Source organism: Periplaneta americana, chromosome 8 (assembly GCF_040183065.1).
Source record: "Periplaneta americana isolate PAMFEO1 chromosome 8, P.americana_PAMFEO1_priV1, whole genome shotgun sequence".
Classification (NCBI taxonomy): domain Eukaryota; kingdom Metazoa; phylum Arthropoda; class Insecta; order Blattodea; family Blattidae; genus Periplaneta; species Periplaneta americana.
Window position 1 is genome coordinate 59549560 of NC_091124.1, and position 270441 is coordinate 59820000.

The 270441-nt window shown below is 35.5% G+C and overlaps 1 protein-coding gene across 2 annotated transcripts; it reads right to left on the reverse strand.

Annotated features, from left to right (window-relative positions):
- Positions 1-117525: 117525 nt before the first annotated feature.
- LOC138704734 (autophagy-related protein 16-1-like) lies at positions 117526-243333 on the reverse strand. 2 transcript variants are annotated; one of them, XM_069832902.1, is made up of 5 exons: positions 243218-243333; positions 159126-159305; positions 153022-153106; positions 148421-148567; positions 117526-118650 (listed from the first exon to the last, which is right to left on the reverse strand). In XM_069832902.1, the coding sequence occupies exons 1-5, from the start codon at positions 243306-243308 to the stop codon at positions 118557-118559; spliced, it is 597 nt and encodes a 198-aa protein (XP_069689003.1). In that variant the 5' UTR covers positions 243309-243333; the 3' UTR covers positions 117526-118556. The 2 variants fall into 2 exon arrangements, with proteins under 2 accessions (XP_069689003.1, XP_069689002.1); XM_069832901.1 differs by having other exon boundaries at positions 117526-118853.
- Positions 243334-270441: the final 27108 nt, after the last annotated feature.

Here is a 270441-nt window from a genome sequence, read left to right on the forward strand (position 1 = left end):
AGTTTTGTAATTTTATATGTAATATATTTAAGAACTTGTAAATAATTCAAATTATTGTAGTAGATATAAGTGTTATTTTTAAGTAGCAAGACTGGGTTACCCACGTCAAATGAATTCTCATTATAATAATATAAACTCAGGCTGTAACTATAACCCTAATGTACTTTCGGGTAAAATATGGTTTAAGAAATTGTATATTAAAATAAAGTACCGGTAAAATAATATTTATGTGCATATTTTTTTATTTCTGTATTATAATGAAATTACACTCTACTATAAGCTTTAGGGCTACTCATACGAGTGTTCCTGATTTTTCATGCTTTGTATAATTAATTTAGTATAAATAAATATCAATATCAATATATTTGTTCAATTTGAAAAAAAAAAACATTGAAATCGGAATAAGTCAAATATTTAGTTAGTGAAGTTTAAAAAGAGCGCGTCAGTTACTATGGCTATTTGCCCCCTTATAAGTCAAATATGTCGGATAATCAATTGATTTGCTTAAACAAATTTTAATTATCCGCTTTTTAAGCAATTATATCAGCGGAGAAAGTGTAAATTTTGTTGTCCCTCCCCATTCGAGTATACCACATGTTTAGCGGATTATACGATTCAACTGTCGATGCCGATGTCGATGTGCTGGCGGTAGGACTAGAACTTCATCTTCTAACCATGAACACACTAACTTAACGCTTGTATGAACAGAGTTTGTTTCCCAGAGCAGAAACTTTTACGTACCAACATTACTATGAACGAAAATAAATATTACAATATTTTCTTGTATATAATACTTCCCCTCGCCCCTTTTTCCTTCTCAGAACTCAATATTTATTTCACATTTTCCTTTTCCCCCTCTACACTAGGGACTAAATTTTACAAGTATTCATGATCATATTACATTATAAAAGTCATAAAAGTGCGAATGTTAGTCTATAACGTCACAGAATCTCATATGCATGTCATTCATTTTAATTTCTTCCCCCATAGCATAACGGACATCAAGTTTCCTCTTTCATACGAGAGTTAACGATTATTTCAACCTTATTTGAATACATTTCAAAATTCAGTTTTAATTTATTAAAATACTGGATGATTCATGAAAAAAGTCATAACTTTAGATATTACATCTGAAGTCGTTTTGACTAAAATGTTCATATGAATATAGTCCATTTTCTAGCAGTCACAGAACTATATACGTGTATTATAATATAAAAGACTAAATAGGAATATTTCATAACTAAAGACGAGAATTCCATACAAATGCATGTTTTTATAGCAACATAGGACATAGCTCAAACTTAGTAATTATCCATTTCATTATTTTCCGGTTCCAGATATGTGTACTTTTTCCGTGCATATTTGCATCTTTTGCCCTTTTCGGGGATAAAAACATACATAATGCTTACTTAAGCAATTTTTATCTTAATCATGCAAATATTATACATTATATTCAGTTTAAATGCGTATACGAGTATTACAATAGTATTGTAAAATCTTTGTTATTATATGTAATTTTGCTTGCAATTTTACTTGCAATTTTAACACTTCAGTTCCTCGATTTTTATGTCTCTCATTTTAGCTTCAGGAATCAGGATAGAAGAAGGAAAAGAAACAAAACTAAATAACAGAAAAAGATTCATTCAAGTTTGCACCCGTAACTTCTTGCGATTTAGAGAAGTCATTCTCTGCCTACAAAAACGTATTGACTGACAAGCACAGGAACCTCAAAGAAACCAATTTAGAAATGTTGTTAGTCAACTGTGCAGAAGGAAAAAAGTGAAATAAGAAACTTGGAACAAAAATGGAAGTGCATATTTTAATGTATTTTTCGCTTGATCGTGCATGATTCATAGTTTGATAATGCATGAATGCCTGCATATTTTGAGATTTTATAGTGCATGAAATTCTCGACTCTATTCATACCGATACAATATCTAATCTCTAACTTTCATTATTAATTTACTGTATTATTATTATTATTATTATTATTATTATTATTATTATTATTATTATTATTATTATTTTCAGCTCTACGTTCTGACGCTTTATCCACTAAGCCACACCGGATTCTGGTTCCTATTCCGGATTGAATCCTCTCAGTTTAAGTTCCACCTATTAGTTTCCCTTTAGTGGCCAACCCTCATGCACTGTGTTACAGATGTGTGACAGTGGCACAATGTCCAACACACTATGTGCAGAGGTGTACTCATTATGAGTGAATAAGTGGCCGGGATGCGTCGGAATGAGCGCCGTCTTAAATCACAAAGTGATATTACTGTGATGTACCGAAGTACGTATAATATTTCCTTGCAGAAATTCTGCATTACCATACGATGAAGAATGGGTGGAGCGGAAAAAAATTCTCTCCGGCACCGGGACTCGAACCAGGGTTTTCAGCTCTACGTGCTGACGCTCTATCCACTAAGCCACACTGGATTATAGTTCCGATGCCGGATTGAATCCTCTCAGTTTAAGTTCCACCTCTCAGTTTCCCTTTAGTGACCAACCCTCATGCATTGTGTCACAGATGTGTGACAGTGGCACAGTGTCCAACACACTATGTGCAGAGGTGCACTCATTAGGAGTGACTAAGTGCCCGGGATCCGACGGAATGAGCGCAGTCTTAAGGGTATATGTACATGAACGACCACAAATATTATCAGAAAATGCAGGCTCTAAATTTCTAAAATTTTATTAGGAAATGAACTCACAATTGGACAAAAATTACAAGGTACCACAACAAGACTTATTAGAACTTAAATATCTGATAAAAGTATAAAAAAGGTTACTGATAATTTTTAGAAATCACTTTTTACTTTAAATTAAATTTGAAAATTTCACACATATTATTTTATAATTCCACAACCATTAGAGATAGAATTCTGAAATTTTATACACTGATTTAACATGCATTTATGTAAAAGTTGGACTACAATAATGCCCATTTCTTTGAAAATAGAAAAATGAGGTCACAAAACATTATGTAAATTTTAATACATTTTATACAGGACAAATAAAAAATGAATGGTATTAAAATAAACAACTCTACATGTCTGAGAGTAGTCTACTTTTCAGAAATAAGTGTTTATTACATGCAGGAAAAATATGAAAAATGTCAGAGAGACCATAACAATGTTATTGTTACCAAATGACGTAACTGCAGAATTCTTTTGTTTTTTTTTTTACACTCTGATAAAACTGGGTTGAAAAATATTATTAGGAACCGTTTTTATACTTTTATCAGATATTTAAGCTCTGGTAAGTCTTGTTGTGGTACTTTGTAATATTTGTCCAATTGTGAGTTCATTTTCTTATAAAATTTTTAGAAATTTAGAGCCTGCATTTTCTGATAATATTTGTGGTCGTTCACATACATATACCCTTAAATCACCAAGCGATTATTTACGCATATGATATTATTGTGATGTACCGAAGTACGTATGATATTTCTGTGCAGGAATTCTGCATTACCATATGATGAAACTAAGAAGTGAAAGGGAAACATTAATGGAAAGAAAGAGACCAGATATTCGTATTGATTGGCTAGGACTTTTTGCTGCTGACCTATACCTACTGTCATAATCTATCATTTTCATCGGCATATTTGTCACTTTGTTACCATCGCCTTCACATCTTTGTCTCTGCAAACATTTTGACAACCGTTATTTTCATTAGTCACAAATCGTTGTCTTCATCATCGCCTATCACCGTTGTATTCACCACTGTCGGTGCCATAGCTAATTTCTCCTTACCACTAAATCATCATCATGATCACCATCGTCACCACCATCATCATCTCCGGACGTGAGTGGCGACCAATATTCCGCAGTTTCCCATGTAAAAGATGTTCTGGTCACGTAATTTATTCTCGACAACTTCATGGCAGGAATGTTTAATTTTGTGTCCCGAGTCAGCTGTATTTCACTAGCTTTGATCAGACACTTTTCCAAATAAAAATCAAAGGCCAGTAATTTAAATCAACTGTCGCTTTTTAGCTATTTATAATTCACAACGGCTCGTCTCGTGCACGTGTGTAACCAACTTGTTCACCACAGTTTGTTGATACTTTCACTCAAGCTCGCTATTTACTGACTTGCTGACTTTACCAAGCACCAGTTCTACGAAAGTTTCGACAATAAATATATCTGGGCATATATCTCCTACTACGTACCAAAAATTCGTGCCGTGTTTAATCAGTTCAACGATTTGTCATGAAGGTATTGGCATTGTTGCATTGAATCACATGGAATACTATTCGTGTCAATATTTTTGTAACTCAAAGCCTTTAGCTCCCAATAGAAGATTGTTGTTGTTTAGTCAACTGTCCGAAGACAGGTTTGAACCTCTTAAGTAACACCAATAAGGCATCACTCATGAGGCAACTAGACCATATTATGATCTCAAAACTCGCTTAATCCATTTGGCCATTTTATTATTATTATTATTATTATTATTATTATTATTATTATTATTATTATTATTACTATATATATATATATATATATATATATATATATATATATATATAATTTTTAGATCTCTATCACTATATTTCAACCTCCTACTACCAAGAGGGGTAATAGGATTATCCCACTGATGATTTTTCAATATTATTTTCATTTTTCTCCAATTGAGTAAGGAACAAACTAGAAATTAGCAACAAAACTAAAGGATGCGAAATACTCTCTACAGCTCTACACGAAATAAAATATTTCTTCCAACGATTTAGATTCTGGAAAAGTCCCCATAACACTTATAGCGTTCCCTCGTTGAATGGCAATACTAATTCTTTGGCGGAGGAAAGCCGTAGAGCGAGAGTCACCGTTAAGTGCTGATAAATACTTGCCGATATCAGAAGTTAACAACTTCGCCTCGGAACACCATGGGCCCATAGATTCTACGGCGAAAACGACAAAATTATATCTATCCAGAAGATCGAGATACTCCATATTTATTTTTGAAATTCTATGTGTATTATATGCATCTATTAACATTTTGAAATAAGAATAACATAAATAATTAATCTACTTTAATAAGTAATTCGCGTTATTTAAGTGGGGTCATCTTGTTATCTCCCTTGGTAGTCTGTGTCATAAAAATTCCATGATATGAAATTCAATATGTAAGTTAATTTTCTACATTTTTGAGCTTGTCTGTTTACAAATTATTCTATTTTCTGTTATTCATATCATTATTCATATTGTTATTTACGAGTATATGATCATGAGTATCATGATCTTTTTAATAATGTTTATTTCTCTGTGTTATAATTATTCTAAAAGTGATTTTGTTCGAAATAATTATTAGGAGAGTCTTTTTCCGAGATATTCATTGTAGTTTATGTGGTGTTCAGATATTTGAATTTCAGCAAAAAACTAAAATTAATTTTCTTAGATTTATATTTTATTTATTTATCTTTAAAATTTTTAAAGATTTTATTTTATTATAAACAATAGTCTTGAAGATGTATATATAGTATTTGAATATTTAAATTTCAACAAATACGGTAACCGATATGATTTACAATTTATTTTATAATACTGTGACTTTCATTGCGTGTAGCTGTGTTTTCCACCCTGCAAAAATTATATAGCGTTGTTTTTGTTTTGTCTTGAAATGGAAAGTAGGCAAGTTTAACTTTACTGATATGTTTTCTCATACTGTCACCAATAACATATCTGAAGTTCATTAATTTTGATATAAGTTTTTAACAAAATGGAATGGAACTTTTGAATCACTCTGTATTTTTAAAAAGTGGAAAATTATTTTATGTTTTTACATTTTGCATAAATCCATAGTCAATAATACATGTATTGTTAACATTTCAAGTGTTTAACAATCATTGGTACCATAATTTTCATTGGGGTAATTGTATTACCCCTCCTTCGTAGCAGGAGAGTTAAGCTTCTTTTCTTCCAGAACAACTTAAATCTTTGTCTAAAAGTTTGTGTTGTTGTTAATGCTACTTAAAAACTCGCTCAGTGCGTAGCTCGGTGGATAAAAAAAACTAGTCCAGTCCTTTCATAAAAATGGACTTAACGCTTTTTGGGATCACGCTCTTCAATTATTGTGGTTATAGTCTCTATCGACATCACCTGTTCCACATTGTTCAAAGTTCAATGCTCTTCGCCGTTTCTCTTTTTACTGGATTATAATTTTTGGCATTTTTTTTCATTGGACATTTTTCTACTGAGTGTTTCTTCAAAATTGTGGGTGATGTTTTTCTTCACATTAGATTTATTTAATTGAATGTGACTTATATAAAATTATTTAAATTAATTTTGAATTACTTTTTATACATAATATTTAATAACTGCTGAGGTACTGAGTTCATAAAAAACCCAAATCAGTTTTTTGACTTACTCTTGTGATCCTATCTTGAAAATTTCAAAGGATTTGAATGAAAATTGTATTATGTAGGATATTTTCAAATTTTAAAAATGCTGATAAAATTATATAAGAGACAACATATTTTAAAGTTTTGGGCACATGTAAAAATCGTTACTCAGTTCTCTTTAAAGGGTCACATGACAGTTGAAAAAAGGGAGGAATACCAAAAATTGTTTCGCAGAATTTTAATATAGACCTATGGTTCCCGAATGTCAAAAACCAAAAAATAACAACAAAAACAAAAAATTTGACGTTTTCTTTCGATTTTCGATTAAAATCTCATCGAAACATTGCCTTAAATGACAACGAATTTAATTTAATTTATTAACATTGTCTCCTGTATTAAAATAATAATCAATTAATGAAGATTCTATCTGTCTGTCTGTCTGTCTGTCTGTCTGTCTATCTACCTACCTACCTACCTACCTACCTACCTACCTACCTACCTACCTATCTATCTACCTACCTATCTACCTACCTACCTATCTATCTATTTATTTATTTATGTCTATAACAGGGCAAAGCCCCAATTACAATAGACAATACAGATTTGTTTAAAAAAATACAGAATTGCATATAACATGGAAAAAGAGATAAAACAGAAACAAATGCAAGATACAAGTGTAATTACAATTAAAAATTAAAAAAGAAAAAAAAAACAAATAGACACTACATAAATAAAATACACAGATATAGATATAAATGAAAAATACCAAATAAAATAAATTAAAAAGAGTTAAGTATAGATATCACAGCCTAAAATGTAAAATGTAGCGATAATTGGCAAATTACAGAGTAAATATAACACTATGTTAATAAATTCATTATACAGTATTATATAGTAGGACTAATAGGCTTAATCCTCATCACAAACATACTGAATAATTCAAACAATTTCTACATATATTAAATCTGATTGCCACTTAGATTAAATTATCTATAACGTATGTTCCTCGATTTGTAAAATTTTCTTCGAACACTGAAAGCAATATTTCTCATACGTCAGAACCAAATGTAAGAAGTTAGTGTAGAGACATTTGACTCTGTAACATATTGGAAATAAAGAGAAGGAAAAACTATTAGAGATTTGAGATAAAGCGTACCTACTCTAAAAATGTGCTGAATCGTTTACAGTAACGATGGTACGATTGGCGCGTCAGAAACTAATAGCAGACAGCAGGAACGCCCTAGCTACCTTCATCTGTTTCATCGCTTCACAACGGCCGCAACGACCTCCCAGACTTGAACGGAATATATAAAAACTACTCGTCAATCCTTAACCTCAATTTTCTGTCATTTGTTCTGGTCGGCTTCGTGGAAAAGTTTTTGTACGTTTAGCCGCGGTGTGGAGTTGCAGAGGTAGTAATCAGCTAATCCTCGAGAGCAAGAAATGTTGTAGCAGGGCGCTAGCCACGTATACTACCGTACAAAACATGTAGACCACCAGCAGGGAGCTCAGGAAAATTCAGAGATTTTGTAAATAGTGATGATGTTTCAGCAATGACAACAAACAGCGTGAGAGCTCAAAATAAGCTCGATTTGTAGCCCTCTAATGGGATAGCTATTTGGTCAATGGTAAAAATTGCCTAACATCTAGTATGCTCGTTACATAAAATATCTGACAACCACATGCTTAATTAGTGACATGGTATATTTATTTACACTAACTGATGAGCACATAGTTAATCAAATATAGAATTATTTACATTCATTGATGACCATCACGCTTATCAGCTGTCTAGTTATTATCTCTGTATTTCGAAACACATTGTGTATTGTAATTCAATTAATTAATTAATTAATTAATTATTCAGGAAACAAAATATAAAAAAAAAAAAAAACTTGGGGCCAATTTTGAATGAAACATCGCTTGTGTCTTTACTTTCTCAGTGTACGAAGCATAAATTTATTTTAATTATTTAATGAAACTTTCAATTCCAAGTTAGAAAATTATCTTATGACGAGTTGCCAAACTAACTTACTATTATGTCAAGTGTTGTATTGCATGTTTCCATTTGCATGTATTAACATTTTTTTATATTCTAGTGATATTTAACTTGCTTTATCTTTTTGGTTTCATATTTCCCGACGATAATGGTATATCTATAATGTGATTACTTTAGCTATATATAATCATAATTTTCCTTGCTGTGTGTACCTAAAAATATTGTGTTCAGTGTAAGATTTGTACTACTGCTACTGCTGCTGCTACTACTAGTATTATTATTATTATTATTATTATTATTATTATTATTATTATTATTATTATCATTATTATTATCAATAATTGTCCTCTATTTTTATACTTTGAATGTCTCATTTGTTTTGACCTGCTGTTCACATTTTATTATGGATTTTCCTTTCTTTCTATATGTTATATATTATGTCTGATTCAAACTTACTTGTTGTTTACATTATATTATTATTATTATCTTATTCAGTTTTTTGTGTAAAATTGTTGTGTATTTTGTATTTTTTATTGAGTATGCCCCAACGAGTATAACTCATATGTAAGGGCTATAAAAGAACACATACATATGTTGTACAATGTAATTGAAAAAGTCATGAAACTACAGTCTGTGAAAAACAAATAATAACACAAGAATTTATGAAAGAAAGAAAGCAAAATAAGAACAAATACTAAGATGATACAAAGTTTTGGGCAGAAAGAAGAAAAAGTTTGAAACCATGAAAGAAATAAATCAACTGAGAATTAAAATAAATAATCTTCCCAAAAACGTATTTTTAAACAATTCTTAAAACACCGAATATTTGGTAAAAGTCTATATTCTAAAGGAAGTTGGTTAAAAGTTTTTGTTAAAAAATGGTTAAGTCCTTTCGTTCCATAAGTTACTGAGCTCTGCTGAGAAAAATATATATTGTCTTTTTGTCTTGTTAAATAAGTATGTATATGTTTATTAAACTGAAATGTAATATTACTATGTATTAAATTGAAGAGTCCACTGCAAGAATGATGGATGTCATTTGGAATAGATTTTGCAGGAGAAGCAATTGAAAGTTTGAATGCTTAGCGCTCAAAGCTTAACTGTGATTTTCCGATCATTACTGGACAATGACTATCAGTGTTAATGCCATGTAACTCTGTATGTACATTCTATATGTCTTAAGCTATGCATTGACAGTCTTGGTTCATTTTCGACAAGAAAGTGACATCCATCATTCTTGCAGTGGACTCTTCAATTGTTAATAACTTTGTACATGAAAATAGCGGCACCTAATTTGATAATTGATTCAACTGGTAGAACGAAATAAAATTGATATAGATATTTAACTGGGGTCAAATAATAAAAACCCAATAAATTTCTTAAAGCTCTATTTTGAATAATTTGTAAAGGTCTCAAAGCAGTTTTCTTATTATGTCCCCAAATAAATGACATATACATTAAATGAGAATGGATAAAAGCATAATATACATTCAAGAGACAAGATATAGGCAAAGATCTTTTAAGCCTTTTCAAAATACCAGACATTGGAGCAATTATCTCACAGACAGCCAAAATATGCTTATCCCATGTTAAACGTTCATCGACATTCAAGCCTAAAAATTTAACTGATGCAACTTTTTGTATTACAGAATCATTAAACTTTCGGAATAATATAATAAAAATGAAGGTTTAGTAAAAATCCTATACATAGGTTTTTTCATAACGCAGTTTTACTCCTGGTTGAGTGTTACAGAAGGCCGTATTGCCTTAACTCTACTAGGTTAAATAAACCATTATTATTATTATTATTATTATTATTATTATTACTTACTTACTTACTTACTTACTTACTTACTGGCTTTTAAGGAACCCGGAGGTTCATTGCCGCCCTCACATAAGCCCGCCATTGGTCCCTATCCTGAGCAAGATTAATCCATTCTCTACCATCATATCCCACCTACCTCAAATCCATTTTAATATTATCTTCCCATCTACGTCTCGGCCTCCCTAAAGGTGTTTTTCCCTCCGGCCTCCCAACTAACACTCTATATGCATTTCTGGATTCGCCCATACGTGCTACATGCCCTGCCCATCTCAAACGTCTGGATTTAATGTTCCTAATTATGCCAGGTGAAGAATACAATGCGTGCAGTTCTGTGTTGTTTAACTTTCTCCATTCTCCTGTAACTTCATCCCTCTTAGCCCCAAATATTATTATTATTATTATTATTATTATTATTATTATTATTATTATTATTATTATTTCAACATCTTTCCTAATTGTCTCATTCTGTGCACAGTGCAGCCCCATATAGTTTTCGCTTAATTCGATAGTGTTTCAAAATACGACATACAGCTTGTACTCCCTCCTTCAACGAAGGGTCATGTGGAGGGACTGAGAAGTTGTGCTCAACTTCGCTCTGGAAATAAGCGCCGTTAACAAGCACTAAGCACTGGTACGCAAGAAGTTTCCCCGTCCTTGTTTGAGGCAATAAATAAAAGGAAAAGGAAAGTAACAGTTTATTTTTGCATCGAGTGCGTGAATCTCAGACACCTTGTCTGACGAAGTTAAGCTAACTAAATCTAACACATAACTTAGTTCACAAATTCATTTAAACAGCCTGTTTATGCCGTAGAGAAGATATCGTTAATTTAAGCCATCTTCCCCCCATTATGCAGAACGAACTTCTGTTTTGCTTGTATGCCTACATCAATAACGCTTTCCAGCTGAAGTTTATAATGTTTCGCAACTTTGATAATGTTGAAGCAAATTTCTAAAAGAAGTCTTTAACTGCTAGTAATGGAAACAAATGACTACCTGGGGGGGGGTCTGTGTGCATTGGATAGGAAAATCGATAACCTGGCGTCGGAGAGACATAACCGCAGAAATAATAGAGAAAGTGAATAGGGGTGGCCAGAAAGACAGAGACGTGAAGAGATGAAGGGCAAAGAAGAGGCAAAGAGATCTGGAACTCACGATTGCTTTGCCGGTACACTGCAATCAAAAAAAAAAGAGAGAGAGAGATATAGAGAAAGAGAGAAATTTATGCCTCTGGCTGGAGAACATTTTTTTTAACTTGTTCCTCAAGCTTTTCACAAAGGATAAACAATGTAGATTTCAGCTACAAGAATCTTTCTCCAGCTCATTACAGTATGTAATATTTTCTACTCCATGATAACTAAAGCAGAGTATACTTGCCTTCGGGGCTAGAGTGGGTACAGAAATTTCATTAAGGAAATTTTGCTTTATGCACGGTTTAACTAAGCGAGCACAGGAACATGTCGGCAAGAGATATGTAGACTATGATAAACCATTTTTTCTATGCACTAAAATTCGTATAAACCACATGATTAGTATAAAATTTATTTATCTTCTTTTCGTACTTTATCCCTTACCTCGCACCTCTCATTTCACCGTCCGCCTCCTGTCCTTTTTAGTCGTTCGATATTTCATTCGACTCCGCATACTACTTGCGGAAGGACTAGCATTTGTTCACAGCAGAGTGTTGCGGATCCAATGCAAAACACAAACAACGTATTCCGAATCTCACCGGACCGGTGGACAACAATGACGTCACGCTGCAGCGAAATAGGAACAAAACTGCTGGAAGGATCGATGGCTGTCATGGCGACTGTATAAGTTGTCTGTGCTACACTAGCAAAATTCTGCGAAATTTCCGTACCGCCATCTCGTTCAAAGAAAAGAGAGCATAAACAATTTATTTCTTGAACCGGTAGTAATAACTGGTCCGTTGACATGTTCGCTCATAAGCCATTATCATATTGTATTTACGTTGTGCTCATTACAAACAATAAGCAGAACACACCGCCATGACACAACAGTGCACGATGTCATTCGTCTGCTAATTCCCACCCTATACAGGAACCAATCAGATTCACTGATGGCGGCTGATGGAGACTGCCACCACCTCTGCAAGCTGATGGCACCAGTGTGACACCGGTGGAGCATCAGTGAAGCCATCAGTGAAATTCGGAACAGCGTGATGCCATCAGATTGCTCAGCGCTGAGATTCGGAACACGCTCAAACATAGGCCTACTAGTTGCGTAAACGAGCAAGAGATGGCGACCTTCCCTTACTCTTTTGTCCTTACTAAGTGCTTAAGTCGCTATTCATTCTGCTGTTCGCGTTTGGCAAAGTACGCCTCTAAAAGGGTTTGCTTCCATCTTGGCCAGACCTGGTTCCGGAAAATACAATCTTTGAGTCTTGTAAAAGCATACAGAAGCAAGGGTGGCATTTCTGACTTCTGAAGACATTCTTCTGGCTTCCTTCCCTCACACCTGACCTGACACCTGGCGATAAAATTCTTAACATGGTTTCCCTCAGAAGGGAATGAAACTAAAATAAGAGTCACATACAAGAACTGTACTTATGCTAAGTGAAATAACCTGGATTTCGTCTCTATCTACAGACTTGAGGCTTAAGCACATGGTTCTTTTCATTCAACTTATCAACGACTGTTGTCTTGAAAAACTTCAATTTTACAATTTCACCTTCCAAGCCTGCTGGGCTAACTTTTTGAACGCTTTCGTGTGAGGCTATTGTAGTATATAGCCCATGTCAACGAGTTTATTTCTTTCTTCAGTTAGAAAGCTATTCATGAATCTTCTTTTTCATTTCAAAATCTTAAATGAATATTCGCTGTTCTAATGTGTCATGAATGCTTTGCCACGGCCTAAACTGAAATGCATTAAATGGAAGTCAGCTGTATACTAATACTCTGACCTTGACGTCGCTTCAGCCTGTGCTATCTGCCCATAGAACGCAACAGAAAATATTCCCACATGACTTCCGTCATTTCGGATAGTGTCCTTTGAAGCACATAACCTAAAGGAAAGGTCTTCTAACTGTTTTTCATTCAAATGAAGATATAAATTAATTTGTGTGGTATTTAAAATATACCGCCTTCGCTCGGATTTGAACTCAAGACCAAGTTGCCATTCAGCCACTGAGAACGATGCAGCACCTCTGTTACATTATAAATTTATATTTCATTCCATGTCTCTATTCAGTTTGTAATATCTAATGCTCACGGTTATTTTTAAATGAATTTCGTTCTACTTTTGTAGCCATGAGGTATTTTCATTTATTATATATCACTTTTTATGTTTATTTTCTATATTACAATGGCGTATTTCTCCTTGCTTCAATATGTTTTGCGAATTTTGCAATTCCTAGAATAAAAGTACATTCCATTTAAAAAATATTTCCCCATTATCACAAGAAACGACTTTGAATTCAATTTCCTGTCTCAACACATTGATTGCTTTCTATTGCTTTTGAACGAAGTGTGAGGTAGTTATTGTATAAATAGTATTTCATAGTTATACAGTAGTTTGCTTGCAGATTAAGCTTGTTTTAATACTACATTAAAGGAATGTCTTTCAGTTCAATTATATGTATCAAAATTTATTTCGTCCCAAAGTTGTTTTCAATGTTCTTCTCTGATAGAATTATTAATATAATTATCATATCAAAATAGTGATCACAACCATCAAAATTATCGATATTCACACAGAGGAAACTGAACCGAGACACAAACTGAATAATCCTTATACAGGGTGAATGGAAACCTCTGCACCAAAATTTAAGAGGTGATTCTACACTTTGAATATAACAATAGCTGCAATATGGGCCCATAGCCTCATAGGCCCTTTTTCCGGAAAATGCATAAATCGATTGGCTATAGTTTCTTTGTTGTACCCACAAAATTTCTTAACGAAACTTTGAACAGTAATGCTGGAAAATCTGTTTATTTTAATATGTGTTACAGGCCCTTTATCTATAGAATATGTTTATACATGAAAACCTGCCCTCGAAGACTGGATCTTCAATCAGCATCTTCCACTGAAGAAAAGTAAAGTTAAGGATGTCAGAGACTTATTTCCATATGTAAAAGAGGAAAGCCGCTCATTTTATGAGTCTCTTTTCCAATTTTCTGAGACTATGGAAGATGAAGAGGAGAGTGAAAGTGATGACAGAGATGAGCAGGAAATTCGTGTGGAAAATATGGATGTGGAATGAACAAAAATAATGTGCTACCTCGTTTGAAAAATTAGTTTTACTACTACTGTGTTACCTTGTTCGATAAATTTCTATTCCTTTATTTTGTTTCGAATTTTCAACTTTTCAAAATGTTCGTAATTTGTTATTTTGTATAGAATAATTAATGTCATAAGTTCTAAATATTCATGATTCGTTATTTTGTTTTGAAAACATTCCTAACTTTTCGAAATGTTCGTTATTTGCTATGTTATGTGGAAAATATCTCAAGTTCTAAAAATGTTAATGAATATTATTAATAATATTGCTGTATCTTACATAAAAATGTATATAGTAATAAATTTTTACAAAGGCTCCACACAGCTTATATTTATTTTTGAATCGAAAGTACGTTCTCCTGAAAAGGGGGCCATGACATCCATTACTTTATACATTAGTATTAAAATATATGACATTCAATTAAAATGCTTTTATCATTTCTGTTATAGTATACAAAAATACAATATTTCTTATCCAGCAGTTTCATATTCATATTTTGTTAGTGCATTTAGTGCACTACTTTAAAAATTTCAAATCTATGTATCTCAGAATAGCATTTTGGAGTATGGGCCCTTATTGCAGCTACGTCCTCACTTTTCCTTCGATGAAGCACCGTTAAGCAGAAAAAAATAGTATTTTCCCAATGTCTGCACCGTTCTATTGCGGTGATGGCCAGAGAGAAATGACTGATTGCTATACAAGCAGATAGGTAAAAATAATAATCTGAACAGTCAATGTCTTGAATTTTTTTCATTTTGCAAATTAAATTGTTTAACAATGAATTTAAATTGAATAATAGCAAAAATCGTTGAAATAAATCTTGCAACGCAACGCAAGTAGCGTGTTACCGACTGAGTACAGCAGAGGGGGAGGGGAAGGTAAGGCGTGCAGGCCGCACTTGCTTAGAATTATTGCAGTAGCCGTGATATTGTCAAATGCTTCATAGAAACAGCGACTTCCTCTAAAACGGTGAATGTTAGAGAAAAAAACTTATTTAGATTTTTCAAATATCTCCACATGATCTATTACCAGTTTCACTTTGATGCAGAAGTTACCATTCACTCAGTATATGTTTTAAGCTTTAACGGTGAATGTGTTCAAAAATAGTCTTTTTGAGTATTCCATCATGTCCTGGGACTTAATATTTCCAAGTTTTGAAACCACATACAGGTTCCACCACAAAGGCGAAGAGTTACAACCAGAAAGTTCAGCTACTGAGCTGCGCTTGTCACGTCTGGCTACTCCAAACAACTGAGCAACGAAAATTCTTCTCTATTGCTTATGCAAGACTGGAATCATATGAGTATACCTAGGATTTAAATGCTAAAAATTACCAAAATATTCTTGCAACTATGTACTAAAATCCTTAATACTAAGTACTAGAATTAAATAAAAAATATCAGTATAGAACGCTTTAGTGCACTTCTAACGACAGATTCAGATAACAGCTTCAATCTATACTTCTACTTTCAAAAAATTCTGATAACAAATATCAAATAATTTCAGTTGTGTTATTGCAACTGCTTTTGCCGTAGATAATTTAAATGGAAATAAACTATAAGGTTTTCTTTTGTGAAGGAACGCCTTTTCTCAGTTAATAGAAACCTGTATGCTGAAAATGAACGTTCAACATTGAAAAGAGAGACCCTTGTAAAATTCTCAGTACCCAGTCCAGAGTTCATCTACTCCAACACAGATTCCGCTTTCTAAAAAATTACCTAGACCACTATTTTTCTGACACATTATGATGAATTTTTGCTCCTTACACCAAATATTTTACTAACGCTAGAAATCAAGGAGAGGTAGACCCCTGGTCTCCAGTTTTTCAATGGATTTAAATAGGAACGTGCTCTTAGGAATTCCAGTGTTTCCTGCAGGTCAAGCGAATCAGCGCTCTGTCCTTTATACGTATACGCTGAAACTTTAAAACTGGCTATCCGTAATTGTCCCTTTCTGAACTGTGGATGAATTACTTATTTTCTTCTTCTTACGTTGAACGCGTTTCGAGGTATAATCCAACAACTTAACTTAAGTTTGTACAATTTTTTTTAGATAATCGAATGATGTTATCGATACAAATCTTCTGATGCACCCATTGTATCCTAGATGGCTATATGTTGCCAAGGAGTCCATGATCCGACGAGTGCATGCGTGTGTGCAAGCAAGAGGAGAACATTTTCAACATTTGTTATGAGCTTCTGAATTGATTAACGTTGCAACACTTGCTACCACGCTGACAATATCTAACAGATGTTTCATTATGTTCTTCCATTAATAACTAAAAAACTAAGGATTTTCGGACATACGTTTATATGAACTTTTTTTCTTGTTTTGGTGTGAGGAACATGCCCCCAAGGTTTTCAAAGTATTTCTGGAAGACCTTGTATATAAAACATAACATCATTAACGCAATTTGGAGTAATTTCAACGAGCCTTTGCTTTTTCACAGCAACATGAAGCTTTAAAATTCAGATTTCCCGAACTTTAAATTTTCAGTTGCTTCCCTTTCTAACTGTGCCGTCGAAAATGAAATACATTAGTATATCAATTATATTTTTGGACAGAAAGGTCTGGAATCGCCGGGGAAGGCAAATCCTGGAATCCGTGAAGAGGTGAAATCTCCCCTCAGGGCCATCCCTCAAATTCATCTCTGCATTCAACTTACGGTTAGGCCCAGGCAAGATTTTAACCAACGCCCAAGTGCAGAGGATTCCAGCTCGCTACCCTCGAGCTCTGAGTGACCCTCTATTTTCTTAACGGCACCTTTACTTGTAATATATTGGCCATATTCGACTAAAGAAGGCTGCTTATGAGCAGAGAGGAAGCGCCTTGGCCAGTATCTTAAAATCATCGTAATTCAATTTCCCCCGCTTCGGAAAGTCACTTTTCAATTATGTCGCTAATTCCAAATAGCGAGAGGGACTCCAGGTCGAGAGGATGAGGGGATAATAAATATATTACCCTCCGACAGAACACTAACTGTGGGAAATATTGGTGCTAGCAAGGGTGGTTCCAACAACTCCCTTAAGTAGGAGAAGGGGTGTGAAACCCAACAATGACACACACACACACACCCTACCGCAGCAATTGGAAAGTAATAGCTTCCCTTGTCATCCCCCTCCTTACAAATTCGGTAAGGTTCCCATCCGCAGGTAACATCAAGAAGTATTCTGTGTTTCCCAGGGGAGCGGAAGTAAACAAATAGATGAAGATCTATGCCAAGACTTCACATACCTTTCCCGCCGAGGGGAGAGGGAAGGAAATGTTACTCGTGGACGATGAGACGTTATTGGAGGCGTTGTTCTTCATTAATTCGGTGTCGACTACGAGGGAAGGGAGGGGCCCACCGCGCGTCGTCAAGGGGGAGTTTATAAGCATCGATCTGCGCCCGGTACTCCTCCCCTGCGCCGGCAACTTCAAGAGTTCCCTACTGCAGAAGTACACCGTCGGCCGGCACAACTCTCTGTTCTTCTGGAATACCATACTTTCTGCGTGATGGAGGAAGTACAGTCTGCAGAACGCGAAAGTTAAAGCGCTCAGCCGCAAGGAAAATATCTGTTTATGTTGATTCTGGAACTATAAAGAACTAGTCAGGAGAAGGATTCAGGTATTTCTCCGCAGTGTTGCCAACAGCAGTAGTTTCTTATTTTAGTAGGTTATTTTACGACGCTTTATCAACAGCTTAGGTTATTTAGCGTCTGAATGAGATGAAGGTGATAATGCCGGTGAAATGAGTCCGGGGTCCAGCACCGAAAGTTACCCAGCATTTGTTCATCTTGGGTTGAGGGAAAACCCCGGAAAAAAACCTCAACCAGGTAACTTGCCCCGACCGGGAATCGAACCCGGGCCATCTGGTTTCGCGGCCAGACGCGCTGACCGTTACTCCGCAGGTATGGAGTAGTCATTGTTAAATCATAACTTAATCAAATACAATTAGATGGGTAATTGTCATTGTTAAATCATAACTTAATCAAATACAATATTAGATGAGTAATTCTTGTGTATTTGAAAATTTTATCTCGAAAATGGACCTAAGTATGTTGATGAAATGGGGTGAATCTACAGTTCTCGGGTGCGAGAAAGCGATTTAACTAGGTATCGACTTTGGAAAAACTCATTTATGGGATTAAACAACTAGATTGATTTCTACGAACTAATAATCTATTATGGGTGTAGGCTACTACACACAAAAAATAATCATGGCGAACTTTTAACTTAACCCAGATATGCCTACTGTCCTATTAAAAGGACAGTTGTCAATGTTTCAAATTACCCTCTCTACAGTCAACGCATTTACTTTTTCACAGGTGTCACTATTACTGGTCTTAATTAGAGGCTTGCTAGGTGTGTTAAAACTGGTAATGAGAGTTCTGGTTATCGTTGAGTTTGAGATATGGACGTGAGAATTGTTCGTTTATTTCAGCTATGGCTTCCGAGACGCAAATCAGATAAGAATGTTAAATATTTTTACAGTTCGGAATTATTTTACAAATTGTTGTAGATCAAATGATTCCCAATAAACATAAATATAACGTGAAACCACAATCTGTTCGAAATATCTATTCATTGCGACGTGACAATGACAAAAACGTATGTGTCCTTTTAAAAGGACAGTAGGCATATCCCCATATATTTTGAAATTGTTTCGATTTTTCAATTTTAGTGGATTTTCCCTTCATGAAATGCTATCTGCGTTTGAAAATTATGCTACGGGCGAAATTTCATCTCAAATATAGATATATGACTATAATGCAGCCTACAAATGCCACACAGAGTTCGTGTGCACTCAAAATTGGGTTTCTGGCTTCTTGTCAGGCCACTGAGGTGTGTGGATATGAAGGGAAAATTGAGACACTGTCGGGTGTAGTTGCTGAATAGCTAGTCGGCAGAGAGTTGGTGTGCTAAGGTCCCGGAACAATTTTTCCTTTGAAATTATTCAAGTCTGCTTCACAGGGAGATATACCTGAAAGCCAGATTTTCAAAGCAAGATCTGTTTACAAGTGAAGGACTGGTGACGTTCTGGAGGGAAGTAATGAACGGACATAAGTTTCTATTGTTTTTCATTTAGTATTTTTGGAAGCGGTCTTATTTTCTATCTAAATTGTCATTGTCGTAACAATGTCGATTTTAGAAAATGAACTGAAACCTGTCTTTCGACATTGCCACAGCAATTGCTTCATTACACATATCGTCACTTCTCTCCCAATAAACCTCCTCCTCGAAACTTCAACAATCTTTTCGCCTATTACTTATTTTTACGTATCAATAGCAATACGGTACTATTCAATGACGAAAGCATTCCACAGTTAAAACGGATTTTGCCACAGTGCATCATTCTTCAGAATAATATTAGTAGTAATAATAAAGAAACTATATTGAAATTATAACGTAATAATTTGTTAATAATAATAACAATAATAATAGTAATTGTAAATTACAACAATTACATTGTTTCCTTTTATGTAAACATAGTATACAATTATTCCTCAAAATGTATGCTCATATGCCTACTGTCCTTATAAAAGGACACCTGTTTCCAGCTCAACCAGTTAGAACTAGAATGTTTCGACGCCATACAAATAATTCAGTTACATACTGCATTAAATGAGATTTGAAAAATACACAAAAATTGCAAAAAAGATATTTCAGGCATATCTGGGTATAAGAAATAGAGAGTGAAACACCTTCGATTCCTTTGCGTTCCACCTGGCTGCAGTATACAGAATGAAGCGTAAGTAATGTCATTAATTTCAGAGGGTTATTCTTTGACATATTTCAAACAAAAAAGTTTAATACAATTTTGCTCGTTTTTGCTTGTTTTTTTATGAAATATTTCATAGCTTATTTTTGGAAAACCATTCATTTAATTCCCAAACTGTTCATTTAATTTAAGAGAACAATGTATTATGACGCTCGATGGTTGAAAGAATTTTAATTTTGTACAGTACTTTAAATGTGAGAAAATTTATCTGAACAAATGTAACTTTTCATTCCGCAAAGGAATTTACGATGTTACATGTGTTCAGATCAAATTCCTCACATTTAAAGGACAAAACTAAAATTCTTGCAATCATTTATTATCATAACACACTGCTCTCTTAAATTGACTGAGCATACTGGGAATTAAATCTATGTTTTTCCCAAAACACTCTATGAAATGTTTCATATAAAGTAATTTTTATCTCGAAAAGGAAACAAAAACGACAAAATTATATTAAACTTTTTGTTTGAAATATATCAAAGAACATAAACATGTTATTGCGTATTTTTGGAAAGCTATTGATTGAATTCCCAAAATGCTCATTCAATTTAAGAGCGCAGTGTATTGTGATAATAAATGATTTGAAGAGTTTTATTTTCGTCTTTTGAATGTGCAGAAATTTGATCTGAACAAATATAACTTTTTTGTTCTGGAAAGGAATTTTAAAATGTTACATTTATTCGAATTAAATTTCTGCACATTTGAAGGACAAACTAAATTTCTTTCAATCATGTACAGTAGAACTTGGTTATAGCGACCTCGTTTTGTGCGACACCTCGCCTATAACGTCAAATATTCTGTGGTCCCAACTAATTCCCCATAAGACATATGCTTTCCTACCTTGCTTAATATGACAAACGCATATGCGTCTACCTCACATATAACATCATTTTCCACCTCAGTTTGGAATAAGATTTTCTAAGAACCAAAGTATGTTAAGAAATATTTTGTTGAAATCTGACCCTGACAAATTCTTACAGTCTCTTTCTGTCAGACCTCTGGAATGCCGGAGGATTCCCCACCCCATTGTAACCTGCCCGAATTCATACGGTATTAGATCAGTTTCGACAGGAAGTTTTCACTAAGTGCACGCATTTTATCGCAGTATGGCCACTAAAAGAAGTGAGTGACGCTTTAGAAGTCATTAGAATTATGAACGTGTTCTATGAAGCTAGGGAAGGGAGCAGTGAAATTGCAACTGAAATTATGAACATAGAACGTAATTTAGCCATAGAAAGTGTGTATTGGGCAAGTAGAAGACAACAGAGTAAATTGACTGATTACTTCACTTCTAAGTAAAGTAGTTTGGTGAGTACTAAACAAAATGTTTTATACATAATACTGTATTTATAATTCTAGGCCTACGTGTATTTTATTTTTGTTCATTGTAGGCTTAAAAGTCAATACATAAATCTAAAATATGTCTAATTAAGTTTGTTATTTTTCATTTTCCACCTTACTAGATTGATAATGTGAATCTCGGTTACTACAACACTCGTTTATAACAACATAATGTTTAAGGTCCCTTGGATGAGTTATAACCAAATTCTACTGTATTATCATAATACACTGTTCTCAACTGACTGAGAATATTGAAAATCAAGTCAATAACTTTCCCAAAACACGCTGTAACAAATATAAATGACATTCGGGAGGAAATTAAACGCAGAATAAGTAAGGCAAAAACCTGTTATTATTCGGTTGAGAAGTTTTCATCATCCAGTCTGCTCTCAAAAAAGCTCAAAGTTAGAATTGAAGAGTCCACTGCAAGAATGATGGATGTCACTTTCTTGTCGAAAATGAACTAAGACTGTCAATGCATAGCTTAAGACATATAGAATGTACATAGAGAGTTATATGACATTAACACTGATAGTCGTTGTCTAGTAATGATCGGAAAATCACAGTTAAGCTTTGAGCACTAAGCATTTCAAACTTTCAATTGCTTCTCCTGAAAAATGTATTCCAAATGACATCCATCATTCTTGCAGTGGACTCTTCAATTTATAAAACAGTTATATTATCGGTTGTTCTGTATGGTTGTGAAACTTGGACTGTCACTTTGGGAGAGGAACAGAGATTCATGGTATTTGAGAATAAGGTGCTTAGAAAAATATTTGAGGCTAAGAGGGATGACGTTACAGGAGAATGGAGAAAGTTACACAATGCAGAGCTGCACGCATTGTATTCTACACCCGACATAATTAGGAACATTAAATCCAGACGTTTGAGATGGGCAGGGCATGTAGCACGTATGGACGAATCAAGAAATGCATATAGAATGTTAGTTGGGAGGCCGGAGGGAAAAAGATCTTTGGGGAGGCAGCAACATAGCTGGGAGGACAATATTAAAATGGATTTGAGGGAGATGGGATATGATTGTAGAGATTGAATTAATCTTGCTCAGGATAGGGAACGATGGCGGGCTTATGTGAGGGCGGCAATGAACCTCCGCCTTGCTTAAAAGCCATAAGTATGGAAGTGATATTCAGTAAAAGTAACTTTATTGAATATAGGCCTACTTGATGCTGAGGAACTTGTAATGTTGATTGTTTCTATGTTCATGTGTAGCGTCGCCTTAAGAAAGGAGGGGGGAAAGACGAGAAGAAAGAGGGAAGGTAGATAGAAAGATTACGGAGAAATGGGAAAAGAAATTAAGAACTGCTGAAAAAGGGTGAATTGAAGAAGAAAGAGGGAAACGAAGCAGGGGGAAAAACAGAAGTGTCAGAGACTGCACTGATTGCTTGGTATCTTTTCTACAATAGTTTCCGGACACCCAGGCAGATTACCGCGTTCACACTTCTTTTAAAGTGAATTATTCTGTTTAACTCCCACCGGCTATTCTCGTCTGTGCTACTGCTAAGGACCGATTACATAATTTCGTTTAATTTTAATAATGCATCACGTAAACGGGACACGCTGGGACCCGACCTGATCTTACATCCGGGCCACGATGAATACCAATATGCGAGAGGGAGGACCCCTATTGGAGCGGAAACCCGCAGAAGGCAAAGAAAACCGTCCAACCATGGATAAAAATCAAGAAACTACTTTCGATTCGAAACTTAATGACAATTAGCCTACAGATTAATGTTAATTCTAGGTTAACTAAATTAATTAAATGTATCAATTATTACTCAATAAAAACTGAAATTATAAGAGCTGCAATTGAAAATTCAGTCGTATCATATTGAATCTGAAACCTAAAGAACAAGAATAAATACCAGAAAAATATATTCCATGCTGACTATAGGAATATAAATATAAAGCATAAGCAGCACTAAAAGAAGATAAAAAATTAAAGTGTGTATATAGACTAGTTAATCATGATTAGGGGACGGATGTTGATGACCTAAAAATCTACTTAAAATGATCATTAAAATGCCCTTAAACTAATGGAAAAATGACAAAATTAAAAGAAAATTATATTTAAATATTATTCACTCAGTAATTTAACGTTATTAATCCACCAATAACAATTTCTATATGAGCCACAGCAGAATAGGCAATTAAAGATTTTAAATCAGTCTGACCTATATAGATTAAACTAACAATTACACCACAAACTAATCTAATGGGAATTCAAATATAATTACATGCAGAAAAAGTAATTAAAATTATAAATACACGTAATAACCCATAGCCAAAATTATTGAACATGAAACCTGCGCTTCAAATGAGCTTTGGGTAACCATAAATAAACCAAAAATATTGGTATTTTAACCAAAAATGCCATAATCATACACAAATGAAACAAATTATTAATCATTTACTAATAAAGGAATACATAATAAATCCAAGAAATTATAAATACAGGGACATCATTTTATTTTTACTTGCATTTTTATTGTACCTGCATTTCTGAATGTACTTCACTCTCACCCCTTCACTAATGTCCTTGCTCCCGTCAGACACACAAACTTACGGCCGCTGTTGCATTCGAAGTCTTCAAGCACTGAAGTAAACACTGCAGTGTATAGTGTGTTTCATAAATATGATTGCGTTTTCTATAGAAGAAAGAACCTATATTAATAATATCGTACTAAAAAATTATATTCAAGAAACGATAAATTCAATTTCAGAGAATATGCTTCAAAATATTTTTAATAATATGCGTACTGAATTGAAGCCTGCATTGTAATGAACGGCAACCATTTCCAGCAACTTGTTAAAAAATTAAGATTAGCTTATTTTGAATTGAGGTGGCTAGAAGCAAAGGAATGCTAGTGACATTTGTAATAATATGAGTTAAGTGCATCCAGTGAAAGCAAAAGTATCTAAAATTTTAGTGGCAAGGGGATATTTTAATCGCATTACACATTAAAATTTAAATAAAAATTTCACCGGTTTTACGAAAGCTTAAATATTTAAACCCCATTTTCTCAAAAGTAACTTAAGTGCACTTACAGCCCTTTACTTATGACCCCCTCAATTTAAATGCACTCTCTATATTGTATGTTAACACCAATAATTAATATGCTAAGTAAAGTATACATTACATAACGAACATAGCCGCCTGAAAATTTGAGTTTTTGAAAAAAAAATGTTACTACTCTACTGTATTTTGTTAAATTCCGTAAAAGTGATGATCAAACTGAAAATCGTAATATCGTATTTCCCTACAACATAAATGGATACACTACTTTTCTCTCCTCCTATACCTAGTAAAATGATTTGTTTACATATTGCAATAGTAACATCAAACTTCTGTAATGGAAGGGGGCAACAGTGTTTCCGAGTATAGCCAGGTTAATGTTAAAAATGTTGGTAAAAATAAAGTGATGTCCCTGTATAAAATATACCAACTAATAAAGTATAAAATAATATATAAATACCAGCCTGAAGTGTACATAAATTGTTTACAAATACACAATTTAATAACAGGACTTACTGATTTACAGGAATAGGCCTATATGCCTACTGTACAGGATGGGCACAAAGTCCCGTTATATATACACACTATTTATGTAATTCCGGTCATAATGCAGACATACATCCACTTTACACTAACTGTGCGTCCTAAGTGTCCAAAGTTTCAGTATGTCCCCCATCATTCTCCTCACACAAAATAATGCGTCGCCGAATTCTGTATGACATTCGCCGTAGTATTCAGCGTATTCCGAATCTCATCGGACCGGTGGACAACAATGACGTCACGCTGCAGCGAAATAGAAACAAAACTGCTGGAAGGATCGATGGCTGTCATGGCGACTGTATAAGTTGTTGTCTGTGCTACGCTAGCAAAATTTTGCGAAATTTCCGTACTGCCATCTCGTTCAAAGAAAAGAGAGCATATACAATTTATTTCTTGAGCCGGTAGTAATAACTGATCTGTTGACATGTTCGCTCATAAGCCCTTAACATATTGTTTTTACGTTGCGCTCATTACAAATAATACAGCAGAAGTAAAGCAGAACACATCGCCACGACACAACAGTGCACGATGTCATTCCTCTGCTAATTCCCGCCCTATACAAGAACCAATCAGATTCACTGATGGCGGCTGATGGAGACTGCTCCATCTCTACAAGCTGATGGCACGGTGCGACACCGATGGAGCATCAGTGACGCCATCGGTGAAATTCGGAACACCGTGATGCCATCAGATTTCTCAGCGCTGAGATTCGGAATACGCTGATAGCTGGTGTAATCTGTTGGAAATCGCGTCGCACAGCATCCTTCAATTCATTAACGGTGTCGTACCGTTCCTATGCATCAATGCTCTTGATAAAACCCCACAGTGTAGATATATATATATATATATATATGATAAACATTTGACGCGAAAGGCAATCACATGATGTGCTATCTTAATCAAGATTAATCACATTAAGACAGGCTACATACTGTATAATAGTTAATGGGAATTAACATACTTTAGCGTGTATCACAAGTGCTCCCAATGGCGAAGAGAGTACCTACGTAGAGTGCTCCCAAACCATTTCGTATACTCGTATTCTCAGCTGTAATTAAAACGCAAACAATGGTTCGAGTAGTACAGTACATTCACAAAAGCAAAATGGATAAAACTAATATGAACAAAAAGGTGAAAAATAAACACAACAAAATTACCGCGCGTGGAAGCATCCAATTTACTCTCTTTTGTTTATGTTAATGTAATTTGTTATTTAAGCCCAGCATGTTGTCCAAAATTACTTTCACATTTAATATTCCATTCAAATTACCTTTCAAACGTCTCTTTCCAGATGTTATGCATATAAATTTCGGAGTTTTATATAACATCAGCAGCATAATTAATACCGTATTCAGTTTTAAGCTTACTTCATTGCTTTTAGTATTTTTTGCTCAAACAGGAGGAACATATTCGCCATATTACTCTTCAAGGAACGGCCACTCACATAAATTGAGGGAAAGAAGACAGAGGACAGACACTGGAAAGTTTTCTTTTCTCAATCGTACTATCAGGGACTGAAATGCTTTAGCTGCAGACTTATTTAAAATAGGCTTAAGGACTTTACTAATAGACGGTAGAATATTATACACACTACGTAAAGGGTGTAATTGATGTTTTGTTATTTGAAATGTTGTGTCAGTGAAGTGTGAAGTGTGTTGTGTAAATAAAGTGTTTTTTGTCAGTGACGTTTTATATTTATAGTGATAGTGCAAAGTATTTGAACAGCGAAATGTTTTGAAAGTGTTAGTGAAATCAGGATAGTATCAGTGAAATGTGTCGCAGTTCCAGTGCAGTGAGTGAGTTGACAGCGAAATGAGTGTAGTGCTGAAAGATACTTGTGCACGTATGAACATATCATACTCGTGGATACGAACTTATGGTTAAGATACAAATTAGATTTACTTTAAATATTATTTTAAATGATTGTGCTTCATTTAATTTGGGATGCTCATTATTATTATTATTATTATTATTATTATTATTGTTATTATTATTATTATTATTATTATTATTATTATTATTATTATTACTACTAGTCTTCTTCTTCTTCTTCTTCTTCTTCTCCTCCTCCTCCTCTCCTCTCTAGGCTTCCAGCCTGTTAATCCAGAGTATCTCTCCATCTGCTTAATGGTCTTCCTGGGGATCTTCTTCCGGATGGGTAGTTATCCCTGGCGATTCTCGCAATTCTATCCTCTTTCATTCGAGATACATGCTCATTCCATTGTTGTATCCTTATTTGCGTCCATTCTCTGATTGGTTGTATTTTGCATTGTAACTACTACTAGTACTACTATTAATTATTATTAGTATTATTATTAATTATATTTTTTCATTAATTATGTTTATTATTAATTGCCATTACTGAGTGTAATTATTTACCACTGCCACCGGGTATTTACGCATTTGCAGTGTGAATACACTCTCTCTCTCTCTCTCTCTCTCTCTCTCTCTCTCTCTCAATGCGGATAAAAATGAGTGTATTTTATTTTAAAGTTTGTAACTTAAAATCGTGAGAAAATTATATGTACAGGAATTAATACTACATCGTTGGTGTTCTAAGTTGTTAATTTTTACAGTTCAATTCAGACAAAGGCTATTCTAAGAACTTAGATTCTTTTAGTTGGTTATTTTACGACGTTTTATCAATTTCTATCGTCATCTAGCGTCTGAGTGAGATGAAGGTGATAATGCTAGGGAGATGAGTTCAGGTCCAGCGCCAAAATTGCCCAGAAAAAAATCAGCAAAATTCTCCAACCACGTAATTTGTCCCAACCAAGATTTAAACCCGGATCCGCTAGTTTCAAGCCTAGACGTGCTAACCGTTACTCCACAGCAGTGGACACAAGATTTCAAATTTCACTGCAGTTCACTTTAAATTCGAGTTTTATCAGATTGATACATAGTTACAATCATTCGGACATTCTGAAGTAATTCAGTTCCTCATGTCTTTAATTTACTGGCTCCAGAAAATTTGTGCAAATGCATATTTTTCTGTAATGCGCATATCATTTATCAGAAATGTTCATACATCTTTGCTGGTCATGTCTTTAGCTTTAGCTAGCTTTATTGGAAAATTTTGGGATTTTTTGTCATAAATTTATACTCCATTTTATTTCATTTATGTTTTTGTATTTCAAATCGTATGTTGAGCATTTTTGTCCTTTCATGAACTTTAGCTTCCGTAAATCTTTCAGATGAAGTGTTATTTGAAGGGTTCAGAGCCATAGTGAGCCAAGCGCCATTTATTAAAAACGGAGAAAGCAAAGGTTAAAGTTAAGTGAATACCATAGTTTAATTAAGACTGACATATCATTTAGTTTTAATGTGTATACTGTATGTTACTTGCTGTATGTTTCCATTGAATTATGGTATTAACTTTATTTTAACCCTTGTTTTCTACGGTTTTGGTAAATGGCGCTTGGCCCACTGTGGTTCCGAACCCTTCATTTCATAGTTATTTACACTTTAACAACTGAATATTATGTGAAAACTGAATGTGTCAATCGCTCGTATTAACTTATCGTTTGTTAGCTACCATCAAGAATATTATCATTTGTGTCACTGAAGTCTCAGGTCTTTTCCAACCAACAGTGCAGAAGTCGGCATAGATATAATTTATATTTTTTCCGTTCACAGAATTCGCCTACGGTATGACCTGTTTTGTGGTATTTCTTATTTTGAAAAAGTATTTTCAGTGATTTACTTTATTGATTCTGGTATATTCGCGTGACTTTACATGTAAATTATAATATTAGCATTAATAATGCTTTACGTTATTGTTTCAATATTATCATTATTACTAATTTATTTATATTATAAAATATTAAATAGTATTTACCAAACTAAAGCAGCAAACCTAAACACTCTATGGTTAACCAGTCAATTTCACTGTATATGGTATATTTTAGTACATTTTTCAGCAAAGGCATGTATCTTTTCAGACTTTAATGCATAAACTTTCGTAGTGTAGTAGTCATTACTTAGATTTTTTTTAACATTACATAACCACGTTCTTGCATTATACTTTACGTATAATATAACGTATAATGCAAGAACGTGGTCGATTTCCGTTACTTCGTTCGATACGTATACATGCTGATGCAATTTCGGACGTATAAACAGACTCAAATTCATAGGAAACATCTGTTCACAGGAGAACAAAAATGGAGAAAGAAATAATGAAAGAAAGACGGAAGTACAGTAGTGGCAAAAAAAGACCGGACCGATCCTTGTAGCTGATTTCAGACCCTTGTTCACTTCAGAGCACGATAGACTGGTAACTAAGACTTTCGTGCTTCGAATCCTGCCTGGGAAGGAAACTTTTTTTTTTTTGTTTCTTATTCAAATTTATTCCTAATACTTTTCGATTGCTGGTAAAATTCATGTTGTGGGGATAATATGTTAATTAAGTAGTAAAATGTCGCTGGAATCGAAAAGTATTGGGAATAAATTTGAATAAGGAACAAAAAAAGTTCCTTCCCAGGCAGGATTCGAACCACAAAAGTCTTAGTTACCAGTCTATCGTGCTCTGGAGTGAACAAGGCTCTGAAATCAGCTACAAGGGTCGATCCTGTTTTTTTTTTTTTGCAACTACTGTACATAATAAATAGTCTAAAGAAAATTGAAGATATTTCATTTAATTTTTGTAAATTGATTTAAGTAGATATAGGCCTACATAATTAACACTTCACAAATTTATAAAAAAAGTAGGTATTCTTATATCGTATTTATTTCTATGGCTATTTTTCTATTTACTAAATCGCAGTTTAAAAGTGATACTAGTGTTATGGCCAGAAGAATGAAATGCAGAATAATACTTCTGAAATAATAAATAAAACTATTCTTCATCGTAATCCTTTTGTTGCTATTTTATATGTAATTCTTGATAATTACCTTCTCGTACAATATCTCGCCATCATTGAATTATTGTTAATAATATAATAGTTAAACTATTTATTAATCATTCTTGATTATAACAACTATATGAAGTTTATTATGATGTACGGAAGTATATATGAGAAAAATTCTCTCCGGCATCGGGACTTGAACCCGGCTTTTCAGCTCTACGTGCTGGCGCTTTATCCACTATAAGCCACACCGGATTCCAGTTCCGATGCCGGATCGAATCCTCTCAGTTTAAATTTATATCTCAGTTTTCCCTTTGGTGGCCTACTCTCATGTACTGTGTCACAGAATATGTGACAGTGGCACAATGTGTATCACTTTTTGAAACGGTCAATACTGGTAGCTACAGTGTACGCGTATTCTGTTTCACTTCCTCTTTCTGTTATAAGCAAGATTCGAACTGACTACTGGAGACCTACATCCACCGAAGCTAGCTACAGGTGGCTCTCGACTCCCCAACCTCATCTGTCTTTGGCAGCTGCCATTTATTATATGTCCGGAACGACCAGAAAATTTCATAAAAGTTCCCATCTTTCTGCCTGCCATTTATCTCTAAACTTAGTTGGCAGGAATCGAAGTCAGTACAATAGTCACGTAGTTTTATGATTCCAGCATTGCAGTCACATCAAGAGGGGATTCGAGCTTCGATATCAAGATAAATGTCATTCTCATTCTGAGATCTCTCTCATACTAATACAAAATGAATTATAAAATTATCCAGCACAACTCATAAGAATCATTTGTTGCTATAAAACAAACAGTAAAACTATTACAATGTTAAATAAACCATATCATTATGAAACATAACAGGAATCAGTAAAAACGCGGTATTTAAATGAAAAACTATATCAATTTAGAGCTTACAGCAGAGATGGGCATTCATGTGCATTTGCACTATTAGTATCAATGGGCCGTATTCATAGACATTCTTAGCGCGGGCTTCCGGTAAATGATCAGCGAACTAACGTTTTTAGTATTCATAAACCAGTGTTATCGATATGATATGATATGATATGATATGATATGATATGATATGATATGATAGGCTATAGTATGGTATGGTATGGTATGGTATGATATGATATGATATGATATGATATGATATGATATGATATGATATGATATATGATATGATGTGATATGATATGATATGATATGATATATGAATCCTGTGCAAGTAATCAGTCGATAGCCGAGGCTCGTAGCGCGGGCTAGCGAAATGTCTATGCATAGCACCCTCTGTGTTTTCACTCGTGTGAATTGTTCTGAAGATTGCCTAATCTCTAGGCGCTTTTGACTTTCGTATCTCGCTAAAGTTATTCATCGATAAACATCGATTGCAGCGCTTAAGAAGCTAATTAAATTGCGTAATCAATTCTTGCTTATGTCCTAAAATGCTTACATGTAAACAAGTTAAATATTTAGGCGCTATAACCAACCAAAACTTACTTCGGAAAAAACATAGATTATCTTTCCTCTAAATTAAGAAAATTAATATACAGATTTTACTAGATACGATCCCTTCTAACATGTAGGCTAGTGTAATGTGATCTAATTATATTAGTTTAAATTAAGTCGGTTATTCAGTATAAAACAATAGGTTGTGGAGACGAAGATGAAGGCGGAAAAGAGGGAAGCTTGAAGAATGCTGGGTTTGCAGTTAGGACCTGCCCTTGGGCAGAAAACTATGAATAACAAATAGGTTGGCGACTTGTAACAAAATTTATGTTCCTCTTGAATAAATTTAATAAGGGAATATTTTTTTTCCAAACAAGCATTTCGATCAACCAACAAATCTCATATAGCCTACAAAGATTTCGAAGTTTTAGACATTAAAAATAATTACGAATATGCACTATTATCATGTTACCACATACAACAAAATCAAATATTCGTCAAATTACCATGCTTATTTTACAAGAAGATAATACTATTTCTCTCGTAGGATTCAATTTTATCAATAAAGACGAAATCTAGAGTCTGTCTGAAAATGTTTAAGAAGATATGAAATATGCTGTAAAAGAGTGGTCAGCTTTGGAGATTTACATGCACGAAGTGAGATCACTATAATTTTATTGTGTTAAAATGCTTGGGTTTTCAAACTAAAGGGCTCATACTTGTAACACAAAAAGTGCGACATGTTACGATTTTGCCACTATCATTTTAATATCCAGCTTATGCCGTTTTGGCAAGATTAGCCTATTTCACTCGTGTTATTTCAAAGATTTAAATTTGTTTATTAGTGCAATAATACGAGTGTCGAAGTGGAAAGAAAGAAGGAAAGAACGAAAAAAGAAAGGAAAGAAAGAAAGAAGGAAGGAAATAAAGAAAGAAGGAAATAAAGAAGGAAAGAAAGAAAGAAAGAGGAAGGAAGGAAAGAAAGAAAGAAAGAAAGAAAGAAAGAAGGAAATAAAGAAGGAAAGAAAGAAAGAAGGAAAAAAGAAAGAAGGAAGGAAAGAAGGAAAGAAAGAAAGAAGGAATGAAAGAAAGAAAGAAGGAAAGAAAGAAAGAACGAAAGAAAGAAGAAAAGAAAGAAAGAAGGAAAGAGAAAAGAAAGAAGGAAGGAAAGAAAGAAAGAAAGAAGGAAGGAAAGAACATAACAAGACCAAAGTAAAAGAGAGAAGTACTAAGAGCAGAGCGTAAAATAAGAAGAAAATATGAAAGGGGGCAGGAATAAAGAAAAAGAAGAAACGTAAAAGCAAAGCAAATGACAAAAAGAAAATATGATGAAAGAGGAATGAGGTCAAGAAGAATAAAAATGAGGTGAAATAACTAAAGGAGATACGAGTAAAAGGATTACGAAACAGAAAGATAAGAGGTAAAATAAACGAATATTCAGAAATAATTTTCGAAGAAATGTCGGAGACATACCGTATCTGCAATGTACTCGTAGAATACGTTTTCACGAGTACTGGCAAAAAATCCTTTTGTATTCATAGTTGCCTGTGGAATTAGAAAACATTTTAGAGTTATGTCAACTTTTAAGAAATCTTATAGCTCCCTAAGCAATAACTTCAGCAAGGAATATGTCGATAGTAGAAGGGCAGAACAATACTGGGTTATGACGTCACTGTTGTGAGTCAGCGATCTGAAGCGAGTTTCAGCTTTTATGTCAGAGAAGTTGCCTATTAATCAAGGCGTTCAATCTGAACTTGAGAACGTGTACGCTATAACTTGAACGTCGTAGCAACAGATGGCGGTCTGTACGGTCTGTGTGCTACCATAACCTCTTTCGAACTGTGTTTTGCGCTGGCAAGTCGTCGCAGGGTATTTGTTATCATCGATTGCGTATGGCAACATTCCACAACACAAATCAAATGCTCCATGTCCATGTTGACAGTCGAAGTTAATGTCAACAAATACGTAAGTAATCGTCTTAACCCTCTCCCCATATCCCGACAGTAAGAAAAAAACTCACCTCAGTACCGGTACATGTTTCCAAACAGTTCACATTCCTGCCACTACAGGTGTTACCGTACGTATCGGTAAGTACTCTTCAGAATGAACGCCATACTTGCTAGGCAACTTCTCTGGCACATACGTAATACACCTCTGTGGAAGTGTAGGAAGATTGAATTCTCTAGGCTCATCGACTAGCCACATGACGGCATACAGCGAGCCATGACACACTTTGAACTGAACACGCAGTAGTCCTATAAATAGTGCCAAGTTCACGCCGCGCGCGGCTTCTTTGCAACGCTATAGCTGCTTGTTTCATAACGCTTTTTCACCCTATATACGTTTTGTCCTCTGACTCCCATATTTTAAAGCATATGACGGGACAGTGAATTTTCGTTGTAAATTTCCACAGTTTTTACACTTTTACATTAATTTCAAGTAACGTCCGAATTCTTTTCCTTAATAACCCCATAGAACTTGATGAAACAAATCGTTTAGTGCAAGTCCGGTCGATTGAACACTCTCCATTGCCAAGTTATGACTGTTAGAGACATGCGGAAGCGTGCTTTTTTAACCTATTTGCGCACGGCCTCCTCCAAGGTCATTCTATCCATAACTCCCGTCATACAGTAGATTTCTTAGCTCTCTTGATCGCCACTAGTTTCATTGCTGCACGTTCATTAGTTATTGTATATTAGCGATTTTAAATTTGTATAATTTTCGTGTATTTCATGACCTGTAGGCTCGCACTTCGGCAAACAAACTGATCGCCTGCTGGAAATTGCAGGCGATCCAGAGTGAACAGTGCTGGATCGCCTGCAATGTGAATCCACGCAAGAGTCCTGTGTTTAATTCTGAATGGAAGGATAAATAAGTTTATGTGCCAGAAGACGGGAATGGGCGTTGTTTAGTGTGTTTTGTGTGTCGAACAATTATTATTAGGTACACATCACATTATGACGTGAGACGATATTTTATAAACATTTTTATTGATGATTGTTGCACCGACGAATTATCCGGGGTGGCATGAGAGAAGAAGAAATGACATAAATTAATTGACAATTACATCTATATACAGAGTGTTCCGCTTATAAGTATAACAAAAGAAATAGCTATAACTTCTGAATTAATACAAGTATATAGTTGAAACCAACTGCTACAAAGAATGAAAACTGGGAATTTTTGTTACCTTATGTTCCATAAACCTCAACATGGCTTCCATTGGTGGCACGGGAAATATCCAACCGGTATTCAACCTCGACCCAAGTGTTATGAAGCATCTGTGGTGTAACATTGTTGACAGCAGCATAAATTCTTTCTTGTAAGTCTGCCAAATCACGTACTGGCGTCCTGTAGACCTGGTCCTTAACAAATCCCCACAGGAAAAAATCAGGTGGTGTTAGATCTGGTGATCTGGCAGGCCATGTGATGTACGGTGATCCTCTTCCGATCAATCTTGCAGGGAATTGTTCGTCTAAGAATGTGCGAACCATGTTGGCAAAGTGTGGTGGAGCCCCATCTTGCTGGAAAATTGCTCCATCTGGGAGTTGTGGCACAGCATACAGTTGCAACATATCCAGGTACGTGTTTGCAGTGACTGTCTTTTCAGCAAAGAAATAGGGACCAATGATTCTGTCACGCATGATCCCACACCAAACATTCCATTTAGGGGAATCCCGTTGGTGTTCAATTACGACACTTGGATTTTCCGACCCCCAGATGCGACAATTGTGTCGGTTTACTTTTCCACTGACGTGGAAGGTTGCCTCATCTGAGAAACAGACTCGAGTTAGAAATGTGTCGTCATCGTCCACTTTATCCAACATTGTTTCTGCAAAGCGTTTTCGTTCCAGTTTATCATTCGGCGAAATCATCTGATGATGAATTATGGATCTATGTTCTGCTAATGACAGCACACAAAAGGCTTTCTGCTGTGGCGTCCACATGCTGACTGACTAAAGATACGATACGAATTCTCTTATTTAATGATCTGCGCATGCGTGAGTCTTCTAAAAATAAGTAACAACAATGGATTAAAACTTCCCAATTTCCTCTTTACAATGGTACCAATCTTAACCCATTTGCATGCATTGTTATGAAATTATAACTATTTCTTTTATTATACTTATAAGCGGAACACGGTGTATACAGTATAATTTGAACTGGTAATGGAAATTATGGGAAAACGGCTGAACGGTTTTTAATAAATGACCCCTCATTTTGAGGCTTGGAACCCAAAGTTTTTCAGAAAAATAGCAGTTTTCAGTGAAATATAAATTTTCCTACATCATTTCCTAATATCCCCCAATGACCGATGTATTATTGTGGTGAACGTGTAAAGTATATACAACTACAAATCTTACGTAAGATAATATTGTTATTAAAAATCAAATATTTTTATAGTTATTAATCAAGTGGGGTTGAATATTTTTCATATACTTAACGGCGGTTTAGTGTTGATATTTATATGCGTCATTCTCTTCAGTATTGGTTCGAGAGAGCGCAAAAATTGCAGTTCCTAAGGCAAGACCATACGTTATTACTTACTGATAAAGAAGCCTCCAAAATTATATAGTCTACCGGTCATTTCAGCAAGAACTCTTAGCAGGATAAAATGATTTTTGCTTCTACATTTTAAACTCTACATGAAATAGCTATGGCTATTGTTCGAAAGCATAGCAAACCTGACATTTTTTTAACTTTCACCTACAATCCACAATGACCTGAAATAGCTATTGCTTTACTCCCACATAAAAACCCCACTGATCGTCCTGACATTGTTATTTGCGTTTTCGCGCTGAAACTGAAAAACGGAAGGTGTATAGGTTCAAGAAAAAGTATTTGGCATAAAAAGACATTCAGAAGGAGTATGTTTCATTATTACGGAAGCAAATAACTTTCAAAATTTCTGGTATTCTTCATTCAAAATACTGTAAGTCTGAAAAATTTTTATTTGAACGTCTAATGAACTGAGTTCGCTGCATTTGCTGCACAAGCCATTAGTATTATTTTAATGACACAAAACCTTAAACCTTGCAGAAGTTCAGCAAAATAAAGGAAAAATTAACAGTAACAAAGCTAAAGATGCAGAAGAAAAGGGAGAATGACAGAAAAGGTGGCAGTAGGTTACTCGCTTAGCTCAGCAATAAGGTGGTCGTCTCCTGAGCGGAGGCTGCTGTAGAGATTGGGTTCGAATCCAGATAGCCTGATTATCTGGTTTTTTTTCGAAGCTTTTCTCAGTGATAAAGCGAATCCTTAAGTCTTTTCTCGTCAAAATCTCATACTAATACAGTATCGTTAAAATAACTGTATACGAGATGGAACGAAAGAGTACAAAAAGAGTATTTCTCCTGTACCGTACTCTGAGCTGATATGCTCCTAGCCCACGAGCCGGTGGCGGTGGGCCGGGTCACCCTGGCACTGAGCCGCGCCGCAGTCTCGCTGACCGGCGGCCGCCCCGGTCGGGCCCGATCTTCCCCACGACTGCGTTCCTCCGCGAGATCTGGGACGTCCGTGCCCCGCGTGCCAAGCACGTGCAGGCCAGATTCACGCCCTCAACCCGCTTATGACATAGTTGCATACGGTGCTATAGGAAATATTAAAAATCACACAATTTTAATGTAGACCTAATCGATGCGTGTTCGATAATATAGGATAAATAAATAAATGAGGTAAATACTCTTCGTAACTGTCGACGTCCTTCCGTTCTAAATGTTCATCGCTCACGGTCATTGCATAAATCTTCTACAATTTCTTTTCCAACTGCCGTAACTTCGTTCACGCACTCCTTTCAATTCTCCTGAGTATTCCTCTTCGTCATTTTCAGGTGGTAACTGAGTGAATACTGTTATCGGCAGTTTACCTACCTATTCTGAAAAAGATGGCCACTTACTTTTGTGCTACTTTCTACCTACCACCTCGTTTCTTCTCATTTACTTGTTAAGGTTTCTTTCTTACCGTATAGTCTATTATAGCTATCTTACATACATACAGTTTCCCTGGAAAAGGATGAGACGATTGAATATTCCTAAGTCTCAGATGTAAGACACTGCGCATGATCGGAGACCAGAGCACCGATACACAAGATAACGAATATTGAGTTACTTAAATTCAGGCTATTTGGTTTGTTACTAGCATCGTTCCGAAATTCAATTAAAAAACTGCAAAAAATATGATAATATTACGTAAATAAAAGATAAATATATACATAAATCGTGTAGTTAAATCGACAATGGACCTTCATGACTAGATCGACACTCCGCACAGAAAGGAAAGCTTTCATGTCGTTTCCATAGCTCAGACGGTAAGACTTCTGCGTGTTGTGTAGAAGAGTTCGATTCTTAGTCTACCCAACAATTTTTTTGTCTAAATAACGTTGAAATAGCTAAGTCACGTTGAAATATAGTTTTACAAAGTCCTGAGATTAAGTGTTAATGATCGCAAACAATACAAAATTACAAGTTATAATATTATAAACGTTAATCTAATGAATGCATTTATACACACACATATATACAATGTAAATGCATATATATTAAAAACTAACAATTAAAATGAAATTAAAAAAATATATAATAATAGACAAACTTTTACAAAGGTTTAGAGTCCTTAGGCTATATCATTTGTTGAGTAATTATTACAATAATTTATTAATAGCTTTCCCATATGTGTAAGAAATGCACTCGCAAAAAACAATTTTTGTTAAAAGTATGGCTTTGGATTATTTCATTCTCATCCCTGCAGTTAATTTTAACTATTTTATCTACGTGTTTGCATTCAATTTTATTCATGTTATGACTGAATGTATAAGCACTGTTGCAGTTATTGACTAATTACATATATTAATAATAATTATTAAATACATCTGTTAAGTAACCAATTGCAGTATCTTTTGCAAAATCTTGAATGTTTAAGTTGTCAATAATATTCCTGTACTATATACTATAATACGTTAAAAGAATTTGCAATAGATTTGGGATCCTCTACTTTATAATCATTGGTTTTAATGAAAAAATATTTTCTTTCTTAGGATATCTACAAGTTTAAATTTAATAATATTACGAATAGGTTTAATTGCATTATCTGAATTTTGTACGTTTCTACTCAAATATATTCTATTTCCCTCTTTCATAATTTTTGATAAATTACACTGTACTTCTTGCAGTATTTAAGAACATGAAGATCATTACATTGCAACTCATTACATATAGATTCTTCTTTTTAATACATGAGATTTTGAAGTCCCTGCGTTATCTACATGTTTTAACTTTTGAATTTTTTCATAACATTGAGTGGAGAAAATCCACTGAAGTGATTATGAAATTAAGTGAATAATTCAATATATTTACTCTTAATATCAGTAGTACCAATATCATATATGTTTTTCCAAGATTCATTTTGTAGACATAAATGTAAATAATCACTAGATACAGCAATTACGATCCTTTCTTAGTTTTTAAATTAATATTTTGAAATTGTTCAGTGACATTGGAAACACATAGGATTTGTTTATCATGGTCAGACAAGCCATTGATTATAGGTTCTGTCGAATAGGAATTCAGTCTAATTCTGTGTACAAAACGTTTATCAATGGCTGTGTTACTTCAGCTTGTATGCTATGGGAAAATGACCCTACGAATAAGGTTTCCAGTTTCAAGGAGTGAATTTAATTTACTTTTACGGAAAAGTTCCGAGAGATAATCTATGTTTATGTCACTACAGATCACAAATTCCATATGAGATTTCTGAAGTCTTTTCTTTACAAATTCAATGTTGGCTATAAATATTAATAAATAATGTAAGAAATATGAATGATTGTAGTTATAAGTCTGATTTACATTATAAAAAGCAAGAAGTTACATTCCTCGGCAAGATTCGAACTTTCGATGTTTGGTTTTGTCGTCCAACGCACAACCACGGACCTATTCAATGCTTATGTTAATAACATACAATTTAGCTGTAGCAATGTGGTGTCATAACTTGGGGTTTGTTTATTTAATGTAATTAGATTTCATTTGATTAGTTTCGCAACAATTGGACTTCCTGATATATCCTGTTATTTAGATATTTAATTTAGGGTTGATTTATTAACTCTTACTATGCAAGATGCCTCTTATTTCAATAATTCTATATCATGTTAAATAGTCATTGTCTACACTGAAGTATTATCGTCATCTCTCATTTCTCATCGTAATGGCGAACCGACGTGACATGAGACAGCGAGTTATAGCTCTAGTTGAGGCTGGATATGGGGCTAGATCTGCTGGCCGTTTGGTCGGTGTTCCTGGAAGTACAGCCGCGAGATGGGTTCATCGTTACCAAAATTTTGGGGAGGTCGAAAATCGCCCTATTCCTGGGCGTCCGCGAATTTCTTCATTGGAAGAGGATGCTCTTTTATTCGAGACAGTTCGACAGGACCCCTTTCTGACTGCTAACGAAATAAGAGCAGCATCTAACTTTCCCGGCTCTTCACAGACTGTGATCAGCAGGTTGAGGAACCGCGGTATTAGGAGCCGGAGGGCTGCGCAAATGGAAATATTGGGGGAAGCACAAGCTGTCGACCGTCTTGCCTTCGCTACCAATCGAGTGGATTTCGATTGGAGAAATGTAATTTTCTCCGACGAAACAACGATCTCGAGTGATTACGAAGGTCCTGTCCGTGTCTATCGTGAGGATGGTCTCCGACATGATCAGCGCTATGTGCACCGACGTGAAAGATCGGGGCGCTTTAGCATATCGTGTTGGGGGTGGATGTCTTACGATGGACCTGGCGTTATAGAACGCATCGATGGCCGGTTTAATGCGGAAACTTACGAGCACATTCTGGAAAATATATTCCTTCCCTCCGCCCGAGAACGTTTTCCCGAAGGAACATTGCTGTTCCAGCAGGATAACCATCCCGTGCACTATGCTGCAAGCATTCAAAGATGGTTTCAAAGGAGACCCGAGATCGAAATCATTAATTGGCCTCAGAAGTCACCTGATTTGAATGTCATCGAAAATTTATGGGCGGAAATGAAAAAGAGAAGGATAGCCACCTATGCCCACCAACGCCCTCGAAATCGAGACGAATTGTGGGATCAAGTTGTTGACACCTGGGAAGATCTCGCCGGGGATCAGAACTTATTCCACAATCTCGTGACATCCATGCCGGATCGACTTAGAGCTGTAATAGAAGCTGATGGCATGTGGACAAGATTTTAAGTTAACAGGTCTCTTTTTGTTTCTTATGATTTTTGTTTGAGGAAGAATACTTTTAACTTCCAAGTAAGATTTATTTTTTTTTGACGAGGTTCAGCCCACTTGTAAGACCCAGGAATTAGGCATAAATTATTCCATATTTTTCGACAAATTAGACAGTCGAGGAACTCTGAACAAATTAATTACACCTCAATAAAAAAAAAGTTTTACCTGGGATCGAACACGAGACGTTTCGGTTATACAATGGAATCGGCACGCTACTATATGAGCTACCGAGACAAGACATTGATAGCAGCAGTCCAGAATGTAGATCCCTTAGCAGGCATTTGCCATTCGGTACAGTGAAGCAATGATATTTTGGGACTCGAGCTATGTTGTGAAATCCTGGCCTTAAATGGCAGTCTTCTTCGTGATCCTTATTCTGGTCCTTGTCCTTGTTGTGGTCCTTGTAACAATTCTTGTACTATCCGTCATGTTATGTATCCCTACGTCGATATCGAGTGAACCGCGCTGTAGAACTTTAACTTCCGACGACCAAGAATCGTCTCATTCTTTTTCAGGGTAACTGTACATACATACATACATACATACATAAAATTATTTATTCGCTCGTTTTCATACTCACTCTCGCTATCATAATATTAATACTCGATCACAACGCGATAACACGCTAGAAATTCCACTTCACACATCATCTCTGTATTCCTCATCTTTCACTGTTGCTACCTCTCGTCACTGGAACTCTCTGCCACCTGAAGTCAAGGACTGCCGAACATTGAAATCTTTCAAATCCAAGTTAGAAAATTATCTTATGACGAGTTGCCAAACTAACTTACTATTATGACAAGTGTTGTATTGCATGTTTCCACGTATTCACATTTTTTTATGTTCTAGTGATATTTAACTTATTTTATATTTTTGTTTTCATATTTTCCGATAATGGTATATCTCTAATGTGATAAATTGAGCTATATATAAACATAATTTTCCTTACTGTGTATACTTAAAATTACTGTATTCATTGTATGCTTTGTACTGCACTATTGTATTATTACTATTAGTATTATTATTATTATTATTATTATTATTAGGCCTGTTATTATTATTTTATTTATTATTATTATTAATATTATTATTATCATTACTATTCTTATTTATTATTATTATTATTATTATTATTATTATTATTATCAATAATTGTCTTATTTTTTTATACTTTGTATGCCTCATGTATTTTTGACCTGCTGTTCACATTTTATTATGCTTTTTTCTTTCTTTCTGTATGTTATATATTATGTCTGATTTCTTCTTATTTGTTGTTTACATTTTATTATTATTATCTTATTCAGTTTTGTATGTACTTTGTAAATTTGTAGTGTTTCTATAACGCAATTTTTACTCCTGGTTGAGTGTTAGAGAAGGCCGTATGGCCTTAACTCTGCCAGGTTAAATAATTATTATTATTATTATTATTATTATTATTATTATTATGCATACATACATAAATACACATACATACATACATACATACATACATACATACATACATACATACATACATACATACATACATACATACATACATACATACATACATACATACATACAAACCATGATAAAGCAGAATCTTAAATTGTGAATATGGAGTCAAAAGACTCTTGAATTGAAGGGTTCGCTATTCCTAATCGTGTAGCATGTTCACAGTACACTTACACTTACATTTCCACAGCGGAATTGAGTTTCGTAAACGTCTATGTTGAGGATACGCATTCAACACAAGACCCCGAGAAAAGCGTGGGGAGGAGTGCCTTGGGAGCGATGCGATGCTAGACACATTAAGAACGAACAGTTCCTGTCTAATAAACTATCCTCCACAATTGGAACGGCAAGGAAATTAGCTTAAATGATTCGAATACAAATATATTTCCGATTAATGCCTCGTATTTCCAGAGTTTTTAAACCAAGAATTCTTCTTTATATTCACTACGTATCTCGTACTTAAGTGAATATTGATGGTTTTTGATCATCCACTAACTGAACACTATAATATTGTCAATTTTCAGTGCAGTGAGTTATAGTATGCGAGTAATAAGTTAGATTTACAGTGAAAGTGAGTGGGTGACAGCGAATAATATTCTGTAAGTTTTAATAACCGAGTAATGAGTGCAGTTAATGGGAAGTGATCAGAGAATGTAATACAGAATGTTGAAAATGTTAATAAGGTGAAGAGTGTATAGGTCTCAAGTATCTCTTTGTAGCAGTCATTTCCAAGTGGCCAACCTATGACGTCGGAGCATAGCTAAAATCCAACTCGGTTAACCTGATATGGAAACAAAACAATTTCCACCCCCTCTTTGTAGCCTCTTCCTGTCTCCAGCTTGAGCATTGCTGTTCCTCTTACCGCGTTCTACCCCCTTACTACGCAATAATTCACTTACTTTTAAAAAGTACAGATTTTGAACTGCGACCATCATAATATGAATATAGATAATATAGATAAAAGTATTTAGATGTTCTTTACCCAATCACATAAGTGAAATAAATACATAATAGCCTTAATTTTAATTAATGATGTTTTCTTTATTTAAACTTTGGGGGGTGTGAAAAAATTTAGGAATTCGGTGGCTCCCCTAGAGTTATGGTAACTATCCTGGAAGAAAACATTGTTTCTGCAGTCGAATATGTTCGCGAAGTAATTTGTCCGAACTGTTTGCATAAGTTATATACTCGTAAAAATAAATTGTATACCGACATATATAGTTTAGTGCGTGTATGTGTAAATAGTGTACCGCATATAGTATATATAGATCTACGAGTAATATAAATATATTACCCAATTATAGTGTTAACAGTGCAGTTTAAACAATATAGTAGGCCTATATGGGCCTAGTGAGTGAGATTTGTAATGATAGAAAACTCGATCATAAAACGTAAGCCCGATAAAGCGTTAAGAAATGGGAAGAGGAGTTGCATTTTAAATGTGTTTAATTCATTGAAGAAACAATATCCTACTATGACTCTTAAAGAACTGGCTGAAATGACGGGAAAACAGACTTCATTAATATTAATGATTGAAAAGGTACGTAGGCTAGTTCTTGTATATAAATATCCCTACTGTATTATTTCCTGAAGTAATTTGTTTAAATTCTAATTTTCCATCTGTAGACTACATTTTTATTTTGGTTAGATTAATTCAACTTTCGTACATGGAACATATGAAGAACTTCTCACATCCTTATGTCTATATTTTAGTATGATTGTTCTTACAGTATAACATACACACTACAGAGAAATTAATTCACATAGGCAATGTTTTTTCAATAGACCGCAGTGTCCTCCCCTCTGCCGGTAGCAAAAGGAAGGAGTCCCTATCAGGTTCTCTGGGATAGACTTTAGTAGAGCACGTGAGGGAGGGTAATATTGTCTCCGCTATTTAAACATCACGATCCCTTCCACTGCCACTCCTCCTACTTTGCTTTTATAGGCTACGCTTCCTCTCTCAATGAACTCGAGAGCAGAGACGTGTGACGTCACAAAGCCAGCAGTTGGAAATGCCTGCTTTATAGGCTTTTGATTGTATATTCTCTTATTCGTTGTAAATATTATTTGTTGTCACTGACTTGTTTTGTTTATATTTCACTATGTATTCCTTTAATTTTCATGTTATATCATGTCCCTGTAACTTCCGCCGGATTTAAGTCCATCTGTCGTTAATAATAATAATAATAATAATAATAATAATAATAATAATAATAATAATAATAATAATAATAACAATAACAATAATAATAATAATAATAATAATAATAATAATAATAATAATAATAATAATAATAATAAATATTCATTCATTCATTCGAGAATTTTTTTCCCTAGCGTAAAGTAATGGAAATAATATATTTAAATAATATGAAATCTAATATGAACTTAGTTTTCATTCAAATGTGTTTTGCATTTTTGGAAAATACCCGGACATTTTTAAAAATTATGTACTATTTTAAACAGAGCAGAGTCTCTAAATTCTTAAGTATAAAAGCATTACAGTGACTTGTTAAGAACTTGAAAATCGTGTATAAAATCGAAGGACCAATGTTAAGAATCGTACTCGAAATACTACAACCTCAAAACAGTACGTCTGAACGTATGACTAACACTATGTCTTTATACAGGGTCATCATTTTCATTTTTACTTGCATTTTTATTGTACCTGCATTTCTGAATGTACTTCACTCTCACCCCTTCACTAATGTCCTTGCTCCCGTCAGACACACAAACTTACGGCCGCTGTTGCATTCGAAGTCTTCAAGCACTGAAGTAAACACTGCAGTGTATAGTGTGTTTCATAAATATGATTGCGTTTTCTATAGAAGAAAGAACCTATATAAATAATATCGTACCAAAAAATTATATTCAAGAAACCATCAATTCAATTTCAGAGAATATGCTTCAAAATGTTTTTAATAATATGCGTACTGAATTGAAGCCTGCATTGTAATGAACGGCAACCATTTTCAGCAACTTGTTTAAAAATTCAGATTAGCTTTTTTTTAATTGAGGTGGCTAGAAGCAAAGGAATGGTAGTGACATTTGTAATAACATGAGTTAAGTGCATCCAGTGTAAGCAAAAGTATCTAAAATTTTAGTGGCAAGGGGATATTTTAATCGCATTACACATTAAAATTTAAATAAAAATTTCACCGGTTTTACGAAAGCTTAAATATTTAAACCCCATTTTCTCAAAAGTAACTTAAGTGCACTTACAGCCCTTTACTTATGACCCCCTCAATTTAAATGCATTCTCTATATTGTATGTTAACACCAATAATTAATATGCTAAGTAATGTAGACATTACATAACGAACATAGCCGCCTGAAAAGTTGAGTTTTTGAAAAAAAATGTTACTACTCTACTGTATTTTGATAAATTCCGTAAAAGTGCTGATCAAACTGAAAATCGTAATATCGTATTTCCCTACAACACAAATGGATACACTACTTTTCTCTCCTCCTATACCTAGTAAAATGATTTGTTTACATATTGCACTAGTAACATCAAACTCCTGTAATGGAAGGGGGCAACAGTGTTTCCGAGTATAGCCAGGTTAATGTTAAAAATGTTGGTAAAAATAAAGTGATGTCCCTGTATTATTGCGAGGCAATTTTCAGATCTTGAGGTTTAGATGCAGACTATAACCATGAAATACCGATACTACAAAATTTGATTGAATTTACCTCTACAGACATAACCTAACTCTGCAGCTTCAGCCTACAAAGGCACGTTCCTTGATGCGTACGCTGGAAGGGTTCATAAGCAAAGGCGACCTTCTTTCAGAATCGAAGTGGTCAGATCTGGTAGAGGAGTCGAAAAGGCAATTCACATGCTGTGCGCGCAGCGGGTTTGGTTTCAAGTCATCTGGTGGAACGATGTGAATATATACAGCATGTTCAGATTACAGATGAGGACTATGTAACCGCTGTGAAGTCCTCGGATATGTAAGTGCGAACTTGTCATTGGACGAACTTAGATAGTATCCCCGGTGATTATTTGAGTACCGGTAACACTGGCAGTGAATAAGATCAGAGAACGAGGGTTTCTTCCATGGTTCTCCCGTATCCCTCTACATTCTACCAATTCAGACCTTAAGCGTAATCTCGGGATAGTGAGATTTCTTCTGGACGTACATTCGAATCTCGCTTCAGCTCATTACAATGCAATTTTTTTTTCAAGATTCTCCTCAACTACAAGACGAATGTCAGGTAAACCTATGGCGAATCTTTGTACTCATCTCGCCAAATAAAATTTCGCTATCACCAAACTCAACGATGCTAAAGATATTGGTAGCTGATATAGAGTCATTCAATAACAGATTAAAAACGCATTAATTTCATCGTACTCTCCTCCTCATTTCATGTAATTAAAGATTATTTCAATCTTAGGTGCTAAGGTGTAAGATCTTCGGTGATGCAGGATAAAAATGACTAATAAGACTATCGCTTCTCTCTGAAACCATGCACGACAAACGCCTTGCAACGAGACTCCTAACATCCCAGAGATGGTAATAGTGTCAGTTTCAGCCATTTAAACAGTATCTTCTTTATGCAGTTATATCTGTGATAACTGGTGACCATTAGGAGTCCGACTAAATCATTTCTTCATATCTTCGAGGCTCGAATACAGGACATCATTTTATTTTTACTAACATTTCTAATATTAATCTGACTATAACTTTGGATCAACGGCTGAGAACCGGAAACAATGTTTATTACCGGAGTTTGATGATACTGGTGTAAAACAGAAACAAATCACTTTACTATGTATAGGAGGGAAGAAAATTAGTGCATCCATTTACGTACCTGAACTTGGAAATATTACGTATTTCAGTTTGAACATTTTCGTTAGGTTTTTATTTAATAAAAATACAATAAAGTATTAACAATACGTGTTTTTACTCACGAACTGAGCTATCCATGGGGACGTATTCATTATGCATTTTATATTTTTATTGGATTGTTTTACGACGCTGTATCAACATCTAGGTTATTTAGCGTCTGAATGAAATGAAGGTGATGATGCCGGTGAAATGAGTCCAGGGTCCAGCACCGAAAGTTACCCAGCATTTGCTCGTATTGGGTTGAGGGAAAACCCCGGAAAAAACCTCAACCAGGTAACTTGCCCCGACCGGGATTCGAACCCGGGCCACCTGGTTTCGTGGCCAGACGCGCTGACTCCACAGGTGTGGACTGCATTGTATATTATACTGTCTTATAGCACATTAGCATACATTATAGAGTGTGCATTGAAATTTAAAAATAATAAAAATCTGGATAGTTTAAATAAATTGTTGAAAATGGTGGATGTTCATTTCCATAGAGTTTCAGTTCTTTTGTGCATATTATCGCACTATAGCCCATTGTATCTAATTCCAATTTCCGGTTACGTCCTTCGAACCAGTAACTCATGCTGTAATAATTCTGTACCTACTCTATACGTACTGTAAATTCAATCTTCACTTCTGCCCGATCCGCACAGATAAATTCACTCAGACATGCTATCTACTGTCCGTCCAAGTGGTTATATCGCAGGGTCGTAGAAAGGGGGGAAATCACGTGACAGTTAATTACTTAACGAGGTCCTTTCATTTAAGTTATTTTGAACAGTTGTATAATATTACGTAGACGTCCAATTCCTAACAGAAAATATTTTCAGAACAGGACTAGGACAGCCCAGCAGAAGCGGGTGAGGAAAATCGGGATGCGACGTAACCAAAAGGACGCACAGTACCTGTACGAAAATATTATTAAATAATGAAAGCTTTTTTTTCACTGGAAAACGCGACCATATTTCTGGGACATACTATACTCACTCACTCACTCACTCACTCACTTACTCAGTACTGTTTACTGTGATCGTAAGACGACTTCGCATATGCGGCCTTGGTTCTGTGCGGAAGATGGGTGAAAGTTCACTAGTAGAAGGAGTGGGAGTGAAGTACATTAAAAAACTCAGTACAATAAAAATTGAAGTAAAAATAAAATGATGTCCCTGTACATTATCCGTATGGTTTCTCAGACACGTAAACTATTTCCTAAATGGTACAAGTTTATTGTTGTTTATTGTTGTTAGTAAAATAACATGTACAAAAATACAGTCTTAATTCTTCCCTGAAGGAGTAAAAACTTGTGCTCAGGAAGTTATCTAAACACTTACTTAACACAAACAAAAATAATTATTTCACACAAAGTGGGTCAAGAAAAAAAAATTGGAATAAATTAATTTTACAAATATAATTTCAATTTTAACAATTTAAATCATACAAGTACATAGGCTACACATAAATTAAATCAATATATATTCTTTAAAAAGTAAATTCCTAACGCTATTTTTTAAATTTCTGATACTAAAATTTTCCAATTCTGGATATTTTTCAATTATTTTATTATACAGGGACATCATTTTATTTTTACTAACATTTTTAATATTAACCTGGCTATACCTTTAGAGAACCGGAAACACCGTTCGCTATCCCCTTCCACAACTGGAGTTCGATGATACTGGCATAAAACACAAACAAATCACTTTACTAGTACAGGAGGGAAGAAAATTAGTTCATCCATTTACGTAAACTAGGAAATATCGCGATTTTGAGTTCGATAATTTCCATTAGGTTTTTGTTTAATCAAAATGCAGTACTGTATTAAGAATAAGTGTTTTTACTCACGAACTGAGTTATCTATGCGAACGTATTCATTATGCAGTGTATATTATACTGTCTACAGCACATTAGCGTGCAATATAGAGAATGAAGTTAAAATGAAAAACAATCATAATATGGATATTTAAACATATTTTTGAAAATGGTGGCCGTTCATTTCGATACAGGCTTCAGTTCTTTTGTGCATATTATTGCACTATAGACTATCGCATCTAATTCCAATTGCCAGTTTCGTCCTTCGTAATAGTAACTCATGTTGAACTAATTCTGTACCTACTCTATAAAAGAGTACCTTACGTACTGTAAATTCAATCTTCACTTCTGCCCGACCCGCACAGATAACATTACTCAGACATGCTATCTACTGTCCGTCCAAGTGGTTATGCCGCAGGATCGTAGAAAGGGGGGAAATCACGTGACAGCTAATTACTTAACGAGCCCTTTTATTTAAGTTAGGGCCTATTTTAAACAGTTGTATAATATTACGTAAACGTCCAATTCCTAACAGAAATTAATGTTTTCAGAAAAAAGCTAAGACAGTCCATCTTTTACAGAGGGCTGTGCAGAAGCAGGTGGGGGAAATCGGGATGCGACATAGGCAAACAGACAGTACCTGTGCGAAAATATGATTCAATATTGAAAGCTCTTTCGTCATTGGAAAACGCGAACATATTTCTGGAAAGTACTATACTCACTAACTCAGTGCTGTTTATTACACGCGGCCTTGATGCTGTCTGGAGAACAGTTGAAACTTCATTAGTACCTAGAAGGAGTGGGAGTGAAGTACATTCAAAAACTCGGGTACAATAAAAATTGAAGTAAAAATAAAATGATGTCCCTGTATAACCTTAGACCAAAGTAGGTACCGTGGCTAAGAGCTATGCTATGAAACACTTTGGTTCCTATAGTCGTATAAAATCGGATCTTTTAGTTCCATAATTTACGATGATACAATACACGATGAAAAAATTTCGTATACATCCTCCTTACACAACCGAATTAACGTAACTTAAATTCATTTAGTTCTCAATAAAACAACAAAAAATGTATAAACAGTTAACATTCCTGGTTGGGACAAGTTACCTGGTTGGAGGTTTTCCGGGGTCTTCCCTCAACCAACTGAAGCAGAATTGCTGGGTAACTTTCGGTCTTGGACCGCGCACTCCTTTCATCATCATTAATTCACATATCATCATTATCATCATCATCATCATCATCATCATCATCTTCCATACCATAGCTCGGGTTAAGTTCACGGCATGGCTCTTCGGCTACGAATATCAATCACAAAGTAGGAGCGGTAAGCACAATAAGCCTCAGGCTGCTGTGTAAGCATTCGCGTCCCTCTTCTCACGTAAACTTATTAAATATGAGCATGAAACAAAGAATGATAGTGTAAATTATAAATAAATTTATTTAAACAATTAAATTGTTTTTCCAAGTTTTTCCTGGGAATTCTCTGAGCCATTGAACTCATAGGACGCACCGCCACTGATACATGCATAAGTGTTTTGCCCCAGGGCAGATCTTTCGCTGCAAGCTCAGCATTCTCCAATCTTTCCTAAGTTCTACCTTCCCCTTAGTCTCCGCATATGATCAATAATACAATATCTTAATGTCGTCTATCATCTGATATTCTGTTCTACCACGAACTCTTCTCCCGTTCACCATTCCTTCCAGTCCATCCTTCATTCGGCACTTTCTTCTCAGCCAGTGAACCAACCAATTCCTTTTTCGCTTCCTGATCAGTCTTTCTTCACCCACTCTTTTCAACACAGCTTCATTTCTTAGTCTGTCCACTTCATGCTTCCATTCTTCTACATATCTACATTTCAAATGCTTCTAGTCGCTCCTCTTCAATTCGTCGTAATGCTCATGTTTCTGCTCCGTACAATGCCGCACTCCAGACAAAGCACTTCAATAGTCTCTTTCTTAGTTATTTTTCCAGAGATCCTCAGAAGATGCTCCTTTTTCTAGCAAAAGTTTTCTTTCTCATTCCTAGCCTCCTTTTGACTTCCTGGCTGCAATGGTTATTAGAGGAGAGAAATTAGTTCCAGCGCCGGGGATCGAACCTGGGTCTTTGGTTCTACGCACCAAGTGCTCTAACCACTGAGCTACGCCGAAGTTCAATCCACAGCACCGAATCGAATCCCTCTCCTCTAGTGTTTTTTCCTTTGTGGCCTGACTCCAAGTTCGATATATCGATGGCTCAGAACCAGACTCTTCCAAGTCCATTTCACTATTTATTTTTTCAGGAGAGCTATTTTAAGTTCCTGACATTCAAAGCTTCATGAAACAATTTGGAATAGCTTCATAGCAATCTTATGAAGAGGAATATTAAAATTGTGTTTGTTTCATACATGCTGACAAGGACATGGAACACAATGAAACACAGATTTCTTTCTTTAACATATATATATATATATATATATATATATATATATTTTAAGTCAACTGCCATTATACAAGGAGAGCACTCAATTGAGTGACTTGGTGGCAGGGATTCCTCAGTAATAGGGCTCTGTTGGGCGAAGAATTTACGTAAAGATGAATTTTTGGTCCTACAGAATGTATCTGTTATGGTAATATTGATTATTAGAGGACCATTATTACCATAACAGTTATAATCTGTCGTTTAGCTCCAGTAGCATATCTCTTAGTAATATTTCCTCTTCTCCTAACAACGCCATATCATTAACAAATCTTATGCACTTTATTCTTTTTCTCCTATTATCGCCCCTCCCATGTTCTACAAATACTTCAGCAAATTAACAATTATAACACTTAAAAAATTGTGGCACAGCGAAATCATACTATTTAAGGGGAGAGGATGGTATTTTCTTAAACTTTTTTCCTATTTGGTGTAAAGTATTAATTTTTTGTATGTAGAGAGCTCATAGCTGTGGCAACTCAACCAAATAAAAATATTTTGAAAACAAAAAATTATTTGGGGGGCTAAATTTGAAAAAAAAAATATACCCAATGCAGGATTATACTAAAACCGATATATCTAAACCGTTTTTAAAGATAGATTCAAACAGTTTTTTGCAATGCATTTGCAAAATCATGTTCTACAAACTGCCTGTAACAGAATTTTGATATTAGTCCCTACGTTTGTAAAATAAACAATTAAAATTTAATAACAATTTTCTGATTTCCTTTCTTGCAAACAAACGGACGTATTGTTAAACTGAAATCAATTAACAATATTCTGTTACAGAGAAAAGTTTCCTAATAATCTAAAGAATGTGTGTTCTAAATTTCATGCATGTATCTTGAATAGTTCAGAAATTATAGCCATTTTTGTCTGGCAATGTAGCAAAAAAAGAAGTTACTTGTTAAATGTTAAAATGTTATGTTATGTTTTATTAAACGACGCTCGCAACTGCAGAGGTTATATCAGCGTCGCCGGATGTGCCGGAATTTTGTCCCGCAGGAGTTCTTTTACATGCCAGTAAATCTACTGACATGAGCCTGTCGCATTTAAGCACACTTAAGGCCAGCGCTACACCAACTCGCCAACCAGATCGACTTGTAGTTACAGGAAACCGATAAAAGTTGGCGTGTGACTTAAAAATCCATAGCGCAGGAAGTTTAAAAATGACGGCTCAACATCCGATAAGAGCACAAATACCCGCAAAATGTTATGCAATGCATTCCACACATATCAAAGGATATTTTAAAGAAAAAAAAATTTTTGAAAATTTAATTTACCGGAAATAACAATAAAAGTGGGGGAGTGATTTAAAAATCCATAACGCAGGAAGTTTAAAAATGGCGACTCAACATCCGACAAGGGCACAAATACCCGCAAAATGTTATGCAATGCATTCCACACATATCAAAGGATATTTTAAAGAAAAATTTTTTTTTTGAAAATCTAATTTACAGGAAACAACAATAAAAGTGGGGGAGTGATTTAAAAATCCATAACGCAGGAAGTTTAAAAATGGCGACTCAACATCCGATAAGGGAACAAATACCCACAAAATGCAAAATGCATTCCACACATATCACAGAGTATTTTAAAGAGTTTTCTTTTTAAATTACTCATTTTTCACCAAAAAATACCATCCTCTTCCCTTAATGGAAAACATTAAAAGTTTTGTTACATTTTATAAATGAAAATATAGTAAACTTTTTCTGACAAAGAATCAATATTCTCACAGCATTATAATAATATTCTGCATCCCATTTAAGTCACCAGACCCAAGTCACGAAAACAGCTACTTCTTGCGTACACATGCGAACGCATCTTTAAAGAGCTGGATGTTCAGCGTTTCTGTAGAACAAAATTTCCAGGTGCTGGTCTTGTATATTGAAGCAACATTTCGCTTAACGAGTTCTCTTTTCGTGAGTCACTAGACCGTAAAGGAAAGAGAACCTTTGAATGATGCAAGGAATCTCTCTGCCTACTTGATATTGCGAGCCCCTGGAATGCAAGGCTCAGGTCTCGTCTGAGGCTTCCACTCAGCTATTGAATTAAGCTTGCTCTAATTGTTACCTGTATCGGATAAAACGCGGTATAAAATACCCCTTGTGTGATGAAATAAAAGAAACGGGTCTATATAAATGCAACAAAAATTGTTACAAGTGACCTCTGATTCATTTTAATTTACAATTTCTCCAGAAAGATAACTGCTGTGTATTTTAACTTTCCATTTCCTTAAAAGAAAATAAACTAGTGTTAAAATACAGGGGCATTATTTTATTTTTACTTCAATTTTTATTGTACCTGAGTTTTTAGATCCAGACGTTTGAGATGGGCAGGGTATGTAGCACGTATGGGCGAATCCAGAAATGCATATAGAGTGTTAGTTGGGAGGCCAGAGGGGAAAAGACCTTTGGGGAGGCCGAGACGTAGATGGGAAGATAATATTAAAATGGATTTGAGGGAGGTGGGATATGGTGGTAGAGACTGGATTAATCTTGCTCAGGATAGAGACCAATGGCGGGCTTATGTGAGGGCAGCAATGAACCTCCGGGTTCCTTAAAAGCCAGTAAGTAAGTAAGTAAGTAAGTAAGTAAGTAAGTAAGTAAGTAAGTAAGTAAGTAAGTAAGTAAGTAAGTACTTCACTCTCACCCCTCTAATAGTTAACTTCCAACTGTTCTCCTCACAAAACCAAGCGTATACAGTCAAGGTCACCTTAAGGTCGTAGTAAACACAAACAGTATTGAGTTAGTGAGTATAGTACGTTCCAGAAATATGTTCGCGTTTTCCAGTGACGAAAGAGCTTTCAATATTGCATCATATTTTCCCACAGGTACTGTCGTCCGTTTGCCTACGTTGCATCCCGATTTCCCTCACCCGCAACTGTTTAAAATAACCAACGAGCACAGAATGCATAGAGTAGACATGAACAGCTTCAAGGTGAAGCCGATTTTGTGGACAGTCGCCATTATGATGCTACCAAAACATTGGTTTTGTTTTAATTAATAAATGAACTAATTTAAATATGCCTACATGTGCTGCGTATGACTGCACAAACAGGTTTTCAAAAAAAAAAATTCCTGGAATAACTTTTCACAGGTAAATATGCATGTGTGAAATGTACTTATTACCGGTAGATAATGAATGATTTACCCTAGGTTAGTCGGTTAGATTCATATTGTTCACGTATTAGTTTGATTAAGAGAAAGGATTAGTGTATTGATATTATTTAATTAATTTTATAATCACTAAATCAGACTTTCGCATTTACGAGCGAAGCTAACCTAACAACCCAAGTTGGAAGTTTGTGTTGCGTGCTATAGAAAATGGGTCTACCTAGGTTTCTCTTAAACCGAATGCACGTATTCGTTTGATGAAGGAAAAGAAATAGTGTATTAATATTATTGTAATTATTTTTTATAACCACGAAATCAGACATGCTTTGCAGCTAACCTAACAATCCATGTTGGAAGTTTGTGTCGCGTGCTATAGAAAATGGGTGTATCGAGGTTTCTCTTCAACCGAATGCCTGTATTCGTTTGATGAAGAAAAATAAATAGTGTATTAATATTATTGGAATTAATTTTTATCATCACGAAATCAGATGATAATGAGATTGCTGACAGCTGCTGTCTTAAAGCAATCAGAAAGGTACATCACACAACTTATATTTTTTTCAAGATTATAATCCTAACAATCTCTGAAAAAGAAAATTAAGTGTACGCACTTTTAACATTGGTAAGCTAGGACCTATCCGAAAACTCGTACAAAAGTAGCTTCATTAACTCGGTCGTGATCTAACTTGACCCACTTGATAATAAAACTTCACTTTTGTTCGCCGTTATAATCTAATTATATACTATAAACGAAGAGCCTATCAAATATTATATGGTTAAGAGTATTCCACTTTTTCTCTAAACAAAATCGGGACATCTATACGAAATACTGGCAAAAGGAAGAGAATGATAATTTGCGTTAAGAAGCAAGTTGCATTATTAAATCGAAGCAAATGGATTAACCTATAAAAGTAATTATTATAGGGTAGCATTTTTATTGGACTAGTAGCAAAATAAGGTCAAACTGTTATCTTCCTTTTTTATCATTATTGTTTGTTTAACCTTCCAGAGTACCTATTAAATATCATATTGCAATTTGAAGAGCTGTCAATTTAAATATGTGATTTATCGATGACAGTTTTGTAATGTTTACTAAAAAACGTGCTTAGCGATTCTGTATTACGAAACAAACAAGAAAGTGTGAGTCCTTCAGGAAATTAGGAACATATGGAATTCTTATTATCATAAGATCTTCTATAGCGTAATAGCTATTTTTCAATGTTTTGGTAGTAACAAGATGGCGTCAGGTCCATCAAACTGGCTTCACTCCGTCCAATGGTATTAAGATGCTAGTGTCTACTCTACGTATTCTGTGCTCGTTGAAAATAACTTAAATAAAGGGTGCGTCAGAAAGAACGGATGGATTTCAAACTATCGATACGCAACGAGGAGAGAGATATAGTGAGGGGGACCACGACTGTTGGGTCAGCCATAGAATGCAGTTTCAGTTGAGAATATGGTGTTGGTCTGGTGTACAACGTGCTTTCATCGTAGAGACATTTTTGAAAAATGAAGAGTCTGTGATCGCCACTCAGGACTCATTTCGACATCGGATGTCACGCTAGGATTCCAACTCGGAATACAATTTTGCGGTGGGTGGCTTCATTTCGTATCACAGGTTCAACATTAAAGAAGAAATCACCTGGACGAAATTCTATTGCACTGAGATTGTCCGAGGCTACGGTAAGATCTCGCGCCCTGCGACTTCTTTCTTTGGGACCATTTGAAGGCGTAAGTTTGTAAACATCGATCACATACACTGGACGAACTGAAGACAGCGATTCGTGAAGAAATCGTGGCAATTGCACCAGCTATGACTGTGAAAGTGATGGCGAACATCAGAAAACGACTCGATGCCTCTATTGAAAGCCAAGGACATCATATGGATAATGTTGTTTTACATAAATAAACTGCATGTATTGGTGAATATGTTGATAACAATAAATTTTTGATTTGATGAATCTTTACAATTTTCTTGCCATGTGAAATCCATCCGTTCTTTCTGACGCACCCTGTATAAGTAATTAACTGTCACGTAATTTCCTCTCTTTCTACGATCCTGCGACATAACCACTTGGACGGACAGTAGATAGCATGTCTGAGTAATGTTATCTGTGCGGGTCGGGCAGAAGTGAAGACTGAATTTACAGTACGTAAGGTACTCTTTTATATAATAGGTATAGAATTATTTCAACATGAGTTACTAGTACGAAGGACGAAACTGGTAATTGGAATTAGATGCAATAGTCTATAGTGCGATAATATGCACAAAAGAACTGAAGTCTGTATCTAAATGAACGACCACCATTTTCAAAAATGTGTTTAAATATCCATATTATGATTATTTTTCAATTTAACTTAATTCTCTATATTGTACGCTAATGTGCTGTAGACAGTATAATATACAACGTATAATGAATACGTTCGCATGGATAACTCAGTTCGAGAGTAAAAACACTTATTGTTAATACTGTACTGCATTTTGATTAAACAAAAACCTAATGAAAATTATCAAATTCAAAATTACGATATCTCCTAGTTTACATAAATGGATGAAATAATTTTCTTCCCTCCTACACTTAGTAAAGTGATTTGTTTGTGTTTTACGCCAGAATCATCGAACTTCAATCGTGGAAGGGGTAGCAAACGGTGTTTCCGGCTCTGAACCATTAATCCAAAGGTATAGCCAAGTTAATATTAAAAATGTTAGTAAAAATAAAATGATGTCCCTGTATAAGCAATAAGAAATTTCGTCCATTAATATTCACAACGAAATCCGTACTACTGTGAAAGGTCTTAAAAATTGTTTACCTTGTTTAGGTGCACGTCTTACCTCAACAGCTGAACTCGCATTATGCCAACAGCATTATCAAAAATTATTTTAATTATGATTTCAATTTTTGTACACAATCTAATTATTATACAGAATGTCTCAGACTACAGTACAAAAACTGGGAGAGGTAGTTGCGGGTTTGTGGGTTATTTTGAGTTGATAGAATTGATGATTGTGTGACGATATTTGACGACATAATGTCGAGGATTCCACATTGAATTACTTGGCATATTTTGCCTTGCAGTTGGGGAAAACCTCGGAAAAGTGACAGGATGTTCATCGAATCACTATAATTATGTGAAACGATTTTGCTGTTCATGATTGTTACTGTGAGTATGATTGGTATTGTAAAGATATTTTGGATTTAAAACAAAATTTTGATATTTTGATATTTCTTTTCATTTCTGTGTTTATAGCTCAGTATTTATATTTAACAAGATGGTGTCTTCTCGTTATTTACTCATAATAATTATTGCTTCCTCATTATATGGGGCCTAGTCTCAGGACAACAATAAAATAAGTCTGGGGTCCACTGCAAGAAGAGCTATGCCATAACAACCATAAAGGTAGGGAATAAGACTTTTTTTTTTACAAAAAGAGCAGTACCCTAGAATTAGTCAAAGTGCTACGGAACTGGTTGGTGCAATGCCACAGCTATATAGTTTAGGGAAAGGGCGACAGATTGTAGAAACTGCCTAAAACATATAAAATCTCTTTTTTTTTTCATAATTTTGTGGCATAGCTCCTCCCTCTTGCAAAAGTCCCCTCAATTGTTATTCAAAACGATTCACACATCAATGTTACGACAACAAGTTGTTGGAAATTGTATTGAATAGGAAAAGGAATTGGCTGGATCACTGGTTGAGAAGAAACTGCCTACTGAAGGATGCACTGGAAGGAATGGTGAATTTAATTAATTATACAAAGAAACTTTAGCTCGCCCCTGAAAGAGCAGAACTCGTGCTCAGGGGGCGGATTCCTGAATTGAAATTAATAATTATGCAATACAATTATAATTAATAATTATACAATACAATTTTTCAATTATAGTATATAAATTTAAATTTACAATTTTTCAATTTTTATAAAATCCATACATAACTTTTTAAATTTAATACTAGAACTATTCGAATTGACAAGATTAGGATATTTAAATATAAATTTGTTATATATTCTTGGGCCTAAATTACTACTATGATTAAATACTGTAACAGTGTTGCATTTTGGTTCAAACAATCTTAAAGAATTCATACCTTTTGTTTCATAACTATGAGAATAAAATTCAAAATTATTTCGATTTTTATGTATGAATTTTATTAATACAATATAATAAATTTGTCTTACGTTAGGTATATTAAAGTCTAGAAACAAATTTTGAGATGGAAGAAGAGTTCGGGGCAGAAGAAGATATCAGATGATAGACGACATTAAGATATATTAATCATATGAGGAGACAAAGAAGAAGGCAGAAAATAGAAAAGACTGGAGAATGCTGAGTTTGCAGTGAAAAACCTGACCTTGGGCAGTACACTATGAATGAATGAATAATAGTATGTCATTGCAGAGAAGTGGATTTATTTGTAAATTAATGGATACTATAATTAAGTAGTCCTACTTTAGAAATACTATTGGATTGGTGCATGTTCGTGGCGTTTCGTTTAATAGTACTATCACAGTCTAGTATATACAGTCACGAATATGCATCCATAGATAGTTGTTAACCACTAGGATTGCTACTATCGCCTCATTACAGACAATGCGAAATAGTACCGGCACAGTCTATTGTTCCTAGTACCCTCAACAACTCAAGCTTCGTGACTGTATATACTAGACTGTGGTACTATAGTGACAGAGCTACCATAGCAACAAAAAACTTATGCATCAACCCTTCTCTTCTTCTTCTACATCACGGTTTAGGCCTTCCATTAGCCTGTTCCGGCTCCAAATTGTTGCTGCCTCCATCTTTTCTTAGGTCTTCCTAAGTTTCTTTTTCCTCGTGGTGAGTAATTGTATGCTGCTTTTGGTATTCTATTGTCCGTCATCCTTGTTAAGTGGTTTTCCCAACTTGTTCTGTATTTTACTATTGTTGTATTTAGTTCCTCTACGTTTAGTTGTTGTCTTATTTCTGAATTGTGGTTTATGTCTGTTCTTTGGTATCCCGCTATTGGCCTGAGGAATTTCATTTCAGCAGCTTGTATTCTAGCTATATGTTGTGCCGTCATTGTCCATGTTTCGGATCCATAAGTAATTGTAGGAACTGCCATCGTCTTATATAATTTTATTAAGGAGTCATTTCTGGCTTTATTTTTCAAGGTTCTTTTTAGTGTTCCTGTTATATAGTTAAACTTGTTTAACTTATTATTTATATCTGTTTCTGTTGTGTATGTTATTTCGCAACCTAGGAAATTGAATTTTGAAACTTGTTCTATTGCTTTATTTTCTAAAATTATCTTTGTCCGAACTGGATAAGAGCCCTTGAAAGCCATTGCATTTGTTTTTTTCTGGTGATATTTCTATGTTGTATTTTTTTTTATATTTCGTTTAATTTATATAGCATTCTCTGCATTTCGTCCTCTGTTTTTGCAATTAAAATCTGATCATCTGCAAAGGCTAACGTTTTTATTATCATATTTCCTAAATTAATTCCTCCTGTTGTTATTTGTTTCCATGATCTTATCATGTCGTCTAGATATATATTAAAAAGTGTGGTTGATAATGAACAACCTTGTCTAACTCCTCCTGTTATTCTTATAGGTTCTCTTTGATTTATTTTTATTTTTGTTTTTCCATACATATTTTTAATTACTTCTATCAAATGTAGTGGGATTCCCTTTTCATTTAGTATATTCCACAATTGTGGTCTAGACACTTTGTCAAAAGCCTTCTTATAATCTATGAAAAGGATACGAGTTTCTAAGTTGAATTCCCTTCTTTTCTCAATTATTTGCTTTAAAGTAAAAACGTTATCTGTGCAGCTTCTCCCTTTCCTAAAACCTGTCTGCTCTTCTGATATTATTATGTCGACTATATTTGATAGTCTTTGGCTTATCATTTTTGCATATACTTTATATGTTGTACATAGTAAGCTTATTCCCCTATGCATCAACCCAATATATTAAATTAACCATTTCTGTCTTTATACCTTCCACATTTATTACTCACTCCCATTTGTGTACTACTAGGTCATCCATATAGTCGCAACCGGAACTGCGTAAAGCACCTCAGCCGACAACAGCAACGCGTTTGTGCGGGCTGGAGGGTAGTGGTTTGCGGGGATAACTGGTTTATTCAAGGTCTCGCAACGCAGTTTGTTCTGTGTTTCAGTGACAGCAACACGTGAAGTGAAGTGAGAGTAATGGCAAATAATAAGCCTAATTATTGTATTCAACATCGGATGTTTATTAACGATTCGTATGTCCCTACAGAATCCGCTCGTGCTGTTAGAAGATAATTTAACCGTCTGTGATTATTATCTCTGGGGATCATTAAAAGATAAAGTGTATAAATCGAATGCACACACTTTAGACTAACTTAAGGATAACATTCACCAACAGATCAATTCAATTTCTCAAAGACAACCAAGAAAAGTAAATGAGAAATATGATAAAAATGAAAAGTCACATTTACATTCTTCTTAGGAAATATAATACTTATTTACTTATGGCTTTCAGAGAGCCCGGAGGTTCATTGCCGCCCTCACATAAGCCCACCATCGGCCTCTATCTTGAGCAAGATTAATCCAGTCTCTACCTTCATATTCCACCTCCCTCAAATCCATTTTAATATTATCCTTCCATCTACGTCTCGGCCTCCTCAAAAGGTATTTTTCCCTCGGCCTCCCAACTAGCAGTCTATATGCATTTCTGGATTCGCCCATACGTGCTACATGACCTTGCTATCTCAAACGTCTGGATTTAATGTTCCTAACTATGTTAGGTGAAGAATACAATGCGTGCAGTTCTGCATTGTGTAACTATCTCCCTTCTTAGCCCCTAATATTTTCCTAAGCACCTTATTCTCAATCACCCTTAACCTCTGTCCCTCTCTCAAAGTGAGAGTCCAATTTTCACAACCATACAGAACAACCGATACTATAAATAATTGTTTTATAAATTCTTATTTCAAGTTTTTTTTTAGAGCTGACTGGATAACAATATAATAAGAAATATAGTTCTAAAAAATATTTAACTAAAATTTTTAATAGTTTATAAACATTAACATAGTAGATGAAACTGAAAACAAAAAATTTAGTTTTAAAGGAAGAACTAAGAAACCTCTAGAAACAATGAATTTAAGATAAATTATTCCTATACCCCTAGTAAAGTAAAAGTAAATCCATGGCGCTACAGCCCATGAAGGCCAAGACCGACCAGCCGGCTGCTGGCCTCACGTCCACATGCCGAAGCAGAGGTGGACGATCATCCAACCAGAATGGAGGTATCGTGTGCTTAGCACGATGATCCCCCCAGCTGGTTTGCGAAACCAGATTTTCGCTACCTATCGTAGCTCCCCAAGTTCATCACGATGCTGGGTGGGCACCGATCCCATACATCGGCCGAAATTTCATGAGAAAATTTCTTCCCCCATGAGGACTCGAACCAGCGTGCACTCCGTAACGCGAGTCTTAGGCAGAATGCCTTAGACCACGACGCCACGGCGCGGAACTCCTATATCCCTAGATGGCACTCAAATTCCCTAGAACTAGGGATAAATCCCTAAGGCCCGATTGTATAAACCATTTAATCTTAGATCAGAGGTTAAATTGATCCTTGTTTCAGTTGAACTTGGAATTTTGTGTTGTATAAAGTCTAATCTGAGATTAATTTGTCTCAAACTAAAGCCAACTTTGACTGAAGAAATTTCTCCGATTAAGTTAGATGATCCAAGTTCAGTTATTTCTTTTCTGTTTGAAATATACGAGTGACAGATTGTGCAAATAAAATATCCATTATTATTAATATTAATAGATATGATAGGTACATTTATATATATTTCTTTCAATTTCTTGCCTTAATACACAAACAATCTTATATTTTATAAGGCTCTATCGTGTTCAGCAGTATTAACTAACATAACCTATAATTATATTATGTTTATAACAACCATTAATTATTAATGGATATGATAGGTACATTCATAAATTTTCAATTAACTGTATTACTAAACGAAAATTGTCGTTTTATAAAGCTTTATTATATTTAGCAGTATCAAACACCATAACATGATAACAACTCGGAGAACAGTCAACCTTCTTATTGTACGCCATTATTTACATTGCACAAAAAACCAGTGTCTCCAACAGAGTGTACAGAAAGTCGCCAAAAAGTAGTTGTAAAGTCGCTAGATTTCTCATTATCAACAAAGAAAGATTAAATTTTGTCACTATGGGGTGCTAAAAAGGTCACTAAATCCCTATTTAAGCAATATAAAAGTTAAAAGAAATTGTTGTTGAAAAAGTGTTAAAGTCGCTAGATTGGCAACACTGAACAAACCTGTCCGCGCATCACGTATTTCACCTGTTTATGCGATGTTGCCAAATCCTTTTCACGTGAACTTAGATTGCATTTGAACCAAGGTAATTTGATCGCAGAAAAGTTTTATACAATAGAAGAAGTGTCTGAACTCGGTTCACTTTTCGATCTTCGATCAAAGTTGATCTTTAGTCAGGGAGTTTTATACAATTGAGCCTAAGATTGACAACACTGGGTGATGATGATTATGATGATTTATACATTCCTGAGACAAGTGAAGTTGGTGAGTATTTGAAGCGAACAATACAGCAGTTCGCTTCGGATAACAGAAGGGGGATTATGTGGAAGTTGTTATGAACCCTACAGATCTGGAGGAGGATATGTACTAGGCGTGAGTAAATAAATTAAGCCCACGTAAGAGCGAGAGTGGCGGTCTCTGACGAGCATTCAAGTTAATTCAGCATTTAAAAGCCTTCCGGTAGCATTTGTTTATTTTGCGCGCGGATCAATGCGGAATCCCAAGCAGCACTTGGCGTAATGGATGAGGTAAAGTGGTCAGAGGTTTCTGCAGTACAACCCGACGCTGAGCCGGGGGGGGAGGGGGAGGTGTCGAGATATTAGCTACAGGAATCACGGCGACAGCCGAGGGCGCCTTAATGGGGACCCCTGCCGCGGTGGAATATTAATTATACCACCGAGCTAATAATGCAAGACACCATAAATTACCAGAGAGAAAAAAAGTCGCGGCAGTTGGTCTACAAAACCTCCCCATGCAGAAGCACTCAAATTACTTACAACTTTGCAGTGGTACTATGTCTTCGATTGTACGAAAAAGCGTTAATTATGCAAATACTGACAGCACTACAACATAACATACAACAAGTCCACACCTAGACTCGCAGGTTCATATCAACAGCAGCCGTCCAACAATTAGACCAATCTGATCTGTTTCACCTACAAGAGGAATTACTCTTTTTCAATGTCTCTCAGAGACTGGACCAGATTGGCCAAATGAAGGGACGTCACGGTTAGAGCATTAATATACAGCTGACTTCCAATCAGTGCGCTACAGTTTAGTTCGTCGCAATGTAGTACACATTACAACAGCGAAAATTTATTTTTGATACGTATACTGGTTTCTGCTTAACCAACATAAATTTTCATTTCCTTGTTCTCCTTTTCCCAGTCCTTCACAGCCTTCTAAAAATTAGACCAATCTGATCTGTTTCCCCTACAAAAGAAATTGATCGTTTCAATGCTTCTCAGAGACTGAACCAGAATAATCAAATGAAAGGACGCCACGGTTAGAGCATTAATATATAATCAAAGTTTATTTCTAGTAGGCCGAGAGAGAGAGAGAGAAATAACTCGTCCGGCCTTAATTAAGGATGACCACGAGGATCCGGAAATTAATAGTAAATAAATATAATTAATTAAATATGAATATTGTTATAAAAATAAAATGTAATAATTAAGCACCATTGACTATCAATTATAAAATAAAATCTTAGAAGAGGACTATAAAATTATACTTATAAATAAAAGATTTTATTTAAAATTATCATATCCTTAATTAAGGCCTTCTGAGTGATATAAATGAAATTGTATAATCTACAGGGAATCTTTAAGAATTTCCGAGATGATTTTTTGAATTTCAAAAGATAATATTGATAATTGTTCAAAAAATTATATGTAAATTTTGGTAAAGAACTCCGAGCACCAAAAAATAAACCTGTCACTGACCAATTGAAGAGAGGGATGTTAGTTATACTTGGCATTAAGGTAGGGAATACAAGGTTCATAAATGGCCCTCTTTTCCTGATCAACCTGATGAGCTTGGTTTAGATCTCTCCCCATGCGTATAGTTGGATCTATGATAATAGCCTTTTGTTGTTGCCTGTCTATTTCTATTATATCCGCTCTTCTGTGAGAGTCGTCTTCAGAAATGCAGTGGACCTCTTCATGAACTTACCACCCCTTGTTCCGAAGAAGACAGGCGATAGCTTCATGGACTCTATGATGCCTGTTGTTATCCAATAACTTGTATTACAAAGTCACAATGTTTTTATTTTAGCATATCGATAAAAACATTGAGATTTTGTAATACAATTAGATACGTTTCTGACGGCCTACTAGAAATAAACTTTGATTACTCAAGAACTAACTAGACAGAGAGTGAGGTAGATAGTTTGCGGATAAACAAAGATATATTTTGTTGTTCTTTGTCAGATAAGTTTTGACGACAAACTAGAAATAAACTTTGATTACTCAAGAACTAACTGGACAGAGAGTGAGGTAGATAGTTTGCGGATAAACAAAGATATATTTTGTTGTTCTTTGCCAGATAAGTTTTGACGGTCTACTAGAAATAAACTTTGATTACTCAAGAACTAACTGGACAGAGAGTGAGGTAGATAGTTTGCGGATAAACAAAGATATATTTTGTTGTTCTTTGTCAGATAAGTTTTGACGGCCTACTAGAAATAAACTTTGATTACTCAAGAACTAACTGGACAGGGAGTGAGGTAGATAGTTTGCGGATAAACAAAGATATATTTTGTTGTTCTTTGTCAGATAAGTTTTGACGGCCTACTAGAAATAAACTTTGATTACTCAAGAACTAATTGGACAGAGAGAGAGGTAGATAGTTTTAGGATAAACAAAGAGATATTTTGTTGTTTTTTGTCAGAGCGGAAACAATTGGAGAAGTAACGGGCCAGAAGATGGCTTCAGAAGCGGATGTTACCATTCAATCTTTCCATGATCATTTGTGGTTGATAATGTACACTACTGTGCAAAAATCTCAGGCAGGAATTCAGAACCTAGAGCCCGTATTGTACAGTATATACTGTACGTTGGAGAGGTCTAATATGTGGATATGTTTTTTTTTCTCGTAAAGTAGAGGGGAGTCTTACATGCGAGCGGTAGGCGAATAATATTGCACGTGACAGATAGTAGGAGGTCTAGAGTGTTTGTGGAATGATAGAAAAAATGAGAGTCCCCGAAGAAAAACTCTGCAACGTCCGCGTATTTACGCCATTACTATGGACCCAAAGCGCCACCTCTGAATTTCGACGTGGACAATAAATTTTGGCAGGGATCCTCTAATTCAGTGGTCGTCAGCACCCGCTGAAATGGGTTAAGGGTAAGCGGAGCCGTCCCATTTGCCCCATCGTGCAGCAGGAAGAGGTAGAGAGCATATCCGCCAGAGTGCTGCATTGGAGTTAAATCGCTCGCTTGAACTCGGTCGAATGTCGCACTCTTGAGTGAGATAAGATCGGTCGTGATACGCTCGTAATAAATAGAAGCACAGTACAAGGTAATCTCACCGACATGTCTTATCTTGTATGGAAGCGACAGATAAGATACACATATATTTTGCTCACACGGTAAAAATAAGGCTCTATTTTCTGCGTTTATGACAAACGTTTAATGGAACGTACCAAAACAGTAACATGAAGTTATAAATAAAATAGTATGAAAAACTTCGATATACAGTTATTATTCCTAATTAATAATTATTAAATATTTGATTCACCACATATATAATATGATAGGTCCATCCATAGTGTTCCGCCTATATACTGCGACAATGTAGAAACGTTTTACAAAATATTATTATACAGCAGTAAATTAATAACAATATTAGTACAGAGATAACGTCACAGAAAATATAATAAAACGAATAATCATGCCACACAACTATTACAGACGCAAAGATTGATACATTAATTATTAAAGATTATTATTATTATTATTATTATTATTATTATTATTATTATTATTATTATTATTATTATTATTACTACTACTATTATTACTAGAAAACTTGATACATTTTTTGCATTATCGTGATTGTGTTCTCCGTTTATAATAATTACATTTACATCCAATAACATCTATCAGATAAGGCAAAAACAAAATCACTCCTGTGTAGGGGGGGGGACATTTACCTACAACATTTATATTACATTTTAAAGCAAGTTTTGTAGTTGTACTATGGAGAGGTTAGTTAAACACTGCAAAGTTTTGAAATGATAAACATCTATGTTGTTACTACACAGTTCATCACTGTAACAAGAACGAATGTCTAACGTTCGGTTTATACCGTTCGAGGATTTATCGCTCGCGACAATTTTACCCATCATGCATGTGCGCTACCTATCGGATTATGCTATGAACTACTTGGTGCTCGAGCGAAAACGTCCGATGCAGATCTCTGATACCAGCTAGGAGCTACGAATGCACCATAGTGCAGTGTGTTCTCTGCGAGTAAGAGACGCTAGTCCCACGGTGCTCTATGCTGATGACCGCTGCTCTAATTGAGTAGTACGGACCTTCCATCTATAGCCTATTTGACTCCTCCAGAGGAAACAATGTTAAGTATTCCATTACCGTTTAAAATGGGTATTGAGCCCCTTGAACCTTGAACCCAATGCCTAACAAACTAAAGTTTTACAACTAATTCCTTAAAAAAAATGTAAAACATCCCTGCAAATAAGACATCATGAGGAAGTCAATGGAAAATTTCTGTTCAACGGGGAAAGTTTATTTATAAATCGCGAAAAAAATATAGGCCTAACACAAAAGAATTCTTGTTGAGTAGCGCGAATATATCGATATTTCGGACCAGTGTACGGCCTAAGTTGCCCCGATCTGCCGCTGAAGCTTAAACGAGCAGCTGTGTATGTAATAAATAATTTGCACCGAAGTTAACCAAACATGTAGCCTCGTTGTGTTTGTAGAGGATTAGGCCGTTTGCATTCAGGCTACCTCTAATTGGCAATCTGGATAAAACCGAACACAGACTTCAATTTGGCAGCATATATCACCTTCAAGTTTATAATTACCTCAACAAGTTAACCATAATACATTGTGACATTTCAACTCGTTCTCCGTTCGAAATTTAAAGCCGATATACGATAGCCATTCATTACACTTGTTCATAGCTCAAGTTCAATTATTATTATTATTAATATTATTATTATTATTATTATTATTATTATTATTATTATTATTATTCTTTTAATCTACTCTCTAAACGAAGACTGTCACTTCGTAATTCTTTTGGGTAGGAGGGTGTATATACTCGTAATTGGGTTGGGGACAACTCGCCACAGAAAATTGGCCACAGAGGCAACTCGCCACATAATGGAAATTGGTATCAAAGACAATTCGCCACATAATTGAAATTCGTATCAAAGACAATTAGCCACACATTAAAATTCAAGGCAATACTCAAATTCGCAATAATTTAGAATATATTTCTATGATAACACAAGACAAATCCAGAAGCTGTAAACTAATTCGGAACTATGGCGGAAGAAATTCGCTTCACAAAATCAGAAAGAGGCTCTGACAAATTAATATATAAAGCGCATCCTTCCTTGTATCACGTGCTGGAGCAACTGCAGTTGGAAGTGGAAGAAGTGGACAGATGCATAGAGAGATTGGAAGGTGGTCATTCTCCTACCAAAAAGAAGCGGAACTACATCGACATGGACAGACGAATATCATGTATAGTTGAAGAATACCCGGGGTACAAGGCAGAAGGCACCGTCATCCGGTACTTGAGAACTGTAGACCACAACCTAGCAGGACATTTTTGAAGCCAAATTTACATGCACATAGCAATACTTAGTGGAATTTACAAATTATTAAACTCTGTATCCATTCGCACATTATAGAGCTTCTAGAAGTCATGAATTTATCTTTGTACCTCAGTGTGACAAATTGTCTATCTGTGGCACATTGTCTATTTGTGGCAAATTGTCTATCTGTGGCAAATTGTCTATCTGTGGCAAATTTTCCATTTGTGGCGAATTGTCTATCTGTGGCGAATTGTACTTATTACCAATTTTCTGTGGCCAATTGTCCCAGTTACAAATTTTCTGTGGCCAATTGTCCGGAACCGCTCGTAATTTACTTATTTTCCATTCACATAGATGGGCACACGAAGTACGACCCTTCACCATCTTCAGGTAGCACCAGCGAATAGGTATTACAAAGAATGGACACTGAGCGAAATTTCCTGTATTTTGTTTCTCTGTGCGCCGGCGTTTAGTACCACTTTCAAGCGCTAGAGTTTAGTGTAATCGAGCACACGCTAAGATAATAATAAAATTGAGAATAGAGTTGAGACACAGGATCCAACCATCGCCTACTTTACTACATAATCCAGTAATGCTTTGCTTCAAATAAATTCAAGTTAACAGCTTTTCCTTATTTCTCAGTGATAAACTAGTTGTAATAATCATTTTTTATATTTTATATATAATAAATTATATTATAAAATAATATAATACATTGTAAAATTATGTATCAAATTCGTTTAATATTTTTATTCAATATAATACAAGCATATGGTTTCACTTCTCATAGGAATTTTGTTTTTCCATTTTCAGCGCTATCAAATCATTACATATTTTAATTGTTGATGGGGTCAACGTCTTAACTCTCATTATAAAGGAACTCTAAGAGTCTAGACATTACAGTTGATGGATTTATTATTTCATCGCTCCAATTTATTTTATTTGAGTACATAATGTACCTAGATGTATTAATTGTATGTGTTATATTTCCGCTATGTCGCTTCTAACTGGTGTGATGTCAGTGCCAACTCCTGGGAGAAAGCAAAATCTCACGCTCAAACTGGTTTGAAGGTCAGTAAAATCAGTCCTGCTACATCAAAGGTACCGACGCGAAGTGTCCAAACTGTATAATTATCTATACTCTGGTAGTACACAAAAGATCTTTGTTATCTAGGATTATTCGAATGCATGACTGTGTCCTTAACTCAACTTTAATGCGATGTGCCTTGGCTATTTCGTACACTGCGCCCGGCAGCTTCGAATCTGTTTCATTTACTCTATTTATACAGGGAGATCATTTTATTTTTACTTGCATTTTTATTGTGCCTGCATTTCTGAATGTACTACACTCTCACTCCTTCACTAATGTCCTTGCTACCGTCAGACACACAAACTTACGGCCGCTGTTGCAATCGAAGTCTTCAAGCAGTGAAGTAAACACTGCAGTGTATAGTGTGTTTCATAAATATGATTGCGTTCTCTATAGAAGAAAGAACCTACATTAATAATATCGTACTAAAAAATTATATTCAAGAAACGATCAATTCAATTTCAGAGAATATGCTTCAAAATGTTTTTAATAATATGAATTGAAGCCTGCATTGTAATGAACGGCAACCATTTTCAGCAACTTGTTTAAAAATTCAGATTAGCTTTTTTTGAACTGAGGTGCTTAGAAGCAAAGCAATCTAGTGACATTTGTAATAACATGAGTTAAGTGCATCCAGTGTAAGCAAAAGTCTCTAAAATTTAAGTGGCAAAGGGATATTTTAATCGCATCACACATTAAAATTTAAGTAAAAAATTTCACCGATTTTACGTAAGCTTAAATATTTAAACCCCATTTTCTCAAAAGTAACTTAAGTGCACTTACAGCCCTTTACTTATGACCCCCTCAATTTAAATGCACACTCTATATTGTATGATAACATCAATAATTAATATGCTAAATAAAGTAGACATTACATAACGAACATAGCCGCCTGAAAAGTTGAGTTTTTGAAAAAAAATTGTTACTACTCTACTGTATTTTGATAAATTCCGTAAAAGTGATGATCAAACTGAAAATCGTAATATCGTATTTCCCTACAACATAAATGGATACACTACTTTTCTCTCCTCCTATACCTAGTAAAATGATCTGTTTACATATTGCACTAGTAACATCAAACTCCTGTAATGGAAGGGGGCAACAGTGTTTCCGAGTATAGCCAGGTTAATGTTAAAAATGTTGGTAAAAATAAAGTGATGTCCCTGTAGTATAATTCGCGAGAAAGCTAAGTATTATAACTGTTACATTTTTTAAATTTCTGTTTGAAAACAAGACATTCTCTCGCATACCGTTGAATTGTAATGTTTTTCACTAATTTTATATGTTAATTGGAAACTATTTATTTACTACGTATTGAGCTTCGTGACTGTATATACTAGACTGTGTTATTAATTACGTTGTCAGATGCTTCCCATTATTTTGTAACTGTTCTCTGAAACTATATTTTCTTGGAACCTGAACACCAGGAACAGCCTCGGGAAAAGAACAGCTTTTCCACCACTATTTGTCACATCATACATATCTGCAATGCTTGGGAAAAGTGGCATAAGTCAGTTTCCACAAACATTTTTTTATTAATTTGTTGATAACTTACAGAACATCTACTCGCTTGGGAAAAGAGACATAAGTATTTTTCCCATTACAATAATTCATAAAGAAGAAAATCAAATCGACATAAACCAGTGTGAAGACAGTTTTTTTTCCTTCTCCTGTAAAATTAACATTTTTGACTTGTGCCACTTTTCCCGAGCACTACAGATATATTTCATAATATTATTTACATCATTTAACCAGAGTGAAGAGGTTCATCAACACACGATTTAATGATTTTCACTGTCTGTAAATTATTTCCTATGGCTTTTCATTTGGCACCATCATTTATTTTTCGTCGTTCGATCGACATAGGTTCGTGATTGTGATAGTCTTCAATCTGTGATAAAATCCTACTCTTAGACTCGCTTAGAACAAGCAAATGCAAAAACCTAAGATATAAAGTTTAAATCAAGAAGCCAATACCAAAAAATGCAATAAGAAAACTTACCCATTATGTTTAAATACAGTATATTCCACATTCCTGATGGCACAGAGTCACTCGCTCAATTGCGATGTTTATTAAACTTCTTAAAAAGAGATCTATTTTGCCATGCTGGACAACTACGTGCATACTTGTCTTGTTGTACATGATCAATTCAACTGACGTAGTACGCAAAGATAGGGACGACACGTGCTCGCGGAAAACGTAAACAATACCAACCCTGGGACGTGTCGTGCAGTCTATCTGCTGTTTAGGGCCGTATTCAATGACGTCGCTTCAACTTCACTTCCACTACTTGCAGCAGTTTGGTTATGTAAGTAAAGAGACAGATCCGTATTCAGAAACGATTATTTATCTTGGGATGGAATAGAATGGAATTTACGGGAGATTATGATTACATAGACATAACTTGCGAATAAAGAAGCAAATATAAAACGCAGAACGCATGATTCATGAACTATCGCAAATTGGCAACTTCTAAATCCATTTCAGCCCTTAAACTTAACTTTATCTAGGCCTATAGTAATGTCACAAGAGGTCTGAGATTTTCCGATAAATCCACACGCGAAGCGAGTCCTCGAGTGACATTTATTAGGAATATTTCGTGAATAAAATAAAAATGTAAATAATATATCCCTAAAATTCGCTCACAAAATGTTAATAATTGTACGGGGATATCATTTTATTTTTACTTCAATTTTTATTGTACCTGAGTTTTTGAATGTACTTCACTCCCATCCCTTTTACTAATGAAGTTTGAACTGTCCTCCACACAGAATCAAGGCCGCATATAGTAAACAGCACTGAGTTAGTGAGCATAGTACGTTCCAGAAATATGTTCGCGTTTCCAGTGACGAAAGAACTTTCAATATTGAATCATATTTTCGCACAGGTACTGTCCGTTTGCCTACGTCGCATCCCCATTTTGCCCCACCTGCTTCTGCTCGCCCCTCTGTAAAAGCTGGACTGTCTGAGCTCTTTTCTGAAAACATTAATTTCTGTTAGAAATTGGACGTTTACGTAATATTATACAACTGTTTAAAATAACTTAAATAAAAGGGTCTCGTTAAGTAATTACCTGTCACGTGATTTCCCTCCTTTCTACGATCCCGATACATAACCACTTGGACGGACAGTAGATAGCATGTGTGAGTAATTTTATCTGTGCGGGTCAGGCAGAAGTGAAGACTGAATTTACAGTACGTAAGGTACTCTTTTATAGAGTAGGTACAGAATTATTTCAACATGAGTTACTAAGTACGAAGGACGAAACTGGCAATTGGAATTAGACGCAGTAGTCTATAGTGCGATAATATGCATAAAAGAACTGAAGCCTGTATCGAAATGAACGGCCACCATTTTCAAAACTGTGTTTAGATATCCATAATATGATTATTTTTCAATTTAACTTCATCCTCTATATTGTATGCTGATGTGCTGTAGACAGTATAATATACACTGCACAATGAATACGTTCGCATGGATAACTCAGTTCGTGAGTAAAAACACTTATTCTTAATACAGTACTGCATTTTGATTAAACAAAAACCTAATGAAAATTATCAAATTCAAAATCGCGATATTTCCTAGTTTACGTAAATGGATAAACTACTTTTCTTCCCTCCTATACCTAGTAAAGTGATTTGTTTGTGTTTTACGTCAGTATCATCGAACTACAATCGTGGAAGGAAGTAGCAAACGGTTTTTCCGGTTCTCTAAAGGTATAGCCAGGTTAATATTAAAAATGTTAGTAAAAATAAAATGATGTCCCTGTATATTTATGAATCCTTAACCTATTCAGACCTTGTGAAATACATCAATAACGATTACTGCAATAAAGAAATTGAATGTTATTCAGTAATGCCAATTGAGAAAAGCGAAATACAGGTTAATTACATATAATGCGCTTTTCTCTTGTTATTATAACAGAAACACGTTTTCATTATCTGCTGAAATCATAATTTGATTTAAACATTTTATAGTATAATTACAAATAACCTGAACAAATTGTTATAAAGGAGTGTCATTTTGTTTAAATACAGGGACATCATTTTATTTTTACTAACATTTCTAATATAAACCTGTTTGTACCTTTGGATTAAGGTTGAGAACCAGAAACACCGTTTGCTACCCCCTTCCACGACTGGGGTTCGATGATACTGGCGTAAAATACAAACAAATCACTTTACTAGGCATAGGAGGGATTTTTTTTATATTTTAGTAGGTTATTTTACGACGCGTTCTCAACATCTTAGGTTATTTAGCGTCTGAATGAGATGAAGGTGGTAATGCCGGTGAAATGAACCCGGGGTCCAGTACCGAAAGTTATCCAGCATTTGCTCATATTGGGTTGAGGGAAAACCCCGGAAAAAACCTCAACCAGATAACTTGCCCCGATCGGGAATCGAACCCGGGCCACCTGGTTTCGCAGCCAGACGCGCTGACCGTTACTCCACAGGTGTGGACTATAGGAGGGAAGAAAAGTAGTTCATCCATTTACGTAAAGTATGAAATATCGCGACTTTGAGTTGGATAATTTTCATTAGGTTTTTGTTTAATCAAAATAGAGTACAGTATTAACAATAAGTGTTTTTACTCACGAACTGAGCTATCCATTCGGACGTATTCATTATGCAGTGTACATTATAGTATCTACAGAACATTAGCGTACAATGTAGAGAGTGAAGTTAAATTGAAAATTGATCATAATATGGATATTTAAACACACTTTTGAAAATGGTGACCGTTCATTTCGATACAGGCTTCAGTTCTTTTTTGCATAAGTTATTATCGCACTATAGACTATTGTACTTAATTCCAATTACCAGTTTCTTCCTTCGCACTACTAACTCATGTTGAAATAATTCTGTACTGTATAAAAGAGTCCCTTACGTACTGTAAATTCAATCTTCACTTCTGCCCAATCCGAAAAGATAAAATTACTCAGACATGCTATCTACTGTCTGTCCAAGTGGTTTTTTTCGCAGGATGGTAGAAAGGAGGGAAATCACGTGACAGTTAATTAATTAACGAGGCCCTTTTATTTAAGTTACTTTAAACAGTTTTATAATATTACGTAGACGTCCAATTCCTAACAGAAATTAATGTTTTCAGGAAAGAGCTAAGACATACCAGCCACTAAACTTTACAGAAGGGCGAGCAGAAGCGAGTGGGGGAAACCGGGATGCGGCGTAGGCAAAAGAACGACAGTACCTGTGTGAAAATATGATTCAATATTGAAAGCTCTTTCGTCACTGGAAAACGCGAACATATTTCTGGAACGTACTATACTCACTAAGTCAGTACTGTTCGTGGAGAACGGCTGGTATTTTACAAGTAGAGGGGGTGGGAGTAAAGTACATTCAAAAACTCAGGTACAATAAAAATTAAAGTAAAAATAAAATGATGTCCCTGTACAATGGATATGGAACAGAAGATGAAGATGTAGATGTGGAAATAGGAATTTTTTTTAAATTATGGTTTATTTTAACGACGCTCGCAACTGCAGAGGTTAGGCAGTATCAGCGTCTAATTCTGTCCCGCAGGAGTTCTTTTACATGCCAGTAAATCTACTGACATGAGCCTGTTGCATTTAAACACACTTAAAAATGCCATCGATCTTGGCCGGGATCAAATCCGCAACCTCCAGCATAAATGGCCAGCGCTATACCAACTACACTACCGAAGCCGACTGGAAATAGGATTTCGCAATTTATTTAGTACAATGGATTCATGCTTTTCGATTTACGTGGAAACAGTTGGCGACACTGACTAAAGAAAAGAACGCCCATGCGATAAATTGATAGTGATAAATCGAGCTGCAGATATTATTGCCATGTATGACTGTGATTGGTTGGAATTCAAAATTTCATTACACTTCATATAAAAGAAATAGTCATAGCAAACAAACATTTGTTCACTCAGATTACACTACCTAGTACGTGAAGTCTTCACGTATCTTGAATCTTACTTCGACTAAGTTATGACTTAGGTCCTAAGTATAAGTTAAATTGTAAGTCTGAATACAAATTCTGCGTTTTCTACTTAGCAAAGTCGGATTAAGTGATAATGAACTTGATGTGACGTTCCTGAATACGGCCCATAATCTCCTTATTTGGGACTAGTCTTGTAATCTTCGCGTCGCCAGTTGGGATACCTATGCTAAGAAATGACAATATAATGGAGATTGGTCGGAATTTTGTTGATACCAAATGTAGGAAAAGGGAGAACCCCTAGAATTGTCAATACAGACTTTTGAAACGAAAAATCTCAGGCCTGACCAGAACTGAAACCCGGCCGCCTCTCTGATAGGCCGAAGGTCTGACCACTCAGTCATCGAAGGGTAAGTTAGTGTTTGAAGTGTAGCATTCTTCATAAAAGCTATAGATATTGTGTACAATGCCTTTATATGCAGAATGCAGACCGTGTAACTACCTTAATTATCAGAAACTAACTAAAATAGGTTAGATTGAGAGACCACGTGATTTTATATACGCATAAGTGTTCTGAAACGAGTCTGCCTTCGTTACTAACAGAGAGAATACAGGGAGTTTCAAAAGTAATGGTAAAAAATTTGGAGATCAGATTAGATTTAGGTCAAAGTCGTAAAAGCCAGCACAGCCTTACCAGCGAATAGGGATTATAAAGAATGGACACTGAACGAATTTTCCTGTTTTGTTTCACTGTGCGCCAGCGTTTAGTTCCACTTTCAAGCGCTAGAGGTTAGTGTAATCGAGCATAGACTAAGATAATAATTGAGAATAGAGTTGAGACATAGCATTCAAACATCGCCTACCTTATTGCATAATCCAGTAACGCTTTGCTTCAAATAAATTCAAGTCAACAGCTTTCCTGACGAACTAGTTGTAATAATATTTTTTTTATATTTCAGATATAATAAATTATATTATAAAATAATATAATACGTTATACAATTATGTATCAAATTCGTTTAATATATGTATATAATATAATATAGGTATATGGTTTTACTTCTCGTAAGAGTTTTGTTTTTCCATTTTCCCTGCTATCAAATAATTACATATTTTAATTGTTGTTGGGGTCAACGTCTCAACTCTCATTATAAAGGAAGAACTCTAGAGTCTAGACATTACAGTTATTGACGGATTTATTATTTTATGGATCCAATTTATTTTATTTGAGTACATAATATACCTAGATGTATTAATTATATATGTTATGTTTCCGCTGTATCCGACTGCTAGTTGGTGCGATGTCAGCGCCAACTATAGGGAGAAAGAATCTCACGCTCTAGCTGGCTTGAAGGTCATTGAAATCAGTCCGGCTACATCAAAGGTACCGACGCGAAGTGTCCATTCTTTATAATACCTATTCGCCAGTCTTACTGCAATGCTACCTTAACCCTTAAATTGGCAAAACTTCATTTCTCACACTAGTTTATTAAACCGTGTCGGACTGTAACGAAAACAACTATGGCAATGTCCATATTTTATGTGTTGTACAATATTATAGTATTGTGTAATTTTGGTTATTTAATTTTCCTACCAATTTTTTCTATTTTTCTATTGACGTTATGCCATACTAGTGGCTTGTGCAGCAAATGCTGCTGCAAACTAAGTTCGTTAGACGTTCAAATAAATATTTTTCAGATTTATTTTCAATGAAGAATACTTGTCTTTTTGATAGTTATTTGCTTCCATAATAATGAAACATACTCCCTCTGAATGGATTTTTTTAGGCCAAATACTTTTTCTTGAACCTATTCTACTTCAGTTTTTGAGTTTCAACGCGAAAACGCAAGTATCAATGTCAGGACGATAGCAGTAGTTATTTCAGATCATTGTGGATTGTAGCCAAAAGTTAAAAAAATGTCAGGTTTGCTAAGCTTTCGAACAATAGCATTTTCGTATAGCTGCTTCATGTAGAACTTGAAATGTAGAGCGTAAAATCATTTTATCCTACTAAGAGATCTTGCTGAAATGATCTGGAGACTACAACATTTTCTAGGCCTCTTTTATCAGTAAGTAATACCTTTTTATCTTTCCTTAGGTACTGTAATTTTTGCGCTCTCTCGAGCCAATACTGAAGACCATGACACATATCATTATCTACACTACACCGCCATTAAGTATATGAAAAAGACCCAACCCCACTGGGTTAATAAGTATAAAAATATTTGATTTTTAATAACAATATTATTATCTTACTTAAGTTTTGTAGTTATATATAGCAGTCACTCAGTAAATTATAGAAATGAAGATCTAAATTAATATATTCTCTACATTTACTTACATAACCTCAAAACGTTTCAATTTCATGTCATCAATATAGCATCAATATTATGTACAATTAACGAAAAATAGACGCATCATGATATTAACTATAATAATATTTAATTTCTAATGGTAATAATGTCATCAAATCACCTCAAGTTTCGTAGATTTGAATATCCAATACACAGCTGTACTCAGAAAATTATACACTGCAGAATCAGTTTTTAATAACAAATTGAATTGAGCTCTAAATATGTCGGCAATCCTACAGGTCATGGCCTTCGTGTAATAGCCTACTGTTTATTGTAGTGTGTGTTTTGTTCTGAAATTCAATCAAGTCGGCCGTGATTCAATAAAATTAGTTCTCAAAACTGACAACAGATGGATTTTGGAAAATAGGAAAATTATGTAGGAAAATTGACATTTCACTGAAAACTACTATTTTTCTGAAAAACTTTGGATGCCAGGCATGATAATGAGGGGTCACTCATTAAAATCCGTTCAGCCGTTTTCCCGTAATTTCCATTACCAGTTCAAATTATATATATATATATATATATATATATATATATATATTAACCTGTTGTATCCTATAGGATACTTTGTGAATGTAAGGGTTAAAGATCTATTGTGCATTTGGGGGTGGGAATAAAAACGAAGAGAAGCAAAAAAGTAAACAGGGATCCGCAAATTAACCGTTTACGAGATAATGCCATTTTGTGCTGGTTGGAGCCCGCTGAGTACCAAGTAATCATTCCAACAAAAGCAGTGACAATTTTATAATTTATCAATCATGAGACAGTAAAATTAATAATTTTGGCTTCAACACCACAGAAATGTGATTGAACATACACAAAAGAAACTTTTTTGTTTGAACAACAGTGAAGTTTGTGGATTAACAAGGTACAGCGCAATATGAACATGTTAACTGAACTGTAATTTTACAGCAGATGTTCAAAATGCTGACCATGCACTTGAATGCATCTGTCTAGTCTTCTCCGCAAAGACAGAAATATGAGCTTGAGCAATCCTGGGTCATTATTCATTTGCTGGAAGGCATCTACAATCTGCAATTCTTCAGATATGGTGATGTCTTTTCTGTAAATTAGGCTTTTTTCCATAACCCCATACATAAAAATCCAAAGGTTTTAAATCCAGTGATCTAGGTACAGGTCCTCCTCTACCTGTCCACCGTTCATCATAACGTCTGTTTACATATGGTCTCACACTTAAAAGGAAATGGGATGGGGAGAGTGTGGCATATGTACGAAGCATGAATGTTGCTGCTTTACCATATTCAATCGACACCTGTGGAGTAACGGCTAGCGCGTCTGGCCGCGAAACCAGGTAGCCCGGGTTCGAATCCCGGTCGGGGCAAGTTACCTGGTTGAGGTTTTTCCGGAGTTTTCCCTCAACCCAATATGAGCAAATGCTGGGTAACTATCGGTGTTGGACCCCGGACTCATTTTACCGGCGTTATCTCCTTCACTTCATTCAGACGCTAAATAACCTGAAATGTTGATACAGCGTCGTAAAATAACCTACTAAAAAATTTACCATATTCAGGCGCTCGGTTCACTGGTGGCCCCAACCAGAAAAAAATGGCCTTATCTCGTAAACGGTTGATTTTCGGACCCAGGTTTACTGGAAATTTTTTGCTTCTCTTTGTTTTTACTTCCCATCCCTAAATTTTTTACCATCACTTTTGAAAGACTCTGTAGATTAGACCTATATAATACAGGGTGGAATTGAATTAGCCCTGCAGATTTTCGGAGCGAATAGCTCATGTTGTATGTAACAAGAAAATGTAAAACTATATTGGTGGAAAGTTCATAGTTTTCTCAGAAAAAATTCCCCCCCCCCCAAATGTTTAACACCCTCTTATTCGGTAATTATTGCGAGTAGGATCATGATTTCTGTCCATATCAATAGAAAATCTAATAAAGAATCATTTATCCCTCTGACGTGTTTCCATAGTGGGGAGATTTTCGTGTAAATTTAATTTTAAAACCCTAATTCCAAGCCACTGAACCAGTTTGCAACATTATAGCCAGAAAGGGAGATGGGAGGCAGTTCCCTAAGGCAGACAGACCTGAGTTCGTTGAACTCTTATATCTGTATTACGAGGAGAGGAATGTACAGGGACATCATTTTATTTTTACTAACATTTCTAATATTAACCTGGCTATACCTTTGGATGAACGGTTGCTAACCCCTTCCACGACTGGAGTTAGATGATACTCGCGTAATATACTATGTATAGGAAGGAAGAAAAGTAGTTCATCCATTTACGTAAACTAGGAAGTATCGTGATTTAGAGTTTGATAATTTTCATTAGGTTTTTGTTTAATTAAAATACAGTACAGAATTAACAATGAGTTTTTTTGTTCACGAACTGAGCTGTCCATGCGGACGTATTCATTATGCAGTGTATATTATACTTTCTATAGCACATTAGCGTACACTATAGAGAATGAAGTTAAATTGAAAAATAATAAAATATGGATATTTAAACACTTTTTGAAATTGATGGCCGTTCATTTCGATACACATTTCAGTTCTAATGTGCATATTATCGCATTATAGAATATTGCACCTAATTCCAATTACCAGTTTTGTCCTTCGTACCAATAACTCATGTTGAAATAATTCGGTACTTACTCTATAACAGAGTACCTTACGTACTGTAAAGTCAATCTTAACTTCTGCCCGATCCGAAATCTACTGTCCGTCCAAGTGGTTATATCGCAGGGTCGTAGAAAGGAGGAAAATCACGTGAAAGTTAATTACTTAACGAGGCCCTTTTATTTAAGTTATTTTAAACAGTTGTATAATATTACGTAGACGTCCAATTCCGAACAGAAATTAATGTTTTCAGAAAAGAGCTAAGACAGTACAGCTACTAGCCTTTACAAAGAGGCGAATAGAAGCGCGTGGGGGAAACCGGGATGCGACGTAGGCAAATGGACGACAGTACCTGTGCGAAAATGATTCAATATTGAAAGCTCTTTCGTCACAGGAAAACGCGAACATAATTTTGGAACGTGCTGTATACGTCTTGGATCTGTGTGGAGGACAGTTGGACTTCATTAGTAGAAGGGGTGGGAGTGAAGTACATTCAAAAACTCAGGTACAATAAAAATAGAAGTAAAAATAAAATGATGTCCCTGTATTAGCGGCGATGTTGCCAGACTGCTGAAACTTCCAACTTAATTTTCTAATTAACCGTGCATTTAATCACAAAACGTAATATAGGTTTTATATTAATTTACGTGTCCCCTTCACCCTGCAGAGATACAATATGTTACTATGCGGCCAAGTGATGAGCCGTATCGGAAGCAGGTCGCTGGTGTAGGTTAGTTGTTATCAGTTTGTGGGTAAATTATGGACTTCCCAACTTGAACGCAATTCGCTCACGAATTCCGCAACACGCATTGACATAATTATCTCCAGGAATTGAAGATAATCACATACCATTCGTATTTAATGTTGTTTTCGTCCCATTATTATTGTTATTATTACTATTACTATTATTATATTATTATTAAAAATTATATTCTCTACTAAATTCCTATCTCCCGCATTTCATCTTTCATAGGTTGATAGATCTGATGTTACATGCTCTCTGCAAATGTCAAGAACGACGAAAGACTTTAGTTCAATACTAGCCGTACCCGTGCGCTCCGCTGCATCCGTTAGAAATAAATATAAAGTAATTACATAATTAAAATAGGACATTTGATGCAGGGAACATTCGTGTTTGATAGAAGGAACATTCGTGTTTGATAGAAGGATAAATCGTTTAATATGTTACTTAATTTAAATTGTATTTAAATAATTAAAATGCGATCATTTTGGTCCAGAGACCACTCATTTGGTGCAATGACAATTCCTTTAACATGTTTCTTAATTTTTATTAATGCATCCATACTTTAATGAAGACTGACATATCATTTAGATTTAATGTGTATACTTTATTTTACTTGCTATATGTTTCCATTGAATTATGATAATAACTTAATTTTAACCCTTGTTTCCTACGTATTCAGTAAATGGCGCTTGGGCCACTATGGTTCTGAACCTTTCAAATAACTTAAATTATATTATATTATATTATATAAAAAATGTGTTGATAACGGATGTACACCGATAAGTAAGTTTTTAATTTGTTATGGGGGCTCTTGAATCTCAGGAGGAACAAATTTTATTTTACAACAGCGCAACATAATCTGCTTGGCTCATTACCCAATTTTTTTGCATTGCATTTAATGCATATGTATTTTATGTATTTTAACACGATTCAATTGAGCATAGTTAAAATTTGGATTATAAAATAATGGAATGCTAAGCTAACATATTATTACTGCATACTAAATCAATACACTCTTGTGGTTCGTTAATTCTCTGAGATAAACATTATTTTAAGAAATACAGGAAACGAATACACAGAATAGCCTATCAAGTTGTTTGTGCATAAGAAGCTATTTTAATCTTACCTGTCCTCATTTCACTCCGAAGTTACTGTAATAACATTATGTCCAAGAAACTACACTTTCCAATGGTGAAATAATAATTAATTACACAAATCGGTTAATTTAGCTTCCGATATTAGTTCATACAAACACAGAAACATTCTCTGTAGGCTATGATTCATAGCTTTCGATTGTTGTTGACCAAGGCCCCTTATAGACGAATTCATTTGTTTATTTCATTACACCGCCTTAGATGACAGTTATTTTAATTTTAAAACTCATTTATCTCATTAAATATCAGTCCTATCAAAATTTTTCAAAGAATAAAACTTATCGGAAATGATTTTCAAAAAAAGTTTTGTTATGTAACATTTTTCACAAAAATCAATAATAAGCGAGATATTTCGATTTATTTAATTCAGACCCCCTTATAACCCCCCTTTTAAATAATGCATTTTTAATGCCATATAGCCTAAAGTCTAAGTTACAACGAACTTAATTTATATTCCAATTTTCATTGAAATCGGTTCAGCCATTATCGCGTGAAAAGGTAACAAACATACAGACAGACAGACATACATACATACAAACAAAAATTTCAAAAAAGCGATTTTCGGTTTCAGGGTGGTTAATTATATATGTTAGGACCAATTATTTTTGGAAAATCGAAAATTACCAGAAAAATTTCGGCTACAGATTTATTATAAGTATAGATTTCGCCGATATGGCTCAACGCTTTGTCGCATTACAAGGCTCTTACAAAGCCTTTGTGAAACAGAACCCATAATTAACTGTAAATTGAAGACAAAAAGGAATCCAACTTTATTTCTCATTCAATGTTATCATACCAAGTTTGTGACAATTGAATAAACAAACACATAGAAACACTTTCACAAGTAGCATGGACAGGGTAATCGATAAAAAATGTAACTTGATATATAATCATTTCATACGCTTTAAGATGCAAGAGAATACACTGTGTGTATAAATCTAATAATTAAGTCTCCAACATTCGTAGTTTGAAATCTTTTACATGCGGAGAAATGAACGTAAAGTACATACATATCTTATAATTAGCAAGGCATCTCAGAACGTCTAGTACATTGTTCATATTTTGATTCAAACGAATTTCACTACAGGATAAATCAATATTTCTTTTATACAGTACATGGAAATATCTCTCACATTAAAGGAAAACAAACAAAATAAAAAATTCTCGAACTAGCCAAAGAAATCTGCGTTCAATATACAATATGATACAGGTATCAAATGTTTAATTTCATTAAGTATAAGTGGATCATTATTAGAATGCGCGTTATTAACGAGTCAGTAAATCTTGTGACGGAATCGAATTTCATCATGAGTGGGTATAATAATAATAATAATAATAATAATAATAATAATAATAATAATAATAATAATAATAATAATAATAATAATAATCTGAGGCACGACAGCCCATGAAGGACAATGACCGACAGCCGGCTGATGGCCTCACGTCCACATGCCGAAGCAGAAGTGGACGATCATCCAACCAGAATGGAGATATCGTGTGGTTAGCATGATGATCCCCCCAGCAGTTATAGCTGGCTTCCGTAACAGGATTTCACTACCTATCGTAGTTCCCAAAGTGCATCACGATGCTAGGTGGTCACCGGTCCCATACACTGGCTGAAATTTGATGAGAAAATTTCTTTCCCCATGGGGACTCGAACAGAGCGCATTCCGTAACGCGAGTCGTAGACGGGATGCCTTAGACCACGACGCCACGGCGCTGGATAGGTATAGGAAACATAAACAATATACAGAGTGTTTCAGAAATACTTTGACAAACCTTGGGGGCATGCTTCTCACAACAAAACATAAAAAATGTTCATATAAACATATTATGTCCGAAAATCCTTAGGTTTTTAATTAATAATGAAAGAGCATAATGAAACATCTGTTAGATATTCTCAGCTTGGTAGCAAGTGTTGCAACTTTAATCATTTCAGAAACTCATAACAAAATGTTCAAAATGTTCCCTTTTGCTTCCACAAACGCACGCACTCGTCGGATCATGGACTGTCACACCCTTTCAAATACTACCACACGGTATCGACTTGTATCGATAACATCATTCGATTATCTAACAAAATGAATTATTATCGGTTACAAACTTAAGTTGTTGGATTGTACCTCGAAACGCGCTAAACGTAAACTTTTATTGTTATGAATTTCTGAATTGATTAAAGTTGCAACACTTGCTACCAAGCTGACAATATCTAACAAATGTTTCATTATGTTCTTTCATTAGTAACTAAAAAACTAAGGATTTTCGAACATATGTTTATATGAACTTATCTTTTGTTTTGGTATGAGGAAAATGCCCCCAATGTTTGTCAAAGTATTTCTGAAACACCCTGTATATTAATTTGAATCAATATTTCAGCTAGTGCTAAGAAAACAGTACTAATGAGTCACATTTCTGGTAATAACATCTTTTTTTTACATCGATTTATCAATAAAACTGTTTTCAAAACACTGAGAACAAAATGTATCAACAGTAACCTTGTTATTATAGTAACCGTAACCATAGTGCTTCTGCATTAAACGAAGTATTGTACAAAATATACATTTTTGAAATTATATTTTAAAATGTTCACGATGACGTCATAGGTCGCATAATAAACTCGGGAAAATACGGTTGGACGTGTCTGTGCATTTTTTTTTCAAAATCCTGTCATTTAATTTTAATTGCAATTATGCGTTTCTTCTGAAAAACCCTGTATTGAATCACGACCAACTATAAACTTGCTCTGCACTATGTATACCCACGTAATGGTTGATTGAAATGTTTATTTCCAATACAATGCACTGTACCATTGTAGAGATACTGGGATTAAATAAAATATTTCTACATCTTGATTACACAACTTTTAACACTGTATCACTTCGGAATATGTATGATACGAACTTTCTTGTGTTGAATTTTAAACAACAATGTTAACATGTTTCGACCTATTTATGACCGAAAATAGGTCGAAACATGTTAACAAGGTACGTTAAAATTTAACACAAGAAAGTTTTTATCATACATATTCCAAAATATTTCTCATCCTTAAATAAACGTCGTATAATCTTATAATCAGGATTTTTCTTCCGTCTGTTCTGACTTGAAATTTACGGATTTAACAAGCATCTCCAGGGTTATTATCAATTACAAGGATCACGAAACCCTTCCTGCTAATTCTTCATAACATGTCACCTTCCGCGACAGGCTGGCCATCTCTCCGAGAAGTAACGCAATTGGCTGAGTGTGCTCCCCTCTACTGATAGGAAAGAGCATTAGAGGCAACTGCTGAAGAGCGAAAAAAACACAAGTAAAAATCAGAGCAAAAACTGGAGAGCATTTACAATAACTCAATTGAAGAGCTTTTTGAAAAAACAACCATAGTCCAAAAATATAAATTTTCAGGAAAAACAAAAAAACTATCTGGCATGGGTGTTGTTGACACTTCAAGTATGAAATCAATCCGGGCGTCGGAAACCGCACACCAACATTTTCTACCTGGATTACGGTCATATGGAAACTGCACACCAAAATGTTTTCTACCTGCTTTGCCGATACTATACATAGCTTTAATTTACCAAGCTGTTATAATTTTGTTCGAAATGGAGCGTTTGCTTACATCTGAAAGTGAACGGGGAAATATAGTGCTGCTATATGAGGACTGTAAATTTGATAAAGTCAAGGAATTGAAAAAGTATGAAGTGATGTAGAGGTGTTGTGTTAGAAAATGCAATGCGAAAATTTATAGCTTGCTGAATAATATGGAAGTTATCAAAGAACGCGATGAGAATAACTATGTGGTGGACATTAGGAAATTAAGTCGCCAAATAATTAATGCAGCTACGAAAAGAAAAGCCAGTTTTTACAGCAGTCATCCTTCATTGTATAAATTCGTGAATCAAGTTTTGAACATACAAACTGATACTTATATTAAACTGCAAAGCAATGAAGGAAGAAAATAAGCGAAGTTTCAATGTAAAGCCAGTCAAATGCAAAATATACATATTTTGTGCGAGATCGTGCGTATTTGCTTGGTTTCCGAACAAAACCAATCCGCGGTAAGTCTAAAATTCCACATTCAGTATTCCCAACCTAACACACATAGCAATTTCCCTCTTTTTACCGCTTAAGTGACATTGATTTTACTGCTTTAGGCTTTTAACATATTATTTTTAGAGACGTTCAATATAGTAATAACTATAAATTGGAAACTTACCACTGCAATTTCACCTAAATTGCACTGTTAATTATTGTTTTTAAATATTTGCAAAAATTAAGTAAACTCTACAACTCCACTAAAGTTACTGCATTCGTGATGCATTAAGGAATCCGTGAAAAAATCAACAAGATTCATAGACTGGGGGGGGGGGGGAAAGACAGACGTATATCACGGCCTGTTGGAGTATAGTAAACACAGAAAACATTTTAAAGCAACAATGTTGAAGATAGATATTTTTGTTTTGCAAATTTGCCGTCATTGAAGAGAAACCAAGATGGAGATTTCATTGCAACTAATTAGACATTCCTCTTTCAGGTATGTAATAAACGATCTTCGCACAAAATAATGTACGATACACGAGCAGTATGTTTTCTTTCAATTCTCGGAAATTAAAAAAAGCTCAACTACGTTTCGCTTTTTCAAACTTTTCCTCGAACATGAAAACTTCAACATACCGCTCTTGTAACGCATATTACTATTGTAAATTGTGCAGTTTCCGGGTAGTATTAGTAAAACCCTCGTGAATCAGTGTGCAGTATCCGGATAGGATTAGTGGGTCCCTCGAAAAGCGGTGTGCAGTTTCCGGATCAAAGTGTGCAGTTTTCACCTACCCAATCCATCATGCCATTTCTTAAGGTGTTCTAGAAACTTGGGATAACTGAAGTACATTTATAACTTAATTTGCCTAGAAATACATGTGTAAATGCAGGTAACTGTGGACAATGGTTGTTTTAAGAAAAAATACTCTGTTATTGCCGAAGTATGCCTCTCCTTTAATCTTCTATTTCTTTATTATATCCTGTTTCTTCTTTCTGTACGGATATACATATGTTTCAAGATGATATGACTGCTACCATCGTCTTGGACAATGGCTGTTTTTTTAAGTCTTTGGACTATGGTTGTTTTATGAAAACCACTGAAACCTATAACACAGACCTATGGTGTTTCTTTGCCCCTAATAACTAGTTCAGTAGATGGCCGCTACAATACGCTCACCATATGCTTAATATCTCAAATTTGCATTTTTTGGACTATGGTCCTTTTTTAAAAAAAAATCCTTCAATTGAAACACGTTCATGTAGCATTTACGTTTAATCCGCGTAAGTACGAGAATTTTTTACTGTAAGGGGGAAAAGTACATAAGTAAATACTTTACAAAAACGGATAACCTTAACTGAAATCTTTCACAACTCAATTATCCTGCTCTGAGAATTCAACTGTTCCAACATAATTTGTAAAACTCCTACTGTATAATCATTATAAAAATTATATCTTGATTTATCCTGAAGATCTATAAAACACACCCAATCGTGCATACACATACATGCATTCAAATTGACGCATACACAACTTTATTTAAAATTTTATTTCAATGTCTAATCGTCACATTACAACTGCGAATTTCAGAAAGTGACGTCCCATCTAAATGATCGCTTATGTTAGGTTAAACATTAGAATTTACTTACTAACTTTGTACCTGTGACCTTTAAAACTGAGTCAGGTTACAATTTAAAGCAGACATTGACGAGATGACTGTCATCTGAGTGTCTGCGTCACAATTACGTTATAAAATGAAATACAGTTCCTTACATATAAATGTAATGCTTATAGGTTCATGTTATGTTATACAGTGTAACAGCCTTATGAGCACAACATATTACATCTATATATTATATACATAAGTAGGCAACATTATGCACAATGCAAAGGATTAATATAGTGGTGCTTTCATAGAAAGACCAAATCATTCCTATATACAATATATACGTATTTATTTGCTTATAAAATAGTATTCATTCAGATATATATCCGTCTACCATAGATTCCAAAATATACAAAAATACAAACTGCTTTATTTAATGAAACACTCTGCACAACTTATCACCCACTCTGAAAGAGTCACGTCCCACGGACTGCACATCTTTCCCAATAGACACATAAGAACACCTTTTGCACTGTGTAATTTGTGTATAGGCCACTCGTTATCTCGTGAAACTTACCTGGGAGTCAGGGGAAGAAGAAAGTGGATTAAGAAGCTTCCCTCTCTCGCTACGCTTCTACTTGTAGCTAGTGAGCTCTCTTACCCCCACCATAAGGTCGTTACTATATGCTACGGCGCACGCAAGTATCTATCTGGTTTGATGAGATAACGAATGATCTATACCAGGCATGCCCAGTCGGGACAGACCTAGCCTTGAAACGAGGTGCAACAGTGACGTAGAATCTCAGAATACCGTGCAAGCACACGCATAAAAGATATTGTACGTCACTATCGCACCTCGTTTGAAGGATAGAGTTTCCTCGGCTGGGCATACCTGATCTATACTGTGTATTTCAATATTCTGATGTAAGATTAAAGTTTTAACCCATGTAGATTTACAAAGTCAAGCATGATCTATAAGATGGAAAAGGGCTGAGTTTCTAAGCAGCTCTTTGTAACATATATACCTATATCAAATTTGTTATGTAAAGAAAAATGGGCTTATATAACAGTAGTACCACTAACGTTATTCACCAATACTGAAGTATAAGCAAGAGTTAAGGTGAGCCAAAATTTATGTGACCACTTGTGTATGTATGTATGTATGTATGTATGTATGTATGTATGTATGTATGTATGTATGTATGTATGTATGTATGTGTGGGATCCAGGATCTTAATACTGTCGGTATCAAACACCTGGATGTGGGGTGATATGAATGCACTCTGGCGAAGGAACTTAAAATAAAATTTTAAAATGTGCAGTTTATGCTCCAGGTAAACAAAAGCAACCTGACTTCCATGTTTATAGTATGTTTATGTGAAAGGTAAACAAAACAAAATATTTCAAAGTAGTATCGTATAATAATAGTCTACTTTTCAATTCTGTTAATTATGTTTATAAAAATAAGGGTTTGATAGCAAATTTTTTCATGAAAGAGTTGTATGTTTTTGCGCGTAAAATCAGAATCCGATTAAATAAGTTTAGATTCCCATTTAAACTATCAAGTTTATCTTAAAAATACCTTGATAACCTCCACTAACCTCCTTCAAACGAAGGAACATTGCATTCTCGCAAACGCGTGTTTTCGAAATAAGCAGCTGGATAGTTAAAAAATAAACGTATCTAGCTCATTGTAGTAAACGTTTTTAGAGTACAAATGTTTTAATTAATTAACGACGTTGTTGCAATTACAAAGTTATCAACGTGATGGATGTAATAGGCGTTTGCTTGACACCGGGAGTAGGGCAGACACGTGCAGTGATGTTGCTCTCACGGCGTTGCCAGTTCTTTCTGTATTGCTTTATCTTATCCTTTGCAAAGCACATACGAGACTGACGTGACAGTCATTCGTAAGAAGTGGCAACGTCACATTACTTAGAAGACTTTTACACCCACAGTCAATTATATGCTCTTCTTCCACTCCTTGAGGATGCAATCGGAAGTTGTGATCATTTCATTATCTTAAGCACATCCTCTTTATTAATATCTGTAGCCGGACAACAAACGTTTCTAAGTGCGGAGAAACCAAGTGCTCTAACGGTCAGATAAGATAGTTGTCTCGAGTCTCTTGAAGAGTACGGATGTGCTCCTGTGAAGAGGTATTTACTCTAGTTAGTATAGTACTAATTGATCTGTTCCTACTACGTTAGAGTATTTTAGGGTTAAAGTGTAAATGGTTTACCTCTCTGTCACGACTCGCGTTATCAGTAGAGTCCTTCGTTTGGTTACTTTGAATACAAGTTAGGTGTACGTCGAGCATAATATATAGCTTCGCTTGGTACGGAGAGCAAGTTGTGAATCAACAGTTCACGCTGCGACGGCGTATATGCAATAAGAGATAATTTTTACCACGGTTAGATAAAACTAAATGTTTTCGGGAACCACCACATTTTGCCCACACAGGCAATTAGAAAACCATTCGAGCTGAGATAAAGATACATTTACTGAAATATTTTAAACAAAATTAAATATTTATGCAATGCAAACACACGCTCTCAGAGACGCTCTGAACCTATGTAGGACAAAATCTTAAGCTGCGTAACAAATGAAATAATATTAATCTAAAAAGCATTCGAATTTCTTCCTACAACCGCTTAATTAATATTATGTATTAATCGTAGTGACGTAAATTAGATTGAAGTCTAAAAAATGTTGAACTTGAGCACCTCTGTGGTGTAGGAGTCAGCATGCTGCTCTCTTACGCAGAGGGTCCAGGTTCGATTTCCGGTCGGGTTGAGGATTTTCAGGGTTTTCCCTCAATCGTACGCCAAATTCCAAGAAATTCAGGCCACAACATCCCTGAATATTACCGGCTTCATTAATCAACAAAATTCATATTCATAACAAATCAGTAGGCTAATACATCTACAGACGCCATCTAGTTCACAACAATAGAACCAGTCTCAACAATAGTACGCAGGCCTTCGGATTTCACCCACAAAGATTAACTCGCGATATGACCAGAGATGTTAAAGCGAGCATAATTAACAGCAAAAAAAAAAAAAAAAAAAAAAAAGTTGAACTCAATTAACAATTCAGGTACCACACAAAAATTTTTAGTCGCCATGGATACATGCCTGGCCGGAATTTGTCTATCCCTGATTTTTACAATAACTAAAACGCACTAAGATACTTTAGATCTAATCAAAGTTTGGAATTAACAAAGGGAAAAATACAGGTCAGCACAAATTTAAAACAAATTATGAATGTGTATTCTACGAGTCTCTATACTTTTTCAATCAATGACTGTAAACATTTTAAGTGTTGAAAATAAAAAAAAAAACTCTCCTTCTTCCTGATAAAATACACTTTCTTCTCTCCTAATCACGTGCTCGTTACCAAAAATTCTTCTATTGGAGCACTCATTTCCAAGAACCTAGCTTTGTTTTGTTTCCGTATGTTCACTGAAAAGCAGACTTGAACTATATTCCATACATACCTTCACTTTGCGGGTAGCTTGGAAGCTTTAGGTAACCAAACGCAGGACTCTAGTCATCAGTTAGTGGGTGTGAAAGAATGCGCGACTTAAGAAGGGAAGCGCTGTGTTTCGTCTGTTGCCAAAATATAGTTGATTACAGCCGAAGACTTTTTAAACATAGCAGAAACTATATGGACGTATAGTCAGGCAGAGAGCGTCATGACGTCATGCATGCAGTTAAGGTCAAGTCTGGTTTGGATTGGCTTTTCGAAGGTCAGACCCGGAATGAATTATTAAGCAAAGACTGTCTGAATCAGAAGGCTAGTGGGTGACATTCGTGAATCTGATGCTGATAGGTGGGCCATCTTACCTCAGCTCTAACAGAGCCAGTTCGTATCTCCAAAGAAGTATCAGCCAAGACCTTTCTATATCAGCATCAGAAACCCGCAAAATTGAGAGTGTCTTCAAGATCTAGCATCTGTAGCTCAATGGGCGTAAAAATTTGGACTCAGACTAAACCCAGACAAATCACAAGCTATAATAATGGGCCACCAACGAGCATTAAACAAAATAGATCTAGCCACTTTATCAAATACAAAAATAAATAATACTACAATTACATATAGTAAGACAGTAAAAAATTTAGGGGTATATTTAGATTCAAATTTAAATTTTCAAAGTCAAGTGACCTATATATGTAAGAAAACTTTTTCCATAATTCATTCCCTCAAACACTTAACAATGTTTTACCTCTCAGCCTTGAAAAGAACCTGATCCAAACTTTAGTGATGCCCCACTTCGATTATTGCGATTCTTTATTCACGAATCTAAATACTGATCTTGCCCATGGACTACAGCGTGTTCACAATATCTTCGTTCGTTTCGTTCGTAACATTAGAAAATTCGACCATGTAACACCGTCACTAGAATTTTTGTCTTGGAGTCCATTTAAAGAAAGAAGATTCTTCAACTCTCTCTTATTACTATTTAAAATCATCCACACCTCCACACCCTCTTACCTAGCATCTCGTTTTGTTTACCTTTCACTACCTCGAACCCGGAACATGTACCTTCTCTCTATTCCACTGCACAGAAAATCCTTCTACTCATCATCTTTCAGCATATCTATTCCACGCCTCTGGAATTCTCTCCCTGACCACGTCAGAGACTGTCGGACAATATCAAAATTCAAATTTAAATTAAAAAATCACATTCTAGTTCGTGGAATTGCTTGTTGAACACACGTCAGGTTGCCCAACTTCACCTTAACCCATGACATATAGTAAATATTGTAACTATGCTGTTGTAAAATTGAAAATTAATATGTAATGTATTTATTATTATGATTATGATTATTATTATTATTATTATTATTATTATTATTATTATTATTATTATTATTATTACTATTATTATTATTGTCAGTTATCAATATCATCATTGCTATCTCTGTTTTCTTTCTTTTTGTTGTATTAGCTCGATGAGTGCACTATAATGTACTTTTGACTCTGTTGACCCTCTATAGGGCTTTAACTTAATTTGTATCATTTTCATCAGTGTTTGTATTTCTTTTTTGTATTTATATGTGCTATCTGGTAGGATGGAAGAGAAGGCCTTATGGCCTTAATCCTGTCAGATTAAATAAATTATTATTATTTTGCAAAAGAAAGCCATTAGAATTCTATATCAATCAAACTATCTTCAACATTGTCGACCTCTTTTCAAACAATCACAGATGTTAACTGTCATAAATTTATATATATATATATATATATATATATATATACATATATATATATACATGTGTGTACGACCTAGTCCTTTACACTCGACAAAATATAGACAATTACTCATTAATAGCCAATATACGTGATCATGAAATTGAAATTAGAAATAGTGAACAAATTAATATTCCATACTGTAGATTATATAAAATTTTTCTGTCATGGGGATGAAATTAAATAATAAGCTTCCCAGTCAATATTATAAGTTACCAACCAATAGTTTCAAAGCTAGATTTTATAATTGGCTTTTAATTAATCCTTTTTCTACTCTGTAGATGAGTTTCTTAACATTAATTCATACGAAATTATTTTTTAATAAATAAAGTTATTTACATTTAGTTACAAATATTACATTAAGAGTGAAGTGTTTTCATTAATTTTAAAGTTTCAAAATGTTTTGTGTTTTCATTCTAATTAAACTTTACTGTTTTCAATTATATGTGTACTTTCAAATGTATGTTTTTTTTTTTTCCTCCCTTCCGTATTGTGACGAAGCCTATCACTGTATGTTTAATGGCTTAATAAATTGAATTGATTATACCCAAAGACTTGACCCAAGCCTATTTTTAACTACTGTAGATAGATGAATGAAGTGGAGTGTTGGTGGAATAATAAAGGGGAATGGGAGTATCTTCACAGAAACCCTGTTCTCCACAAATTCTATGTTGACCTGGCCGGGGATGGAGCCCGTTTCGTCTGGATGGAAGACCAGAGAGTTAGCATTCAGCCACAGGCCCGACTTAAGGTCAAGATTATGCGTGTGATTACAACACATTTGATAACAGACGTCTTAAATCGTAACCTTGCACCAAGTTGCTCACAGGATCAAGAGTTTCCATATTTGTGTATGTTTAAATACTCGTATTTATGAGGACTAAACGGGTCAAAGCAGACAAGTAAAATAGTTGGTGATTATTATTTTATACAAAGAGACATATTCACACATTCCTTCACGTTTCATAAAATACACTAAATTACACAGTGCCAGGCATATTGTTCCTAAAACCCGGAATAAATTCCACCTTAACAATGACATGTAATTGATTTATTGTTACAACGCCCACAATGTTGCAGAAAAAGACTGTAACATGACACGAACAATAAAACAATTTCCTTTACCACTCATAAACATACCATCCACACTCCAGTTGCTGTGTCAGTGTGGACATTTTTAACTACCTGGAATGCATTTTATTGTTTGTTGGCATTTACATTGCTTTACAAATAAAAAACACTTGACTCCACTCGACTCCATACTGATGAATACAACAGAAAATGCTACCTCGCACACTAATCTATTAATTAAACATCTGAAGAGTTCACTTGTTACTCGTACAGTAACCACCCCGCAGAGGGCACTGGTAGTACGTATATAAAAATGTCTATGAATTTAAAGTTTGATGTACAACTTCAAGCCATAGTTGAACACTATTCATTTATTATACCTCGTTCACTTTTAATATTGTAAGAAATTAATTTTTCGTCTTTCTCATAATTTGCTTTTGTCTCGAGTAGATTGCCAGATATAAAACTCTTACTATGTACCCCAGAATATATTACTGTTTACAGTTTTTAGAGTCCAAACACAGTTTAAAATAATGGAAAAAACTAATTCAAATTAATTGTTATTAGAGGATCGAACCCGGGTCCTTGGTTCTATATACCAAGCGCTCTAACCACTGAGCTACGTCGAAGTTCAATCCACAGTACATTTTTTATTTTATTTTATTGGGTTATTTTACGACGCTGTATCAACATCTAGGTTATTTAGCGTCTGAATGATATGAAGGTGATAATGCCGGTGAAATGAGTCCGGGGTCCAGCACCGAAAGTTAACCAGCATTTGCTCGTATTGTGTTGAGGGAAAAAACCTCAACCAGATAACTTGCCCCGACCGGGATTCGAACCCGGGCCACCTGGTTTCGCAGCCAGACGCGTTGACCGTTACTTCACAGTACAGGATCGAATCCCTCTCCTTTAGTGTTTTTCCCTTTGTACTTTACTCCTTACTCGATAAATTCTGTAGGACCAAAAATTAATCTTTACGTTAATTCAAATTAGACAATTTAGTAATTTTCTGTCAATTTTGAACCAAAAATTAAAATAAAAATAGTTTCATATAGTCATAAATGTTTTCAAATCATACAAAATAATATGCAGTCATTAAGGTTCGGACAAAGGAGCTGTATCAGGATAGGCATCCTTGATCCTTGCATTTTGTTTACAAACATTAACTAGTTATCGCGTGTCCCCCAGTCGACAGTAGTGACGATGTTTCAGCTCCTATCAGCTGTACTGTTTTTTTATTTTATTGGGTTATTTTACGACGATTATTTAGCGTCTGAATGATATGAAGGTGATAATGCCAGTGAAATGAGTCCGGGGTCACCGAAAGTTACCCAGCATTTGCTAGTATTGGGTTGAGGGAAAACCCCGGAAAAAACCTCAACCAGGTAACTTGCCCCGACCGGGATTCGAACCCGGGCCACCTAGTTTCGCAGCCAGACGTGCTGACCGTTACTCCACAGGTGTGGACTGCTGTACTGTTCATTCACTGATGTTTTACCTAGGGGGTGGGAAGCGCTCTTTTCAGCAGGTTTAGTTAGTGGAAGGAAGTAATGTTTACTTAGTCTGAAGGACGTCAAGGCCCTATCTTAACAAATATACAATCTATCCCGATAGAGTTACCTTAGTAGTCATTATATCTTATATAATGTACACACAAAGAGAATGGTTATTGATATATACAACACAATTATAATTTTATAACAGTTACAATGGGATTTCCCGGTCTCTGATCAGGTCAAAAACCCTGATAGAACGGATATTTAACCCTTGCGGTGAATTTCGGTGAAGTCCGGAGGGCCTAATTAGTCAAATCTACTCTCCTCACCTCTACTCTGGGGCCCTCTGGGATCTTTTTAAGATGCGAAAGAGAGAGTGGTGTGCGGAAAGCAACGGGAAGCTACCGCATTTATCTTTCCCAACAAAAACTGCAATATGGATCAAATGAGGAAACAAAGAGGAAGGCAGAAAATAGGAAAGACTGAAGAAAGCTGGGTTTGCAGTGAAAGACCTACACTTGGGCAGAACACTAAATGAATGAAAGAACAGTTATAATCCTTTTCAGGGATAGTGCATTTATGGAGGCTCGGTGTAAAATTACTAAATTTTCCAATTTTCTATCTATTGTAAGTCATTCTCCAAACACTCACATTTTAATTTCATGTACTGTGATTCATACACAGTATATTTCAACAAATACAAAGTAATACATTATTTTTATTTAGATTACCGGTATGAATTGCATAATATCTGTACAAAATACTCACCAGATATGATAAAAATTATCAATGGCTCTTACAGTTTTTAGTTATATAGTATTGTGGAAATCAGGATTCAAATTACGTAATTTAGTATTTGCTATTAATTTAGACAATTCCTCACAAATACAAGAAATCCTAATTCAATAGATTTCCAAATATATTTAATGTTTCTTAATAAATCCAAAACAGTGCACAATGTATTCTTCATATTTTCCCCGTGAAACCGTGCGTAACGAAACTCGTTAGAGATGACTGTACAAGAAAATTAAATCTTCTACACGACTGATATGATTTTTAGATTTTTTTTTTAGTATTATAATAGCCAAGTTTCAAATCAGGGAAGTCCAAGATAATATAACCATGAAAAAAGTGAGAGGGGAATTATGAAATCCCTTGGATTGCGTGAAAAGTACTTATTCTTAGTATGCAATTTTTAGGATGGATACCGGTATAAGAACTACGAAATAAATACTACCAGGTAGGATTAGTACACCCTATCCAACAGTAACTAAACAATGGAGGGGAGACTGTAGCTATGACGCCATGGAAGAAGGGAAAGTGGCACGATAAATAATTAAAATTTAGCGATAGAGTTTACTTGCAAGAGAATTTGGAGCTGTAAGGAAGAATCTATGTGAGCTCCAAGCCCGTTGGCCACTTGTCTCACTCTATTTTCATTGTTCTGTTAAGGGAACTTAAGAGAATTTTGAAGCCGAAAATAGACGTAACCTAATAGCTACCAAATGTGGGAGAGGACCGTGTGAAAAACCAAGAGGTACGAAGTTCATCTTACACTTCTACCTCCATGGAGTGACATCAGAGTAAACGTTTGCTGTGAAAATCTTGCAATATTTCTCTCTTTGTAGGTTTTATGTCACGGATTCAAGCACAACGGCGTTATGAGAGAGTATTTCACCTTATTACAAACCACTATTACACATTCTTCGGCACATAATAAAAGTTTCATATTTCATCACGAAGAGGAAGGGAAAAATATGACTTAAACAGTGATTCGGAAATGAATCTATCCTCATTTATATATTTGAACTAACTTTACCTATAAGAAAACATGCAAATTGCTTACAGTAATATGACGCTAGAACTCATACAGGAAATTATGTAAATTATAAACAAAAATGTAGTTGTAAGTGAACAATATGTGAAGATTAAGAATGTTCTTCTTGTATCTGTAAATATTTTCAAACATACTATTTCAAATACAAAGAACATATTTCGCTATCATACTGGCCATCAAGTTTTGATTTGAATGCACTTGTACTCTCATATTCTTTTACACAAGAGTAAAAGAACATTTGTACTACATCGTATATATGGGGCTGCACTTTTTCCCTCAGTAGAGACAAATATGTCCAAAATACAATGCCTGTGAGTTTCTATCAACATTAAATTAGATTGCTTCCAAAACCCAATAGAATTAAGCAACCTTTCAAGGATATTTTGATAGCACTAAAATTTGTTTTCAAAGAGAAGAAATTCTTCACGAAGAAGAATTTATAACAGATAATTCTTCTAACTACCGTTTGATGTTGCACATCAGTTTCCTGCCTTGGTTAGGCCACTGGAAGGTGACGAAACATTATGGTTTATGAACTAAAACAACTAACACTTACTATTATATCTAACAGGCTGTATATAACAATGAATTATCCTGACTTTATTCATAGTTTTCCAGACTGCCTTTTCACTTGCGTAACCGAACTTATTTTATATTATCATCATTAAAACTCACATGATCCTACATCATGATTATTAACTTATGAGAGATATAATTTGCGATAATTTCATGTAGTGGTGGGAAAGGACATTCGTAGCGCACGATTGAGAACCCATACACAAAATAATTAGGGTTTTTAGTTTTTATATCAGGTGTCCCAAACATCCCTGCATTAAATTTAAGGGATAGTAGAGAGAGACCAAAACACGTACGTATCGAAACCGCTGCGGCCAAAATCCTGTTTCTTATGTCGTCCTTCTGATAATTTAGAACAGTGGCGTACTCATGTAACCCGATAAGAAGAGCTTCAGACCGGTGAGATCAGGAGATCTTGGGGGCCAAGCAACAAATTCGCTAAGGCCAATACACCTGTCTGAAAAGATATTTCCAGGAACGCACGAACATTATGCGTGAAATGTACCCGGCTGCCATCATGCTAGAACAACATGCGTTGCCTTACTGCCAAGGGAGTCTGCTCCAGTACAAAGACAGGGTTCCTCGAAAAAGTTGCAGTTAGGTTTCGCCGTTGAGACAGGCTGAAAGATGGGACAAACTGCCGTACCAACTGAACAAACAGCACTCCCAATTTTAACGCCGTCTGGCGAGCTACGGCGCAAGGCTCACCCTAAATTGTCTGACAAAAAGTGTTTGTTTGGTCTTTTCTACTATCCATTAAATTTAATGCACGGACTTCTGGGATACCCGGTATGTTATGTGACGGATGAAATTAAAAATAACTTAGATGATTACAGGTTACTAACGTGTTCCCGTGTAATGTTTTGCAACGGCTTACCACAGCGTTACTCTCTTGCAAATTATGATGGGATATATAGGCCTACGCTGTTTTCTACAGCGGTTATAGAAGCAGTTATTTGCTGTGGTTGAAGGATTACAAAATCCAAGAAAATACGTCCTATTCAATAAGATTTCCTGTGTTTGCGCTTGAAAACAATACTATACAGTGTGTTCCAGAAGCATGGTTACATGTCATGTTGAATGCATTTTGGAGTATAAGGGGTGATGACAGTCATATACAATTAAGGTTTATTTTCTTTTTAGTACTGAAAGTCGTCAAACCAGTATGGGAAACTCGGCTAATTCCGCAGTAAGGATAATTCCGCAGTAGTGCATATAATGTTACTGCGGCTTTACAATAGCGTGAACGTAAGTTTTGAGAGGCGTCAACAGGAGGCATGTCCTCTGCAGTAGTACAGAAAAAAATCAAGGATATTGGTCGACACCTCTGTCGGCAATACAGTGAAACATCGAAAGTTGGTTGTTTTTCGTGTTTTACTACAGAGCTGTGAAGAAAGTGAGTATTGTTACATAGCCTATATAAATTGTTCCTTTTATGTTACTTTCATAACGTATTTAATAATTATTTACGACTACGGTATTAACCAAGTCCTATTGCGGATTTATCCGCACTGTTGCGGAATTACCCGAGTTATTCTTTTTCAACTGTAATGTATGTACAACTAAATATATTTGCATTTTAATAGATCTCTTTATCTCATTTGGTAATGAAAGGTTTCGTTCATGTCTACATATTTGACAATATTTTTCAATAAACATTTTGATAAAAAAATATGATAGATTTACTTCTTAATATTGCTGAATTAGCCGAGTATCCCCTATGTTTACCCATCCCTGAAGACGTGATTTGGGTTGCCTATTCGAATATGGACACCGTTTCTGGGACACTCTGTATAATGTCTCTGAATGAATACTAAAGTCGGTTTACGATTTTATATTTTCCAGAAAACATAGATTAATATATGATTTTATAGCATAATAAATGGAATAAGGGGAAAAGTAACAAAATCAGAGAATTATACCTCATCATACAGCACTGTTGGGCAGAACGGGCAAGGAGTTATTTAACAAAGGATAAGTTTGTGGTAAATGTTGAACCAATTTCTACCTGTATACAATTACGTCATTATACAGAAGCAATTAAAGTTCGCACGAATAAATGCGATTCTGCAAGAGAACTTCTAATGCACGTCACAGAGTAACAATATGTTTGCATGTTTGCTGGTGACAGGTCAGGCCCTGGATTTCACATCCCCCTGGTTCTCTACCTCCATTAATTATAATACCTACGAGGTTTTATTCTCTTAGCGAAGAGAGGAACAGAGAGAGGAATGGAGAGAGAGAAATCGTTAACTATCCAGTATTCAAACACTCTTGGGAAATTGATTACAGTGTAAATGTTAATAACAACACAGAAATGTGCCACAGATACGTAACTGAGACTATACATACAATTTAAATTTATAGCAATTGCTAAAGTATTTTACAATTAATTCAGTAAGAAATGAAAATTTTACTGTAAGCTATAGAATATAAAAGGAGGACAAAACTGCTAATATAACGAGAGCATAGAAGATTTTGAGTGTTTCAAAATGAATATCGGGGTTTTAAGGCTTTGTAGTATTTATTACATTTAACATACAATTATAAATAATACACCAAATGAAAGAGCAAACTCAAGAGCTACAAGTGCTCAATGTGAGCACCATTCGTCACACGGCACACATCGAGTCGATAAGCGAGTTCTTCCCAAACCTTGATCAGTATGACTAGAGTAATTGTTGCAACAACTGCTTCAATCCTCTATCTTAAATCTGGTAGGTCAGCTGGTAGCGGGGGTACATACAACGATCCTTTATGAATCCCCAAACGTAAAAATCGCATGGCGTAAAATCTGGTGAACGTGGAGGCCATGCGAAACAAGCTCTGTCATTCGGCCTTTCGGCAAATTCAGCGGTGGGGTACAACATCGTTTAATACATCGCGTATTTCCATATGCGTCTCCTTAAAATTCTCCACACAGACGTCGCTGAAATTGCTAATTCACGACTAGCCTTCCTAACAGATTTATTGGAGCTACGCGTGAAAGACTCTCTCACTCGTTCAACGCGCAGACAGAGGAAACAGTGCATGCGCGTACAAAACTGTTTCAGTTTCTCTTTCATTTCATGTATTATTTATAATTGCACGTTAAATGTAATAAATACTACAAAGCCTTAAAACCCCGATATGCATTTGAAACACGGTGTACTTGTAAGAAAATACAAAATAGAAACATATGAAAACTGGAGAGATCACTTCCAAAGAGGTTTCGTGAAAGAGCCGCGAAATTCTAATGACAATCATACCAAGTTACAAGATCATAGGCATAAACGGTCTGTTATTTTATATGTTATATTATTTTAAAATTCCGTGGTTGGTACGAAAATGATGCTTCCTCTCCCCCTCCAAAAAAAAAAAAAAAACTGGCGATACATAACACTGCGAATTTCATTTAGTGACCACAAGATGTCTCTAGTTTCACCCTATGGAGCGACACTGCGATACGTCACATCGAAGCAAACAACAGTTGTTCAAAATGAGGGATGTTTCCGAAATCCATATAAAATCAAGTGCTGTGATTGAATTCCATACTGTGAAGAAAATTAGTCCAATTGAAATTCATACTCGTCTAAGAAATGTGTGTTGTGACAGTGTGTAGACATCAGTACATTTAGAGAGACACTTAAAGAGCTGAGAAACGAACATTGTTGAGAAGACTTGAAACGGCCGGCCAGCAACGGCAATGACAGAATACAACAAGAATCGAATTGACGCACTCACCAAAGAAGACCGCCGTATCACAATACGTTACCTGTGTGATGCAGTAAGCATCGGAAAACCAGCTTTTATAGTCATCATTAAGGAGTTTAGTTACTTTGATTACAAAAAGGTTTGCTCCCGGTGGGTGTCGAAAATGCTGACAGATGAGAAAAAACAGGCCAGGAAAAACTTTTCTTCGGAGTTTCTGGAGCGTTATGCAAATGAAGGGAATATTTTTCTGTCACGCATCGTTCCAGGAGACGAAATCTAGGTCCACCATGAAATAAAGTGTCCGAGCTCATCTCCGGAATCTCAGTAAGGATTTTTACTAGACTGGAATACAGCGTCTCGTTCACAGATGGCGTAGGTTCTAAGTAGGAAATGACAGCGACTTCGTAGAAAAATAACACCATGTTTATGAGAGATGTAGGAATGCTTCACTAAAATATCGTACGACTAGGAACTAGGAACTAAAGTTTCTGAGAAAAAAAAATTAGGAAGCAAGACTTTCGTAGTGTTGTAACATTAGGCTACTTTATAAACGGTGTCATGGTTAGGTTTCTAAGCGTATGTACAAGACGGAGCGAGGTTGGTAGTAGGTAGCCTAATGGGTGACCTAGTCGGAAGAATGCTCGAACGTTAAGCAATGGAGACGTGCAAGACAAGTCCTGGTCGGTATACTGCCACCTACCAGGCCTCATCTTGCACGTCTCCATTGCTTAACGTTCGGGCATTCTTCCGACCAGGTAACCGGTCAGGCTACCAACTACCAACTAGGCTCCGTCTTGTACGTACCCTTAGAGACACAGACATTTCAGTTGGTACACAATTGGTGGGCAACCCGAGTACTTAAAACAATACGGGCCAGTGACCATGAAGTCCAGGATAGAGCCGTCCCAGCTTTCGTATATTATTTTAGCCCTTTCTTTCTCCGTCTTACTTCTCCTACAGTACCGACCTACAGACCACTGCGGTGTAGGGGGGGGGGGAGGGTATCGCCTCTAAATCAACACTAGATATCTACAAAGTGCGGGCCTCCCTTGATGTGGGATTGGTACAACGAAGAGCCATCGCAAAAACATTACAGGACAATCACATGACAATGGACAACCATCATTCTCGTAGGCGGAAGATAAATTTCTTTCACTGCCTACGTAGGGAATTGACCACAGACCGTTTGGGTAGGCAGCGCGCATACTACCTCGGAGCTACCTTTTTAACGGAGTTACGTTTTTAATTCAACTGTTCATATTTTATTGCTACTATTTAGTGAACAAATTATCTGCCGACCGCAAAGTCATAGCTTGGTTATGCGGCAGTTGCGCTCACACACGCTGGTTACGGAGAAACATCAGTATCGCCGATTCGACAAACCACAAACAAAGCTGCCACTTTCCGGCCGATAGATTTTGTTCACTCAGGCATATTTATATTATGTTATTGGCTCATACATTTTTATACATATTTTCAGATATAAAAACTCTATGGCCAGTTTTTTATGTAAGAAACATGCTTAAATATCCGTAAATAAATAAACTGGAAAATATAAATTATATATAAGAATTCTTTCAAAGCAAAACACATGTAGGCTACACTATAAACGAAAAAGAAACTAAACATAGGGGGATTCAATTTCATAATCTGTTCGCAACATCTCCTTACTAGAATGTATCAAAATAGTAATTTATGCTCGACCATGCCGAAATGTAGTAATTATACACCTGGTAGCAGACCTTTAATGCATGTCATTAAAGTACACCTACTCATTAAAGGTCAGGTCTTTCAGCCAATGACGACTCAGGCTACAACTGTTCAGCCAATGACAGGTCAGCTTTCTACCGTTATAAAACCGCAAGTATCGATTATTCTCGGATATGCAATCGAAAGAGAATTACCGAAAAGTCACGGAGGCTGGAAATCCAATACTGTCGCAGAAGGTTATGTTCTGTTACTATAATAATTAGCGTTAATTGTAAATAATATTCAAATAAGTGCAATTTGTCATCTCGTTTTTAAATGTCTAATTTTATTTCAATGTTATCTCTGTAGGTTCTTATGGCCTAGCAAGATCAATGTGGACATCTGTTCCTCGGAAAAAATCAACACTTTCGCGTCTGCGCACATCTCACAACATACGGGACATTGCTCCTGGTCGGATACAATAAAATTAATAATATCAAGTTAGAAATATGGTCGAGCATAAAAAGTCGTATGAAACTCGCCTATAATGGTAATTAAGAAGCTCGTATGAAAATTATGAAACTCGCTTGCGCTCGTTTCATAAATATCCATACTCAGTTCTTAATTACCTTCATTATAGGCTCGTTGCATAATGCACTATTATGTATCAAGGGCAAAATGAAGATTTTTATAGCGAGGGCTACGAGGTTGCTGCCGAGGGCTTTGACCGGAGGGTGCAAGTGGCCCGAGGTTTAAATATGAAATTTCGCGAAAGATTCATAATTATTTTGTGACGCACTAGTGCGTAATTGAATAAATTAAAACTTTTTTATAAGAGTTTTAATTTAGAAATTCGCTTTGCGTTTGTATGGCCTGTTTAGCGTGTTTTGTTTTGGTATTTAGGGACTGTGTATACTAGAAAAAAAATGAATACGTAGAATAAAAATTATTCATTGAGGGAGGCCATGCATGATGCTATTATTTCCTTGTTGTTAAGTTACCAGTCTCTAAATTTAATAAAAAATGTCCTGTTATGTTGGAAATGATCTCGGAATCTCTTGAAACTGTTGTTAATTAAATAAATATAATATAAGTGAACAAACGACATATTTTTTTGGCCCTAGGGCCCATAAAAGATTTTTTAGGTCCGCAAAGGTATAATGGGCTGTATTACATATAGGCCTATAGTATCCATGGAGACTAGTGCGTCATAAAATATATTTGAAAGAAATCGTAAAATATAAACTAAAGGGAAAAAACGGAACATACAGAAAAAAAAAAAGATTTCTAGTAGGAACATGTTAACAATATAATTTTAAAAAGTAATGATTTATAATAATGGTGACTGTTATATTCTAAATCCGACTTCACGAATAGAATTGAAGTTCGTTCTGCTTAATGCTTTTATTCGAATATTACGTACAATTGTATACCATAACCACTCTAAATTTGTGTACGGGTTCTGTTAAATCGTTTGCATCTATGTCTCGGAGGGAATATTAAACAATCATATTATGAGTTGAAGTGACATCACCAAGTAACCATCATCAAGGCATTTCTCTGACGTGTTCAAACCTTAAACTGAATCAAACCTTCGATCCGAAACTAACATTAAACATCAGTAACTAAAACTTCAATAGATCTGTCCATATTCTGATTTAGGAATTAATTCTTATATCATATAATTAGCATATTTCGTACAAAAGAAAGTACGTAAAAAATGTGTTATTTTCTGACCATAGTATAAACGACATACGTCAAATCTCTGCTAGGAAAACAGAGTTCGGAACATATGAATATATGTGAATGCGATTATAATGGTTAAATAATTTAGACAAAAGAGTTGTATTTAATGTTTTCGTGTACAGATACACAAGGTTTTGAATAGTTTTAGGTATGATATAGTCAGAGTATTTAAAAAGGAGTATCAGTGTAAATCACTGTGACTCAAATGGTTAAATACATTATTTTATATCAAGATCAGTCAACGATACTGACTGGCAAGAGTGAAATGGCTGCCTTAATTAATAAAGTTTTCTACTTTCTATAAACAAAAGGATTTATGGAAAACACCATAAATATCCTGAGTATAAAACACACAATTTTATTCTTCCTAGAACTAGTTTAAGTCGTAAAAACAATCTTGCCAACAATACAAATCACCCTCACGTTAAATGAATATTAATGTTGCTTTTTAATGCTGCGTAAGAAAGCGATTTGATTAAAAGATAAATGGTCTATAATTATGGCTTACAGGAATTCTTACACATTACCACGGTGGGCCAAATCATAAGCTGCTTTTAAAAAAGTGATTTCTAAACTTTTATCCGCAGGCCAGTAGTAATCTGTAGGCTACGGTTCATGTGATCAGCTGTAATTAATAAAATAATTTAAATCTAACGAAAGCAGTTTCACAAAAAGTAGAGATTATAGTAAAAAAAAAGTTAATAAAAACGTTGCAATATAAAGAATCTATTGGTGAACTATACTGCGTTTCGTTATGTCTGACAGGCAAAGTAAACACTGCCGGCAGAAGAAGGGAGAAGGTTATTGCTATTCAACCAATGGCAGAGGTCACATTTCAGACATCTTGAAGCTGGGCGGAGGTAGAACGCTTCAGACCGCCCAACTTGAAGATAAGAGTGGGGTGTGACCTCTGCCATTGGTTGAGTAGCTATTATATTTCTCCCTTCTTCTGCCGGCAGTGTTTACTTTGCCTGTCAAATATTATGGAACATAGTATAGACGCAGAATATTGTCCTGCCATGCCGCGAGAGATCGGCGGCAGATATCGGTTGGACTTTCTTCTTTTATTCGTCAAGTTCTCAAGTTATTTCCATACACATTTAAGTAGTAGAGAGAAAAAAGCCTTTATGGATTTAATGTAGGCAAATTAAGAATTAAGCTTAAGATTATTTTAGCTGAAAAATAAGGAAATTAATTAAAGTGGTATGCGTAGGAGTCTACTGCGATACAAGTGGTCCTCGGAAAAGAAGTTTAGGAATCATTATTCTAATTTCTGTTACCATCAGACACAAAATGTCTTGCTGCATCATATAATTTTAAAGCAAACAGTAAGGTCCAGAATATCCAACTCCTGGCTACCTTCGCTATAATCACTATGCATATAAACAGTTTTCAACGTTTAAATCTCGAAATGGTTTCTCTCTAAGAAACTACAACCAGAAACATATTATCAACCTTTTATTTCCAATTCACTTCTTAATCACGACTGGTACTGCAAGAAATCTCACATGAAATCAAATTCTGTGATCTGAAAAGAATAGAAATGTTATACGAAATTGCACTTATTTGCAACCAGACAAATTAAACTTATCAAATCTCAAATATATATTATGTTTTCCCATCTTCAAAGAAGGTAACATAATGATTAAATAAGTTCACACTTGAATCTAAATCGGTCAAACTAAAATTAATCTGTTTTTTTAATCTTTCAATTTCATGTTTACAAATAAAACTCAGCAAAACTTTAAACCATAAGGGGACATTTTTAGGGAATGAAGCGAAAACAGAAAATTAAATCTACTACAATTTGAAAAAAAAAAAAAACAGAAATAATTATCTACTTAACACAAAATACATTATCAGTACCAAGCACGCTATTTATACTGGGTTAAACAGTTGAATCTGACGAATTTCAGCACGATGTTCTAAAGTGACTATAAGCCCTGATAATGGAACTTGTATGTAGTTTCGAAACGTTGGAAATGTCAAGTTTCAGGAGACGGTGAAATACTCCACAAAGATCTAATTCTGTTATCCGAGGTCATTAGTCCGAGCACGTAGTTTTAACTGTTATATTTTATTAAGCGTATAATTTGCTTGTAGCAATAAGAGGAACGAAAATACAAAATTAATTTATTATTTACTGAAATTAACAGAAAAATATAATCGTCCGTAGGTATTTGATTATGTTGCGAAGGACACTAGTCTTGGTAAGGTAATGGTGTGTGGTTCAGGGTGAATATATTGTGATACAAGGGTAATAGTATGCGCCCAGAGTGAATGTATTGTGGTTCAAGAGTAATACTGTGTGAGCCAGAGTGAATATGAAGGGTTCAGAACCACAGTGGGCCAAGCGCCATTTACTAAAACCGTAGAAAACAAGGGTTAAAATGAAGTTATTACCATAACTCAATGGAAACATGTAGCAAGTAACATAAATTACACACATTGAAATTAAATGATAAGCAAATCTTCATTAAACTATGGTATTCACCTAACTTTAACCCTTGCTTTCTCCGTTTTTAATAAATGGCGCTTGGCCCACTATGGCTCTGAACCCTTCATATATTATGGTGTAAGGATAATGGTGTGTGGTCCAGGGTAAATACAGGGTGAAAGTGACATAACCTTGCAGATTGAAAGGGACGATAGGGTACACGTAAATGAATAGAAAACCTATATTACGTTTTGTGATTAAATGCACGGTTAATTCTAAAATTAAGTTGGAAGTTTGAGCAGTCTGGCAACATCGCCGCTAATACACTCTATTCGTTATACAGATGTAAGAGGTCAACGAACTCTGTAACTCTCCGTACGTAAGCTGCTATCTGCCAAAACGTTTCCACTCGCTCGCTTCGTGCAATGGCTTGAATTTAGAGTATTACTATGATGTACCGAAGTACATATGAAGTTTCGGTGCAGTGATTCTGCGTTTCCATATGGTGAAGAATTGGTAGAACGGAGAAAAATTCTCTCCGGCATCGGGACTCGAATTTGGGTTTCCAGCTTCACGTGTTGGCGCTTTATTTACTAAGCCACACCGGATTCAAGTTCCGATGCCGAATCGAATCCCTCTGGATAAAGAGCCAGCACGCAAAGCTAGAAACCCTGGTTCGAGTCCCGGTGCAGGAGAGAATTTTTCTCCGTTCTACCGATTCTTCAACATAGGCCTATTGAATTTAGAGATTTTTTAAATTAAATTTACTCGAAAACCGTTCACGCTATTGAAATACGCCAGAGGGATAAATGATTCTTTATGAGATTTGTTATCGATATGGGCAAAAATCACGATCCTACTCGCAATAATTACCCAATAAGAGATTGTTAAACTTTTGGGGGAAAAAAATATTTTTTTTTCTGAAAAAAAAAACTATGAACTTTTCATTAATATAATATTATAGTCTTTTGTTACATATAACATGAGCTATTCGTTCTGGAAATCTGCAAGGTTATTTCATTTCCACCCTGTATATAGTGGTGCAAGGGTAATGTCATGTCTAATACTTTCGCTATCCATAAAAGTAAAAATAAAATTATAAACAATCTCATATTCGTAGTGATGCATAAAAATAGAAAGTATGTGCCGTCTTCTGTTGAACTACTTGTTTCAAGATTCAGTTTGCTAATACAGTGCTTACGAAATAGCGGTGCATTCTAATAAACTTATAAAGTACTAAAGTATACTTTTCAGTTTTCACGTTTACAAAACAAAGAGACCTAGAAATACCCTAATTCGATTCTTTTAGACCTAACAATTTCAGGGTTTGGTTGTCACTTAATTCTTCTTCAGTTTTATAGCAAATGAAAGTCAGTAGAGCTTTAGAGCGGCTTTATTTATAAACCCTATATTTTCACTGCCTTGACTCGTAAATTATTCAGTTACGTCATTGGTGGCGTTGTGAGTTCTATGGAGACTGTTCAATAGTGTTCGCAGATATATTTTCGGTTTCTATTCGACAATGCCCAAATACCGAAAGAAATAATGTTAAAATATTGGCAACACATCCTATTTCCGAGCCGGGGGTCTGGCCCTGTGCGACGGAAGCCAAAACGTTTCCTCATCACCTCGAATCAATACCCTCTCTAATCTGGTTAAAATAATACGGCACCGCGGCCGGATGAATAAACATGGCGACGTGCTGTACGCCACAATCCGGAGCTTTTTCCGTCTCCCAGTGGAGTATAACTCACGGTCTGGAATGCGTGACGGGAAAATCTCGCCTCCGCGAGGAACCGGGGCTTTTTCGTACCAGACGTGCATACTTTACGCGAGATCTTACAATCCTAAAATCCGCATTACATCTGTTGGCGCGGACAGACAAAATGGTGTGTCAGGTTTCGATCCCAGAAGCATAGAGCACGGCGACTGAGAACGTCTTCGTTTTATTTTGCGACACAGCACATAAAGTTACGATAACTGTCATCAGAAAAGAGTTATAGTGACTTTCGATTCCCTATCATAATCTCGAAAAAGAAATTTCCCGAATCCCTATACTGCCGTCCTAAGCCTAAAAGGCGTACCCCAATTTTTTTCTCTACCGCAGTAATGTTTACGTCAAGGATGACCTTTATCACCTGCCCTGTTCAACATCTACTTGGAGGATTTAGTAAAGAACAGTTTTCAGGACATGGGAGGAGTAATAGTAGGAGGAAGAAGAATTGATATGGCATTGTTAGCAAGAGAGGAGATGATACTGAAGCTAAATGACAGCTGTGAGCAGTATGGAATGAAGATAAAAGTAAATAAGATGAAGATCATAGTCATAGGAACAAAAATAAGAAGATAAACTTGAGAATTCTAAATGAGGCAGAAAAGCAAGTGGACAGCTTCAAATACTTGGGGTGTACTATAAGCAGTAACACGAGCTGTAGCCAGGAATTCAAAAGGAGGATAGCAATGGCCAAGGAAGATTTTAATAGAAAAAGGAGCATCTTCTGCGGACTTCTGGAAAAATAACTAAAAAAGAGACCAGTGAAGTGCTTTGTATGGAGTGGAGGATGCACTGGAAGGAATGGTGAACTACAGAAGAGTTCGGGGTAGAAGAAGATATCAGATGATAGAGGACATTAAGATATATGGATCATATGAGGAGACAAAGAGGAAGGCAGAAAATAGGAAAGACTGGAGAAAGCTGGGTTTGCAGTGAAAGACCTGCTCTTGGGCAGAACACTAAATGAATGAATGCATAGTGAACTCTCTATGTTTTTCCTCAGCAGAATGGTCGTAATTCATTTAGAAAATGACGAAAAATACTAATGAATTTTCGCGTATCTCAAAATTTTACTGATATTCTAATAAAGTTGCCTATCAGTGAAATAATAATGAATCCTGAAGTACTCTGTCCACTATTGAAAATTAATGTTCTGCAAAATTGGAAAATAATCTTTCGGGAGAGTGCATTCGAGTGTACGATTTCGTAAGAATTGCTTCGGGAAAATGCATTTGAGTAGACCTATACGTCCATTCGTGAAAATCATCTTTCGGGAGACTGGATTCGGGAAAGTGAATTCGGGATATTGACAGGGAAGGGTGACTTTCTTATTGCTGAGAAATATCAGAAAACACTATGTTTCGAAGGTTAGCTTTACCTTTAGTCTTTAAATGTAAAATAAACTTTCGTTACTTAACCTGCAACTTGCACATATTTGCTTCCAAGGCAATACACAAGCAAAACCAGACACTGTATTTCAAATTTTGTAACTATTGCCAAATCCTTTTGCATGTTCTCGGGTGCATGGGCGCCGTTAGAAAAGAGAATGAACAGAGCATATCCAACTGAATATCTAACCTCCAATATTTTTCACCCTCATGTCAGTGCATTTACACTACAATTATAAAGAAAATCTTGATACATTAGAATAAAGAATTTGTATTAGGTTTTCAATGTCTTTAATGTTCTCCGATTACCCTTCTCCATTCTCCTCTATCGCGCCACAGATCAATTTCCAAATTCCTTGTTGTCGTCACTGGTGTTATCCCTTCTCGTCAGGTAATTCTTGGTCTTCCCCTCTTTTTTCTTCCTTCTGGTACCCGCTTGAATACACTTTCAAAAAGTGTCTCTATTCTTCCTTTGTACATGCCCAACAAATCAGTTGAGATGTCATCCAAAATTGTGTTTCACTCCCACTTTTTGTCTAATAACTTCTTTTTTAATTGTTTCTCTTCTTGAGGTTCTAGAAGCTCGACGCCAAAAATTTATTTCCGTTGCCAAAAATGTATCTTTATTTGTTTCCTTCAATGGCCAAATTTCTGCTCCATAAAGGGTAACAGTTTTAACCATTGTTTTATAAATGTTTTGTTTTGTTGATGTTGTTATATTCGTATCCTAAAACACTCTATTTAAAGTTGATATAGCAAATTTACCTTTAGTCTATTATTCCTATTATTCATCATAATTTCTAATCCTCTGATTGAGGTCTGGCTGATATGTACGTCTATTATCAGACAGTCCATCTCACTTGACGATATGTGTCACAGGAAGAACAATTGTTTGTATGGATCTGAAGTCTGATTAGTGTATATGTAGCTAGTGGGCGATGTATGCAATTGAGGAGGAAAGAAACTGCCCACCCTACCCCATTGTCTCCTGGCCTATCTCACTTCATAAGTGGTGCCTTCTTAGTATAGCCAATACCAGCATTTCTGGCGTGTGTCCTTGAGTAAAAAACCCAGTCAGTGAGCATTTGTTGCCAGTGCAGCTGACGTCACGTCAGCAATCTGCCCATTGCGTCAAAGGCAAGGCACTCGTACTTCGCGTTCCTGGAGTGTGTCTTTGAGTACATTGTCCATCAATGGCATCTATTGTCACTTCGGCTGAGAGTGGTACCACCTCCTATACAGACGTGACATCAACAATCTGCTAATCACAGTTATCAGCTTTCTCGCTCACATTTTGTGGCAAAGATAAGATACTCACTCTCAACGTTTCCTTACTTATTCCACACCCAGAAACGGTGGCACTGGCTGTATCACTTACGAGGTACAGACCTGTCTTCGGACAGTTGATTAAACAACAACAATAATAAAATAATTTCCATATTTATTTATTTTTACTCCTAAGTATTCTATTTCGCCGTAACCTCTTATAATTATTTCTCCTTCAATTTCTAAATTTTGTATTTTTATGTCTGCAATCATTAAGATGACATATCCCAGATAAGCAATTTTATAATGAATTGGTCATGGAACTATGCCGAATTTGTTTCGTCATAACATTTACAATCAATATTATATATATTATGCAAATCTGGCTTTCAGGTAATAGCTCCCTGTAAAGCAGGTTTGAATAATTCCAAGGAAAAATCGTTCCGGGGCCGGGTATCGATTCCGAGACCCTTCGCTTAGCGCACAAATGCTCTCCCGATTGAGCTACTCCAGGAACTATACACGACACCGTCACAATTTTTCCTTTATATCCACACAACTCAAATGGGCTGACAAGACGCCAGAACCCAACTTCCAGTGCACTAATTCTGTGTGACTTAAATTGTGGCTTCCTGTTAGCGTACCTCCAGTAACGAAATATATTATGCAAATCTGGCTTTCAGGTAGTAGCTCCCTCTAAAGCAGGTTTGAATGATTCCAAGGAAAAATTCAATATTAAAATATTAATATGTGTACTGCATGTTCCAAAACAATATTACATTTAGTTATAACACACCCACTTTCCTACTGCACTGACTCCAGTTCATTAAAGTAGTGTAAATCAATACGTAATTAATAATCCGAGTAATAAAATCTCTATAAATTTGTGAGAATTCCAATTATTTTCCGCTCTCGCCACACATGCGGTTTCAATGAAAATATGTCATATTCGATTATTAATTTTATTACATATTTAAGCGAATGTTACAAATATAATGTAAAGAATTCGCTATACGTTGTTCGGCTTATTAAATTACTAATAATTCTGTACCGAGCATGTCCCAGTTCTTGACTCTTTCGCGAATTTAATTTTCACTTTAATTAATATATGAAAAATGCGTTGCATGACATCCTGCCAGCACTGAGAAACTAAAGAGAATTGTGTATGGTTTATCAGTGGGTAAAACATGTCCTGTGTATGAATTACTACTAAGATTTTTCAAATCATCCGTCCTCAAGTGAGGTTGACCACTGGGATCCGGAATTAACAAACATAAAAGATAAAGAGAAATGAAACGAGCAAAATAATGATTCAATTTGTATATTAAAACAAAAATTTACGTGTTAACATATAGATGATAGTGTAGAATTTGAAGACAGGTGGGTTTATCAGTGGGTAAAACATGTCCTGTGTATTAATTACTACTAAGATTTTTCAAATCATCCGTCCTCAAGTGAGGTTGACCACTGGGATCCGGAATTAACAAACATAAAAGATAAAGAGAAATGAAACGAGCAAAATAATGATTCAATTTGTACATTAAAACAAAAAATTACGTGTTAACATATAGATGATAGTGTAGAATTTGAAGAGAGGCTTTCAGAATTTCCATTACAATCTTCTGAACCTCATAAAAGGGAATTTGAAAGGATTTAAGGATATTACATGTAAATTTTGTAAACAACTCATCGCTCCAAATAGTAAGCCTGTAACATCCCAGTTGTAAAGCGAAATGCCATATTTTTCACTGAGGTATGGAAGAGAAGGTACATATTTAGCTCGCTTGTCATCATTAATCTGCAGTGCTTGATTTTTGTCTCGTTCAAAGCAAATCGTGGGGTCTAAGACCATCGCTTTCTGGGTTCTTCTATTGATGGCAATTACATCGACTCTTCTATGAGAATCATCTTCAGACACACAACGAATCTCCTCATGTACTTCCCATCCTCTGTTTTTTAGAAGGTTGGCAATTGCTGTACGGGCACGATGGTGTCTGTTGTTACGCAGTAGCTCTCCCTTCTTACAGAACCCCAGTACATGGCAAGATGTCATTAGCCTGAGAAGACGTAGTACCACAGACTAGTACATACAGTCACGAAGCTCAATACATAGGGAAATGCATCCAATGACAGTTGAACTTTAGTTGCTAGCCACTGGGATCGCTACTATCGCACAGCATATTGTTCATGGTACTCTCAGTTGCTAACCGCTTGGAGCATTATATCGTGAGAAATGCAAAAAATCACCTCAAGCTTCGTGACTGTATGTACTAGACTGTGATATAGGCTTCGGGTAGAGGGTAGAGAACACAATATGAGACTCCATCGGAACAGTAAAGACGTGCAAGATGAATCGCATATAGTGAATTGCTATTCCTCCTGATATAGTTGCCATGACTTGATGACCCTCGTAGTTACTTCAGAACAACATACTGAAATTCGTCAGACCAAAATGCCGGCCTTTGTACAGGGACATCATTTTATTTTTACTAACATTTTTAATATTAACCTGGCTATATCTTTGGATTAAAGGTCTAGAACCGGAAACACTGCTTGCTCCCCCTTCTAAGACTGGAGTTCGATGATACTGGCGTAAAATACAAATCACTTTACTAGGTACAGGAGGGAAGAAAAGTAGTTCATCCATTTATGTAAACTAGGAAATATCGCAATTTTGAGTTTGATAATTTTCATTAAGTTTTTGTTTAATCAAAATACAGTACTGTATTAACACTTAATGCTTTTACTCACGTATTGAGCTATCCATTCGGATGTATTAATTATGCAGTGTATATTGTACTGTTACAGCACATTAGCGTACAATATAGAGAATGAAGTTAAATTGAAAAAAAATAATAATATGGATATTTAAACACATTTTTCAAAATGATGGCCGTTCATTTCGATACAGGCTTCAGTTCTTTTTTGCATAAGTTATTATCGCACTATAGACCATTGTACCTAATTCCAATTACCAGTTTCGTCCTTCGTCCTAGTAACTCATGTTGAAATAATTCTATACTTACTCTATAAAAGAGTACCTTATGTACTGTAAATTTAATCTTCACTTCTGCCCTATCCGAAAAGATAAAATTACTCAGAAATGCTATCTACTGTCCGTTCAAGTGGTTTTGTCGCAGGGTCGTAGCAAGGGGGGGGGATCACGTGACAGTTAATTACTTAACGAGACCCTTTTATTTAGTTATTTTAAACAGTTGTATAATATTACGTAGACGTCCAATTCCTAACAGAAATTAATGTTTTCAGAAAAGAGCTAAGACAGCCCAGCTACTAGACTTTACAGAGGGGCGAACAGAAGCAGGTGGGGGAAACCGGGATGCGACGTAGGCAAACGGACGACAGTACCTGTGCGAAAATATGATTCAATATTGAAAGCACTTTCGTCACTGGAAAACGCGAACATATTTCTGGAACGTACTATACTCACTAACTCAGTACTGCATACGAGGCCTCGGTTCTGTGTGGAGAACGGTTGGAAGTTTACTAGTAGAGGGGGTGGGAGTGAAGTACATTCAAAAACTCAGGTAGAATAAAAATTTAAGTAAAAATAAAATGATGTCCCTATATATTCAAATGTATAATCTTCAATGACGAGAGATAAGATATAATTTTACCAAATATTCCACACCAGTACTGCACTGTATAAATTTAGGCAGGTGTGATGAACAGATATTGTATGTGTCGCACAAAAATTCACGTTTCACGATTTAAAGTAACTCTTTCATTAACCTATAGCGTTTTACTTTATCTTCAACTTTTCACAAATACTTTCACATGTTTTTAAGTTAATGTTTAGAACCTACACAAGACAGAAGTTGATTACTTGGTTTCATTATCATATTTATATTCTCAAACAATTAAAACACCCATATGCCACATAAATATAGTACAACAAGTAAGGTCAAGTAACGTACCAATAATAACCAAGTAAAAAACAAGTTTAACGTATAGAATTCAAAATAACTTGTTTTTCAAAAGCAATAAATTTACCTTTGACATGCTCAAGTTTTGTAATATCATGCCAGTATAAAAATCTACGGTGGGGGAGGCTTAAACACAGCTATATGCCTAGAAATGCATATCCTACACACTTTAAAAATTCAAAATGTTCCGAATAAACATAGCTCGAGTCTTAAGTTATAAAAATATATTTGTCCTAAACTATTTATAACTTATATCTCATACTTTTTTTTCAATTTGCTCCTGCAATACTTCTAAGTAAGTTACTATTAATATTATGAATGTAATATCCCAGACAGGTAGGAAAAGTTCATTTTTATTGTGACTATTATACTTTTACTACGTCATACTACTTTTCACCAATAAAACGGTAGGAAAGGACGTCTTTCAACTAATCATGGCTGCTTATTGCACAATTTTATCGCTTCCCTAGCATTTGTTTAATTTTACCGCTTCCCTAGCATTTGTTTGTTTTTATCACTACCCTAGCATTTGTTTATTTGTTTGCCAAGATTTCAAACTGCAAATTCTTTATGGTACTATAAAATATACTTTGCGATCGTCATTTGTTTACGGCACAGACAGTCAACTGAAAAAGGCGGCTCCGTTCAAACGTTTTGAAATAGAAATAGAATTTCAGTAAGTCAATCAATATTTTATTGTATTAGAATGCTTTATTTCTTCTAATCTTTATATACTTTCTTCTAATCGTGTAATAGTCAATTAAATCCCACTCGAGTTTTGATTTTCTCTAGATAAATCAAAATCTCTAGTGAGATTGCTGTTGACAATATCGTGAAAATCTGTAAGGTATTGGAGATTTATCATAATGGACAGAATTATGAACTTTAACTATCAAAATCATCCACAAAAAACAAACAAATCTATGTTCTCTGTAACAGTTCCATCTAAGTTTCTAAACTGTAGGAATTAAAAAGTGTTTTATTATTATTATTATTATTATTATTATTATTATTATTATTATTATTAATGTCAAACGTTTATTAAACTAAAATTACCATTCCAGGTCGATTCGTCCACAGCAAAATGTCCAACGTGCAGAAAGTCCAATAGAAAAATGGCCACAACTAAAAAGACCAACCAAATAAGCCCACAGGATACAATTTTTAATATACAGAAATGTACACAAGTCAAGAGTTTCAATTTTGACCTATAGAAATGTCCATAATTAGCAAAGTTTAATATATAGAAATGCTCACAAGTTAAAGTGTCCAGTATATGGTATACACAGAGGCCATTATTTAAGAGGTTTGTTCTTGTAGTCTATAGGTTTGTTTATGCAACAGTTTCCAGCAGTTTAAAACCGTCATGAGCATGCGCACAACGATTTTGCGATGTATAAAGTCGATGTGCGCGTGATCATGCCGGTTGGATACTGCTGCGAAAACAAACCTAGTATGTTTGGGGCATTGTTGTGAATGATGACTGAGTTGTATTTCCAGAGAAATTAAAATTTTAGGAGTAAGTTTTTTTTTTTTTTTTTTTTCATAATGGCTAATGAAATTTATCCTCCGATGAGAACTAAAATTTAGTCAGTAATATCTTCACGTATCATTTTCACTCAACAGCAAAAATGGCAACAAACTATATTGAAAGTGGAAAAAAAAATTAAAAACTAAAATAAGTTATAGAATATTGTAAATTTCTCTTACAAAAGGAGTGAAAATAGAGGGAAATTAGAGCGGAAAATAGAGGAAAATTAGTCAGGGAAATTAGAGCGGAAAATAATTTTCCTTTTATCCTTATATTTTACTTCTGGACATCAGCGAGGCTTGAAACTCGACCGCTGAAATAGAACAGAAGACAGATGTTCATCCTACGTGAAACTTAGAGGTAAATGAGTATTTCATTGTTACATTTTTTATTTCATTAAATTTTTAATTTACATTTAATAAACTGTTCTGGACATCCACATACCGTACATTTAATAACTGCGGACGTTTTTGATAATTTAGCCATTTAATTGTTATAAACATTTCTGATACCGGACATTTAATATCAGTGGACATTTTTGATGAAGGACATTAGCGATAGTGGACAATTTTTCAATGGACATTTCGCGGTGGACTAAATGACTGATAATCAAAATTAGTGTTCATAACTATATAAAGAATTTTTCTATATTATTGTAACACAACAGAGAAAATATATTAGACACAGTAATTTTGAAAGTAACTATTAGTTCATATATTCTGTGATTATTGAACAAAATCAATCTTATGATAAGCAAATCCGTTAATCAATAGTAAGAGAATAAAATGTAAGTCGGAAATACATTTCAAAGCCTGCATGTCAAAAATGAACAAATAATAATACAACATTTCTCGGTTAATTTTTACACCGATAATATATTTCCTGCAATGATGTAGGCTAATAGATTTTAAGAAACGAACAAATTTAATCGTAATCGAAAGCTAAAATCTGAAATAAAACTGACTTACACCCGACCTTTCCGAAAGCATAAGATTTCTGCAGTACCAGTCTAGTGCAACCCTGAAAAATGAAATCACAGAAAAACTTGACGAGAAGCTCCCTGCATCAGCAGACTGCAGTCATGCGAGGACTCGGCTGTTCTCGTGGTCAGACGTCCCCCCATACCACGGCCTTCTTCATCTTGTCCACGCTGGCCAGGTAGGAAGTATGGGGCTGCCACGATACGGCCGTCACCGCGGACCTGGCAACAGATACCATATTAAATCCTCATAGTGTGCACATACAAACTTGACGAGAAGCTTCACGTATCAGCAGACTGCAGACGAGCGAGCATCCGGATGTTCTCTTGGTCAGACTTCGCCCCACACCACAGCCTTCTTCATCTTGTCCACGCTGGCAAGGTAGGAAGTATGAGGCTGCCACGACACCGCCCTCACCTCAGACCTGACAACAGACACCGTATCTCCATAATGTGCCACATAAAGAGAGTAAGTTCCTTACTAAAAGATAATCCACGCCAACTAGCGGAAATTGTGTTATGAAACGAGGTCAAACACATCAGAAACAATTCAAACTTCAAAAATTAAAAATAATGTTCAATATGGTTGCGATTTTTTTTTTTCCACTTCTCTGTTCTTTTGTGAGTCCTTTTGACATAATATCGTCACCTGAATGCAAGAACTAGGTAACTTGATTTTACATATTTTGTGACATTGCCATGTCTAGTTTTCTTTTACCTATTTGTTACATTGGAAAACAGATGTCGCTGGTATCGTTCGATCAGTTACCTAGTTCTTGCATTACATTTTGTGCGATTTTTGCTATGCTCTAAAATAGGTAACTAAAAAACGCAAATTTCGAGTTACCTAGTTCTTGCATTCACTGACTATATGAAATCGAAGCTGTCGTGTATCCAAATCTACATTAGACAAAGTGTCAAATTTTGCAACTTCACCAGCTGTTTCGTTTCTGAGAATTCTCGTGTGACCTTTAACCCATGTGATGCAAATATGCTTACAAGCAAACATTCTCATGGGGATACTTACTTACTTACTTACTTACTGGCTTTTAAGGAACCCGGAGGTTCAGTGCCGCCCTCACATAAACCCGCCATTGGTCCCTATCCTGAGCAAGATGGGGATAGATAAAAAAATAATGTTTTATCTTCCACCATGTTAATAATGTCAAAACAAGTGCTTACACAAATTTTGGTCTCTCGAGCGCAAATATGAGAGCCTTTCAGAAAGTAAGTTTCTCTGGGATCGTTTACAGAAAGAAAACACAATTTCATTGAAAGATTTATTGGAACAGATACATATATTATTGTAGTATTTTTCAATATATTCTCTACCGGAAACGAGACATTTCTCATACTGTGGGATCAACAGAAAGGTGCAAGCGGCTGCCACACACTGGTTCCGATCCCAGGCGGCAGACATCTACGACACAGGGATACACACGTTGATCCAACTCAATTTGGGTGGGAAATATGTTGAAAAATAGCTCAACAATTGCTGTATCTGTTCCAATAAATATTTCCATGAAATTGTGTTTTCTTTCTTTAAACAGCCACAGAGAAACTTACTTTCTGGGGACCCTTGTAATTGCACTCGAGTGTCCAGAAGGCACTTTTTTACATTATTAACATATTGTTTAGTCAACTGTCCGAAGAAGTTTGAACCTCTTAAGTAACATCAATAAAACATCGGACAGACAGGAAGAACATTTCGAACAAGATATAATGAACATATTAAAGCTATAATCAAACCATACATCACATCAAATTACGGAGAACATATTATCAACAATAATCATGACAACAATAATATAGAAACAGATATGGAAATTCTACACATCACACCAAAAAGTTCACAGTTAAACATCTTAGAACAATACGAAATATACAAACATACAATAACACCCCACAACATATACTTAATACACAATTACAGTTGAATACCACACATTATTCGATATCATGATGCACGGCAACAAACACCACCCCCACCATAGCAGCAATATACCCCCACCCCTACAACTGACGAATGCAAATGACAGAATGCAAGATCAACAAGAACAACAGTAGTTCGTAGGACACTGAAGACGACGCAGCACCGGCGTCGAAACGGGCCGTCTGTCTAACGTACATAACTTTTTTTTAAAATTAGTCGTTAAACAATTTTAAGTTTTTAAACAAAGTGTTAACGTGAACCAGAATCAATGAATACATCACTCATGAGGCAACTAGGCCAGGAGATAATAGAGTACGGTGTTCAGTTCCTTTCCTCCTTATTAACATGGTGAACGAAAAATAATAACTTTTTTATTTGCCTCCATGAGAATGTTTGCTTGCTAGAGCTTTCTATAATAATGTTCTTTATTTTGGTAACTAGAGGATGTATGTTTTGTCGTTAGTCACAATGACAGACGCTTCTTGAGAATATTAACAGGAAAAATATGACTATAATCAACAGTTATACTTCCTGCCCGGGATCTGCAAGCATGAGTGACGTCACGCGGTAGGTAGAAGCAGTACAGATAGTACATTCTCGCGCATGCGCACTCTCTGTTTTACAGACGAAGCTAACGGCCGCTAGGCTTTCAGATTCCAAACGACTAGTATACATATATTATGTTCTTCATAGACTTTACGAAAGCATTTGATAGCATCGATGAGTGCTAATGGATCTGTATGAAAGAATTCGGTTTCCCTAACAAATTAATAACCTTTCTTGTGCAAGGGCAGGGCCCTTAACTTGTTATTCGACCCGACCCTACGAGCAGGCTTACATATGTCGTTAGTGCCGAGAAGAGTAGACCACTTAGTTCGTCAGAGACTATCCAGAGTGCACCACAGGCGGTGAATCACATTACACTGTTAATAAATTATGATGGAGAATTGTTCGGATGCCTCAGGGGAACTGGAGTACATGGATAAAAAACACTTTATTGCCTGGACTAGAGGCTTGTCCAACACAAGTTATAAACTGAAGGTAGAGGGGGATTTGAAACGCCCCCTGGCTTATAAGCCCAACGCTTTAGCACTGAGCCGCCGTGGTGTTTCCTAAATTAATAACATTGATAAACATGTGTATTATGATTTCCATTTACAAAATTGAAACTGATAATGTACAATCGTAGACACAAAAGCTGACCGATCCCCAGTAGCGTGAATATGTTTAAGTCCACCTTCGCGTAGTGCCTGATTCACAAGAACAGAAAAAGGATGTTTATTTTGAACCTAATTTACCTCTTGAATATATCTTTATTATAGATTATTTATAACATCTGAGCTATAAACAGACAGAAAAGGCAACAAACTGAAGCAGTAATTAGGAGAGGGAGAGACCGATTCATTAGCGAAGTGATATCTCCATATTTCTATTACATGTATTCGCGGGGATGTTCTGGCGACTTCGTTAGAATTAGCTTCCTCACACAGGTGTTTCGTCACTTGTCAGCATCGGACAGATTTAGGGCCACCTTGAGCGGGGTTTCGTATAGACTCGATGAAGCATAAAAGCCGGAGTCGGACTAGACCCGTGGGAAAGATACTGCCAAGCTTGGGTTTTCCAAAGAACGGGTATTCTTGTGAGATATACAAACTAATTTGAGGTTATGGGAAATCCAAAGTCTAAATTTAGAGATGACATATTTCGCGCCCAATAAGAAGAGATCTTGGTCCAGCTTATGAGGTCACTTTGGACCAATAGGGAATAGATTTTAGGCCAGTTAGTGACGTAGTTTTTAACCAATAGAATAGTTAGTTCTAGCGTAGGATAGGTTTTTATAAATAAGGGTGACGGGGAGCGGAGATAACGAGTACTATTCCGCCGCGGAGCGGAGATCAAAAAAACAACTTCACATCGTGTCGGCGGCCCTACATACAGGGCACAATAACTACTTCGTTTGGTATCAAGACGACTACTATTCCGCTTCGGAGCGGAGATCATCGAAACAACTTTACTTCGTGTCGGCGGCCCTACATACAGGGCAGAATAACTACTTCGTTTGGTGCCGACAGGACTACTATTTCGCTTCGTGTCATAGTGTACTGGACAGAGTATTGAATTTGTAGTATCGGATAGAGCTTATTCAGAGCCGCCATAGGGTCGATACAAAAGGCGACCAACGATTGAATTATATGTCAGCCGGAAATACATATTCTAGGGTTTACCAAGTGGATACGACAATAAACTTATAGTTTTGAAGTTTACGCTGCCTTTTATTTAAGTAGCCGGCTTGGTATTATTCCCGATATCAACCTACACCACAACCGTACCTCGGCTACCCTGAGTGAATCTCACGCAACATCGAGACGCACCCACCCTCAAATGGCGCCCAACGTGTGGTCAAAATAACCACTCACCCTCAAATGGCGTCCAACGTGGGAACTCAATAACGACACACCACCCACAAATGGCGCCCAACGTGGGGCCTCAATAACGACACACCACCCACAAATGGCGCTTTCCAACGTGGGGCTCGAAGGAAGACAGCTGTTCCAGTGACCGGCCCCGGGTGCGAACACAGCACCAAACAACGAGGAGGACCGGATGGAGCATTTCAGCCCTGCATAGCCGAGGAACGACGCTGGAAGGCGGGAACAGAACCAAGCCATCGCGACATCACGACAACACTAGAGAAGACAACACGGGGACCACCAGAGAAGGCGACTCGGAGAGGCGGTGGCAAGTATGAATTGAAGACGTATAAATGTGTATATATGTATATGATATTTTGGGGGAATAAGTATAAAGCGTATATGTTTCAATTTCTGGTGTGATATTTCGGGTGTATATATATATGTATTTTTTTGTGTGTGATATTTTGGGGGAAAGAGTGAAATAAGTGTATTGCGTAATTTGTTGGAAGTGAGTCGAGTGCAAATACAGGCCTAGTTAGATTATTATTGGGAAAGCAAGCGTCGGATAGATGACAGAGTAGCATATAGATGATACTACGTAGCCATAGGAGTAAGGAAGTTAGGAAAATACGAGAAAGACGAGGAAATAGAAACAAGGGAACCATGGAGCAAAGGAAGGACGAGGAAATTATGGAAATTAGGGAGGAGATCGAGAATAACGCAGGACAAGAAATAGAGGGAGAGCGAACAGTGGAAAAGCAACAGAGTAGAGAAAGTGGCAAAGGGGAAATGACGCTAGAGCAGTTGTGGGAGCAGATGAGACACTTCATGGAAAATAATTCAAGGGAAAGTAGAGAACAAATAAAACAAATGGAAACTAAATTAGAGAATAACTCAAGGGAAAGTAGAGAGCAGATTCTGAGGGAAAGTAGAGAACAAATGAAACAAATGGAAACTAAATTAGAGAATAACTCAAGGGAAAGTAGAGAGCAGATTCTGAGGGAAGGTAGAGAACAAATAAAACAAATGGAAACTAAATTAGAAAATAACTCGAGGGAAAGTAGAGAACAAATAAAGCAAATGGAAAATAAATTAGACAACAATTCAAGGGAAAGTAGAGAACAAATAAAACAAATGGAAAATAGATTGGGGGAAAGTTCGAGAGAGATTAGAGATCATATTGCAAAATTAGCGGAGAGAGGAAACAAGATGGAGGACAAAATAGAGAAGCTAGAGGGGAAATTAGCCGAGAATGGGATCGGAATGGAGAACCAATTGAAGATAGCTATGGATAGGATGTCAGAAAGTATGAAGGATTTAGAAGTTAGAGTTAGAGATAGCGCTACTAGAGAGAATAGCGACCTAAAATCAGCTGTTGAGGAATCGATAGTGGAGAAGGTTCGAGAAATTCAGAATTCGGTGGAAGAGAAAATAGGTGAGATGGATCAGGAAGTGGACGGTCTCAAGCGAGCCATAAAGAATAAAGAAAGGGCGGATAACGAATGTTTGGAAGAATTAAGAAGTAAACTGAACTCAATAAACGACGTACTAAATGGGGGTAGTCCCGCAAATTTAAGCGGACATAGCAGCTCGGACCGTGCAGTTTCTAGACAAGAGGGCACAAGTGAGAGCCCGGCATCAGGTAGCAACATAAATGTAAGACATGTTAACAATAGTGTTGGTGAGGAATGTCAGACCTCACGGGATGATGTGCGTAGTGAGCTGATAAATGTAAACGACAAGGCATATTTAGGCCGTCCCCAGTACCCCACTCACATTTTGAATGAGATTGGTTACCCTATTTTTGATGAGGTTGAATTTTCAAACCCGCATAACTACATAAGTGAGCTAGAAACGTACTTTAGAGTAAGAGGGGTGCCGGATGACTTAAAAATGACTGTCGTACGAAAGAGCCTAAAGAGCCGACCACTCAACTGGGCGCTAGTGGCCCTAGGGGATAATGTCACTTATGAGGAATTCAGAGAAAAATTTTCGGAGAGATACTGGGGACAAAGACAACAACAAAGAATTAGGAAGGAAATTAATCAGAGCAGGTTTGACGCGGGAAGAGGCGTTTCTATGATTGACTATTTTCTTGAAATCGTTAAGAAAGGGAAAAGCCTCAATCCGCCAATACCGGATTCAGAGCTGATCCAAACTGTGATTTCGCAGTATCCCGAGAACATAAGATATAATCTGATCGTAGCGGGGCCCCGAGACTTCGGGGAAACAATAGATTTATTGACTGCGCTGGATGGTTCGGACGCCACGCACTATGAATGTAGTGGACAGGCAGATTATGAACATGGCAAAGGAAAGGGTTCAAGCCCCACCGACCAGAAAGCGGGGAAGGGGGCAAGTACAGCCTTTTCATCCCCAAGGAAAGGAGCCCAAAATCAGAGTAGCTGGGGTTGTGATAGGAGCCCCAACAATGCATATAGTCGATACCATAATGGTCAGAACGGAGGGAATAGTCCCAACAGGGAAAGAAGGATTGACCCGCCCTTTGGGGGCCCTTACAATAATATTAGGAACAACCAGAGCAGCCACAACAGGATGAGAAACGATAGAGGAGGTGTTGGTCCCGTGCGTAGGGTTAACCACATAAGATGGTACACGGGAAGACAAGAAAATGGAAATAATAGGCTTAGAACCCAACCACACTGGCTTAGGAACAGAAATTATAGACAGGGATTCTGGCAGCCTAATTTTAGCAGGGGACCGCAAAATCGAGGTGATTGGAGGAGACAAGAGCAAGAGAGAGGCAGACGAGACGTCCTACAAGAAATGGCCTCACAAGGATGCAATAGGCCCCCTACACCGTGTAACGTGGGACAAAGTAGGAATAGAGATATGAACGGACGTCAGCAAAGTCCGGTCAGGACGAATATGGGCCGGGAGCCTATAAATTGTAGAAATAGAGACGAGGTAGCAGTGGAACCGACTGCGTCACACTCGGGAAACTGCTAGACAGAAGTCTCAAGGGTTCGGAGATTTCTGTAGCTAAGTGCAATAAGTCACTATCAAAAGAATCCACCAACGCGGTAAGCGTAAAGAGACAGAGCGAGATTACTAACCCAGAGTTAGAAAATAATGGGACTTATGTATTGCCTTATATAGATGCTAAAATATTTGGGACAAAGTGTTGTGTGTTGCTGGACTCGGGCTCCACAAATAATGTATGCAGCTTGGAATTTTTTCAAAAGGTTAGGGATTCAGGAATAAAACTGCAAACGTTACCGATATGTTCACTGTACTGTGCGGGCGCCCTAAGCAAGAAGAAGGAAAAGGTAAAATATCAAGTATGGTTCGAGTTAGAGTGCGGAGACGTGAAATTAAATGCTATTTTTCTTGTGATACAAAGGTTGACTACCGACATCATTATTGGAGTAGAAAGCTTCTATGAATGGCACGCGCTATTAGATTTCAGGGAAAACAGACTAGGGGTTACGGCAGGTAACGGCAGTGTCGGCCATGTCCCATTCAGTAGCAATAACGCTCGAGCTGAGTTAGATGAGAGAACCGCGGGAGAGATAGAATTACAGGAAGAGTTATTTTTTGTAGAGCACCTCAAAATTTGTAAGAATGTGATTATAGAGGTTAATCCTTGGGAAGGTAACGAGGTAACTAGGGGAGTGTGTCAAGTAGACTGCGGAGAATGCGAGTTGTGTATCGGCGAATTAGTCCAGGCGAGACAAATAGGACGTAATCTCATTAGCGGTAGGGCCAGATATTGTAATGAGATTTCGCTTGGCGATCTTAGGCAGGTAGTCGCGTCTAACAATAGGAAGACAGATATTTTCGAAATAGTGAGAGATAAAGTTAACCAGGCACACGGCCTGAGTGAGAGTGAAAGAAAACGCTTAATGGATGTTGTAGGTAGCCATTTAAATGTCTTTTCAGACGCGCCGGGTCTGTGTAGAGTGTATACACACAAAATTAAGGTGGTAGGAATGGAGGAATTTCGGCATAAATGTAGACCCATCCCCCTATCTTTACGGGATCAGGCAGACGAAGTCATAAATGATATGTTAAAAGACGGAGTTATAGAGGTATCAGACTCGCCTTACGTAAATGCATTGTGCTGGGTTAGGAAGCCCAACGGAAGCTTAAGAGTAACGATCGATGCCCGACACGTTAACTCGTTTTCAGTTAAAGATAATTTCAGGACGGAGTCAGTGGACACTTTGTTAGGCCGTATCAGTGACTGTTCTATATTCACTAGTTTAGACTTGACCAGTTCGTATTGGCAGATTCCGCTTGACGCGGACTCGAGAAAATTCACAGCGTTCCTACATAACGGGAAAGTTTATCAGTATACCCGATGCCCATTCGGCATCGCGAGTTCTGGATCTGCGCTACTAAGGGCACTTGACATAATTTTTGGTGATTCGACGAAAGGTTTTCTGGCACAGTACATTGACGATTTTCTTATATATGGCAATAATGTGGATAGGCATATTAGGGATATTGATTTTGTACTCACTAAGTTGAGAGAGGCTGGTATGACAGTCAAGCTGGGGAAAACAGCATTTTTTAAAGTTGAGACAGTTTTCCTGGGTTACGTAATTTCGTCTGACGGAATTAGACCGGACCAAGAGAGAATTCAGAGCATTGCGAGGATCCCGCCGCCGCGGAACCGGAAACAGGTTCGTAGATATCTAGGTATCCTACAATACCAGAATCGGTTTCTCGTCAATTATGCTAAGCATGTAGCCCCACTCAGAGCATTGTTGAAGAAGGATACGCCCTTCAGGTGGGGGTCGGCCGAGCAGGAAGCATTCGATCGAACGAAACTGCTTTTTGCCGACTCAATTCTGTTGGAAAGGCCTAACGACAGCCTACCTTTTCAGATTTATACGGATGCGTCTTCATATGGATATGGAGCAATTCTATGTCAGACAGATGAAGATAATAAGCGACATGTGATTGCCACAGCTTCTAGGGGACTGTCGCGTACCGAAAGCAACGCATCAATCACGGAACTAGAGATTTCTGCTGTGTACTTCGCACTACAGAAGTTCCGTCAGTATATCTTTAATAGGCAGATAATCATATTTACTGACCATGTAAGCCTAGCTTTTCTGAGTAGATGCAAATTGACGAACTCTAGAATATCTAGATATGTGCACGAGATTTTGGCTCATGATGTGACGATTAGACATATTCCGGGGGCAGACAATATTTTTGGTGATTGTCTCTCTCGTTTGAATTCCAAATCGGGGCTACCGGAAACTATCACCGCCCCCGCGTACGAAATTGCCGTGATGAAAATTGATTCCACGAGGAATGGAGCTCTGACGGGAAAATTTCGGAGAATTGCAGATTTGCAGCAGGAGGATTCCACGATAAGGGCCTTAATGGACAAAGCTAGAGAAATCTCACAGGTGAAAGACGAAGTGTATGGATTGCGCTCTGGTATCTTGTATAAATTGCATGGTAGGGATATCCAGAAATGGAAGATATACATACCTGCGAGTATGGAGAATGAACTCATAAATAACTTTCACCTATCTATGTGTCACTCTGGGAGTGATAGGATCATTTTAACTATGTCAGAATCATTTTATATTAAGCAACTGTCAAAGAAGGTTAGAAGGGTAATATCTCGTTGCGAGGTATGCCAGAGGGCGAAACCTCTAAATGTAAGGTATGACAATGTTCCACAGGTCATTATCAGGGGTAAAAAGAATGAACTTGTAGCAGTGGACGAACACGGTCCAATGCCCACATCGTCCTTCGGACACAGGTACATATTTGTTACGTACGATATATTCACAAAATTTGTAAAGATTTACCCTTTAAGAAATATCTCTAGTAAATTGTGTGCTGACAAGCTGGTTAGAGATTACATACCGACTTACGGTCCGGTAACAGCGGTGCTCAGTGACAATGTGTCGGTACATAAATCGAAAGTGTTTTGCAAAAGGCTGGAAGATGCGGGCGTGAAAATATACAATTGCTCCGCATACTTTCCCAGCGGTAATCCCTGCGAAAGAGCGCTTAGGGATATATCATTGTACCTCCGTATTCTGTGTCACCGAAACCATAAGGACTGGTTTAGGCAATGTGAGGTGATCGAGAGAGTCATGAACCACTCTATCAATCCAACGACCGGAATAGCTCCGATCAAACTGATGTTAGGGATCGATCCTGATCCCCTGATAAAGAGTTTGCCGCAGGCAATACAGGAGGGTGAGCCTCCTAGTGATGAACTTCTGTGTAAACTAGCTTTCGACCGAATCAGGAAAAAGGCTGAGTATAGACTCGGTAAAGTTAAAAGATATCGCCACAAATGGGAGCCCTCACCCGGCGATTTGGTATTGCTAAGGGGCGTGAAGTTATCTTCCGCCCTTAGAGGACGTTACTCACGCATGGAGCTACTGTACAAGGGGCCCTACGAAATTAAGAGTAAATACGGAGACCATACTTTCGAATTGGTAGAAAGGGGAAAAAGTAAACCTGTTGGTAGGTACCACAAGCAACTCTTGCGGCCTTTCAAACAGGAGAGGCTAGGAGGCAGGAATGAGAAAGAGTAGGATGGTTAGTCTCACGCGTACAGCTAGGTGAACCTGTACAGGGCGGCTGGTACAACCAAGCACGCAGAGTGTGTAATTGATCAATTAATAAATAAATGTAAATATGTGAATGAATGGTATTGTACATATGTAAATGTGGATATAAATTGTACATTGTTGTGCTTATTGTGTGAGAGTTGTGTACATAGAAAGGCTTGTGAAGATATATGTAATATTTATTGTAATTGTTTGTAGTGACATTGTAATCTCACTGTATTGTAAATAATGTGTTACCGGCTGATCGCGCGGGGGAACTATGAGGCTAGTTATAGGCAGAAAGCGGGGACATCTCATAACATTGGAAACTCTTTCGGGAATTTCCAATGGTTACGTAGATGGGCATTTGAAGCAGTAATTAGGAGAGGGAGAGACCGATTCATTAGCGAAGTGATATCTCCATATTTCTATTACATGTATTCGCGGGGATGTTCTGGCGACTTCGTTAGAATTAGCTTCCTCACACAGGTGTTTCGTCACTTGTCAGCATCGGACAGATTTAGGGCCACCTTGAGCGGGGTTTCGTATAGACTCGATGAAGCATAAAAGCCGGAGTCGGACTAGACCCGTGGGAAAGATACTGCCAAGCTTGGGTTTTCCAAAGAACGGGTATTCTTGTGAGATATACAAACTAATTTGAGGTTATGGGAAATCCAAAGTCTAAATTTAGAGATGACATATTTCGCGCCCAATAAGAAGAGATCTTGGTCCAGCTTATGAGGTCACTTTGGACCAATAGGGAATAGATTTTAGGCCAGTTAGTGACGTAGTTTTTAACCAATAGAATAGTTAGTTCTAGCGTAGGATAGGTTTTTATAAATAAGGGTGACGGGGAGCGGAGATAACGAGTACTATTCCGCCGCGGAGCGGAGATCAAAAAAACAACTTCACATCGTGTCGGCGGCCCTACATACAGGGCACAATAACTACTTCGTTTGGTATCAAGACGACTACTATTCCGCTTCGGAGCGGAGATCATCGAAACAACTTTACTTCGTGTCGGCGGCCCTACATACAGGGCAGAATAACTACTTCGTTTGGTGCCGACAGGACTACTATTTCGCTTCGTGTCATAGTGTACTGGACAGAGTATTGAATTTGTAGTATCGGATAGAGCTTATTCAGAGCCGCCATAGGGTCGATACAAAAGGCGACCAACGATTGAATTATATGTCAGCCGGAAATACATATTCTAGGGTTTACCAAGTGGATACGACAATAAACTTATAGTTTTGAAGTTTACGCTGCCTTTTATTTAAGTAGCCGGCTTGGTATTATTCCCGATATCAACCTACACCACAACCGTACCTCGGCTACCCTGAGTGAATCTCACGCAACATCGAGACGCACCCACCCTCAAATGGCGCCCAACGTGTGGTCAAAATAACCACTCACCCTCAAATGGCGTCCAACGTGGGAACTCAATAACGACACACCACCCACAAAACAAACAAAACAAAGAAAAATAGAGCGGAGTTTCCATAAGAAATTTGTTCAAGGACAAACTTAAGTCCTCACAAAATCAACCGAAGACTTTCTAACGGGACTTAGCGTATGGCAGTCGTTTTAGACAAACTAAGATGATGCATTCAACTGGTTTTCAAGCAAATTCAGATGATCCTTTATCTTCAATTTCATTTAACTTGGTAACTGATCAAATAATTCGAACAGAGTAAAGGAAACACATCATGGAGCCACATTAGGAAACAAATTTAACATTGTGGTATATGCAAGTGATGATGACGTGAACTGAAAATGAAATAAAATGATTAGGGTAACTGAACAGTTACTCTTTGAAATGAGAGGAAAAGACTTACATATAAATTCAGAGAAAAAACTTATTGTATAAAATGTTATCCCAGTGTTAATAACAATATCCAAATTGGAACATCACAGTTTGAAAAGTTTGATAAGTTTATAAACTATTTTGGTATATTACTAACCTCAATAATGCAGAAGTTGAAATTAAAGCCAAAATCCAAAAGACCAATAGTTTAATCGCTCATTATTAAAAGGCACTAAGTCATATTTTTTAGTACTCAAATATAATCTAAGATAACTGTTCTACTCGCTTAATAATTTGTTAAGTTATACCTATTTGTGGTCTATTTAAGCATCAGTCATGGAATATAATTGGTTTATTTACCGTCTATTAAATGCAGGAAAATTACGAAATCTATCACAATATCCATCTCGTCAATATTGAGTTAGTGTCTTGATCGATTCAGTTGTTAGGATAACTCTCTTACAAATATTTATTAAATGAAATTAGTTACTAAATCTAAATTACACATTTACAAATCATTAATAATGCCAATCTTATCAAAACATGTGGGAAAGCTCTGGGGATTTATAGAAGATCTGAAAACAAGAAAAAGAGTTCATATAAACATATGGTCAATTTCGCTTACTTTTTAGTTACAGTGATTGTTTGTGGCGTACATAATATCTGTGATGATAAAATTTAATTTACAATTTACAATACTTTCTTATACAGAAACTTCTAACTTCTACACCATGAGCTCTAACACAGGGTTCTGAGCGCCTTCTGAGCGTCACATCATCGACTGCCTTACTCTCTCCCATACTCCAGGCGTCTGCCGTACTTGTTGACATCCTCCTTCAAACCGCTGGCGAAGAATTTTCACGTTATGAATAGGTCTGGAATACACATTGACTTTAAATGACCCCATAAGTAGAAATCCAATGGATTTAGGTAGGGAGAACGAGCAGGCCAGGATGTCGGTCCTGATTAGAGTACTCCATTTTGACCACTAGTTGTAATGAAATTAATTGAGGAATTACTTATCAATAAGTTTATTACGCACAATATAGGCTACTTAACGTTGTTTCAATTTGTAATTACGTATGGAATTATAGGATGGGGTAGCTTATTTAAAACTCATTTTAATCCACTTTATTTATTACAGAAGAAAATAATTAAAATATGTCTTCATAAACCCATTGATTTGCCATTCCAAAATTGTTTTTTTTTTTACTTTAATGTTCTTAAAATCAGACAATTTATTATTGTATTGTATTAGTAAAATTCACACATAAAAATCGAAATAATTTTGAATTGTATTCTCATAGTAACGAAACAAAAGGTATGAATTCTTTAAGATTGTTTGAACCAAAATGCAACATTGCTACAGTATTTAATCATAGTAGTAATTTAGGGCCAAGAATACACAACAAATTTATATGTAAATATCCTAATCTCGTCAATTCTAATAGTTCTAGTATTAAATTTAAAAAGTTATGTATGGATTTTATAAATAATGAAAAATTGTAAATTTAAATTTATATATTCTTATTGTACAGTAGACATAAGACAAATTGTTCTTAATTTAAATTCAGGAATCCGCTCCTGAGCACGAGTTCTATTCTTTCAGGCGTGAGCTACAGTTTAATTTGTTTATACTTACTTACTTACTTACTTACTGGCTTTTAAGGAACCCAGAGGTTCATTGCCGCCCTCACATAAGCCCGTCATTGGTCCCTATCCTGAGCAAGATTAATCCAGTCTCTACCATCATACCCCACCTCCTTCAAATCCATTTTAATATTATCTTCCCACCTACGTCTCGGCCTCCCCAAAGGTCTTTTTCCCTCCGGCCTCCCAACTAACACTCTATATGCATTTCTGGATTCGCCCATACGTGCTACATGTCCTGCCCATCTCAAACGTCTGGATTTTATATTCCTAATTATGTCAGGTGAAGAATACAATGCGTGCAGCTCTGCGTTGTGTAACTTTCTCCATTCTCCTGTAACTTCATCTCTCTTAGCCCCAAATATTTTCCTAAGAATCTTATTCTCAAACACCCTTAATCTCTGTTCCGCTCTCAAAGTGAGAGCCCAAGTTTCACAACCATACAGAACAACCGGTAATATAACTGTTTTATAAATTCTAACTTTCAGATTTTTTGACAGCAGACTAGATAACAAAAGCTTCTCAACCGAATAATAACACGCATTTCCCATATTTATTCTGCGTTTAATTTCCTCCCGAGTGTCATTTATATTTGTTACTGTTGCTCCCAGATATTTGAATTTTTCCACCTCTTCGAAACATAAATCTCCAATTTTATTTGTTTATATTATATTTAATGTTACAATTAGCAAAATATATACATAAATAAATAAAAATATAATTATTATACTTGAATAACAAATTTTCACAAATATCAATAAATTTCTAGCATACGGCTTTTTTTATTTTATTATGACTTTGAATACAAAACAAATCAACAACGAGTTCAATACAGAAGAAAATTAATATGGCTTGTTTATTATCACAGATGTTATGTACAACACAAACAATGGTTGTAATTAAAAAACTAAGCGAAATTGGCCATATGTTTATATGAAATATTTTGCTTGCTTTTAGGTGCTCTATCAATTTCCTATAGTTTCCCCACGTGTTTTGATAACCCTGTATTCCGAATGTGAGGCGTGGTAACTTGCAAAATGGATGACAAACATTGATAATTTTAGAAGGTCACCGGTAAGTTCTACAGAATATGCCAATTTATATACTGTACAAAGAACCAAATACTATGGCAAAAATTAACAGCCATTAAAATCGATCGGTCATGCCGTAAGAGTTTCCTCAAATAGCAAATTAAGCAAGTCACAAAAGAATTCCCAAATGGGAAGCGACTTTTGGGGCGACCATACATGGACAAAATACACTGGGATTTACAGACGCTAGGATGCAACGCTTGGCAAACCATCTGTGAAGACGGAGTCAGATGGCACGATATATTTCGTTCAGCAGGAAAGAGCCTACGTGGCTTATGGAGCTATAATAGTAACAATTAGAGCCCGGATGTTTGGCAAAATGCCTTTTATTGCTGAGTTCACTTACGTATGTCAAAGTTGTATAGACCTATACTTCGTTCCATAATGTCTGGCAGGAGAGGTGAACATTACCGGTACAGAAGCAGAGAAGTATAATTGTTATTCAACCAATTCTGATTTCACGCTTGACTTGAAGTAGGGCGGTCTGAAGCGTTCTAACCCGGCCCAACTTCAAGACAAGCGGGGAATGGGACCTCTGCCATTGGTTGAATAGCAATTATACTTCTCTCTTCTGTCGGCAATGTTTACTTCTCCAGTCAGACATTATGGAACAAAGTATAGATCTAAGTAAATTACAAGGTAAGGAGAGCTTTTATTTTGCCTCTTTTCCCTACTTAAGTTTCTGCTTCCTACTTTAAGTGTGTCTATTTTTGTCTTTTAAAAATAATATGAAAGAAAGTTGCTACTTTTAAGTTATTTTAACAAGCAGCAATTTAATTGCCTTCAATCTACGCTTCTCATGTGTGAGTTTAATGCTAATTATCCTACAGTTCTCTCGTAATCTCTTTATACGAGGGTCATACTGAAAGTCATGAGCAACTCATTGTTATAAATCTTAATTTTTATTTTTTAGACAAACCAAGTACATCATTTTAATCTACAGATAAAATACATTAAAGGAGATATGTTACAGTTGTATGAACACTTCATAAGTTTGTTGAGCTTCTTAGTTAGTCAGGCATGTTTCGGAGAATGCTTCTCCATCTTCAGTGATAACAAATTATCTCGACAAAGTGGTTCAGATGTTCGAACTGTGTTCTTGTTTGGCTTGAAGTAGATTCTTTTAAGTTGACCAACTTTTCTTCACTATCCATATTTAATGATAAAATACACATATTTTATCGATTGTATGAACACTGTAACATTGACCAAATATGTGTATTTTATCATTAATCTACAGACTTTTCTGTCACTTTTCAAAATAGTCTCCATTTCTTTGCACACATTATTCCCGCCGTTCTGTAAGTTTTAAAATTCCCTTGCTGTAGAAGTCCGTTTCATCTTCCCGAAGACACTGACGCACTGCTTTCCGGGTGTCCTCCAGCGTCTCGTAGCGTTGGCCTCGCAGCTGCTCTTTTACAGAACCGAAAATATGGTAGTCGGAGGGTGCCAAGTCGGTACTGTAGGGAGATTGCGGAAGAGTTTCCCACCCAAATATTCTGATTTTCTCCACGGTGACACGATCAGTGTGAGGCCACGCGTTATCATGATCTTCTTTTCAGGACGTTTCTCGCGCAATGCACGACGGAGCTTCAAAACTGTCTGAATATAGCGGATAGCATTTATGGTCTGTTCAGGTTCAATAAATTCAACCAAAATGCATCCCAGAACTCGTCAACTCTTTCCTTATTGCGTTCCGTGGAGCAGTTCGAGGACGACCGCTACGAGGCTCATTCTGGATGCCCGTGTTCCCATCTTCGAAATGCTTCACCCATCTCCTAACACTGCTGGCGCCCATGCACACATCTCCGTATGCACGCTGAAGTCTGAGGTTAATTTCAGCAGCAGATTTTTCTTCTTTAACAAGGAATTTAATGACAGCACGCTGTCGAAACGAACCTCGTTGTCGACCATTTTGCAAACATTGCCTGTGATCACATGATAGAAGTTAATGACGTCACAATATGTCAATACATAGTGTAAAGTCTGTAGATTATGATCATATTATCGTTTTTGTTACATTGTTGAAATTCAAATTATAGCAATGTGTTACTCATGACATTCAGTACGACCCTCTGTAAAACTTATTTCATTATACAAACGAAATTACCAGTAATCTTAGTCACAGTTCTCATCACTCTTATACCTAAAAAATCAAGTTTATGGAGGTTTTACGAGATTACCAGTCAAGTAACATCGTCATCCAATTTTTTTACAATAAAATCAATATTTTATCATGTTGGAAAGTTTGATAGACTGGCTTCGCGTATATAGACATTATGCCCATTATGTGTGGTATATCTAAAACAATTGTATTCACACCGATACAACATTAAGGATTTTAACTTATTTTAATTCATCTTGTTTTTATCGACAATTTTAGAAATCAATGGTTGTTATTTGATATTTGATATATTTGGTCACAGCACTTCTTTACATGTAATGGTGTACCTCACATTTCTGTATCCGGTGCCACCATTAACACTTACATTAACACATATTTGCAGTACATGTCTACACAACTTCTACCAATTAAACTATATACTTTTTTTTATTATTACTTGTTCAATCTCTCTTTCAGTATTTCTCCTACATTTCGTTTGCTATTCTCTATTTGATCATTAATCGTAATATATCTAAATTTATATATGCCTTTCAAACCCCCTTTTTCCTCTAACTACTATTCACTAAGATTTCAATTTCACTTATTCTCTACAAATTATCATATTGAATTATTTGCCTTACTTGTTCTTTGACCTTTTCTCCTATCTGTCTCTTATATTCATTTACTGTTCCAACGTTCAAATGTCAGTACTAATTTTATGCTGTCACTTGTTCATTTCTTTTAACCCTTTTTCACTTTTCATTCATTCATATTCAATGGTTGTTATACATATCACAGTAATTTGAACATGATTGAAGGTATCATATCCAGTCTTCATTGTATATGTGCACACATTTTTCACAACATATGCAACATATTACATTTGATATTTTAAAATATTTGATGGTGTTATGTACCGCCCGATGATGCCCCAAGAGGACGAATACGTTCGTATTTGTAACAAATTCATAACAAATGTTATATAAATATATTTAATCATCATCATCCTTGCATGTATTGGGCCTAGTGGCCCGTTACGGTCTCTTGCCAACGGTCTGCCCAAGGATCTCTTGCCCACAGGATGGTAATTTAAAATTTGGCGTGGAATTCTAGAACGAGGAATTCTGATGACATGTGATCTCCAGTTTTGTCTGTATTTCTGTAGGTATTCCGTAATCGGTTCAATCTGCAGTTCTTTTATAATATCAAAATTTCTAATGTGATCCATTCTCGTGTATCCCGCTGTACGACGCATAAACCTCATTTCTGCCGCCGTTAATCTTTGTGAATCAATATTACGAATCGTCCAAGCTTCACTACCAAAACAGAGTATAGGTCTGGCCAATGTTTTATCAATTCTGGTGCGCGTGTGTTTTTGTACTAAGGTTGGTTTGAATATCTGATTAATTATCCCAATTGCTCTGTTGAATTTAATAATTTTCTCATTCAAATCCTTTTCTTCTTCATATGAAATTTGGTAACCGAGATAACTAAAATTTTTGACTTGTTCGATGATCTTATTATTGATGCAAATTTTGCTACGAACTGGTTTCTTTCCTAAAAAAAAAGCCATCAATTTATATTTGTCAGTTGAAATTTCCGTATTGAAACTTTCTGCCATTTGATTAAAGTTGTAAACTAAACGTTGTAAATTATCTTCTGAAGATGACATAAACACAATATCATCAGCAAATAATAAGGTATCTATTTGGAACAAACGACTTACCGGTATACTTCCATGTGGTTTCAATCTCCATTCCCCAATAATGTGATTCATGTATATTATAAATAATAGAGGAGATAAACTACAACCCTGTCTCACTCCTTGATTTATTCGTTTCCATTCTGAAGATTTGGTTTCAGTCCTAACCTGTATATGATTATCATTATTATAAATATTGTAAATAGCTGTTATTAATTGAGTTGGAATACCACCATGTGGGAAAATATTCAATAATTTGTTTCTATCTACTCTGTCGAAGGCTTTCTTCATATCAATAAATACCAGGTGGGTTTCAATATTAAATTCTCTATGTTTTCGATCAAAAGCTTCAGTGTAAAATATCCATCTGCGCATGATCTGCCTTCAAACAGTTATACTATGTAACTTTTTTTTTTTTGTATATTTTGATTGTTGTCATTAAGACTGATAATTATAGAACTTGATATAAGTATACATATGGACAGAGCGTTTATGTTTACCAATTAACAATGTCGTTTGTTGTAATGAGGAAGGACTTTCAACAGTTTCAACATAAATTTTATTAAATTTAAATGTGGTTTTCCTTTTCTGAGTGAGCACCCCAATAAATTTTACAAGTCGGCAGCTATGCCCCTGACTCATTTATAAGCGCAATTCGGGTATTTTGCAAGTACGAATCCTTATTTTCAGCGCAACTCGCCCAATATTTACGTTTTCATGGAAAGATCTAAGCTTTCATTTCTCCTGGTTGTACAGTTCGTATCGACAAGATGTAAAAACATTTTCCCTCAGCGGTTAGAACGTGATGTTGAACATGACTTGGGAGGGACAGTTACCCGGTTATAAAACTCAAAGAAGCGGTCATTACATAACTCAGCACGCGGCTAAGCAAGTAATACAAGGGGAGCAGGAGACACGGCGGCTAGCAGGCCGAGACTAACACTGTGTTCTTCTCGCTTGTCCGATCTGCTAATTCATTCCACAGTGCATATATATTTCGAGGAAAACACACTTTAAGTGCAAGCATCTGGCCGCATTCCAGCTGGAACGTGCACCGCTCTATTGAAAAGGTGGTTACTTTAAGAAGCCGGGCTCCCAGAAACTTACAATTCTATAACGTCATATTTCATAACTCAGCTCAAAAAATTTAACTGTCTGCTGTAAATCTGGGGCCCTTGTGAGATCACTTTCGGTTAAATTTTTTTCTAGACAAGAAGTAAGAGCATGTATAAGCGAAGGCATTTCTTTTCACTCCTCCACTATACGAAGTATACAAAGAAAGCAGGCCTACAGTAATGCCACAGTCTAGTATATACAGTCACGAAGCTCAATACGTAGTAAATATGCATCCATAGACAGTTGCTAACCACTAGGATCGCTAATATCGCCTCATTACAGACAATGCGAAATAATACCGGCACAGTCTATCGTTCCTAGCACCTTCACAACTCAAGCTTTGTGACTGTATATACTAGACTGTGGTAATGCTGCAAAACTTTGCTGACTTCTAGATTTTCGCGCAAATATGAGTTCTCAGCCTCTCCGATAACTAAAAAGTAGCTAAAGTCATAGTATTGTCCATTTTCTTGTGTAGGCTTCGATTTATCTTAAACTGTTTGACTAATTTTGTTCATATTTAGTATCTACGAATCAATTTATCCGGTAATGATACAAATGAAATACAGTCTAATCCAGAGTTTTTCAACCCTTTTCAACATGTGGTACACTAAACATTTATTTAAAATCCCGCAGCACACCCGTATGATCTAAACCAGTTGTTCCCAATCAGGGAGGAATTTTGAGGATTACTTACTTACTTACAAATGGCTTTAAGGAACACGGAGATTCATTGCAGCCATCGATCCCTATTCTTTGCAATATTAATCCAGCCTCTATCATTTTATCCCACCTTCCTCAAATCCATTTTAATATTATCCTCCCATCTACTTGTCGGCACCCCAAAGATCTTTTTCTCTCCGGCCTCCCCACTAACACTCTATATGCATTTCTAGATTCGCCCATACGTGATACATGCCCTGCCCATCTCAAACGTCTGGATTTAATGTTCCTCATTATGTCAGCTGAAGAACACAATGCGTGCAGTTCTGTGTTGTGTAACTTTCTCCATTCTCCTGTAACTTCATCCTTCTTAGCCACAAATATTTTCCTAAGAACCTTATTCTCAAACACCCTTAATCTCTGTTCCTCTCTCAAAGTGTGAGTCCAATTTTCACAACCATTCAGAACAACCGGTAATATAACTGTTTTATAAATTCTAACTTTGAGATTTTTTGACAGCAGACTGGATGACAAAAGCTTCTCAACCGAATAAAAACACGCATTTCCCATATTGATTCTGTGCTTAATCTCGTCCCGAGTGTCATTTATATACTTTGTTACTGTTTCTCCAAGATATTTGAATTTTTCTACCTCTTCGAAGGATAAATCTCTAATTTTTATATTTCCATTTCCTACAAAATTGTCGTCACGAGACATAATCTTATACTTTGTCTTTTCGGGATTTACTTCCAAACCTATCGCTTTACTTGCTTCAAGTTAAAATTCCCGTGTTTTGTGGATTTTCTCCTAGCATATTCACGTCATCCGCATAGACAAGAAGCTGATGTAACCTGTTCAATTCCAAACCCTCTTTGTTATCCTGAACTTTCCTACTAGCATATTCTAGAGCGAAGTTAAAAAGTAAAGGTAATAGTGCATCTCTCTGCTTTAGCCGGCAGTGAATTTGAAAAGCATCAGATAGAAACTGGCCTATACGGACTCTGCTGTAAGTTTCACTGAGACACATTTAATTAAGCGAACTAGTTTCTTGGGAATACCAAATTCAATAAGAATATTATATAAAACTTCTCTCTTAACCGAGTCATATGTCTTTTTGAAATCTATGAATAACTGATGTACTGTACCCTTTTACTTCCATTTTTTAGGGTTTTAGGAGGGAATAAAAATAAATGAGATAAATGTACATGCATTAATATATAAAATAACATATTTTCAATTTTACTCCTTATATGAATTATTTTTTAGTCAACATGGTGGGGAGGTGATAGTGGGATGAATAGTGAAATAGCGCATGGGCAAAAAAGGTTGAGAAATACCGAAACGGAATAGACATTACTATTCACAAATAGAACTAAAACATTTTAAGTATCTTTATTTGAAGTTTATGATAGAATTGTAAAATTTAATGGCAGAAAATTAGTACAATGCAATATTAGTGTGATAATATTATGGAATTATGCATATTTTCTTAATTTGTTATTTAGGAAATAATATGAAAAACATACAATAGCCTATTATTACAGCTTTCTTTTCGAGGTATTTAATATACGATTTTTTTTCATAAAGACGTGTAAAATACGATATCCTTAAGTTTACTGATACTGTATTTACTGAATATTGATTTATACCTCATTCGCTGAAAGTTGACTCTTGTAGAGTCACTTCTTTGTTGTACCAGCATCATAATATTTTCTCTAAAGAGATCTTAAAGAAGATAAAATTTTCTTCTCTGCGGCAATCGTACCCAGTTCCGCAAGGTACATACAGGGTGAACCATAAATAATGTCACTAATTTCAAGGGGTTATTCTTCGAGATATTTCAAACAAAAGGGTTTAATACAATTTTACTCGTTTCTGATTCCTTCTCGAGACAAAAATTGTTTCATAAGAAATATTTCATAGCGTGTTTTGGGAAAGCCATTGATTGAATTCCCAATATGCTCAGTCAATTTAAGAGAGTAATGTATTATGATAAAAATGATTCAAAGAATTTTAGTTTTGTCCTTTAAATGTGCAAAAATTTAATTAGAAAAAATGTAACATTTCAAAACTCCTTTTCAGAACGAAAAGTTACATTTGTTCGGATCAAATTTCTGCACACTTGAAGAACAAAACTAAAATTCTCTCAATCATTTATTATCATCAGTGCTGAGATTTCTTTAACCTGCGCGCTGCTGTAAACGACGCAGCGACTATGTTTCTAGAGGAAAAAAAGAGACAATGAATACCTTTACGATCCCGTTCGGAAGCAACGCTCGCGTGTATACAGGTACAATCAGGTGAAAAATCTTCTAGAAGGTCATGAAATAAAGTTTCCATGTGTACAAAATTTTTCATTATTGAGCAATATTTGCACTGGAATTTAACACAGTAAACTTCATATAACTTTGAAAAGTAATTAAATGAACTACATAAACATAACACACTTCTATGAATAACAAAAACTAGTAATTACTTTTATGTATAACAAAAAACAGTATATGGTTCACTGATCTTTATGAAAATAAATTACAATATACATTCTGATTGTATGAAAACAAAAATAGGTGCAGTCGGGTAAAAAATCTTGTTGGGTACTTGTACTCCGTGAGATGGACGGGAGTTCTTCCTTTTGTGTTTTACCACGAACTTTCATATGTTCACTATATCTTCTTGAATTACAATGTGATTGAACGAAATTTATTTTTTTTTTCCGCTCTTATTTCCACAGTACATACTTCACAAAATAAATTACACCCTTTCACACAAAATTACTCACAGTCAAATTCGTTTACCAATATATGTTGCATGTTGTGTATTCTTATTTTCTGCACATTTCTGAACAACGTAAAACTAGCGCTTGTGCTCGTAACAAATTAAATGTTCATGTACCTGAGTAAGGAAAACAAACCATCACGGGACGACTTCATTTGATATCGTTTTCTCGTTGCGAGTGTACGCTCGTAAAGACTGGTCCACAACAAGCCGGGAACGGAAACGACGAGAAAGAGAACGGAAAGATTGTTAAAATAAATGCATTTAAATGTGAGCATTCACAATTAACTGTTGTGAATCCTCACATTTAAATACATTTATTTTAATATTATTTCCGTTTTCGTTCTCGTTTCCGTTCCCGGTTTATTGTGAACCAGCCTTAACTCTATACGTCAGACTTCAGCTATAGTCTAGACACCACTAGCCTATTTTCAATGTTTTGATTAAAGGAATCGCAGCTCTGATTATCATACTATAGTCCCGTCGCTCTAATTTCCGGCAGCCAATCGCGTTGCTGGTCGGCTACATTTAAACGTGTGCGTCTTGTGATTCGCTTATGAAGACGTTATTCATTTCTTAAGGATCGATAAATACTTAATAAAATCGCCCTCCATTTTCGCTCTTTCGTTGGCGTTCGCAGAAAGCACACGAGGACGTTATTTACCGCTCAATTATTTGCTGAATTACAGTGCGTTTGATTTATTATCATAGGAACTACGACATGATTAACGGTGTGGCAAATAGATTCCTCGTATGGGAGCTCGGCAACGAAAGAACAAAAATGGCGAACGATACTACCTACCTAGACTTTATAGAGCCTAGACGTAACCAAAGAGGAGGAGTCACGCCGGGAATAACAGCGTTGCGACTATACATTGCTCTCTTAAATTGACTAGCCCTAAGCATATTGGGAATTAATTCAGTAGCTTTCCTAAAATACGCTACGAAATGTTTCATATAACAACATTTTCTTCTCCAAAAGAAAGCAAAAATGAACAAAATTGTATTAAACTTTTTAGTTTGAAATATCTCAAAGAATAACCCCTTGAAATTAATGACATTACTTACGGTTCACGCAGTATGCAGCTGAAAATACTACCGCTCGGGCAACAACGGAGAGTCATCCTGTAACTGGCGGTAAATAAGGTCTGACGCTGAATACATCGTTGATGAAGCAGAAAATAAATGAGGTGTTAGAGAAAATGAAATTTACGTAGCATGGAACGCATTATTTTTGCCTGAGTAATTATAGTTTATGTCTCAAATTCTCGGCGTGGTCAAGAGTGAAGACCGTCATAAACAGAAACCATGGTTGTGTAATTGGTATATTATGTCGAGTCAACCACATCACAGACCTGCCGATGTAATTTCACAGCACAATTAAATGTCTGCGGAATGTTTTCTGTCAGACAACTAAATAAAATACGTGCTACCTAATGTCCGGTACATAACTCAGAGGAATAGCAAATGCTAAAAATATTCCATTACACCATAAACGACACATTAGCACGGATACTCGTAATAAAATGTTAATGCAGCAACATTTTTTTCTCATTACGTAAACAAGGAAAAAAAAAGGATTGTAAAGCTACAAAAAATCTTTTTCGAGATTTTCCGGAAATAAAGTACTCAGCAGTTCTGATACTGAACAAATTCTTCCGTTTCTATGCCGCCAGCCCTGCATGGCTGTTCGTCAGTGTACAGCTATTTCTTGTGAGGCATTATTACGGCCATTCAAAGAAAGCCCAGAATGAGCCAAAAAAATTCCCTGCAGGTGGGAGATAACTTTCCAGTTTTATACTAGCTGGAAGCCACACACAATGTGATACAAAATAATCTGATTTTATAATAAGCACAAGTCCACCGCTGTGGAGTAGCGGTTACCATATCTGACCATGAAAAGAGCGGATTTGAGTTCAAATCCTGGCTGGGATAAGTTACCTGGTTGAATTTTTTCCGAGGTTTTTCCGCAACCAAATGAAGCAGAACTGCTGGGTAACTTTCGGCGTTGGATCTCGGACTCATTTCGCCATCATAATTGAACTTCCCGTTTTTCACTATCATCTCCGTTTGCTCCCATATTTCAGGCTTTCTACGCTATGTAGTCAGCATCGGGCCGCCACCGAGCTTGGACCCCGTGGTATGTGGTCATTAGTTGCTGGTGGCAGTGCTAGTATCCTGGACTTTCCCCTAGGGCTCATAGTGCTCGTGGGACCGGTTGAGGATACGAGGTGATACCTTGGTTAAAAGATAAAGGGATTCTGTAGGCTGTCTGGGAGTTCGGTGGCGGCCCGTAGGGGAATCTGTAGTGCGGGGGGCTTTAAGGCATGCACATCATTCCATTTCGGGTCCAGTAAACAATCTAAAGGCGAGATCAGTCATCAGCCCGTGCCTCTGCCCTTAAGGGGTACTAATAGATAGACATAAACCACAATGTATGGTAGGCCTAACTTTGTAAGGCAGCACAGCACAAACAATAAAGTGTATGCAAATTAAGTTTACGTAACATAAAAATCCGCTACTCTGTGTCAACCCCGTTATGTCTGTCAACTCCATCCATTCGCTTATTTTTCTTATTTATTCATCTCTTTATCTATTTATTTATTTGTCTACTTATATATTTAATCATTACATCATTCATTCATTTGTGCACTTTATTGTTCCGTTTCGGTTCGTTCGTTTGTTTACTTATTTATTTATTCAGTAATTTGTGTGTTTATTCATTTATTCTTTCATTAATTTATTCGTTCATTTATTTATTTATTCGTACATTCATTTATTTATTCGTTCATTCACTTATTTATTCGTTCATTCACTTATTTATTCATTCATTCATTCACTTATTTATTCGTTATATTCACTTATTTATTCGTTCATTCATTTATTCGTTCATTCATTCATTCGTTCATTTGTTCGTTCGTTCGTTCATTCATTCATTCATTCCATTTATTTATTTATTCACTTATTCACTTATTTACTTATTTATTTATTTATTTATTTATTTATTTATTTATTTACTTATTCACTTTCTTTCCTTCAATCTTTCTTCCTCACTTCATAACTTACTTTCAAATCTATTTCTCATGAACATATTATACCGACACTACATTCTACAAAGATTGTACGGAAATACTTACACCTGCTTACAATAATAATGTAATTTTGTGAACTAACGTACGGGAGTAATCTGTATAATGAACAGTTAGAAGCGATCAAACGAAGATCCGACGAAAAAATTAAATTATCCCTTAGCCAATTTGTTCTCCACAAATAACTCAGGATCTAATAAGATCGAAGGTGTTAGCTGAAAAATAAAACCGTGGAATAAAGAGCTAGTTTAGAATTTCGAATGAGTGATGTTCGAACAACGAAAGCGATGCTGAATTTTGTTAATTTCGATATGAAATAGAACACGGCCGTCTTCTTAGAAATCATTTCATATTCAAGTCATAAACATATCACAGAACCTGAGCAACCACAACAACTGAAAACGGCGTTGAAATAAAAAAAATCCAGCCAGCAAACATGTTTAATGTGAAGGTTCCATGAAAAATAAATTTGCATGTCTCTCCGACACGAATTCCTTATCTTTGAAAAGATAACGTTTTAGGAAGAAAGATGAGAGACGTTATTCAGTGGCGAAAGAATGTAATTCCTAGAGTAATTAAATTCCGCGACAAAAGAAGTGACCAAGTTGTTTTACTATAGAATGAAATAAGCAAGACAGAAAAAGCGAAAGCATTTTGCAGCTGCAGTAATTCAATGCACGTTCTAGACAGAAATTAATTTATATTCCCGTCGAGGTTGCCACAATATGAATCAATTAATCAACGTTGTCATCTTCACTGTCTCCTTTTGTCATACCATCGAAGTATATATTATCACTAAAGTCATCAACATTGTTTTCACTGTAATTGATGTCATCTTGATCGTCATTATTATCAGAGTTGTTCTCGTAAATGCTATCACGTCATCGTCTTTCTCATCATCACTATTTTCTATGTTGTCTTCGTCATTATTATTATTATTATTATTATTATTATTATTATTATTATTATTATTATCAACGATGTTGTCTTCGCCATTACTAACATTGACGTTGTCTTCGTCATCATTATTATCGACACTGTTTTCGTCATCAGCATTACCGACGTCTTCGACAACACTATCTACATTGTCTTTATCATCGTTACTATCGATGTTGTCTTCGTCATCATTATTATCAACGCTCTTTTCGTCATCAGCATTACCGATGTCTTAGACAACACTATCTACATTGTCTCTGTCATCGTTAACATCGACGTTGTCTTCGTCAACATTATTATCGACGCTGTTTTCGTTATCAGCATTATCGACGTCTTCGACAACATTTTCTGCATTGTTTTTGTCATCGTTACTATCGATGTTGTATTCGTCAAAATTATTATCGACGCTGTTCTCGTCATCAGCATTACCGACGTCTTCGATAACACTTTCTGCAATGTTTTTGTCATCGTTACTATCGATGTTGTATTCAACATTATTATCGACGCTGTTCTCGTCATCAGCATTACCGACGTGTTCGACAACACTATCTACAATGTCTGTCATCGTTACTATCGTGGTTGACTTTGTCGCCACTATTATCGACGTTGTTTTTTTGTCATCATTACTATCGAGTTGTCTTCGTCATCATTATTACCTACTTTTCGTCGTCATTACTACCGACGTTGTCTTTTTCATCACTATCAGCAACGTTGTCTTCGTCATCATTATTATCGACGACGTTTTCGTCATAATTATATCAACGTTGTATTCTTCAACATTATTATCCACGGTGTGTTCGTGATCATTACTATCAACGTTGTCTTCGTGATCATTATTATCGATGTTATCTTCGTCACCATTATTATCAGCGTTGACTTCGTTATCATTACTATCGACCTTGTCTTCGTCATCATTACTATCGATGTTGTCTTCGTCATCATTATTATAGACGTTGCCTTCGTCACCATTACTGTGAACGTTGTTTTCATCATTATTACTATCCACGTTGTATTCATCAATATCATCGACGTTGTTTTCGTCATCATTATTAGCGATGTCTTAGCATTACTCCATTAATATTGACGATGTCTTTGTCATTATTATTATTATTATTATTATTATTATTATTACTATTATTATTATTATTATTATTATTATTATTACTATAGTATTAGAGTTCCATTGCTTGTTCCTTACAATCTGTGTATGCGTCAACCTATAAGAGAAATCAAAATACAGTGTACGTATATTGAAAAAGAACCTTTTGGAACAGTTAGCGTGTGACTGAATCAGATATAACGTCAGATTTTCAGGTTGTTTTGCTCGAATCGATGAGGAAGATTAGGTAACAACAATGGTTAAACATAATAACTGAATACCCCCCCCCCTGAATAAGGGTCGAAGCACATAGAGAAACAAAGTACCATATACCCTAATCCCGGCGGGTGTATTCAATTATATTACTTATTGTTACAAACATATAAACCAAATTCTTTACAGTAAATTATTGATTGTATTGATATAGGTACGACGTAATTAAAAATTCGTTTAATAACAGTCCATTAATATATCAAATGTTACATACGAAGCATTATACACTGAATCACTGAAGAGAGTAATATGCATTATATTCATTTTCAAATAAATGTTGTGTTGCATTAAAAAAAGTAACTGTAGGGAAATATTCCATGGAATAATCTTGTGTAAATAATATAGTTTTTAAGTTGATAATTCGATAAATAAACAGCTAGTAACAGTTAAATGACGTAATCCACCACTGCCACACTTTATGATTTGTATCGGCTACCTTTCCATCCCCACTACTCAAACGTAGCCTGATGTGTTGCGGGTTGCATTCAACAGTGATTCTATTACTTTGGACACCCCTGCCTTAAAGGATGCCTTCGCCATGTTGTTCACGTGATGAGAATGGCCAATCCTTGTGAATATAAACTCTTTATTGACAATTTCAAAAGACTTAGAACACGGAACAGGACAGCAAGACCAATTCTACATTTCTGACGATTACTGATGATGATTATTATTATTATTATTATTATTATTATTATTATTATTATTATTATTATTATTATTATGGTTATTATATTGATGATGATGAAGACTCTGACTACGTAACAATATAACTTAGTTACTTACGTGTGTTCCTTGAGCACAGTTTCCAGTTTTTGCGTGATCGCATTCCAGACGAACACGCCACCATTCAAGGATCCCACTGAAATGTACTGGCCGTCAGGGCTGAAGGCGGCCCGTGACCAATCACAACCAACTTTGAAACCCTCCGCACTGTAACGAAGAAGCAACGGGAGATAGTGTGCACGGTACGCCTTCTTACAAAATCGCGTTACAATAAAGTACAATAAGGAAAATATACAACGTATAATTTCAGGTACCATCTGGAATTTTTGTGATGATAATATGAATCCTATAGATTCAAAATCCTCTATATCCACTTTCACAAATTGAAGGATTTTGATAGAAACTGGTTCCAAATAGAGGGAATTTTCAACCTAACAGTGACTTTTAACAAACCTCTTGCTTTAAATTTAATGGCTCTTTTAATTCAAACTATATAAATCATTAGAATTCATTCTTAGCAAGCAATATGTAGGCATAACTCAATTATGAACAAAATGGTCTTTAGGGGGTTTTGAATCTAAAGGATTCATATGTGATATGATGCGATATGACATGTGATATGATATGATATGATATGATATGATATGATATGATATGATATGATATGATATGATATGATATGATATGATATGATATGATATGATATGATATGATATATGATATGATATGATATGATATGATATGATATGATATGATATGATATGATATGATATGATATGATATGATATGATATGATATGATATGATATGATATATGATATGATATGATTGATATGATATGATTGATACGATATGATATGATATGATATATTTAAATTTACTTTCATTTGAATTTATTTAAATTGAAATTACAAATTACACAATACACATTTCAAACATACAGTTTGCACCCAAAAAAGCAAATGCTCGTCTTGGGGCAGTTCCAGTTACATAATATGAGCCGTTGAGAGCAGAAGTGGTGTAAGTAAAAAATGGGTAATGAGGGTTAAAGTAAACATTCTGTACAATGCAGCGCAAAGTAGCAATTCATATTAAATTGTTCAATTAATATTCAATTTATTTAAACTATTAGTAGTCAGTGGATAGCATGAAGGACATATTAATTGCTCCTTTGCGCTGTATTTTACAGAATTTTTACTCTAAACTTCATTATCCAATACTGACTTACATCACTTCTGCTCTGAACGGCACATATTACTAGAAGTCAAGTGATATCATTGAAATGATTGCTAAAGAAAATGAAAAAAAGAACACTAGTTGAAAATGAAAAGGAAACATCTAAACGAAAAAAAGTTGTTATTTTCGAAATATACAAGTGAAAGAAAATCCTAAGGGTGATTATTAAATGTAAGGTAATGCGTCAACAGCAATTCTATCAGCGATATATTCACACATAAAACTTGAGGCTGTTTCTCCGATACGTTCTACCCCGATTTTTTCTACGAGTATGTAATGTAACTAGTTTCTATGTAAGTGCTTTTCATTTAAGGCGATGCGCTACCAAAAATAGTCGAATTTTGACAAATTTTATAAATTTCTTTTTTTACTATTTTCGTGCTAAAAAATGTAAGGTTTCATGAGGAGTATTTTCGTGGAACTTTTATCTCAATATCTTAATTACACGTATATTTTTATATAATTTTGTGGAATTTGTGTTAATGCACGAGTTATGTTTAAACAAAACTTTAAATTTAATTATCTCGAGAAAGAAATTTTATACGTTTTCAACCGCAAGTATTCATTTTATTTCTCAGTGGTTAAAACTAGAGTGATGAAACTTGGCAAACATATTCATATATCTCTGTTGTGAAACGTAGCATTTGATTGGCTGTATTCAGCATAGTTTTATAGCTTGAGAACTATACGTAAAGCAGTTTTATTTCTTTTATTAATCAACATTGAAGAAATTATATTTCTTTTACAAATTAACTAATTAAAGTAGGGCATTACTAATGCTTCATTACAAAATATTCAGTGTTACATTTAAGAAAACATTAGACTTAAAAATATATATAAATGGTGATCCGTTTGCGTATGGATAAAATAAAAACACCGTAAACATTTACTACTCAACTTTATTTGTTGAATTTTGTGCACACAACACTGAAAGATGGGAGATTCCTCAGAGCTCAACATGATCCCCATTGCGCACACTGCACAACTCATAACGGTGATGCAATTCAGCCCATGTCCGTTGTAACATAAGAGGGGTAATTTGTTGAAAAGTTTGAGTAATTTTTACTCTCAGATCATCAATGCTCCTGGGTTTCTGTGAATAGACAATGTCTTTAACAAAACTCTATACGAAGAAGTCAGGAGGGGTTAGATCTGGGAAGTTTGGGGACCAAGCCAAGAGATAGCTGCTTCTCGTAATGGATTTCGACTGCGACCTCCAGTATGTTTTTTTTTTTTTTTTAAACATAGAATCTGTTTCTACAAATGTTTGATACCACAACATTATAGAATCGTATGTAGGTACATTACATACGTCGAAATTCCCTTTAAACTCTTTTAACACTCTCAAATTTACCATACCAAAGAACATACTGTGCCCGCTGTTGATTTGTTGTAGTGATTTTAATCATCTACGATTTTCATTTGTTCTTTCAGATTATACATTGTTGATTGTCATATATTTTATGGAAACTCCCATCTTTTAATCATAATATAACCAGCAAGGAATTTTTCCCGCTATCATAGTGGGTTTAGGACGTTTCGTCACAAATGTTTCGTCACCGGCTAGTTTAGTCACTGGCAGTTCATCACAATGAAAATTTGGTCGCAGTACCTCTTGGTCACAATGATAAATTGCTTACAGTACCTGTTCGTCACAATGATAAGTTGGTCACAAGTATTTTTTCGTAACATGTAACATATTCGTTACAGTGACAACTTGGTCACAGTACTATTTCTTGTCAATGTGAATAAATGAATATTGTAATCTTTAAAATTTTATTAATGTTATTATGTTTTCACTACATAAAATAAAAAATTTCCTGCTACGTTATGTCCAAGAGACCGTACGTACCCCAATAATATTGGGCCAATATATTATCGTTATTCTTGTACGTACCACCACGTTTACTAGAAATCTAACTTGATTTAATCGACCTGGTGTTGCATCGGCTTTGACACCAAGACTTTGAATTGTTCATGAATGTAAAACATGAACCTTAATTTACTATCCATCACGAAATATTACAAAAAAATGTAGCATAAATTTTATTTGGATGGAATTTGAAACCGAAATTGTGGAAAAGGTTATAAACATTTTGTTTGAATGGTATGTGAAATCGTAACTGCGGAAACGTATTACAAAACAAATGTACCCGTAATGTGTTACGAATCGCCCGGTAACGAAATTGTAATGTATTACGAATCGTCCTAGTGGCGAATGATCCGGATCCCATCTTAATAGCTTCATAATAATAAATTAATATTATTCATACCCAAACGGATTAGATTTTATTTTAGAAATGGGATTACCACAAGAAAATTAAAAAATAAAATAAAATAAAATAAAATAAAATAAGTTTAACTTTTTTTAAGTGTTTATAAGAAAAGATTGAAATTTACAATGTGTGATTATCATATTGATATGCATATTCAGTAAAAATTTCAACTCTCTAGCTCAAAATTTGGTGATTTTTTTTAGAAATGTCAGTAGCACATAGCCATAGAATCTATCGATCACGGCCAAATTTTCATGCGAACCTCCGATTTAATGAAAGGCACAGTATATCGAGAAATAAAAACTAAATAATACTGACAATTAATATTTAAGGAGAAAAATTCGCTCCGGCGCCGGGGATCTAACCCGGGTCCTTGGTTCTACGTAGCAAGCGCTCTGACCACTGATCTATGCCGAATTCAATCTACAGCACCGGACCGAACCTTCTTCCTTCAGTGTTTCCCTTTGTGGCCTGACTCCAAGTTAGGCATATATGTTGACGTATATGTTTAGTGTCAACTGCCATTATACCAGGTGCGCACTCAGTTGAGTGACTTATTTGGCCGGGATTCCGCAGTTATGATGCACTGCTAGCTATGAGAATATTATGGATTTATTAATTAATTTGTCCTACAGAATAATCTCTGTAATGTTGACAATTAATATTCTCATAGCTAGCAGTGCATCATAACTGCGGAATCCCGGCCAAATAAGTCACTCAACTGAGTGCGCTCCTAGTATAATGGCAGTTGACACTAGACATATATGTCTACATATATGCCCAACTTGGAGTCAGGCCACAAAGGGAAACACTGAAGGAGGAAGGTTCGGTCCGGTGCTGTGGATTGAATTCGGCGTAGCTCAGTGGTCAGAGCGCTTGGTACGTAGAACCAAGGACTCGGGTTCGATCCCCGGCGCCGGTGCGAATTTTTCTTCTGAAATATTAATTGTCAACATTACAGAGATTATTCTGTAGGGCAAATTAATTAATAAATCCATAAATAATACTGGTTACAGTAATGGAGTAGGTAGTTGAAGATCATAGTGGTTACGAAAATGATTATGATGATGATGATGATGATGAAGATGACGATGACAGAACAATTAAATTTCAAAAGCTTCATAATAATCCAGGTCTTAATTCTATTTACCTGAAGGAGCAAGTGATCTGGTTCATCCGCAGATCGAGCACCTTGATGGTATCGTCTCTCACGCAGGCCAGCAGGAAGTTGGCATCTGCAAACAATACATTAGTAGCTGAGCAAGAGGATTTGCCCGGACGGAACACGGCAGCGACACAACTCAGCTATCTCAAGATCGGATGAAGTGATTATTCTGCGCTGGATTTAGTGCCGTATCCTTCCCAAAGCGATACCAACTACACAAGTGAAATGGCGGATGTTTGCTTTACTTCCTGGATTAACTTCGGGGATAAATATTATACCTTTAGCCCTCTTTCCTATAGTATTATACACAATGGGCTTCCATGTGAAAGGGGCTTTGGCAAGTTTTAGCGGATTATTTTAATTTTAAAGCGAGGCTTTTAATATTCTTCGTACGCTTCCACTCGAATGTTAGCCTAAACCATGTAACTCAATTAACTCTCTATTTAATATTCTAAAGAATCTCACAAAGTTGTAGCAAACACAGAGTTCTTCATATGAATACAATGATTTTTAAACTGTGATGTATTTTTTGAAGAGTTTTTTTTTAGTAAAACAGCCTTCCTTAAATGAATTAAGAACGTACTCCAAGTCATTGACTTCTCTAAATTGTGCTATAAATAATCAAAAGTACCAAGCTGGAGGATTTCAATTTTATTGTAATTAAAATCAAACATTATCAAAATACTAGAGGGAACAACAATTTTTTTATAGGCTATAATTTTATTAAGCGAGTATCTTCCTACCAAAACGCATCGCACATTTATATACACAATTCGCTAATTTCATTATGAATATTTGAGCCGTTCAGAGCAAAAGTGGTGTAAGTCAAAATTGGGTAATGAGGTTCAAAGTAAAATTTCTGTAAAATACAGCGCAAAGTAGCAATTAATATGTCCTTCACGCTATCCACTGACTACTAATAGTTTAAATAAATTGAATATTAATTGCTACTTTGCGCTGTATTTTACAGAATGTTTACTTTAAACCTCATTACCCAATTTTGACTTACACCACTTGTGCTCTGAACGGCTCATTTATTATTATATTTTTAGTCCATTTATTATTATTTAAATTTTTAAGCTTTCACATTGCTGTGATTGGAATTAAGCTTTTGGGTAATCCACCAAGTTTAGGGCATTGTGGATTACGCAAAAGCCTAATTCCAACAATTCATTATTATTATTATTATTATTATTATTATTATTATTATTATTATTATTATTACTACTACTACTACTACTGCTACCACTACTATCATTTGTCCAGGCCATGTAGCACGTTTCAGTGAATCCAGAAATACGTATAGAGTGTTAGTTGGGAGACCTGAGGAAAAAGACTTTTGGTGAGGCCGAGATGTAAATGGGACGATAATATTAAAATGGATTTTAGGGAGGTGGGATATGATGGTAGGAACTGGATTAATCTTGCTCAGGATAGAGACCGATGGCGGGCTTATGTGAGAGCGCCAATGAACCTCCGGGTTCTCTAAAAGCCATTTGTAAGTATTATTATTATTATTATTATTATTATTATTATTATTATAAATATTATTACTACCGATACTATTATTTGACCAAGCCATGTAGCACGTATGAGTGAATCCAGAAATACGTATAGAGTGTTAGTTGGGAGACCTGAGGGGAAAAGACTTTTGCTAAGGCCGAGATGTAAATGGGACGATAATATTAAAATGGATTTTAGGGAGGTGGGATATGATGGTAGGAACTGGATTAATCTTGCTCAGCATAGAAACCGATGACGGGCTTATGTGAGATCTGCAATGAACCTCCGGGTTCTCTAAAAGCCATTTGTAAGTTATTATTATTATTATTATTATTATTATTATTATTATTATTATTATTATTATTATTACTATTATTATTATTATTCGGTAAATTATAAAAAAATAGGCCTATTTATTAATTGGAGACAAAAGAATACAAAGTTTAGAAATTGAAGGACAAATGATTATAAGAGTTTACGACGAAATAGAATGCTTACGAGTAAAAATAAATAAAAATGAAAATTATGATGAGATTAAACGCAGGAATAATAAAGGTAAATTCACTATATAACTTTAAATGGAGTGTTGTGGGATAAGAATATAAGAATATCTATAAAACAAAAAAATATGTAATACAATGATTAAAATCACTACCCTTTATGGAGGAGTAATTTGGCAAATAAAGGCAAATTATTGGCAACAGAAATGGATTTTTGGCGTCGAGCTTCCAGAACCTCAAGAAGAGAAAACATTAAAACTGAAGTTATTAGGCAAAAAGTGTGAGTCAAATATACAATTTTGGATCATATCTCAAGAAATCAGTTGAGATGGTATGGCACGTGAAAAGGATGAATGTAGACAGACTTCCCAAAAGATTTGAGTGGATACCAGAAGAGTGGGATAACAGCAATAATGACAACAAGAACTTTAGAAGATGACCTGTGGCGCGATAAAAATGGAGAAGGAGAATCGAAAGTAGCAGTAGCAGTGGTAGTAGTAAAGGGAAGAGCTCAGAAATTAAAGTTATAAAATGATAATACTTTGTATACATAATATTTGTCTGAAGTATGCAAAAAACTATCAGTACAACTTTGTAACTCCAAAATTATTAACAAACAGGGATTACTAAAGGCGTTACAAATTTTGTCGTATTTGGTAAGAACTTAAAACCGACATAAAAAATGAGTATGTTTACAATGCTGTAAAGCCATAGCGCCTAACGAGTCTGCAACCGGCACAGTAGATGGGTGGAAGAAGTTGTCGCTTCAGCAAGGCGAATTGTATTTACAGAGCACATTGAGGGGCTGGGTGCAAGAAAGGCATTTTAGAGAATGTGCCCTTTTTGAGTAAAACGCTTATTGTGTTCTCTGATCTGCTATGCATATGATCACCCAGTTGTAGTTCAATATTGTGATCATAGAGGTCAGGAGTTTCCAAAATGTAAAGACGTGCATAGATCACATTATTACGGTTTGAATTTTCAACATCAATTTTCTCAAAACTTGCATTTGAGAGAAGTCTTTCTTGCACCTAACCCCTCAATTATGGGGTACCATTTGTTTCCGAAATACAACGACAAACTTGAAAGGGAACATTTTTAGATAAGGAACCAATAGCCAACGGAGCTCTGTTTTGGAGTTTTAGAAGTTAAGGTAAACAAACCCTTTCTGACAACTACGTCATCACTAGCTCAAGTTATCCCTCCTCCCCTTTCATGCTCTGGGTATGTAGGAGAAGGGGTGGTTCTAACTCATGATCAGCCGGATCACCTAATCTTATATCGGTGGACTTTTCTGTAGAGATACATTAAAAGTGTAGTGTATACAACGCCTGTAGAAGATGAATTCCACTTGCTCGTTCTGTAGTACAACTGGAATGCTAGAGCAGGTAGTACATCAATCTACATGCGGCGTTTGACACTTTCTCGTGAAGATCAGAGACAAAATTTTGAAACTATCCTGTAATTCATATAGGCTACCTTATGATAATTAAATAACTCCTGAAAAACAACGTTGTCTTACTGAGCTTTCATAAGATTTAGAATATAATGTGTTTCCAACCTTTACTGCCCATGAGTCTATTATCCCAATATACCCAGTTTCATCCTCCAAAAGATCCTCTTAAAGTCTGTCGATAGAGTTTAGAAACACTGTAGTAATAATAAGAAAGACACTCTTTCAGCTTTCCCAATAACGGGATTGACTCATTGGACAAAGCATAACACACAGAGTGAAAACAAAAACAGACCACAAAAGAGAAATGTGGGGAACGAACAAGAAAGGGAAATTAAGTACAGGAAGAGTAATACATACATATAACAGGCCTAAACATAATAAACAAACGGATTAGACGTTCAAACAAAAGTTCTTCCTTTTCAAGAAACAAAGTACAGGTGGTATTTTAAAATGGCAAGTGATCCTCTGATAGCGGTAAGGGAAACATCACGAATGAAGTCGTTGTTCAGCTGGAACTTCTTGCAGAAACTGACAAAGAAGCGAGGTATTTTGCCCCTAGCGCCAACCATTAGCCCAACTACTTCAGTGGAGGTGAGGTGATATTTCTCCAAATAGAATGGAACTTTGGGCTCATAAATTCTGTATTTTCTGCGTTGACTTCAGCGGGTTGTTGTTCCTGTGCCTCGAACCACAGTCCAGTATCATGCAGTCACGAAGCTTGAGGTGATTTTTTTACATTTATCGCCATACAGCGCTGCAAGCGGTTAGCAACTGAACGTACTAGGAACAATACTGGGTGTTCAGTTCAAAATGTGTCATGGCTCGCTGTATGTCGTCATGTGGCTAACCGATGAGCCTAGAGAATTCAATCTTCCTACACTTCCGCAAAGGCGTATTACCTAAATGCGAGAGAAGTTGCCTAGCAAGTATAGCGTTCATTCTGAAGATTACTTACCGATACGTACGTTAACGCCAGTAGTGGCAAGAATGTGAACTGTTTGGAAACACGTACTGAAGTGAGTTTTTTTCTTACTGTCGGGATATGGGGAGAGGGTTGAGACGATTACTTACGTATTTGTTGACATTAACTTGGACGGTCAACATGGACACGGAGCATTGTGATTTGTGTTGTGGAATGTTGCCTACGCAATCGATGATAACAAATACCCTGCGTACGACTTGCCCGCGAAAAACACAGTTCGAAAGAGGTTATGGTAGCACACAGACTTTACAGACCGCCATCTGTTGCTACGACATTCAAGTTATACCGTACACGTTCTCAAGTTCAGATTGAACGCCTTGATTAATAGGCAACTTCTTTGACATAAAAGCTGAAACTCGCTTCAAATCGCTGACTCACAACAGTGACGTCATGACACATTTTGAAATGAACACCCAGTACTCTATACGATAGTAGCGATCCTAATGGCTATCAACTAAAGTTCAACTGTCATTGGATGCATATTCCCTACTACTGAGCTTCGTGACTATGTACTAAACTGTGGCAGTACCTTCCTGAAAAGGCAACCTGAGAAACAAGCCGGCCAGTGATGTATTATCTATGATAGGCGTTCTTCTCCCATATGGAACCTTACTTTCTGGCTTTATTTCTTGTTAGCAATAATCGCAGTACTAGCAGTAGCAGTATCCACAAACGATTAGGAAAAACGCGGAAATTCTACTTGAAGCAAGTAAAGCAATAGGGTTGGAAGTAAATCCCGAAAAGACTAAGTATATGATTATGTCTCGTGACCAGAATATTGTACGAAATGGAACTATAAAAATTGGAGATTTATCCTTCGAAGAGTTGGAAAAATTCAAATATCTTGGAACAATATAACAAATATAAATGACACTCAGGAGGAAATTAAACACAGAATAAATATGGGAAATGCCTCTTATTATTCTGTTGAGAAGCTTTTGTCATCTAGTCTGCTGTCAAAAAATCTGAAAGTTAGAATTTATGAAACAGTTATATTACCGGTTGCTGTGTATGGTTGTGAAACTTGGACTCTCACTTTGAGAGAGGAACAAAGATTAAGGGTGTTTGAGAATAAGGTTCTTAGGAAAATATTTGGGGCTAAGAGGGATGAAGTTACAGGAGAATGGAGAAAGTTACACAACGCAGAGCTGCACGCATTGTATACTTCACCTGACATAATTAGGAACATAAAATCCAGTCGTTTGAGATGGGCAGGGCATTGAGCACGTATGGGCGAATCCAGAAATGCATATAGGCCTAGAGTGTCAGTTAGGAGGCCGGAGGGAAAAAGACCTTTGGGGAGGTCGAGACGTATATGGGAAGATGATATTAAAATGGATTTGAGGGAGGTGGGATATGATGGTATAGACTGGATTAATCTTGCTCAGGATAAGGGCCAATGGCGGGCTTATGTGAGGGCGGCAATGAACCCCCGGGTTCCTCAAAAGCCAGTAAGTAAGTAAGTAGTAGTGACAGTGTTATACTGGTTTTTATTTCATAAAAATATAAAACTGAGTATACCTTTGTTCCATTTCGTGATATTTCCAGATTTTCTACTCGAAAACGAAACATATACTATAATAATTGGATGATCACATCCTGATTCTAAACTAACTGAGAAGAAAAGAACTATTTTATGTTGACTCACCTCGCGAGAGATCAAGCGACGTGACCTTGCCCTGCAAGGGGATATCGCGGGATGTGGAGTCAGACCTCGTGTCCCAGAAGCGGATCCGCTTATCGAAGTGGCCGCTGATGATGGTGGTACCCGAGTCGTCCGTCGTCACCAGATCGTTGCAACTCGAACCGGCGAACTTGGTCTCTATGCCTGCAACAAGGACAAAATAAATTCCCACTCAGGCTTGTGTCAATACTCGAGTACACACAAGCGAGGCTAGCCGCAAGTCTGACAGCTGACGTTTTCGCAGCAAACGGACTGGCCTTCATGTTCCGAAAGATTGTGTCAATCGTTGCTGAACAAAGGGACTGTGAGAGAAATACAACAGTATATTATTTCGCAAATAATTGCTACTGAAACCGATAACATACCAGTAGTTATTGCGTCTTAATTTGAGCTTACTCATTGTGTTATCAATTTCTTTCTTTCTTTCCTTCATTATTTCTATTTTCTTTCTTTCTTTTTTTCTTTTTCCTAAATCTACCTTTTCGAAGTTCAGTCTAGCTTAACGGAAATCAGAAATTCTTGGTTATTCCTTCCTTCACAGGAGAGAGAATATTACGTAAAAAGCCCTCTAAGAACTTTTATTTTTACTCTTTCTTTGTTCAGTATGTGACAAAAATTTACCGTTTCAATTGCCAACAAACCTAGCTTATAACTCGTGGATATCAATTAATGTAAAAATTTGAGACCTTAGAAAGATTTTGCAGTACATACTGAATGAAGTAAAAGGTTTATACACAGAACTGTACACATGGCCTACAACCAACAAAGATAGTAATGACAGTGGAAGCGAAGATTGAAAAAAATAAGTTTATTAATGTTCTGACATACAAAAAGTTTATTCAGCCATGCTTCTCAATTCTTTGATGATTAGTCATTTACCACATAAAATTTGGAAAATGATTACTTTTAATGAGTTATTATGTTCAAATCATAATAATTACCTTAAATCTGTTATACTACAAAAAGGTATTTATCACTAAAATTGTTTATTTTTAAAATCCCACAAGTGACGAAAACAAAACTTTCGGGAAATCAATAAACACTCTTTAATTTAATTAATTTTATTTTAATTGCCAAAATGTATTTAACAAGTGATATTAGTTGCTAAATGTTACGTCTATTTACTATTAGCTGCGTTTTATAATATATATAAAGTCTCCAAAAAATACATGTTAGGATGTCATGGGGTTTTTCCAACAAACAAACTGAAAGTAAGCAAAGCATTGCTATTTTTCTAAGTATTAGAGCGAATGAAAGTAAGTACGAACAATGTTATAATCTATGTGAAAACTACAGTATAAAATCACAAAATTCTGCTGCAACAGACATTTCTTCTTACCAGCACTTCAAAGGAATGAAGTAATTGATGTTTATATTGTCAAAATCAATAAATGTTAGTTTATTATTCCGTGTATAAAAGTTTTCTACATTAAATTACACGTAAAATACGTACAGGTAATTTACTCGCCAAACCCTGGGTTCCCCACATCATTACTTAATCATAAAATCACAATACATATTCTCCCTTCTCCGCTCTGTTGGAGCAACAAGACCTCAATTCATCTGTATTCTATAGCACTACTCTTGCTTCAGTCACCTCTAGGTATAGTAGATATCCCTGGAACTGAAAATTCACGCGTAGGATTTCTCATTCATATTACCCATACGTCCAGTGATTTGTACACTTAAGGGATCAGCCTGAACGGTCTACATGCAGAAGGACTTGTGTTCGCCCTATCTGTGCACACATCTACAAGCTCTCTCATAAACTTTTCACCTCTATCGGCGATGGCACTATAGATGGAAACTGTATTGGTAGTTATTTTCGGAATGTACTGAAAGCTGAAATAACATCTTATCATACGGATGGACTGGCATTCGAATCCCCGAGAGAATGTGAAATTCATGGCAGACAAAGGGACTATTGGGAGACATACGTCGTGGAGTCAATAATTCAATACATCGATAATATACGCGTAGTAACGCATCCTACGCATATTCCAGTTTCAAAGGTACCTTCTGAACTGCGATGCGTTTCTGTCAAGGTTAGTATATATGCTAGAAATTCCTCGCTATCTTATTTTAAATCCAGAAGCTTATGTTCCACAACTCGACAACTTTCTGTACTGAAGCTATACTACGTCCACGAAGAAGATGACATTTAGTACTATATTGCTATTTTAATCGGTTATATAACTTCGCTATATCAACTTCTAGGTTGTCTAGCGTAGAAAAATTGATAATAGCGACATGTGTCTGAGGATCCGCCATACGATTACCTGATATCGCCTTACAGTTGGTAAAAAAAAGATAAAAAGTTAAAGTTTTCCAACTACAGGACAATACAAATGGGGAAAACCTCCGACAAAACGTAACGAAGTAATCAGTCCGAAAAGGGTTCGAACCCACACCCGAGCGTACCCTCGGAGCACAAGTGCCGCTTCCTACTGATAGATCACGTTGATGGTCTACAATAATTGAGGCGTGTAGTTGCAAAATCAGATATATAATTTTTCTTTCCAAAATAAGTTAATGTTATATTTTATATCTTCATATGATTCTACAACTGCTATAGCACTGTTATGCTCCAAAGTCAGATACATCACATGGATTTGTATGATGAAAGAATAGTCCTATTGGTTGCAAATCCTTGGTTCCTTGCAAACTTTTTCCTTCATATTAAAAAATTATGTTTTAGTGATGCAGCTAAACGCCTCAGTTATTAAGATATAAGAAAATACGACATATCTTGGCAAATTAATTATTGACAATTTCTAAACGTAGAATGACATAACAAGAAATAAGAAAAAACAGACAATACATCTTACACCTATGCACTAATTAAATTTAAAGACGATGGATCGAAACTTTCGCTGCTAGTAGTTCGTGAGCCTTTGAACGTTGCAAAATTGGCGTCTCTATTATTTGTTTTATGCCACTGATTTCCATCTAAACAGAGACATCAAAATTAGTGGTGTCTAGAGAGCATTGTTTTCTTTGAAAATTAACTCTCAGTGTATCACGTTATTTATCGTCATTTTTAGAATGAATAACGTTTCAACGCGAACTCGCAACCAGATACAGACTGGAACCCGGACTCGGACACGGAATCGGACTATGGATTAGAACTCGGACTACAGATTAGGACTCAGGTTCGAACTCGGATTCGTACTATGGATTAGGATTCAGATTTGAACTCGAACTATGGATTAGGACTCGGACTATAGATTAGGACTCAGATTTGAACTCGGACTATGGATTAGGTCTCAGATTTGAACTCGGACTATGGATTAGGACTGGAACTATAGATTAGGACTCAGATTTGAACTCTGACTATGGATTAGGACTGGAAGTATAGATTAGGACTCAGATTTGAACTCGGACTATAGATTAGGACTCAGATTTGAACTCGGACTATGGATTAGGACTGGAATTATAGATTAGGACTCAGATTTGAACTCGACTATGGATTAGGACTCGGACTATAGATTAGGGCTCAGATTTGAACTCGAACTATAGATTAGGACTCGGACTATAGATTAGGACTAAGATTTGAACTCGGACTATGGATTAGGACTGGAACTATGGATTAGGACTCAGATTTGAATTCCAACCATGGATTAGGACTCGGACTATAGATTAGGACTCGGACTATAGATTAGGGCTCAGATTTGAACTCGAACCATGGATTAGGACTCGGACTATAGATTAGGACTCAGATTTGAACTCGGACTATGGATTAGGACTCGGACTATGGATTAGGTCTCAGATTTGAACTCGGACTATGGATTAGGACTGGAACTATAGATTAGGACTCAGATTTGAACTCTGACTATGGATTAGGACTGGAAGTATAGATTAGGACTCAGATTTGAACTCGACTATGGATTAGGACTCGGACTATAGATTAGGACTCAGATTTGAACTCGGACTATGGATTAGGACTGGAATTACAGATTAGGACTCAGATTTGAACTCGACTATGGATTAGGACTCGGACTATAGATTAGGACTCAGATTTGAACTCGGACTATGGATTAGGACTCGGACTATAGATTAGGGCTCAGATTTGAACTCGAACTATAGATTAGGACTCAGATTTGAACTCGGACTGTGGATTAGGACTGGAACTATAGATTAGGACTCAGATTTGAATTCCAACTATGGATTAGGACTCGGACTATAGATTAGGACTGAGATTTGAATTAGGACTATAGATTAGGACTCAGATTTGAACTCGGACTACGGATTAGGACTCGGACTATAGATTAGGAGTCAGATTTAAACTCGAACCATGGATTAGGACTCGGACTATAGATTAGGACTCAGATTTGAACTCGGACTATGGATTAGGACTCGGACTATAGATTAGGATTCAGATTTGAACTCGGACTATGGATTAGGAATCGAACTACAGATTAGGACTCAGATTTGAACTCGGACTATGGATTAGGACTCGGACTATAGATTAGGATTCAGATTTGAACTCGGACTATGGATTAGGAATCGAACTACAGATTAGGACTCAGATTTGAACTCGGACTGTGGATTAGGACACGAACTATAGATTAGGACTCAGATTTGTACTCGGACTATGGATTAGGACTGGAATCAGGACTCGATCTGTGGATTCAGACTCGGACTCGGACCCAGACTCGAACTATGGATTAGAACTGTTATCCGGACTGTGGATTAGGACTTGCACCACAGCTCAGATTTTATGGATTAGGACTAGGACAAAGGATTAAGACTCAGACTATGGATTATGACTCGGACAAGGGCTCGAAAAATGGATTAGGACTCGGCCTAGGACTCAGACTATGTATTAGGATTCGGACCCAGACTAGTACTACGTATTAAAACTCGGACTTTGGGTAAGGATTCAGATCTCGACTTGGACTCGGACCCATATGCGGCACCCGAACTCGGGCTTGGCTCCGAACTCACACCAGACTCCGACAAAATCTCGTCACAAATTTTCTAGAGTATTAAGTGGTGAAATAAGACATTTCATGACATCCACATGTATCAGGCTACTTTCTTAAATCTATAATCTATACTCAGGTATAAACTTAATAGTATCCGTAGACTAAGTAAAGATTAGTTTTTTAAAGTACTGGAGTCGAAGTTACAAAGTGTCATTTTTACAGCATGTAACTAAGTGTTTCACTGAAAGTACTATGACGATGCTGGCCTCTCACATGACAGCGAAAGTAGGCCTACTCAGTAAGTCTGAGTTTCTGAAGCATCCTACAGCGATATCGGAGTCTACGATTTTATCGACGACGAATCAGGCCTGGAATGCCTATCAATTAATAGGCAAGTTCAAGTCTCGTTCACTTTCTTTTACTTTACAGCAGGGCCGCCGAAACTACGGCCCGCCATGATATTATTAATTAATTATGTAATTATTTTGTGAAAGAGCATGGAAAAAAAAAGTGATTCGTGTTATTTGCAACGATGTTACAGCTGTAATGAAGGAATATAATATTAAAAGACATTACCAGACAAAACACTGTCATGATTTTGATAGCCAAATTCAGGGGAGACAAACGTGTAAAACCAAGCCTGGCGTTTGATCTCCATGTTTTCTTCAACATAGGTACGTGAACAAACGTTTTCGAAAATGAAAATTCAAAAATCAAGTTTAAGATCAAACTTAAATGGCGAGCATCTCCAAGACGTGTTACTTCTGAGCACCACAGAGCAGAGACCGGATATCGACAATTTATTATCTCCAAATCATCAGTTCTACACTTCTTATTAGGTGAGTAATTATGCATGCCCTTTTATTTCAGTATTTTTTAAAATTAAGTTATCCAATTTTTATAAAATTAATTAAATTATAGTCTGTTTTGTCGTAATATTAACAAAAAATTACACATGCGTTTTTTAAATATTAGTAAACTGTAATGTGGCCCGAGGTCAATCACTAGAGTAATTATTGGCCCCTCATGGTAGAAAGTTTGGGCGCCCTTACTCTACAGGGAACATAATTCCAATACTCCTGATGGCTGTAGACAAAAACCTGATACAGACTATCTTAAAATCTTGGCTAGAAAATCAGACTAAGAATGCATAATAGTACATTATGCAACGAGACTATAATGATAGTAATTAAGACGCGACTATGTTTCTTTATGAAACGAGCGCAAACGAGTTTCATAATTTTCATACGAGCGTCTTAATTACCATTATAGGCAAGTTTCATACGACTTTTTATGATCGAACATATATCTAACTTGAAATTATTCAGAAGTATTCATTTTATTCGTATCTGACCTGAGAGCGGAAGTGACCTTGTGCATAGCTCGTAAATTGTGAGATGAGCGCAGACGCGAAAGTATTGATTTTTTCCGAGGAACAATAATGTCATTGACTTTGATATAATCTAGAGAATAACTTGAAAATTGATTTAGAATTGAAAAACGAGATAACAAATTGAATTTATTTGAATATTATTTACAATTAACGCTAATTATTATAATAACAGAACATAACCTTCTGCGACAATATTGGATTTCCAACCTCCGTGACGTTTCCCTCGTTGTCTTTCGATTGCATATCCGAGAAAAATCGAAAACCTGAACTTTAATGAATAGGTGTACTTTAACGACATGCATTAAAGGACTGCTACCAGGTGTATAATTACTACATTTCGGCATGGTCGAGCATAAAAAAGAATATGTCACAATTAAACGCGGTTATTAATAAGTCTTAGATTACATGTTAAATAAAATAAGTAACTGCATTTTCCGTCCTTTTACTAAGGACAAACTGAATTCAAAAAGTGGGTATACGAGTAGAAATTTCCATACATCGTAAAATGGCTGAAAACCCTCCATTGTCCTTACGAGAAGCAACAAAGAGGGAGATCGGAGTACATCAGCATACACGAGGAAGCACAGCGTGGAGATGGTCAGCAAAGTTACGACTTTTTTTTGTTACATATTCCCTGCGTTAGGAAAAGTTCCATTCTGTGGGGCTTTTTAAAACTATATTTTATCACCTCGGTTGCGTTCCACTGCGTTCGTAAACTTCTCGCCGTTTTTAAATGCATTACTCTACCATCACAATTTATGAAATAGAATCAATATGAGCGGGGAAGTGACGTCTGGTGTTGAGGAGCACCCGGTGCAGAATGGACGCCTCTCTCGGGTGCCGTAACTATTATTTATCACACTGACCCCATCCGCCCCGCGAGTTATGTACATCTTAAAGCTGGCGTGTTTAACGTGATTCTATCACCCGACCAGCACTTCGATAAAATACAAGCTCACTGCTTCATTGTATTGACACCTCGACAATGATACTATGTACCTGGAAGAAACTCAGAATTTACAACCAAAGACTATTCAACTGTTATTAGGATGCCGAAACTTCTTATTCTTCCTCCACTCTTACTCCAAGCTTACATTTGTAGCGCCCATTCAGGTGAATTTTAGATGTTCTAAACTGTTCCTTTGGAGGGAGTATGTACTCTTTCGCTAGTATAAATTTAGTAAAATTCAGAATTTAATTTCTACTTAGCCTGACTTAACTTTATGTTGTAACTTTATATAGTGAGTGATTAGAAGTGGCAAAGCGTGAAATCAAGGCAAAGGCACTATGCAATTATATATATATATATATATATATATATATATATATATAATTATTATATACTATGCAATTATCTTCATTATTATTTTTCTCAAGATAGTGGGCGTGGCTAGACATAATTCCTTATTTTATTATTAATAAAGTTGTTATTATTATTATTATTATTATTATTATTATTATTATTATTATTATTATTACTTACTTACTTACTTAATTACTTACTTACTGGCTTTTAAGGAACCCGGAGGTTCATTGCCGCCCTCACATAAGCCCGCCATTGGCTCCTATCCTGAGCAAGATTAATCCATCTTCTATCATCATATCCCACCTCCCTCAAATCCATTTTAATATTATCTTCCTATCTACGTCTCGGCCTCCCTAAAGGTCTTTTTCCCTCCGGCCTCCCAACTAACACTCTATATGCATTTCAGGATTCGCCCATACGTGCTACATGCCCTGCCCACCTCAAACTTCTGGATTTAATATTCCTAATTATGTCAGGTGAAGAATACAATGCGTGCAGTTCTGTGTTGGGTAACTTTCTCCATTCTCCTGTAACTTCATCCCTCTTAGCCCCAAATATTTTCCTAAGCACCTTATTCTCAAAAACCCTTAACCTATGTTCCTCTCTCAAAGTGAGAGTCCAAGTTTCACAACCATAAAGAACAACCGGTAATATAACTGTTTTATAAATTCTAACTTTCAGATTTTTTGACAGTAGACTGGATGATAAAAGCTTCTCAACCGAATAATAACAGGCATTTCCCATATTTATTCTGTGTTTAATTTCCTCCCGAGTATCATTTATATTTGTTACTCTTGCTCCAAGATATTTGAACTTCTCCACCTTTTCAAAAGATAAATTTCCAATTTTTATATTTCCATTTCGTACAATATTCTCGCCACGAGACATAATCATATACTTTGTCTTTTCGGGATTTACTTCCAAACCTATCTCTTTACTTGCTTCCAGTAAAATTCCCGTGTTTTCCCTAATCGTTTGTGCATTTTCTCCTAACATATTCACGTCATCCGCATAGACAAGCAGCTGATGTAACTCGTTCAATTCCAAACCCTCTCTGTTATCCTGGACTTTCCTAATGGCATACTCTAGAGCAAAGTTAAAAAGTAAAGGTAATATTATTATTATTATTATTATTATTATTATTATTATTATTATTGTTATTATTGTTATTATTATTATTAAAAGTAAAGGTGATATTATTATTATTATTATTATTATTATTATTATTATTATTATTATTATTATTATTATTATTATTATTATTATTATTTCAGACGCTGTTAATTTAGACACTGTTGTGTTTCGAGAAAATATAATTTTCTTTTCCTCAAAACTCATGATTATGTCGGAAAGGTTTTAATTTAAGTTTTCGAACGTAACACTGACACACCTCGTTACAGTTACCCATTTTCATAATAAATAAGACAAAATGTAACGTTATGTTCTCACTGATCTGAACGAAACTTGAGTAACGTGTCAGCAAATTATGCTACACTGAAAGATAAATTGTGAAAGGCACGGATCTCTGAATGGTGAATAAACGGTATCGATTTGACTACTGTGCTGAAAAATATCACTGTCGGAATAACCATAAAAATAAATGGTCAAGGTGGCAGAAAACTGTGCGTCAGTCCACCATTGCCGTGCACCATTCAGCGTTAAACTCTGCTTTTATGGCGCCCAAATTGACTGGTAGGCCTATTTCACCCTATCACCCATTCCCTCCTCGGCGCTTTTCTGAGATCTGTTAACAGTAATATACCCTGAGACTTCAGAAGGCATTTTTGTCGAATGTTGCATCCAGGGCAAATAATTACATGCAGTCTAACCTTGTTAGATTTAAATTGAATTTTAAAATTTCAAATTTATTTACAATTTACATTTGAAATGAATACATATGAATAGATACCCGAAATGAGCATATGCTCATGCTCGGGAACAGTCTAGTAGTCTACATAAATTTTACAGAGATCAAATAATAACGCTGATGAAAGAAATAATAGTAACAACAATAATACTAATAATAATAGTAATAATAATAATAATAATAATAATAATAATAATAATAATAATAATAATAATAATAATAGAATAATCGTGACGGAGATGATACAAAGATAGTAATACAAAATAATTCATTAATAATAATAATAATAATAATAATAATAATAATAATAATATCAGTGATAAAACAAAAATATTTACAATAATACTAAAATAAATACTAAGACGGATAAAATAAAATATAAAACCACTAGCGAGAGTTAACACGACTTAAATAAGCATAGGCCTATAATAACCGGAAAAAAATGACGAACTCGAAAATCAACAGAAAAGTTCGTTGTATCGCAGACGACAGCAACCGCCGTATTGACATTGTGTAGTATTGGTAGTAGGGGGGAGCCGAAAGTCTACATAACTGCCGTTCTCTTCGAATCTTCTCGTATACAATCATGGGAAGTTAATGCTGCAAAAACAAAATGTCTACGAGTCAAACTGTTCATTATTACCAGGATAAATACAAATAATACTGAAGTATATTAATCTAGTTTCAGTTATAGATCTCCTCTTTTATGCAAGAGGTATCATATCAAAATATTTTATGAATGGCGGGGAAAACATAAATTTCAAGAACTCTCTGTATTCACCATGTATTCAAATGTAGCAGTATTTAACATTTGCGCGGAAAATAAAACTAGAAACATAAATATACACATTTAAATTACAGAGAGTGTGATTTTAAAAATAAGAGAGCAAACACTGCGTGCTACGCATGCTCAGAATATTAGCCACTGGTGATTAGACAATACACATACGGAGCGTTCAACTAATTCCTCAGCAGATCAAGTCTAATTTTTAAGCTTCATTTTCCGTGTCCTACTTCGGAAGGACAACAAGGGTGAGGTTGGAAAAAAGAGAAAGTTGTGTCGTCCTTACAAACAGGCAGTGCGTTACAGAGGGAATAGTTGAACGCACATTAGGTTTATATGAATTTTCAGATTCCAAAATGTTTTCAGAGATCGCTATTTTCAATGGAATCGTCTCATTTAGGGACACCGTTCTTTAAAATAGAGCCGTCTCATTTAGGCACATTGTTCTTTGGAATGGAGCCATCTCATTCGGGGGCACTATTCTTCAGAATGGAAACGTCTCATTCAGGAACGCCGTTCTTTAGAATGGGACCGTTTTATTCAGGGACGCCGTTCTCCCGAATGAAAACTTCACTTTCAAGGACGCCAATCTTTTGAATGGCGCTGTCACATTCAGAGGCAATATTTTTTTTCAAATGGAATCGTCTCATTCAGGGACACCGTTCTTTTTAACTGAGCTGTCTCATTCAGGGGCACCTTTCTTTTGAATGGAATCGTCTCATCACAGAACACAGTTTTTTTGAATGGAGCCATCTCATTCGGAGGCACTATTCTTCAGAATGGAAACGTCTCATTTAGGAACTCCGTTATTTAGAATAGGATTGTTTTCAGGGACGCCGTTCTTCCGAATGAAAACTTCACTTTCAAGGACGCCAATCTTTTGAATGACGCTGTCACATTCAGAGGCAATATTTTTTTTTTTTTTTCAAATGGAATCGTCTCATTCAGGGACACCGTTCTTTTTCAACTGAGCTGCCTCATTCAGGAGCACCTTTCTTTTGAATGGAATCGTCTCATTACAGAACACAGTTGTTTTGAACGGAATCGTCTCATCACAGAACACAGTTGTTTTGAACGGAATCGTCTCATCACAGAACACAGTTGTTTTGAACGGAATCGTCTCATTACAGACCAGTTGTTTTAAACGGAATCGTCTCATCACAGAACACAGTTGTTTTGAACGGAATCGTCTCATCACAAAACATAGTTATTTTGAACGGAATCGTCTCATCACAAAACATAGTTGTTTTGAACGGAATCGTCTCATCACAAAACATAGTTGTTTTGAACGGAATCGTCTCATCACAAAACATAGTTGTTTTGAACGGAATCGTCTCATCACAAAACACACTTGTTTTGAACGGAATCGTCTCATCGCAGAACACAGTTGTTTTGAATGTAGCCGTCTCATTCAGAAACGCCATTCTTTCACATGCGGTAAATATATGATCTCTAGTTTACTGTTTACGATTAAGTCGCACAAATGATTTATACCATCGATAAAATTCTACCGTCAACAATTAAGTATGAATCTATCATTTACCTAATCATTCTGCCGTCCAGCACATGATATTAAGGTTATCATGAGATAATTCTGGGACGAGAATGGCGAGAGAAACCGAACCGATATACGAGCAGAGAGCTGTCTATCAGTACATGTCGGGTACACAACCATGGGTCCTTCGGTGAGATACCGTCAGCTGCTTGCCTTGCGGTTCACCTTCGAGCGCACAGTAATCCTACAGACCAGTGCATATGCCTCCAATAGCAGAGACCTGAACTCAAGCTCCAGAATATTCAAGTCAGTATTTCTAGTGTAAAACATTAGTACTGGCGTGAGTATGTTTCACAAGGTGTTCTACCTTCTTTCTATCAACATTTCTCCAGTTTTATAGTGCCTTATACCATGATATAACATTATATTACTTTATAATATAATATAATATAATATAATATAATATAATATAATATAATATAATATAATATATAATATAATATAATATAATATAATATAACGTAATATAATGTAATGTAATGTAATATAATATAATATAATATAATATAATATAATATAATATAATATAATATAATATAATATAATATAATATAATATAATATAATATAATATAATATAATATATTTTAACTATTTACAATTTTATTGACATGAAACATTTAAGCATGTAAACACGTAGCATTCCAGAAACTGGACACACTTTCTGTTAATACGATGACATTATTATTACTATAAACCTTGGATAATTGAAAAATCTAAATTATGGTTCATTTAACGACGCTCGCAACTCCAGAGGTTATATCAGCGTCGCCGGTGTGCCGGAATTTTGTCCCGCAGGAGTTCTTTTACATGCGATGAGCATGTCGCATTTAAATACACTTAAATATCATCGACCTCGGTCGGGATCGAACCCGCAACCTCGAGCATAGAAGGCCAGCGCTATACCAACTACGCTACGAAGGTGACTGGATGATTGAAATTATTATGCTTTTCAAACAAAGTAATTTCCGATCCAGCAAGACTTGAGAAACTTGAAGGGAAACGAATGTGACATCATAATGAATTCATTATTATTGTTATTATTATTATTATTATTATTATTATTATTATTATTATTATTATTATTATCATCATCATCATTATTAATTGATTGATTGACTGCGTGGAATATAAAGACGGAAATACTTAAATTTAACATAAGGTAATTATAAAGAACTTAACTATGGTATTAATTTCCAAATAGATCCAAATCTCTGTAATGACGCATCATTCAAACAATCCATTTCCGTGAATCGTTTCAACTACCAATTTCTTGTTGTTTCGAGCCTAGACCTCATGGATTGAGGAAGCAATAAATTATTGTTAAATTATAGGGTTGCATTTCGTGCAGAGAAAATTGGTTTGTCTAATATCTTGCACAATTTTAAATATTTTACATGTGTTCTTCTCTACTTTACTGATAATGAGTATTTCAACAAATAGGAGTCCTTATCAGGTGCAAAAACGGGAAATATTTTTGTGAAATTTCTTTGCCATGAATTGTAAAATTTAATTCATTACATTAAATATTATTAATGGAAAAATAATTTCAAATGATGAAACAGTGCAAACGGTGGGATTTGTTCTCCAGTATGAAATACACCTCATGTTAAATTTCAATAATTTATCGCAAAAAAAATGAAAATTTTAGGTAAACGAATTTGGAAAATTTAAGTTATAGGAAAAGAACGACAAACTTATAGAAGATTAGAAGTTCTGTTCTTATTTAAATGGCTAATTCAGCTGAAACAGCCTCATGCTTTAGGACATAACTAAAAACGTATTAGAGATAGGGTAAAGTATATAGTGATGGGCACTTTAAGCACATTGCAACACATATTTGGTTGGGAACATCTAATTTACAAAGGTAGATTTCTCATTTTTTTCCAATAAAGAACTGAATATATTTGTGACTCTTTTACATAAGAAAGAACTTACAATAATGTGTCTGATTATTTTGAAATTACATCAATATCGAAATAGGAGAAAAACATAGTGATGGGCACTCAAGCTTCTGACTCGGGCACCTAAGTATACAGTGATGGGCACTTTAATATTTGATACAAAAGTGAGACATTTACTTTCAAATTAACACTAATTTATTCGTTTTCAATTTCTAAGATGCCCTTGCCTCTATTAATTATGAGTCTAAATGTTTTTCTTTCTTACATCAATCTTTTAGGCTTAATCACTTTCACTGTCGTCTAATTCTCTCACACATTTGTTGCAAAAGTATACATTCTCATCTTCTGAATTTTTATCACTGAATTCGTTTTGAAGACACTTCTTGTGAAATACTTTAAGACATTTTTTGCAGGAAATACCAAGCCACTCATTATTTAAACACCCGCCGCATGTGTAACAGAGTCCTGATGAAAGCAGCTAATTCGGCTCTTCTGATGTGTCCTTTCTCTTCTCTAATATGTTTGTACCAATACCGGAACTAGTAGTTGCTTGAACATTTTGGTCATATGAAAGGCTCACAGTTATTAAACTACTGTCTTTTGGATTCTCGTGAGAGCTCAATGTTGACAGTTCAGTAACTTTTCTTCCATGTTTTACGTGTTTTGTTGATTCAACACTTCTTTTACGCTTACCTATTTTCCCTCCATTATTCATCTCCCTTTTCCTTTTTCTCTCTTCCTTTTTCCTTTCTTCTTCTGCTTTCTTTTCTTCTTTTTTCCTAAAAAGAGCTCTCCATTTCTTCGATGTTAAAACGTATGGCATTCTTTCAGTTTTACGAATGTTTTTTCTTTTTGGAGTTTCAGGCCATATCAAGCAATCCTCCAATGTACGGACTTCTGATCGTCTCAATGTTTTCTTTTCTTCATTGCTGAGATTTTTTTCCGGTGTCTTCAGTAGATTATCTTCTTGAATACCCATATTAGCACCCACTTCTTCTGTCTGGAAATGTTCGTTACCTGCTATTTCTACTGCATCCACTTGATTTTGACTGCTTAACTGTCTTTCAACTATTTCTTCGTTATCTTCTGGCTGATCTCTTTCTTTATCTGTCACTACTTTCATGCTATCAACCGTTATTTCTTCTGGTTCTACAGGTGTCCCCTTTCTTTCAAAATATTTTTCATTCTTTTTAGCAAATACTTCGTACAGTCTAAAGAGAACATAGAACTCTTCACTGTTTTCTTCCCCCTCGTCACCTGAGAGAACAGACTTGGGACCAAATGTAGATTTATCCTGCCCCTTAATGTACCGTTGGAGTGTTGATCTTGGTACACCAAACTTCTTAGCAGATGTTTTAATTCTCTCACCATCTCGACCTGCTGCAACTGCTGACATCAACTGATCTTTAGTGTACTTGATTTTTTCAAAATTAGGCATTCTGAGACTGAAAGAAAAATAGGCATAAAATAGAGTTTGACTGAAGCTGTAGATCTACACGTCGGACTTTTATTACCATATACATATATGGAAATCATTAAATTTATGACATTGCATTTTTTAAGTTTACTGCAACAGGAACAAGTTGGAGGAAATATTTTTTAATTTAAATCTATCGTTTGGTGATGTCAGTATTTCTGAACTCAATAACATAAAATAAAAGTTCTCTATATGTTGATTATTTGTTGTCATAGAATGATTGCTGTACTATGCTTTGGTGGAGAACAAGATAATGTCTCTAAAGCATTGTTATGATATTACATTTTCTTTCCATGTGACATGTCCTGACTAAGCAAACTATAATTAGAACGACTTCTTAGAAGTTATACCATGCAATTTATGAGTGTTTTGTTTTGTCGTGAACCCTTGGCCTGTAGCGAATGTTTCACTTCGATAACACAGTGAACTTAATCATTCCATGCCTGGTAACCATAAGCAATTCGGAAGATGAAACAAGGCTCCTTAGTAAACATATCGCTACGTAATGCCGTCAGTATGAAGTATAGTCAACGTAGGAATTTTTAACTACTGACATCGAAAATAGAGAAAATAAATGTGATTTAAATTAAGATAATAGCCTATATTTAAATTTTTTGTGTACAGTTACGTGAAACGAAATTGATTAGATCAGCACAATCTACTGTGTATTTAGCCTATGCATTGTATTCCAAAAGTGGAATGAAATTATATGAAGAAAGAGCATATTTATAAGAATGTGCGCTTCTATTGAAACACAATGCATATTACATTAATGCGTTAATTTTTACCATTGGATATTTAAATTTTTAGCTACTCAAAGCAGTTCGTCCTGACTACGGAAATTAGTCCAGAATCTTCCGACATAAAAGGATTCTAAACATGAAGTAGTCTATGTCTGAGTTTTATGTCATTGCTCTAGTAATGGGCACTTAGAAATATTTAGTGATGGGCACTGTGCCCATTACTGTTTAGAATAGTTCTAAAACATCCGTTTTATAGTATTATATTCGTAGTACCAAGATCTACAAATATGCATGATGAACAACTTAAATTATGTAAAATTACAAAAAACAGTGATGGGCATATTGTGACCATCACTGTGTACCAATTGATTTTAGTACATAGTGATGGGCATGGGCCATTAAAGCACTACAAGATAATTTTTGTCGTTATGAACACTTACCTTTACTGAGATACACTGGACGGAGCTAATAATCGAGCTTGGAATACAGCACAAGTCACAACAGAACCTCCAAACACTATTTATGACAACAATGAACCTTAACGAATTATTAATTTTAAGCGACAATAATCATGGGTATGCACATGACCACAATCAATTCAAAAATGAAGCTTCCCACATCCTCTCAGGACACAGGTCATGCGCTAGAATGGTTGCCAACAGTACTGCCAATCATATAGAACAAAAAGTAACGACATACTAACCCGCAAATCCTTATTATTACAATAAATAATTCACTGTGCCCATCACTGTAGGGGTGCCCATCATAGGCGCCAGTACCCTATTTACTTTTTATCACCATACTATTGAGTAAAGTCCATTTAACAAAAAAGAAAAGAAAATCAATAGAAGGTGGTAAGAAAAATGATGAAAGAAAACAATAAAGATTGTAGGGAAATGAAGATCATGCACAATATAACATAAATTAAGAAATAACGGAAGACAATTAACATAATGAAGACGACGGTTACGAGCTAGCAATATACTAATAAACAAAGAATTTCATAATAACTTGACGGTTGGAAATGTTCAGAATCTTTCATTGAAGAGTTTCCTTCGGTATAACATATTAAGAAAATACTATATTTGCGAGAAGTATGAAAACTTTGTAAGTCAGTTATACAAAATAATACAGTGTAAGACATATATACCCTACCAAATTTAACAGCAAAAGAACCGAAGACTAATTTAATAATAATAATAATAATAATAATAATAATAATAATAATAATAATAATAATAATATATTGATATGCGGCGATAACAGTCGGCAAGGGCCTTCGTCTATAATAAGAATCTAAACCGCCGTGTTCATGCGGCAACTTCTCTTACACTATTGTTCAGCGTGTAGTCTACCAACAAGGCGCTCTATACTTTTAAATAGATGTTTTTCAATTTTTCTTCACTACTGTATTATGTACAATACCTACAAAAATCTCCTGTCAGCAAAGTAATTACACAACCTAGAAACAAAAAGATGAAAACGTTCCATCACCGTTCAATAGGTTTCAAGAGAATCAAATTTCTGCTTACGGAAATACATAAATATAATCATTAGCACTCAGAAATAGGCTCTTACCCTATACCACACTGTGCGTCCGCTTGCATATGTTGCATCCTGGTTTCCCCCACCCGTTTCTGCTGGTCCCTCTGTAAAAACTGGGCTGCTAGGTCAGTCTTACAAGCAAACATTCTCATGGGGGCAGATAAAAAGTTATTTTTTTCTTCCACCATGTTAATAATGTCAAAACAAGTGCTTGTAAAAATTTTGGCCACTCAGAGCGCAATTACGAGGGTCGTAAAAATAAGTTTCTTTGGTGCCGTTTACAGAAAGAAAACACATTGGAACAGATACAACTATTGAGCTATTTTTGAACATATTTCCCACTAAGAAGTAATATAAATAGATATTTAATTTAAATTCTCAAGATTTTAAACCAAAAACTAATAGTAAACCCTAAATGCAAAGCCTAACATTCTCTTTGTCTACCGATACCGCATAAACGTTGAGTGGAATTTCTAAATGGGCTATGTGACATAATGGAAAAAAATTGTTATGGTCCTCAATATTACCTATGTGCCAAGGCCAATGTTCCTCTAAAAGCGCTTTGTGTCATGGCAATTCGAAGTATACTTCTTATGGCTACTCAAATATGGCATTTGGTGTTTCTACTCCGGGTTTTGATCCTCTAAAAGAGGTTAAGTGTGATTTCGCGTGATTGGTCAATATTACCGTTGCCGCCTTGTTTTTAGCTTGCCTTGTGTACTTATTAGTGCATTTTTTTGCATAATCAATATGAATTACACAGTTGCAAACACTATGACCACAGAAACAGAAACATACATGAATTTTTTCCGCCAGATTTCTATCGCGATTTCTCCGAGTTATCATTTAGAAATCCTCGTCTAAAGAAATGCAAAACTTGCTACTATCTCATTGTCCTCATAAAAGGTAAGGATAAACATGCAACGGCTTCAGCAAAAAGTCAACTGGAGCTACAACACACGTTAATTCTGCCTTCCAGAATATGAACAATGACAGCAATGTTTTCAGTGACTTACCATTGACTTACAAAAAGTTTTCCAGCTACCTCAATTTACTCACTCGAACATGTATTACTCTCGAACTTGTAAGTATGTGAACTGAAGATGGAGTCATGTGTATTTGGCATGGAGGGGAATCTTCAAGAAGTGGAAATCAGATACCCTCATGTGTCCTTCTGGCTGTTGAAGACATCCATGATTTCATCACTTACAAAAGTAAACTGTGTGTGCGGAGGTACAACTGTAGCAGCCACATACAAATTCATATGATGTTCCTCTACATGTTTTTAGCTGCTACAGCCGATTTGAAGAGATGTGACCACAAGTTGCTGATGACTGGCCACTGTTTCTCAACTTCAGATAGTGACTACCCTCATTGAAAGAAAGATGGAAGGTCTGAAAATGTCAAGTTCCTGAAGAGTGCTAGATCTGTAAAACCTTTCAGAAGTATAAAAACAGAAGAAAGGTTTTCCGATTTTGATAAGGAATTTTCAAAAGTCACAGACACAAAGAAACTAAAGATTTCAGATGTTGTGTGTATGAGGGTATAAAATGAATATCCTGGTGTTGTGAATACAACAATGCATTCAGTGCATTGGAAGATTGGTCTTTGTAATGTTTTGTGTAAAGGTATCCTTAGCATAGCACCTGCTGAAATTGCTCTCGGATGATCATGAATTCACTCAAGCTAAAAAGAAAGATTACTTTCTACGATAAATTTCAGTGATGAAAAGAATGATATGTGTGTGCTTAGGAAACTTCAGACATAGCTCTTAAGATGGGAAGTGACTATGTATAACTGTGGCGCTTAGCCTAATTCTATTTTTTTTTCAACAAATTATTTTTTAAGTGTTCATACAAAATACCTCCAGACAAGCTACTGATAACTTCAATGTGTATCCATACTTTTTTGGCGTTATACATTATGCCATAAATTATGGAAAGTAAGCAACTAATGGCACTTAGCCCATTTAGAATTACCACTCCACAAATACGAGTAATTCCTTAATAAATACTAACATAAAATTATGTTCTATTAAAATTATAGAGATCTTCTACTATTTGGAAAATGAAAACATAGCAAACCCTATAAAATACAGACTGAGCGCTGGACACTCTATCTACCGACACACTTGCTAACCACGTAACACTAATTACCCAATAAAAATTATGATAAATTGACATTCGATTTAAATGCTAGAAAGCTTCAACGATTAGAAAAAAGTGGCAGTGGATTCATCGTATCCCAATAATTGTGCGGAACGTTTATGCTGGACATTCTTTTCGACTACCGATATACCATAAAGATACTGACTACATAAATAAGATCATAAAAGAATATAAACTAATATGCATTTATATTCCATTTAAATGCTAGGGATCAACAACTTGGCGAAAGAAACCATGGTAAACCCTATTAAATGTAGACTGAGAGCTGGACATTCTCTTCTTGGCACAGGTGAAGGATGATGGTTACATATAGGCTATAATGCTAATTATCTGTCTACTATAAATTAATATTCGTTTAAATTGTCAGGATTTAAATCTTCAGAAAAATATAACCTTGGAAACCATTTGCTCTTCTTCCTCTAATTATGTTGCAAAAACGTATAATCAAAATTTGTTTGAAAAGGTGACTGGATTATCCAACAAATTTGATCCATTCCGAATTGAATGTTTTTAGAATCGACCAAATTTATAAGTACTCTTTAATGAAATTCGATCATAAAAATAGAATGAATTTTGTAGCTCAGCCACATGATCATAATACAAGACGAAATGAAATCCTTAAATTAGTTTAACCTAAATGTTTCACATCTGCTGCTTTACTACACAGTACAAATTATGGTCCACGTCTATATAATTCGATAATAAAATTTCATCCAGAATTGACTACTTTAAGCAATGAAATTTTCAGATCCAGAATTAAAAAATTTATGACAGACTTCCCTGTATTTATATTATGTACCATGTATTATAAAACAAGTTTATTTCTATCCTAAATATCTTATCTTGGTTACTATATCAACATGACCTGTACTAATTATACTACTAATAATAATTTTATATTAATTCACCAATCTCAACATCATCTCTTTTTTCACTCAGTTATTACTAGTATTATTACTTACTAAATGTATTATCATCTTTATGTGACCTTTTTTCTTAAGTATTTTGTCTACAAAGGATGTATATCTATGTAACGGAACTGTCCCCGAACACGAGCTTTGCTCTTTCGGGGTATTTTAATGTAACGTTTTTATCTATATGTTATTGTTAAATAAATAAATATGAAATATTATTTGAAACAAGTATTTGTATTATATTATACTGGAGAACTAACACATATAGAGGGCATCTGCCTTACAAGGAAAAAGCACGCAAATGATGTGAAATGAAGCTTCCAGAGAGAAACTATGAAGCGTTTGTAACGCAAGTGAAAATATTTACATAATAACAGCACGGATTTAATCAAATAATTTACATTGACTATTTGCACGTAAATTAAACAGTGAGTTAAAAATGAATTTTAGTGACCGAATCAATAAGGCAAGACAAATATTAATATTTGGGCTTTACGTTTTGTTGAATGTCATGGAAAGAGGAAATTTTAAATTGTAATATGAAAGACATACCTACTTGTTTACAAGTAATGTAGGCTATTTATTCTACTGTTTCAATAAATAACAATTCTGGCTTTAAAAAATGTGAAAATTTTAGAATGGAAGTGAACGCTAAATCGATTATTATTATTATTATTATTATTATTATTATTATTATTATTATTATTATTATTATTATCATTATTACTATTACTATTACTACTTATGTTTAACACAAAATACATAGAGTTTTGTAATGTGTATATGAAGATTTTTTAAAAGTTTACGTCTGCTGAAAGGGTAAATCATTGTAATATAAAATTGTCTTTCTTCAAAAATAACACAGAATCTCTCTCAAATATTTTCATATTTCTTTCACCTTTCAATTCAGATTTTCGTGAAAGAAAGGTAGAAGCTAGAACAACAGGCCTATAGGAAGGGCTACATCCTGAGAAATTTTGAAATAGTAATATGTGTTACAAGAGCGGTATGTTGACGTTTTCATGTTCGAGGAAAAGTTTGAAAAAGCGAAACGTAGTTGAGTTTTTTAATTTCCGAGAATTGAAAGAAAACATATCGCTCGTGTATCGTGCATTATTTTGTGCGAAGATCGTTTATTACATACCTGAAAGAGGAAATTCTAATTAGTTGCAATGAAATCTCCATCTTGGTTTCTGTTCAATGACGGCAAATTTGCAAAACAAAAATATCTATCTTCAACAGTGTTGCTTTAAAATGTTTTCTGTGTTTACTATACTCCAGCAGGCCGTGATATACGTCTGTCTTTTTTCCCCCCAGTCTATGGAATCTTGATTTTTTCACGGCTTCCTTAATGTTACTTGCATCACGAATGCAGTAACTTTAGTGGAGTTGTAGAGTTTACTTAATTTTTGCAAATATTTAAAAACAATAATTAACAGTGCAATTTAGGTGAAATTGCAGTGGTAAATTTCCAATTTATAATGATTACTATATTGAACGTCTCTAAAAATAATATGTTAAAAGCCTAAAGCAGTAAAATCAATATGTCACTTAAGCGGTAAGAAGAGGGAAATTGTTATGTGTTTTTTTTTTATTTTAGTAGGTTATTTTACGACGCTTTATCAACAGCTTTGGTTATTTAGCGTCTGAATGAGATGAAGGTGATAATGCCGGTGAAATGAGTCCGGGGTCCAACACCGAAAGTTACCCAGCATTTGCTCATATTGGGTTGAGGGAAAACCCTGGAAAAAACCTCAACCAGGTAACTTGTCCCGACCGGGAATCGAACCCGGGCCACCTGGTTTCGCGGCTAGACGTGCTAACCGTTACTCCACAGGCGTGGACTGTTATGTGTGTTAGGTTGGGAATACTGAATGTGAAATTTAAGACTTTCCGCGGATTGGTTTTGTGCGGAAACTAAGCAAATACGCACGATCTCGCACAAAATTAATTACATACATGTACTTCAATCTTGCAATGTTAATTATTTCTGTGAACTAAAATGATAATGTAGGCATAACTCTGGTAAAATGGTGGGAGGATTAAGATTGTGTATACGAAGAGAACACTGATTGTGCACAATTCAATTCACACAAGCTCACTCACAACAACATACTGCGTAAGGTAAAGTTCATAACATAAAAACAAGTGCAATTTGCATTCCACCGTTTTTTTTTTCAGATGCCTAGTAGTCTTGTATTGCTGATACACCAGCAGACGTGAAGGGCTTGCTGTATGTAATGGACAATGTAATCATCTATAAGTTCGTATTTCACAGCAATTTGCTAGCATGGGATTTTAGCTGCATTATTATGTCGCACATATTGGCAAGTGTTGAGCATCTAACTATGATATGTTGCATTTATACTAAGCGAAGTGATCCATGTTCAATACTTCCCTTATAGGCTAGTTCCTTTTAATGTAAAGGTACGGTTTGTTTACGGCGATCGTCGCCGGGCGCACATCGCCAGCGATTGTCGCCGGAGTTGCTAGCAGTTGAAATGAGTGGGCACGGTTTCTTTACAGCGAAGATCGCCAGCGCAGTTCGTTGGACGCGACGCAGATCGCTGGAGGTTGCTTCTGAAGCAAATTCAGGACGCACATCGCCGCATTAGTGTTCAATAATCGATATTTAGACAAGGTCATGTTGTAATATCGAATATCTAATCTGTACACGTTAACCACGTCTGTACGTTTTGGCTGCAAAACAAATCAAGACGTTTTGTAATTTTTCGCGGTCTGAAGACGAAATTATTATTGAATATGTGTCACAACATAATGCTCTTTTTAATATGAGCATGTGAATTAATAAACAAATTAAACAATAAACTCTTACATTACATATTACATTTTTATCACGCCCGAGCCCCAGAGAATTTCGTTCAGTGTTGGGTAAGGGGGAAATTCTCTCTTCTGTAAGTTTTCTGTGACTAGGCCTACCTAAGTACTTACGCGGTATTCTGAAATATAGCGTTTTTTTTTTTTTGTAGAGATGTAGTTGATCGTATATACAAGGCATAATAAAAGCCCAAACGAACCAAACCTAACCTATCACATGTTCGTACATGTAAAGTGTATAAGCGGATTACGAAGGGAACTACCTCAGCGCTAGTTTAGCCAATTTTTGAAATTATTGTTTGGAATACACCATGTAATGTAATACAGTATCATAATAATAATAATAATAATAATAATAATAATAATAATAATAATAACAATAACAATAATAATAATAATAATAATAATAATAATAATAATAATAATCAGTTCATAACCTGAGTTACTGCCAATCTTTCAACTGGAGTTACGGGGGTCTTGACAAAATTTGTAGGCAATTTGATATTGTCATTTTCAATTAAACTCAAAACATAATCAAACTGGTCAGGTGAGAGTCTGAAATATTCCTTAAATTTTGTAGCGTTTTCATAAAGATATCTCATTATCAATGTGTTAAAACAGAATTCTGTAAACCTATTCCTGAATATTTCATTAGTCCGTAGCTTGTTCCTTTTATAATACGCATGCGAGATTTTGATATCGTCATCTCCCTCTTCTAGAATAAATAGCAACTTCATTATCTTGGATTTATTCATTATAATTTTTAGATTATGTCCGTGGCCTACATTAATTTACTTGCCCATATGTAGTAGATGAAGGAATAAACAAATGAGAATCTACAGCGATGTGCGTCAATAAAGAAACCACTTCTCGGCGATCATCGCCAGCGTTTATAATCGCCGACGATGTGCGTCCGACGATAATCGCCATAAACAAACCGTACCTTAAAATTCCAACATATTATCATCATCATCATCATCATCATCATCATCATCAATAAGAATATTAGGAACAATAAGTTCTATAAGTTATTCTTTTTCTACACCTGATTCTCTTTTAACGTTATGCTAAACATTAGTGAGATCGAAACGCGAATAAGCATCTGTAGATTGGAACTCTATTACAACTACTAATTCGGTCAAATTGAAAAATATACAAAGAAAATTTATATCCTTATGTTCATTCACATTTTTGCCCAACAACTACGAGTATAGCTATAAGTTAGAAAGTGAGTACTTTAAATGTCGAAGCTTAGTCCACACCTGTGGAGTAACGGTTAGCGCGTCTAGCCGCGCCCGGTGGCCTGGGTTCGGTTCCCGGTCGGGGCAAGTTACCTGGTTGGGGGTCTTTCCGGGGTTTTCCCTCAACCCAATATGAGCAAATGCTGGGTAACTTTCGGTGTTGGACCCTGGACTCATTTCACAGGCATTATCACCTTCATCTCATTCGGACGCTAAATAACCTAAGATGTTGATAAAGCGTCGTAAAATAACCTACTAAAATAAAAAATGTCGAAGCTTATATGCTAGAAGGCATTAACTTGATTACCTATTCTTATGTAAGGTCTTCAAAGGAGACAATATTAACTGTGAATCTTCCATAAGTAATGTCAGCTTTCGTATTCCAATGAAAGATATGAGAGTTCACAAACGTTTCTATATTATAAATTCAAAATCTTTCTCTCCAGTCTCCAGATGTATTAAAAACGATGAAACATGCACGGAAGTGATTTCGATCCATTCGATATATGAGGCGTTCAAAACTAAAGTGGATCAAGTCCATGAGACGTAGTTTTGAGATAATAGGACTTAAAGTTAACTTGCGCTAGTGGATTACCTAATTTGACTAGCAATAATTTTATTGCTCCATTCTAAAATTCTAGATTTATAAAATATAAACAATTGTGATGTTAACTGATGCAACGCTTTGGTAACTTGATCAGCTATGACTCAGAACACCATGAACAAATAATCTGAGCCAAAAGTGACTGGTGTCACCTACCGGCGAATGCTTGAAATTAAGACTTGATCCATTACTGTTCGGGAAAGATCCAACTTCAGATAATCAGAAAATGAATTAAACTCAGTTTATGAAAACTTGTGACTTGATCCACTTCAGCTCTAAACGCCTCATATATAAATTTATACAGGGACATCATTTTATTTTTACTTCAATTTATATTGTACCTGAGTTTTTGAATGTACTTCACTCCCACCCCCTCTACTAGTGAACTTGCAACTGTTATCCTCACAGAACCAAGCGTATACAAAGTCGCCTTAAGATCGTAGTAAACACAAACAGTATTGAGTTAGTGAGTATAGTACATTCCAGAAATATGTTCGCGTTTTCCAGTGACGAAAGAGCTTTCAATTTTGAATCATATTTTCGCACAGGTACTGTCGTCCGTTTGCCTACGTCGCATCCCGATTTCCCTCACCCGCAACTGTTTAAAATAACTTAAATAAAAGTAATTAACTTTCACGTGATTTCCCTCCTTTCTACGATCCTGCGACATAACCACTTGGACGGACAGTAGATAGCATGTCTGGGTAATGTTATCTGTGCGGGTTGGGCAGAACTGAAGATTGAATTTACAGTACGTAAGGTACTCGTTTATATAGTAGGTATAGAATTATTTCAACATGAGTTATTAGTACGAAGGACGAAACTGGTAATTAGAATTAGATGCAATAGTCTATAGTGCGATAATATGCACAAAAGAACTGAAGCCTGTATCTAAATGAACGGCCACCATTTTCAAAAACGTGTTTAAATATCCATATTATGATTATTTTTCAAATTTAACTTTATTCTCTATATTGTACGCTAATGTGCTGTGGACAGTATAATATATACTGCATAATGAATACGTTCGCACGGATAACACAGTTCGTGAGTAAAAACACTTATTGTTAATACTGTACTGTATTTTGATTAAACAAAAACGTAATGAAAATTATCAAATTCAAAATCACGATATCTCCTAGTTTACGTAAATGTATGAACTACTTTTCTTGCCTCCTATACTTAGTAAAGTGATTTGTTTGTATTTTACGCCAGAATCATCGAACTTGAATCGTGGAAGGAGGTAGCAAACGGTGTTTCCGGCTCTGAACCATTAATGCAAAGGTATAAGCAGGTTAATATTAAAAATGTTAGGAAAAATAAAATGATGTCCCTGTATATTCATGGCAGTGTCAAATTCTTTTATATAATCTGTGAATATAAGCATTCTATGTTATTTTTCTGTCATATTTATGTCACACTACATCAGAGTATCACTAATTAGAACTTATATCAATTTTTATTTCTGCAAGCTAATCAATATTAACCATTTTAAACTGTGTTCTTCTATAACGTTTCATATGAGGTCCCTGTGAGCGTTTACCAGGTGATCGGTAATACAGCACTTGTTCAGACCAAATTTCAATGTGTTACTTCCATATACTTCTATAGTCTTCGGGGAAAGTCATAATTGGTGGCATACGTAATTCTTCTAGTATATGATCTGATTATTTTTAGTAAGGATTCTCATTCCACTAGATGTTATCCTCCGTTTATCTTGTTTTTTGATAGTTCAGGCTTCACAGTCGTATGCCAGTGTCGCTTCAGCCCACTGTGTTGCGCACTCTTAATCTGGTATACTTCTGAACTGAAGACGGCTTGAACATTGAATTCATTATCCCGTCACTTTAACAGAATTTGTAACATTATTTTACAAATCTATGTTACCTTGATGTTATAATGTAGCCGAGATATTTTAAATTATTAATTTGTTCTAGTATTTTATTCTTTTTAATATATATATATATATATATATATATATATATATAAATACAATTGTTTTAAATATTTTCATATATTTCCTCAAGAAGTCATATAACCTTAACAATAACATTACCTTCAGCACTACGAGTAAGATTTATGTTATTCAGTTGAACCAACAATAGGGATATCTTATGCGAAGTTTTACCGTTAGATGGCAGGAGCGTTCAATGCGGCACAACATGTTGTAGGGCTATATTATGCCATATGCTGCAGTTGATTACGTTCTCCCATTTGTTGTTTTTTTGTGCGTGTCAATATTATATTTATAATTATTTTGTATAACCTAGTATAATTTAATATAATTCAGTACTTTCTTACCTCATAATTTAATTTAATTTACAATAAATAATAGCGTAAACTTGTATAATACTGAGCGATTCCCCTTAACAGATGGATGGGGAAATCTGCAGTATGCAGGATATAGATACGAGTAAATTGAATATGCATGAACGTAAACGAGAATTTTGGGAACGAGGTGCACGAATAAAAATAATAAGTAAATAAAATAGGAACTTTGTCGAAAGTAAATATTACCTCTTTAATCATTAGTATTGTAAGTACCGTAGGTCTACGCTAAAAACAGGATATGCAGCCACCAATTTTTTTTTATAGGGAAGGGACTATCGAGATTGAATTCCTCGTATTTTTTCCTCTAGTTGCAGAAATGTTAAATGCAATGTTTGATAAGATGATATAATATGATCGCAGTAGCTAGTATCACGATTATTCCTGTGTTTTATAGGTTAAGGACATGCAGTTTTGAATACTATGTAGGATGATTTTGAAAATTTAAAGTAAAAACATGGTTTTAATAATTAATCTATAGCATATTAAAAACAGTATTCACGAAATGGATTTCACTATGGATTGTCCTCGATAATAAACATCTCAGTTAATCGAGAGTTTACTGCAGGCGTAAACTTCGGAGACTCCTAGAAGTACTGAATATAATGTAAGCTAACATAGCTTGCTGTCGAGTTTGCATATGTTTTTATTAATTTCCCCTTCCAAAATGAAACTGTAGCCAGTAATTCCTTACTTGAAGTAGTTATTTTTGTTTAATTGCTAACACTTTCGAGGCGCAATTTAATTGGTTAAATTTTTAAGGTTCAAAGCATATATTCATAATATTTCGGGACCTGAATGAAGACAAAAGGCTTTCCCTGGTTTTTACATATAGGAACACACAAAAATTTGCCATTTTGAGTTGTTTTTAAGAGTATTTAATGTATTAATACACTACGTAAATCCTCAATGTTTATATACCGGAAAACAAATGCAGACGCAAAGCGCATCCCTCAAAGTACACACGCGCTATCTGTTGGTGCTAGTTCAGGATATCCCTATAGCCACCATATAATTTACTTCCCCATCTTGGACCATAAGAAACTTTACTATTCCAGAAGCCAATATAATGTTCAACAGATGTCGAGCATTAGAAAAGAATTTCCACTGAAGAAGCAGGGAATCTGCCAAAAGCATTTTCTGTCACCGGAATGGAAACTGTTTCTAGAAACTTAACTAACACTAGACAAGCATGAATATTGGGATTATTTCTTTCGCAATTATTATGGCGCGTCCAGCACACCATAGCTCGAACACAAGACAATGAATACGCATCCAGTATCTACAGAAGGGACAAAGAGTTCCAATTCCAACAGCAAAACAGAACTCCCTAGATATGTTATCGAATATGCTACGGCTGTAGATTTCTTATCCCTCGTTTTTAATTTAAATTATGTTCATAAATATGATTTAATTTAAACTATAAGAAGGATCTTTCATTTGTCATGAAATACTGGCCCGCGGACCACAAGTTGAAAACCTAAACATTCTAGAAATCCATTCTACTTATACCTTAGCGACAAAACCGCCGGCATCGCCAGACCATTACGCAAGCACGTCTCATAGATGGCGCAGAAATACCTCCCGGGATTCTTACGCTGCTCTATAGTATGAGATTGTTCCGCAAGATATCGTGAGCAGAAGAACCGCTGAGTGCAGTCTGAAAACATGGGCTCTTTACAACCCCGGGCCATAAGCTTCAAACGGTGGAACCAAAAAGGTGTACTAGTATGGTCGTCAAATTACCCATAGTTCATCTCTTTCCGGTGTGTTTATCAGCTGTTTTGTTCATATTATTACGATTACAAATTGTTGTGAATATTTAAAAAGGCTTATAGTAAAGTTCAGCAGATGTTATTTTTTTTATAAATAAGCTAATATTCTGTTCGGCTCAACTACAGAATATGTCCGTTAATATGTCCCCCTATGCTTTAACATATGAAGGAATGCTACATCCTTCTTGATAAGAGAAAACATGTGGAAATGAAATGTTCAGTCCATGACACAACCATAACATTTTCAATAAATAAACAGTGAAATGTGCATTGATGTACATGTACTCCTGTTACCTCCACATCCATTCTAATTCGTTTAGTATGAGCGAAATCGATAGTAGCAATTTAATATTTGGCAATTGGCGGTATTTCGCGGTGGATTATGGGGCGTAAAGGTGTAGTTTGACGTTATATCCGTCGCACCGATTTGAAGCATATTTGCCTGGATTACTCGCTCTTTTCTTTCTTTTATTTATTTATTTTATTGGGTTATTTTACGACGCTGTATCAACATCTAGGTTATTTAGCGTCTGAATGATGTGAAGGTGATAATGCCGGTGAAATGAGTCCGGGATCCAGCACCGAAAGTTACCCAGCATTTGCTCGTATTGGGTTGAGGGAAAACCCCGGAAAAAACCTCAACCAGGTAACTTGCCCCGACCGGGATTCGAACCCGGGCCACCTGGTTTCGCGGCCAGAAGCGCTGACCGTTACTCCACAGGTGTGGACCTCCTTTCTTTCTATCCTCTCAGGTTCTTTATTAAACATTTAATACGAACAGAATGTCAGAATGATAACAGTAAGAATTCATTTATCAGGCCTTGTTTGCCATAGATCAAAGTGATGACTCTGAATTCTGAAGATCTAGACTTTGACCTCAGAGGTCGGTTGTGCTGAGAATTCAGGACGTTTTGCTTACATCGACGAAAAATAAATATAGGGAAAACAATTTGAAATACACAACGGACATTTTTCCTTGATATTAATTATTACTAAAATTTAATCATAATTAAATAACTCAGGATATTGAATAGGTTAGGTAACGGTGGCTAGACGCGGATTACGCACGTCGGCCATACTGACGTCTATTGTGCACCCCAAATTTTTATTGGATGAGGTGTACCAGCCCACCGGCCGCAAGTGACCCCTCTCCCGCTCACCCAATGGGAGACCCTACTCCCCCGCCATAAGTTCATACCGCCAAAGTGACCAAGCAGCACAGAATTCATTCCAACGGCCTTTCCAAGGTTTCGAAGCGCCCTTGGAAGTGCTCTTATGGAATGAATCCTGCCAAAGAACCCAAGAACGGTTGCGGAGAGGACGGCCTCCCCCGTAAGCGGACGAAAAGGAAGAGAAATGGGTCTGTGGCGATGAAAATTCCAACTCGGCATTTGCCAAAATATCTGTGGAAAACCACGGAAAAAGCCACAGTGTGGTTGGTCGGTCCGGGAATCGAGCCACGGACCTCCCGAATGCGAGCCCCATGATGAACGCATGAGACACCTCGCTGGGTTAAAATTTTGAATAACTTTTGTAACTTAAAATTCCATTCCACGAAAAAGTCCGACGTGAATCAAATGGTCGCGTGCCTACTTTGAAATTCAGAAGACACAGGTTCGATGTTCGAAAAAAATTACAATCTCGCATATTCCTCTCGGGTGTCCATTTTGTGGACGCAGCACCTGAGTTAACTAATTTACCTAGGCCACCCTGTCTTCTGGACATATCAATGTGGAGACTTGATCCACCAGGTTGGGTGTGAGGTGAGTTTCTACCCCGGAAAAAAATTTCAATTTGAGAAAACTCATGAAAGATGCAGGAAGACTGGTTTAGGAAGAGGACTTGGCGAACAAGAAATAGACTCTACATTGTTTCTGCAATCAAAGTAAGAAGATTAAAATGGGTTGGTCACGTTAAAAGGATGTATAATGAAACAATAGTTAACGAATTTGACTATAATTATGTGTACAAAACCGCCTTTGCTTATCATACAATAAATAAATTTTCATTAACGTTTTCGATACTTGTGTATCATCTTCAGATGTGAAATGTTAGATTAATATGATGAAAACCTTGCCTATATTAATATTTATTCACATTGTTACAGACACGCCAGGCTGTACTAAATTTATGGACCTGACAACCTCCATATTGTATCAGTAATATATCTATGATTTACATCAATTTCATCAACTACAATTGGATGAAAAATCTTAACAACACACATTTTAACAAAATATAAACATGTTAGTGACAAAACGACACTGCGCTTTAGTTCAACGTCAAACATCAAGATCAACAGACTGCCCTATTCAACGAACTTTAAATCGGCAAATACAGCCAACATATGTTCAACGTGATTATAATCTTTCAAAGTGATTTTACAAAGTGTTCACATTTCAATGACTACGCTAATAGTGGTTACAATTCTTCAACAGTTTTATTTTCATATATTTTAGATCATATCACATGACTTGCAGTGATTTAAATCGGCAAATACAGCCAACACATGTTCAAAGTGATAAAACTTTTAAAGCGTTTATACAAAGGGTTCACATTTCAATAACTACGCTAATAGTGGTTACAATTCTTAAACAGTTTTATTTTATATTTTAGATCATATCATATGACTCGCAGTGATTTAACCTAACATAGCATGTATATCATAGATCAACCTAAGTTAAGTCCAAGCAATCACACTAATATGACCCGAAAATTACCACATTAAGTTCCATCTAATAGGCAAGGTTTTCATCATATTAATCTAACATTTCACATCTGAAGATGATACACAAGTACCGAAAACGTTAATGAAAATTTATTTATTTTATGATAAGCAAAGGCGGTTTTGTACACATATAATTATAGTCAAACATTAATAGCTTATCGGCAAACTTCAACATGAAATTGATAGTTAACGAAATTACGGAACAAAAGGTGCGTGGTAGGAGAACACGTGGAAGGCTAGACTTAGCTAAGAGTGTTGGTGATATGGAGACAGATTTAAAGTTAAAGACGGATAAGCAAAGCGTTACACCATGTTGAACGCGCATAATTGTGAAAAAACTGAGGTGACTCCCTTCGAATGCTATGAAGAATCATGGCGGAGCATGTTTTGGGCACTACACTGAAGTGGTATAGTCGGCAACAAGCTCCGACCGCCTTTTTCTCCCCGAGAAAGACCCGGTACTCTGACAAGAAGCTGAATGGCGGGAAATATGGCATCGAGAAAAATTCCCTCGCGCTACTACCCGGCCACCATTGTTAAGGAAGCCAAGTCCAAACTACAAGGGTCATAGAAGTATTGCAAGAATAAGAATTCCACATATGAGGCGATTTATCACATACTGAATCAAATGAAAATATTATAAATTCTTTTTCATGTGTTACAAAATTATTATTTATATTAATTATAATTGCATCGTATGATCATTTCCACCTTCAATAATTTTAGATGTGCGAGGAACAACACATCGATTTAGTTTTCACCGGGGGAAAGTTCAAAAGCACAAAAGATTAAATTTTCTGTTCCCACATTTCACTTCTCACCCTACTTTTGAATTTCAAATCGCACTCTATAACTTCCGACACATCACTTTAAAGGTGATGATAAACCCTTTACATCTACCAAAATGATAATAATAATAATAATAATAATAATAATAATAATAATAATAATAATAATAATAATAATAATAATAATAATAATAATAATAATAAAATAATGTTTGAAGAAACGTTTCGATTATCCAACTAAATTAATTTATTATGAATTTAATGTATTTAATATTGAACAAATTTATAAGTATACGCTGTTAAAATTTTATCATAAAAATCGTAATAAGTTTGTACTACAGACACACAATTATGACACAAGACGAAATATTAATTCAACATTAGTAGAACCTAAATGTCTCACATCTGCTAGTCTAAAGCATAGCATAAATTTTGGCCCTCGGTTGTACAATGCTTTAACTAAATTACACCCAGAACTTCTAACATGTAACCCACTAACATATAACAAGAAAATTAGAAACGTGTTAATATCTTCAATTTGTTTAAATAAATTTATAGCATATATGTATGAATTAATCAACCTATATTATATTTGTATTCTATAATTTTGAAATATATATTAGTCCTACTTTTCACGTGCGATATTATTCTTCTCTAGTGTTAATATTATATTATATAATTCCATTGCCGCTGTAATTATATTTTAGTTCCTATTTTATTTTACTTATTTATTTTTATTATTATTATTATTTTTTATTTTAATATTATATCTGAACTGCGACCGACCACGAGCGCTGCTCATTCGGTCTCAGATTTTATTAATACTACTGTATCTTCTTTTTATATTGCTTGTATTATTTTATTTCTATTTCTCTTGTTTGTTTTGTAATTATATTCTTTATTCTGTATATTTAAATTTAAATAAATTAAATAAATTTAAATTTAAATAAAATAATAATAATAATAATAATAATTATTATTATTATATATTATATATATTATACATAATTATTATTATTATTATTATTATTATTATTATTATTATTATTATTATTCGGTACACCCGTTAAAGAACAAGAAAGCATCATTTAATGAATTAAACGCTGAGTCGATGTCGACCGTACTATGAAGATACTGTGCCATATTGTATGTACTACGTAGGAAACAAATCTGTTGGTTGCAGGGTACGAATTTGATGTTACCTCCAGGGGAGGACATTTTAATTTTAAAATCTAAGTATTCGTTCTTCTTTCTTATCCCTGCAGGTTTCTCCATCTAGTAAAACTATGTAAAAAGAACGAGGTCTGTGGCCGCTTTTAAAATGCAAATTTAACTTATAACTGCTAAAAACAACAGGCCTAACAACTCACTATCGATAAAACATTGTTCATAATAAGTAGCATTGTTGGCTGGTTTGTATTGTTGTCACCCACTTAATGAGAAAAGAGACTGAAATCGTTATGTACTGCATTAGCAACATACAAAGTACGGAAAATATAAATTAGGTACCTAAAGGAGTTAAATATTCTCCATGGCAGGGACAAATTAATACCATTTCAGCAGGGGGCAACAAATTTTCCAGAGGGGGACAATCCCTGGCATCCCCGCACCAATTCGCACTCTGGTTGGTTCTCTGATATGACTGGAGTTACTGTTGTCGTGAAATTGTCCTACGGGATTTATTTTTTAAGTTTATATATCGATGGCTGAGAACCAGACTGTTCTAAGGCCAATTTTTTATAAGAAAGAAATCTGTGTTTCATTGTGTTCCAGTTCGTGTCTGCATATATGAATCGAACAAAACTGTAAATATTCCTCTCCATAAGATTGCTATGAAGCTATTCCAAATTGTTTCATGAAGCTTTGAATGTCGGGAGCTTAAAATACCTCTCCTGAGAAAAAAGAAATAGTACAATGTACTTGGAAAAGTCTGGTTCTGGGCCATCTATATAGCCTACACGCTTAACATCTCACAAGCAAACATTCTCATGGGAGCAGATAAAAAAGTTAATTTTTTTTTCTTCCACCATGTTAATAACGTCAAAACAAGTGCTTATACAAATTTTGGCCACTCGAACCCAATTACGAGGGCCATAAAAAATAAGTTTCTCTGAGGACGTTTACAAAAAACACAATTTCATTGGAAAAATTTATTGGAACACATACAACAACTCTTGAGCTATTTTTCAACATATTTCTCACCGGAGTTGAGACATTTATCATACTATGGGATCGACAGAGAGGCGTAGACGACTGTCATACACTGTTTCCGATCCAGACTTCTACGACACATGGATAAAGAAGCTGATCCCACGGTATGGGAAATGTCTCAATTCCGATAGGGAATATGTTGAAAAATAGCTCAACAACTGCTGTCTATGTTCCAATAAATCTTTCCATGAAATTGTGTCTTCTTTCTGCAAACGGCCCCATGGCGACTCATTTTTACGGCCCTCGATATTGCGCTCGAGTGGCCAAAATTTGTATAAGTACTTGTTTTGACACTATTAACATGGTGGAAGAAAAAATCTTAACTTTTTTATCTGCCTCCATGAGAATGTTTGCTTGTCAGTTCATATGACGTGTGTATCATCTACAGATATCTATCAGTGGGCCGTAAACTATTGTTGTGATTCTGTTTCTATTGGGATTTTTTTTATAATTGGCTTGTATTCATTTTAACTGCTGTAATCGTATTAATGTTATTCAGTAAATAACACTAAAAAAATTAATTCAGTCCATCTGTTTCTGAGAGAACACCAGAAGCGTATCATTTACTGATACACAACAATAGTTCACGGCTACTGATAAATACTCAAGTGATATGACCTAAGATGTTTAAGTGTCTAAATAAACTTAAAAAAGGAAAAAAAATAGCCGGACAATTCGCCGACAACAGAAACTCCAGTCATTTTAGACAAACAACAGATTTACTTTCTAGCACACACAGTAATATATGCGGTCTTACTAACAACCGTGTATAATTTTACACGATACTTATACAGAGTGGAATAGAAAACGGTACTAATAAATCATGCATACACGATAAGCAATGTGTAGGCCTAACATAGGATACATGGGAATTGCTTTGCTGTATTATACACACGAAATCCCCTATTTTGACGTATACAGAGAAAAAATGGCCGCGTCTCTAACAGCTGTTCGTATCGAGTGACCGACTGTTCTTTTATGATTTTGATTGTAGACTAAGAACAACAAAACATAGAGCATACAATAATTACAACAATATTGCTGTAGCTGTAGTCTTTGATCAAAATATAGCGTGGTAATCAATCAGGCCCAGTTGTACTATCGATACTTACCGCGGCACACTAGCCCTAGCGCATACTATCGGATGCAGTAAAGAATCTGAGTTATTATATTTCCTTTCGTAACAAAATAATGACGAAACTATACTGTAGGTCTATAATAGTTATATTTTATTTTTATGCACGACGTATGTAATGATTATTAGTCAGGATACACACGCCTTATAGACGAGGTATTCACTGTATAAGGCAGTTAAACGTCTGTATAGGAGTTTTATTAATAAAACCGTTACTATGAGTATACTAGATCTACACTATTATTATGCTATTGCTACACTACACTACATCATATTATATTATATTATATTATATTATATTATATTATATTATATTATATTATATTATATTATATTATATTATATTATATTATTATATATATAATTTGAACTGGTAATGGAAATTACGGGAAAATGACTGAACGGATTTTAATAAATGACCCCTCATTTTGAAGCTTGGAACCCAACGTTTTTCAGAAAAATAGTAGATTCCAGTGAAATGTCAATTTTTCAACATAATTTTCCTATTTTCTAAAATCTATCTGTCGTCACTAATTGCATTTCAGAATAAAACAAAACACACACTACAGTAAACAATATTACACGAAGGCCATGATCTGCAAGAATGCTGACATATTTAGAGCTCAAATTAAATTGGTTATTAAAAACTTCAAGAATTACTGAAAATAATTTACGGGTCTGATTCTGTGGTGTGTAATTTTCTGAGTACAGCTGTGTATTGGATATTAAGAACTACAAAACTTGAGGTGGTTTGATAACAGTATTACCGTTAGAAATAAAATATTATTATACTTAATGCCATGATGTGACTATTTTTCATTAATTATACATATTAATGCTATATTGATGATATGAAAGTGAAACGTTTTAGGATTATATAAGTAGATGTAGATAATATCTTAAATTAGATCTTCATTTCTATAATTTACTGAGTGGCGGCTATATAGTATATGTTACTGAAAACTATAAAACTTACGTAAGATAATAATATTGTTATTAAAAATAAAATATTTTTATACTTATCAAGTGGGGTTGGGTCTTCTTCATATATTTAATGGCGGTGTGGTGTAGATATTTATATGCGTTATTCTCTTCAGTATTGGCTTGAGAGAGCGCAAAAATTAGAGTTCCTAAGGAAAGACCAAAAGGTATTACTTACTGATAAAATAATAGGCCTACAAGATTCTGTAGTCTCCCGATCATTCCAGCAAGATCTCTTAGCAGAATAAAATGATTTTACCTTCTACATTTCAAGGTAGTTCACGAAACATGCAGCAGCTATGGCAAGATGCTATGTCTACTGTTCGAAAGCATAGCAAACCTGAGGTTTTTTTTTTTTTTTTTAATGTTACTTGCGTTTTCGCGATCAAACTCAAAAACTGAAGGTGTATACAGTAGGTTCAAGAAAAAAGTATTTGGCATAAAACATTCAGAAGGAGTATGTTTCATTATTATGGAAGCAAATAACTTTCCAAATGTCTGGTATTCTTAATTGAAAATAAATCTGAAAAATGTTTATTTGAACGTCTAATGAACTTAGTTTGCAGCATTTGCTGCACAAGCCACTAGTTATATTATATATTAGCATTATACAGAGAATACGTCAAAGCATAAGCGATACAAACAGCACGCCACCACTGCTTCCCCACTTTAAGGTTATACCAGGTATTTCCATGTAACGTGTTCTCCCTGGCTGTGACGTGGTTATTCCTGGATCTCTCTACTTAGCCTGCTCAGTGACAATGTGACCGCACGACCAAGAATTTTCTGCAGGAGTAACTGTGGCGTACACAAAAGGAAATGGACATTGCATAACGTTCAGTACGTTGACAAGGAAAGATCAAGGTGGGATTCAAACTTGTAAAATGAGATTTCTCAGATCCATCTAGAGAATTACCATATTGTACCGCATCTCAAATATGAAATAAGACAAACACTTGGAGTATATGAAGGGTTCAGAGCCATAGTGGGCCAAGCGCCATATATTAAAAACGGAGAAAACGGGTTAAAATTAAGTGATTACCATAATTCAATGAAGCATGTAGCAGATAATGTAAAGTATGCATATTAAAACTAAATGGTATGTCATTATTCATTGAACTATGGTATTCACTTAACTTTAATCCTTGGTTTCTCCGTTTTTAATAAATGGCGCTTGGCCCACTATGGCTCTGAACCCTTCATATAGTGAGTGAGTGAGTGAGTGAGTTCATGGCGAAGAAAATGGAAGAGAAACATCTAAAAGGTACGCCAAAACGCTTCCTTGCAACGGAAATTGGAGCAGACATAAAGTGTCTATGTGAGCTCCAAGCCTGTTTGCCACTTGTCTCATTCCGATTTTGTCGTTCCATAAGAAGAAACATTAGAAAATCGTGAAGTCACAGCCGAAAATGGACGTAACCTAATAGCTATCACATGACAGTCTAAATGACATAATTCCTCGATCCCATCTAGCCAAAATACTACCTCACTGTAACATATTCCACCAAAGACAAAAAATCTCTCAACTAATACAGCGTCATTAAATAACCTACAAGAATCTTAATTACATCAGAGTATTAGTAGTAACAGCAGTCGTAACAATAGCAGTAGTAATAGCATTAGTAATAATACTATTGGAGAAAATGGGAATATAGGCCTAAAGGCAGAGTACATCAGTCATTCATAGATTTCAAAAAGGCATATGGCTATGTTAAGAGGGAAGTTTTATATAATATTCTTATAGAAGTTGGTATTCCGTAGAAACTAGTTCGATTAAATAAAATGTGTCTCAGTGAAACGCACAGCAGATTCCGTATAGGCCAGTTTCTGTCGGATGCTTTTCCAATTCACTGCAGGCTAAAGCAAGGAGATGCACTATTACCTTTACTTTTTAAGTTCGCTCTAGCATATGCTATTAGGAAAGTCCAGAAAAACAGAGGATGTTTGGAATTGAACGGGTTACATCAGCTACATGTTTTGCGGATGACGTGAATATGTTAGGAAAAAAATCCACAATTACGGAAAACACGGGAATTTTACTTGAAGCAAGTAAAGAGATACTTAGGTTTGGAAGTAAATCTCGAAAAGCCAAAGTATATGATTATGTTTCGTGACTAGAACATAGTACGAAATGAAAATATAATTATGAATTATGTGTCCAATTGAAATTTATTTTAAAGAGAGATTTAAGGTTAAAAGATTTGAGCATAACTTTACACGAAAAATTAAAGTAGGCCTGACCATAAAAGAGAGAGAGCAAGAAGTGACATATGTGGCCACAAAACGTATGTTATTATATCTTACACTTATTTTGTAGCAATTTTATCCACTAAATACGTAGGGTAAACGTTGGTAATTTCGTGATAATTTCATGAAAATTTATTTAAAATGCAAATGTATAAATATTTCCTTATTCCGATTTTTCCACCTAAGAGACGATAGTTTGCTGTACAAATTTGGAGACAAAAGATTGGATACTTTCTTGAACAAGTGCCAAAAACCACTTTTACAACTAAAGCTAATAGGTTGGTTATTTCGTGATAACCTTGGTAATTTCGTGATATTACATTAATAATTTCGTGAGAGGTAGCTCAATTGTGGAAAAGTTCATTAAGTCAAATGAAGTTCTCATTTATTGTTACAAGACTTCAAACATAATAATTCTGGCTAATATTCATAGCAAGAAAACATAGAATTACATATCAACACATAATAATAATGAAACTAAAGGAAAAATTCAAATTTAAATGGGATCTTCTTTGCCCTGAAAAGGTGAACACTTTTATTACGGATTTTACTATAGCCTATATTACGAGGGCAACTCCAAAAGCAATGCAAAACATTTGTTTAAAAATTATATTTTTAGCCTACAACTTTGCTATTTTCATAGGATGTAGATACATCCTTTAGGAACAAAATGCCACTTTCCCACATAATCCCCGTCCCTTTCAACTGTCTTACGTCACCTAGGAACGAGGGCCTGTAGACCAGCACGGTAAAACTCTGGACCAACACGTCTGAGGCACTCTTTAGCAGCGGCGTGCACAATGCAGTCACCTTCTAACTTCGTTCCGGGAAGGGATCCTTCAGTTTACCAAAGAGATAGTCCAGATCAGGACTGTAAGGCTCACCCATTGACTAACCATATTGCCATCCACAGCTGCATCTCCATAAACATTTTTCAACCTAATGTGAATGCTTCCCACTGTCTCGTTTTCACAATATAGGAACTCAATAACTGCATGTTGCTTCTGACGAATGTAAAGTACAGCAGCCCTCTTGAAGGAGTCTATCATGGCGCCACTAATGGGAACCACTTAAATTAAATTTAAATACAAGCAGAAAGGATGTATCTATGGCCTCCATAAATTGCAAAGGTGTAGAATAAAAATGTTTAAAAATGTTGTGTATTACATTTGGAGTGACCCTCATATAATGGCAATGCATAAACTCTCAACCTTTATCAGAGTCACTCTGGCATCCATCACACACGAAAATATCATCTTGTTTGTCATATGTGCATTGGCCTTGAGCATAATAACAAATCAAACAGAAGCTACACTGAAGCCATTGCGCCCCCTTCTTCTTTTTGTTATTACATCTTAGCTTCAGATTTCTAAAATTCGTATTGTAATACAATTTTTAAAATATTATAAAATGTTACGCTTAATGCTTAACAAAATATCCCCTCAAACAGCTAAGATTTCTATCAGTAAAGCTAAGCCTATATGGCGACTACAGATTTATCTAAATTTTCAAAAATATTTCCTAAAATTTCATTAACGTATAATAAATCATTGTACCAAATGTCATATGTTTACCTTTAGTATTAATCCTGTAATGCAATTATAAACATTCACAAAATTTGTACGCGTGAGAAATCGATGCTATCTTGCTCTCTCCAAACACAAAAGCTCACTGAAGCAGCTACAATAGTCACACAAAGTGTAACTGTATGTTTCTGGAAACTGGAAAACATATGCAATCCCTTGGCGGAAATTTGAATCTCGTAAGACCATGGGTTAGTTCACGAAACAGCCTGGAAATGATATCACGAAATAACCACTGCCACGAAATTACCAATGTTTACCCTATGTCATGCAAAATAACAAGCTATTCATTCAACTATATACTAATACTCTGAAATGGTTCTGGTGAGTGACAAAACCAGAATCAACCAGGACAGATGGGCGTCTACCATAACTAAATGGAACTCAAGAATGGGGAAGAGGAACAAAGGACGCCCGGGACACATGATAGAACGAATTTATGACAATGGTCGGCAATAAAATGGTCTAGAAAAGTCAGGGACAGAGGGCTACAGAACAAATCTTCTGAGCTTCTAATCAAGAATTAATTAAGGACTAAGCTAGTGTAAATACAGGTATAGTAGACGAAGCAAAACCTGTCCTGTGACCCTATCATACGACGTATCTATATCACTGGTGGGTATTGAGGGAGAAAAGTTTTTAGCCTGAGCTGAGCTTCCGTGTTTGTAGATTCGTGTAATATTAACGATCCTCACCTCTCATACGCCAAACTCTTTTTCTGATCGCCTAACCTTTCCCTTCTCGCGTAACTCACGTGTCAGGTCTCGCCTCCTAAATTATACAAGTGTATTAGTGATTGGTATCTATTCCTTAGTAAGCAAGCGTACGACAGACAACATCTTTAGATAAATTGGTTCACCTTGTGAGATTACTTAAGTCAACCCTACTACTATGATACGTGATAGAAAGCGCCTGCCCTCAAGAATCTTCTGGGCTTATCTTATGCCTTTATTATCATCTGCAAACAATATAGCATTTAGAAGAATGCACACTATTTGTGTATATTAAGCAAATAAAAAGAAATAAACACAACAATGAGCTGCCATTTAACCATATGATATTGAGTGTGTGGTAATAATACAGAATATTTCTGTAGCAATAAGAAAGGCGATAACATTAGACTTATTTAATGTTAACTAACATTCGGTCTCAAAGCATGACTTATCTTCCGCATCAGAGATCTAGCGAATACCAGACACAGATGTTATGACTTATGAGGAAGACGACAGAGCGCATTGGAAACCAACGATCACCTCAAAGTGGACAAAGACGTGATGTTTTGTTGAGAAAGTGCCGAAGCATGAAATGTTTTTATGTCAAATAGATCTGGAAACTCATCCGATTGCCAAGTAGCAGTATAATAATATTAATCATAAAACACGTTTTTTTATTACAAAATAACAGCTTTCACTTTTTCAATATTTCGCCTTCGCATTACAAATTTTATTGCAGATGACCTTAGAAGGAAGAAGCGTTAAGCTTTCTTGTTCATATGGAATAAGCGATATTTAAAAGAACACAGAAAGAATTTATTGTCATTCCAACAACAACAGGAGGAGAAAGAGTATTTTGTTCATATCCAAGTGACAATTAAAGTGCATTTATGTAAGTTAACACCTGCTGGTTCCCGCAGTTCGGTGCACCATAGCCATGGAATGGCATAATGTGTGAAGAAATATTTACAGGTTTCGTCTATGAGAAATGTAATGTTTCCAAACTTAATATTAATCTTTCTTTTCCTTTCTTCTTTTCATAATTTCATTCTCTCTATAACTATGCTCATTCCTCAATGCATGAGGTGTACAAATGAAAAATATTTGCTTCTACTAAGAACCGATTTTGATATCTGTACTTACTTTGACAACCTCTGTTATCAAAAAAGTGATTTTTAACATATCTCCTATCTGTGTACACACGATTTCCGCCGAACTATTGGACAGATTTGTGGGCGCGTGGCATCGTAGTAGTTATGATGTATTGTACAGCCAAATAGACAAAGGTCCTGATATGAGCATGGATTTTTATCAACTGACCTAATCTTTCCGGTTGCACTAAGGCCTTGGGATGTCCACCGCTGTAGAGTAACGGTTTGCATGTCTGACTATGAAACTGCTTACACCTCTGGCTGGATATAGACTTTTAAATTATAAACACAAGGAAGAAATCAGAAAGAAATTAGAAGTACAAATATTAAAGAAATTATAAATATGTATTGACATGGATGGATCACACATACTGTATGATAAAAATGGAATTCCGTTAATGAGTTCCGTCCTAAGGGATTTTAAGGACTGTTATTATTATTATTATTATTATTATTATTATTATTATTATTATTATTATTATTATTATTATTACTATTACAGATTCAGCTTACAAAGTTCCTATTTAACGTTTCTCCGTCCCCCTTACATCTCTGAACATCTTAAAACAATTCCATCTATGCGCAAACTACGGCGCTACGTCCTGCTGCATTTTTATGTAGACTTGAAACTACTGAGTGCTAATAAACGAAGGTGAAATTAATTATGCCGATATGAGCCCCGAGGTCTAACGCTGGCAGTTACCCAGCATTTTATTCGAATAGGTTGAGGGAATAATTTCAAGGGAAAAATTGTTCCGGGGCCGGGTATCGATCCCGGGAACTCTGGTTGAACGTACTAGCGTTCTGCCAACTGAACTACCCGGGAACTCCACCCGACACCGTCTCAACAGGGAGCTTTACCTGAAAGACTAGATTTGCATAATATATACGTCACTGTGTACGTTAACAGAAAACCACAATTCCAAGTCACACAGAGATTGTGTGCACTCGATGTGGGTCTCTGGCGTTTCGTCAGCCCACGCGAGTTGTGTGGATATAAAGGAAAAAGTTGAGACGGTATCGGGTGGAGTTCCCGGGTAGCTCAGTTGGCAGAGCGCTGGTACGTTCAACCAGAGGTCCCGGGATCGATACCCGGCCCCGGAACAATTTTTCCCTTGAAATTATTTAAATCTGCTTTACAGGGAGCTTTACTTGAAAGACTAGATTTGCAGGTTGAGGGAACATTCCGAAAAAAATATATACCAGGCAACTTACTCCAACTTGGGTCCGCTAAATTAATACTCAGGTATGCTGACCATTACTTCATAATGGTGGACTACATTATTTATTAAATTGTCAATTAATGTTCTACAGAGACACCCACGCACTCTTCTACTTCTCGGTATAGTTATTCGATTTTCTCCATTTCCATTCCTCTGTTAACTCCGTATCACAACTTCATCATCTCTGATCGGTATGCTAATTTAAGATTTAACACTGAATAAGCATGACAAACATTTTCAGCGTTCACTAGGTCTCTCGTACACGGTTGTATTTTATAGATCAGTTAAAATAAATTTTACATTAATTTTTATGGACGTACCGGTACTGCAATTTCATATTTATTTAACATTTTTTATTAAGTTTTGACCTGGTTTACTACCAGCATCTTGTCAGTATTTAGAAACACATCTACCTTTCAATAAATGTTTTATGATCTTCTAGAAGTACATTACTTAAAAAATTTAATTACCTTTGCCAGTCTACTGGCTGTCGTTCTTGTGCCAACTGCATTCCATACGGCGTCAATGTCTATTTTACGTATCTTAACTGGCACATTATTATTTCCTTCCTATTGAGGATTGCTTTTTACAGAATATAGCTCGTGATGTTGAAATGTGAGATCAGAGGCCCTATACTGCCAATGTTAAATTAAATGTGTTTAAATACCTTTATCTCAGAAAGTATTATACATATCTATATGAACATTTTACTGCTTATCCTCTATTATCTTTAAAGCCCGGAGTTCTTCTTTAGGAAGTGTATTTTGTGAAAATAGTAAGTTATTAATTTTTTTGTAATCGACTTTTTTTAAGAAAAAATATATTAATATTCATGCACAACAGAGTTTTTAACCAAATGATCTAAAACAAGAGCTCAGGAATTAATGTAATACTGTAGAAAAGCTATCTTAGTTTCTGTACATATAATTTTTAAATTCTGAGAAAACGAGCGGCAAAGTAAATATTAGAAAGATTTGCGTTTTAAAAAACACATAAAAATAAACTTGTGTCGAAGATCACAAGCCAATCATTACACTCATCAACAATGCCGCCAGCTTATGAAACAAATATTCAGCTACAAAACACGCCGCCGAACCACCAAATAGTTTCAGAGATATTTATAGAGGAAGTGTTATAAATATTAAATCGGCGTGCAAATATGAAAAATGATATGATAAATGATCTGAGACGTGTTGTATTATAGCAGAAGCCTTACTAAGTATCAGCAATTATTAAGGCTTCCGCTGATACTCTCTTTCGCGGGAATGTGTTAGTTTGCAGTTAGAGACTGAACTGTTGAAACGTTTACCATTATTGCGTTTTCGAAGAAAGTGAAAATTTTGGTGGTAAAATCTTCTCTTGAATATAAACTATTATTTCTCAATGTTGAAATATTAATATACAGGCTAAAGGTTGATAATATTGTGATATGAGTAATATTGTAGTAGTTATTTTTGAAAATTTATTACAATTTTACTGAGGGAGAAGAAGGTCGGTTTTTTTGCGTATTCAGGGAATGTTCGTGGACAAGTTTCTGCACAAAACCGATCCTTCTCTCGCTCAGTAACATTGTAATAACTTATCAAAAAGGACTAACACAATATTACTCGTATCACAATTTCACCAATCTTTACCCTGTTCTTAAAGAGAAATAATCTACGTTTATAGCAATAGGGTAAAGGTTGGTAATATTGTGATACGAGTAATATTGTGATAGTTCTTTTTGAGAATTTATTATAATTTTATTGAGCGAGAGAAGGACCGGTTTTTTGCAGTAACAGGTCCACGAACATTCCCTTAATACGTTGACGCAAAAAACCGATCTTCCTCTCGTCGCAATAACCGGTTTCTTGTAGCAACTTGTCCACGAACATTCCCCTAATATGTTGACGCAAAAGACCGATGTTCCTCTCGCTCAGTAAAATTGTAATAAATTCTCAAAAAGAACTATCACAATATTACTCGTAGGTATCACAATATTACCCACCTTTACCCTATATGTTTAATTGATTTCGTCTTTAAGGGGAGTTTCTTCTTATCGCACACAAAATAATGGAAAAAATAGTCTATCTTCAAGTAGTCATAAATATAATACTTTATCAGAGCTCTTTCATTTTTATTGATGAGTGTATAAACATTAAGCTTGAAAATACAAGAAGCATGGTTGCTCTAGAGTAAATCTTCCCCCCTAAAATAATTTTTGAATTAAAATATAATTCTTTTATAAATTCACTACATGCCTGTGATTAGGTGCACTCTACTCACTTATTATAACACACATTGAATTACAATGTTAGCCCCTTCGTGCTAATGGATACTAAAACACACCCTACTAAAATTACTATTAGGGGAGAGTCGGGTAGTATCGGACATCGGGTAATATCGGACAGTGCGTTTCTTTCATCTACCACCATATGGTAGCACCTGAATGACATGGTTACGTTTCTCTATGCGACATCACAGAAACGTAACCATGTCAATCAGGTACTATCATCGTGTGGTAGATGAAAGAAACTCACTGTCCGATATTACCCGATGTCCGATACTATCCGACTCTCCCCTATATCTGCAATATTACGGGTTCAGGGCTTATAGCAATCATCACCGTCAAAAAGCACTTCACTAGTCTTTTCCTTAGTTATTTTTCTAGAGGTCCACAGAAGATGCTCATTTCTCTATTAAAAGCTTCCTTTGCCATTACTGTCCTCCTTTTAACTTCTTGACAGCAGATCGTGTTACTACTTAGGCCTATAGTATACCCCAAGTATCCGAAGCTGTCCACATAACCCACTGCCTCAATTAGAATTCGCAAGTTTATCTTTTTTTATTTTTCTTCCTATGACCATGGTCTTCGTCTTGTTTGCATTTATCTTCATCGCATGCAGCTCACAGCTGTCATTTATCTCCAGTAGCATGTCCCTTAGTATCGTCTCCTCTTCTGCTAATAATGCCATATCATTAACAAATCTTATGTACTTTATTCTTCTTCCTGCTACTGTCACACCTCCCACATTTGCAAAACAGTTCTTCAGTAAAACCTCCAAGAAGATGTGGAATAGAATAGGTGATAAAGGCCATTCTTGTCATACTCCTCTCCCTAATCCATTTCCCTTTGACATTAACCTGACTTTGACTCGTTATTTCATATAATGATTACAGAATAGCCTCCTCTGTTTCCAATCCACGGCTATGTTCTTTGAGATTCCCATAAGCTAATTCCAATCCACTCTGTCAAAAGCTTTCCCCAGATCCTCAAATGCTACATACACTTCTTTATTTTTCCGCAGGTATCTTTCGCCGGAACCGATAATGTAAGTATTTATTCTTTTTTGGCCAGATATTATTAGCCCTTCGTACCTGTCGCCTCGCTTCACTTACCTTTCTTCCTACCACAATCTGAACACACGCTCTCGCCATGAAACAATACTAACAATACCATCCCATCGCACCTCCTCATACTCATCCTCTTTCAAAATAGCCCTGCCAAGACTCTGGAATTCGTTACCTGCTAGCATCAGGGACTGTCGAAATAAAACTGAATTCAAACGCAAACTTACTAGGCACTTGGTCAGTAATTGAGACTCGTTCAGACATGGTTTCTTGTAAATAGTTCTCTTAATTTATCACAAAATATCTCAATATATGGTAATGTCATCACTTTAGAATTTTGTTATTCTAGGTTTAATTTGTAATTCAGTAAATACAAAAATATTCTTTGTTCTTAACTTCTATGATAAATTGTCTAGCTTTCATTAATCAGGTAATCTTGTCGTACTTTAATTTTTATTGTAACTGTAATTGTAAATTTAATATTAATTGTAATTTTATTCTTCATATTATAGTTGTAATCCCCTGGTAGAGGGGCAGAGAAGGCCTGATGGACTTACCTCTACCAGGTTAAATAAATAAATACTAAATAATACCATTGACCGATTCTGGACCGTTAAATGAATACCACCTCCTCTTTAGCTAGGTTCTACCAATACCACACACTGGTTCTGAGTAAGTAAGATAAAGGGGTAGTTCTTCTCTTTTGACTACATTTCCTTGAAGCTGCATAGTGATTCTGGGCCTACACAAGGATTATTTTGCTTCCTTTGGCTAGATAATCTAACCTTTCATTTCTTTCCATGCACTTATAGGCGAGGTTTATAGAATAGAAGAAAAAAAAATTAATATCAGATACAATTTGAGCCATTTTCGTACAAGTTCAAGAGCTCCCGTGATGTATTTGGTCCGCCACTGGTCGACCAAACGTAAGGGAATCACATCTTGTAAGACAATATTGTACATGCAGAATTTAATTGGAATCATTTACAAACAGTTGGGTGCAGATGTGAAGGCAAGAGTCGTAACGCCAGGAGGACTTGCAGAGATAGGGGTAAACCAAAGCTGTGCTCAGTGGCCATGAAACGAAGTCGCTTGCTGCCCGGTCAAGATAACCAGATGGAACCAGTCGTTGAAACTAATTGAATTAGTGTTAAAAGGTGGAAGGAATAAAGAAACAACGAAAGGTCAGAAGGCGAAGAGAGAGAGAAAAGCAATGAATGCGTACGTAGTCGCGGGTTAAACACACAGAGAACAGTGCAATTAGGGAACATGAACATGAATATGGAACACGCCATTAGGGGAACGTCTAGAACATAGGGCCTCCACTCTCGAGACTCGGGTTCAAATTTTTGTAAGTTCAACTGAAATTTGTGGCATACAAAGACAATGTTTGAGACATTTTCGCTGGATACCATTGCTTCTCTGCGCAAATTTAATCACTTATACCTTAATAATAATAATAATAATAATAATAATAATAATAATAATAATAATAATAATAATAATAATAATAATAATAATAATAATAATAACAACAATAATAATAATAACTAAATTTTTTATAACATAATATAATTTGTTTTTGTATAAAATATTATCTTGTAATGAAAAAATAAATTACTTCTAAAAATATCTATCTACACTAAATAAATTTTACAAGAGAAAGAGTTCATCCAAAGGACTGGACTCGGGAAAGGTATCCAAAACGCTCATTGCATTTCCGCGTTGAATTGCAATACTTAAACGTTGACGCAAATAAGTAGTGCAACGACGATCACCGGTAATGGAGATCAAAATTTGGCCGATTTGAGATACCAAAACTTTAGCGTCATGACTCCAAGGACCGAAGGTCTCCACAGCAAAGGGGACAAAGATATAATTGTCTAAAAGATGAGCATGCTTATTGACTTTTTTTTTCACGGCTAATTCAGCAGCAGATGCTGCGCGTCTGGAGGTATTCGGCAAGTGAGATGGAGCTAGTGTCAACGCAAGTGGAGCCCAAAATTAAAGATTTTCCTCTAGACCATGGAATTAAGGTAGGACCATCGGGCCATTTACCATCCGCGCGACTAATACCTGGTGGTTCCAAAAGAGACGGGATGCCACAAGAAGTCAGAGATCTTTTAATGATATAATTGAGTGATGTATGTCTGGGAATGCGACCCTTGCTCCTCGCACAGCTGAGTGCGTGATGGCCGTAAATATCAGTAATTCCTCCGCAAATACATTGGTGTGGCTGGCAGAGTTTACAACCAAGGCGTAAAGCCATTGCGATTTTAAAGGATGTGCTATCTATTAGAATGCCGATGTGAGGAGAAGGTAATGTCTCTTGAAGAGCTAGGAGATGTGCAGTGTCTTGCTCGGATTTGAAAGAAGAAAGGAGTTTATCTAATTTTTTTTTTGGGAAAAGATAACGTCCCACTGCTTTTGAAATTCAGGATAATAATAATAATAATAATAATAATAATAATAATAATAATAATAATAATAATAATAATATTAATGCTAATAATAATAATAATAAATAATAATAATAATAGCAATAATAATCATAACAATAATAACAACAACAATAATAATAATAATAATAATAATAATAATAATAATAATAATAATAATAAATAATAACAATAATAATAATAAATAACAATAACAATAATAATAATAGCAATAATAACAATAACAATAATAACAATAATTTTTATTCGGTTATTTTACGACGCTGTATCAACATCTAGGAATATCAATAATAATAACAATAATAGTAATAATAATATTGACAAGTGCCATAGAAAATGGTCAAGAAAATGTCAATGTATAGGACTTCCAACTGAACAAGATGATCTAAACTTACATAGGCCCAATTGTATAAAACTCCCTGACTAAAGATCAACTTTGATCGAAGAACGAAAAGTGAACCGAGTTCAGACACTTCTTCTATTGTATAAAACTTTTCTGCGATCAAATTACCTTGGTTCAAATGCAATCTAGTTATGTTATGTTTTATTTAACGACGCTCGCAACTGCAGAGGCTATATCAGCGTCGCCGGATGTGCCGGAATTTTGTCCCGCAGGAGTTCTTTTACATGCCAGTAAATCTACTGACATGAGGCTGTCGCATTTAAGCACACTTAAATGCCATCGACCTGGCCCGGGATCGAACCCGCAACCTTGGGCATAGAAGGCCAGCAATGCAATCTAAGTTCACGTGAAAAGGATTTGCAACATCGCATAAACAGGTGAAATACGTGATGCGCGGACAGGTTTGTTCAGTGTTGCCAATCTAGCGACTTTAACTCTTTTACAACAACAATTTCTTTTAACTTTTATATTGCTTAAATAGGGATTTAGTGACCTTTTTAGCACCCCATAGTGACAAAATTTAATCTTTCTTTGTTGATAATGAGAAATCTAGCGACTTTACAACTACTTTTTGGCGACTTTCTTTACACTCTGTTGGAGACACTGGTTTTTTGTGCAATGTAAATGATGGCGGACAATAAGAAGTAGGTTGACTGTTCTCCGAGTTGTTATCATGTTATGGTGTTTGATACTGCTAAACATAATAAAGCTTTATAAAACGACAATTTTCGTTTAGTAATACAGTTAATTGAACATTTATGAATGTACCTATCATATCCATTAATAATTAATAGTTGTTATAAACATAATATAATTATAGGTTATGTTATTTGATACTGCTGAACACGATAGAGCCTTATAAAATATAAGATTGTTTGTGTATTAAGGCAAGAAATTGAAAGAAATATATATAAATGTATCTATCATATCTATTAATATTAATAATAATGAATATTTTATTTGCACAATCTGTCACTCGTATATTTCAAACCGAAAAGAAATAACTGAACTTGGATCATCTAACTTAATCGGAGAAATTTCTTCAGTCAAAGCTGACTTTAGTTTGAGACAAATTAATCTCAGATTAGACTTTATACAACACAAAATTCCAAGTTCAGCTGAAACAAGGATCAATTTAACCTCTGATCTAAGATTAAATGGTTTATACAATCGGGCCATAATGTATTATTTGCGGACGACTCAATGGATTACAAAGTATAAAGACGATACATCATACACGATAAGGAAGTTTATAGAAGAATATGGAAAGTGGAGATTACAGATAAATTTGGGTAAAACTGAGTATTTGGCAATAGTTATGGATAAAAAGAAGAAATTTAAAATGTTGAATATTTTAAGTAGGCCTATCTTGGTTCTTAATTGGAGTAAAACGCAAAAACAAATTTGCAAATTGAAAGAATATTGACGGTAGGAGAATTATTGGTGTGATAAACACCATTTTATGAAGTAGTAGGTATTTTTACATAGAACTAAGACATTAATATTACAGGCAATGTTACAAAGTATTTTGTTATATGGGGCCGAAACATGGCAGCAAACTGAAAGATTGTGGTAGAAATGAGCTTTGGAGAGAGTCAATGTCCAGAAAAGATAAAATTAGAACTATGTACTAGAATAAGATAAATTAGGCCTATGCAGATCTACAGGAACATTTTAGAGACAATAGAAGAAAAACGTTTGAAATGATATGGACATTTAAATGGATGTTAGAAAATAGAATACCAAGAAAGGTACTGAATTGGGAGGCAGAAGGGGAAAGACAAAAAGTAAACCATGAGAATTATGGATGGATGTGGTGCGAAGAAGCTTGGAGGAAAGGATCTATGTGAGGAAGATGGCAGAGACAAAGACCTTTGGCGGCAGAAAATCGCTTTGGGATGAAGGAGAGCCATTGTACAGTGTAATATTCCTTAATGGAAGTAATAATGGTAGTAATATGCTTGTAACGTAGATTCTTCTCACATAGTGCAGCATGAGCAAATTCTATGACGGCATTATCTAAATTTTTTACGTCTTACTTGCAAGGGGGAAAATCCGAGTTGTTTATAAGCTATAAAAGTACCCGTAGTTCTGAAAATAAATTAGAAAGAAATTGAAAACAATGTAATAATTTACACACGTTTATGGATCTACTACTATCATCATCATTATAATAATAATCATCACCACCATCAAACAACAAAAACGATACATCTTTTCTGGGTATGAAATAGTTACATATTTTAAGTACTATTTTTTTTTTCTTTTTCCTCCAGCTTTACACGTATATTTTCATAATTATCATCATAATCTTCGTCGTTGTCTTCAACAAGAACAGCACATATCTGAATGAATGTATGCCCCAATTAAAATACTTAAGAAATAGTATTATTATGTACACCCTATATTTCTTTCTTTTCTACGTTTATAATAAAGAAAACAACTATAATAAACAACATCCTTATTGTTCCTCACTCCTATTAAAGTTCGTCGCTCTGCGGAAAGATTTCAGCAAAGTCAACGAGTCGACTGACAATGCAAGACGTTGATAAATGAAACGGAACAAAACACTATCATGTTTAAAAGAACTTCAGGCAAAATTTACGGTCAGCTGTTTCTCATTCTCAAGAAGTCCTAAGCTTTGCACAAAGATGTCACTAAAACCCAACCTCTCGACTGAGACTTTGAGACAGGAATCCGCGTCATTGACAAATAAAACGCCAAAAAACCTGTTTCTTACTGGGAGGACTACAAGTAATATTAACGGTCAGTGCATTCTCACCTTACAAAGTTCCATGCCCTGCGCTTACTTTTGATATAAAACTACGTCTATCTCTTCACTACGAATGGGAGGTAACTTAGGAATTGACTGTCACAACAAAATGTAACCCCCACCTTCTCCTCTTTGTATTCCCCATCTTCTCTTTTCATTCCCCTTATTTTCGTTGTTCATTTATTCTATTTGCATTCCCCTTGTTCTCTTTGTATTCTCCTTGTCTTACGCTTATTCACCTTGCATTTCTCTTGTTCTCCTTGCATTTACATTGTTCCTCCTACACTCCCCTTGTTCTCCTTGCATTCTTGTTTTTCTTGCATTTCTATTGTTCTCCTTGCTCTGTCTTCTCCTTGTTCTCCTTGTATTCGCCTTCTTTTTCTTGCATTCCTGTTGTTCTCCTTATATTGTGTTTTCGCTCATTTATTACCCCGTTCTCTGTTTTTCTCATTGAATTCCCTTTGTTTCCATTGTATTTCACTTGTTATTCTTATTTTCCCCTTTTTTTCCCTTTCAGTCCCCTTTTACTCCTTGAATTCCCCTTGTACTCGCTGTATTCTCCTTGTTCCGTGCGCTGTTCATCAACCCTTTTAAGTAAAGATATGCAGCATAGTATATCTATGCCCCTATCGATTTCATGTTAGTGAACTGAGACTCCAACACAATGGTGGAAAAAAGATGCCTATTCTTGATTGACAGAACTGCAAGCAATATTAACGGCCAGTTCATTCTCAGTTAACAAACTTCCTTCGTACCTGTCGTCTCGCTTCACTTACCTTTCTTTCCACAACAATCTGAACACACGCTCTCGCCATGAAACAATACTAACAATACCATCCCATCGCACCTCCTCATACTCATCCTCTTTCACAATAGCCCTGCCAAGACTCTGGAATTCTTTACCTGCTAGCAACAGGGACTACCGAAATAACATTGAATTCAAACGCAAACTTACTAGACACTTGGTCAGTAATTAAGACTCGTTCAGACATGGTTTCTTGTAAATAGTTCTCTTAATCTATCACAAAATATTTCAGTATATGGTAATTTCATCACTTTAGAATTTTGTTATTCTAGGTTTAATTTGTAATTCAGTAAATACAAAAATATTCTTTGTTCTTAACTTCTATGATAAATTGTCTAGCTTTCATTAATCAGGTAATCTTGTCGTACTTTAATTTTTATTGTAATTGTAATTGTAAATGTAATATTAATTGTAATTTTATTCTTCATATTATAGTTGGAATCTCCTGGTAGAGGGGCAGAGAAGGCCTGACGGCCTTATCTCTACCAGGTTAAGTAAATACTAATACTTCCCTAATCTGCGCATAATTTTGTGTAAGGTAACTAATCGACTGAGACTGCAAGACACTGATCCTACAATAATCCTAACCCTGTTTGAGAGAGATCCAGACAAAATTAACGGTCAGAAGTTTCTTACTCCACAAAGTTCTCCGACTAGAGCACTTAAGTCTGAGCAGATCACTTTACTGATGACAACGACTTTTAGAACAGCACATAATTCAGGAAAAAAAAAAAAGTTTAAAATATGAAGCAGGCCTATGGGCTGCTATGTATCAGCAGTTTTATAGTGGACGACCCCTCGAAATAAAAAAGAACTCATTTTTGTCGCAAGTACGGAAGCATGTAAGCATGTTGCTATATTCTTGTGCCTCCCTTCAAGGGCTTCATCTCATTTCACTGACTGAAATAACAGCTTTATAGAAGCAAGTATAAGAAAGGTTCCGGGAAAGGATGAGTGGTCAGACTCTTTGAATATTCCTGGAACTCCAGAGCCCATTTAGCTATTGAATCGCATTCACAATGGGGATCTGCACAACGGGTGAGTCGACCGTTCAATTTATTCGAGTAAAGAGGGAGAAATCGATTCATGATTTGAGTAACTTAGTCACTTTTTCACTACAAAAGTTTACTGCAGTCCGTACGCTTTTGAATCCGAATTCAAAACTGTGAATAAACACAGTAAGACCGCGATGGTACGACAACGCTTTATTTAACATAGTAGGCTACCTCGTAAGCCACAAAGGCAATTCAGAATCGAAGTGATGGTACAGAGAAAATGGAGCAACAGTAAAATGAAAATGGACCCATCGCTGTGGAGTAGCGGCTAGAACTGTGCAACGAGCGGGCCCGGGTTCAAATCATGGTAGGAACAATTATCTTGGTTTGAATTTTTCCGAGGTTTTTCCCTCAACCAACTGAAGAGAAATTGCTGGATAATTTTTGACGTTGAACTTCGGACTCATTTCGCCATGATTCTAAATACTCTGTTAAGAAGTGTTTTTGTAACTGGTTATTTTACGACGCTTTATTAACTGCTATGATTATCTAGCGTCTGAGTTTTTTTAAGATACATAGATAGATGGATTTATCGAATAATATTATACATACAGATTTTATATTATCATAATTGTCTCTAAAATCCAATGTACGGATCTTCTGACCGTACGTGCTTTGTACCTAAAACAAGTCCTACTTTGTAGGTTTCACTCCCCTCACCTATGATTATATCCAACCACTCTCCAAAAGAACACACACATTAAAATTAAAATGGCACAACAAAACACATTATATAATATATCCTAACCTAAAAGACATAACAGTGTACAGTTGGGTAGATACTGTTATCCCTTCCTCAGTTCGTGTCACAAATTTCAACAACTGAAGATCTAATCTTTCTCGCCTTCAAGAGGAACAATCCAGTCTTTTGTTCCCATTCTCTATTCCCCATGAGGTCAAGACATGCAAGCGAACTCTATTCTGACTTAGCATCGAGGGTGGTAGATATTTTCTACGTACATGTTCCAACTCGACACACTGTAATAAAATATGTTTATAGGAGTCCTTTTCTCTGCAAAGCGGATAAAGACGCTCCCCTTCTTCGTTGACAATTTTATTACCCTTCCATGCCCCCAATCTTAGCCACGCTAAACCTACTCTGCTGTCTTTATTACAATAAATGGGTTGAGGGAAAACCTCGGAAAAAACCTCAACCAGGTAACTTTTCCCAACCATGAGTTGAACCCTGGTCTGCTCGTTTCATTGTCACACATGCTAAAGAAGTGTTTGCTGGTCCATTTTTCGCAATAAGGGAGGTTTCCCATTGGAGTAACTGTCAACATTCACTACATACATAGGGTACCACAACATACCATACTACACTATAACATACATTTAAAGCATAATCAAATGAAACCCATTTGCTCAGCCTTAAGTGGTTTGCGGTCCTTGAAATATGATCATGTGGTATGTGGCGTGATACTCGTCTTGCGTAGAGCAATTATTGAGAACAATTTGCTTCAATGCACGGGAAGTGTGTAGATATCAGGAACCTGTTAACATAACTGGTGTTATTCTAAATACGTCGAAAGACGACCAGCGAAGAACGGTTAAATTCTTAACAGCAGAAACTGTGTGCCACCCTACTTACAGTCCAGATTTGTCATCCTGTGACTTTCATTTGTTCGGGTCCTTAAATACAGCTGTAAAGGGACACAGATTACACAGAGATGATGAAATGAAAGCTGAAGTACTCAAATCTTGCAAGGAGTAGGTAAGGTCTTTCATCAACGTTTGTATCAGTGTACAATTGTAGTACTAAACCGCTTCAATTTCAATCGCTAAACGTAACCTGACATCAATTGAAGGATTAAAAAAACATAGTCCAAAAACATAAATTTTAAGAAGAAACAAAAAACTATCTGGTATGGTTGTTGTTGACACTTCAAGTATGAAATTCATCATGCCATTTCTTAAAGTGTTGTAGAAACATAGGAAAACTGAAGTACATTTATAATACAAACTGCCTCATAGAAATACATGTGTAAGTGCAGGTAACTTTGGACAGTAGAATAGAATGTTTTATTTTCGCTGGCAGAGTTAAGACCATAAGGCCTTCTCCTCCACTCAAACAGCCTTTATCAATACAATAGAGACATACATATTTAAATTATGAATATTTACAATACATTTACGATTCTTCAGCAATATTTTTCAGTTACATTTTAACGACTAATACATATTTATTTAATTTGACCTAAAACCTCTACGAAAAAGTAATAACTTAATTTATGAGCTAGTGTAATTCAATTCAGTCTATATGCAATATCTAAAGAATTATAATTAAGTTGAAATAGCTACTGTGGTTTTAAGAAAAAAATACTCAGGCGTGGCTGAAGTGTGCCTTTCCTTAAACTTCTTTTTCTTTATTATATCCTGTTCCTAAAGATAACTCCATAACTAATACAACAATTCACGTGTCAAAGTATTTTTCTCCGAGGTATTTTTTCCGCGTACGTAAGAAGCAGTACTGCCAGTGTACTACAGTTTAAAAGTGTATGGATAAATTAATGTTTCAAGATGATATGAATGGGATATTTTTAAATGCTACCATCGTCCTGGCTGGACAATGGCTATTTCACACAAAAAAAGTCTTTGGAGTATGATAGTTTTATGAAAACCACTGAAAATTGCCACTCCTATAACATAGGCCTAAAGTGTTTTTTTCCCCCTAACAACTAATTCACTAGATGGCCGATACGTTACGCTCACCATTTGCTTAACATCTCAAATTTGCATTTTTTGGATTATGGTCCTTTTTTTCAAAAAACCCTTCAATTGTTTCCCTTAGAATCCGAAACAAGCCTTGACAAAAAGAACAAGAAGTGTTTAAATATAAGTACTCTTTTTTTTTACCTTCATACTACAGGGACATTATTTTATTTTTACTTCAATTTTTATTCTAGTAGTAAACATCCACCATCCTCCACACAAAACCAAGGCCACATATGCAGTCAAAGTCGTCTTACGGTCATAGTCATAGTAAACAGTACTGGGTGAGTATAGTACGTTCCAGAAATATGGTCGCATTTTCCAGTGAAGAAAGAGCATGCATTATTGAATCACATTTTCGCACAGGTACTGAGTGTCCGTTTGGTTATGTCGCATCTCGGTTTCCCCCATCCGTTTCTCCTGGTCCCTGTGTGAAGACGAGTGGCTGGGCTGTCTTAGCTCTTTTCTGAAACATTTGCTATTAGGAATTGGACGTCTACATAATATTATACAACTGTTTAAAATGATTTAAATAGAAGGGCCTCGTTAAGTAACTGTCTGATCTCCCCCTTTCTACGACCCTGTGACATAATTACTTGGACGGACATATTCAACTTTCATTATTTACTTTCATGTTGTTTTATGGTCTAGATATTAATGTAATAACTATGTAAGCAATTGTATTCTATTAGAATTAGAGTCTGGCTGGGCGGAAGAGAAGGCCTACTGGCCTTAGCTCTGCCAGATTAAATAAATAAATTATTAAATTATTATTATTATTAGATAGCAGTCTGAGTAGGCCTAAATTTATCTGTGCCAATCGGGCAGAAGTGAAGATTGAATTTACAATGAGTAAGTAAGGTAGGCCTACTCTGTTATAGAGTAGGTACAGTTACCCTTAAAAAGAATGAGACGATTCTTGGTTATCGGAAGTTAAAGTTCTACAGCGCGGTTCACTCGATATCGACGTATAACGATAAGTACAATGACAAATAGAACAAGAATTGTTATAAGGACCACAACAAGGACAAGGATCAGAATAAAGATCACGAAGAAGACAGCCATTTAAGGCCACGATTTCACAACATAGCTCGGGTAACAAAATATCATTGCTTCTCTGTACCGAATGGCAAATGCCTGCTATCGGATCTACATTCTAGACTGCTGCTTTCACTGTCTTGTCTCGGTAGCTCATATAGTAGCGTGTCGGTTCCACCGTATAACCGAAATGTTTCGTGTTCGATCCCAGGTAAAACTCTTTTTTTATTGAGGTGTAATTAATTTGTTCAGAGTTCCTCGACTGAATAATTTGTCGAAAAATATGGAATAATTTATGCCCAATTTTTTGGTCTACAAGTGGGCTGAACCTCGTCAAAAAATACATAAATCTTACTTGGAAGTTAAAAGTATTCTTCCTGAAACAAAAATCATAAAAAATAAAAAGAGACCCGTTAACTTAAAATCTTGTCCACATACCTTCATACATTTCTCCAATCGAAATCCACTCGATTGGTAGCGAAGGCAAGATGGTTGACAGCTTGTGCTTCCCTCAATATTTCCATTTGCACAGCCCTCCGGCTCCTAATACATCGGTTCCTCAACCTGCTGATCACAGTCTGTGAAGAACCAGGAAAGTTAGATGCTGCTCTTATTTCGTTAGCAGTCCGAAAGGGGTCCAGTCGAACTGTCTCGATAAGAGAGCATCCTCTTCCAATGAAGAAATCCGCGGACGCCCAGGAATAGGGCGATTTTCGACCTCCCCTGAATTTTGTAACAATGAACACCCTCGCGGCTGTACTTCCAGGAACACCGACGAAACGGCCAGCAGATCTAGCCTCATATCCAGCCCCAACTAGAGCTATAACTCGCTGTCTCATGTCACGTCGGGTACGCCATTACGATGAGAAATGAGGGATGACGATAATACTTTAGTGGAGACAATGACTATTTAGCGTGATATAGAATTATTGAAATAAGGGGCATCTTGCACAGTAAGAGTTAATAAATCAACCCTAAATTAAATATTTAAATAACAGGAAGTCCAATTATTGTTGCGAAACAAATCAAATTAAATCTAATTACGTTAAGTAAACAAATCCCAAGTTATCACACCACATTGCTACAGCTAAATTCTATGTTATTAACATAAGCATTGAATAGGTCCGTGCTTATGCGTTGGACGACAAAACCAAACATTGAAAGTTCGAATGTTGCCGCGGAATGTAACTTCTAGCTTTTTATAATGTAAATCAGACTTCTAACTACAATCATTCATATTTCTTACATTATTTATTAATATTTATAGTCAACATTGAATTTGTAAAGAAAAGACTTCAGAAATCTCATATGGAATTTGTGATCTGTAGTGACATAAACATAGATTATCTCTCGAAACTTTTCCGTAAAAGTAAATTAAACTCACTCCTTGAAACTGGAAACCTTAGTCGTAGAGCCATTTTCGCACCAGCATACAACCTGAAGTAGCACAGCCATTGATAAAAGTTTTGTACACAGAATTAGACTGAATTCCTATTCGACAGAACCTATAATCAATGGCTTGTATGAACATGATAAACAAATCCTAAGTGTTTCCAATATCACTGAACAATTTCAAAATATTAATTTAAAAACTAAAAAAGGGTCGTAGATGCTTTATCTAGTGACTATTTACATTTATGTCTACAAAATAAATCTTGGAAAAACGTACGGTATATTATACTGGCACTACTGATATGAAGAGTAAACGTATTGTATTTTTCACTTTAATTTCAGAATCACTTTAGTGGATGTTCTCCACTCAATGTTGTGAAAACATTCAAAAGTAAAAACATGTAGATAACGCAGGGACTTAAAAATCTCATGTATTAACAAGAAGAGTGTATATGTAATGAGTTGCAATGTAATGATCCTCATGTTCTTAAATACTACAAGAAGTAAGGTGTAATTTATAAAAAATTATGAAAGAGGGAAATAGAATACATTCGAATAGAAAAGTACAACATTCAGATAATGCAATTAAATCTATTCGGAATATTATTGAAGTTAAACTTGTAGATATTCTAAGAAATAAAATATTTTTTCGTTAAAACCAGTGATTATAAACTAGAGGACCCCAAATCTATTGCAAATTCTTTTAATGTCTTATAGTATATAGTACAGAAATATTATTGACAACTTAAACATTCAAGATTTTGCAAAAGATAATACAATTGGTTATTTAAGAGATGCATTTAATAATTAGTATTAATATATGTAATTAGTCAATAACTGCAACAGTGCTTTTTCATTCAATCATAACATGAACAAATTGAATGAATATTAAATTAAACACTATTGCAAACACGTAGATAAAATAGTTAAAATCACCTGAAGGGGTGAGAATGAAATAATCCAAAGCCACACTTTTAACAGAAATTGTTTTGTGCGAGTGCATTTCTTACACATATGGGAAAGCTACTAATAAAATATTGTAATAACTACTCAACAAATGACATAGCCTAAGGACTCTAAACCTTTGTAAAAGTTTGTCTATGTGGCTTAGGAATATTTTTTAATTTCATTTTAATTGTTAATTTTTAATATATATGCATTTACATTGTATGTGTGTGTATGTATAAATGCATTCATTAAATTAACGTTTACAATATTATAACCTGTAATTTTGTATTGGCTGTGATCATTAACACTTAATCTCAGGACTTTGTAAAACTCTATTTCAACGTTATTTAGCTATTTCAAAGTTATTTAAACAAAAAAAAAATCGTTGTGTAGACTAGGAATCGAACTCACACCCTTCTACACGAGACGCAGAAGTCTTAGCGTCTGAGCTATTGAAACGACACGAAAGCTTTCCTTTCTGTGCGGAGTGTCGATCTAGTCATGAAGGTCCATTGTCGATTTAACTACACGATTTATGTATATATTTATCTTTTATTTACGTAATATTATCATATTTTTTGCAGTTTTTGAAGTGAGTTTCGGAACGATGCTAGTAAGAAACCAAATAGCCTGAAATTAAGTAACTCAGTATTCGTTATCTTGTGTATCAGTGCTCTGGTCTCCGATCATGCGCAGTGTCTTACATCTGAGACTTAGGAATATTCAATTGTCTCATCCTTTTCTAGGGAAACTGTACATAATTATTTCAAGAGAAACAGGATTATGGCTCCTCCATGTCGACTAATTTGAGTGCTTTCCATTATTTCTTTTGGGGTTACTGTAGAACAGTTATGTTTTCTAAAAATCCTACAACAATAGAAAAATTAAAGAATTACAGTCAAGAAACAATACATTCAATTTCAGAAGATATTATGCTTAAAAACGTTTTCCATAATATGTACACAACAGAACTGAAGCCCGTATAGAAATGAAAGGCCACCTTTTTCAACAATTTGTTTAAATATTCAGATGTTCAGTATTTTTCAATTTAAATGCACTCTCCATATTATATGCCAATGTGCTGTAGAGAGTATACTACAGACGTGGACAAATTATTAGCAAAATTGAAGATTTGTATTATATATTTTTACAAAATATGATTCTTCAATTTAGACTACAGTTGACATTTTTGTGTATTTCCAAATTATTAGCAAAATTGAAGATTTGTATTGTATATTTTTCAAAATTTAACTCCTCAATTTGGACTACATTTGATATTTTTGGATATTTACAAATTATTAGCAAAACTGAAGGTTTTTATTGTATATTTTTACAAAATTCGATTCTTCAATTTGGACTACAGTTGACATTTTTGATATTTCCAAATTATTAGCAAAACTGAAGATTTTTGTTTTATATTTTTACAAAATTTGACTCGTCAATGCAGTTGACATTTTTGCTAATTTACAAATTGTTAGCAAAATTGAAGATTTTTATTACAAAACTTGACTCTTCAATTTAAACTACAGTTGACGTTTTTGCATATTTCTGTCTACTGTAATGATGGAAATATGCAAAATTGTCAACTGTAGTCTAAATTGAAAAGCAAATTTTGTAAACACAATTATCATAAAAATCGTCAATTTTGTTAATAATTTGTCCACGTCTGTAGTCTATACAGTGCATAATGAATATGTCCGCTGGATAGTTCAGTTAGTGAATAAAAACACTTATTATTAATACTGCACTGCATTTTGATTCAATAAAAACCTAACGAAAATTATCGAACTGAAAATCGTAACAGTTCCTAGTTTACGTAAATGGATGCACTACTTTTCGTCCCTCCTATAACTAGTAAAATGATTTGGTTGTATTTTACACTAGTATCATCAAACTCCAATCGTGGAAGGGGATAACAGTGTCCGGTTCTCAACCGTTAATTCAAAGGTATAGCCACGTTAATATTAGAAATGTTAGCAAAAACAAAATGATGGACCCGGTACAGCATGTATATTTGATTAAAGCGCGTGTAGAGCTGTCTTCCAAAATTCAGTTGCAGTTGTGGACGGCCGCCGACGCTCTGCTTAGCAATTCTCAATCCGTCACACACAGCACCAGCACCGCCCGTATCGATGCAAGTGTGCACAAAACCGAAGCTTGTGGGAACGGTCAAGTCTGCTTGCTCAACTATTGAACGGATTCAGATTACGTTCGGAATGAGCATCGAGTCGCTTGGGAATATACCGCAGTCAAATATTCATTCGTGTGGCAATTTCAGTCTATACTCTATTCAACCAAGAAGAGAGACCGTGTAAACATAAAAACTTGGATGAAACGAGCAGCGAATGGCTCTTGCAGCAGCTCGAGATATCTCACACAACTCGATGAGTAGGTGACGTTTAGATGTTGAAAGACAAACATAAATTACACGCGGGGCTTATAAGCCAGGGGGCCGGGTTCAAATCCCGGCAGATCCAACCTGAATTTATCATTTGTTGGGCAAGCTCGTGGTCCAGGCAACACAGGGGTTTTCTCAGGGATCACCGGATCTCTTGAGATATTCCAAGAATTGAGACAGGGAGATCAAAAACCCACAAACTCCAATTTTTGACAAAATTGAGTTATGCACTGGATGATGCATTTTAGTTTGTGCCCCATGCGTGGAAGGCAAGAATACACTAATATCGACATTCATCTGCATTCTGGGGGCTGTTTTAAAACTCGTGGAAGTCAGAACTCCACTTACTCCATGGAATAAGAGAGTTTTTGTATTCCAAGCTTAATTTCCCGGTAGGTGGCAACACTATCGCTCAACCAGCTGAGTAAAGTGATACGATACGGTATTCAGAATGTCACAAAAATCTATGAAATCCATGTAAGTAAGACTATTAAAGGCACAATATCGAGTCGATTAACTTCCAGAAACCAATACAGATGCATCATTCCTCAGTCAACTAAAGTACAATTCAGCATTGCCATTGAAAGAAGAAAGCAAAAGGACTTGCAAAATTTAATGCAGTTTATTTCCGAGGAAAGTAGGATGAATTACCAAACTTGTTTGCGGTCAGTAATAATCTAGAATCTAGATGCACAGGAAGAACATGAGAGTGAGAGAAAAAAAAACAATCTGTAACATGAACGAGACTGTGTTAACATTTTAATATTGTTTGTGGTTTTATTTGTGTATTTTGATTTGCTTTATGGTAATTTGTGATTTTCTGTCTCATATATTTGAAATTTAAAAAATGTAGCAATGTTAATCTTAATAATAAACTTCCATTTTCTCGTTTCCAATGTTTCATAAGGGAATTATGATATTCTTATCTTTTTTTCTTCACATGGCTCATATTTTCTTTTCTTTTCTTTTCTGAATTCATGCACTGTGGAGTCAGAAAACCACTAACTCCAGCAGGGTTTATTTCAAATTATAGCGTAAGATAATGTAAAAATTTAGGTTTTGAAGTATTTAATTGATAAAGAATATAGTTTTACACAATACTAATAGATAAATGTATAATATTTAAAGTTAGTAAGAGAAATAATAAGTTTTTTTTTCTCTCCTGTAAAATTTGGTTTATTGGAGTTAGGGAGTTTTTTATTTCCCTGTCTCAATTCTCAATCATCAACATTAATTACGAGTGACACGAAGACCCACTACCTATGGTGCACTCTGCATAGTATCTGATGAACTAAGTGGTCTACGCTTTTCGGCATTAGCTACATCTATGAGCCACGCTCGTAGAGTCGTGGTGAACAGTGGCAAGTTAATGGTCCTGCCATTGCACAAAACAGTAAATTACGATAAAATTATTTTTGTAATTGAAGTCTCAGAATCTACAAAAAGAGATTGTGCAAGAATCGATGCCATCGGACAAGAAGTAATACAAATTTTCCTCATGAACTGGACCAGTTTCTCTTATAATACCATAACTTGATCTATGTCTTTCTTACACTGTACATGTATTGTTTTATGGCGTTTAATTCTTTAGGTTTGGATACTTCTCATAATACACCAGGTGCGTGAAATTTTACAACAAAAACTTATTGGAGTGGAAAAACAACACAATTACGCTGCAAACGATACTAATAACCAGTCTGACTTTCACTGCACTGTAATACTGTATTTATGAATCTGCTTGTTGCTTGTTAAGCAGACAATATAATGCAGGTAGGCCTGTACACCAGAGGAAATAACGTATGCGTATTTCTAAAATATTTATAACACGACATACAAAACGGAGTACAACTGAATCCTTTTCGGCTAATTCCTTGACAAAACTATAGATATAATTAAATAAGTGTATAATTAATCCGAGAAACTAATTCAACATAGTTCAAAAAATAATGTAAAACAATACAGGTCCTACCTAAATATGTCAAATTGGGTGGGTTAAAATAAAATTTTGGATTAAATTGTTAATCAAATCGGGTCTCCATCCTGTGTGAAATCTCAGTAGTATTATTTTTTACAGGGGCTTACCAGCCTATCGCAAAACCTTCGAGCTTGAAAGACCCAGGGTTTTTCTATCGCGGTTTTCTTTCCCTTAGCTAGTTTTAAGTAACTGGAATGCGACATTAACTTATTTATTTATTTAAATTTAATTTACTGAAATTTAATTTATTTTAATTTAATTAATTTAATTTAATTTTAAATTTTTATTTATAAAATTTTAGATTTTAACATTTTAATTATAAATTTTAAATTTCAAATGTTATTTATTTATTTATTTACTTACTCACTCACTCACTTAGTCACTCCATCCATCCATCCATCCATCCATCCATCCATCCATCCATCCATCCATCCATCCATCCATCCATCCATCCATCCATCCATCCATCCATCCATCCATCCATCCATCCATCCATCCATCCATCCATCCATCCATCCATCCATCCATCCATCCATCCATCCATCCATCCATCCATCCATCCATCCATCCATCCATCCATCCATCCATCCATCCATCCATCCATCCATCCATCCATCCATCCATCCATCCATCCATCCATCCATCCATCCATCCATCCATCCATCCATCCATCCATCTATCTATCTATCTATCTATCTATCTATCTATCTATCTATCTATCTATCTATCTATCTATCTATCTATCTATCTATCTATTTGTCATGAGAGAGATGACTGGTCAGTTACAAAATAAATTGGTAAAATTCAAGTACATTTCTAACGTAATAAAGCGAGGAACGGTACATTTTCTTTAATGTTATAAGGTTATGGCTGTTCCTACTTTATTGTATGGTTCAGAAAATTGGGCACTGAATACATCGGATTAAAGAAAGATCGAGTCTGCAGAAATGAGATTTCTAGCATAATTAGGCTATGTAGCAGCCTACAATCGACGAGACGAAATAAGAAACCTCATAATTAGAAATTAACTAAATATTTTTAACATAAATGAGAAGGTAATGGAGAATAAATAAAACTGGCGTGATCACTTCTTCCGGATGGGCAATGAATGAATCACTAACCCGATACTACTGTAGAGATTCTTCGGAAGTAGATATGTCGATCGTCTTAAGAGAAGATGGGAAGATGGTTTCCCTGTGTCTTTGAAACAATCCATAGGTCCACTATGATGTTTATGTTGTTTATCATGTTGAAGATATACCGATAAGCTGTCACAATTTGACTGTAATTATGTTTGTATTTGCCGCCTTTGCTTATCTTACAATGTAAATGAATTAATTAGTCATTAACGTTTTCGGTACGTAACATGTACCATCTTCAGATGTTTGTATGTGATTCTAATTGTAAACCAAGCCTGTGGGTGCATGTATTTGGACATAAATGGTCAATGGTTTTGCTGTACGATGTTGGTGAAGTGTTGTCATAATACACAAATGATCACCTTAATTCTTATATACTGATTGGTACCACACTCTATCAAACTTGAATTAAAACTTGAATTAAAATAAATAAATTAAAATGTCATTATTTAAAAACACTATATAAAGCACTGTTTAAAACATTTTTAAAACTATTTGAAGCACTTAGTTTTTACATCACTATGTGAAGTATGTGGTCACTTATTGCGTGGAATTTGCTGGTTTGCAGTTAAATGAGGCACTTGTGGTGATCTTGTTTAGCGTTGAGTTGGACGCGATGTCGTGGCATGACTATGTTTTCTGAAGTGATGTTGAGATACTTCTGTTAAGTTGATGGCTTATGTAATATTATAACAAAGTGAAGATTGTCAGGTCCGTGGCTTTAGTATCGCCTGGCGTGTCTGTAATAATATGATTGAATATTAATTTATGCAATTGGGAATGTTTGTATTTAAATTAGAAAATCTTTTGCTGGTATTAATATGGTTAAATGCCTACAATAGAAACGGCGGAACAATTCCATATTATAAAAGAACACAATTCAGGAAAACCCCTACTAAACGAACAAATAGCCAACATAAATAACCCACTCTTCAATTTATTCAAACTATTCCCGCCAAAACAATCACACACACAGATTTTACAGACACCCCCTCTACTTCCGGAAACAGATAATATAACTAACTAAAATACTGTGAGCAAGTCCATAGCTCTAGTATCAGCCTAGCATCAAGCACGAGCAGACCAATACACGCCAAAACTGTAAGTTATTTTTTTATATAATAGGCATTACCCAAGCATTTAACCATATTAATACCAGCAAAAGATTTTCTAATTTAAATACAAACATTCCCAATTGCATAAATTAATATTCAATCATATTATTACAGACACGCCAGGCGATACTAAAGCCACGGACCTGACAATCTTCACTTTGTTATAATATTACATAAGCCATCAACTTAACAGAAGTATCTCAACATCACTTCAGAAAACATAGTCATGCCACGACATCGCGTCCAACTCACGCTAAACAAGATCACCACAAGTGCCTCATTTAACTGCAAACCAGCAAATTCCACGCAATAAGTGACCACATACTTCACATAGTGATGTAAAAACTAAGTGCTTCAAATAGTTTTAAAAATGTTTTAAACAGTGCTTTATATAGTGTTTTTAAATAATGACATTTTAATTTATTTATTTTAATTCAAGTTTTAATTCAAGTTTGATAGAGTGTGGTACCAATCAGTATATAAGAATTAAGGTGATCATTTGTGTATTATGACAACACTTCACCAACATCGTACAGCAAAACCATTGACCATTTATGTCCAAATACATGCACCCACAGGCTTGGTTTACAATTAGAATCACATACAAACATCTGAAGATGGTACATGTTACGTACCGAAAACGTTAATGACTAATTAATTCATTTACATTGTAAGATAAGCAAAGGCGGCAAATACAAACATAATTACAGTCAAATTATGTTGTTTAGTCAACTGTCCGAAGACAGTGTCTGAACCTCAGAAGTGATACCACCACGACACCACTTATGAGGCAACTAGGCCAGGAGATAATGGAGTAGGGTGGCCAATTCCTTTCCTCCTCCATTGCATACATCGCCCACTAGCTACATATTACACTAACCAGATGTCAGATGCATATGAAAGAAATTGTTCTTCCTCTGACACATATCGTCAAGTGAGATGTACTGCCTGATAACAAATGTACATATCAGCCAGAATCTCAATCGGAGACACTGATATGAATGATGGTTAAATTGTTCAAGCAACGTCTAAATGTTCTCGTTCTCTTCTAAGTTGCCGCCACTGTTATTGCCATTCATAAACAGAAAATAATGTGTTGTATTGCCGTAGACATAATGTTATTCTAACTTAAAAGCATTACTATGAATATATACCTATTTTCGAATATTCTCTTCACTAATTACCCATATTGTCAACAGCGCATTTGAAGAGTCTCAAGTACTGAAATTTACACTTTTAATTTTCATGTTTTTATATTTACTCTTTTTAAGAATTAACTTTACGCGATTCACAAACTGAATTGGTATCAATTAAGCCAGGATAAGGTTAGAACAGTCAGTGACTGGTTGTAAAGTGCCAAGCTGCGAAATAGATCAACCAATATTTGACACAGTGCAATAGACCAAAGAGCACAATAATAAAAAAAAAATCACTACCATCATCCAGTTCATACACTCGTATCACTGCCATGCTTCCAAAGGTCATCCCAAAGGGTTTCACTCTCCCAGTCTATGATTCGAAAATTTGTTTCGACTGGCTGGAGTGAGGAATTCTTCTGCCGTGGTTTGTCCTTTTCTGTCTATACTGTCTTAAAGCAGTGGTGGCTGCTGTAACTGGAAGTTAATTCAAAATGTATTTTAATCGATTACTTAACGACGCTGTATCAACCGCTGATTCATTTAGCACTGGTGGAATTGATAGTGAAATGCTATTTGTCCATACGCGCTATACGGTTGGAGAAAACCTCGGAAAAACACCAACCAGGTAATCATCCCGAGCGGTAATCGAACACACGTCCGAATGCAGCTCGGGATCAGCTGGCAAACGCATCTGCTGCCTAAGCTACGCCAGGGGGGGGGCCTTATATTTTTCTTTAATTGTATAATCTACTAATACACGTATAAAATTCATTTCTATAGCTATCGTTCCCTGCGTTCTCTGATTATCTAGACGCCGCTTTCATATGGAGTTCGAGTGTCCATATATTACCCAGGCGGTATTACCCAGGGTGCTTTCTTTTGAAGATATAAGATAAGAGATTGTTTGTTGATTAGAACTTCTCAGATACCACTTCAGTCACAAAAAGCGGTAACATAATTATGTCTACCAATGAAGCGTTAGCAACTGTAATAGACGTTCTCAAATCTACTGCACGTGGAGTAAAAACCAATGTTGTCGTATCTGCAGTTGAATGATAACGACAAAAAAGTTAGCAACTTTAATTTCAATTTTAATTAAAAGTAATCTTATAGCTTAAAATGTATTCACTGTTGATAGTGGTCGTGGAAATCAATGTAACCTACTGATGTCTGTATAAAAATAATTTGTAACCAGGAATTGTCTTTGGAACGAAAATGTGACAACACCGCTTGACAATACAAGTAATAATGTGTGAAAAAAATATATATAAAACAGAGCCTTCTGCCTGGGTATTAATTGGACTCTCGGACTATACAAAACTTGGTTTTGCAGAAATTCTGTACAATTTTAGTCCTATGCGCTTATTTAACTAATGAAGGTTCGAAAATCGAATTAGTAGCATCAATAATATTTCCTACTTTTGTTTATATTGCAATGGCTCTACCACATGGGCGCCCAAACACTGTCAGAAGAGGGGAGGATGTACTCACTTCCTCTTACTCGCTGCAAGAGAATGCCAGTTAGTGCACGCTTTATGTTTAATAACGTCTCCACTAATTATTCCTTTCTTTCAGTGGCGGATCTACGGATTGCAATGTCATTCTTGATTTATGAAAATACACTTTTGCCTCTGTTTTTTATCTAGCATGACCTTCTTTGGTTGACTTTTATGACATGATTTACGTTCAACCAGATCATCAATATTTGTTTCAAAAGAAGTGCATAGTCTCAGAAGATAGACTAAGTTACAGTCACTCAATATCCTGCGATAGTCATTCTCAATGTAGTTCCGTTCTGAAAATGTTTCTTCGTCCAGGGAAAGAGAAAAATGACATAGTGATTTTATTTTTTCCTTTAATTGATTTTCGCGAATGACTTACCGATTTCAAAATATCTACTAAATTAGGGCATACTTCCTCAGCTGATGTTATGAAGCAGTCTTTGATCAATTCTCCTTCACTAAATGGCTTCATATTTTTTCCAGTAAGTTCCGCAATTCTATACGAAACCTTGACACTATTTATGAACATAATAAGCTTGAGGTTTCAAATCTAAGTTTCTGTGATCTGTCTGGAAATAAACAATCCTGAACAATAATACAACTACTGTATTATAAATTACACTAAAATGTGATTAACTCATAACCAGACCTGGCGGTTTCGGTCCCATGGACGTAAGGTTAATGGTACATTTACCCTAGACTAGCATACTAGATGTTGGTTGCGTGGTATGATCAGACGGTCATATAAACAAAGGTGTGTATATACACCGGTGGACTATCGGCCATGTGCACGAACAGTTCTAGGAGGCTACAACTACATTACCTACTACTTACGCAAATTACAAGTTGCTCCTAAAAATAGGTAATCAAGGCTAAGTTACACATCTCTGTAAGGATATATAACTTGAAATAACATTAAATCTCTACATACATTAGTTACATATCTACATATTTAGAGAACAACATATGAATAATTTAAATAAAGTATGTATGTAACTTATCTAGTTGACTTTCTTAACATCAGATTTCCACACATTTTCGAAATGGATTACGATTGGAATTCGATGTTTTTTTTTTCTATTTTCGTAGGAAATACATCTCAAATATATCAGAGTTTTAAGTTGTTCTAAAATAAACTTTTGACTGCAGACTCACTAGTAAATGGTTATTTACCTCTGAAGGCAATAGTTTTATGAAAAAAAAATGGAAATTGACCATATTTAATGCCATATTGCTGCATATCACACAAAAGTTAAGCTGCTACGAAAGTTTAAGAGTATATAAAGACATTGCACAAGAAGAAAATCCGGTGCTGACTCGACTGGTTGTGAAGCAGAGATAGTTGTGTTGGAATTGGAATTGCAAGTGAAGCCAGCTTGTAAGACAGCGTATCAAAATAACCCTTACATACAAGAGAACGAGTTTAATTTCGATGACCAGACGTGTTCAATTCCGTTAGCCCACTGAATCATGTCGGGAATCTCAAAGTGTTCTGCGACCTTTCAAGCGGAAATCGGAAATCTTATTGAGAATGGGAGAGGTCTCCCAGAATACAAAGTACTGTCCGAAAGCAGACCTCAAGCGGGACACATAAGGTAGATTTTCTACTCTGATATGCGCCACCAGCAGCAAGACAGAGAAAGGAGAGGAGATTGATTTACAGTGCCAAACGTCCCTTTCATTCGAATAATCACTTCAAACGTGAGAATCCTAAATGTGTCCTTCCACTCAGAATAAGTGTCGAAGAGTCCTCTTCTTGACCTCAGGTGGCAGTGTAAACCGACCAGGGTTCGATTCCTCCACTAACCAACTGACACAGATTCGATAATCGATATAAAATGAAGATTAAGTTCCTCCCTAGATCATATATGTAACAAATAACTCATTGCTATGTTAAAATCGTTTGCACTTTGAAGAGAACAACCGCCAGGATCGCCACCCGTCCGCCGTAAACGAACACGAGATGGCAGTATGAGAATTATGACGTGACTCCTTATGTAACAACTAGATGGCAACGTAGTCAACCTGACAAAAGTTGTTAACGTCAAAGTCTATAAGGCCCACTTATCTGTTACATATATGATCTAGGGTTCCTCCTACAGGCATTTGATATGTCCCTTCCTTTTTGTTTGTCCAGTGTAGTCTCAAGTGGTGGTGATAAGACACGCTGATCATATGAGCGAGACATTTGAGCTGTTGAAAGTTCCCATACGGTCAAGGTATGATTAAGATGTATACACAAAAAAATGGCTATGTCCTGTAGCGTGAATTTGTCTAAGTCCACTTCGGGCAGCGCCTGGTCCACACTACTAGGGAAAGGATGTTTATTTTGTTCCTAAGTTACCCCTTCAATATATCATCATCATTATCATCAACATCACTGTATGAGCCGGTTGGTCTGTTCCTGTTCATAGAAATTTGTAATAACTTCTGCGGTTCTAGTCTTGATCTATCTATTAGAGTCTCGGCCTTCCCAAGTTTCCTCGTCCTATCGGTTTATATTTTAACATTATTTTTTGGAATCCGATCGTCTTTCATCCTTTCCAGATGCTGTGACCGGTTGTTTTTAATTTGTTCAACTTTTTCGTTTAGATTAAATATTTGTCTCGATGTCTGATTTCTTCTTGCTCGTTTAGGAGGAATCCGGCGACCGATTTCAGAAAACACAGACTCAATCTTGCACTTATTGATCTTAAGGTCCAAGTTGCTGCTCCCTATGTAAGTATATAACTGCCATTGTCTTGTAGAACTTTAATTAATGAATTTATTTATTTATTTTGATAATAATTGTAACATAACATATAATATATACAGAAAAACATTAGCTCGCCCCTGAAAGAGTAGAACTCGTGCTCAGGGGCGGATTCCTGAATTGAAATTAATAAGTATATAATACAATTTGTCTTATATCTACTATGCAATTAGAATATATAAATTTATATTTACAATTTTTCAATTTTTATAAAATCCATACATAACTTTTTAAATTTAATATTAAAACTATTAGAATTGGCAAGATTAGGATATTTAAATATAAATTTGTTATATATTCTTGGACCTAAATTACTACTATGATTAAACACTGTAACAGGGTTGCATTTTGGTTCAAACAATCTTAAAGAATTGATACCTTTTGTTTCATATCTATGAGAATACAATTCAAAATTATTTCGATTTTTATGTATGAATTTTATTAATACAATATAATAAATTTGTCTTATGTTAAGTACATTAAAGTCTAAAAACAATTTTTGAGATGGAAAATCAATAGGTTAGGTTAATTTTCTTGTTTTGTTTCTTACGTTTTTCTGAATTGTTCCATATATTTGTTGGGATTTATTCAGTTTTCTTTCCACATCGGCGAGGGTTCGATTCCCGCTTGAGCTGGTTACCCGGTTGAGTTTTTCTGAGGTTTTCCCCAAGCGTAAGGCGAATGTCAGGTAATCTATGGCGAATCCTCGGCTTCATCTCGCCAAATACCATCTCGCTATCATCAATTCCATCGACGCTAAGTAACCCAGTAGTTGATACAGCGTCGTTAAGTAACCAAGTAGGTAGAGGAAAGTCACAAAGATTAATAAAATGTAGTCTGGGATCAAGAGACTGTCCGGCAACATATATATCTCCAGATAGTTTCGCACAAAAAATTGCGGCGGGAATTCCGTGCTTGTAACTGAAGCAACATTCTTCTCAACACTGAATAATTCTTTCCGTGCGTACAGAACTCACGGCACGTTCGAGCATCACGTTTGATTCGGCAAGGTAGTTGCACCCCAAAACCTCTGAAACTTTCTGAGCGTTAACTAAACGAAACGAGGAGCAAGAGTATTAATGTCGGAGAAGAGAAAAGAAATTATACTGGCAGTAGAAGAAGTTTACTTTACATGCCCATTTTAAATTCTAGCTGCGGTGATGGGCAGTTAAATTAAAATACCTTCTCTGGCAGTAGTTTTAATGGCTTTTTTCCTTTCTTTCTTCCTCCAAGAATTAAGCTGCACTCTAGACTTCCCATTTAATCAAAACAACACACACACAGCGGGCAGAGAAGTGAATAAATTCGGATGAACACACACGCTTCGTGGCATCGAGTTCATTCTGTGGTAATCTGCATTTCACAGTTCCTGATAGTTCGTCAATACAGCAGAATCTCGCCTGTCAATATTGTGTACCCACACCAATTGGAATTAATAGTGCAGAGAGAGGTCGCACAGTTAAATGAATGGCTAGGAAATAGGTTATACGCGCCACATATTCTGCTTCAGAGCCAGGGCTATATTATCCGTACGCAGAACGTCCGACTCAAAAATGTTTCATCAGAGTTAAAAGTGTGTGACAGCCGTGAACAAATTAACGGTCTTTACAACATTATCTATACTAATAATAAATCTGTAACCGAAATTTTTCTGGTATTTTTCGCTTTTTCCAAAAATAATTGGTGTTAACATGTATAATTATTCCGAAAATCGCTCTTAAAGGGATAAAGATCCCTGTCATATCTAAAATATGATGCAAGATCATTCCACTACCTTTGATAGATTTTCTGATAAAAATAAATTCATTTTAAAAATGGTGAAATATCAATATTTTCTTCTAATACAAAATAAAAAAAAATATTTATTAAGGAATGTAAATGAAAGAGCATGTTACTGTAAACATGAGTTTCAGCAATAAAATAAAATAGAGGGAATACGACAAAGTTAACAAGTTTATGAATTATGAGCGAAACGCTTCATCACTGCACAGTGAACTGCCACCATTCTGAATTTTGAAAATATATATATATATATATATATATATATATATATATATATATATATAATTTTTTTTAATCGTAAAAATATTTTTTTCATATAGCAGCAGGACAGCGTTTTACACATACTAATTTTAATTGCTGTACAAAATACAGTAATGGAGGGAAAAATGTTGAATATTTCCAAAACATTTACTGCTGTAAGCTGTACCTAACCCCTTAAATATTAGTATCATTTCCACTTTAAGAGGAGGCAGAGGTGAAATTTTCGAACAAAATTGAAGAAAAATGAAAATTTGTATTTTTTTTTTTCATTTTTATTATCTTTATTTTGATATTCCGATGTTAGTTTTTGATTTTGTGCCCTTAAAAGTATGAAATTAAAACCAAGATAACTCTATTACTATATTATTCCAATAATAAACTAATACTTATAATGATTTATATACCTTCTCTGAACATATAAATAAAAAGAAATATTGAAAATGTCTTACAATATGGTGCATGGAGCATTTTATATCAAACGATATAATGTTTTATAAAATTATTAATATTTACAGAACTATTGTACTTAGAAAGTTGAAACTTGGTATGTCCATTACTAATAACATACTTAGTATCCATGATCAATTTCAAGCAAATCGGATAAATTTTGTGGATTTTGAAATATTCAATCTGCCTCCCCTTAAGACTACTATTCAAAGTAACAGTAACCCAGATTGTTTAGCAGCAATTAAGGATAACTTACTGGATTGTTGAAATTAACGTTACATGCTAAAAGGTAACAAAGAACAGAAATAACGTCCATCCTCCTGCTTATCGACGTTATGATAAGTTATTTTGTACCACAGCTGAATCAGCTGGGTGAATTTGCCAGTATTGTGGTCGAAATATCAGCGAATGTCGAACGATTTGCATGTTTCAATAAAGGTGAGAATCCGGGTGAAATCACAACGGAAATGTGAATCCAGGTCCATATACTCATATACTGATGTTAAACTCAATGTTACGGAAGAAAACAGTATTGGGCCCATCACGTTGACTGGAACTTTTTCCAGTATTGCAGAACATAAATATCTTTCCCAGGCAGTTAAATTCAAAATAAATTACCTTGAGAAAACCGAAAAATAATATCAGAATGTAACTGTTTGTACACTAAAATCATATGAAATGTGGATATGGAGAAGAATGGAGCGTGTAAAATGGACAAACAGAATCAGGAATGAAGCTGTCCTAGAAATCGGGGGTGAAAAAAGAATAATACTGAAACTGATGACGAAGAGAAAAACAAACTGGCTGGGTCACTGGCTAGTAGAAACTGCTTGCTGAAGGATGCACTGGAAGGAATGGTGAACCGGAGAGAAGTTCGGGGTAGAAGACGTCAGATGATAGACAGCATTAAGATATAGACAGACTATCGATCGTAGGCGGAGACTACGAGAAAGGTGGAAAATAATGAAGACTGTAGAATGCTGGGTTTGCAGTGTCAGTGAAAGATCACATATATATATAGTAGGATAGAGCGGCAGTACTCTATGTAACAACATTGACTCTCGTGAAGGCGAGATAGTGCAGTGTTGATGCGCGGTCAGCCATTTTGCTTCACTATGGTATTTCATGTGAACAGAAACTATTTACTGCCTTTTTTTAAATTTATTTAAGGTGTAAGGCTAATTGGAGTCTGAAATATTAAGGGGACTGGGTAGTGTTGCCTGTGCGATTAAAAAAATTTCAGTACAAAAATTTAGTTCAATATTTCTAGGCTTTTAGTGCTCAGAGTGGAATAAAAATTGCCATGTGATACAATCAATCATTCTGAATTCAGTGGTATAAAAGACAACTAATTAGTTTCGTATCCAAGTGCAAAAGAAAGGCCCTAACTGATAACCTGTTTTCCCACTTTGTTAAATGTACCTCATTCTTCAGGTGCACATTACTTTCGACAATCTTCACTCATGTACCTTGCATTTTTTTAAGTTATATAGTAATGCGTATTGTAAATACTAAAGCAAAATTTAGTTAAACATTTCACCCCTAGTGAAACAGAAAAATATTGAACTTTATTTAACATTTTTTTTAATTTTTTTAAATGTATTTTTTTCTCGTGTTATGTCTGCGATATTCTTAAACCCGTAGGTCTACTATGTAGTACACAAGCTGCAGAAAACACTGTAAAAATTTTATGTAAATTGATTCAGTAGTTTCAGAGAAAAATGCGCTTAAGTTCGAAAAATGTCAACTTATGGAAAACTGCATTTAAAAAACAGAAGGATATATGAATTACATGCACAGTCAAATTTAAAGAGGTTATTTAAAGGGCTTACCTCCAGAAATACCTCCCAGAGAATTTATATTGTTTTAAAGAGCAAGTTTTGTACTTTCTTAAAACACAAAATAAGAAATCGGATTTTTGACCTCTAATCACTACCTGGTTCCCTTAATAGTCTATCTTTTAAAATGGTGAATATCTGCGTGGTATTCGGGTATAATTTTTCTTGCTCCAATAGAAAGAAAGAAGAGAAAGGAGATGTTTCATAAGTAGGCCTAGGCCAAAACTACCTGAATGATGGAACATACAGAGTGATTCAAAAGTTCGGCGACATAGACAAACTCCGTTATTAGTACACATAGCAAAAAATGGAAAAAAGGGAACGTTGTTGGAAATAGGTAGTTTTCAATCTAATGTGCTTTAATTTTCAACGTAGAATATACCGTTGAGGCTGTACACTAGTACAACACACCCCCAGTTTTAATGTTGCGAAATTATTGGATTATCCACTAGTTTTACCAGATTTTAGATACGTAGTGTATCGGGTAAATTACGAAATGATGACGATAATTAGCAGTGTTGCCAATACAAGTTCACGGAAAACCGCCAGCCAAGGATGAAATTTCCCTGAATTCTTATGCTATCAATGCAAAGAAATGTTTCTTTGCACTGTGAGAAGTTAAATAACAGCTAAAAATCGAAAATTACCAGAAAAATTTCGGCTACAGATTTATTATTAGTATAGATATAGATACAGTCCTTAACTTGATAATGGAAAAAAAAATCATTTTATTGCTTTAACAATTAACCTATAACCTTAGATCACTGTTGCCTGTGAAGTCATAATTCATAAAAATAAATTTTATTTCTCATAAGACTGTGAGAATTAGTATTAATTCTCAGTTGTATTGAACCTTATATTCATTAAACACGTTTAGCTGTTATTTAACTTCTCACAGTGCAAAGAAGCATTTCTTTGCATTGATAGCATAAGAATTCAGGGAAATTTCATCCTTTCCTGGCGGTTTTCCGTGAACTTGTATTGGCAACACTGCTAATCATCATCATTTCGTAATTTACCCGATACACTACGTATCCAAAAGTAATTGGTCCTAACATATATAATTAACCACCCTGAAACCGAAAATCGCTTTTTTGAAACTCTTTATTTGTATGTCTGTCTGTCTGTCTATCTGTGTGTTACCTTTTTACGCGATAATGGCTGAAAATTGGAACATAAATTAAGTTCATTTTAACTTAGAATTTAGGCTATATGGCATTCAAAATATTTTATTAAAAAGGGAGGTTATAAGGGGGCTTGAATTAAATAAATCGAAATATCTCCCTTATTATTAATTTTCATGAAAAATATTACATAACAAAAGTTTCTTTAAAAATAATTTCCGATACGTTTTATTCTATGCAAAATTTTACAATAACAGCGCCAACTAAGGCGGTGTAATGAAATAAATAAAACAAATGACTTCGTCTATAAGGGGCCTTGGACAACAACAATCGAAAGCTATGAAACATAGTCTACAGAGAATGTTTCTGTGTTTGTATGAAGTAATATCGGAAGCTAAATTATCCGATTTGTATAATTAATTATTAATTCACCATTGGAAAGTGTAGTTTCTCTAGATGGACATAATGCTATAATGTTATTACAGTAACTTCTGAGTGAATCGAGGACAGGTAAGATTAAAATAGCTTCTTATGCACAGAAAACTTGATAGGCTATTCTGTACATTCGTTTCCTGTATTTCCTAAAATATTTTTTTTTTTTTACCAAAAGAGTGGTCTCTGGATCAAAATGATCGAATTTTAATTTTTTAATACAATTTAAATTAAGTAACATAATAAACGATTTATCCTTCTATCAAACACGAATGTTCCCTGGATCAAATGTCCTATTTTAATTATGCAATTACCTTATATTTATTTCTAATGGGTGCAGCGGAGCGCACGGGTACGGCTAGTATAGCAATAAAAATAAATCATTTTTTCTAAAATTACAAAAAAAAAAATAGTGGATGATAGAAAAATTGTGACTTAATTTTTTAAATGAGCACATGAAATTACTAAGAAGCAGCGGAAATTTTTAATGTAACAAAATCACTGTTGATGAGTGTAATTGGAGGCGTTACGTTGAATTAGATTTTGGGAATCACTTTTTCTATATACGCTTCATACTATTTAGTGAGGAACATGATAAAAAAAAACAGCATCACTATACAAAATTCGTACTCTGCTAACAGCTTCACAGATGAATTCCCTCACACGGAAATAAAGGCTTCTGAACATGTCTAAATCCATGTTGAGAGAAGCGACAGTATTCCATGTGCGAGCCGGGATTTTTCTGCCCGAAGCATTTTTTTTTCTCATTTGTGAGCATTGTGATAATGCCAAAATTAGATTCAGGAAATTTGTTCGTATTATGCTTTTACGGTTCTTCTTAATCCTCAAAGCTGATTAGAGTTCCGTGCATGTGCAAGGAAACCGACGCCTCCACTGGGTAATGAATTTCATCTATTTGGGAAACCTGAGTCGAAGGAAATATTTCAAGCCCAATATAAATATTTTATCCAATGAAACAAAGCTGTGTATTATCCAACAAAGGAATTATACAATTAAAACCTCGGTACTCATAGCATTCCATGTTTTAACGGCTTTAACTTCAAAGAAAATGTTATGAGCTTCATCCGTAGAGCGATAGATTACGGACTACAGCAACGTGGGTCAGTTACTGAGAGAAAAAAATATTTTTCTTTTTCGTAAAATACTTCAGAATAAAATTGCCTTATTTGCGGAAAAAAATTAAAGAACTGAACTAAGATTGATTGTGGGAGAAACACCAATTTGAAGAAAACCGCGGGACGATAGATTTAGATAGCCGTGCGAAAAGCTAGAAACTGATAACGTCTCAATATAAAATTATTATTCTTCACAAGCTCCTTAAGGTATTTTCTACCTCTCAGTTTGCCCTTTGGTGGTCTACCCTCATGTAATATATGCGTAAGTAATCACTTAGTAATTCAAGACGCCGCTCATCCCGTCGGATCCCGGCCACTTAGTCACTCGTAATCTGTGCACCTCTATACATAGTGCGTTGGACATTGCACCACTATCACATATTCTATGACACAGTGCATGAGGGTAGGCCACCAAAGGGAAAACTGAGGTAGAACTTAAACTGAGAGCATTCGATACGGCATCGGAACTGGAATTCGATGTGGCTTAGTGGATAAAGCGTCAGCACGTAGAGCTGCAAGCCCGGGTTCGAGTCCCGGTGCCGGAGAGAATTTTTCTCTATTCTATCCATCCTTTATCATATGAACTATTGCATTACGACAACCGTGACGAAAATGTGATCGTGCGCCGAGCCACTGTGTAACCTGTAACGTGCATAGCACCTATGGAGGGAGGCGGAGATCCGAAGGGGAAGTGAAGCAACTGTCTGACTTATTAACGGATTTTCATTTTCCTTACATCAAGTATTTAAATATAATTTTATACAGTACAAGGTTACAAACTAATGTTTAGTACGTCAGGAATTATGTCACTTAAGCCTACTGCCAGTCGTATTTGATCACGAAGGTATTTGTCTGTCAGTCGTGATCTAAATTTGGTTTTTTACTATTTTCATTGTTGAAAATAATTTTTCACAAACGTACGTTCTAGCAAATATGGCTTCAACGGAGCAAGCGAAAGAACGAAGCTTCGGATATTTATTTTTTGGCAACGATTTTGAAAAGTTCAACATTTGTCAAGTTCTTACATCTAGCTTTCATAACATCACATTGTAAATCTGTGAGTTTAAATTGAAGATCTAACCTCATTATTCGTACATCTACTGAAAAAGGACCGACATACAGAGATGATGATGATGATGATAATAATAATAATAATAATAATAATAATAATAATAATACTTCATCTTTTAATGTATCACGAGTGACACGTAGTATAACGCCGTTTTATATTATACAATCGTTTTCTCTTAACACTTATGAACAAATCATACATTTAGTATTCTCATCATATTGGCAGCAAAAAAAAAAATACGTCCTCACATCCTGTTTTTGTAGAAGCACATGGTTTCGAGAGAGTTACTGCGATGATACGCCACTCGCAGGTCAGAGACAAATACAAATGGAACGGAGTTTGATTCCAGTGAGTGAGAGGGTGGGGGTTGGGGGAGTAGGAAGCAAGAGAAATGCATAGCTATCATTGCGAGCCACAATGTGCTCCCGAGTCACATTTTCGCCACAGCTGCATTACGAAATGAAAACGGCCAGCCAGATCTATTACTCTCTCTGTACACAAGTCATTTACATGGAATAGTGAACAATATTGAGAGAGTCTTGGGCGAGACCCGGAGTCTCATCCGACGTTTATTTGTATAACTGTGAATCGTTGTAAGAATGCTTGAGATATATCTCTGACATCTCTGGAGTCGCAATTCCCTAGTCGAGGTTTCCCCGTTCTTGTATCAAGAGGAACATATGCACAACGGATTGAACTGTATGGTCACAGTGCGGAAGGACCACAGTCCGCCACAGCTACCTCCATGATATAAAACGGATTGAACTCTGTATGAAGACGGAGACTCATCATGCAAAAACCCTTTTTTTCGATATGCGAAAAGCCCGAAAACATTTTTTGTAACTTCGCAATACAACTTCTTTACTCCATACAATGCCAGAATGAAGACAGAGAGTATCAACAGAAGCAAAGCTGAGTTCAATGTACTGTAAATGCATACGAAAGCACCTACATATGCGTCTATGAAGCTAGAGTTCAGCAATGAAATCAAATCGGAGACGCAGAAACGGGAAAACTGTAGCTCCGAACTGGACGGAGTCTAAGGAAATCTGGCGCGGTTAGTGCAATCTATCTACTTCAACGTCGTCCTTTTTTGCTTGTCATTTCAGTAAATGCTTTATTGACAGTGATGGGTGCTTTGTCTATTGACCTCTGGGTGTTATTAATTGAGGCCTACTGCAATGATCAATCAAATGTCAATCACACCCTGTCTATTGTTTCCGCTACGTTACATTCTAGGGCACTAAGAGCGATATAAACTTGATAGATACAGGGACAATACAGATGTGACCTGCAGACAAGCTCCGCGCTTTTATTCGTAGTTGATCCGAAGTATTTTTACCATCAACTCTTCTCCGTTCAATAGTGTAACTGAAAAGCAAGCCAGAGGCATAACTCTCATCATCATCACCGTCATCATCACCATCATCATCATCATCATCATCATCATCATCATCATCATCATCATCCTCCAACAAAAGAAAAAACCAACAAACGTAGGAAAGAAAGAAAGAAGGAAATGAGAGATCAAATTAACGAAAGAATAAACAAAACAACATTACTGTTTGCAGATGACCAAATCGTAGTTGCCGACTCGGAAGGTAATATGCAAAGAGCAATATACAAATTAGGAAAACTTTCGAAAACATATAACTTGAAAATTTCAACAAAAAAAACTCAAGGTTTTAGCATTCTCTGGGTCAAATTCCATCAGATCAAAAATAGTTGTAGATAATCAAATATTAGAACAAGTTAACTCTTTTGATTATTTAGGTTGCAATCTCTCTCACATTTCCCCTAAGGATTTTGACAATAAAATGGCTAAATATCAGCAACTCATAAGCACTACTAAAAGAACACTGTTGAAGAAGGTTAGAACTGAGACTGTTTTAAAACTTTACAAAACACTAATCGTACCAACACTATTATATGGTTCTGAAACATGGACACTCACCTCACAGCAGATCAGAAGACTAGAAGCAGCAGAGATGCGACTCTTAAGGCCACTAGCAGGTTATACACTTCTTGATCACCAAAGAAACGAGGACATTCACAACATATTACAAATACAAAACATAACTACAATTTTAGATACATACAGAAGAAATTGGTACGACCATGTGATCAGAATGCCCCCAGAAAGAATACCACAAAATATGCTAAACTACACACCAAGAGGAAGGAGAAACATCGGCAGACCGAAGAAGCGTTGGAGGGACCAGCTGAATCCAGGAGACGGAACAGGCCCAACGGCCTAATCCGAAGGGCATTTGATGATGATGATAATGATGATGATAAACAAAAGAACGAAAAAAGGGAGTAACGAACAACAAAAATTAGTAAACAAATGAATTAACAAACGACAAAAATCAGTAAACTAACAAACTACGACCAAAAGTAGTAAACAGACCAAGAAGAATACGATAACAATTAGGAAACAAACGAACTATCAAACAACAAAAATTAGTGAACGAAAGAACTAGCACGAAAATCTGTAAACACATGAACTAGCAAACGATAAAAATATAGTAAACAAACCAAGTAGCAAACAATATTAAGATTGCCATTTCGGCCCCGCTTAAAACTACGTAGCAGAAATAACAGTAATTTTTGGAAATCAATTATGGACATGTAAATAGGCCATATTCAGTTGAGTTCTGGTAAAAAAAAACGTTTTCCTCAATTCTATAAAGCTTCTAAAACAATAGGCACCGGTTTCTAACAACTTTTTCAATAGGTATGTAGTTTGGCAACATCACATACACAACACAGAAGTTTCTGGTCTATACCACTACGGACCACTAAAGTCAAGAAGGCCTACGCATACAATTCTAAGAATATATATTATATGTTATTCCAGCAACTAATTTCATTGAGTATAAGGAAACTGTCGAACTCACATGCTTTACTTCGTAGATCCCAAATCTTGAGCGTTCGATCGTGGCTGCCGGACACAACTTTCGTCGGTTCTCCCAGAAACTTCGCTGCCATCACCTTCCCAGAATGACCGGTCAGAGTGTGCTGCAAACAAAAATTAGCATTTATGTTAACAAAGTTAGATCGAACATTAAAATCGCATTCAGAACAGACATAATGTGAAAATCCTACCGTAATGAAAAAACAATTATATCTAACAACAGAAAGGATAAAAGAAGGGTCGAAGAAACAAAAAACGAGCAAAACAAGAGACGAACGTAGAAAACAAGGAAAGAAAGAACCAGCAAAGAAATTAAAGAATGAAATAACGAATGAATACAAGTACAAACGAAGCAATGAAGGAAAGAACGATGAAATGAAAGAGAAACGAACGAAGGGATTAAGAAAGACATGAACGAAGGAATAAACGGACAAAGAAGAAAGAAGAAAAGAAATTAATAGGAGAATAAATTAATGCAAGAAAATTACAGACGGAATTGGAAAATAAATTAAGAGATTTATTTATGTACTGATTTAGATAATTACTTAATTACTCACACATTTACACATCAATCCATCCGTCCATCTGTGTATGTATATATTATATTTACTGTACTTATTTACTTACTCATTTATTTATTTATTTACCTATTTATCTATCTATTTATTTATTTATTTACTCACTCATTCATTCATTTGTCAACAACAGGGCAAGATCTCAGTTACAATAGACAGTACAAGTTATAGTAATTACAAGGCTTCGGTCCTGGACACAGAAACACATGAAGTTCAGAATGCACGGACTATTGTGTTGTGTTGGTCGAGTGGCGTGGGTGATGGAGCGCGCCGTGACTTCGTGTCTCAACATGTAAACAGTCCGTCACAGTACGGCACAAAATATATTTCACCCTGTACAGATGCAGTATATACAGTACATTCCTAGTGTAGACAATAAATGTCTACCATTAAAGTATTAACGTGAGATGTAACCTTCAATCAGGTGTCCCTACTCCGAAGCCTGTTACACGTAACGCAGCCAAGCATCAATAGGCCTACACACAACGGTAATGCACATTACGGACCCACCTGTGCTGTTGCAGTCGGGTGACTGCACACGGGTCATGACGTCATTTATACTCCGTGTACTCTAAACCTCATACTGGTTACTCTGTGTCCCTAAGCCGAAGCCTGGTAATTACTAATTACGTATGCCTAAAAATGAAGAAAATGAAAAAAAAAAAACATGGAAAAGAGATAACACAAATATAAATAGCCTACTTATACAGATAGGCCTATCTACAATTAAAAAAAACATTAAAACAAGATATAAATATAGATTTAAATACAAGATGTAAAATCTTAAAATGAAAATTAAAGAGTAACAAATTATATAGCGACATTATTTTAAATTCACTATATTTAATGAAGAAAAATGTATATTTAATATAAGAAATGATGAAATCTAAATCCTGTATTTTACAAAATTCATTCACTTTAGGTCACATTGTTAACAGTGCTAAATTTTTATGTAATGAAGTGTTTGCATTGTAAAAATTAAAGAACGAGTGAACGAAGCAGTGAATAAATGAAAGAAGGTTGATAATATGAAAAAATTCGAAGTAATTTGGAGACTCCTCTCCATGACAGTGAAGTTGTGTTTGCCGGACTACTCGGTTCGGTCACCTGGAAGGACAATACGCGGCGAAGTAGCGTGCACTCCGCCTTGAGGTGCGGCAGGCACAGCAATTGTGCGTTTCTGCCTTCAAAATGAACCGATCTAAATGTAAATCGAGAGACTTCGCCAAACTTTCTCGGAGTTCTCCAATTCAAAATTCCATCGCGGCCGGTTTATCCGTTCTCGGAGTTCATGCGTTTGAGCGGACAAGCCAAGCCGAGCCGAGCCGGGCAGAGGGGGGGGGGCACTCCACGACGGCGCGGCGAGCGGGCGGGCGGGTGTGGAATAATAAACCTCACCCTGATTATGTGCTATGCCATCAGGTCTTCTACAACTCCATTTTAACTCCGCTGACTATTGATTCCTATTGTTAAATGCGTATGACTAAATTAGCAATTTCAAAGTTTATTCAACATTTCTTAACCCAGAACTGTGGGACTTAGGCTAATTACGAGTAGGCCTATGTAACATAGAGAGGAGTAGCGCAAAAACCTAAAAACCCATATTTGGTCAAGAAGTGAGATAACTGTGTTAGCAAATTTATAATGAAGTTTTACATCTGGTAAACGGAAGTTTGTCTCAATCGGGAAATAGATGAAGGAGTTATGTTCATGTTGTTAAGCCAACCATATGCCGAGAATATCAATGTTTTCTACTGTATTTCGAAATACAAATTCTGTGGTGTAAATTTGATACTGTCGTCAAACAGAAGGTTTGTAAATATAAGTTAAATTAATTTCAATACCTAACGGCAGTTCAAATTAGAATTCAAATAAGATTATTATTATTATTATTATTATTATTATTATTATTATTATTATTATTATTATTATTATGGAATTTGTACGAAATGGAAATATAAAAATTGGAAATTTATTCTTTGAAGAGGTGGAAAAATTCAAATACGTGGGAGCAACACTAACAAATATAAATGATACTCGGGAGGAAATTAAACACAGAATAAATATGGGAAAAGCCTGTTATTATTCGGATGAGAAGCTTTTATCATCCAGTCTGTTGTCAAAAAATCTGAAAGTTAGAATTTATAAATCAGTTACATTACGAGTTCCTGTTTATGGTTGTGAAACTTGGACTCTCAATTTGAGAGAGGAACATAGGTTAAGGGTGTTTGAGAATAAGGCGCTTAGGAAAATATTTGGGGCTAAGAGGGATGAAGTTACAGGCGAATGGAGAAAGTTACACAACACAGAACTGCACGCATTGTATTCTTCACCTGACATAATTAGGAAAATTAAATCCAGATGTTTGAGATGGGCAGGGCATGTAGCACGTATGGGCGAATCCAGAAATGCATATAGAGTGTTAGTTGGGAGGCCGGAGGGAAAAAAACCTTTAGGCAGGCCGAGACGTAGATGGGAAGATAATATTAAAATGGATTTGAGGGAGGTGGGATATGATGATAGAGACTGGATTAATCTTGCTCAGGATAGGGACCAATGGGGGCTTATGTGAGGGCGGCAATGAACCTCCGGGTTCCTTAAAAGCCAGTAAGTAAGTAAGTATTATTAAGGAATGGTCAACGGGAGGAAAGTTCCTGACAGAAGATAATACCAGATGATAGACGACATTACAATATGAGGCATTCAGAGTTAAAGTGGATGAAGTCACAAATTTTCATAAACTGAGTTTAATTCATTTTCTGATTATCTGAAGTTGAATCTTTTCCGAGTAGTAATTGATCAAGACTTAATTACAAGCATTCGCCGGTAGGTGACACCAGTCACTTTTGGCTCCGATTATTTGTTCACGATGTTCTGAGCAGGATTTAAGCTAGAAAATAAATTAGTATTAGAAAAGTATTGGGAATAAATTTGAATAAGGAACAAAAAAAAGTTTCCTTCCCAGGAAGGATTCGAACCACGAAAGTCTTATTTACCAGTCTATCGTGCTCTGGAGTGAACAAAGCTCTCAAATCAGCTACAAGGGTCGGTCCGGTTTTTTTAAATAGTGTATCAAAATGTTTGGACTGTCATACATCCAGATCCATACAAAAAGTTTTTTGTTGTTTTCTTAAAATTTACTTTTTCGGACTTGGTCCCTTTTTCAAATTCCTGATTCAATTCCACATACCAGAGTTCATTACTAAGCTTTATCAGATCAGAACATTAGAGAAATAACAATTTAAGAAATTTGGACACTGAATAAATTTACTCCGAGCCTTATATAAGTGACGATTATTCAAGTTCGATAGATAGCCCGGGTGGCATTCGTGAATTTGAAGATGACAGTTAGGCCATCCTACCTCAGCACCGACAAATACCTGATACCCACTAGCCCTGACCCCCGAGCCCTTCCTATAACAACAACTGAGACTGCACCGGGAAAAATTATTTGCAAGTCTGCTTTATCCACCACGTGCAGAAATCTACAACATGCGGTTCATATCCATTCCGAAAGAAGTCCCGTTATGGACTCCACCATCCTCAAGAATCTTTCCTCTTCAGCTGGGTTTGAATGCACGAAACTCAGATCTAATGACAATCACAGTGAACACTCGACCTTCGAGGACGATGTCCGTTGTCAATTCGACATCTTGTAGCTACTGTGACAGGTGCACATCTCTGTCATGCCGACGTCACGTCACGTCTTGAAGGGAAGTTTACACAGGAGACAACTGTTGACGAACAGGCCATTCGCTTGTGTTTCCTAGTTCCGTATATAAAATTTCCGTATACATGCCAAAGATCCGGATCATAGACAAATACATAAGAATACCTCCAACACAACGTATACGATCGAGAGACTATTGAAATTATAAGTGAATATCATCGCCAGTACTGGCAAAAATCGGAACTATTGTATATTTCACTATTTCACGTTACACACTACACAGCCTTATCAGTATTCAAGGTTTAGGCCTACATTATACATACTTACTGGCTTTTAAGGAACCCGGAGGTTCATTTCCGCCCTCACATAAGCCCGCCATTGGTCCCTATCCAGAGCAAGTTTAATCCACTCTCTACCATCATATCCCACCTCCCTCAAATCCATTTTAATATTATCCTCCTATCTACGTCTCGTCCTCCCCAAAGGTCTTTTTCCCTCCGGCCTCCCAACTAACACTCTATATGCATTTCTGGACTCGCCCATACGTGCTACATGCCCTGCCCATCACAAACGTCCGGATTTAATGTTCCTAATTATGACAGGTGAAGAATACAATGTGTGCAGTTCTGTGTTGTGTAACTTTCTCCATTCTCCTGTAACTTCATCCCTCTTAGTCCCAAATATTTTCCTGAGAACCTTATTCTCAAACACCCTTAATCTCTGTTCCTCTCTCAGAGTGAGAGTGCAAATTTCACAGCCATACAGAACAACCGGTAATATAACTGTTTTATAAATTCTAACTTTCAGATTTTTTGACAGCAGACTAGATGACAAAAGCTTCTCAACCGAATAATAACACGAATTTCCCATATTTATTCTGTATTTAATTTCCTCCCGGGTGTCATTTATATTTGTTACTGTTGCTCCAAGATATTTGAATTTTTCCACCTCTTCGAAGGATAAGTCTCCAATTTTTATAGTTCCATTTCTTACAATATTCTGGTCACGAGACATAATCATATACCGGTACTTTGTCTTTTCGGGATTTACTTCCAATCCTATCGTTTTTCTTGCTTCAAGCAGAATTTCCGCGTTTTCCTTAATCGTTTGTGGATTTTCTCGTAACATATTCACGTCATCCGCATAGACAAGAAGCTGATGTAACCCGTTCATTTCCAAACCCTCTCTGTTATCCTGAACTTTCCTAATGGCATATTCTAGAGCGATAGGCCTACATTATACCAACAATATTATTATTAGTATTTTTTTTCATATTACACTCCGAAGGTACAGCGCGCAATGATTCATCAGCTTACATGAAATGTTTAACTACACTATGCATACCTAATATGGTTTTTGGTTTAACATAACAGTACATAAGACTATAATGGTTGAACATTAAACTGAAAACCTTTGACAACACAATCCCTCTGCTACCCAATTTGTTCATATCGACGGTCAGTGCCTCTAGTTATTGAAACGATCGGCAACATCTAATCACTAACCAGGTGAATAAAAGTGCTTAATATAGCTACTTTGTCTCTGAATAATCTTCTAAATAGTCTATAAAAAGAGACGATTTTATAGTTTAATAATAATATGAATGTTATAAAATTAGCAAATCCTGTAAATAAAATCGTCATCATCATCATTACTAATGAACCAAGGATTGAATCATAAGGTTTGTTCCGATCTCATGCTCTGTCTAATGATGTATGAAGCTGTTCCCTTCATCTTTTTCTCGGGCGACCTTCATTTCTTCTATCGCAGGGTCTATATTCGTAGTTCTGTTTGGGAAATTGTACGCCGTCCATTCTATTTAAAAGTCTTATTCTATCATTTCGATATTGAACAATTAATTTTAAAACGCTAGTGATTATATTTCTTGATGTATTTCCTCATTTCTTTTGTGATCTCGTATAATGTAACTTTAAAAAAATTTACTCGTATTTCCCTTATTGTAGTCTTAACCATATGAATTGTCCGCGGAAAGAATAAGCTAACAAGCAAACATTCTGATGAGGGCAGATGAAAAAGTTAAATATTTTTCTTCCACCATGTTAATAACGTCAAAAGAAGTGCTTATAAAAATTTTGGTCACTCGACCGCAATTACGAGGCTGTCCAGAAAGTTATTTTCTCTGGAGCCGTTTACAGAAAAAAATCACAATTGCATGGAAAGATTTATTGAAACAGGTACAGAAATTGTTGCGCTATTTGTCAACATATCTCCCACTGAAAATGAGACATTTGTCATAACATGGGATCAATTTTTGTATCCTTGTGTCGTAGAAGTCAACCGCCTGGGATAGGAACCAGTGTTTGAAAGCCGTCTGCACTTCTGTGTCGATCCCATGATATGACAAATGTGTCAATTCCGGTGGGTAATATGTTGAAAATAGCTCAACAATTGTATATGTTCCAATAAATTTTTCCAATGAAATTGTGTTTTCTTTCTGTTAACGGCCACTGGCAAACTTATTTTTTATGGCCCTCGTGCGGTCGAGTGGTCAAAATTTGTATAAGCACTTCTTTTGACATTATTAACATGATGAAAGAAAAAAAATTAACTTTTTTATCTGTCCCCATCAGAATGTTTGCTTGTAAGTCAATTTTCTTAAATTTTACAGGGAAGCATTTCTTAACTTTAATACACTGATAATAAGACATAATCAGGATCATAAAACATGAGTCAACAACATTCCTTAGGAGGCCTAATGCTTTCGTCTCTGTGTTGATAGAACAATAAAAATTAGTTTTTTTATTTAGGCTTAATAAATGAATAGAAGTTAAAAAGTTTATATTGGAAATTTTAAGGTTTTATAAAATTACGTCGTATTGTTGTCCACATGCCTTTACTTATTAATACAAGCATCAGATTACTACCAATTTTATCTTTGCAGTTGTCAGCAATGCGTATATAAAGCGCTATTCTAAATTCATTCTTAATATCAGAATTAATTTTGTCTCACTAAAGCAAAGAAAAATATATAGCAATTAATTACGGAAAGTAATACGACGTATGCAATATTTCTCATAATATGCAGCTTTGATACAAAACAATAATGTTACATTAAATACTATTCAACATTTCTTAAGTGTCTCATATTATTATTCCACATTAATATCTCACGTTTAAAACGATAGTCCGATTCCCGCTATGTAAATATTTGTATTTGTGGTCGTAATACCACACTTCTCCGCTAGATGTCAGCTCCGCGACATTTCGCTCTCACGTCAATGCTGTTAGTATACAGCTGTCCGGTATTATTATAGTAAGGTATTTGGTGAAAGCCTTTTCAAAATCGGTAAGGCCATTCACGTTACTTACATAACATTCGCTATTTCTTTATATAGTCCGGGTCAGCTTACTTCATACCCCAAGAGTGAAACCTAACCATTTTTCCCCCATTACTATATAATATACATATGCAAATGGATTGTGGTGATTTTCTAGTTTGCAGGTTGAATTTTCTTTTGCCAACTTCGTTTCGAATTTTGATACTGACAAATACTACAAATGGTAGTGATTTTGTAACTGGTATGTTGGTAGTTGAGACAAATGTTATCGGTACTGGAGTTCCATGAAATTAAAATTGTACTAGATATCTGAGCCGGTTATTGGAAGTTAGTGGAATTTTAACATATTAATAATTAATTAACATCAGTATTAATATTAATACATAATCGTAATTTTATATGTTGCGTTGTGGTTATAATTCAAGTCAGGTAAGTTTTCGGAGTTAGTACTAATAATTTCATGTGGTCAAACAAAATACATTTTTAGGTTAGGTCTCGTGAATCAACTGTTTAGTCAAACCAATGAATTTCATGTTGCCAGACAAAATACCTAATATGTTGATCCCTTTCTCGAAAATATGTTACAAATTATTGAATTATTTAGAATAACCTTCCAACATAAAGGTAAAGCACGGTAAGTAAATAAGTCATTCAGTACGTAGGATCATGTGATATCTAGTAACAGTTGGCAGCACTGACAAGACGGCAATATTTAGAAATTGTTCATACGTGGCCCTTACTATAATATGTGCAAATGAGGAGATACACTCTTTGCGTTAACTTCTTCTGCTCCTCTGAAAAGGTTGAAAATGTGGTTAAGTAATTATTCGCCTATCTGAGACCTCTCTGGTACATAGTTTAAACTATAACAACCTAGTTACTGGTAAGTGAACGTAAACTTGTAACCTGTAGCGAAGCAAGTATCACAGAGTGAAAGAGCGGACAGAGGTAATAAAACTGGCTGCTTCCTCGTCTTCTTCCTCCCAAGGGAGTTGACGGAGATACAACCCATGATTCAAGCGGAATACGTAGATCGCTGTGCACAAAGGGGGTTTCTTCGGGTAGATATCGGGATCAGAGTGCACAAGTATTGTCAGCTTCACACCCCGGGGACTATCGCGAGATAAGGGTAATATTGTTCTCACGGCTTCGCGTGTTATCGACCGTCAAGACTCCGGGGCCGCCGAAGGGCGAAGTGGATGAGCTCGGGGGTCACCTTCTCGACTTCTTGTAGTGTACAAGTCGAGAAATTGCACATTAGTCATAGTAACAAAACAATGGCGTGTTTCATTTCTTGGACCTAATCGTGGTGAGCTTGTACTTAAGTGTCTTTTGAAATAGAGTCGTTAAGATAATGACAGATAAAGCACACACTTGAGAGAGAGAGAGTACAAAAAGTTGATGGGTATTTCATTTAACTCCTACGAAACAAGCAATCTCTCACTTAAACAGTATTATATAAGACTCACTTGAGAGCTATTAGTACAGCACTTGCTTCTGAGTAATAGAAGAGAATGAACCAATACGGCGATAGGGATTTTAAGACTTTAAGTTACCTTTCATGCGAAGCAAAATGGAAAAATACTATGACACAGTAAAAGCCCGATATAGCGCGCACCGCTTTATAGCAGATACACATATAGGGTAGAGTAGCATAAATCGCACCGCTTCCTAAATCGCACCACTGTTAGTTTAATACAAATTACTATAGTAGTGTGGCATCTAGTGCTATTGTTACAATCTACCATATGAACTTCCACCACAGTCTACTATATACAGTCACAAAGCTTGGGGTGATTTTTTGCATTTCTCGCGATAGTTGCTAGCCGCTTGGAGCGCTGTGAGTACTAGGAACAATAGACTGTGTCACTGCCATCGTGATCTAATATAGGTCTAAGGCAGACCAGCGAATAGGGATTATAAAGAATGGACACTGAGCGAATTTGTTTCTCTGTGCGCCAGCGTAAAGTTCCACTTTCAATCGCTAGAGGTTAGTGTAATCGAGCATACGCTAAGATAATAATAGAGAATAGAGTTGAGACACAGGATCCAAACATCGCCTACCTTATTGCATAATCCAGTAAAGCTTTGCTTCAAATAAATTCAAGTTAACAGCTTTTCCTTATTTCTCAGTGACAAATTAGTTGTAATAATATTTTATATTTCAGATATCATAAATTATATTATAAAATAATATAATTAATTGGTGAACTAGTGGACTTACTCGTGTTAAATATGATTCAAAATGGGGGAAAATAATATAATACATTATAAAATTAAGTATCGAATTCGTTTAATATTTGTATATAATATAATATAGGTATATGGTTTTACTTCTCGTAAGAGTTTTGTTTTTCCATTTTCAGAGCTATCAAATCATTACATATTTTAATTGTTGTTGGGGATCAACGTCTCAACTCTCATTATAAAGGAACTCTAGAGTCTAGACATTACAGTTAATGACGGATTTATTATTTTATGGATCCAATTTATTTTATTTGAGTACATAATGTACCTAGATGTATTAATTATGTGTGTTATATTTCCGCTGTGTCGACTGCTAGCTGGTGTGATGTCAGCGCCAACTCTAGGGAGAAAGCAGAATCTCACGCTTTAGCTGGCTTGAAGGTCATTGAAATCAGTCCAGCTACATCAAAGGTACCGACGCGAAGTGTCCATTCTTTATAATCCCTATTCGCTGGGCAGACCATGTGACTCGCTTAACCCGATCACGAAGGGCGGCGTTTCAACCGTATAAATTAATTGGAATGCATAAAGAGTAACACATATTTCTCTAAAATGTAGTGTAATTGCATTAATAAAATTTTAAACAATGATTAGGAGACACTTCAGACATAATTCCTTGCGAGTTAAGGTGTAATATTATTTTCGGTGTGAAAATTACGTTGTTCGTATGTGTAATAGACCTACCTGCCTTTATTTCGATTAAACACTGCAAAATTCTTGTACATTCATTTATGCACGATTCAATAATTTTCAGTTGCACCGCACGAATATTTAGATATGTTGAAATTATAGGTTATGTTTACTGTACCAGTTAGTACTAATTTTATTGGTCTCCAATGCCCTGCCACTACATATGTACGTTATGTCATATGGAAATTACAGGTTATGTTTACTATATTTAACTTATATTCCTATATTCGCAATTATACATTATAATTCAACATAATGTCAAGCATGTCACTCGTCACATTCTATTTGTATGTACTTTAATACTACAATTGAGTACTGAATTATTGTATTTATCTACTACCTAAGAGACGAAGTAACACAATCGTACGTACACTAATTTCATAGGAGTGGTATGGTAAATTTTCTGTCTACAATTAAGGAAGGTAGATGTGCTAAATTAAAATCACAATATAAATTCGTTTTTATTGAACCTGAAAATAGCTTCCATTCTAAACTATGTTGATGCGAACAGATTATGTTAACACGTAAAATTCTCTTCACATTAAAATAACACATTTTCGTAATTATTTCTGCAACATATTATGCAACAAGAAGTAAAAGGAACTTAATTACACTAAATAAAACTTAGCAATGATACGCAATAAAGTTATAATATAATATTTCACTGAGCTCCATACACTGAAATAGAAAACCCGAACATACATTACGGTCTGGTCTAGATCGAAAAGGCATTGACTGTGCCGTATTTCGCTTTGTTGTGAAAAGTTGTGTAAACTGTGAAATGTTCGTTATCGGTTGTAATAACTGTAAATGGCTAAAATACAATAATTTGAATAATAATATGCTACAAGAAGACGTTTGTGGTACTATAAATATTGTAAGAAAAAGAGGTCAGAGTTATCCTTCTTCCGAAAGATCCAGGAAGGTGAGTTTATAAAATATATATACTTTATGGAAATAATATATAAACCTTATGTATTTCATATTTCAATAGTGGAAGGAAAGTGTTAATTTTTTCAAAAGAATACGATATCGAAAGTACAATACATTTTATCGTCTGCTGGGGAAAGGGTCTGTGATGAGGCGATAGTAGCGATCCTGGTGGTTAGAAACTATCTATGGATGCGTATTTCAACTGTCTATGTTTGCATATTTAGTACGTATTGAGCTTCGTGACTGTATATACTAGACTGTGCTTCCACCATGTCACATGAGTTCTGCCACTTCTTTGTGTCAGCAGCGTGTTGATAGTGTATCTAATATAATCGCTCAGGTGGATGTATATTTAGCTAACATTTTGTAACTAAATAACGGATTTGTATGCAAAGGAATCCATAATCTTAAGATGTTGTTCGTTTAAAGAGGTATTAAAGAACATTTAACTCAGTAGGATTTTCGAACATGTGTGATTATAAGCTAGAATGAAGGAAATAATAACTTATGGCGTAGTTTCTCAATTCGCACCACATTGTAGGTGCCTAATTCGCACCGATGCGATATGAGCAACTGTAGCAATTCTAACCGTACAAAAGAAGGCCCCCAAAAATTTTAACTGAACTAGGAATGCATCAGGTGGGGTGCAATATCAAGTGGTGAAAAGGGCGTTAATACAACAAGTGTGTGTTGTACAAGCGCACTAGGTATTTTGTGTCACCTGTGGTAATTTTTAAATGTCAAACAGTGCATCCTTCATTATCAGCTGGTGCTCCTCCAGGATCGTTATTTGTTTGCTATGAGTCAGGTTACATCAACAGTGAACTATTTGTCGGATAGCTCAAACATTTTATTTGCCACTCAAACCTGCCATAGAAAAAAGTGCTGCTTCTGTATGTCCACCTGTATGATCCATTCCAAAAATTTAGAAGCTAGGTTATCTCGGGAAAATGGTATGCTCCTGTTTCAGCTTCCTCGTCATTATACTCATAGGCCCAGCCTTTAAATGTTTCTATCTTCAAATCATTTCAGACAGCTATATCATGAAGCAGTTCTTAGGTGGCTTCGAGAAAATCGTGGAGAAAAGGTGACGCAATTTACAGTCTGAACTCCCTGGTGAAGCACATGGCAAATGTATAACAATAAAAAACGCATTCAGAAAGTTTAAATGTTACGTAATTTACGTTCTATTTTATCAATTTTATTTGAAGATGCGTTACTCTCTTTTCATTAATTTCAATAAACTTGTAATTTGCATTTATTAAATTATTCATTCAAATACTCTTCAATATGTTCAATATTAAAAGTTTTCTTTCATCCTGTTTCCTGCAGATAAAAAGGTGCGATTTAAGAAACCGCAGGTGCTATTTAGGAAACTAGTTGCCTAAATGGCACCACTGACATGTGTTTCGAAGCCGTCATTTTAATTGAAAAATATTAAATCAAATTCAAGGATTCTTTTTTACATCAAAGGTAAATGTTCTGGGAATGTATCTCTGTAAAGGAATGCATTAAATAAAAACTGTATTGTTCAATGCTAAAGTGGTGCGATATAGGCAATCTTACCTTACCCTACAGCTGTGGAAAGTATGTCGTCCGAAAAATGTATCATTATTTAGCAGTGAATAAAGTGACATCAAAAACTTTTTCCTTGCATTTTCAACTATGTCGTCATGATTGTACATTAGTGGCATAAAAAAAAATCCCGGACCGACCCTTGTAGTTGATTTCAGAGCCTTGTTCACTCCAGAGCACGATACACTGGTAACTAAGACTTTCGTGATTTGAATCCTGCCTAGGAAGGAAACTTTTTTTGTTCCTTATTCAAATTTATTCCCAATACTTTTCGATTGCAGCGATATTTTACTACTTCATTAACTTATTATTCCCATAACATGAATTTTACCAGCAATCGAAAAGTAAAAAAAGGTAAAGGTATCCCCGTAACATGCCATGAAGGCACTTGGGAGGCATGGAGGTAGAGCCCCATGCTTTCCATGACCTCGGCACTAGAATGAAGTGGTGTGGTCGGCACCACGCTCTGACCGCCTTTTACCCCCGGGAAAGACCCGCTACTCAATTTCATAGGAGGCTGAAAGTTTGGCAACGAGAAAAAATCCTGTCACCACCTGGGATCGAACTCCGGACCTTCCAGTCAGTAGCCAGCTGCTCTACCAATTGAGCTAACCGGCCGCCCAGCAATCGAAAAGTATTGGGAATAAATTTGAATAAGTAGATGAATATCATCCAGAGTGGTAAATTTCAAACGATATGCCATGTTTTAACACGGAATTATGCCTACGGTAAACTTCCTTCACGTCCACGTTATCTGGCTAGAGAGAGCGGGTTCCGCTATTGAAATAACGTGAGGTGAATTGCTCTGATTGGCTCCTTCATCAATGACGTCAACTTAGCGTTAGACGTTTAGCGGTCTTCGAGGGTGCGAAACTCTCAATTCCCACGACTTCCTCACTTCTGTGTTTTCCCTCATTATAATAAAAAACCAAACGATTGTATAGCTCAGTGGTAGAGTATTCGAGTGCAAATCGAGAGATCCCCGGTTCAAACCCAATTAAATTTGAAACAATTACTGAAGCAATTCATTTAATTTGCGTAGGCTACATTTTGTAATGTCTTATTCTTTGTAATTTGTCAAATAAACGTTATCATAGATATGTATATGAAAAAGACTTTATTTGTGAGGTTCGTTATGATATTATCCGTGGTAAGTTTTGGATACGGGGGGATTGCTGTACTACATTTCTTCTCAGATATCAATCTCACATATCTAGGAATACCCTTCACCTCCAAACTCTCCTGGACCGAAGTAGCTAAGAAACCTGGAGGAAATATAACGCAGCCACCAGAGCAATAAGCTACCTAAGTGGCATCAATCGACCTGGCTGTATAACCGAAACACTCCTCCAACTATACAAAGCATTGGTTCGATCCCTATGCATACATCCCTCCACTTTCCTCATACAAGCCCCTCCAACGACCAAATCAAAATTCGAAGCCCGCGAAAGAAGAATTCTCCGCCAAATCTTCCACCTGCACAGACGCACCAGAAACGACACAGTTTACACTACGACAAAAACAAAGCCATTCTTCACACATCTAAACAACATAAACAGGAAATACACACATTCGGCAGTAAATCGCGTATATACACAACACATCTTCGCAAATCCACCGAACACAAACAACAGAACAACACTGGAGAAACTCCTCTACAATTACCACCAGCCCCAACCACCAAACTAAAACACACAAACAAAACCGCAAACACGTGTTGGAAATTTGAATACTGTCTGAGAGGACACACGACAGCAACAGAGAGGCAGATCAATAAAATAACTCTACCCCATGAAAGTCTTCATAACCATTCAGACGCTTCTGCCACCGGAAGGGGAAACTTTAAAATCTCAACAAAAAATACATATATGTATGTATGTATGTATGTATGTATGTATGTATGTATGTATGTATGTATGTATGTATGTATGTATGTATGTATGCATGCATGCATGCACAGTGTTCTGCCCAAGAGCAGGCCTTTAACTGCAAACCCAGCATTTTTTATTCTTCCCAAATTCTTTCTTTCCTCTTAATCTCCCCATAATAATACATTAACGTTGTCTATCAGGTGATATCTTTTACCCCGAACTCTTCTCCCGTTCACCATTCCTGATATGTACCATATGTTTATTATATTAATACTAACTATCCCCTACAAATATAACAAATTAACCAATTAGGTCTACATAAAATAAAAGGAATCAGTCACTGCACTCACACACCTACTGGCACTTATGCCAGAAATAGTTTCATATGTGTAAATATATTTATATTGTTATTTATGTACAATGGCTGGAGAGGGCGTCCTGCGCGTGTAAGACCCTAAATCGGACTCTGGCTCAAAGCCAGAAATGGCAATAAACAACAACATTATCATTCCTATAAGTATGACGAGCCAAAAAGTATAAGATTTTTATCTATTGCGGATGGTTTCTGGAAAAAAAAAAAAAAAAAAAAAAAAAAAAAAAAAAAAAAAAAAAAAAAAACTTTGATTAAAATTCTGGTTGCAAATTTCATAAGATTGTTTTAAAATGCGTTTTTATAGGACTGTGCAGAATAAGACATTTACGATCACGTTTTTGCAGTAATTTAGTCATAAAATTGCAATTTGCACTGCAAAGTTCACTTGACAGCTGTAGTAAAGTGGATATTGAAAACCGGCAGTGCTATAGCCAGGGGTGACTCAGGTAGAATTAAACCCATTTCTCTGTAAGTCAGTAAAGTGAAAGAGTATGTAAGGAGCTTGGTATCAAAGTTGGACAACTCCACTTTTGCTTTTTTACAGGCGAGGAGAAAGACTAGATCCTTGTGAATCAATGTCACCGTTATACGTACATTTTTTTAAACATTCTCATGAGTCATAGAAATATTTTTTCAGTCTAAAAATGTGATTAAAATTAATATTCAGGTCGAAATTTAAGTTTAAAAAGTGGAGTTGTCCATCTCTGAAACTAAGTCATGGAATTGTCTGTTTTTGAAACCGAATGAAACCATATTTAAAGTGGAGTTGTCTGTTTTTGAAACCAAACGAAGCCATATTTGAAGTGAAATTGTCTACTTTTGAATCTAAGTCTCTTCTAACTCGGTTTCAAAGCAAATTTACGTAAAACAGTACTTATTCATCCACAAACCGATTATATAAACAATCAGCCATGTTGGATTCGCGATGAGTGATGGGAAAAGTTGGTATGAATGTGGGTTTCTCATTGGCTACTGAAGGAATTGTCCTAATTTGAAATCAAGCCACAATGGCGTCGTCTACATTTTGATTCTAAAGCGCACAATTAAGTGCTATTTTCGCTCAGTTATGTCCGTTTTTGTACCTAAACAGTTACAGAATCGCATTCAGCACATAAAATTCTATGAGAAACAATCGATATCTCGAAATCGCACAAAATGGAGTTGTCTAACTTTGATACTATGTTCCTCATGTAATGTTAGTACCGTTTCCAAATACAGGATTTCATTTTTTCGAAAAACTAACAATTTTCAACAGGTTATTGACCGCAATAAAAACATTATTTGACAAAATTTGCTCTTGAATGACGTGACCTACAGCCTGGCTTGTGTAATTAATGTAGCACGTTTCCTTTCACGCTATAACGTTCGAAATTTCAACGAGGGCAAAAACCGGAGTGAACTGAAATATGCAATACTTTAAAATTTGTAACGATGCAGGAACCAATAATTTGTTGAACATATACAGATTGCCTGATGACAGTTTCAATCGCTACTAGCGCGATAGAGTCGCAACTTTCGATTCCGTATGTATCATCAATCAAAAGAAGTCAAAGTAGTATAATATCATGGCCACAAATTGGATTTCTGTTAACAAAGTAGTTTATTAATAAGTTACATTTACAGAGATTGAGTTCACATTCATATGGATTGTAATCCCCAAAAGCATACAGTATATACATTATTTTTTTTAATTTTCGCCGTGAAATTGAAAATGCATAAATCAAAAGCAACTACACCCTATACACTGACAAATTAACGTTATTGCAACGCACAATTTTGTATAATTCTACTAGCTTCTAAAAGGGGCCTCAACTTTTTCACGTCAAAAATAATACAAATTTTAACTCAAGTGATTGTATTTACAGTAGAGCCTGGATTGTACGTAACTCATTTATACGACTATGTAGTTCTGGTTTCCAGGTAATTGTGCACAGATCTTTGCAAAATTACATTTGACTAGCAACTCTGAATTGTAAGCAATTGATTTGTACGTAATAGTAATATACGTTACAAGAGCGGTATGTTGAAGTTTTCATGTTCGAGGAAAAGATTGAAAAAGCGAAACGTAGTTGAGCTTTTTTAATTTCCGAGAACATGAAAACAAACATACTGCTCGTGTATCGTACATTATTTTGTACGAAGATCGTTTATTACATACCTAAAAGACGAATTTCTAATTAGTTGCAATGAAATCTCCATGTTGGTTTCTGTTTAATGACGGCAACTTCGGAAAACCAAAATATCTTTCTTCAACATTGTTGCTATAAAATGTTTTCTGTGTTTACTGTACTCCAGCAGGCCGTGATATACGTCTGTCTTTTTTTCCCCCTAGTCTATAAATGCGAACTTAAAACAAACGGTAAGGTTATGTAATGATTTATTTTTCATTTTAATATTTTAACAATATTATTTATATAACATATTGCAGTAATAGCATCGGCATCTGGAATCTTGTTGATTTTTTCACGGCTTCCTTAATGTTACTTGTATCAGGAATGCAATAAGTTTCGTGGAGTAGTAGACTTTATTTAATTTTTGCAAATATTTAAAAACAATAATTAACATTGCAATTTAGGTGAAATTGCAGTGGTAAGTTTCCAATGTATAATTATTACCAGGGAACGGATTTATATGGACTAAAAATATATGAAATATGTAAATATATATGTAGTTATTTTTACCAAAATATGGAATTAAATATGGATTTTTACCAAAATATGGAATTAAATATGGACTTAAAATTATAAAAAAATGACTATGTACGTTAAATATTGGTACATTTTAATCAAACTAAACAAAAAATATAATGGACGTACCTTATCTTCCAATGTAGTTTCAACAAAACACAATTTTTATTGTCTGTTACCATAACAATAGGTTACAAACATTTCTTTCAAGTGCTGAAAAGTGAATCTTCTTCTATTGTCTCTGAGGATAGATTTATACTGACTAAAAGAGCGTTCGACGTCACAAGAAGTAACTGGTACATAATTCAATTTCACAATGTCTGCTGGGGATAAGTCCAAGTTAATCTTCAATGTTGATTCACCACTCATCACAGCAACAACCTTTTGTAGTTCTTCATATCCAGGGTTTTTTGAAAGTACAGTGTCCACCTTAGCTCTTACTGCATCTGCAACTTTACCTCTACCACGATTCAGTTGTTCCACAGTACTATTTATAATTTCAAAACTTTCAGATAGTGAAAGGTGCCTATTTTGGAGACTTTTTAGCGTTTTTATGATGCATGAAAATGTATGCTGAATGTGAGCTAAGTCATTCTTCACACTTATGTCACAGGTAACTGTTTTCGCAGTATCAATTGAGACTGCATCTTCAGAGTCCAATGCAAGGAGAACATTGTTAATAGAGTCTATATGTTCGGCATAATATTCAACTGCTTCTAGCCATGTACCCCATCTAGTTAAAATTGGCTTTGGTGGCAATGGAATTTCAGGGTACATTTCTTTCAACACGTTAACTCTACTGGGAGCTTAGAGAAATACTTTTTTCACTGATGAAATCAACAAATCTACTTTAGGGAAATTGTCTCTGACCACTTCTGCCACACGATGAAATGCATGCGCCACACAAGTAAAATGAGTCAATTTAGGATATACAACAGATAATGCTTGTCCAGCTTTGACCATATAAGGGGCAGCATCGCTAATAAAGAATAACACATTATCGTACATAATACCCTTTGGCCACAGGATACCCATAGCTTCGTTGAACAGTTTAACTATAGTTTTGTTATTGCACTTTTCTAGAACATCACAATGTAAAAGAATTCGTTCAGAATATTGTTCACTTAACAAACCGATAACTACATTACCAACAAGTCTACCTTCTTTGTCGGGAGTCTCATCAATGGAAACCCAAATTGAACTATCTTTAATTTCATCTCTTATCTTCTGTATTGTCTCATCGTAGATGGATGGAGCATACGTCTTCCTAAGTGTTGACTCATCCGGGATTGTATGTTGAGTATATTTTTCAAGGAATTCCCTGAAGACCTTATTCTTTAGTTTGTAGAGAGGAATATCAGCAGAGATGAGAGAACGGCACAGGTCGATGTTAAACTCAGATCTTACATTCGATGTTGTTGGTTGTGTTAAAAACAATTGTCTCTGCTTGGAATTTAGTTGTTTGTTGGCCTGATGTTTACTAGTTGTAATGTGTTGTTGCACCAGGAACTTTTGTGTAGATGATACTGCACACTGACACAAATTACAAAATAATATTTTATTGTCAGTTGATAAACCATCTTCTTTAAATTCTGAAATGTAACTTGTTAGTTTTGATTTTAAATTGACTGAATGACGTACTTTTGGCATATTTACCGTCTTTATAGTATGATTTACAAAACTGAACCTATGTGTACTCTGACTGGCATTTAACTGTTGAGCTGCACAACTGAAGTCTGTTAAAAATTTTAAATTAAATTAATACAGTTTTGTAACTTACTTTCCCATTGTTGATAGGACTGCTAATTTTCAAATAACTCTGATGTTAAAGGGATTACTGAACATGTGTTTAAATCTCTATTGTTGAAATGTATTTTTAAAAGTTAATGGAATTTTGTTTTGTTTTATTGTTAAACCTAATATAATATGGACTGTTTTATATGAAATATGGAAAATATATGGAAATTAACGAAAATATGTACTAAACTCTAAAATATGGAAAAATATGGAAAATAAAAGTAGGATTTTTCAACCCTACACATTGTGAAACATAAAGATAATGCAAAATATAAATTATATTAGCTTTATAAGTAAATATGTATTTACATATAAATCCTTTCCCTGATTATTACTATGTTAAAAGCCTAAAGTAGTAAAATGAATGTCGCGCTTAAGCGGTAAGAAGAGGGAAATTATTATGTGTGTTACGTTGAGAATACTGAATGTGGTATTTCACACTTACCGCGTATTGGTTCTGTGGGGAAAACAAGCAAATACGCACGATCTCGCACAAATCGCTTTTGTAAGTAGTAATTTTTAAAAATATTATTTGAATTGTACGTATTTCTGTTTCTTTTAATACGTAATAAACTTTTCTTTTAACTTCACATGATTTCTCCTATGACTGTAAATACATTTTAATAACTTCCCGCAATTCTCAAGGTCAGCTGCGGGTACGAGGAACATACAAGCCGTGTGACAGTAAGGAAGGCTGCCTCTTTACAGTGCTCTCAAGATTATGCGACTGGTACCGATAAAGCAGCGAATTCATACAGCCCAGGCAAATACAGAGCCAGCATATCCGTCTACACATGTTAGCTTATCTTCTTTCTCACGAGACAGGCTCAAAACATTTGAAAACAGTTGCAGGTCACTTAGTATTTGTCTGGAAGTCATGAATAATAGTAAAGGGAGGAACTAATCGCTAGAAGACAAAGTTAAATTTTTAAAAGAAGTTCAGCCAAATCTCCCTCCCAAAAACTAGAATTGCAAGAGGTTTAGTAATAAACATGTAGAGTATAATATAAAAAATTAATAAATAAGATATCTTAAAGTCTGAGGCCATGATTGAAGAAAAAAATTTCTTAGTGAATGTATGAATGGAAGTGTATTTATATTAAAAATTAAAATGCTAGTCACTTTCTATTGATTAGAACAAATTTGGACAGGTTAAAAGAATCTTAAAGTGCTGCCGGCTATGTACGTTCTGCTAACTGATTCCTAGTAATTCGAAAATTACCTTATATTCAAACCTTATTTATACGTAGTTCTGAATTTTTCGTAATTTCAATAATTTCCCTCCAGTTAAGTACTACACAGGTTTTACTGTAGCTCACGGTTTTTTCTTCCATTATTACATCTTAAAGGATAAAATAAATAACAGACTCAAACCTAACACTGAAAACTAGGCAATTGTACTTCTTTTTAATTGTTCTACAATGATGATCGCAATTTTATTGCAGAATTTTCTTTCATATTTCGCAGGAATTTATTTCCTTGTTCTCACATTTATATAATATCAAAATTGAAATAAAACTCGCTAAGGAATGTGTCTGATACATTACTTCATCACATCGTTAAGATATTTTCTCACAAGAGTTTAATTTTATTTGGAAGTAATTTCCTCGTAAAGATTTTACTCCTAAGACAAATTAACAATGCCCTACAGTTTATATAAAGGAGACAGTTCCTTGGCAGGTTACAGCGCTGCCTCCAGGCTGTCAGGAAGTCTCTCTCACTCAGTGAACAATCGTATTAACTAGGAAGGTAATACCTATTAACTATGGTAAGAGTAGCGTGTGGGAAGCTAATGCTTATTGTTATAATACCAGTTTTTTTTTGCACACTTCCTCAATATATCAACAACATAACATCACGAGCAAGTCAGCTACCAGATAGATTTTACTGTTACCGACGAGTTTTTCATAATCCTCCAGGATGCAATACAACAGGATTACCATCCTATTATTCTTCTTCTCTACGATGTTGAATAAGCATTTAATCTCAATTTTATACACTTCAATCACAGATTTACATCACGTGATTTTAAGTGGTCCTTATCACAGCTTTATATTTGGATACAAATTCGAAATATGGAATTCAAATGCTGTCCACGCTAAAATTTAGTGATGCGACTTCAAAACAATCTTTAGAACAGTAGTCGTCAGCTGTCGCTGAAATGGGTAAAGTGCAACGTAATATGATTTTTTTTTATTTTAGTAGGTTATTTTACGACGCTTTATCAACAGCTTAGATTATTTAACGTCTGAATGAGGTGAAGGTGATAATGCCGGTGAAATGAGTCCGGGGTCCAGCACCGAAAGTTACCCAGCATTTGCTCATATTGGGTTGAGGGAAAACTCCGGAAAAAACCTCAACCAGGTAACTTGCCCCGACCGGGAATCGAACCCGGGCCACCTGGTTTCGCGGCCAGACGTGCTAGCCGTTACTTCACAGATGTGGACAACGTAACGTAATATGATCCGTCGTGCCGAAGGGAGAGATAGAAAGCATACCCGCCAGCAGCCACGGATGCACGCCAGTGCAATGTCTTATGCGCGGGTAAGAGACGCTAGCCCGAAGGTGCTCTGTATTGATAACCGCTGCTTTAGAACATAACATTAAAAGGCTACAAAAAGTTAACTAGTTCAATTATCAAGGCTATTGATATAAACTTAACTCAGATAAAGATATGATTTGACGAGGTCAGAAGCAAAAGGTACAAATGACATTTCTAAGAATATGAGTCAAGTGCATTCTAAGGAAAACTAAAACATTTAAAATTGTAGTGGCAAAGGGATATATCTTTTAACCACATCACACACTAAAATGCAAATAAAAAAATTCATGGAATTTACGGAATCTTAAGTAGACTACTTTCAACGACATTTTCTCACAAATATCTTAACTGCACTTATACCCTTTCGCTTCTGACCCTCTCATTTAAAAACAATCTTTACAACATACAATTATACATGTAATTAACCTATTCCAGTTAACAACACTCTGACATCTCCTAACTCAGATGAAGACAGAAAATAATATGATTTGAAAAAATTAATAAACATACACTTTCATATCGACGCGACAGCCCAGTTCAAAAGGTAAACAACTCGAAACATTAATTTTTCAAGTTAGACATACCATGAGAATGACAGAAAATTACTCTTCCTAGTTCAATACAACAACACATAACGTTGCGTATACGCAGCATAAAAGGACTAACTCCATATGGAACTGATCATTTGTAATGAAATAACCAGTTCAAGACGGCAACAACTCGTAACGTTGCGTATACGCAGCATAAAAGGACTAAATCCATATGGAACTGATCATTTGTAATGAAATAACCAATTCAAGACGGCAACAACTCGTAACGTTGCGTATACGCAGCATAAAAGGACTAAATCCATATGGAACTGATCGTTTGTAATGAAATAACCAGTTCAAGACGGCAACAACTCGTAACGTTGCGTATACGCAGCATAAAAGGACTAAATCCATATGGAACTGATCGTTTGTAATGAAATAACCAGTTCAATACAGCAACAACTCGTAACGTTCCATCGACTTCAAACTTGTCTCGAATTCTCGTGACTGTTGATCTTGTTGGTGGTGGTGTTCCAAATTCAACCCTCCAATGTCGTTGAACCTCATCGATATTCACCACTTTCCATTAACATTTACGTTGATCGAATAATAACCACACTACCGTCAGGTTTGTTTATAATGATGTGAACAGATGAACGTGTTTCTACGTTTTCCACTGCCTTCTGAATCATAACCCTCAAAAACTATTTGCTTGACTTCAATGCCGAGAAATAGTGTTTCAAAGAGTGTATACATTAATTTGAGACACTCTGTATTATATTACCAGTGTAATATGTAGTTAATCGGCGATGTATGCAATGGAGGGGAAAAAGAGCTTGCCAACCTACCCCATTATGTCCTGGCCTAGTTGCTCATAAATGGTCCTTCTTTATATCAGTTGTGAGGTTCAGACCTGTATTCGGACAGTTGGCTAAACAACAAGATTACATTACATTATACTAAACTTAACTAAACTATACTACACTATATTATATTACATATTCACTTTTATATACAATCCATTCGATAAATTCTCATGAACTAGGAAAAACACGGCTTCTTCTGTAAACATTTTCGTAGGACTTTTTTTCATAACTGCTACGATTCACGATTTTTTCCGCCCTGTAAAGTTTAGTGGTTGTAATTTCCGCCAATAATGATGAGCTCAGAAATACAGTACATGGCAGACTTCGAAATTGTGCACTGAAAAATGTATACAAAAATAAAACTCTTCAATACGTTACAAAAGAACTTTAGAAACATTTCAGATCACACTTACTAATAATTAAAAGAGTGCACCTGACGAACAGAATAATCAACTTTCGAGTGCTATAAACATAAAAATTATACTTACAGTGGGTGAAAGTACAGATTTTAACAACTTATTTTTTCGATAGAGTAGAACAAACAATCATAATACCATATTAGTCCCAAATGAGTACTTTCCTTAAAAATCCTAAATGTTAACAATGTTTTACTCGATAAGTAGTTCTACTATTCGTACGATTCTGACTTTTACTCTTGTCATTCATTTATCCCATTTCAGTTTTCAAAGAAAATGGACAGTTTTCTTGCAAATTAAATTAAAATATTAACAGATATCGTTATTACCTGCCATTAGAAGTATGGCTACTCTACTGCATTGACTAAGAACTGAATGCTCCTATTCAGTCCTGAATTCGTATATACAGGGTTGTTTCCGATCTCTGATAACGAATTTGAATGACATTATGTGCGTCAGGAGTCACACGACAGCTGAACTGTGGCGCGAGGTGACAGACCAGTAGTGAGTGATCTCATAGTCAGAGTGCACGAGACTCACAGCAGAAATTCCCAAGAAAATCGAGCCTTTTGGGGGGGGAAGGTACATAACAACCCTTTCCGATGCCAAGTACAGTTAAGTGAAAATAAAAGAAGCCTGCAATAAACGAGGTATCGTTATTTCCAAGAAAGGCATCTTCTGTTCTAATAAGATTGGTAAAGCTCGAATGGAAGTAATTTGTATCATCTCGTGGGGTGCGGCGACGTGTGACGGGGGGTGGATTTGCTTGTTTTTTACACTCTGGAATTAATCCCATCCCAGCTTTGCCAGTCTTATTTTAGGTACACACAAGATGCCTTTCTTGGAAATAACGAAACTACGCTTTTTGCAGGCTCCTATGACTTTAACTGTACTTGTCATCGGAAAGAGTTGTTATGTACCCCTCCCAAAAAGGCTTGATTTTCTTGGGCATTGCTACTGTGATACACCGTGCACTCTTATTATGAAATCATTAACTACTGGTCTGTCATCTCTCGCCGCAATTCAGCTATCGGTGTGATTCCTGACGCACATTATGTCATTCAAATTCGCTGTGAGAGATCGGAAACAACCCTGTGTGTTCGTAGGTGAGCTGGCGATGCGCTGTTGCCAAACTACGTAAACTTTCAGTCTCATTTTCTAATTAACTATATGTAGTCTCACAACAGAACCACATCTAGACTAATTTAGACGTTAACGAATCTTAATTGTGTAGTATACGTTTAATTCTGAGACTCTACTTTCTCTAGCCTCAATATTATTGATAATCGCTGAGCAAACAGGATAGAAGGTGAAACTTTACTCAATTCAAACTGGTTATAAAGCAATGAGTTATTTTCCAGTAGGGAAACACGAGCTTGAGAACCCCTTTATTGCTTACTGCGTTAGCCGAGGAGTCACAAGTATATTTCATCCAGCAATTCAGATTTTTCTCGTCATTATATTCAAATCCTTTGATTCATGCTATCTGAAACACATTATGCATTGTCTTCGGTTGTATATTCTACTTCTTAATTGACATTTATTGCTCATTGTTACGTAGAGTGACTGTAACAATATCATTTAGTAATTTAGTTGTAGCTGGTTTCAAAAGCTGGGATTATATCGTATTTTATTAAATAAGTTGAAGATCTAAGGAAGACGTTTATATGTCTATTGTATTGTATAATATTGCGTCCATAAATTACTACAGAATTTTCTATAGAGATCATTACCATATCTTGTTGAAAGTGTTGTAAAGCGAAACAATTCGAAGTCTTGATTCCTGGAACAAAAACAAGCAACTGAAACGCAAAATGCACCTCACTTCTGTGCCAAAACATATCAACTATGAAGAGAGACTATGAGTTAAGAATAAAATAAAGAAATCCAGTAAATGAGATTTTAATTAACTCAGAATAATTTTTCAATTTCATGACATTTCTCATTGGTCCCCTCATTTCTGTGCATTTATTTACTTTCTAACTATAGCATATGACGTGTAAAGTGAAAGTATAGTAGGGCATCGATTATCCAAATACCGACCAACCGAAAGCGTTCCAGTCAGAAAATTCAAATTTGCGCACGCGCCATGTAGAAGTTCCTGTGTTATTTGTAAGACGTGTGATACAAAATATATACTGTATGTACAGTTTTGTGTTTAATATCAGTGTTTCTTTGTTTCATACTGCTCCTATGACACCGGTACAATTTGTTTTCGTAAATGATCGGTTATCCGAAAAATCAGTTATCCGAATATCCCCCGTCCCCAGTTGTTTCGGATAATCGATGCTCTACTGTAGTTCTGTGCTGTGAAATATCAATTTCAAGATTTTTGCAGAAATACAGCTTTACAGCATCACTGGTGCATAAAATGTGGCTTCCGGCATGTCGCCTATCTTCTTGTCTACAGCGTTTATTGTTGAGCTACGGATGGATTCTGTTCATGTAGAGAGGAAGTGTCACAAATATGGAATACCATTTTGTCTTTTTTTGTTTTGGAACTTACTTGTTTTAAATACTGAACGTAAAGTATCGTCCTGTTTATTGCTGAATGTCCCTGTGAATGGTACACCGTACTTAAAAGTTCGTAAGATGTTATAAAATGCTTGAAAAAAATTCCACCATCCAGCACACTACGTATCTCTCCAATCACAAAATCTGTATGTCATATCTCTGGTGGTGATCTGTCGTACTTCATAGATCTACAAGAGTGGGCACGTCCTCTTAAGCAGATCTATGAGCCCTCTAGAATCCACAGACACTTCCACCTATCAATGTTTGGACAAACCGCAACGACCACCCAGCATGGTGGAAGACCGATCCGACGTCACGAGAACACAAGTGGTGCAATATTTGTCGAGACGATATGACAATGAAGGGGGAATTTTCGAGAGTGTTGACGGACTGAAGAGGGAGAAACGAGAGAATCCCGGTAAAATCTTTGACAACCTTGGTTTTGTCCATAGACAAAAACATTACAAGATCTCCAACTCAATGTACACTATCGAGAATATGTTGAAATTTTAAGTGTATGTTATTGCCACTGATGACAAAAACCGAAACTACTTGCCACGTTACACAGCCAGACCGATATTGCAGACATCCATTATACCAATCATATTATTATTATTATTAT

Bases quoted from the DNA above. Each gene is read 5' to 3' on its own strand.
- LOC138704734 (XM_069832902.1), bottom strand. From the start codon at position 243,308: ATGGCAGCGAAGTTTCTGGGAGAACCGACGAAAGTTGTGTCCGGCAGC. The intron at 159,306-243,217 runs GTGAGTTCGACA...TCCTTGTTGCAG, and splicing joins GGATCTACGAAGTAAAGCAT to GCATAGAGACCAAGTTCGCC. The intron at 148,568-153,021 runs GTAAATAGAATT...TCTTCGTTACAG, and splicing joins CAGATCACTTGCTCCTTCAG to TGCGGAGGGTTTCAAAGTTG.